General features: G+C 41.5%; 2 protein-coding genes across 13 annotated transcripts in view; one reads left to right on the plus strand and one right to left on the minus strand.

Annotated features, from left to right (window-relative positions):
- Positions 1-25,908, plus strand: part of AGPAT4 (1-acylglycerol-3-phosphate O-acyltransferase 4) — a 133,819-nt gene extending 107,911 nt beyond the window's left edge. Inside the window, exons 6-12 of one of the 5 annotated variants that reach the window (XR_004645075.1) lie at positions 2,917-3,019; positions 6,026-6,101; positions 11,942-12,140; positions 15,728-21,493; positions 21,767-21,954; positions 22,614-22,693; positions 24,582-24,662. Coding sequence is in view for 1 of the 5 variants with exons in the window: in XM_034765271.1 (XP_034621162.1) it covers positions 2,917-3,019; positions 6,026-6,101; positions 11,942-12,140; positions 24,582-24,673 (470 nt within the window). In the remaining 4 variants the exon portion in view is untranslated. Of the gene's footprint in view, positions 1-2,916; positions 3,020-6,025; positions 6,102-11,941; positions 12,141-15,727; positions 21,494-21,766; positions 21,955-22,613; positions 22,694-24,581 lie in introns of all 5 variants that reach the window. The other 4 variants (XR_004645078.1, XR_004645077.1, XR_004645076.1 and 1 more) reach the window with 4 other exon arrangements.
- A 3,089-nt stretch (positions 25,909-28,997) lies between these two features.
- MAP3K4 (mitogen-activated protein kinase kinase kinase 4) lies at positions 28,998-174,437 on the minus strand. 8 transcript variants are annotated; one of them, XM_034765276.1, is made up of 27 exons: positions 174,048-174,437; positions 126,231-126,421; positions 114,649-116,039; positions 104,919-105,161; positions 97,827-97,973; positions 92,939-93,096; positions 89,888-90,004; positions 89,411-89,510; positions 89,225-89,308; positions 86,401-86,667; positions 77,825-77,974; positions 76,494-76,655; positions 75,195-75,328; positions 68,227-68,305; positions 64,811-64,889; positions 60,431-60,527; positions 59,348-59,464; positions 53,934-54,034; positions 51,940-52,020; positions 50,973-51,164; positions 50,029-50,099; positions 46,751-46,867; positions 42,281-42,440; positions 32,524-32,646; positions 31,497-31,603; positions 30,716-30,895; positions 28,998-29,544 (listed from the first exon to the last, which is right to left on the minus strand). In XM_034765276.1, exons 2-27 carry the CDS (start codon positions 126,298-126,300, stop codon positions 29,524-29,526), a joined length of 4,548 nt encoding a protein of 1,515 aa, XP_034621167.1. In that variant the 5' UTR covers positions 126,301-126,421; positions 174,048-174,437; the 3' UTR covers positions 28,998-29,523. The 8 variants fall into 8 exon arrangements, 6 of the variants coding, with proteins under 6 accessions (XP_034621167.1, XP_034621164.1, XP_034621163.1 ...); XM_034765273.1 differs by lacking the exon at positions 174,048-174,437 and adding an exon at positions 169,165-169,409 and having other exon boundaries at positions 64,823-64,889; XM_034765272.1 differs by lacking the exon at positions 174,048-174,437 and adding an exon at positions 169,165-169,409.
- Positions 174,438-208,307: the final 33,870 nt, after the last annotated feature.

Below are 208,307 nucleotides of genomic sequence, written 5' to 3' on the forward strand. Positions count from 1 at the left end.
AAAAAAAAATAGTCCAAAGAAAAAACAAACCTTAAACAGGTCATCTGTTTGTATTTTCTACAAATAGAAAATAAATCTGCCCACAGAGATTCTTCATCTCTCCATGCCATTTTTGGGTTGTAAAGTTTTTTTTTTTTTTTTTTTTTTTTTTTTTTCTTAAAGTAAAACCTGTTTCCCAGATCCCATTTTATTTATAGAAACTTTCTGGCAACTTCTGGTCTTGTTCAATCTTTCTCTTTGACACCTCCATTGTTGTGTTTTATAAATTTATAGTTGTGCCTTGTCTATGCTTACAAAATGGAAAAGCTTTGAACAGCGTTAATTTGAACAATTATTTCACTTCCCGCTAACAGTGTTAATCCTGTGTACAGTATTAATTATTTCTTTTATTTAGCAGTGTCTTGCAAACAACAAATGAGCTTATATTCTTAAAGTATTCCCCTCATGACTGATTATCATACTCTAGGTTAGTCAGACTGAAAAGGAATCTATTTTCTTTCCTCTGAAGACAAGCTCTAACTGTTATGTATATAGGGTAAGACAACAGAATGAATGCTGGGTGAATCCTGTTTTTATGGTTTCTGTGCTGCTAAGTAATGATTAACCTAACAAACTCCTTATTGCACAAGTAGCTTTAAACTGTCTCATTACCGCTATTTTTATCCTTAAAGATGTAATACAGGGATTAATAAGCACTCTTTACCCTAAGAGGCTTTTAAAATATGAAACCTTGAAAAGGTGGATCCTTCCTATCTTTAGTGTGCAAACATGCAGCTAGGAATGTGCTTCTGTGCGGGTTTCATGTTTTTGTTTGCTTTTTATTTCCAATAATAAGAATCCGCCGAAAACACCTTGTTAACGTGGACATTTAAAACCAGGGCGGGGTTGGATTTTAGAGTGGGATCTGCGAAGTCTGCATATGGTGGCTGGTTATTGCAGAACTGCCCTGCAGTTCTATGCTAAATTCTAAAAGATCAAACCAAACTTCCTACACACTATGAACCCAGTTCTCTTCTCTCAACTGATTTTACACCTATTGACTTAAGTGGAATTACTCTGGATGTATCCAAGGACAGGAATAAGTGGGAGGAGAATTGGGCCATGTTGTTTGGGCTTGCTGGGCAGAATTAGGCTTTCCAGCTCAATACCTCTTCATACAGGATGTCTGATCCCACAATTCCAGGAAAAATTCTATGCAGTGCAAAGTCAAAATTCTTAGCATGTTTCCAGGAGAGAGAATTAACAGATTTAGGGCTTGTCCACACAGACAATTAATTTGTGGCAAATGGGGGTGCAAATCTACCCCACGCTAGCCTGCTACATATTGTGTCCCTGTGAACCCTGTTGATGTACACTAACCGTTCCCTCGTGCTTTTTGACCTTGCCCCTCCCCTTTCAAATGGGAGTAGATCAGGTCAGAAGAACCAACTGCTGTTTGCCAATTCTGTGACCCAGCAGAGAAATAAAGTGTCTCAAAGGCTAACTCCTGTATCAATCTACAGTAGAACCTCAGAGTTAAACACCTCGGGAATGGAGGTTGTTCGTAACTCTGAAACGTTTGTAACTCTAAATGAAACATTATGGTGGTTCTTTCAAAAGTTTACAGCTGAACAGTGATTTAATTCAGCTTTGAAACTTCACTTTGCAGAAGAAAAATGCTGCTTTTTAACTATCTTAATTTAAATGAAACAAGCACAAACAGTTTCCTTATCTTTTGTAATCTTTTTTTTTTAACTTTCCAATTTTTTTAGTGGTATAACACCATACTGTACTTTTATTTGCTTTGGTCTCTGCTGTTGCTTTGTTGTGTACTTCCAGTTCCAAATGAGGTGTGTGGTTGACCGGTCTGTTTGTAACTCTGAGGTTCTACTGTATTTAGCTTCTAAAGTCTATTACTCTTCAAAACAAAATAAAAACCCTCCATGTCTGTAAACTATTCCTGTGCCCTTTCTCTCCCTGTCTCTAAACTGTACCATGACATTTCATTTTAATGAACTAAGAATATACTTTGCCTTTTTTTTATTGTTGCTGGGGAATATTCAGGCCATCTCATGAATTAAAGAAAGTTTTATTCCCTAGTTGTTGAGAGTTTGGCTGTAGTTTTAGTTCTGTGATATGCATATCCCAATGATTCTCATCTTAGTCATGTGCCTATGTAGGAATTGCCAGATTAGATCAGCCTGTAGTGAGTTTAAATTGGTATCCTGTCTCTGACAGTGGCTTGTATCTAATGCTTCAGAAGAGGATGCAAGACCCCCATAATGGATGCAAAAACTGTGGGGAAAGTTTGTTCCTAACCTTTTATATTGTCAAGCAAGAGGGTTTATATCCCAGATAAACCTTTATGCTTTCTAGATCAGCTGTGGATGTTAGTCACTTAAATGACTAATTTATTTTTTAAACCCTGTTATGCTTTTGACCTCACTATCTTGTAGCAGTGACTTCAACTATTTACTTTATGCAAAAATATATTTTCTTTTATCAGTTTTAAATTTACCATTCAATTTCCTTGGGTGTCCTCTCATTCTTGTATTAATCACTTCTAGTTTCGTTTTTTTTTTCCCCCTCCCTCACCCATCCACCTGTTCATCATAGGAAAAAAAGATAACCCTTTTAAAAGTAAATTGTGTTGATATTGGTCTTGAAAAACATGCTTAGATGCCCTGCTTGTACTAATGTGTATTTGAATTGTCCATGTCATCTTGACATTGCTTACAACTTTAACTATTGTCAGCTGCTGCTGGAGGCTATATGTTTAAATTTCCCCACTGCCTGAGAGAGAATGAATATGGAAAATTGAAATTGCTCATGAAATGTCATTTCAAATGCACCTTAATTATAACCTAGACCACCCTATTAACTTTGAAATTTGATTTTACAAACAGTAAAACAGCTTCTTTTTTTTTTCCCTTGTAGTTTCAGCTGTGTATGATTCTACGCTCAATTTTAGAAATAATGAGAATCCAACTTTGCTGGGAGTTTTAAATGGGAAGAAATATCATGCAGATTTATATGTAAGGCAAGTTATCTGTACTCATGGTTTTTCCATATATAGTGGTGTGCACTTTACTAACAAGCAGGGGAATGGTTTTTCTTGCAGGTAATTGATAACAAATCGGTGTAAAACTTTCTTCAAAGGAGCTCAGGTGAACATCTATAACTGTATTTTTTTCAAATTATGTCACTATATGGTAGGAGTCTCCAGAGTTCACTGTTACACATAGTTTTACAAGTTTTTTTTTTTTCCCTTAGCATTAGAGCATTGTTTAGTCTTTGATGAAATCCTGGATTGTTTATCTTGTGATGCACTTTCATTTTGGGGGAGCTTTTGTAAGCCATGGAAGAGTTTGCCCATTGCCTTAGTCTGTCTGCCCCAAGAATTGTGTCTAGTTAGTTGCTTAGGGTTACCATACGTCCGGTTTTTCCCAGACATGTCCGGCTTTTCGGCAATCAAACCCCCATCCGGAGGGAATTGCCTAAAAGCCGAACTTGTCCGGGAAAATGCTGGCCGAGCACTTCCCCTCCCGCGGCTGCTCTGTTCCTCCCCTGACTCTTTGGCTCTGTTTAAGAGCCGAGCGCTACGGGCTTTGGGCAGCCCCCATGCCTCCGGACCCTGCGCTGCCGGAGCCTGGGAGGGGAAGTGCCCGGCCGAGGGCGCAGGGTCCGGAGGCATAGGGGCTGCCCGAAGCCCAAGCGCTACCGGCTTCACGGTTTGCCGGGCAGCCTCCAGACCCTGCGCCCCCGGCTGGGTGCTTCCCCTCCCGGGCTCCAGCTGCGCTGGGGAAGCGCCGGCCAGCGGCGCAGGGTCTGGGGGCTGCCCGTGAAGCCGCTAGCGCTCGGGCAGCCCTTTTCGTGTGGCTGGGAGTGGGAGGGAGCGGAGTTAGGGTGGGGTTGGGGTGGGGAAGGGGCGGAGTTGGGGCGGGGGTGGGGGTTGCTACCAGTGGACATGTCATTGTTGTTTTGGGTGAGATCCTGAAAGAGGGGTCGGCCTGTGTTTTGTGTGACCACTTCTGTGTAGGTACTAGTACAGATAATGTAAATAAAACAAGTTACACTAAGAAATACCTGGACTCCATGTCCTGGATTTCTCTACCAACCAGCAAGGTCCCATAATCTGCTATCACTCTGCAGAGGTGTGATAATATATAGGGCCTTATTCACAGTCTAGGTTCCACCAGCAGAATCTAGGTGGCAGGCCACTGAAGCTAGAAAGTCCACCAGAAGTGGAAGTATAATGTTGTAATCCCTGCTGTACTGGGAAACCTACAGCACTGCCCACAAAAGGAAGGAGATGTGCTGATTCAGATGCAGCTTCCAAGCAGCAGAATCTGAGTTCCTGGCTGCAATCTGAAGCTTCCATCTGTAGCTGGAATCCCTGTGAATGTAAATGTTGTGTTAATTCAATTGACTAATGCTCCTTTGTTTGTATTTTGGGGTTTACTTTCATGAGCATAGAACATCAGGTGATAGGTACCCTGCTATGCATTTCATGTTTTTAATGGCACTTGTAGCACAATTTTTTCCTTCAAAATTTTTCAACTAGATCTAATAGGAAGCCACTGTATATACACACCCCTGAGTATCTACACACTGCCAGTGGAAAATTAGCAACAAACTCTCGAGAGAACTGGAGGGGAGAGGTTGCTACCAACCCATTAGCACACCTTAGGATCCCTGTGTGCTGCCTGAAGAATGTGGTCAGGTGGCCGGCTCATATACTGCTCACAAATGAGCAGCTTGTTCTAACCATAGGTGTTCAACAATCCTTCTAAAGTAGGACATGTACCTCCCTGCATACCTCCCTTCTCCTTTTTCTCCATTCTGCGAGCCCTGAATCATCCTGCTCGGTGGCTCTGGGAACATAGATTTGCTGTACATGGCCCTCACCAGTCCACTGTTCCTCCACCCTGTTGAACTTCCTGTGTAGATCCTGAAGTAAGCGCAGGATTGGACACTAAACTTTTCCTTTCTGGTCACTGCTTCAGGACCAACACTGATAAGTTTGATCCTGGAAGCATCATATTTGCCCAGCAAAGTGTTTCAAGGTCTTGCTGATCATGAAACAATTTGCATTTTTAAGATTCTGATGACCTCTGTTTGTTTCTATTTAAATTATCATATCACTCTAACAGCTGCTGTCTCATGGATTTCTAGAGGAAAAAGAATGTTTTCCACTGAGAACCTGCACTCCAGCTTGCCAATAGTGAAAAAAGTATTAGTTTCTATTTGTAGCAGTTCTCAAGATGGGAGAATTGGAGTTTTGGGGGGACAGGAATTATGTTAATCAGGATGTTTTTTCTAATATCTGGTATCTTGTGAATTGCTGGGACTTGTAATGGTATGAAGCAGCCATTCAAAAGCCCAAAAAACTGCAGCTTTCCAAACACACAGGACATGCATTTCTGGTGGTGGTGATTTATGAGAGATACGATTTTAAAATTTTCACTAGTGCTTTAGGTTAGCAGGTGCTCTGGGTACTGTTCTAGAAGTGAACATTGTCAAGTCCTTGTGGTATCTCCTTTTCTTACTGGTAAATTACAATTGTAATAAAGCAAATCTTTTATAAAGACATTTTAAGCATTGGGAATAACTGTTCCAAAAGCACTAAATGTGATTGACCCTAATTGCAAAGTGAAACAAATTTTACCTCTGAGTGCTCAGCTGTTAAACAAAATTTTGGGATGACTTAATCTGTGAGGTGTAGGAAGTTAACCTATTTGAAACTTTTATTTAGAAATACAAAAATGCAAACCATCATATTACCTGGAAGAGGTCTTCATTGAGCTGCAATTTTTACAGTGTATCTCTAGCTCCAGATATTGCTAAAGACTATATATGGCTCTTACACTTGAAACTACACATCACTATGTCCAGGATTTGTATCTCAAAAGGCAGAACTAAAAGAAAAAAATAATTAGTAAAGTAAATGAGTAGTATTTTAATTAGATTGCAGTTTTAAGCACCACATTAAACAATGTGAATGTGATGTACTTTTTCTTTGCTATCTCTTCTTTACTGTTTGCAGACGGATTCCATTAGAGGAAGTCCCAGAAGACGAACAGGAATGTTCTGAGTGGCTTCACAAACTCTATCAAGAAAAGGTTGGTTTATTGTTTGGAACCACTAGATGGTGATAAATTTACATTAATATTATCCTGTATACTGCAGCAGGGCTTTTTAGTAGGGCAGGGTTTGGTTTTTCCATACACAAAAAGCAGCCTTATACTGTCAATCAATCAGAATCACCTTTATTTTATATTAAAAGAACATAAGTAAAGTTTCAATGAGAGAACAGAGGAATACAAAATGGTAGCTGCCTCTGAATCATGGAGAAGGCATTTAAAAGTGCTGTATGCAAGAAACCCAGAGAGAATCAATTATGAGGTTACACTGCAGATGGAAGATTCAATATTCCCACTCCTTGTGAATTTAGGAATTTTTTTTTTTTTTTTTAACAGAGTCATAAAAGTAATTTTAGCAGAATGGGCTGAGCACCTCTCTCTGCTACAGGCTGTGTAGGAGATGCATACATTTTAAAAAAACACATTTTAACTTCGGACATTTTAATGATTTTAAAAAATAGGTATGTCGGTGTCTTTCTGCTACTTGAGTGTGGCATCTTTAGAGTGACAGAACTGCTCAGCTTCTGGGTTTTCCTAGTCTAGAAACATAGAAGGCAATGTTTTTCAGGGCTATTAGTTACACACCCAAAACTCCCATTTCAGTCAATGGGAGTTGGTATGTGCAAGGAATGTGGGTCTAGCCTGATTAGCCAGGAAATGTATGAGTGACATCTTTAGATTGTATAATAATATAGGACTTTTTAGACCCAGAGATGGCTGTGGGGCCTGCCAAGACCTGTTCTATGTTCAACATATCCATGGAATACTAAGCCACCTGCTATACCACTTACTGTGTTTCTGTATTCAAACTGTTTGTGTAAGAACATTTTTCCTGAACTGGTTAAGTTCTAGCCCCGTTCTTGGCTTTATCCATAACCCCTTTAAGCAGCTTATTAATATGGACATACAGTATAGATTTTACTTTCAAGATCTTGTAGAGACAGTTCTGTCAGCTTTGTCTTTGGGCTCCCTCCCGCTCCCATCCCCGGTTCCCAAGTCATGGTACTGAGGCATGGTTTGGGGGGACATAAATGGTATATTTCTACAATAAGGATATGAAGTCACCTTCTGCATTATGACCTTGTGGAAGGTATAATGTGAATACACATGGTCCTTTCACAGGTAACTAACATACCACTTGTTACTACTCTCTACCAATGTGGCTTCTTCCCTAGAATTTCTGTCCCCAAGACAATATCTAGTCAATTAACAGTAGAACGCTTGAATTGAACCAGATGGTGATTATTGCTTTCCAGTTTCTCTCCTACTTCTGTCTCCCCGTCACAGCCTTTGTATTACTTATCAAATACCTTATTGATCTCTTTCTTACAGGCTAATGTTCAGGCAATGCCAGTAAACAGTCTAAAAATATCCTGTACTAGGTTCACGAATAGGCTGGGTATACGGTATAATTTTTTCTCCCTAATATACACTGGGCTACACTCAGTTAGTTAGTTATAAATCCTAATATTCTATTAAGTATAGGAAGGAAGAATATGCAGCTCTGTGCAGCCAATTCTTCCTCGGTCTGAGGGGAATCCTTCCCTGAGTGCAGGGGACTGGACTAGATGACCTCTCAAGGACCCTTCCAGTCCTACACTTCTATGATTCTGTGGAGAGATGCCTTGGGGTGGTTTTCCCTCTGAAGTAGAATTTTCTGGGACTTGCCCCTCTAAACAAAATTTATTCAAACTGTGGAGTTTGGTGGTGAAGGTGGCTCCAGGCTCTTTCTGCTCCCCTGTGTATGCTGAAATGCAGATTTGCCTTGTGTCTTGTCATTTCCGCCCTTTCTGACTCAAGGACCCTGTTGACTACTTGTATGTAAATTGAGGTAAACACACACTCCTTTGTTTAGGATAGATCTGTTTAACAACTTTTGCCTACTCAGGGCAATGTGAGTTTGAACATGTGCTAACTATATCATATAGGGGGAATTCATAATTTTATGTATAATGTTGCTTCATACATTTCTCCCTGATGATATTGATGATCAAGATATTACTTTTCAAATGATACCTCCCAAAGCATATTTTGGACAAAGATTATTACAGTAGTGTGTAGAGTGTAAATACAGGGGTGCTTTCCATTTCAGTTTGGTTAATTTCCTGTTTTAGCCATTATAGCAAACCTAACAAACACAGCCTTTGCAGATAAATGGCCCTGGTAATGGAAATAAATACCACTTATTCCTAGCAGAAACACTGATAAAATTACAAATGTCTTGGAAATTATGTTGAATTTGTCCTCCACATATACACCATGTACCAATATTAATGATCAGTGTGCTATTAGCTTTCTATTGATACTTTACACAACACCTTTTAGATACGGGTTATAACCTTAGTGAGTTTGAGTACATTCAACTGGTCAGGCCAGCTGAAAGTTACTACCCATACCAGTGAGCATTGGGATGCTGTTAGGGTCACCGCTGCAACACAGAATGCAGATCAAAGGAACTCTGACATAAACTATTTTTTTTAAAACCACAATTTTGGGTGCTGACTCTTGCTTTTTGGATGCTGTGAGTTGGCAACATGACAATCTGCATAAAGTTTCTTTTCCATAGCAAACACTCCACTTTCAGTGAGCACAAACACAATTTTAACTCTCAACAAACGCACTGAAACCGGAGAACCTTTCCTCTACCAAAACAAAGGAGTGTGCTTCAAAATGGCCTTTTATTGTTCTGACCTTCTTTTGCTCCTTCCCCTATATGCTCCTGTGGATGGCACACATTCTGTTCTACAAAAGTGATTGATTATGCTTTCCTATTTCCTGGGTAAATTAACTGAGGGGTTAAACAAATAGACGGCAGCTGTGGCAGCCCAATTATCTGAACAAATGGGGTGTTGAGTGTAGGTCAGATGAAAATATGTTCATATTATTGAGCTCTAGTAAAACATTTGATTTTTTTCCAACTTCAACTTTCATAACTAGGAGCTGGAGACAGTAATTCAGTCCATGGGACACGTTTGCATAGTGGAGCAATCTGTTAATCAAGTTTGTAGAATTGGTTCTTCTGGAGTAGAAAAATTTCATCTCTGCCATGGATATGGCATATTTTGCTAATGGACTAGGTGGCACAGAGAATTAATGCAATGGCCTTTCAGCCTCTGAACACCAGAGTGCATGTGGCATAGACACAGGTGGATGTTGAATTTATTGGTCTTACCCCAGTTCTTCGTGAACGTGCTCCCACAACACAATTTGGCAAGAAGAGCGATGGCAAATTGCCATGGAGATTAATGGTGGAGTTAGCAACGTGCATCTTTATATATTTATATATGTATAAAAAGATTCAGATATGTGGTGGTGTTTTTTTTTATTTTTTTATTTCTGACTAATCCAAAGAGGATTCAGACTTCGGAACTTGCCACCTTCAAATCCCGCCTTGGTCTGAAACAGCCCAGATTTGGTGACTCTATATATACATCTGTCCCATTCATTATTCAGGAGGCAGTGGTCATAGGCTTCAGGAGAAACATTAGCATTTCTGTTCTGATGTAAAAACAATCACCTAAAGCACTTTAGCAACTGGAAATAAAAGGAAAGCAGATAGTGCAACAAAACTCATGTAATTCAAAATTTAGCATTTGATCCTGCTGAGTGTCTCCTGGGAAGTACTGAACACCCTGGAGTCATTGATTTCAGTTGAAATTGAGGGTATTCAGCTCTTTCAAGGGGGTTGGGTTCATAATTTCATTGTACACAAAATTGTGATTATTTAAATAAATTTCAGTTCATTCAGATTGACTTTTCATGGGGTAAAGTTACTTGTGTTAAATATACTATATTGTATTAATGACACCAGCATCTGAAGGTCATAGTGGAAAATACATTTTGGGATAATAAAAGGAGCAAGATAAATATTTTTGATATTTTAGATGCCCGGAGCCCATTCCTTATCTTTCTCACTGGTATAAATCAGGAGTGACTCTCTTGAAATCAATTGTGTCCATCCATGTAGAATTAAATCTACACAATTTAAAAGAACATAAGTACGCATGTGGATTTTGCTGGTAGCTGACAGAAAGAGACCAGTAAGGGATGCCAGAATGGGACACAGTATTTCAGTAAAAAGCAACAGAGGGTCCTGTGGCACCTTTAAGACTAACAGAAGTATAGGGAGCATAAGCTTTCGTGGGTAAGAACCTCACTTCTTCATATGCAAGTAAAATATTTCAGTAGTGGTTGTACCAGTGCCAAACAGGTAATACAACTTCCCTACTTCTACTAGATATTCCCCTATTCAGGCATCAAAGGATCACATTAGCCCTTTTGGCCATAGTGTTGCATTGAAAGCTCATGTTTAGCTGATTATCCACCCTAACCCCCAAGTTCTTTTCAGAGCCATTGCTTCTCAAAGTACAATCCCCCCAGCCTACATTAGTTGTTCCTAGATGTATGACTTTACTTTTAGCCATATTAAAACACATTGTTTGCTTGAACCCAGTTAAGCAAACCAGATCACTCTGTACCAGTGACTTGTCCTGTTCATTAATTATCCCTTCACCAATATTTGTCACCTCAAACTTTATCAGAAATGATTTTATGTTGTCTTCCAGTTCATTGACAAAACTTTTAAATAGCATAGGGCCAAGAACCAATCTCTGTGGGACGCCACTAGAAACACACCCACTTGCTAATTCCCCATGTACAATTATATTTTGAGACCGATCAGTTAAGCAGTTTTTAATGTTAATGTTTGTTTTTAATTCATTGAAGAGGGCTCAGAGAAGAGTCACAAGAATGATTAAAAGATTGGAAAACATGCTTTAGAGTGATGGACTCCAGGAGTTTAGTTTGTTAAACTAAAAAAAAAAAAAAAAAAAAAGATAATCTTAAGGAATCAGTTGATCTGTGTGTGTGTGTGTGTGTGTGTGTGTGTGTGTGTGTGTGTGTGTGTGTAAAATCAGTCTAGAAATAAGATGCACATTTTTAACAGTGAGGGTAATTAACCATTGGAACAATTTACCAAGGTTTGTGGTAGATTCTCTGTCACTGGAAATCTTTACATTCAGATTGGATGTTTTTTCTAAACTATATGCTCTAGTTCAGTGGTTCTCAAACTTTAGAAACCCAAGAACCCCCATTCTGGTTTAAAATTTTTCACGGACCCCCAAGTTCCCTGCTCAGCCCCAGGCCCCACTCGCACCCCCCCTTTTCCACGCCTTGATCCTCTCCCTCCCAGCGCCTCCTGTATGCTGCTGAACAGCTGTTCCCAGTGTACAGGAGGTGCTGGGAGGGAGGCAGAGGAGTTGATCAGTGGGGCCCACGGGCTCCCTGGAGTACCCTTGTGGATCCCATTTTGAGAAACGCTGCTCCGGTTCCCACAGGAATCAGCTCAGGTGAGTCCTATGGCCTGTGATATGTAGGAGGTCAGTCTAGGAGATTATGATGGTCCCTTCTGCCCTTACATCTATGAAGAGTCCTATCCAGCACTCCGGACACAGGTAAAACTAGATTTCAGTGGGAGTTTTGACTGAGTGAAGAGTGCTGAACTGGGCCCTTCAATTAATGAAATGGAAAGAGATGCACAAATGTGACAGTGTTGAATGATTGCTAATCAACATGCTTTAATGAGAACCACTGACAGGAATCATCCTGAAATGTGGAAACACAAATTACCAAAACAAATTTCAGTAAATGTTTGCTATGTTAATAGATTTTTTTTTAATATTCTCAATAGAGTTTTTTGCTGAATCCCTTCACTTGCATCAGGCTGCCTTAATGCTTCAGGACTTGATGTAATATTTTTAACAAACTTAAGCTACTCATGGATGCCATGGTTAAAGAGTGACGTTTCTTTGTTCTAATAGGATGCCTTTCAAGAAGAATACTACAGAACAGGAACCTATCCAGCTACTCCCATAGTGCCACCTCGGCGGCCATGGACTCTTTTGAACTGGCTTTTCTGGGCCTTCTTGCTGCTATATCCTTTATTCCAGCTGCTTATCAACATGGTCAGCAGTGGATCATCACTGACGCTGGCTAGTTTTGCTTTTGTCATCATTGTGGGTAAGTTGTTTGAAGATCACTTCTAGGAATAGCTCTTTAAAAGGGCAAAGGCTCATCTTTCATTTTTTTGGTAGGTACTATTTGCACTTGCCTAATGAATTTCCAGATGCAAAGCAGATGTAATTTCCTGGTGTATATTTGCACTTACAATCAGGTAATTAGGGTGCAGGTCTCCAGACTTACACCCACAATTCAGTTGCTAGTGTAAAAATGTGGGTGTAGATTTAAAATTTGTGCTGTAGCCAGACCAGTCCAGAAGCAATGCTGTTCCAGTGCATGTGAGAGAACTGGGGGTTTGGGTTAGTGGATGTGGACACAGCTGCACTGTACCTTAAAATAATGAGTGAATCCCCCCATGTTGCTTCTCTGAACTGTCTGGCCTTCTGGAGTCTGCAAAATTGAGCTGGAAATTTCTCAGCAAAATCAAGTTTCTGAACTTCCAGTCCTGAACTGGGTAAGGAAGTGGAGAGGAGGGGAACTAAAGTGAAATCTTTTGTTCATACTTACACAAAACTCCAGAGTTTGGGAAAATGATTGAATTGCTTTTTCATTTAAACCAGTTTGATTGGCCCTACCGGCACTGAACAATCAATGGAATAGATTGATAATCAGCACTCCGAGCGTGTTCCTTCCTGCCCCACCCCATTCTTGTGGCTGAAGTTTATTTGTTGGTGGCTGTGAGGTTGTAACACACCATGTGAAAATGTCATTGTTTAGTCTTGCTTGATGTCTATGCTACAGAGCCCTGTCATACACAAATGAGTATTCCTGTAGAGTGTGGGCTTGGGGACATCATGAAAGCCCAGGAGAGGAATTTAATGTTCATTCATTCTGTTGTTATGACACTAACTATTGCAAATACCTTCTCCTGGTCTTGGAGTTTTACATCAGGTCCAAAGAAATGCAAATGTTTATAGATTCATGGACTTTTAAGGCCAGAACGGCCCACTGTGGCCATCCAGTCTGCCTTTTGTATGACACACCGTGGTTCCTGCATTAATCCAATAACTTGTGGTTGGAACTAGGGCTTCTCTTGTAGAAAGACATCCATGTTCAGTCAACTGCTCAAAGGGAGGAGGGAGGTGAAGAGGGAGGGATGAGTCTAAGAAAAGAGAGGCAGAGCCACATTAAGCATTCCTTCATCCTGGAGGGGACTTGACACTCCAATCAAGAGGGGTTATTGTCTAGGTGGATGGTGTTGTGTAGTCCTTTGCAGTAGGTTATAGCCTAAGGCATTTGACACCATTCTACTATCTATATGAGGTACTTATATTACCCCCATTACATTGTATTTGAGCTCCTCACAATCATTAATACATTTACCCTTGCAATGCCCCGGTGAGGTAGGAAAGTGCTACTAGCTCCATTTTACAGATGGGGAACTGAGGCACAGAAAGATTAAAACAGGGTTTTAAAGGTATTTAAGCACCTAATTGCTACTGAAATCAATGGGAGTTAAGCACCTATATACCTTTAAAAATCTGGGTCTAAGTCGAGTGACCAAGGTGAAGCCTATGCCTTAACTACTACATCAACTTTTCTCCCTGAACAATAAGGGAGGAAGGGACCAAAGAAAGCCAGCAGATCGAGGGATGTGATCATTCCCCTCTATTTGACTGACTTATGAGGAGAGGCTGAGGGAACTGGGATTGTTTTGTCTGCAGCAGAGAAGAATGAGGGGGGATTTGATAGCTGCTTTCAACTACCTGAAAGGGGGTTCCAAAGAGGATGGATCTAGACTGTTCTCAGTGGTGCCAGATGACAGAACAAGGAGTAATGGTCTCAAGTTGCAGTGTGGGAGGTCTAGGCTGGATATTAGGAAAAACTTTTTCACTAGGAGGGTGGTGAAGCACTGGAATGGGTTACCTAGGGTGGTGGTGGAATCTCCTTCCTTATAGGTTTTTAAGGTCAGGCTTGACAAAGCCCTGACTGGGATGATTTAGTTGGGGATTGGGCCTGCTTTGAGCAGGGGGTTGGATGACCTCCTGAGATCCCTTCCAACCCTGATATTCTATGAAAGCTGATTATGGTACTGCAAATACAAAAGAAGCCCTTTGGTTTTTCTTTCCTGCCTCATCCTCACTAGAGCACTTTGCTGGTTCCAACAGTTTAATAGGCTAGTTTAATAAGCAGGCTACTGAGACGTCTCTGTTTAAATGTGATGCTCATCCACAGGACTGGTTCTTAGGTCTCTACTTTGGCTGCTTGAAAAAGTAATCTATAACCGTTTGCTGCAGCCAAAGCAAGTGAGCAGGCTCGCAGGACACTGAGATGTGGTTGAGGGATGTAGTGACTCTATCAAGATTAATGAATTGTTGCATACCGTACTCCTTGCTAGTAAGTGTCTGTCAGTCACTTTTTGTGTGGTGCTGCAGGGTTTAACCTTCAACAGGGATGAATTATTATGCTTCACAGCAACTTTGCACTCCTCTGTGTTTTAATGTTAAAAGAAACCTGAAAGTCAGAGGAGTTAGGAACCCAGTGTTATTGAATTTCAGTGAGAGCTGAGTGACTAATTCCCTTAGGTTCCTTTGAATATCCCAGACTTGGAGTTTAACAGATAATTAATGACAGCTTGTAACCACTGTGTTTATTGTGAGGAGGGAAAAATCCCATAGCATGTTGAAACATAGTATCAATTGGTTTGGGGTGGGATGGGTTCATCATGCTGTTGAGATGCCCAAAAGATCCTGGGCCACATCTGAGCCCCAAAAGGTGCAGGCTTCATGGCTCATTAGGAAACAGCAAGCTCATTTAAATTGAAGGGTTCAGAAAGGGACAGGAGTAAAAATACTGAGCCTTTAAAAATAAAATTGGAGGCGTTGTAACCTATAGTCAGTTACTTTTGTTTAATTTACAGGGCTACGCATTTCCCTACAAATTCTAACGTATGTGTTTTATCTTTAATTGGCAACATCTTCAGTCACATTCTTCTGGGACCCCTCAATTTTAGCTCATCTGGTCACACAAACTGTTGTAGCCAATAGCAGAACTCCAGTAACAGTCTGGGGAAAACTGTCCTGTCCTGTTTTCTGTGTATTGAGGATCTCTGCTATGAACTTGCTACAGTTGCTTCTATGGAGAGGTTCCCTAACATCACATGGCTGTGGGCCCCTATCTTTTACAATAGCTAAATAGTAGGGGTTGTTTTTGTTGTTTTTTGCCAAAATTTGATGATGGTAGAACAATACAAAACTACATTAAATCTCATGACTCTCTGCACCAAGTAGAGCTGTTTATTTGGCAGATCCAGCATGTAATACATCCATACTACTTTTGCACAGCCTTAGCCTCTCTGCCTTCATTAGCAATGTGAGTCAGATCTAGTGCCCAGCTGAATTAACATATCTCAGCCAAAGGAAGCTTATATTATTGTAAACGGGGGTTAGCGGAATGTACTGAAGGCAATTTACCATTGTTCATAGCCTAATGCTATAATAGACTTTTAAAATTGCTAGGTATATTTCATCCTAGGATGCAGTTTGTTCTTCCATTCTACTAATGAAAATACTTTAGATCAAAAGGTGGCATCCAGTATACACAGGTGTATTTTTGTTTATGATTGTTCTGTGTCCCATATTTCACAGATAAGCTTCCTGATTCTGGACCACCCGAGTCCATAATATGATCATAGATTTACTGCACTCTGTCAAAGCAGAAATTTCAGAGCCAGGTTTGTCATGTCTTTCTGTTATAACGGGCTCAAGGTAAGAGAGCTGATATGAGCAAGCATCCGGCGAGGGGAAAGAGATGAGGTATTTGAGTGCTTCTCTTGCCTGTAATCCTGAATTCTGTTTCAGACCTTCCCTCTTTCTCTTCCAGACACTCTGACCAATCATATCATAGAGTAATAAAAATATTTGCTTGCAATCTCAGCACTTGGTGTTTTGAAGAAAAGAATCGTATAAGAGAAATGGCTGACTTTATGGTTAAATCGGAGCAATAATATTATAGTAGACTAGAATACTATAATTATCTTGGTTAGATGGGAGCAATAGAGAACTGGACTATATTTAACTACATCAGTTCAGCTTGAACTCTTCAAGCCCCAAGTGTGATTTTATAATTCCATACTGTGAATGCTGAGCCATCCCCTCTCACTGTGTTACACAAAAATAATAATGAAATAAATGATCTTGGTATTCTTTTTATGGGAGTCCCCGTCCCAAAGAGCAAGCATCTAAGTGACTTAGAATCCCAAAATACCTACATTGTATTTTCAAAGGTGACTAGGAGCCTAAGTCCCATTGACTTTTGGTGAGACTTAAGCTCCTAAATTACTAAGGCACTATTGAAAATTTTATACTTAATTCCTATGGTACTTCTACTTAGTGGAGTTAGAACAAGAAACGAGGGCTGATTAAACCAAATTCTGGTAGCTCTATTGGAAGAACTCCCATTGAAGAAGTTCATGTGGTTATTGACCCCAGACAGAACACAGGACTGGGTCATGTTCTGGATTTCTACACTTGGTATGGAAGAGAACAGTTCTTGTTATACCCAAAGTATACTCTTTTTGTTAGTAAAGAAGCTGTCAACTGTTTTTCAAAGGGGAATGTTGATTTCATATGCAGGAAAATAAAGGATTGGTCTTGGGTTTTAAGGGGGAAATAGCTCTTAAATGTCTAATGCTAAAAACATAACATTTGGGCTTTCTGACATGGCTCCAGACCATAGAGTATCTTTTACAGGCAAGAGAATTATACAATTCAAAACGAGCATGAGTAATAATGAGATCTCTTTAAAATCTGCATGAGCTTGTGTATGTTTCTATTATACGTGTGCGAGTGTTGTCACGGGACCCGCTACCATTGGCTGCAGTGGAAACAGGAGTGGATCCCTACTGACATAACTCCTAACAGCTCCCATTATGGACTGTAACAGGGTTTAAAAGGTTAAAATAAACTGTTCTATGTGGCAAAACTGGTGTTGTCCCGAGTATAACTGAGGGCAGAATGGGCCCCTAGTATTGTCAGTAAATTTAAAAACCTTCTAGAGTCTGCAGAAGCAATTAATTTGTGACCGAATGAAATCTGTGTGTGTAGTTTCACTTTCCGCATGTGTAGCTGCATGTTTTGCGCATGCAACTTAGCCACACAGCTTTGAAGAAGTTGCCCTTCTTCAACTCCCTGATTTCTGTATGTGTTCATCTTTTTTTATACTATTCAGGACTAGACCAAGTGGAAATCTTGATGAAGCACCTTTGGTTGTTCAAATGCTGTTGCATATATGTCAGTTATGTTAGCTATATGCCTTACAGATGTATTGTAAAATAAATATGGAACTTCCCTATACCTACAGAGAATGTACTGACATGTTGCTTACAGCAACAGTTATGCTGAGGCAACTCCAGGAATTAACTCATATGGGAGGAAATTAACATATTTTTAAATCCTGTATATTACTAAATAGGATCTGTACTGAGACTCTTCTTAGGACTAAAACCAATTGCATAGAGCAAAGCTCACAGAATTGGCTCAGACTGACAAGCTTTTCAGTCCCTGTGAATAGTTTCACTGGCCAGCACCCTGCCAATCAGAGAGCAAGTCCCTAATAGTCCTATAAATTGCTCAACTGGTTTGGGGCCAGAGCCAACCAGTCGGAGCCCAGCTCCTTCCTTAACACTGCTCTGGGGCAATCTTGTCCTGGTTTTCATCGTATTTGTGTGTAATTGGTTTCCTGGGGACCAACCAGCCATAGGCTTCCCCTCTGTCATCTTCTGAGATAACTGAAACTTTCATGGCAAATTAGAAAGGCTGGAATGACACCATAGCAGTCACAGCCTGGTTACTCCTTCCCCTTCTTTAACGATCGCATGTGTTCCTATCATTGCAGCTGTTGTTGGTTTTTATTATTATTATAACCTTAAACCTGGCTGAGTCACAGCAAGGTTGGAAATACCCAAGTTAGCAATTTTCTTTTTCACAGGAGCGTAGTAAGTCAATAAAAATGTTCTGCAGGAGAACAATAAAAACACCATATCCCACCTCTCCTTGAAACATAAGGTATAAGAGAGAGAAAGAAAAGTTGATTTCAAGTGTTACCTTTGAATAGTATTGCAAATATTTGAGTCGAAGGCCATGCCTTTTAATTTTATTGTAACTCATGCTTGTAGTTTTGAATTGACTCAAAAACCAGTGTGCTATTATAAGCTACAACAGAGTTCAGAGAATGCCAGAGAGTTTGTACTTGTGGTTGAGAGCTCTGTTAGAGAATCCTTTTCTGAGAGTGCAGCACATTGAACTGTGGGCTCTGTTTAAATTCTGGTTGCTGTGGTTCACAAAAGCATATCTTAGAACATCAGAATTGCATCTTTTTTTCCCCTGGTTGTCTAGAGCACTCCCACTGTAAGTGGAAATTTAAGAGAAATGTGAAGAATAATCTTACAATGTGTGAATGGTATTAAAAAAAAAAAAAAAGGGGCACAAATGTAATTCTCCCCTCCACCCCACCCCCCCCTCAATGAATGCACATCATGACAAATGGATAGGAGTTTGGAATGTCAAGGTTCTTTTTTGTAGAATTATTTTTAAGTGTCTCTCAAAGTTGGGCGGGGGGGGGGGCGGAGGGACTACAGAATATAGTATAGAGGGGAAAAGTCCAAATCTTAGATAAAATATTTGTAAAATCAAACTTAAGAACAGAGAAATCTCCTTATTGAATCAGACCAGGAGTCCATCTAGTCCCATGTCCTGTCTGTCTCGGAAAATGGCAAGTTTGAGGTGCTTCAGAGGAGGGGAGGAGAGATGTTCCATAGGGGAAGTTTCTACCTAATCCCATTCTAGCCATGAAATTTCAAGTCCCCCTTGGGGAGGAGAATGGGGACGGGGGCTAACTGTGAAGCTGTAGGTTACCATGGATTTGTTATAATACCACGGTGGTTGTACCACGTATTGCTGCCTTTGTCAGGTTCTCATCGCATTGATGAACTCTTTGAGCCCAGGCTTCCATTCCTTATTCCGTCAAAAGTCCTTCCGAGTTTTGCCTGAGGTGAGAACTCAGGCTCAAATCCTGTACCTGCTTAAATGGACATTTTAGATCTCAAAGCAACTCGTTCCTTGCATGAAGAGGGTAAAGTGTAAGTGACTGCGCTCCCTTCGCACCATATCCATAGTTTATAGTGGGTGGAGGAACTGGGAGCAAAGCTGTGTGTGTGTGTCAGGAACGGGGATTCTCTAACCCCAGTCCATAGGCAGTGCTGCAGTAGCAGCTGCAGCCTGTCTCTGCATGATCCTGGTGCTGGATCTTCCATGCCCCAAACTTGAATAGAGTTTTTGGACAAAACCCTTTTACTCCATTTGCTACTGGGCTCAGGTTGAGAACTTCAGTAAAGAGAATCTGGCCTTTGGGGATTAAATACAAGCCTCTGTCCATGTGGCGTTGCCTTCAAAGGTTCAAGTGCTGGGCTATTATTTCTTTTCCTTTCTGTCCCCTCCACTCTCCCTAGGCAGCTTTTGGGATCCATCTCCTCCACATAAACCTGAGAACTGAGCAATTCTTAATACTCTTAAGCATGACAACCTCACCCCTGTCCAGCCCTGTCATCCTTCTAACTCCCCTCTACTGTACCTTCTTCAATTCTGCAGTAGCCTTCCTGTAGCAGGTACAGCACTGCGCCCACAACCCTGTAAAAGCCCCAGGAAGTAGTTTGCTTGGTTGCTATAACAATGGCCCTGATTTATGTTCTGTTTATACAGCTCCACATGCTGATTTCCTCTTTTTTTGTTGCCGGACACCACGGTGATGATTTGAGTTTCTGTCGGTCATTATCCCAGCTCACGTGTCCTACTCTGTTTCCCAGCTCTTGACCATTTGAAGCCAAAATCATTGTTGCCATTTTGTGTTTGGTTGAACCGAGTCCTCATTGTGTTACCTGCTTTTTCCAGTCAGAGTGAGAGTGCGGCCTGTCTCTGCACAAGTGAGGCCACCTCGAGGCAGCTTCTCCCTTCCCTGCCATGTGCTGCTGTGCAGAAATATACAACAGCATCACTGAGGACCACAGATCTCACTGTGGGCAATAGCTGTCTGAAAGGGAGCAGGAGGAGGTGGGACTGAAGGTTTCATTCCACCAGCCCTTCTCTTGTGATTTTTGCTCCTGTAACGTTTTACCCTTAGCACACTCTGTATACAACATTTTAGAAGGAAATACTTTGGCCTAACGTAGCCTTTCATCCAAGCAGCTCAAAGCGTATCCCATATAATCAGTGAATCTCACTACACCCCAGCCAGGTATATTATTATTTATTGTTGGTCTTTTTTACAGATTGGTAAGGTGAAGTGCAATGGGCCAAATTATCCATGACTTACTCTCCATTATGTCAGTGGAGGTGTAAATCAATATAGAATACGGTTACATGGTGAGTTGGGGGGAAGCTGGGAAAAAGCAGTCTTACATGTCATTCACCTGATCCAACTACTACAACATCCTTCCACAGATGAAACCTGTTTTGAAGGTTCAGGTAGATCATCTGTGGCTTCATCCTTGGAAATTCAAACTGTGATTGAAAGGAATTAGTTAATTCTGACCTTCCCTTTGAATCCATAGTCACTATCATTGTGGTGCTTGTACATGTCCAGGTATTTTCCTATTTTTGTCTGTAATCAATGACTTTACAGTCTTTCCAACTACTGAGCTTAGCTGGAAAGGTCTGCACTTTCTAATCTCGTCTTTTAATGCTTTCCTACATGAAGGTGTCTTGCAAGCTTATTTCCAGCCTATAGATTCCTCTCTTGAAGAGATTTGGAAAAATCTCTGTTGTACCTTATTTTTTTCTTCTGTCTCAATTTAGAAATCGACCCTGTAGGCAAAATGCTCCCTTCTGACTTTCCCATGTGTCTTTTTCAACAAAAGGATTTTACTTTACTCAGCTATGTTTCAAATGCGCAACTCTTGTGAACCATTGTTGGCCCTGTCTTGCCTACTTGGGCAAACCAGTCAGGGAATACTTCCAGCAAAGAAGAGACTGGTTATTTTTAATTACTCCCCATCAGTACAGTTAGTTGAGTGACCTTGACTGTAATATGGACAAGAGGTAGCCACTGGTTTTGGTCGTGCTGGCTGTATTTTCTCAGGTTGGTGAGGGATGTGCTGATGCTTTAGTAAAGAATGCTGAGCTATTTCTTTCTTCAGATTGGTACAAAAATCATTAATTCGTAAGCAACTTGATCAGTATTTATGGAGCCTTCCACGGACTTCAGTGGGTGTTGGATTGGGCCCTAACCGAGCATGAGAGCATGTATTGCTAATAAATTGTGCATGAGTCTGTCTCTCTCTCTTTCTCTGTTCCTCTGTCTCTCCTTCTCTCCTAGACTCTGCTTGGTGGCTAAAAGACCTTGATGAAGGCTTGACTATAGTAAGTGAAATTGTTTGAGCTCCCTAGGGTTGCCCATAAGACTTCAGGAAATTATTCATGCTTGGGCTGGTTGGTTCGGGATAGGTTGGCAGTGCTGAGCTTTTCGTCAGAGAAGCCTTTTCCTCCTTGTGATGCTTCTCATAGGCTTAGTGCTATAAGTTTGCTACCAACTGTGCTTTTCAGTAAAAACAAAACAAACCTTGCTCTGAGGTTCATTTCTGGTATGAGAGGAACTAATTAAATGTACAGACACCTGCTAATGATTTATCTTAGAATGATCTTAATGAGGGGAGGTGGCCAGAGAAGATTCCAGATGAGTAACAGTACAAATCCCTTTTTCTTGGGATTTATGCAAACAACTGCCTGGATGCTGGAGAGTGGAAATGGAATCATATCCGTCATTCTGGAATCAAGAGTTTGAGCATTTCCTCCTGCAAAATAGCTGCAGGAGCAGGCCAAGGGTGAGGACTCCCCTGTTGTACCTTGTCCCTAGTCTTTTGAATGGGAACATAAGAATGGCCATACTGGGTCAGCCCAATATCCGGTCTACTGACCGTGACCAATGCCAGGTGCTCCAGAGGGAGTGAACCTAACAACTAATGATCAAGTGATCTCTCCCCTGCCATCCATCTCCACCCTTTGACAAACAGAGGCTAGAGACCTCATTCCTTACCCAACCTGGCTAATAGCCATTAATGGACTTGACTTAACCTCCATGAATTTATCTAGTTCTCTTTTAAACCCTGTTATAGTCCTAGCCTCCACAACCTCCTCAGGCAAGGAATTCCACAGGTTGACTGTGCACTGTGTGAAGAACTTCCTTTTATTTGTTTTAAACCTGCTGCCTATTAATTTCATTTGGTGGCCCCTAGTTCTTATATTATGGGAACAAGTAAATAACTTTTCCTTATTCACTTTCTCCACACCACTCATGATTTTCTATACCTCTATCATATCCCCTCTTAGTATCCTAAGGAGGAGGGACTTGTGTGACCATGTAAAGGCTGGGCTGAATTGCCATCCCTATGCTTGGGGAGTGGGAATAAGGTTATTAATTAGTTGACTATTTTTGACCTACTGTCAAATCAACTTGTGCTTCTTCCTGTTATAAACCATCTAGGGGATTTCTGACCAATATGTCCCATTTTCGAAGACCCTGATCTTATTCCCACGGAGGCAAATAGCAAAACTCTCCTCTAGGTCAGTGATCCAGGAGCTGGAGCAAGTGCACACTCCTTTCCAAGAGACAAAGTGAAGTGTATATGTTTGTATTCAATACCTCCCTAATAATGCATATCCCATCATCTTTTCAGATGGGCCATTTTCAGGGCCCTGGATCAAGAACCCTTAACCTGTTCTGCAAATGCTTTCCCTTTACTGCACTGTGTTGGAAGTTGGGGGGGTTTTCTTTACACCTGGCTGGCATGTTGTGGCAGTGGGGAAGATGTGATACCTGTATCAAATGGCTCATTCATCATCCCAGTAAAGGGAAATGTGCAGTAATGATCCCCCATGAGATAAGTCCATTATGTTGTAAGAGGAGAAATCACTGTTTAAAGCAACACAGGAAAGTTTCCTCAGCTTCCATTTTTCTTGCTACTGCAGCATCTGATGGGACCAACCCCGAGAAGGTCTCCCATTGACTTAGGGCCCTTTAAACACAGCTGTTTGGTTAAGTATGACTGTTTTCTTTTACATTCTGAGATAATGGGCCAGTTGCTCTGCTATGGCCAAGGAGTGCACCGCAAGGGTGCAAACATGGCCTTGTAAAGTTCACCTTTATGCTCCCCGTATCCTGGGGCTACTGTGTGCAAGCATAAGCCAGAGCAACTTAAAGGCTGCTGCAAGTTATGTTGCTTGCCAATGGCCCCAATGAGCTGAAACAGCTGGAGAATGATAGGGGTGCAGGGAAGCTCTGGTTACTACTACATGCCAGTAGGTGCTGCCATCCCACCTCTCCCCTCACCGAAGGGTGCCACAGTACTGGCCAGGGTCTGATACAAAGCACTTGAGAGTCTGGCCTCTGCTACCATGTGCAGGATGTTTGGACTTAGGGAATTTGTTCTGGGTTAATTCTTGTGGTGATAAACGTGAATTTAGTGATGCTATTGCAAATTATGATGATAGAAAAATAATGGATATGAAGAACGTGTAGGGTCTTCCCCCTTCACTCTCAGCCAAAACCACACCAGGGGCTGGGCTTTTCAAAAGATCAGTAGGAATTGTTCCATGATTGCAGTAGGCTTTGGATCAGGCTCTAAGTGCCATGGCCGTGCACTGAGGCTTGTGCTCCTTTGTCACTTGAGCATTAGACACTTAAATACCTTTTTTAAGCTTGTCCTTTCAGAGACCGATTTCCCCTTTCTACAATGAGCTATCGGATGCAGTGATCACATCTGAAAGGTTATCAAAGGCTGCATTGAAAAGATTATCAGTCTACAAGGGATACCCAGCCTACACCACACATTCTGGAGCAATGTTAGCTGAAAAATATAGCAAAGTTACCCCAGTGTGCTTATTTATTAGTGAGTGTGAGGGAATGAGGGTTTCCAATGCACTTTAAATAAGTCTGTTCACTCTGTTTTTGTGAAACAAAATTCCTTTCTAGTCCAAATATTGCAAATGGATCATATTAATACACTCACTCCTTCAAATGGAGAACACTGAAGCGGACATTGGACTTTAACTATTGAAATGTGGTTGGTTCTTAGTACATTTGTAACTGTGGCGCTCATTAGTGCAGGAACAGCAGTAGTGTTCTGATATGCAAAAGTGTCGTATGGACTGAAGCACGGCCAGTGGTTGCAAGGGCTGGGTTCTGTTTTCACAGCTCCCGCTGAACTGGGGCAAGGCACTGCATGGCTCTGATTTCCAGTCAGTGAAATCGGGTTAATAGTTGTAACTTACCTTCCTTTGTAAAGCACAGAGGTCTATGGATTAAAAAGTGCTTTATAATTACTATTGTCAACAAGGTAATACATGAGGCCTGCTGTAAGCCTTTTAAAACCTTTTCCGTGTGGCTTACATGATGATCGCTCCCTGGTGGCAGTCAAGTTTTATGTAATTTTTTTTTCTTTTCTCTCTCCAGCTTCTGTTGGTGTTCGATGGATGATAGGGGTGACTGAAATTAATAAGGGTTCTACCTACGGCAACAATGACAACAAGCAGAAACAAATGTAATATCTCCAGAGACTGCTTCAATACAGAGGGAACAAATGCAACTTCTGAAAACTCTTTACTTGCACATCATGTTCTTTCAAGTGATGGGGTGTGGGGGGGCGCGTATCTGAATTTGTGCTCCCATTTTGTTTCCTTGGGGCTGGGGCTATATTTCAGACTTGCTGAAGGGTGTTCTGCATCTCACCTCTTCAAAACAGGTTGGCCTTTTGTTTGTTGGTTTTTTCTTCCAAATGTAAGACACTTCATATGAAAACCTCTAGTGATATATTATAGGTCCACATGGGAATTAACAGTTGGCTGGGGGGGATACAAGTTTTTCTCAACATGCTCTAAGAAATGGATCGTAAATGGTTGTATGAGAAAATTAAAATGGAAATTTTGTATGTCTAGATCATGTTATCAGTTTCATGACCATAATCTATTGTTTCAATATACTTTGCTCAATTAGAGAAATGTCAAATTGAACCAGGCCCCCTGCAGAAAATAGGTTTCAGTAGAGCTATTCCACTTGAGGTCCTAATTGTACAATGAGATTCACTCAGTCCCTGCACCCATTAACTTGAATGGGACTGAGTATGAGGGTCTGTCCCTCCAGCACACCCTGCAAGATTGGGGTCTTTGTGATGGAACTGGTGGTAGAATTTGGCCCAGTGAATTTTGAACACGGGTGTGGTGTTTAGACATGACAGATGTACCTAGCACATCACCATTCCTTAAAATTGCTAAGCAGTTTTGGATTCGCTTCAGAGCACTGATGTATGCAATGATTAGACTGAATACTGTTTACAGTTTGGGAGAGGTAAATTTATTTTTAGCTTATAAAATACTTATACATATAGGCCTTCATGCAGTGGTAGGAAAGAAAGACATCTGTATGTCCTTCAACAAAACAAGGTTAGGGAATCATTTGCTTTTGTCTCTTCAGAGAAATAACTACACTTAGCCTCAGAGGGTGCAGCTTAAGATAACCTTGAAGCTAGATGATTTCCTTAGGTTTTATTTTTTTTCTAGGCATGCCTTGCATTTCAGAGCCCGATGGAGTTGATCTAGTTTCCACTGAGACAACCTTACTGACTGTAGTGATTCCAGGCCCTTGCCCTTTGGAAAGAATTCTGTCCTTCATTAAGCTAGGCTTGCTTTTATATCCTAGCTCTGCTGCCTTTGTGCCATCTTGGTTTTTAAACATCATAACCTGTGGAAATTTCCTGATTAAAAAGTTTTTTGCAACCACTGAATACCTGAAGGTCACTATTCTCTTTTTTTCTCCTAGATTTGGGCATAGTGCATTTCACCAAGCCACAGCTCCTATCTGTATTAGACAGTGACATTAGACACACACTTTCTAAAGGGAATCTGGTGAAAGCCTCTCAAGCAGTTTTATTTGTACCAGATGGTAAAAGAGTGCAGTGGAATACTCAAAGAAACAGGGCTAACAATGCAAAGAACTCTATGCATGAGGTATTTGCTGTTCAGTAGTTCAAATGTTACTTTTAAGAGAGCAGAGATGAATATTTCTATCGTAATATGAGTGGGGGTAGTGCTACTTTCTTAGTGGAGGGGCAGTTGCAGGGAATGGGTTTGAAACTCATGGCTGTTAGAAAAATGTGCAGTCTGAAGCAGGAATCTGAATGTCTGAGGCAGATTGATTTTGCTCACTTTACTGGTCTATATAATGGGTAAGACTTCAGGGTTTCATGCCCCCACAGCCTTGAATAGCTCTGAGTAGTATAGGGACAGGGTCTTTTAAACTCACTGCTAAGGATAGGGTCTATGCTTGCATTCTTTCCAGGCTCACAATATTCAGTGAAGTGAAGGTGAATTTTGGGTGTACAAAGATCACATGACTGCAGGCTTCCTTAGGCCTTTTCTACATATAAAATGGAGTAACTGCTGTGGAGATACTGAGAATAGAGGCTGCTGGCATGCTTTTGCCCCAGTACCAACTGGAACACTCCACCAAGGGAGAAGCATAGCCCAATACAGTCCTGTACAGAAACCCCCTATGGCATGGCTTGACATTAAGGAGACTCACAAGCACCACCCATAATGCTGCACAGCCTGTCCCTGTCATTTTGAAAGTGAGGGCAGCAAGGGAAAACTCTGTTCAAGCCATCTTACTGGAGCACAAAGTGTATGGTTTGGTTAAGTAGTGGGAGTGTCTTTTTCAACTGGGGCTCGCTGCTGAACAGCAAATGTGTATTAGGTCAGAGGCACACAGCCCTTGTATTTATTTTAATGTTAATATGAAAAAATGTTTAATTGTGGAATGTTTTAGTACATACCAATTATTCTGAAAAAGAATTTAGATTAGGCTAAAGCACTTAAATCCTGTCTTTCATTCCATGCACTCCCAGGAGTCTCACTGATTTAACTGGGAATTTTGGATGTACAAGGAATGTAGGATTGGACCTTCCAAAGCTCTACATAAATTTAAGTGATTATCCTGCCCTTGTTTCTGCTTGTGGCTTTGTTGGAATGCCTGTAAAAGGTACTTGCCAAAAGTAGAGACTGGTTTATTGTATTAAAAGAATGACCTATTGTCTTGTTAGACACCAGTGTTTACTTCCCCTCCCTTGAGCAACTGTATGTTTTACAATGGCCTTAACAAAAGTAGTCTGAAGTTTGTTTATACAAAAAATAAAGAGTTAAGTGCAAAACTTGTCTTTTGAAATGTAGGGAATTTTTAATGCAACTGATACCAAACCCACACAATCTGAGGGTTGCTTCATATTTTCCTTCATTCCATATCTGCAACAGATTGGGAAGGAAAATAAAATGTTTTTGTTGTGTTTCTCAAAACACCTATATGAGCTTCAGGTGGATACTGTGCCTTTATAGGCTATCCCATTGCTTGTAAGAAGTATCCATTTCTATGGTGAAGTCTGGTGCTCTTAACCAGTCATAATGAAAACACCCCCAAACTCTGATATACCTTTTAAAACAGGCCAGTGGTGCTGGATTGAAATGTTTATATTTGATTGGCAAATGTGGAGGGTTTTTTTAAATTAGGTTACATAACTGGCTTTTTTGGTCTAAAGAGCAGATTAAAGAATGTAAAACTCTACCTCCTGTATCACACTCAAGGAAGAAGAGCAGCCACACTGAACTTTCCATAGCCCTAGTTGGTTTGTTGTGGAGAAATGTTTCAGAATTGTTAGGAAAACCTTTGAGGTGGTCTTTTTCAGGTGACATCTCCACTCTAGCTGTTGACTACCCTCAGAACTTCCATATTCCACAGATGCAACAGCCTTGTAAAACATCCACTCCATCTTGGATGCTAGTGCCTCTGGACATGTTTCTAACAAAGTTGGATCTTTCTTTCCTTGTGTTGTTTATATGCAATCTTGCCTGATTAATGCCCTGGGTCTGCAGAAAGATATTCTCTTAGGTGGGGTCATTGTGCTCGCCTCATCACCTCATTGTTCACACTTCTAATTATGCAGTACCACCAAAGCTCAAACCCTCTGTATCTAGTGGAAGTATTCAGCCCCACAGGAGCGTTGATATGAACACAGATGTGTAGTCTAATTTGACAACATTGCAAGGTCTATCCAGCTCTTGATTTTTCATCTCCCTAAATAGGGAAAACTATTCACTTGTTTCACCACTTGATGACTGAGATCTAGCTGTGTACCCATCTTGCTTTGTTTTCCTAACATTGATCAGCATTCTATATTTCTTGCTGGCCATCATAAGTATGTTCTGAAGTTCAATGCAAACTAGGAGTTGGTGGCTGTTACAGCTGTAGGCCCTGCTTGGTGTCATCTAAATTTCCATTCTACATAGCTAGGGAGTAAGCCTACATATGTGATGAAGGCTGTTCCACTATCCTGATCTGCAGACACGTTCAAGGGGAGCTGTTGCTGCCTCTGGGAAGATTAGCCAGAGAGGGTACAAGTAGTCAGTGCCATTTCAGGTTCAGATTAGACTTTACATGCACCACAATGTAGGATCAACACCTGTGTGATTTGTGCCAAAAGCTCTAGTATTTTTTCCTCACTGCAGATGCTGTGTATTTGCAAAAATGCACTGGCCATATTAAATAAAGCTGTAACCATTGAACAGGTCATACTACTTTGACAAGCCGCATGAGTGGTAAAAATCTTCAATACTCTTACCATTGCTTGCATAGTGATGAACTCAACAGGCATTTGTAACTTATCCAGAAGACCTCACTGGCACAGAAGGCTGATTTCAGAATAACTTCAGTCCAAGCTTTGTTGCCTTTCAAATGCTTCAGAGTGGCTGTTTTTATCCCAAAATGTCTTGGGTTTGTGATACATATTTGTATCTTCAACAACGAAGAGAGAACCGCCCAAAAAACTTCCTAAAATAAACCATTTATTGAGAAACTTTTTTTGTAATTTCATTAATCAGCCTTTTGCATAACAAATCTGAAGCTGGGCAAAAAAACAGAGTAAAAGTTCACAGTCAGTGCACTCAAATAGGAGATTTAAAAAACAAGGTCCAGAACGCCTGATAACACTACAACTTTTTTCGAACCTAGAAAGTCCAAAAATACTACATATTAACATTACAGTTCTCACTTAAATGAGAAACATTTAAAGAAAGAAGAACAAAAAAGGTAATGGTCCATATACAGTAGTAATGGCACTTTCACTGAAACATGCAGCTTCTTTAAACTTGCAGACACTGTCACATGAGCAACATGTGTCAAGTAAAACATACAGGAGCAGCAGTAAAAGTGACGCTTGTCACTTGTGCAGTCTTCAGTCATGGTAAGTTAAAATTTTATACTGTTTCTTAGTACAGTCTTTATGTAAATATTACATACAGTAGTGATTAGCAGATACTTCGCCAGAGTACAAGAGGCCACATATTGAGTAACTTCATTCTTCATCTGTGCAAACCTGTGAAAGGAGGACACAAGACACTAAGTCAGCAATTAAAAGGAGTCTAATTTGTACAGACTGCAGTAAAGAAATCAGTAGGTCACCTCTTCTTCCCACACACTGTGGATAGTGTTTTTACAGTTTAACGCCCTCTTTTTTTCTCATTGATAATATGATACAAGTTAATGCCTCTGTATGCTATCCCCACCCATCAAAAAACTTTCCCATGAATACAAGTGCTTTCTGCTGACATGACTGATCCAATTGCATTACTCTAATTTGGTAAGACAAACAGTGTTCCTCCATAGAGCCAGGCAGCCTACAAGACGACCAAGGGAAAGCAGCCAGAATGTGTGGATTATACATGTTGACTTTGCAAGCTTTTTAAGCTAATTCGAACAGTGGCTGAGGAGGACAGATGGCCTGTTTTGTCTTTTTTCTGATTTTATGAATACATTTTAAATTGAATAATAACTTTTTTCATTATTTAAAGATCTTTTAAAACATTTATATAAGCTGTTCCAATCTTTTATGAACCAAACAAAATCTACATCCCACTGAACACCACAGTCTTTGAAATGGACAGGGCACTTCCATTTCAGGTGCTTGAAAACTAATCCCAACCACTAGAAAAAAAAAAAAACTAGAAAGTAGTCATTAAATAAAACTTAAACCCTGTCATATATAGTTCTCTGGCATAAAAAATTTAAATTGCTAGGGAATGGACTGTCATTGTAAATGTACTCTCTAAAGTTTTAGGTATGACTTCCATTAACAGCACAGCTGGTACTACCACTAAATTCTCATAAGGTGTTTTTAAAATTTAAAGATAGACACAGAATAAAGCAACCTTGACACCTAAGTTAGTAACAGCCCTTCAAACTCAATGATGAAAGTGTACTATAAGATGTAGAGACTCCAGTGTAAGTTTGCTGCAGCCACACTCCTTTAAGAAAGTATGTACCAACCTAAATTATTAGCTATGAAAATAACTGAAGAGCTTTTCATTCAGATATTGGATAGTGCCTGTAAACCACGTGTGTTTTAAAATTCTTGTGTTCTGTCTAGTATTGACTTAACATTTTCACTATCAGGAGGCAATGCCCTACAGTTGTACATGCATTCAAATAATTTACATCTCTCTCATTCCTATCTACTACGATCCTGGCACTAAATCAATTTGACAAACCTTGACAAATGGATGATCAAGGAGCTGGCTAGCTGTCCATCTCATCTTTGGATCACTTTCCAGGCAGTGAGAAAGGAAGTCTTTTCCTTCTGGGCTTACCCTTTCAGGTATAGGAGGCTTATGACCCATCCCCACTTTATACATGATCTGAAAGTTGTGCTCGTATTCATGCCAGGGTCTCTGCAACAAATAATAAAATTGCTGAATGCAAGGTTTGGTAAATGGGTCTGTTAGCCAATAGTGAAAGTCTTGAAATGATTGCAGGACATAGCTTAATGATGACACATACCCCAAAAATTACGCAAGGGGAGGAGAAAATGCTATGGTCAAGAAGTTATTAAACATTTAGACCCAAGGAACACAAATCTCCCTTGCTCTAGGTCCACAAACAAACGACTCTTCCATCCCAAAATGTTAATGTATCATAGAATCACTGGACTGGAAGAGACCTCGAGAGATTATCTAGTCCAGTCCCCTGCACTCATGGCAGAACTAAGTATTATCTAGACCATCCCTGACAGGTGTTTGTCTAACCTGGTCTTAAAAATCTCCAATGATGGAGATTCGACAACCTCCCTGCCACACCAAGTCAGTCTTAGTCATTGGAAATAAAAATGTATACAAGTCTGCAAACTTGATTTTTCTTTGGGGGATGCCAACTAGTAAATGAATATCCATTTTACACTGTTCAATGAGGAGGATTGCACCAGCCTCTTTTACAAATAGCTGAGCCTGTATTATAGAGCATTCTGAACCAGTCTGGTATGTGAAATGTTCTTACCTTGCCAGTAACCATCTCTATTACAACACAACCCAGACTCCAGATGTCTGCTGCACGGCCATGCCCTTCTCCTTTAGCTCTAGTAATTACCTCAGGTGCCATGTATGCTTTGAAACAACACATATGGTGGCGTCAATTTATACAACAGAAGGAACAGAATGTACCTAAATAAAGTGATTAAACTGAGCAATCAAATGCTTTTCAATACATCTGCAGTCAATTACCACGGGTTATTCCTTTCTGTTCTAGGATGTCATTTACTGGCTTCTTGAGTTCTCTGAAATAGTCCCAGCATAAATGTTTTTAAGTATAATAGTTAACAGGACTGAAATGGTACATATTTTTTCAGTTATTTTCCTTTGCTTAAAAAAAAAATTCAACACCAGTGCAAAAGAACCCTATGCCATTTCCATAAGGGGGCAGAGGAAGGTATCTTCTTCAATAGAAAAAAAGGGGACACTCCTATGAAATGTAGTTACACACTCTTCCTGTGCAGATGCAGTCTTACCTCTCTAGAATTCAGTAACCCAATTAAATCCAAGTCCTCCAAATGTACTCAGTGGGAGTTCACACAAAGGATTGAGCCCATATTCAATACACTGAACCAAATTCAGTGCTGATGTAATTGTGACTTCCACAGAGTTGCAGCTACTTACCCCTGGTCTTAATTTAGGCTATCGTGTTTAGTGATGCAAAAAATCAATGTCAAGAATAGAAAGTATGACAACGATGATTTGATGTTTATCGAGTCAAAGAGAACAGTACAGCTCTGTCCACTTTCCTCTGAATAGGAGTGAGTTTTCAGAAGCTATATACATCTTTTGTTCCGTTTAAACTTTTGTTTGTTGTGCTATACTTGGGGCCTTCCTCTCTATGTACACTATCAGTTAAAGTTGCCCCAGGCACCCCTCCCCGATAAGGTCACACCAAGCTCCACTCAAATTTGTCACCAGCATTGTCTTTCGACAGAAGGTTTCACTAGTCAGAGCTAAACGTGTTCATAACATTTCAGCACGTTCTTCCTCACCTGCAGTCCCCAGAGTACTGTTCACTTCTCCAGGCATTGTCTGTGTGTTGTTCTTTAATTTTACTGAGCAACCAAAGTCTCCCAGCTTAATCAGTCCTGATGAGGTAAGGAAGATATTGGCTCCTGGGAAGTGCAAACAAAACAAAACAAATTAAACAACTTGTTAAATTTCTGCTTACTTGAGAGGTCGGGACATTTCAGCATAGTGTGCTAAGACAAATGGCATAAAGTAAGTGACAAATGTGTTATTTGGCAGTACTCCAGAGATGATGCATTCTTAGCACAAACTGGCCTTTTGCTCGGCATCTTCTGTAAACACTAAGGCTAGGCAGACCGATGAAGTCCACCGATCAAGTCAGTATGATCCAAGAATTAAATTTCATGACAAAGCAAAACAAAGTGTCCAGGACGCTAGGTGGCCCAGTGGGTTAATTCATCAGCCTTACAAATGTTGGAGGCCTGTGTTCTTGTGCCATTTTTGGGCACAAGGAATCTGGGGCCTTTCATTCTAATCTCATCACAAAATCTGCCTCTATTGGCAGGCCCAAGACTATCAGTCAGGAATGAGATGTAGTGGCACAGCTGTGTAAGGAAACCCAGATGGTCATTTCTACTCAACTTTTTATAAAAAATTTTTATAATGGTTATAAAAAAGTTTGAATTTTTCAAAGTGTTCATTCTCTTCTGAACAAAATATTGGTGTTGACAAGAATGAAACCACCCTCCTAGGAATTCAGGAGTCCTGGTCGATTACATTCAACATAAGTGCAGAATTCCTTTTGACAAAGGAATGAATGCTCTGCTCCTTGCACATTTCACAAAATCACATTCACACTCCATCCTTAGGAGTGAATTATTTTTGGTGGGATTTTTAACCGATCTAACACTACTTTTAAGAAGCCTCTGTGATGGTTAACAGATTCAAAATTGGCCTCCATTAAGAATGTGAAGGAAGTTAACGCTGTAATCCTACGTCTGAAATAGTTATTAGATTGCCAAAATGACAGCTGCATAACTGGACAGCTGCCAGGTGCTCTGTTAAGTGATTGCTCAAACGCTGGTATTATGGGTTTCCTTGCAAGCAAGGGCTCATACATGCTCATCATGGCATCCCTCACTGTAACAATCTGCTCAGTACAAGTGAGCTAGATAGTAGGATTCCATTATACTGCAGTGTCCTATCTAAAGCACTTGGGTCCCAATTCACCACTATGGCCAGCCTGGCTAATGGAGCTTACACCACTGCGTTATCAGTAGAGCCTTACCAAATTCACAGCCATGAAAAATGTGCCACGGACCATGATATCAGATCTTCCCCATGAAATCTAGCTCCTACCATGCACCAGGCTCCAGCTGCTAGTCCCAGCAGGGCTGGTGAAGGATGGGACTTCCTCTTCCCCTCCACGACCACTCTCTGGGGGAGATCTGACCCACCTCCCCCGCCCCCCTCAGCTGCAGGAAGCTCCGCCATTGCACTGCCTTCAGAGCTGGGTTCTGAAGGCAGCAGCCGTGGAGCTTCCTGCAGCTGGGAGAGGCTCCCAGAAATGGGTCTGATCTTCCCCCAGCCGGGCCCGGGCTCCTAGCTGCTAGTCCCAGCCAGGCTGGGGAGGGACAGGACTTCCTCTTCCCCTGCACAGCCACCCCAGGAGGGGAGGTGGAAATCAGACCCACCTCTGGGTACTTCCCCCGGCTGCCGGAAGCTCGGCAGCACAGAAGTGAAGGTGGCAATCCCTCGACACCCCCCCCCCCGGCCCCACAAGTGCTTTGTGTCCTCCCCCTCCCCTCCAGGATTACAACACCATGAAATTTCAGATGTAAACATCTGAAACCATGAAATTGACTATTTTAAAAATCCCATGACTATGAAATTGACTGAAGTAGACTATGAAGTTGGTAGGGCCCTAGTTATCGGGGATAGTGGAGTTTTGTACCACTATCCCCTATCCCACTCCTGATACAGTCCCTTTTCCATAGCCAGAGACGTTGCTTATTTGTAGGAGGTGACTACTGTGCCTCTGCCACTTTACATGAGTAGAGAGTTCCCCTATGTGGAGTGGAAGAGTTCTCCAGAAGGAATCACTGGTCATCTTAAATTCAGTTTGCTTCATATAGGAGCTGGAAGGTGAACTTAGTGGAGAACCTGGCCCTTGGTGACCAGCATTCATCTTCATTTCAATATCGTGCCAATCCACATGCTTAGAGCAAACACGTTTAGAAGCAGCAGGACACTATGCAAATCATGCAAAATCTTGAGTAATAATGAGTGATCACAATGAAGCTCTCAGTTGGTTGGTGGTGGGTCTCTCAGCAGAGATGCTGAAACCTTAATGCTGTAACTTTAGTGGTGACTTTTCTTGATGGAAAATGAGTGGCACACATGGATCAACAAAATGGCTCCCTGCAAATGTTATATCCCGGCATTGTCTCAGGTTTATCCATGCTTACTAGCCTTCTATCCATATCACACACACAGGTATTTTTGTGCTCATCTGTGCACTATGTCCTCCCACCAGTTCCCCACTTTTGCTTTGCGTTGCACAGAGGGCAGTGCAGGACCCTTTGTCTCCTGTACCTATCTAAAATATTCTCCAACCTCCAGTTAGTGCATTTTTAGCTCTTCCATGAAGAAACCCAAGAAACCAGAAAGGAAATGTAAATAGTCCTGAAAATGCTCAGTTTATGGAAAGGCAGTGCAGTCCCATGACGTTGGGACTCTTCTTCTCACTCAGCGGGTTCCTTGACAGCTATCAAAGCATTTAGAAACAAAAGTTTAGATATTATTTAAAATAAGGGAGGCAGAAACATTATATGCTTCATAACACTAAAAGGAAAAAATGAGTAGCATGAATAAATTCCATTTACAGGCTTCTTTTGATTGTCAACAGAATCTGTACCTGTTGGGAAAGAATGGTAATTTACCTTACAGTAACTGTGGTTTTTAGTGATGTGTCATCTACATATATTGTCCTCTGTATGCACGTGCCCCTCACGCTTGAGATTGCAGTTTTCTGGCCAGCTGTATCCATTGGGGCCATGTCTGTGCTCTGAATGTCCTTGCACCCTCCCCCCACCGGAGGACATTAAGGGCAGGACAGGGCCAACCATCCCTCAGTTCCTTTGCCAATACATAATTCAGGTGTTACCATTTCCATAGCAGGGAAGGAGCATAGGTCATGAAAGATGTGGACAACACATCTCAAAGAACCACAGTTACTGTAAGTTACCCGTTTTTTTTGTGTTTTGGTTTGGTTTTTTTGAGGGACTCGCCCATATGTATTCCACTTCTGATGACTCTCAGCAGTGACCTGATGTGTAGGAGGTGGGTGCTTGGAGTCTACCCAAACAGTGACTGTAAGACAGCTCTGCCAAAACAAGCACGATGCCCCTACAAGGGAACAGTATTCTATCAATGTATGTTATTGATGCCAAGGTAGCTGTCCTTCAAATTTCAGAGATGGCTACACTTCTCAAAGAAGCCACAGATGCTGCCTGTTGTAGTAGAAAGAGAGCCTGAGATATAAGGCCTTGTATCAGAGGCTTGAGGCCTGAACTAGTGGTTAAAACTTTGCTGATATAAAGTAAAGTCAGGTTGTGAGCAAGAGGCAAGCCCTGCTCACAGAATCTAGCAAGAACAGGGCTGACGGTGCAGAAACATACATTCCTAAGAAGTGCTAGACACACCACTCAGGCAAACACGTTCCAGAAAGGTAGTACCAGAAAACCCCAATATCAGATTGATACAAACACATTCCCCATAGAGAAGAGGAACACATTGACCTCTCTGAAAGATAAGCTCAGGATGATGGATAGAGATGTTGTGATCTAACCAACATGTACACGGTAATGGGTGGTAACAACCCATGTCAGAAGGGCAATACATAACTTGTTTGTATTGCTGTATAAAATGAAGCATCAAAGGAAGCGTCTCTGTCTGCCCAAGGGGATAGTGGACAGTCCCGCCACTAACTGAGCCAATCCATTGGCACAAGCATACATGTGTTAGTATTCCTGTAACCACTGAGCCGGGGCATTAGCACCGTGCTTCGTCAGCAACAAACCTGAGCAAGTTCCTTCTCTGAAAACTGAGTCTGTGGATTGATTGGGCAGTTCAATAAAGTCTGCTATCTCCGCTATCTACACAAAGCTGGGGCAGCTTACAGAGTGAACACACACACACGCAACCAAACATCTATCAGCACCTGTGTTCTAGTCAAATGAGCTCTGACCTGACTAGGCTGCCAACTTTATACTCTCACAAAACCGAACACCCTTGCTCCGCCCCCTGCCCCACCCTTCCTCCGAGGTCCCACCCCCCCGCTCACTCCATCCCCCCCTCCCTCTGTCGCTTGTTCTCCCCACCCTCACTCACTCACTCATTTTCACTGGGCTGGTTGAGGGGGCTGGGGTGCAGGAAGGGGTGCGAGCTCCAGGGTGGGGCCAGAGATAAAGGATTTGGAGTGCAGGAGGGGGCTTCGGGCTGGGACGGGGGTTGGAGTGCGGGGGGTGTGAGGGTCTGGCTGGGGGTGCAGGCTCTGGGGATGAGGGGCTTGCGGTGTAGGAGGATGCTTCGGGCTGGGTATGAGGGGTTCGGAGTGCGGATGGGGGATCAGGGCTGGGGCAGGGTGTTGGGGTGTGGGGGCTCCGGCTGGGGTGCAGGCTCTGGGGTGGGGCTAGAGGTGCAGGAGGGTGCTCCGGGCTGGGACCAAGGGGTTCAGAGGGAGATCAGGACTGGGGCAGGGGGTTGGCGCACGGGTGTTGGGGGGAAGAGAGCTCCGGCTGGGGGTGCAGGCTCTGGGGTGGTGCTGGGGATGAGGGGTTTGGGGTGAAGGAGGCTGCTCCAGGCTGGGATCGAGGGGCTCAGAGGAAGGGAGGGGGATCAGGAGGTTGGGGCACAGGCTCCGGATGGCGCTTACCTCAAACAGGTCCCAGAAGCAGTGGGATGTCCCCCCTTCGGCTCCTATGCAGAGGCGTGGCCAGGCGGCTCTGTGTGCTGCCCTGTCCGCAGGCACTGCCCCCGCAGCTCCCATTGGCTGTGGTTCCCAGCCAATGGGAGCTACGGAACTGGCACTTGGGGCGGGGACAGCATGTGGAGTCCCCTGGCTGCCCCTATGCCTAAGAGCTGGAGTGGGGACATGCCGCTGCGTCTGGAAGTCACGTAGAGCCAAGGCAGGCAGGGAGCCTGTTTTTACTCAAAGTCTGAGATCACTTTAGGTAAAAAAAAAATTTGGATGGGGTCTTTGTCCTTGTTGAAGACAGTGTCTGTCATGACTGCCTGCTTCTCCTCTACCCTTTGAGCTGATGTGATCACTAGTAAAAAGGCGGTTTTTACTCAAAGATGGTATCGATAGCATGATGCTAAGGTGGACATATCAATACCTAGCTAAAACTACATTGAGATCTGAGGGAGGAGGGAGCTCCTGTACTGGAAGAAAAGCATGAATTAGGCCCTTGAGGAACTTAGCTACTGTTGAGTGTGAGAATCTTATGTCACTCGGGACTGGAATATGATGGGCTGAAACTGCTGCGAGGTGCACTCTGATATAAACAACAGATAATCCAGAGTTCTTGAAAAATAACAAATAGTCCAGAACACAGAGGATCAGATTCTCCGAAGGGGAGAGGTGCTGTAGCATTGCCTAAATACAAATCTTTTGCACTCAGCTGCATACATCAGTCTTGGGCAGACTTTTCTGCTTTGTGTTACAGACAGGGCCCTGATACTATTTGTCAGCTCTCTTGGATGTAAGTGGAATTGATTATGGTATCTGCCACAGACATTGTGCTGGCTCCAGCAGGATCTCTCTGATTGCCTTAGCCAACCTCTCCAGCACGAAGGAGCAAAGAATTCACAAAAGCTTATATGACTTCACCTGTACAATCTCCACAGGGATTTCCAGAGCATCTGCCATCCTATGCAGAAAGTCCTCAAAAAGCTTTATAATTGTCAGGATAGGAGGAAGTACAGGAGCCAAAGCTTCATCAGGCAATGAAGAAGAGACAGCAGCTGGGATGAGTTCTGCTATCTGTTGATGTTCATCAGATGGCGGTGGTTGTTGCTGAGGCTCAATGTGAGGCCCTGGGGGCTGATGATGATGTTGCACACTAAGGGATTTTACTGGAGACTAGGCCCTGCCCTGAGAAAAAGCTTTTGAGGAGAGTCTCCTTGTTGGGTGTAACCCCCATGGGGTCCAATATGGCCAGGGTTGGGAGCCACGGGAGGAAGGAGAGAAGGGCAAAGGGGGGGAAAGCGGGGAAATACCAAGAGGACTGTCTTTCTATAGATCCCCTTTGCCTGTGATAGTTAATGGGACCTAGAATCTCTATCAGATGTGTATGGGTTTTAAGCAGACCAAGATCTTCAGGAGTATCCAGGACAGGCTCCTCTACCCTTCTTGTCAGCTTCAGAGGAGTGCGCCTGAGGGCTAGTGAAGTTTTTCTAGGTGTCCCTTGGTGTGCTATAAGGAGTTCCCTCATCTGTGCCCCGGAAACACTCAGTATCAATATCAATCCAGCAATCAGTTCAGAGGGGTACCCTCACTCCAGATGTTAACAGTGGTGACTCAGGAAACACCGATACCATGAGGTCACTTGGTATCGTGAATCTCTGTGCCAAGAAAATCAGTACCATGACATTATGGAACTGGGGTAAAAATCTGTCTGGGGATTGGTCCTGCTTTGAGCAGGGGGTTGGACTAGATGACCTCCTGAGGTCCCTTTCAACCCTGATATTCTATGATTCTATGAGCACCACGTTGGAAACAGACAGCACTAGAGTGGGAGGTGCCAAAGACGTTGGTAGCGAAAATGTTGGTGCCAGCACCAAAAGTCCCAGCATCAGTACTAAGAGCCCCGTTGATGCTACTGCAATTCCAGAAATGGATGCAGCTTGAAACTGTTCCATGGTGACCAGAGTCCTTTATGCTGCCACAGGCCATATGCTATGCTTTGATAAGAATAAGTGAGGCAACTTTAGGTGCCTCTTGTTACTTAGACCCTTGGAAGCTGACCTATGCCTGCACTCTTTTGTAGAGTGGTGCTCTCTCTCACACCTCTCAGTAGCTGATGACAAGGACCTGAGAGGAGAAACAACAGAACAGGTCTCTTTAGAAGGAGATACATGGGAGCTAACAACGGAGCCACAGCTCACTGGAGCACTCTTAGATGAAGAATGCTCTGTTCCTGGAGGGGCCTGTTTACCAGGATCAGAAGCAGGTCTCATTGACTTGTCAAATAAGAAAAGTTTCAGAGGAGCTACCCCTCAACCGTCTGTGTTTGTTTTGAAAATCATCTGCAGACTGAACACTTGTCAGGAATATGCCTTTTTCCCCAGACAGAAGAGGCATCTTGTATTCCCATCACTGAAGCGGATAGCTCTCTCCCAAGAGGGACAATATTTTAGACGGGGAGATTTGGTTTCAGCCATAAGGGCTGAAGTCTAGTACCAGATATAAACATTAAAAAAAACAAACAAACAACAAAAACAACAACCAAAAAAAAAACCCCTCAAAAAACATACCTACTAATACTAATTAACTGCTGTGTATGCCAAGATATGTAGCTGTATACAAATAACGCTAGCCAAGTGCAAGAGATAGAGGCATTGCTTGCAGTTCCGCCCGGCAGCCATGTGCAGAAAGACAGAACTGAGAGACTGTCGGCCCCAGTCGGCCCTTTATGTCTTCAAGTGGTAGGGAAGGGCAGGGGGGCACAAGCATTGCTCCAAAGGACACTAGTGGCCAAAAGATTCCAATCCAACACCAAGAGTGGAATAGATATGGACAATCACTCAAAGACGAACTGGGTATTTATTGCTAACAGAAAGATTCACCAAAAGATGATGCCGGCTGGGCACTAGGGATCTAATGCTATGGGAATGGGCTGTATCTCCGCCTCTCTGTTATAGGATTCCCCTCCCCCCATAAAAATAGAAGCATTTGACCACTTGATTTGTTTTATGGGGACCCTAGTAGGACAACAGAATAGAGCCTGCTTCACTGCCCTGAGTTTGAGAACGTGTATATAACATGAGTTCGGGGAGATGATTTACAATGTGCCATCTGGCAACCTACATAAATCCCTAATCTGATTTATCCAAGGAAATTACGGAGTAGGAGTGGTGCAAAGATGCCCTCTTTGTATACCTGACCTTCCTGCTGTCACCATGTGAGCACTACCTTAACATTAAGGATTAGGGAAGTCCAAGCACTGACCGTTATCAGATATAGCTTCAACATTTGAAGCTGGAATGTTCCCAAGGAACACTCCTGTAATACTGGACATTAGGAAGCTCTGTCAGTGGAGATCCTGTTAGATGATGCAGTGATACAGCTCCCTGAACTGCTGGATAAAAGTTCTCACTTCAGTGTTTCTCTTGGACAAGAGGAAGACACTCTCCTTGTCAGTCTAGAAGTGCGTCCCAAGGTTAACGAAACACTGCACTGGTGCAAAAGGAATCCTGACTCTGTTCATGAGACCCAGTTTCTGTAATAGGCCCTGGGTTTTATCACAGCTAACCTGGTCTTCCAGGAGGGAGGAACCGTCTACTAAATACTTATCTAAACAAGGAATGATCACCATAGATATGAGGTTATGGGGAATACAGAGCTGAGTTCACACCTGGACAAAATGCCTTGACCAGCAGGGAGAACAGGAAAGGAAAGAATGCTAGGGGAGGGCAGTGGAGGAGAAGAGAGAGCAATTATCTCCTAAAAAAGCCAAAGCTGACTCAAGAGTGGCCTACCTGGGTGGGAGGCCTCTGGGTCATGGACAGTTCTTTCCCAACTGAGGAACACGAGGCCAAAGGAACAAGAGCAACTGGGAATCTCCTAGACTGCTGCGATGATTCAGAACCCTGTGAGCAAGAGGGACATAGAAACCCAGCATGGTTGGGTTGTATTGCCTTGTAAACTGAGCATTTAACGGGAATAATTTGTGTGAAGTTTTTTCCTTTCCTTCTCTGGTTTCTCTACCATTGCTGAGGAAAACAAGTCACACTAAACAAAAATAGACCAGCTAGACTAGGAGAATGTTTTGAAAGGAGCAGGAGACAAGAAGCCGTGCTATTGATCATGTGGGATCATGAGGGGGTTTCTATGAGCACGCCAAAAATTCTGCAGTTTTTGTAGCTCCAGCCTGTTCACTGGAAGAGATGGCTGAGAGCAAAACGTGTGTAGACTAACATGCATCAGAGAATCATTGGATAGGTCTAATTTTAAACTTATTTCTTTTCATAATCTCTCTAACGTAAAACAGCAGCCTTTCACCACTATGACGACTCTACCATCCCTTTGAAATCCTAAACTTGAGAACCACAGAGAAAATATTACGATCAAATTATCTTTTTGATACTCTTCAGCTCCCAGAGAATTCCATCATTTCTCGAAAAGCCCAGAATAAAAATATACCAGATAAGTTACACTTCTAACACTAGTATTACTGTAAGGACCAAATTCTGTCCCTGGATGGAGCCACAGGGCTCCAGTGAACTCAAAGAAAGTTACATAAGTGCACCCAGGGGCAGAATTTGTCCCTAATTTTGCAACCCGGTGTGCCAACATTTCAAGCTCAATGCGTTAAATAAAAGTGAATAGCCACTAATGCAAGCTTATCAACTGTCCAGTGCCTGGGCAGGGCACGTTAACATAATTACTGCTCTAGAGCAGAGAACTTGCCTTAAATCCCCACAGATGCTTTAGGCAATACTTACTTACAACACTGTAAAGCAACATTACCTTAACTTTTTTAAAAAACAATTTACCTTTAATGTCCCGATGAACTATACCATGTTCATGTAGCACATTGATAGCAATCGTGATTTGCTTCGTGTAGAGCCTAATGACATGTTCCTGAAGGCCCAGCCTTGACACCTCTTCCAGAGTGCCCTCATCACAGTACTCCATGAAGATATACATTTCTTCCTGTTGTGGGAACCAAATTAGATTCCTTTGGTGCTTGTGCTGGTATTATTTCTAATCTTAATTTCTATTCAAATTTTAATGTTTACCCATAGCCTCCTCCTACCTCCTTGCTATTTGTGAAACAGGGTCACAAGAACTGCCATGCTGGGTCAGACGAATGGTCCACCTAGCCCAGTGGCCAATGCAAGATGCTTTAGAGGTAGTGAACAGAACAGGGCAGTTTATCGAGTGATCTATCTCCATTGTCCAGACCCAGCTTCTAGCAGTCACAGGGTTAGTGACACCCAGAGCACAGGGCTGCAACCCTGACCACTGTGGATCTATCCTCCATGAACCTAATTATTTTTTTAACCCTGTCATACTTTCAGCTTCACAACATCCCCTAGCAAGGAGTTCCACAGGTTGACTGCACATTGTGTGATGAAGTACTTCCTTTTGTTTGTTTTAAACCTGCTACCTATTAATTTCATTGAGTAATCACTGGTTCTTGTGTCATGTGAAGGGGTAAATACTTCCCTGTTCAGTTTCTCCAAACAAATCAAGATTTTATAGACCTCTGTTACATCTTCCCTCTATTCTAAGCTGAACGGTGCCAGTCTTTTTTCTCTCTCCTCATATGGAAGCTGCTCCATGCCCCTAATCATTTTTGTTGTTTTTTCCAATTCTAATATATCTTTTTTGAGATGGGATGACCAGAACTCCTCTCAGTAGTCAAGATGTGGACATACCATGGATTAATACCGTGGTTTTATATTTTCTGTCTTATTATCTATCCATTTCCTAATGGTTCCTAACATTGTTAGCTTTTTTGACTGCTGCTGCACATTTAGTGGATGTTTTCAGAGAACCGTCCACAATGACTCCAAGGTCTCTTTCTTGAGTGGTAACAGCTACTTTAGACCTCATAATTTTGTATGTATAGTTGGGATTATGTTTTCCAATGTGCATTACTTTGCATTTATCAACACTGAATTTCATCTGCCATTTTGTTGCCCAGTCACACAGTTTTGTGAGATCCCTTTGCAGCCTGCAAAGTAATTTTGTATTATCTGCAAACTTTGCCAACTCATTGTTTTCTCCTTTTCCAGATCATTTATGAATATGCTGAATGTCCTGTCCCAAGATAGATCCTTCGGGGACCCCATTACTTACCTCTCTCCACTATGAAAACTGACCATTTATTCCTACCTTTTGTTTCCTATCTTTTAACCAGTTACCGATCCATGAAAGGACCTTCCCTCTTTTCCCATGACAGCTTACTTTGCTTAAGAGCCTTTGGTGAGGGACCTTGTCAAAGGTTTTCTGAAAATCTAAGTACATTATATGCACTGGATCCCCCTGGTACACATGCTTGTTGACCCCCTCAAAGAATTCTAGTAGATTGGTGAGGCATGATTTCCCTTTACAAAAGCTCTGTTGACTCTTTCCCAACATATTGTGTTCATTTATGTGTCTGATAATTCTGTTCTATAGTTTGTCTGGTACTGAAAGTGGGTTTACCAGCCTGTAATTGCCAGGATCGCCTCTGAAGACCTTTTCAAAATTCTGTGTCCCATTAGCTATCCGCTAGTCACCTGGTACAGAGGCTGACTTAAGCAAGAGTTTACATACCACAGTTAGTAGTTCTGCCATTTCATATTTGAGTTCCTTCAAAATTCTTGGATACCATATGGCCCTGGTAATTTATTACTGTTTAATTTATTCCAAACCCTCCTCTATTAACATCTGAATCTGAGACAGTTCCTCAAAATTGTCACATAAAAAGAATGGCTCAGATGTGGGCATCTGCCTCACATCCTCTGCAGTGAAGACTGATGCAAAGAATTTATTTAGCTTCTCTGCAATGGCCATGTCTTCCTTGGATATGTCTACAATGAAATTAGACTCGGGCTTGTGGGGCTTGGGCAATTGTTTAATTGCGTGTAGACTTCTGGGGCTCTGGCTGTAGCCACGGCTCTAGAATCCTGCGAGGTGGGAGTATCTTAGTATTTACACTTCTTGTATTTGTATACAAGCACTTTTAAAATTTGTCAATATTGTCTGCCTTCATGAGATGTAACTGAATGGGATTCTCTCATTTCACTGTTTCTCTTCAGTTCCTACCTGTACTTTTTCAGCTTCTAGTCACTCCTCTTCAGAGCAGAGGAGTATCCCCTTTAATAACTCCTCCCCTAAGGGATAGGTCTGTCTGAATCATGTGCCCCTCCGCATCTGTCAGCTTTCCCCAGCCCTTAGTTTAAAAACTCCTCTTCAACCTTTTTAATTTTCCATGCCAGCAATCTGATTCTGTTTTGATTTAGGTGGAACCCATCCTTGCTGTATAGGCTCCTCCTTTCCCAAAAGGTTTCCCAGTTGCTAATAAACCTAAATTGCTCCTCCAAACACCATTGTCTCACCCAGGCATTGAGACCCTGCAGTTTGCTTGTCTAACTGGCCCTGCGCATGGAACTGGAAGCATTTCAGAGAATGTTACCATGGAGGTCCTGGACTTTAATCGCTTACGGAGCATCTTAAATTTGGCCTCCAGGATCTCTCTCTTACCTTTCCCTATGTCAATGGTACCTTCATGTACGGTGACCACCAGCTCCTCTCCAGCTCTGCACATAGGTCTATCTAGATTTCTTTAGAGGTCCACAGGCTTCGCACCTGGCAGGCAATTTGCCATGCAGTCTCCCGGTCATCACAAACCCAGCTATCTTCATTTCTAAAAATCAAACTTCCCATTGCTATTACCTGTTTCTTCCTAATAACTGAGGTTCCCTCTCCCAGACAGGTATCCTCAGTGTAAGAGGATACCCTGACATCATCTGGAAGGATGATCCCAACTATGGGATCATTTCCCTGCTTGAGGTTCTCCTTCCACGAGACTTTCATCCTCCTCAACAGCACAGAGGCTGTCAGACTGGGGATGGGACTTCACTACTGTGTTCTGGAAAGTCTCATTTCTGTACCTCTGTCTCCTTTAGCTCCTCCAGTTCCACCACTCTCTCAAGAGCCCATACTCAGTCTCTGAGGGCCATGAGTTGCTTGCCATCTGCCCACAAGGCAGGTAATCATACATGCTGCATTCTGTGCAATAAACCAGATAGCCCCCAGCTGCAGGACTTCTGCCTGCATTATTTTTACACTTGCAGGGTTTTTGATTTTGTTTCTTTGTTCATTTTTTGAGAGGGGTCAGTTTCAATTGGGATAACCTGGACTAATAAACCAGGCCTTCATGCAAATTTCATTGTGCTTTTCTAAGATTACAGACTGAACATCTGTATCATAGAATCATAAAAATGAAGGGCTGGAAGGGACCTCAAGAATTCATCCCCTCGCATTGAAGCAGGGCCATGTATACCTAGACCATCCTTGACACATGTTTGTCTAACCAGTTCTTAAATACCTCCAATGATGGGGATTCCACAATTCCACTCAGTAACCTATTCCAGTACTTAACTAGCCTTATAGTCAGAAAGTTTCCCCTAATTTCTAACCTCAATCTCCCTTGCTGCAAATGAATTTACATTCTCTTTCACATATGCATAAGATCTCCCATGCATGTAATTCTGTAACTATAAAGTTAGTTGTGACACCAAGTACTACAAGTTATAGATGAGGGGTTCTTGCCATCACCCAAACAACAAGTAGAGCACTTCATCATACTAGAATAAGATAATATACCTACATTTCCATAGCTTAAGAACTATAGTCATATTTTAAAAAGAAAATTTTGTAAACTAGCAAGTAGTAAACAAGATTAGTAATTTTACCCCCTCTTTTGCAGGTTCTGATATGATGGAATGTTTCAATTGCTCTGTGGGCCAGCTTTCAGTTTCTGTGCCTCTACTGAGGAGGTCTCATTTCTCTAACTCCTCACTATTTTCCAGTTTTAGTTTCTCATGAAAAGATGCTGAAAATGTCTGTGGTACGGTCACTATCGGTAACAAATATTAGCGGTTTGAAAATGTTGGCTTTTTGGAAGTGTTTACATAGCTAATTTGCACAGGAAGATTTCATACAAGCTAACATGCTTTTGGGGGGTGGGGAGGAGTGTTAAGACACTGGTGTGTCCTTTGCTATTACTAGTAGGGTGAGTTTTAGTGCTTTGATGTCTAACAGCTTTCTACAACTTACGTTTCAGGAAGAATTCTAGATTCAGGGAAGACAGAAATGATGCAGTTCACGGAGATTTCCTGGATAATTGGGCAAAATTACAGTTCTCAGAAGTGGGATAACTTGTGGTGTAGAACACACGACTCCATTTCTGAACTCCTAAAGGTTCTCTCCTAACTTTTATGAAAATCCAGTGATGAATGTTTGCTTACCCTGTGGAGCTCCACACCAAAGTAACGAACCAGATTAGGGTGCTTGATGCCTTCAAAAATTTTCAGTTCATCTGCAGTTTCTTTGATGGTTTTGTGATCGTTCGGTTGAAATCTTATCTGCAAAAGTGATTATTTTTCATTACTGCTGCTATTAACGTAACTGTGAAATAGAAAAACCACCAAGAGAGGAATAACAGCTAAGAAGCCATCTATAGACTTCTTTTGATATTTCTAGGAACAGATTTGGGGATATGATTTATAGACATCTACAAGGATAGGGTGTTGTCACTTAAACAAAAAACAAAAAACCGAAACAAGGCCCTTGTTTTAAGGAGCTTGCAATCTAACTCAGACAGAAACACCGGTGAGATCAGTGTAGAAAGGATTCACGAAGAAGCAGGCCACCAAGAGGGATTTGGAAGAGGTGTTTCCTTCATGCGCACAGTTTAGCTGAGGCTTTTCCAAGAGTAAGGTGTGGAATGGAAGGAGGCACAGAGTCAGGAGGCGTTGACTAAAAGAGCAGTTTTCATTAATATCCCAATGATGCCTTGTGATGGATTTGGAAAGGGGGGGGGGGCAAATACAAATTAGCAAAACAAAAAAAAATTCTTCTGAAAAAGTGACAACCCTAAGACAAAGTAAAGGTACATAGTGTTGCAATGGCCTGTTTTGGGACCAGCTCTGTTCAATATCTTCATTAACGTCTTAGATATTGGCATAGAAAGTACGCTTATTAAGTTTGCGGATGATACCAAACTGGGAGGGATTGCAACTGCTTTGGAGGACAGGGTCATAATTCAAAATGATCTGGACAAATTGGAGAAACGATCTGAGTTAAACAGGATGAAGTTTAACAAAGACAAATGCAAAGTGCTCCACTTAGGAAGAAAAAATCAGTTTCACACATACAGAATGGGAAGAGACTGTCTTTGAAGGAGTATGGTAGAAAGGGATCTAGGGTTATAGTGGACCACCAAATATGAGTCAACAGTGTGATGCGGTTGCAAAAAAAGCAAACATGATTCTGGGATGTATTAACAGGTGTGTTGTGAGCAAGACACGAGAAGTCATTCTTCCGCTCTACTCTGCTCTGGTTAGGCCTCAGCTGGAGTATTGTGTCCAGTTCTGGGCACCGCATTTCAAGAAAGATGTGGAGAAATTGGAGAGGGTCCAGAGAAGAGCAACAAGAATGATTGAAGCAAACCAAGCAATGGTACATGAATAGCATAATGGCCAACAAGGGTCAGGCTAGAGACTCTTGCCTATATGCTCGGGGTATTACTGATCGCCATATTTGGGGTCGGGAAGGAATTTTCCTCCAGGGTAGACTGGCTGAGCCTCTGGAGGTTTTTCACCTTCCTCCGCAGCATGGGGCAGGGATCGCTAGCAGGAGGGTCTCAGCCGATTGAAGTCACTAAAACACAGGATTGGGGACTTCAACGGCAGAGTCCAGGGAAGAGTCTTGCGGCCTGCAGCATGCAGGGGGTCAGACCAGATGATCATAATGGTCCCTTCTGACCTTAAAGTCTATGAGTCTATGAAGGTCTTGAGAACATGACCTATAAAGGAAGGCTGAAAGAACTGGGTTTGTTTAGTTTGAAAAAGAGAAGACTGAGAGGGGACATGATAGCAGTTTTCAGGTATCTAAAAGGGTGTCATAAGAGTAGGGAGAAAACTTGTTCACCTTAGTCTCTAAGGATAGAACAAGAAGCAATGGGCTTAAACTGCAGCAAGGGAGGTTTAGGTTGGACATCAGGAAAAAGTTCCTAACTGTCAGGGTGGTTAAACACTGGAATAAATTGCCTAGGGAGGTTGTGGAATCTCCATCTCTGGAGATATTTAAGAGTAGGTTAGATAAAGGTCTATCAGGGATGGTCTAGACAGTATTTGGTCCTGCCATGAGGGCAGGGGGCTGGACTCGATGACCTCTCGAGGTCCCTTCCAGTCCTAGAATCTATGAATCTATGACATTATGACTGGTTGTTTCCATATAACAATTTCAGAACATGAGGTTTCATACTTTGGTGAACAGTGATAAACAAATATAAAACGGTAACAAAAGTGACCAAGAAAGTTCAAATTCTTTTCTTTGCCAAATACTTTTCTAAAGTTTCAAAATTGTGAAGCTATGTGTGTTTGTAAACAAGCTCTCCCCATCATTTTTATTAATGTTCGTGATATTTGAGATATCTATTTTAACCCTTATTTCAGTGGTTTATGAAGCTTTGCTAAAAATATATTTTGGACTGAAGTTTTAAAAGTTTCTCCTTGACTCAGAAAGGCTTTCTTTCTTTCTTAAAGTCTGAAGAAACACCTAGAGGGAAAAAAGTTTGCTTTTCAATCAGTATATATATAAAAAAAAAAAAAACACATCACACACAAAAACTCTGAATTTTTTTTATACTCAAGGAGACTTGGTACTGAAAACTTCAAACATAGCTTGTATATAATCCTCAATGAGGAATGAATATTTTGAAAACAATTGGTGAGGAATAAGATTCTAAGTGCTAGAAAACAGCATAAGGAAAATAATATATTGGTACTAACTATTTAACCTATCAATATGAGGTCCATCCACAAGTGTGGGTCTCTCTTGCACTACCCTTAGTCTTTGCTCAAGGCACGCTCTTGAATGAATATATATGTTGATAATTTCGCCTAGGAAGGCTAAGAGGGACAGGGAGGGCTCCGAATGGGAAAAAGATAACCTTCTCTTAAACAACACCAGGGTGAACTTCTGGGAGTCAATGTTACAAGCTCAGTGGATGAATACTGGGACAGGAACAATACAAACGGGGCCTAATTCCGCCTTTTTATACAAATGTTAGACAACAGCGTTGTACATGCAAATCTGGGAACAGAATTGGGCCCAAAACCTGTATTACATTAGTGTCAAGTTGCTGTCAGAGGAATTGCTGGGAGCTATTCATACCAAGGCAACCTTCCAAATGTAAGTATAAGGATGAATGCAAAAAAAAAAAAAAAACCTGGCAAATATCTTATCAAGCGGAATGTAATACAAAACAGACAGAAGGTCTCAATTCAGTATATACATAAGTAAATCTATATATGAACATTCAGGACTAACCTGGACTTTCAGAAAAGTTATATGACTCAGCCTATATGAAGCAGGAACTCCCATTTCCCTGCTCTAATCATCTGACAACAATGTTCTGACAAGGAGACCTGTCAACTAAACTCATGCACATGTGGTTATGGAAACAGCATATGCATCATCAAAATTAAATAGCAGTGGCATGTGTAGGTAATGTACTCACTTCTTTCATTGCCATCAGTTCACCAGTGTCAACACTGATACATGTATAGACTTTCCCATACTGGCCTTCACCTATAGAATTACAATAAAAACAATGAACACCTCAAACACACTTCTCAGCCTAGCAGATTTTCTTCCTTGATTTCCTTTTTTATTTCAAAAGGATTTAAACTTGTAATGTTTGTTCAACATAATAAAGCAATTATAATCCTATGTTTAAATTGATTAAAAGTTAAGCACATTAACTCTAAGTTTTATCAGGAGTAGAACCTTCTCATGATTATGCAGTAATAGTCTGAGACATATACAGTCAGAATCAGTGGGGAAATAATCCTCTCTCTTGAGTGTGGCCAATAGTGACATCAGTAAGTGAAACTAGTCTACTGAAGTTAGTGCCAACATGTGTTGCATTTAACCTTGCGATATTTCCATGTGCAGAATACCCTACAACAGTGGCTCTCAACCCATTTTATCATTGTGGACCACATATGTAGCTCTTTATGAGTTATGTGGGCCGCATCCACACAATATATATACTACCTGTATGGCCCTGAGGATGTCACATGGGCTGCAGCTGTGTGCTGATTGGGCTGCAAGCGGCCCACAGGTTTAGAACCACTGCCCTAAAACATTAATGGGAGTTAAATATGTTCAGAGATTGCAGGATCAAGCACAAAATGAAGCTGTTCAGCACATGCTACTGAATTAATTCAGGTCATATATCAATTTTTGTTTCTAACTACTTGACCAGTGAAGATTTCACAGTAAATGCTATATAGGAAATGCAGTAATAGTCTGTGTTTAATATTCTGTATATCTTCCTTGTGTAGTAAAAGAAACCTTAATATCTACACCAAGATGTAAGATTTCAAATGCAAATCTTAAGGTGAAACAAGGTCTGAATACAGTAGTTTAAGCTACATGACAAGTCCATTACAGACTTACCAATTTTGTTTCCTCTCTGCCACTTGAAGGTCACCTTCCTTAGACCCACATGCATGATATTATCATAAGATTTGGGGGTATCACAGACTTGGCCAATGATGTTCTTCCTCCTCATTTCTCTGTATCTCTTTTCTTCAAACAACTGGACAGACTTCTGAACAGCATCAATAGGTCCTTGCTTGGAAGCAGTATCTAAAAAAAGCAGGGCACAAATTCATTGATTCAGAAACCTACACCCCTACATTTGAATTCAATGTATACTCCTTTGCCACTACTGTATTATTATGAGACCATGTTGAACAAGTGTTATGATGTACAATGCAACTGTTTTCTTAACAGAAGTTCAAACAATAAGCAAGCTGGAACTAAGGAAAGCAGAAAATACATGTTCTGGTTTCATATGAAACTTCTTACTTTGCAACTTAGATGAAAATATTAAACTATTTTTAATTCCCACTAACATAATTCAAAGAAGTTCGCTGCACTGAAGTAATAAACTTACAATATGATTTATCTTCATTTAGCCTTTAATTAAAGCACTGATTGTTAGTTTGGATATTAATAAAGTTGAGTTCATTACCATATTGAAACAGGGGAAGGAAGAATTTTAAGGTTTTACTTCATGTAGATTTGAAAACTTCTCTCAAATTTAAATAATTCTGAAGTATTGTGTGAACCTCTAAGTTCTTTATGAGCCTCTAGATCTAGAAATGTCATGTAACCCCAACTTCTCAAAAATGTCTTCTATCAACTGATGATAATAAGCATGCTGGCAACTATTAATACTAATTTTGTATATCAAGAACAATAGATAATGCATCAAAGAATACATACTGTTCTTTTGTTAGACTCCTCTGATATCAGAAATCAGTATTTTTCTGAAGTACAACATTAAGGATTTTTTTTTTTTTTAAATATACAGACTTAGCTAAGCTTGAAATATATTGCATTAAGTTGTGTCTCTTACCTTTGGTCTGATTGATGAGAGTTCGAAGCTCCCAACTCCTTCGGACTGATCCACTCAAGTCTCCTTTGGGATACAATGGTTCTGTAAAAACAGTAATGAGAGAAATTATGTGCCTAAAAATTGTTTGTTTTCATACTACTTTTAAGGTATGAACAGTGTTGCCATATTCAACAACAAAATCTTACATTTTACATTTCAGGATTAAAACACCTGATAATTTAACAACTCACACTGATCTTCGCTATGGTATTTGAGGCAACACCACAGCTAGTTACATTCTTTGAACTTTAAGACAATTTGGTATCTTTAGAAATAGTTATATAGAACACACGGCAGAAATTCAGCATCTGTATACATAAAAAATTACTGCATCGCAAAATCGTTTCACTATAAATAGTCAATCCAACCTAGTCAGTCTCCCCTTCAATATCAGGGACAGGTAAAAGGCAAACCAAGCAAATCAAAAATATACTTTAAAAGTTCAATTGTTTGTTAAACGTTTCTTCCAATTTGGAAAAAGACAACACAATCTACTATATTCAAACTCCAGTCATAAGTGATGGCTGAAACACTGAGAAGTTCATTGTCTGTCATACAAAATACAAAATGAAACTTCTTAATGATCAAGTTTATTTTCCAAGGAAGTTGTTTAAATATATTTCACTTATATGCTTAAGCAAATAAGGGGTCAGAGAAACCTGAGGAGGAGGAGAGGCCCAGACCAATCGATCTATCAACATGTGGATCCAGCCATTTCTCCCCACTAGTGATGGGTGCAAGTACTGGCTCTGGGGACTTCTGTAACACTGATGCTACAATAGCAACTACAGTCTTTGCTTCTGATCCACAGCCTGAGAAATCCTCACCTCACAGCCAGGTTACTGTGCTGAGAAGGTGTGCAAGAACAGGAGATCCAGTCACTGATACAGGGGATATGCCAACAAAATGTCACTACGGTATCAATCTCATTTTGAACGCTGTAGTGCAGGGTGGTCAAACTATGGCCCATGAGCCGCACCACAAGGCTTGGCGCTGCTCCGGTCGGGGCGCTGGGTCGGAGGCCACACCACGTGGCTGTGCCCCACTCCAGCTGGGGCACAGGGTCAGGGGCCGCACCAGGCAGCTCCCGGAAGCCACAGCATGGCCCCGCTCCGGCTCCTACGTGCTCCAATGGGAGCTGCAGGGGTGGTGCCTGCGGATGGGGCAGCATGTAGAGCTGCCTGGCTGCACCTCGGCGTAGGAGCCAGAGAAGGGACATGCCACTGCTTCTGGGAACCGCTTGAGGTAAATACTGCTCGGAGCCTGCAGCCCTGAGCCTCTCCCCACGCCCCAACCACCTGCCCCAGCCCTGATCCCCCTCCCACTCTCCAAAATCCTCGATCCCATCCCTGAGCACCCTCCTGCACCCCAAACCTCTCATCCCCAGCCCCATTACCGGGCCCGCACCCCCAGCCGGAACCTGCACCGCGTTCTGCACCCCTGCCCCAGCCCTGATCCCCCTTCTGCCCTCCGAACCCTTCGGTCCCAGCCCAGAGCACCCTCCTACACCCCAAACTCCTCATGCCCAGCCCCATCCCAGAGCCCGCACCCCCTCCGGCACCTCAACACCAATTTTGTGAGCATTCATGGCCCGCCATACAATTTCTATTCCCCATGTGGCCCTCGGGCCAAAAAGATTGCCCACCTCTGCTGTAATGGAACACCCCACGGGTCTATTAAAAAAGCTAATCAAGCAACTATCTTAAACACAGGTGCCCAAGCTGCACCTGAAAAAAATAAATAAATAAATAAATACCCCACACAGACATATTTGGGAAAACATAGGCAATTTGGTCCTTAATTTAAAGTTAACACAATAAAGACCTGTTTAGAAATAAAGAGTTGATAAAGGAATTTTTAAAAGGGGAGATGGATCTGGGTCAGGAGAGAGACAATACATTAATCACATGAATCATTTGTGGATCTAGATCACAATCTGGTATCGAAATAATCACCTTCTCGATCCTCAGTGGGACTTGAGTGACGGCTCAGGGACCTAAACTGCAACTCAGCTGCTATTGAAGCCAGTCGATCATTTTCAGGGACACTGGAACCCCTGTTTAAAAAAAAAAAAAAAAAGCCACTGTACGGATTAGCAATTTAAATTGCACTTCTGAAGTGACAGAACCTCTAAAGCTTAGGGGGCGAGTGTATCCACCCTGGTCCCATTAATGAAAACCACACAAAGGCAAAACGAGTTCTTGGGAAGTAAACTGAAGTATTGTAAATCTTCAGCATTTTCTTTCCTGCTCTCTGTGTGACATTATTTAAATCCTGGATGGAGAAGCTGTCCCACTCCACCAACCTAAAGGTTGGATCTTATGTAGTGTTAAGCACCTGAAACTCATGTTGATTAAAATGGGATCTACAGGGGTTCAACACCTTACCAGATCTAGCTCCAAGCACGTCAGAGCTATATTCCGCTCAGAGTTTTATTTAAAAAATAAATACTACCAGAAGACAAAACAGGAATGCTGTCTTGCACATATTAATTATGAGCCTGTGTATATGCAAATTATTAAACAGGTAAAGAAACAGTGAGAAAGACAGAAGGAAATCTGCTCAAATACTAGGTCTGGGTAAATACAAAATGATCAACCACAGCCGTCTCCGACCTTGGACATTCAACAATTAAATTGGAAAAATTAGTATAGAAATAGCACAGACTCAAACTGTCAAAAAGCTCAATATAAACTAATAGATTAAAATTGCTTTGCATTTAAATGTTCAAATTACATAAAAAAAGAATATTTTAAGAACAGCCTTGAATGAACTATGGTAGCATTTGTGCACCACACATTGCTTAGTGCAACTAGTTTAGAAAGTTCTCATATTCTATAAATTGTATGCACCTAATGCAAATGTTTAGAACAGATTAAAGCTTTGTTTCTATGCTATTCCAGTGGCTGGGCATCCACCCTCTTAAATACAATAGAACCGTCCTTAGTGAAGAGATGTTTTTTTCTTTCACAGAATAACTTCACTATAAGTGAGGATAACTACAATTAAGACAGCAATCTGCAGATTGAGTTGGAAAAGTTTGGGACGCTCATTCTACTTCATTACAAACTGAAGTTCACTTTAAGTGGATTATACTGTACACAGTATATTATAGTCATTCTTTAATGACAATTCTCTTCAATGCTACTACAATACTACAAATTTCCGGTTTCCGTAGTTAGTTTTTAACTACTATTTATTTAGTTCATGGGTGATCAGAGTTCAACTAAAAAATACACATTGTGCACGTAAGAATTCACAGCCTCTGTTGTAGAAAAAAACACTGCAGTTTGTTATTCCCAACTCCCAAAAGAGTTGTAAGGTAGATGGCTCCAAGAACAGCATGCAAACTTCTAGGGAATTATTTCTTTAATGAACAGAATACATAGATTTCTGTACAACACTGCAACCATTCCAATGTTCTAATATTATTGGCCAAAATATATATGTGGATGCTTTTAAGAAGTGAAGTCCCAGTTCTTTGAAATGTATATTTCTTATTTCTTTTTCCTTCCATCAATTATTGTTGATCATTCGATTCTTTTGTAGGTTGACAAACATTTTGTTGTGTAATTCTTTTGTTTTCAATCAGTTTTTTTCAAAAATGAAAATAAGAAACACACACGGTAACTGTTACAGATACCACAGTACATGGGTGCACCATCACACATGAATTACAAGTCTGTCCCAGTTACATTCAATAATATAACATCACACCAAAGCATAAGATAGTCAAAAATTATAATCGTATCCCTCAGTTGCTCCTGTTCAAAAGGCAGCTGCTCAGGCAACACTTCAAGTAACCCACATGCTCCAGGGGAAATTTGAAGGGGGCAGGACAGAAGGAGATGGGGGCAGAGTAGAGGGAATCTGTTTTATGTGGTCTGTAACACAAGAGGAATATTTAAATAATGGACCGATTCTATATGTGTGTTTTTTAGAAACCACAAATACTACTCAACCACAGCTCTCTTGATTTCTGAAACTGCTAGAGCTTCTATGTGTTATTTATCTATCTGTAAACCATGAAAAGGATCTGTAAAGTGCTTGGCACTGCTGATCACTACTACTGGGTCTTCTGTAATGACTGTCTTAAAATGGAAGTACAGAGAATGTTTGATAAACACACAAATAGCATCCAGAAGTATTCTTCCAAAGACCAGGACTGTTCTTTTAGTGAACAGACAGTGTACTGTACAGCCAGCTTCTATATGCAGAGACCATTTTGGGATGCAAATCAAAACTTTTAGCATAAAAATCACAGAATGTGAAGTGACAAGACACTTTCGAGATATGCTAGTTAGAGCTTTATGTCAAAAGAACTGCCACCCAATGCCTGAAACACTCCCCCTGAAATTATCTGTAAGGCCACAATCCATTCCGCTTCAAATATCTCTAAACCTGCTTCTTCTGTGCCATCTACAACAAATGAGCTAACCAGGATGGTTGGTTGAGTAGCAGTTGAAGATAGCAGATATTATTTATTAAAAATAAAAAACTTTAAAATAGTTCAGACTAATTAAGTTGCGTGCATAGTTCACCTAAGTAACCATGCAATCTTATTACTGTTGTCCTGTTCTTTCTCCCTCCCCTTCGCTTCTTAATATTTGCTACATTTGCTTGTTGCATTTTATTTCAAATGAGTTTGTAACCTCTTCAGAGCATGACCCAGGTGTGTGACGACTAGCACAACAGAGCTCTTGGCACTATGACCATACAAATAAAAGAAGTAAGACCCATGAGGTATTTAGAAATCTTGAGACTCCAGATACAGTCACTGTTAGAATATTGTTAATTATACTACTCAAACTGCATAAATCCTCTTAATGTCAAAATACTAAGAGGTCTTAAACAATAACTGCTATTCACTTATGAACTCAATCATAACTCTGCACCATTACTAGCTACTGTAATTAAAAGTGTGGCTCATGTTTTTAACAGATGTTATTTCAAAGGATGGCCGTGATGAACATTTTAGTACCACAAAAATGTAAGTTAACAAAATTGCTGAACAATTAAAATTGGAGTTCATTTCTTTCCCACTCAACTCACACAGGAAGTTAGTTACAGCCCTTATATGAAAGTTCCACTGACAGACTGTTCCCTTTCCTAATTTTTTTTTTGTCTGAACTATAAGGAAGGTGGCAACAGTAGAACACTAATGATATTGGTACTCCCAAGATTATTTGCTGAGTATTGTCAGTGCTCAGAGCTGTGGAGGAAGATGTAGTCTCAGCCAAAAGGGGCCTGCAACCCGAATTAGATAACACTGTCACAGTTCCGGGGTACCAGGCTTGTATTCCCCTTTTGTAATTCAGCAAGGGAACCACTTTCAGGCATCTAGCTCCCCAGCTGTTACATTTCTTGGGTGGAGACCGTCTCTCTCCCCCTCCTGACTGGAGTGTTTTCCAGGCCACATAGTTCCCTGCCTTCACTGTGAATTCCCCATCAAGTCAGACTGCCTAAGCAAGCTCATTTGCTTTCTCTTCAGAGGCTATCAATAGCATAATTACCCACAGTTACAAACTACCACACAGCTTTTTCTAAGCAATAACATTTATTCTTAAAGTGAAAGCATTACAGAGAAAACAGAACAATAAAAACCTACACGCATTCTAATAAATTTACCAGAGATCACCCCCAACTCCAACAAGGGCTCTGGCAGGTGAACAAGCCTTCACCTGCCAGGGGTTTTTCTGCGATGTTCATAACCACCTTAGCTCAGAATAAGAACACCCATGAATCTGTAAGTCACTCCTTTGGGCCTCTGATCTTATCCTCATGTAACAGGTTATCAGCAGATAAAGGTCCCTTCCCACTGGGTGAAGCTTCAAAAGGTTAAGTTCTTGCAAAACTGGAAGAGTTATATTCGCATTCACCTCCCACTAGAGATTTCCTGGGAAACCTGCTTAACTTTAGAAGCTCATTCTTGTCTGGCACATGTTTCAAACAGTCCTGTGAAGCTCATGACACTTCTCAGGGTTTATATTAGTCATGTCTCCTCCCTAGGGACGTTACATACAATCCCACAGTAACACAAACATTTGCATTTTTAATAAAATTGACTTCTAAGTTACTTAACCTTAATTCAACAAGGTTTGTTCAGGATATTGCAGGAAATTGCTATATCTGTCACAAACACAACTATGATGTAATACAGCTGGTCTAAACTCAAAGCAGTGCAGGTTTTTTGTGGGGATAAGGTGTGGTCAGTTAGCACAAAGTAAGTATGTGATTACACCAGGCACAGGAAGCAAGGAGAAAGAAGCTTGAACATGGACACGGGAGAAATATACGAGGGAAAGAGTGGAGGAGAGAGGGGTGGAAAGGATATAAGGAAGGCTTGAATGGAAGGTATGGAGAGGGGGAGTAGGATGACACTTGAACATGAGAACAAGGAGTTTGAACTTGATGCAGAAGGCAAGGAGAAGCAAGTGACAGCAATCATAGGAGAGGAGGATGACTTTAGCAACTATTTGGATGGACTGCAGGGAGTAAGGAGAGGCCAGAAAAGACAAGATTGCAGTAGATGAGGCAAGAGATTACCAAGACATCAACAAGGATTTTTGTGGTCAGGATGCAGAGGAAAAAGCAGACTTAGAAACTGTGGAGGAACCAACAGCATTTGGCAGTGGCCAGATGTGAGGGGACAAAGAAAAATGTGACACCCCATTATCAGGCTTGCAACATTGAAGATACTGGAATAGATTTGTGCAGCAATTTACTGATGTTCTTTGAAAATGGTACTGCTCTGAAACATGGAAGTCATCTTTGGTCATGTTCTTATTCTGCATGGGTATAAGAAACCACAGGTAGAAATCCACCCACAAAACTTATTTGTAGTACTCTATATTTGCCACCAGGAAATTTTCACAAGTATTTTTCATCACTAAAAATCATTTCCCCCCAATTCTGTATTATATTAAAAATTCTTACAATTTAATTGTAAACAAGAAACTGATTAATTTGCATATTAAAACCTCCTTGAGAAATACATGTGCAGGGAACATTTACCAATTACTAATAAACCTATCAAAGCTAATCTACTGAGGAACTGAATGGTATATGTTAACTGCATGCGTATTTTTACTGCATGAATTAATGTATAGTCTTTTGACCAATATGTAAGGTCAAAACTGTATGTTCAAATTATCATCTTGTTTTAGCTCAGTGCAGACTTATAAACATGCACTTGTATAGTATAATAATTTCACCGAAGTCGAACACAGATGAAGAAGCCACTGGAACAGAGCACATGACGGGATGGAATTTCACTGTTTAAATTATCTAATGGAATGTATTTAATGGGAGCAATTTGCATGGGTGATGTAAACAGAAATGAGACTTCTGCATTGCGGAGTGGAACTACCTGGTATCATTTGCACTGCTGACAGGTTTTGGTTGAGCTGAGTCGCTACTGATGGGAGCGGGGCGACTGACAGCAGCGCTGCAATGGTTCCGTACATCACAAGGGACACTCCGCGTGCTGCGATGAGAAGAAAGACTTCAGGAAACAGTTGAAAAAGTGGATGGAGTTGAAAATTTAATTTAAAAATAAGATAGCGAAACAATCAAAAACAGTGTCAATTTTTAAAGTTTATTCATGTGGGGAAAAAGTTAATTTATTTTACCAAAAAAAAAAAAAAGTCCCAAAAGTTTTAGAAGCAGAGTAGTCAATGGGCAATCACCTAACATGTTAAGAGTGTTAAGAGACCAACACTTCAACAGTTACCTCTAGAATAGCTCCCAATTTGTGTGTGTGAATACCTGGTTTTGAAACATTTTGAATCCATATTCTGAGGCTGAGCTACAGCCCCTTTGAAAATATAGCCCTTTATTTTGTTTATGTGGAAGGTTGTATGGCAAAATTAGTTTGGAAGCTTTCAGATTTTAGTCCTATTTCTAGACCAAAACTTTTAATGGAAAACAATTATGTGAATATAGTTTGAAAATTATTTAACACTAAGATACAGAAATGCCACCATATTCAAGGATGTTATCTTTGAAAATCTCATGTAAACTAAACTACAGAAGCAAAGTCTGAGGCATTACATGCTCACTCAGTCAGGGGAAGGGAAAAAGCTAGTTAACTACCAGTATTTAAAATACTGAATCTCATTATAAAATATTCTTTTCCCAAAGCAATTTTGTAAAGAAGAAAACAAAGAATGACTTTAAAGTTGGAAAGCATGCAGCAATCGAAGCATTAAACAAATAAGAAAATGCACCATCTCCAAAAGCATGCCTTTAAAATACAGATTTCTTTAACTCTTTTTTTAAGAATCTCCTTGATTTTCCTCTTGCAAAAACAGAAGTATTGGCTTTATCAGAACAAATATTTTAGAGAAACAATATTCAGTTCACTGAGTTAAACGAACAGCTTCAGTAACATCAAACTTTCAGTGAAAGAGAAGAAAGCTGATGTTTAAGAATCTGGACAAGTGCTGAATACCTGAACCCTTCAGGAGTTGGGATGATAAGGTGAGGATTTGGTGGATCACTGTGGCATCGAGGTACCTTCACAGGACGAGGACTGTTTCGATGAATAGCTGCAAATGGTAAAAGTCAACACATAAATATTATTATAATGTCAGGAAAAACACCTGTTATGAAAAATTTTAAAAATAATGATGTTATGTGATTTTGTTAAAGATTCCCCCCACAAATTAAGCAATTATATAATATAAATTCAGCTTCTATTTACCTCAAAATATTTTATTCATTTTGTATACACAAACCCCAAAAAACTCATTTAAAATAAATCACTTATAAAGATAATACTAATCATACTAGTAACTTTCAGCATCAGGTTTCTATAAAATATAAACAGCCATTAAAAACAATCAGAGGAATGAAAAAATAGCTGTAACAGGATGCGCATCTAATGAAAATACAGTAACTGTATTTTCATTTTTTCAACTTCACAAGGGTTAATTTATTACTTTTTTTATGCAGTAAATAAACAAAATGTTAAAAACTGAATAATGCCAACACTATTGCTTTATAGATGCTCTTGGTATCAGATATATTAATTTTCTAGACAACTATAAAAAGCAAAGCATGCTGGTCAAATGCCATGCATATATGCAGTAAGCTAAATAAAATAGTATTATCAGTACTAAAAGTTGTCAGCCAAGTCATGGCTGAAGCAGCATTTGCAAGTGTTTCAGTATTTGGACTCATATGCATGGTAAAACCATTGTTTTAACCAAAATGAACATTAGTCTCATCTCTGAACTAGTTTCACTGTGAATCTAAGGGCTTATACGAAGAGCACAGAACACTTCATTGAGTTATTCTAAATAGTATTTATTGTACATTAACAACTCCATTCTAAAGGAAAGCATAGAGTGGGATAAGGGTTATGTGGACAGAAAAGTAGCTTGTAAATTTACAACCCAAATTGTTGGTGTGATATATAATAAAATGAACCCTAGCTCTAGACTCAAGAAGGACACTGCTCATTACTCTTTCAAACTACGCATTTGATATGTGATCTGCAGACAGGGGGATCACAACAGGAGTCAGCTACCCTGCCATAATAATAAACATACCTCCCAGCAACCAAAATGAATAATTAATGCTGTGCAACTGACCAGAAAGTTGGACACTTCCTTTTTAAAGAAGTTAGATATCGGTATATCACTATGTACCTTTCTGTACATTAAACACAGTGTTTTATCCCAATACTGCAAAGACTTACACACACACACTGAACCTTGTACCCAGTTTACAGCCACAGTCAGTTGAACATAGATACTTGTAATAAAGTTTTTAAATCTTTTTTTGTTACTTGCAGATAAGTGTTCTATTTTGATATTAAATTCACGGAACTTAAAACAACTCAAAGGGATAATGCTTTTTCCTCCTGTTGTACTTATATATGGAGATATACTTATCTCATAGAACTGGAAGGGACCTTGAAAGGTCATCAAGTCCCGTCCCCTGCCTTCACTAGCAGGACCAATTTTTTTGCCCCAGATCCCTAAATGGCCCCCTCAGGGATTGAACTCACAACCCTGGGTTTAGCAGGCCAATGCTCAAACCACTGAGCTCTCTCTCTTGCTTCCCTCCCTCCCTGTGTGATATCTTCAGCTTAACCCTGTTACTTTCTCTCTTTCCAATGCCACTTCTTTGTACTTTTCATAATACCCACGCTTCTTCCTTCTCCTGTTTTCCTCTGAACCTTTAATTCCCCCTGCCATCTAAACCCATTTGCCCTCATTCATCATGGTGTGGAAGAGCTGCTTATGCTTTCGAAACCAGCAGGTGCCCCCCATTCCATGTTGTGCCTTAACACATGTGAAGTGTGTCAAGACTATGTGAAAACATGAGGAACCAGTATGCAACTTCAGGAAAAATGAGAGTTATGAATGTCTAGCAATGACTAATTGCACTGGCAAGGAGGCGGGAAATGAGAGAAATTACTAGATAGCATTCTTAACCGCAACAATGGTGCTAAAATGAAACAATAATTGCAGTGTGGGCAGTAAGCAGCCAAAATGATTTTGGAAGTTATATCTTCCCGAATCTAACAAAGATACTGGAAGTACTGCACCAGACATCAGCACAGAAGTCTCCTACAAGGACATAAGATAGAAACATATGTGTGAAAAAAAAGTTAATATTCCTCATGCATGAAATACCACAACACAGAGGTTTACCTTTTTAACAAAGGCTATTTTTAACCTTGACAAATCACAAGAAGATTTACAAGAGTTCCAGGTACAAGCAGAAATACTCTGTTGGCAAGGCAGTTTGGTTGCATTTAAAGCCTAACAGAATGTCACATCTCTATTGTTGTAGCAATACTACTGAATAGCAACATCAAAGAAAAACTCTGCAATTAACATTTGCTTAATTCAATTTAAAGTTCTGAGTCAATAATATAGCTGATAATAATTTTAGATGCACTGAATTACGAATTTGGCAATTCTTCTTCTAATCTATATTTTACAAAGAATCACACTGCATTTTCTTAGGCCATACAATTAATAAAGATATTCACAATAGCCTGCAGCTACAGTATCAACATTTTACACAGATTAACATTTAACTTTGGCTCTTTCAAATGGTTTCCAACCTATTTCCCCTTGTAGATAGTAATTACAAAAGTATTGCAGTATACTCTTTATCCAGAATCACGTTTGAATACAATTATTTTAACAAATAAATAGAAATCATTTTTAATACTAAACCAAAATAAATGTAGTAAGACTTATTCATTAGTCATTAGATAATCTTATTTATGAAAATATTTACAACCAATAGACGTTCAATGCAAACTAATGTAATATTAAAATTTGTCTTTTAAAAAATAAATTGGCATAATTTTATGACACTCACTACATGGAAATATATATCTAGTTGGGAATGAAAATAGTAACTTTAAGTAACAAGAAGTAAATTTGTAAACAAGGATACAATGCCATATTTAATACTTCAATGGAGGTTATGAGCCCACATGAGAAGTAGCTCATTTTAGATCTAGTAAAATTTTTGTTTTGTGTTAACTGGATCAAACAACAAGGAACATTTTAAAGCTTCTTTTCAAAGAATTTTAATATCTGCATTACCACTTGTGTTTACAAAGCTTCAGTGAAATATAAAAATAAACAAGTCAAAAATGCATTGCAAAGAAACTGCTCCACAGAACACACCAAATCACTCGAGCTTGTCTACATGGCAAGTTACTGTGTGGCAATCCAGGATATGAATCTGCAGTGTACCAGCTTGCCACACGGTAACGTCACTTGTGGACACTGCTACAGTGCACTAAAAGTCCTGGAATATGGCTTGGCTTTTAGTGCATATTAGCAGTATCCACACAAGACATTACTGCATGGCAAACAGCTGCTCTGTAGATTCAGACCCTGACTTTCCATGCAGTGACTTGCCATTGCAGACTAGCCTCCAACTGGATAATATACTATATTAGAATAACTAGCTTGCTCTTACGAACATTTGCCTGTGACTTGAATCTGAAATTCTGCTGTAGCCACCCTTTCACTCTTCTATTCTTACCTGCAATGGGATCAACTACGGTAGAGGCCTTTATAGAGCCCTGATTTTCCCCAAAGCTATAACTCCTCACAGCCATAATATTTTCTTCTGAAGAGTTGACGGGACTCTATTGGGAGCCATTTAAGGACATTAATTAGCCTTGGTCTACACTACAGACAGCTTACATCGACCTAACTCTGTAAGTGTCTTCACTAAAATGTAGTTCCCGCCAATGTAACTCCCCCACTACACCGACTTAAGAACTCTACTTCCATGAGAGGCGTAGCACTTCGGTTGACGCAGTGTCAGAGTAGACACTGCACTGCTTACATCGACTGTTGCTGCCTTTCAGAAGCCGTCCCACAATGCCCCACACTGACAGTTAAATCGGTGCACCGCTCCTGGCGAGGACGCACACTGCCAACACAAGGAGTGTAGCATGGACATGCAAAAGCGATTTAATTACTGCAGTGGCTGTACATCAACATAACTTAGGTCAACTTAATTTTGTAGTGTAAACCTGCCCTTAGTCAGAGCAATCACCTGAGTGATTTACTTAAAAAAAAAACAAAAAACAAAAAACCCACTACCTGAAAATATGGACTGTTGTCATTTTACACATTACTTGTGTTAACTCTTCCACAGTTTAATGATGACTCAGGCAGTAATGTTCATATGAGAACAACCAGGAAAAGCTTTAAAAGTACCTTTTTATGATTAAATTTAATGTTTTAAAATGAACTGGCAATCAAATTGTTATTTTTCAAATTTATTTATACAAACTACAGTAGCTAGGTTCCAGAAGTAATGCCAGGAACTGCTGTCTTACCAATGTACAAACCTGTAACAGGACTGTGAGGTTTTCCAATTACATGGCCGATGCATTCATTCATCAGAGCTTGTAAACTCTAGGAGAGGGAAACAAAAAAACAAGTTTTGATATTGTACACTACACAAGATAATTGCCAAAAAAAATCATTTATCTAGATTTGGAGAAAATTTGGCTTACTAGTTTTTCCAATTTTGATCAAGCCTTTAAATTTGTCTTCAGACATAAAAATCCCAAATCCCCAAAATACATTTCTTCACAACAGCTATGACCTATATAGTTATGTATGCTAACTGAAATATATTTGTAAATGTATGAGGTAGCTTAGACAGTGACTGCAACATGATTTCTCTAACAGTCAATTATCCTGGCGTGAAGTCCACAAAGGCAGGGTGTTATTGCTTAAAATGTACTAATACGTGTATAATCTGTCACGTGCGATACTACTGCTTCTATCTATTCCATTAAAATAAATCTCTGGAGCCAAAAGTTAGGATTTCATTGCTAGACACTCCTATCCAGCAATGGACTTGCCAGAATTAAGTAGTTAAAGAGACTGAACAGTGATAAAAAGAAGCTGGGTGAGGTAATATCTTTTATAGTACCAACTTCTATTGGTGAGAGAGACAAGCTTGCCAACTTATACAGTGCTCTTCTTCAGATCTGGGAAACCTGACCAGACCTGAAGAAGAGCTCTATGTAAGTTCAAAAGCTTGTCTCTCTCAACTACAAACGTTGGTTCAATAAAGGATATTACCTCACCCACCGTCTCTCTTCTAATATCTTGGGACTCACATGGCTGTTACAATAAAAAAGCCCCTCTATATTATAATGCTAGTAGGAGTAATATGCAAGCATTGACAAAGACCATAAAACTAAGTATCATGTTTACTGAATAAACTGCCTTATTTTCGTTATCTTAAAAAAAGAAAAAAAAAAAGAAGTGTTCTATGTCTCAAAGTTAAGTATTAGACCTGGCTGACAACATTCAAAGATACTGTTCACTCTGAGATGTAGTGCTCAACACTGACCCAGAAAAATTGCTTTTGTTAGGGTAAGAGGAGACCCCTCTTCTGTCCACCCACAACATCAGCAATTCTCTCAAGAAAGGGTGGTCTTGTGGGGTTAAGGCACTGAACTGGGGTGCTACACAGTGTGAGAGACAACTTGGACAAGTTACTTAATCTTTCTATATTTCAGTTTCCTCATCTGTAAAACAGGTGTACTAATGCTTCCCTATCTTACAGGTATTTTCTGGGGATAAATTTATTAATGTTTTTAATGCGCTCAGTTACAACTGATGTGAGGATCATAAGTATAGACAAACATTATTCCACCTTGTTAAAATTCCTCCAGCAATTCAAAGGCATAATAATGGAAACTGAAACTAGACAAATTGAGACCCCAATAAAGTGATGTATTTTAACAGTGAGGGTAATTAACCATTGGAAGAAAATATCAAGGAATGTGATAGATTCTCCATCACTTGAAGACTTTAAATCTTTAAATCAAGATAACTGTATTTCTTATATATATAGCTCAAAACAGAGTTTGGGGTTGCCACAGGGATTTCTCTGTGAAGTTCTATGGCCTGTGTTATACAGGAGATAAGTCTTGAGCATAATGATCTCATCTGACTGTAAAAATCTATTAAATTGAAACCAGGTGTAAGATGGCACAACTTCCACTGACTTCAACTCAGTCTTTTTCTATTTACACCAGGTCTGAATTTAGCTCAGCTATCCTGAATATTACTAGGTATTCTCTTGATGTTTGTGTGCAGTTGCCATTGCAAATCCCACTTTTTGCAAAAGTGCCAAATTATCTTTCAACAACCACAAGTGGTCAGAACCTCGAGTTTAGGTTTTATCATATAAATAGCTCCCCACACTATACAATGCTCCTCTTAAGACTAGCTGAGGTGTTGGTTCCATACACATTCACAGGAAAGAATACTATGATTGTAAAGCACCAAAACCACTTTATATTTGTTTTCTCAAAGTCTCTGATCCAAATACAGACACAGCAAGATTCTCCTGAGCTTGAGAACTGAAGAGATCACATCAGAAGGTGCCAGTACAACTAGATTATTTAAAAAAAAACAAAAAAAAAAACCACTTGTACTATCCATCAAACTGTTATAGATACTTTAGAAACTGCAACAAAGTTGGCGAAAAAATAACAGGCTGGGGCTAGTTTTTAAAGCTAGAACTTTACATTTTGTGTGACATATCAGGCACAATGCTCAAGCTTATCAAGATTATATTTAAAGAGAACTGGAATTTTTTAAAAGCACTATGTTTCCCAGCAATACAAACATTGGAAAATAGTCCACTTCAAGATTTTTGTGCTAAAAGCCAGTTTAGTTTTAAAGATAATGTTAAGGGAAAGGATGAATGCTATAGTTTCAGTATTTATTTAATAAGGTTACTGTACCCTAGTATTTCATAACATATCTTTAATTTGTTCATAATGATCTGCTTCCTAATTAACAGTGGCTCAGCTACAGTGTGTTACCACTGGGGATCAATGCTCTTTTGCCTCCTGAAACAGTAGAACTGAAAAATGCTGCAGAGATAATGATGTAGTGACTGTGGGACAGGCTTCTGGTCACATTACTTTTAGTAACCTGTCCTTTTCTTTAAATAAATGCAGACACACTACTTGAGAGACAAAAAATTAACTGGGGGAAATATCTGTCAAAATTCCAAAGGAAAGCTGATTCTAAATAAAAGTGAACACAATCAATCGCCATCAATATTATTCTCTGTGTTCTGTTACTTTTGTGGGGGCTGTACTTTCACTTCCACTGCAGAGCTATAACATACCACATTACAGAACTAAAGCTTCCAGGATTGTTTCATAGAAACAAAACAACCCCTGCCCCCCACAACCAAACACAAACTATGCTCTACCATATAATTTAACAGTAACAAGGCAAGATTCAAATTTTAAATCTTGTATGTTAGTATGATTTAGCTCTAAAGAAATACAGTTAGACTGCAATGTTTTGTGTTTGCTCCATATATGAACTAGGGTTAAGGATACATTTCAGAGCATCCAATAGAAAGCAATATTAGGTTGAGTGTAAATTAATAGCTCATCAGCAAACTGCTGCCAAGTATCCCAGGTTGTGAATGTAGTTACTATACAAAGGCTTCAGTACTGCAGAAACCTGACATGACAATTTCATTTTTTTTGGTATATTGATGTCATTAGCATGCACTATTCAGAATTTTGCAAGCTAAATCAGAGTAACCAGCATTTAGATTTATATAGAACAGTCTCAGAACAATAATTAATCAGATTTAAGAGCACAGAAAACATCCCTGATAACAGACAGATAATAGATTTTATTGACTGAAAATGAACTGAAAGTAGGTTGGGCTGCAATGTGAGAACAATTAATTCCATACCAAGAAATCCTCTTCAGGCAGAGCTGAAATAAAGGCTGGCTCAATGGCTTGAAGAAAATCAAAACCTTGTGTTGCCCACCTGTCAAGCAGAAGAGAATTGTTCATTAGCCAAAAACAATTACATAACTGTCACATGAGTTCTAGTGACTTATCTTAATATACATGGTTATGGGTATGTCTACACTGCAAAAAAAGACCGTTGGCAGCAAGTCTCAGAACCCAGATCAACTGATGTGGCCTTGCAGGACTCTCACTACAGGACAGCAGCACAGATGTTCGGATTCGGGCTGGAGCCCAGGATCTCAAACCCTGCAGGGCAGGGGTGTATCTCAGATCACAGGCTCTTGCCCAAGCACAAATGTCTACGCTGCTATTTTGATCCCAGAGCGCAAGTCAAAGTCAACAGACCCAGGCTCTGTGGCTCACTGTTGCGGGATTGTCTGTTTATTTTTGCAGTGCAGACATACCCAATGACTGCTGTTTACTTGCATATATTAACAAGAGTTCTGTATAACAGTTCGGATTTATGTACAGAGTGAAGTATCTGGCTTTTGCAAGGGGTTAATCTTTAGCCAGGTGATAAATGGACATGAAATTCTGAGTTCTAGACTTTTAATATGGATGTCACCAAATAAAGATAGTAGGCTACCTTCTTCAGGCCTGGTTATACACCTCAGCCCACTAATGTTTTAGGAAATACATATAAATTCCCCAAAATATGTTTTAAAGTGTCCAGCCCACAACATAAGATCTTGGCAACTACTTTAATAAGGAGTCACTAACAACAACTTTCTGGGCAAAATCAAAGACATGGTACTAGCACGTAGAGTTAAGCAGAATCTGACCAGTATTAATATTATATACCTATTCCGATTGGGTTTCAGCTCAGATTGAAGCACTAAGGAGTGCAGTTGTCACTTGTGGATGATCTCTTTCTAGCCGTAAACTGCATGAGACATTCATTCTGAAGTGACTGAATCCTATAGAGGTTTTTGACATCAACCATCACAAAATACTGCTGTACCATCTATGGAAGCCAAGTGAGGGTGCAGAGTTATGCTAGGTCGGCTTTGCCAATTCACCTGATCAATCTGGGAGTGGGGTGATGGGTAGCTTGTCTTCCTCCTCAAGAGCTTTGAGGTGTGGTGTTCTACATGGTTCAATCTCGTCACCCCTCTTACTGAACATTTTGTAAGAGCATATGGGGAGATTGAGACACATCATGGGCAATGCTGCCAACAATATGCTGAAAACACCCAACCCTAAATCTTTCACACTCAGAGCAGACAAACCTGCTGCTTAACAATCCAAATATCTGCATAAAACTGGAATATGGATGAAAGAAAGCTGGCTTAAGCTAAATCTGGGAAGGAGGTGAAGTTGGCAGGAAGAAAAGAGCACTTTGAGTAGCTACAGGAAAAAATGGTTACTTGTTCTGTAACGGTTATTCTTTGAGATGTGTTGCACACATACATTTTACTTCAGAGGTGTGCGTGTCCAGTGCACCAGTCAGATTCTTCCCTTGGCGGTATCTGTCAGGGCAGCACATGCAAACTCTTCTGCCTCATATTGCTGCCCAGTGGTATAAAGGGCAGGGCTGGACAGATGTGTGTAACACATCTCAAAGAACAACAATTACAGAACAGGTAAGTAACCATTTTTTTCCTTCTTCGAGTCATTGCACATGTCCATGCCACTTCAGATAACTCACAAGAAGTTCAATCTGGAGGTGGGTTTCAGAGTTTACCTGAACAGTGACTGACAGACTACTCAAGAAATCCAGGATGAGATTTTCTGGAGCAAGACTGGAAGGCCTTTCATCCTCTCTGCAACCGTCACAAACATCTGGGAGGAAGACCTAAATGACCTAATTCTGTCCAAGTAAAACACTAACACCCTTCTAACTTCCAGGTACGGAGTCTTTTTTCATCCTTAGGAGAATGGGGCTTAGGAAAGTTGGTAAGGATACTGCTTGATTGAGGTGGAATTCTGATACTACTTAAGTCAAAATTTTTGGATGCAGACATAAGTTTGCTTTGTTCTTATAGAAGATTGTGTAGGGAGGGTCAGCTACCAATGTTCATAATTCTGCCACTCTTCGTGTCAAAAATGCAAATTTCATATATAGCCAGAGTAACGAGCAGGTAAAACATCGGTTAAAAGGGCGGACCCATCAACCTTCTTAGCATGAGATTCAAGTCCCAGGGAGAGACAGGAACTGCAATCTGGGCATAAAACTTGTCCAGACCTGGCCTGAGAGACCATTTGTGATCTTTGCTGAAAGATCTGCTCAGGCAATCTGCCAAACTGTTGTGAACCCTAAGAAGATGGGGTGCTTTGAGGTGAATTACATTGATGATACAAAACTCCCAAACCTGTAATGCTTCATGACAGAGACTGTCTGACCTGGCCCCTTCCTGTCTGTTCACTGAACACTGTTGCAGTGTTGTTCCTTTGATGTTAAGGAGAAAAGTCCAAAAAGCCAGATGATTAGCCCTCAACTCTTGCATGTTTGTGAAAAGCTAAATGCTGTTGTGACCACAGATGCTGAGTGCCTAGGTGTGCTCCCCACCCTAAAAAAGAAGCATTTGTAACCAGAATCAGTGTGGGTACAAGAGGGGCAAAGAAAATTCCCATACACACATTGGGTTGCATCCATTCATCAGTCCAAGAATACTAGCACATCTGCAGGCACACAAATCAACACATCCAATGGATTATGAGGCAGGTAGTACACTGACTTTAACCAGGCTTGCAACCTTCTGAGACAAAGTTTGGCATGAGAGAGCATGTATATGCATCAGGCGACATTTCCAGAAGTCTGAGGCAGCTCCTTTCAGCTGTGGCTGGATGGATTTTCAGATCTGTGGAAATCGTTAACATTGCCTGGAATCTGGCTTGAGCTGGAAAGCCCTGACTACTGTAGAAACCAAGAGTGCCCCTATAAACACTGTCCTCTGAATTGAAGACTGACTAGCCCTTGTTGATCAACAGACCTCAAAACGCTGAGTTCTGCATACTGAATTCCACCTGGTTCTTGGACTGAAACTGTACCAGCCAATCATCAAGGTAGGAAAATACTTGCACTTCTGCTTTTCTTAGGAATGCAGCCACCACTACCATGCATTTTGTAAATATTCACAGGACCACAGAGAGGCTGAAGTGCAGGACTGTAAACTGACAATGGGTATTGTTGACCAGAAATCTTAGGAATAGTCTGTGGCTTTGATCAATAGCCGCATGGAAATGTGTGTCCAAGTCCATGGCAGTGTACCAGTTGCCAGGATCAAGGGAGGGGATAATGGAAGCTGGGGTGGCAATGTGAAGCCTTATTTTTCTTAGGTATTTGTTCAGATTTCACAAGTCTTAGATAGGTCTGTGATCTCCTTTTGCTTTGAGATCAGGAAGTAAATTGAATAAAACCCTTTTCCTCCATGGCTCCCAAATGGAGGAGAGACTGGACCTCTCAGAGGAGGTCTCTGAAGAGGGACAGGGAAGGACTGAAAATCTGAAGGGTGTATCCCTGTTCCACTGTGCTTAGAACCCACTGGTCTGTGGTAATATAGACCCAAAGCACACTGATAAGCTGTTGGATAAGCTGTTGGAAAAAGCAGGGGTAGGAGAAAGTAGCCCAAGACACACTGATATTTTGCCCTCAACAAGGTAGTCAAACACATTGTTTGGTCTTTCTGGGTTCTCTAGAAGGACGGGACGAAGACAAAGTGAGGAAGTGGAGGTCTCATCCTGTAGCTTTTCCCCTTTGTTCCTGGAGTGGTCAAGCTTGTGTAGGCAGGAAAGGTGGGTATTGCTGGTTCGACTGAGAGAGAAATTGGTTCTTTATAGGGAATAGAGTGTAAATCCCCAATGATTTCAATGTAGTCCTGGAGTCTTTGAGACTGTGAAGCTTCTCCTCAGTCTGCTGCGAGAATATGGTGGGACCCTCACAAAGAAGATCCTGTATAGTCTGTTGGACCTCCTGTGGAAGACCAGAGGATTGATGCCATGAACACCTGAGCATCATTATTGCAGATGCAATAGTTCTGGTTGCCAAATCTGCCCCATCTTACGTGGTTTGGCGAGAAGTCCTAGCTAGGAGTTTACACTCATCCAAGACAGCCAGGAAATCTTATCTAGCATCCTCGGTTTACTTGTCCATGAGAACATTATCCCAGAAATAGTAATCATAACTTGCCAGCAAGACTTGCTCTTTAGAGATACGAAACTGCAGGCCAACAAAGAAATAAATCTTTCTACTGAAAAAGTTGAGCCTTTTTGCTTCTTTATCCTTTGGGGTAGAAGATGGCCATCCCTGACACACTCTTTCATTTACTTACAAGACAACCAAAGAACCTGGTGAGAGATGAGTGTAGAAATGTTCAGAGCCGTGAGAAGGGACATAATACCATCATTCAGTTCTCTTGACTGTCAGTGACAGAGAGAGGGTGTTTGCCATAGCAATCTTGTAGATTCTAGTATGGCTTCATTTATAGGTAGAGGAAGACAGGAAGGCTCTGCTGACCCCAGTACGTCCACCAGTCTATTGGAACTCTGTTGCACTACCTCAGCCCAGCTATCTAGAGAGGAAGCAACTCTCTTTAGGAGCTCTTAGTAGGCCCTGCAGTCATCCTGAAGAATGGAGGACAATCCAGACAACACCACCTCATCAGATGAAGAAGAGGACAAGTGTAAAGAAGGTTCAGCTGTTCTCCTGTACCTCCCCAGGTGTAAGTTGTGGCATGGAAGGTTGTTCCTCAGTACTGGCGTGGATACCAGGGTAACTTCCTGAGACGCCTCATGTGAGCCATCCCATCATTTGCTCAGAGATCTGGAGAGCAGAGGAACTGCGGATGATCTTTTGGTGGTGGAGAAATCCCATGGGTTCCAATACAGCCATGGTAGGGTATTGGAGCCTAACCTCTATCAGCTAAAGGATCCATGTCCCTGGACCACTGCGGCACCTGTCAGATACCAGGGGCACAATCCTCTCGATGAAGGTGAATGACACCTTCTATTCCAAGAGTGAGGGGCACAGGAGCCGACAGCAGACTCTGAAGAAGAACCCGAGTCACCCGACTAGGGAGACGTGGTATTAGGCAGTGCTGAAGACTGGTGTGTATCCAAAGATGTTGGTACCAGGGACAGCATACTTGGCTTGCCTCTAGATGGCACCAGGCAAGGCGGCACTGGACTGTCTAAAGTCAGCTACGCCGGTACCGAGGGTTGGACCTTACTAGCAGGTAACTCCAACAAAGACTGAAGATATATCAGTACTGGATGACTTGTCTCCTGTACTGCTGGAGCACCCAGTACCAAGAGGCATAGCAGATCTCATGCCACAGCATAAGCCTTCAGTGTTGTCATTACCACGAGGTTCCCACCGAGGCTGTTGCGTTGAAGGGGTGATACCACTGTAGGAGTCAGTCTCAACAGCACTGGTGATGGAGTCAACAACCCTGGACAAGACGAAGTCGGTAGTGGGACCTGTCAATCATGGGAGGACTCTCTACCTTACTGTCCAGCTTGCTTGCTGGCAGACGGTACCAAAGACCTCGATTTTGTGGAGGAACCGGGCATACTTTTGAGGCATGTTTTTTATGCTCCTTCCTGGGCATCGGGGAAGGGGAACAGTCCCAAGATTATGCTATGTCTGGAGGAGCACTTCCAATGGAAGAAGTGCACCTATCCTAAGGGGGAAGGTTCAGATGATGGATGCAAGGTAGACTCCATGAAAAGGTTACACAGTCTCACCTCCCTATCCTTTCTAGTCCAGGATTTGAAGTCCCTGAAGATCTGACAACGGTCCCTGATGTGATCATCCCTGAGGCACTTTAGACTCCTGGAATGAGGGTCACTCACCAGCATAAATTTATTGCAGCTGGTGTAAGACTTAAAGTCGAGAGTCTGAGGTATGCCCTTGTACTGGGAGTTAGTGTGTTGATTCCCAAATGTTCTATTCAAATTAAGTAAAATAACAAATAAAATTTACTTTAAATATTTAGCTAACTATAGATGAGTACACTAATTATATACAAAAGAACAAATTCCCTGATGGGGAAAACACTTGCAAAACAAGTCAACACACTCAGACTACCAACATGGGCAGTAAGAAGGAACTGAGAGGGCGCAAGGGTGGTACAAATGGCAGAGGGGTGGCATAAAGGGAAATACATCACACAGCAGTACAAAGCCACAAAGGGCGCACGCATGCGTGTGCCGCCCTGACAGGTGCCATTAAGGGAAAAATCTCCAACTTTGGTACACTGGGCATGCACACACCTGAAGTGGAATGGACATGTGAAATCGCTCGAAGAACTATGACCACACCCTCATTCAAAGACACCTGTCATCCAATGCTCAAAATAGCATGTAGTCCCAAGGTCTTGGTAGATTTCTTGTTGTTCCTGAATATCAAACAATGGCAAAATGCTTTCTATCATTTTAATCTAGTTAGAAGACTGCCCAACCTTTCCTGTTAGAAGAAGACCTAGTCACTTGTGAGCCACACTTTTGTCACTTTCAGGTGGATTAATACAAAGAACTCTTACTGGAGGAAAAAGTAATCCGATGCTGCACACACAGTAATTCACCACGCAACACCACCACTTTTCTAAACAGGACACCCCGAAGAATGCATGTTGCACTAATGCTCTGCCATCTTTACTGATTCCGGACCAAACAGTAATTTTTCATCAAGGTGTCGGCCCTTAATTTGAAAGCTTTGAATGGTTTGGGCCCTAGTTATCTCAGGTATCTCTTCTCTCCCTCTTCTGTGACAGCTAACACTCAGGGGAAGGAGTCTGGAAAGAAAAACTCATTAAGCAGTTTGGGTAGTGCTTTGTACTTTTACTATGGAAAATTTCACGATGGGACGTAGCCATTATTCATTGATCAATGCAGAAATATCCCGCATAATATTTAAGAAAAGAGCAACACATCATATTGTGATACGGTGCCCAGTTAGCCATTACCTGGGTCTAGTGCCTCGACCACTCTCGCATTTTGTTAGTACATAATTCATCCATTTTCTGGCAAAGTTGATATACTTATCTCCAATTTTCTGCCTGAATTCTCCAGACATCAGGCGAACAACTTCTTTATGGTACTATAATATATTAAAAATTATCCTTCAAGTATTAAAATTAAAATAAAACCATTATATATAATATCTACTGAAATATCTGCTCACTAATAAAACATTACAAGAAAGCACGATCACATCTCACACTCATATAATTAATTCTATCCATACAATTTGCATGATTATTTATTTAACAATGTCTTTGAGGGAAAGCCCCAAATACAACACATTTAGTGCAAAAGTACCAAGACAAAATGGTAGCATTTCAGCCATATGGCATACTATGTGTGTGCATGCACTACTTTTAAACAATATGCATACCTAGTAAGAATTATATTGTCTAGACAGGAACAATACGCAGCTCTGCTATCATACAGATCAAGTCTCAAACTAGCATTGAGTAATACTCATACCTTACAGGCAAATTTAATTTAAGTAGTACATGGAAAGAATAAAGTATTTGGATATGTAGTAGATATGTGCACTAAAAGATTCAATAGAAACAGTCTGTTTTAGAAGACCATTCTTACAAGGACTGTGTACATAGTGAAGTGTGTACTGTCTCAAAGGTGTATCTATAAAGGGTTCAAAGGAATCAAACAAGTGAAGATGTATCAGAAGTGGCCTGAAGCTGACATTTCCTGGTTGGCACACTAAGGCAGGCATTGATGAGCTGCATCCACTGACAAAGGGCTTAAAGAGAACCTTAGAATAAGGGCTCAACATTTAAAAATTAAAATATTTTGCATTTACATAGTAGCTTGTATGGGCCTAGAAAGAAAAAATGAGGCAGAGAAAGATCAAGTGACACAGCTCACATCAGAATATTTCTAACCTCCTGTAAAAATCTGTCAACAGACAAAGCCTGAAAAGACTAAACTTTAAATTCAGACTGCCAACTAGGAATGCCTTGCCAAAATAAGAGTTTTAATGAGTTTGAGAGTTTGGCAGATTCAACAGATCTGCTCTCTCTCTTATGTAGTCTAAAGTTTTAATTTTCACACCATGAAAAGATTTGCACAGCACCACAATATACTCTTATAAGAATTAACAGAATTCACTCAAAAGCATAATTCACTAATTTTTGTAAGTGAAAGAGTTGAATTTTATCAGTCCCCCCCCCCCCCAAAAAAAATATGCTAAAAACATTATTTTACCACAAAAAATGCATTCCCTTTTGCTCACTTACCTCAAACCCAAAATTGTAACTCTGAATCATGGCTTCTCGGTAGTATTGCTGCAAAGTGGCGGATTCAGACTCATCAACCTCAGCATCAAATTCAGAAGTGAACATGCGATCAACTCTATCAATGGCACAGCTTATCTTATTGCATAGCTGTAATGCATCGCTCTAAAGAACAAAAAAAAGTCAGCTTCAGTTGAAGAGACACGCTGAATTAATATTATTTGTAGAACAGTAGTGCCAAAATCCCAAAGCAGTTGGGGTCCCGTTATGCTAAGCATTGTAAGGAGACACAGTCAAAGAGTGGATAAAACAAATGCCTGGGTGAAGATGAAGGCACAGTAATAAGAGGATGATTTTATAAGAGAGTACACCCATAGATGTTTTAAGACAACCATGAATTACAATTATGTGACTTAGCAGGTGATGCACTTTATTCATATAGTCAATAATTCCAAAAAACTCATGCAGATTTATACAAACCAAACCAGTTGCTTAAAATACTGTTTCTTGGCTACAGTGCTATTTTATCAAATTCTGACCAAAATCTATAGTTTTCTGGGAAATAAATAAATAAGTGGCTAATTAATAAATGCCACATTCTCAGAAACTACATTTCACAGTAAGAGCTGGCTGAGTTAGAAAAAACACTACTGTTACTATCTATATAAAACATAACACAGAGTCAAATTCTATCTGTGGGTGTGTGGGCACGGGTGCCACTGACTTCAGTGGGAAATCTGGGGATAGCCATGACACCTTCAATTAGTAAATCCTAGTTTCTGGTGGTTCTGTGGTTTTGTAGGCCTACCCACTTTCATGTCACATAAAAACATTTTAATGTTTGCTGTTCACAGTTTTGAAAATTCTCCTTATTTTTCATCATCTATAAAGTTATATTATATATAATAAATGAAGTTTGGTTTTTCTGACATTTTGAACACAGGAAGTTTGCAAGAACTAGAGAATCTACTTCATTTCAACTCTGTGACCCCTTTATATGAAACTTTTTGTTTTGCCTTGGTTCATGTGTCTATTGTAGTACAGACTGGCTTCCTATTTTTTGTGTGTAGATTCCATGACTTGTACATGCACACAATATTGCTCAAAAGTTGCATTCACAAGTGATTTGTGTGAGTGCAATGGAGACTGGACAGAAAACATGACCTACAACAACTTGTACAAAGTACAAATCCAGAGTACTGGTTTATCATCACTGGAGTCAAATCACGTCAACAGCTTTTGAGCCATTTGTGTTTTAATTTATACCAGTGAATGAGATTCAAATGATAAAACAATAAACGACCCTCCTAGAAATAAATTAGAAGGCTGCTTACCTTTAGCTGCTGCAATGCTTTGGCAATGAGTGGCTGGCTGGATGTCTGTTCATAATGTAAAGATACGAGCCCTTCAATAGACTGTTGGAAAGCTTTTCTCTGACTCACAAGATGGGCAGAGTGCATGACTACAAAGAGGAGGTTGTCAACCTAGGAATACAAGATTAAACATACTGCCAAAGATGATACTGTCAAGTTCTTACAGCTGCAATAGGCTCTGGTAGCCATTTTTATGAAAAGGCTGTCTCATAATGGCAATTTTACTATTCCCAAATGTTTTCTGGAACCCAAATTATTATAAATCTTATTCTTTGATACTATAAGGATACAACATTTACACAAGGAGTTCTTCCTTGGCAATTCTGCTTTGACTAGTAGTATGTTTCCTGAATCATTTTTATAAGCATAAAATACATAAATTAAGATGGGTAGGGTTTTAACACCACATCACTGGGTTGTAAGGGAGACATAAAAGGTTTCATTTCCTGAAGGGGAGCTCAGATTTCAGAAGTTTGGGGAAAACTATGCCAAGGAATTCTCAAACCAACCAGTTACACTTGGAAAGTTAGCCTGTTAGCAAAATAACTACACTTTCACCCAAAATAGGTGATAAATGCCGGGAATAAGCACGCTTCATCCATGCTACAGTAGAGGCTTTAGCAACATGAACAAACATTTTCTAAGCAGGAAAAAAGACAGTTACCTTTTTGTAACTGTTGTTCATGTCCATTCCATTGTAGGTGTGTGCTCACCACATGCACCAGTGCCGGAAGTTTTTCCCTCAGTGGTATCAGTAGGTGACTGGCTCTGGCGCCCTCTTGAGCGGCGCATGTATGCACGGATATATGGGGCGCCGCCGGTTCCCCCCGCTCTCAGCTCCTTCTTGCTGGAAACTCCGACAGTGGGGAAGGAAGGCAGGTCATGGAATGGACATGAGCATTACATCTCGAAGAACAACAGTTAAAAAAAAAAAAAAAAAAAAAGGTAATTGTCTTTTCTTCTTCTTCAAGTGCTTGCTCATTTCCATTCCATTGTAGGCGACTCCCAAGCAGTACCACCGGAGGTGGGTAGGAGTTCATGGATGTGTCGATTGCAACATAGCTCTGCCGAAGCCATCGTCATCTCTGGCCTGCTGAGTGGTGGCATAATGTGTCGTGAACGTGTGTACTGAAGACCACGTTGCGGCTCTGCAGATGTCCTGGATAGGGTCACACGCCAGGAAGGCAGACGAAGACACCTGAGCCCTAGTTGAGAGAGCCTTCACTATCGGTGGAGGCACAGCCTGCACCAAGTCACAACAAGTACGGATGCAGGCAGTGATCCAATTTGAAATCGTCTGAGAGGACACCGGAAGGCCCTTCATCCTGTCAGCTGCCGAGATAAAGAGCTGGGCCAATACGCAGAAGGGATTGGTGCATTCCAGATAGGACAGCCAGAGTGTGCAGCCACCTCTCCCCATTGGTCGAGTGAGGCTTTGGACAGAACACCGGGGAGGAAGAGATCCTGGTCGATGTAGAAATGAGACACCACTAAGGCAGGAAAGCCAGATGGGGCTGCAGCTGGACCCTGTCTTTGTAGAATACCGTGTACAGTGGCTCCAAAGTAAGGGCTTTGATCTCAGATACACGCCTCGCTGAGGTAATCGCTACAAGGAATGCAACCTTCCACAACAGATGGGAAAGGGAACAAGATGCCATGGGCTCAAAGAGGGAACCTCTGAGCCTGGAAAGGAATAGGTTGAGGTCCCATTCGGAAACCGGGTTCTGGATCGGCGGAAAGAGCCATTCAAGGCCCTTCAGGAACCTGATCGACATCTCATGCGAGAATACCGATTTACCCTGGATGCAAGGATGGAAGGCTGATATGGCTGCTAGGTGCACTTTGATCGACAAGAAGGCAAGGCCCTGGTGCTTTAAGTGAAGCAGGTAACCCAGGATTGATTGCAAAGACAACTGGGTTGGGGAGATGATGTGCTCCGACGCCCAGCAGGAGAAACGCTTCCACTTTGCCAGGTAGGTCACTCTGGTGGAAGGCTTTCTGCTTTCCAGGAGAATCTGCTATACCTGACTAGAGCAGGCCTGTTCCTCCGGACTCAGCATCCAAGCTGTGAGGTGGAGAGAGGTAAGATTAGGGTGCAGGAGCCGACCATGATCCTGCAAGAGTAGGTCATGGCGGCTGAGCAGTAGCCATGGAGCTACCCCAGCCAGTTCCATGAGCGTTCAGAACCAATGCTGGCAAGGCCACACTGGGGTGATCATAATGACTCGCGCCTTGTCACTCTTGATTTTTGAGAGGACTTTGCTGATAAGCGGAATTGGCAGGAAGACATACATCAGGTCTCCCGACCATGACAGGAGAAAAGCATTGGAAAGGGAGCTTCTTCCGAGGTCTTGGAAAGAGCAGAACTGATGACACTTTCTGTTCTGTCTAGTGGCGAACAGGTCAACTCCGGACAGCTGTGGAAGGAAGACATCACAAGCTAGTCGGATGGCCATAAGCTTCCTGATATTTATATGTAATGTGAGCTCCGCTCAAGACCATGTCCCTTGAGTCCGCAGCATACTGAGATGCGCTCCCCAACCAAGGTCAGATGCATCCGATAACAGGGAGACCGTGGGTCATGGACTCTCGAACAGCACTCCTTCTAACACCAACTTCGGGTTGGTCCACCACTGCAGAGAGGTAATTACCCTCGGAGGCTCCATGATGACCTTGTCCAGGTGATGCCTGGCTGGGGAGCAGACTGCTGCTAGACACATTCAAAGGGGGTGCAGCCTGAGTCTCGAATGGCAGACAACATACGTGCATGCTGCCACGTGACCCAATAGTCTGAGAAAGACCTGGACTGTGGTGAGCGGATGTGTGCGGACGCTGGCAATTAGATGTGATGTTGCCCTGAACGTGGCCTCTGGTAGAAATGCTCTGGCTCAGGTAGAGTCAAGTACCGCCCCAATAAACTCTATCTGTTGGACTGGGATTAATGTTGATTTTTGTTCGTTTATCAGCAGGCCCAGAGTTCAACAAGTGGCTTGCAGCATATTGACGCTGTGCTGGACCTGGACTGGTCCTTGATGAGCCAGTCATCAAGGCACAGGTAAATCTGGATACCCTGATGCCTGAGGTAGGCCACAACCAGCGACATGTATTTCGTAAACACTCTTGGTGCTGTTGCTAGGCCAAAAGGGAGCACTGCATATTGGCAGTGGACAGTCCCAACTATGAAGCATAGGAACGGTCTGTGACTATGGAATATTGATATGTAAAAGTAAGTGGCTTTCAAATCGAGGGCAGAGTACCAGTCTCCCAGATCCAGGGAAGGAATGATGGAGGCCAGGGAGACCATGCAAAACTTCAACTTCTTGAAATACTTGTTGAGATTCCACAGGTCGAGGATGGGTTGTAGACCCCCTTTGGCCTTTGGGATTAAAAAACAGAGAAAGTAAAACCCTTTGCCCCTTAAATGCAATGGGACTTCCTCCACAGCTCTCACCTGCAGAAAGCCTTGCACCTCCTGAGCGAGCAGATGCCTCTGAAAAGAGTCCCTGAAGAGGGACCGGGAGAGGAGAGAGGGGGCTTGAGGAGGGGATAGAAATAAACTGGAGGGTATATCCCCCGCTACTGTGCTGAGGACCCACTGGTCTGATGTTATAGAGGCCCAGGCAGGGAGGAAGGGGGACAGGTAGTTGGAAAACAACAAGGGAGCAGGATCCAGGACACAGGCTGGAAGGTCATACTTGAGCGCACCCTCAAAATGCCTGCTTACCACCCAGCTGGTTACAGGTAGAGCTCTAGTGAGCAGAGGATGCTGGCTGGTGGCCTTGCTGGCACTTATAGCCCTTTCCCTTCTTACAGAAGGGTTCTGACCAAGACTGGCTCCCAAACCTATGGGTTTGTTGCAGCTTAAACTACTTCCTTGCCGGCCCCAGTGTGTACAGGCTCAGGGTTTGCAAGGTAGCCCTCGAGTCTTATAGGCCGTGCAATTTATTGTCTGTTTGCTTGGAGAACAGTGCCAGGCCATCGAATGGGAGGTCCTGGAGGGACTGTTGAACCTCCATTGAAAGGCCCAACGACTGCAACCAGGACGCCTGCCTCCTCGAAATGGCCGAGGCCATAGTTTGGGCCACAGAGTCTGCCACATCTGAGGCCACTTGGAGGGCTGCCCTGGCCACCACCCTGCCCTTATTGAGGATAGCCAGGAATTCCTTCCTAGGTTCCTCTGGCAGCTAATCAGAATTTGGCCATGGACTGCCAGATGTTAAAATCATAGTGGCCAAGCAAGGCCTGATGGTTAGCCACTCTCAGCTGGAGGCTGGATGTAGAATAAATTTTGCCTCCTGGTTCTTAGGCATCGATCCCGGTTTGCCCTGTCTGTTGTGCTCATTGGCTGCCAACACAACCAGTGAGCTTGGGGCAGGGGTGGTATAAAGATACTCATACCCCTTAGCGGGGACGTAGGATTTTCGCTCTGCCTGCTTGGAGATGTGGGGCAGTGGGGAAGGTGTCTGCCACAGGTCCTTAGTGATTTTCACCACTCCCTCGTGCACTGGCAATGCCACCCTGGCAGGGGCTGCCACTCTCAGTACATCAAACAGGAAGTCCGAGGGGTCTGCCAGCTCCTTGGCTTCCAGCCCCAGGTTTGAGGCGACCCTCTTCAGGAGCTCCTGGTGAGCCTTGGCATCATCCTGGGGAACCGGGTGAGAGGGCCCCACTATCCCTCATCAGGCGAAGACGACGAGGAGGCAGATACAGGTGGGCCTGCCAACTGCACCATTTCTGCCATGGGAGCCTCAGTGGAGGCTGGCTGAAGCTATGGCGCCTGCTCTGACTCCGCATCCAAATCAGGGGGTGTGCAGGAGACGGTTGCCGACCATTTGTTGGATGCCCCCAAGGCTGACCTATGCCCCCGCTATTGTTGGGGAAATTTCCAGGGGTTCCAAAATTGCCAGGGGGCAGGCCACTGGCCCTGAGGCCATGTTGCCACTGGTGGCCCAGCGGGGAATGCTAGTGCCCCCGATGGGTGGCCCTGGCCCGTGGGCAGGATTTCCTCCTTGCTGTCAGAGCACAAGGAGGGGGATACATGCCTGAGGGACCAGGATGGTGCTGAGGCTGCCTGTCTACCCTGATCCCCTCAGCTCTGGCCCCAGACCTCCGCTGAGGTTCTGTATGAGGGCGATGGCTCTGGGTGCCGCAATCCCGGTGACCAGCAGTGGCGTTTGGCGACGGTACCATGGTTATTGATGCCTTACGCTTAGCGAGCGGTGCTGCTCCATAGATTGGGAATGTGAGCGAGTAAACTCATGTGTTGGAGACCATCAACGTGCTCACTGTGAACCATACCGGTGGTACAGTGATCGGGCTCTGGTGTCTTGACCCTCCACAGCGGTGCAGTGAGCTGGGAGAGTGGCTTGGTTGCTCCCAGCACTGGGGTTCTGGAGACTGGTGCCACACCTCTGCGCCAGCCCCCTCACGATTGCTGCCTCGAGCCCGGGGACCGACGCCGGGAACTGGCAGGCAAACCGACCAATGTCTGTGGGCTGATGGCTCTGCTCAGGCAAGTGCTGGCGGGGCACCCCCAGCGGCAAGGATCAGTGCTGCACTGATCAGGACCATTGGAAGGGTCCCAAGGCAGGTTTACCACTAGAGCGGGGCACCTCCATGACCGGCATGGGCTGCCCTAGCAGGGACAGAATGTCCTTCGCAGCCTGAAAGGCCTCTGGTGTGGACGGCACCGCCAGGTGCCAAGTGCCACTGCTGCTCCCTGGGGTAGTGGGAGGGTCTTGGAGTGGGCTCAACCGCTCAGCAGGAGTCGGAGCTCAACCTCCATCTGGAGGGGAAGAGCAGCCCCTCACAGGTCTTTGCTCTCTTCTGGCCTTCTCCTTCCCTTTACGGGATACAAGAGAATGTCCCCTCCTGACCTTTCTTTGCTTTTTAGCCGGTACTGGGGATGGGGATCGGCGCTGGTCTGAGGCCGGTGCCAGCAGCGCACTCCGCCCTGAGGTTGCAGTGCTAGGAGCAAAGTCTGATTTGGTTGGCTCTGAGGCAGGTGTAAGGGCCAACTCCACAAAAAGCGCTTAGAGACTAATGTCCCACTGCTTTTTGGTCCGCACTCTGAAGCTCTTGTCACTAATGTGGGTTTCCCCTAAGCACTTCAAACAGCTTCGATGAGGATCACTGACTGCCATGGGTTTCTTGCAATAGTCACAAGATTTGAAGCCCGGGGACCGGGGCATGCCCCGTCCCTAGGCTAAGTCCTATTCGGGACTAACAACCTAATACTAAGTGTATGCTAAGGGAACTATAAAACTAATAAATTTCTAACAACTATATACAGAAACTTCACAACTAGGCACAGCTGAGAGGAATAAGCTTGCCGAGGCAAGAAGACATTCCAGCACCGTCACTGGCGGGCAGAAGGAACTGAGGTTGGGGGGAGTCAGTGGCGCCCCTTATACCAGTGCATACGCCCGTCGCTCCAGAGCCGGTCCCCTACGGATACCACTGAGGGAAAAACTTCCAGCACCGGTGCATGTGGTGAGCCCACACACCTACAACGGAATGGACATGAGCAAGCACTCAAGGAAGAACTATGTTATACTTGTGAATTCCTAAAATATGCATATATCTTTTAGGAACTAAAATTCAGTGTTTCAGCAAAACCTGCAAAGATATATAAGATAACAGATGATCCCAGAGCAAAGACAAGGTCACAATTCACACTCTGAACCGTTAATGACAAACTTCAAGAACCCAGTTGTAATAATGTATTAATTACAGCAGACAAAGTCCAAATTCATCTACATAGTTACTACTCCAGAATGAGGACTCTCATTCATAATGTATTTCAGTATAAAACAAAAACAATGTTAGATTCTAATTGAAGGGACATTGTCAATTATTTTTAGGATTAAACTTTTTATATTAAAAAGAATTTTTACAAAGCTTAAGATTGAAACAGAAATGTTTTCAGAAATATTGCTTTTAATTTTCAATGAAAATATATAATTTTTAAACATTTCCCTGCAGTTTAGAATATAGAAAGTGTGGAAGATTTAGTAGGTCTTCATATATTACTTTAAATTTTTTTACTTCCTTACTTTTTAAACATAGCCTTTCAAAAAAAAAAAAAATCAATGCTTTTTACATATATATTAGATGGTGGATATAATTTCCAAACCAAATTCTGTATCTTGCGATTTTCTTGAAGAAATAAATAATAACTTTAAAAAAGCCTGATGTTTTAGAATATCTGTCAAAAAAATATTAACAAGGACGTTATCGGAGACTAGATTAGCTATCATAGTGTATACTTATCACTGAGCAGTCTGTAGTACTGACAAACAAGAAGCAATGTCTGTACATTACAAACAGCCGTATACATGGAAGAGGAATTCTAACACTTAACCAGTGCCTCAGCCCAGGAAGTCTGAAGGCAAGCCAAAACTGGTTTAGGAGGTAAAAGAGCCAGGGCATAAGGGAGCTCAATCAGGGTAGGGATGTGAGGAAGTGTAGAGAACACCGGGAGGAAAAAATCTTATTTGGCTCTGGTGATAGGGGTTGTGGGCAGCAGGGGAGGCGAGTCCTGGCTGCATATAGTGGAGCAGAGGGAACGGTGGAAGGGACCCCCGGCTGGCTCAGAGAACGAATGGGAAGATTTCTTCCCGCAGAGCTTAGGAATTCCTATATTTAGCTACTCACAAGTTTCCTATCACTTTAGTATCTGTGCACCTCACAAACATGAATGAATTCCATTTCACATCAACCCAGTGAGATAGTGAACTATTCGTTCAATTTCTACACATGGGGAACTGAGACACTGAGATTAAAGTCAAGACTTTCAAAAATGGTGCCTAAATAAGTGGCCTGAATTTCAAAAATGCTGAGCATCCAATAGCACCAACTGAAGTCTAATTTGAGGCACCCATTTTTTTATTAATATTTTGGAATAAGTGATTTGCCCAGCAGCCGAAGCAATTGGCCTCATGACTTAATGCACCCAAAGCCAACAGCAATGGCCTATCAGTTCATAAGATATGATGGCTTTTTGCTAAAACAAAACACTATCACTCTAACTATACATCTGATACTGAGCAGCTCTATTGTGAATAATTTATTAATTCTTTTGATTTAATAGGGAAGGAATTTTTTTTGGAAATAAAAATGTTGCTTTCAAAAATAGTCTCATGTTCAATTCCTGCAACAACATATATTTAGAGATAAAATCTCAAAGCAAGAACATTTTTAATGTATTGTCCTTGGTTATTATTATACACCTCTACCCCGATATAATGCGACCCGATATAACACGAATTCGGATATAATGCGGTAAAGTAGCGCTCGGGGGGTGGGGGCAGGGCTGTGCACTCCAGTGGATCAAAGCAAGTTCGATATAACACAGTTTCACCCATAACGCGGTAAGATTTTTTTGGCTCCCGAGGACAGCGTTATATTGGGGTAGAGGTGTATTTCCAATACATCTTAGTCACAGAAGGCAGAATGTCTCATATAACATCTATGGTTATTATTCTGGAAGCACTTCACCTCCAAGTAAAAGTAGACATAAAATGGAAAACACGTACCTGCATGCTACTTAAGGTATCAACAGTTTCCACCTGAGGCACTATTTTGACTGGCTGTCCTTCCCATGTGCTCCAGCTGTCATCTAATTCATGGTCTTTATCACTGTGCTTGGTCATCAGTAAGTAGGCCTCATATGCAACCTCCTCTGAATCTTTAGAACAATCCTTTCCTGCAGCTGCATTTAGCAGCTGTAAAATCACAGATTTCTCCCCTGCAAGATTATCTGGGACAAACACATGCAAGTTTTCAAGTCCAGGGATTTGCACCTGCAGAAAGAATAAAATGGCATTCAGTGAGCAAAACTGCACACCACCACTCAGCTTCTCAGTATGTTGCACACACAGCAGAGTCCGCTTAAAATGGTCATTTCAGCTCTAGACATATTTCCCATTTTAAGTATAGAAAATATCGCTAAACTGGTAATATCTCTAGGCATGCAGCCACTCTAGCAATATACCCACTTTTAATCACATCACACCACCTGTGCTGATGACTTGTATGCTAAAAATCAAAGTAACACACTGTAAGTATGGTGATGCCATAGCAACTTAGAATACAGAGCTGCTCCCACACACATCTTCAAATGATTATTTTAGATGTATCGTTTAAAAAGATGTCCCTTCCCAATGTTAAAATCATTATAAGGAACAAAGAAACAAGTCATGGCTGGCATGACATTAAAAATTAATTCCCTTCTGCTTAAACAATGGAACATTTACAAAAAAAAATCAGGGGAGAAGTTCACTCAAATTCTGGAACTATTCATATAACTGTACTTGACAACCCATGACAGAAACACATACTGTCTCAGCATAAAAGGACTGATCAAAACAATGGCTTGTCTTTTTAGTTATTGCTGACACTCAAATTTACAGAGGTTAATTTGTTTTGTATTATTGTGATAGAGTCCCAGGACAGATTTCCATTTCAAGTAAAGTATTATTTAAGGAATATTACATATGGTAAGTAAATTTCTTATTCAAAAAAACAGTGCCACATCTCTTTTTACTAAGTTAGGAATTAGCATGGTCAGAAGTTATGTATAATGGATCTCACATATTAAGGCAATTTGTAGAGAGGAAAGAGCAAAATCTCCAAGGATGATGCTATTCAAGTGCCCAATGAAACTGAATTCTCTCTCCTCTTGTTCATTATAAAACAGATCTTCACAGATAACTACATTTCTGACTACACTATTCAAAAAATAAGACTGCTGCCTCCCTTCCTGGGTACATCTTAATAACTGCTTAATGGCAGAAACAATAAAAACTAGCTATCGTGCATAACCCATTTTTAAAATTACATCACTCAGCCATTTACACATTTTTTTCTTCACAAACACCAGAATTTGTCCGTTTTCTTTTCCCTCTCTTTATCATGATCCCTTCAGTAGTTTTGGGACCTCATAAATGAGGTCTGAAAATCCTTCCTTTAATTTTGCCTGTTTAATGTCTTCTCCTACCCCGTAGGCCTAACATGTCAGTCAGCATTTTTCTAGCTGCAGAAAAGACAAAACTATTCAGAGTCTGTCAGGACCCATCTACACTAGTTTCCTTGTGCAAGGAAACAGTTTCTATAAACAGCTTTTACAAACACAGCTGCACTGGCTGGAATGTAACAAAACATTTAACAAAATTCAAGATGACTACGGTTAGATAACTACTAGTTTTTCAGTTTTCAAAGCTAAGCCCACACTCTTCACCACATCTGCATTCACACAAATCATTTTAAACAACTATGTTTATACCAGTTTCCTGGCACAGAGGAAAACAGTGCAGTAGGGACCCTCAGTATGTTAATGCCTCTCCGTTGGGAGGAGGGGACACTGCAAAGGTGATTTAAGGAACTTTTAATCCCCTAAACCCAACTCCTTAGGCTAAATGTGACCTAGGCTAAACTCAAATACTGCACTCAACGTTTTTAAAATTACGTTTTTTAATTTTACAATTTAAACCAGTTTGATCAGAGGCTGGAAAAAAACTTTAAACTACAAGGTTGTTATTGATACTTTAGAAATAAAAAAGAAACATTTTGTGAAACTAATTAGCATCTGATCTGACTAGACTGCCAACATTAAAAGTCAAATGCATTTTTAGAAAGCCAAGATGATAAATCCTAAAATTCATTTTGGAAAAAAGGTTAAAAGATCTCATTACAGAATAGATGCAATAAAAAACATTTCAAACTAACGACTTTATTCTCCCATCAAAATGTATGTACAACTCTGATAACTAGACTTATGTTCACACATAGGTTAACAGACTACTGTCAAGGAAGAAATTTTATATTATAAGTTTTACACACCAAAGACAAAAGGACACAGTAGGAAACCATATTACCATAGTATCCGAGTACCTCACATGCTTTAGCATATTTATCCTCGCAACCTTTGTGAGGTAGGGAAGTGCTATTAATCACATTTTACAGGTGGGAAACCGAGACACAGAGAGACTACGTAATTTGCCCAATGTCACACAGGAAATCTATGTCGGAGCAGCCAAGTGAACCCAGGTCTCCCGAGACCTAGGCTAGCACCCTTGCCACTGTAGGCAAGTACAAGATATACCAGGAATACAGACTGGAGATTTGGCCCCATCTTGTAGATTATTTGAAAGTTGTTGCAGCTAACACAAATGCTGGTGGTTTTAGAAAAGCTGCACTTTCAAAATAGAAAAAATTAACTCGATTGCCACAGCTCAATTCTAAAAAGTTGATACTACAAATTCAGCAAGAAATAGATGCACTTAAGTCACATACTGCTTTGTTTTGGATACCTTGTTTAGCATTAACCATATAAGTGCCACGTCTTTAAATGGATTTTACCTTCACATACTGTTTTGTTTTCAGGACATTCAGGAACTCTCGCACGGGGGCCGACAATGTGAATTCTGCTGCTATTTCAAGGTCCTAATGACAGTTATAAAAAGAAACTCTTTACTGAATTGAAGTTTTTTAAGTAGAGAAATAAAAAGGAGCATTAGTAAGTTAGATCAAACACCGTTACTTTACCTTCCTCAGCATCTTAGCAAAGCCAAGAGCTTTGGAGGCCCTCTCTCTAGCTTCATGAAAGAGCTCTTTCAGTGCCCGACTGGTCTCTATAACAGACCTCCTGTAATGTTGATTAGAATGAAGTTACTACATTTTAAATACACAATAGTAAGAAGAGACTGAAAAAAATACAAAATAAATGTGCACAAGCAGCAAACTGAAATGAACTTACATCGCTCAGACACATACGACACAGGAATATAAAAATAACAGAGAACATTATATAAAATGCTTCTCATGCCCTTAGCTATAACCAAAGTTATTAGCTTTCACATACACAAAACAAAGATGAATGACTAACTACAGACTGAAAATCCCTGAGATGATTTGGGCAGGTTTTTTTCACGTGCTTCAAAAAGTTTAAATACTGCAGCTTGTCCTTGACAGGACTAAAGGAGCATCAGAATAAGAGAGACCAGATATTGAAGGCTGGAATACCTGATTTCATCTGATGCAGTACTGTCATCAGCACTGGCCCAAAATTCATCACAGCTGTTTTGCAGACCAGAGTCTAGAAATTTTCCTGTAGATTTCAGCAGCATTCCCGCAATATCACTGAAACAAAAAGAAAATGGGGAGAAACGTCACTTTCATTCATGTACTAACACTCCTTTTATTTCCTCTGTATTACATTCCACATAAGAGCGTCATGCTGCCCCGTCTCAGCAACTTGTGGGGTCTCCCCTTCCTCTCAAGGAAGGGTGAAATCCCGGTAAGACAAGCAAGGTCAAATAGGCTTGCCACAAAAGGGGCCACCCCTGGTTCAGTTATTGCAGCAGCATGCGTACTGTTGTGTCCTGCCACCAGAACCACTACAAAGTTTTCAGCATGAGTTTCTGTCTCTCTTTGACATAGCAGAAGACTAGAGCTGAACAATGATTGCTTGAAGGAGAGGTTATACTAGGCATCAAAAGCCTAGCAATCATTTATGGAGCAGTGACCCACAACAATGTGGCAAGTAGAAGCAGGAGTCCAGATTCAAGACTGAGGGGCTCCTCACAGCACTGATGCCTCTGGGCTTTGTGATGTTATAGTAGTAACAAGAGAACTGGAAATTTTTAAATATGGCAATAGTCAAAGCCTGAAAGGATTAGACACCAAGAGTTTGCTCTGACTCATTCACTGAAGTTGAATGGAAGCTACATAACGGTGGTACTTTTCTGGAATTTTAGCAGGTCTGAAACCTTCCCCAGTAACCGCTTACATGGGATGTGGACAATCAGAACAGCTACTTTAATTGGAGAAAACTTAGGAAACAGATATTTTCTATTAAACTGAGCAAATATTCTGCAGTTTTAATTGTAGCTGCTGAAATCTGTTGTTTGTTGAGATGGAGGGAGAGCTAGCTCAGTGGTTTGAGCATTGGCCTGCTAAACCCAGGGTTGTGAGTTCAATCCTTGAGGGGGCCATTTAGGGATCTGGGGCAAAAATCTGTCTGGGGATTAGTCCTGCTTTGAGCAGGGGGGGTTGGACTAGATGACATCCTGAGGTCTCTTACAACCATGATATTCTAGGATTTCTGCCCTACTTGTCCTGTATCCTTAGAGGTGTTAACATGTCCACTGAACGTCATATAGGTTATTAGCATTTGCTCTCTGTGAAGGGTGCACATCATTTAAAACTATTGTAAAGGATGGTTAAGGAGCCACATCTAAAAGAAGGCATAATGGACTCTACCCAGAAACTAGCATCTTGTGTACAGATGTTGTGTACAGTTCTACTGGGTAATGTTCTGACCACATGGGTGGGTGTCTTTAGGTTGGAAAAAAGTCTACCGGAGGGGGGAGAGAGGCAGACAAGAAACAGAGACTCAGGATACGTCTACAAGTGCTACAGTGTAGACACTTACTACAGCAATGGAGGGTTTTTTCTGTCAATGCAGTAAATCCACTCTCTTGAGAGGCAGAAGCTAGATAGATGGAAGAATTCTTCTCTCAACCTAGTTGGGTCTACGCCTAACTATATCGCCCAGGATCAGAGGGGTAGCCGTGTTAGTCTGAATCTGTAAAAAGCAACAGAGGGTTCTGTGGCACCTTTGAGACTAACAGAAGTACTGGGAGCATAAGCTTTCGTGGGTAAGAACCTCACTTCTTCAGATGCAAGTAATGGAAATCTCCATAGGCAAGTATATATCAGTGTGGAGATAACTAGGTTAGTTCAATCAGGGAGGGTGAGGTGCTCTGCTAGCAGTTGAGGTGTGAACACCAAGGGAGGAGAAACTGTTTCTGTAGTTGGATAGCCATTCACAGTCTTTGTTTAATCCTGATCTGATGGTGTCAAATTTGCAAATGAACAGGAGCTCAGCAGTTTCTCTTTGGAGTCTGGTCCTGAAGTTTTTTTGCTGTAAGATGGCTACCTTTACATCTGCTATTGTGTGGCCAGGGAGGTTGAAGTGTTCTCCTACAGGTTTTTGTATATTGCCATTCCTGATATCTGACTTGTGTCCATTTATCCTCTTGCGTAGTGACTGTCCAGTTTGGCCAATGTACATAGCAGAGGGGCATTGCTGGCATATGATGGCATACATAACATTGGTGGACGTGCAGGTGAATGAGCCGGTGATGTTGTAGCTGATCTGGTTAGGTCCAGTGATGGTGTTGCTGGTGTATATCGCCCAGGGTGTCACATTTTTCACAGCCTGGACAATATAGCTAAGTTTTAGATGTAGACGAGATCTCAGAGGCAGCAAAAAAGCCAAGCAACTGTCTGTAAGCACAGTGTAACCCTGGGAGAAGCCTAAAGGAAGATTCAGGATCAGGGGTACGAGTTGAAAGATGCTACAGCTGTAAGCAAAGCAGCTGTCCCCTGGTTTTCATTCCTTCTGCCTCCAGAAAAACAGGTCTTTGTACATTCCTTGTACATAAACAAGACTGAATAAAAAATACCCAACTACATCATAAATTTTTGCTCCTAACGGGAATATCCCACGGGCACTGACCTTTGACTGCCCACTCTGGTCAAAAAAGGGCAGCAGTACTGCTTGGCATTTTGATATTTTAAAAATAGTCAGAAATTGAAACTTAATTTTGTATAATAATAAAAAGGTATATAAAATGTAACCATGTTTCTTTTATAGTGAGTTCAACTGACGCAAGTTTGAAATTTGAAAGTCCTCTATAGGAGGTCAATTTCAAGGGTCATATAAGTTCCATGTCTTATCTATCTAACTTCCAGTATCCTAGAATATATTAGCCGATGCTAACACTACCTGGACAAATTTAGTTAAAAATAAGATGAGACATTTAATTAAGTAGCTTCTAAAGTCCTATTTATAGAATTTATGTATTCTTTTATATTTAGATCCTGATTCTGCAATTAAAATAAATCTTGGAACGGATACAGAGAAAATTGTGTGAGAGACATTATTCTGGAGCATAACAGAAATTACTTTGAGAGATCAGGACATTAGAATTATACAGTGTGACTCTAACTGGTCTAAATGTCTGGAATAAATTGACAGGACATGAAGAGTGATTTAAGAAGTCCTACCAGAACAGTTTTCCAGATTGAGCTTCACCTCCTCGTATATAAGGAGTTATTTCTTTGGTGAAATTCCATTCTTCCTCTAACAGATTTTTTAAACTATGAGATGCTTGAGGTAACTGCTGTAGCATTTGGATCCAGCTTCGCATATAATCAAAATAAACCTGCAAATGGAAAAAAAAGTCATTTAGATTGTACTTGTTATGAAACCGGTAATTAAGGGGCCTAATTTTCACACCCACAAAAGATTCCACATAATACCACACAGATGGAGGGAACTATCCATAATATTCTGTTTGCTGCAGCAGAAAATATGCTGCAAGCTTCTCTGCAATTTTTGGCACTGGAAGATGAACGAGACACCAAATTATTATTCTGAGAAACATGCAAAGACAATGAAGACTTCAGATATTTGCACAAACATGAGGAACTCCACTATATATGCACTCCTTCCCAATCCCTCTCCCATATGCGAACAAGTACAGTCAGCTCTGCTGTCATTCACTACTGACAACAGTGTCATTTTCACTACAAGTTGTCATCCACTACTGACAACAGTGAATTCCATGGCATGTCAATGTTGGGCTTACTGAGTGGAGGGAAGAATTAGTGCCAATTTAAAGGTATCTTAATAATAGTGGTGTTCTCAGAGATTCTTTCTTCTACATGCATCCCACTATCGGTATAAACAGCCTACCCACATAAGTCAAGAATCTTTTAGCAAGGAATATCCACTCAGATTGCGCATGCATTGTTCATATTCTCATGCTCCCTCCAGTGAGGGTATAAAGGGCAGAACAGCCACAACCACTACTCAGTTCCTTTACTAATACAGAAATCCAGAAACTCCTTAACAGTGGGGAAGGAACGTGGGTTTTGGGATCTATGTGGACAAAAGCATCTTGAAGAATTTCAGTTACTTAAGGTAAGTGTCTGCACTTTGTTCACAAATCCCTTTGCAGGTGAGTGACTAGAAGTCCTTTCCTAGGAGATAGATGATAGGATTCCCACCTAAATTATGGCTAAGGAAATCTTAACGCAGTCTGTAACCCATTTAGAGAGTCTCTGAAAGGAAACAGCTTGTCCTTTGATTTATTAGCAAAAGCCAAAGAGTCTGGATGATCTTTGAAAGGATACAGCCCTAAGAAGATCTAGTGTGTGGAGTTCAGAGTCTGAAGGCGAGCCATGAGATTTAGAAAAAAATACCACTTAGTGTGTACTTTGATTCATATGAACATCTGAAACCACATCTGGTTAAAAAATAAAATAAAATTATGCAGCCTGAGAGTAAACATGTCTTTCTGAAAAATTGTGTATGGAAGGCTTATTATCAAAGCTTGAATTTTATTCACCCAGCAAGCCAAGGTGATAACTACCAAAAAAGTGAACATAATGACAGATTCATAGGGACAATCCATTAGAAACAGGAGCACAACATTCAAATCTCAAGTAGGCAATGTAATGGCTCTTTAATCAGTGGAAATACATGACTCGGGCTTTTTAAAAATGCAAAAGGACTATAGCTAATACATCTAGAAATTGGATGAAGTCAGAGAGAAACAACTGATATGTTGGAACACTAATGTGACAAGCTTGGGCAACAAAATGGAGGAACTAGAGCTACCGGTTCAGTATAGGAAACCGGATATTATAGAAGTTACAGAAATAGGGTCGAACAATTAGCAGGACTAGAACCAACAAGAGGTGATATTTTACATTGGTTTTGGTAAGCAGCGAGGACATTACAGACAAGCTAGTCATAGAAAATAACACTGGATAGAGCAATCAAAAGTTGACTTAGTTAAAATTACAAATGGAAGCAGAATCAAAAACATTTTCAATTTCAAAAAGGCAAACTTTTGGAAATTAAGAGAACTAGTAAGTGAACCCTCAGGATAATTTATTAGCTAGTAATCGTTCTAGATAATTTCTTAGCCCTCTGATCAGCAGTAATTACAGCCTATGCATCCACAAAAGAGAAAGGTGATTGCCAACGGGAGAAAAAATAAAGATCCTCTACACCTGGTCCAGGAATCTTGACTGCAGCCTCAAATCTGAAACCGCTAGCCAGATGAATAGTGCAGTGTCACAAAAGTTGAAAAGAGAGGCCTTTTTCTAGAAGAGTCAGGAACCTTTTGGAGTACAGATATGAAGAAGATGGAGAAGGAGAAGGATTAGGATCTAATTTACTACTACTTCTGCAATGGAGCATGAACACCTACAGAAGTCCTGGGGGTCCTTCAGAGAGTGAAGTGCTTTGTCAGTTTCCCCAATTAAAGGGGCGAGGACCCTTCAAAAGGAAGGTCTGGATTGTGGCCTGAACCTCTTTTGGAATGGCTGACAGATGGAACCATAATGTTCTTTGTATGATGACCTTGCCACAGTGTCAGAGACATCTAATGAAGTCTGCAAAGCTGTCTTCATCACCAACTAGCCTTCGGTAGCTATCACCTTTAATTAGTCTCTGGTCTCCTGAGAAAGTTTTTCAGTTACCTCTAAAACCTTGTCCCATTGCAGAAAAAACATACTGAACTAACATGGCTAGATAGTTGGTTATATAAATCTGCAAGCTAGCAGAGAAGTCAGCGTTTCTCCCTAGAAGATTCATTTTCTTGGGCTTAGCCTTGTTGTCAAAACCAAATACTCAGGGACCAGGTGGGTAAAAAAAATACTTAAACTCCTTCAGGGGAACTGGATACCTGTAATCTGCCTTTTTTGGCATGGCTGAGATAGATACTGTTATTTGCCACTGGTCTTTAGCAGGCTCAAGAATGCCCTCATTTATAGGCTAGACTAAATGACCTTGGGATAAGGGGTGCAACATGTCAAATAATTTATGAGATCCCTTCTAGATGACTACTAGAGTAATTTCTAAGTTGTCCACCATTCTTTTAAGAAAATCCTGAAATTCTCTATTGTGGATGTAGTAGATGGAGTCACAACTTCACCAAGTGATAAAGATGATATAGCCAGTGGAATAAGCTGGTCCTCATATTCCTCCACAAGATCTTCCTCCTCACTATGAGCGTCTTACTAATCACTCTGAAGGCACTCCTGAGGAGATGAGCAAGCATTCCTAGAAAATTCTTTAAGAGGAGATGACCACACTTACTGTATATACTCGATCATAAGCCGGTTCGTTTATAAGCCAACACCCATTCATAAGCAGACCCTATAATTCAGGGGTCAGCAAACTTTGGCTCCCAGGCCATCAGGATAAGCTGCTGGTGGGCCGAGATGGTTTGTTTACCTCGCGTCCGCAAATCGCAGGTGAATACAGATCCAAATTTTATATCTAGAGTCCTGTAAATCAGCAGATATCCATCTTATATCCACAGATCTCCGCATCCTACACCCTGGCTCCTTGCCCAATCTCAGTCTCCCCACTTCCCTGCCACTGGCTCCCAGTTCCAGTCTCCTTGATTAGCCAGTCTCAATCTCCCTTTCTGCTCCCCCCAAATTCATCTAATCTCTGTCTACCTCCTCCTGATTTTCTCATCTTCCCTACCCCCATTTCTCTCCACCAGCTCCCAATCCCAACCACCTTGCCCAGATGCTCCCAACTCCAAATCCCAACCTAATCCCTTCACTGCCCTTCACCAGGTCTGACTCTCATCCTCTCTCCTCCACTCTGCCCAAGAACCAGTAAGGGGAGCACTGAGAACATATGTGAGAGTCCCTGCTCTCAGCTCTATTGCCCAGCACCTCAGCAGCCAGGAGCAGCATATTCAACAAAACCCCTGCTCATGTCCTGTGGAGCCTGGGGCATGTCCAGTACACACAGAATTTTTGAAGAATTTAGCTGCCAGACTAACAATTCTCTGGTGAACTGTGATTTTTTTCAAAGGCTTATTAGTTGGCCCAACTGGGGAGGTTTTTCACAAGAACAGCAGAAGACCCATTCCTGACACAAAGGCAAGCCTGGTGCTAAATTTCAAGCCCTTGCTTCAAAGAACTTCTAAATGAAATGGTTAAAAGCTGCTGCTCTCTTTTTTTAAAAAAAAAAAACATGGGCAAAAAAATTTCTCTCTCTAATTTAGTTCTCAGAAACGGCTGAACCACTTTTACTGAAAGTTTCCAAAAAATTCTGCCTAAGGCAGATGGGAAATTTCAGCTTCATTGGCTGAAGTTTGGCAAAGTTATAAGACTGAAAACAGAGTCTAATAATGGGAAGTGTCAGCTAACCTTAACTATATGCAGTGCTGTCAGCTCTCCCTATAATGAGACACCAAAATCAGAGTCTTCCTGAACCTCCCTTATTCTTTAAGCTACTTTAAAAAAAAAAAAAAAGCCACACACAATGAAAAGATATCAAGCCGCATTAAAGAAATGAGGTTTTAATTTAAACCCACAAAAACAAAGCAACTTCAGTTACACTCACTGGAGACCAGCAGCATATCCTTAAATCAGCCTTCTGTGTTTAATTATTGCAGTAATAAATATACTAAAAATAAGACATGCTTTTAGGCTGGCTAGAATATCAAGGTGAAAATTAAAGCAAAAAGATGTTAGCCAGACAACTGTTTTCCTTGGTTTAATTTAAATCTTCATATTACTTACATTTAATTTCTGATTCTATGATGAGCTATTTTATAAACAGAGGCAATCTGCCAAAAAAGTATATTATTGACTCTCTTAGCACCTAAGATAATAGCAATTCTCACAGTCCAGTCAACAAAAATATCAACATTATCTCTAACATACTTTATTTACATCCTTTGAGAACATTTATTAGAACAATGACCATTATTGCCATTTTTAAAAAAAGGTAATATAAGCAGGCTAGACAGTTACTAGCCAAGGAAGGACAATCAGAAATGATCCCAAGACTTAGAATCAGGCAAATGTATAACAGATTTATATAACCAAAAATATTCCCTCTTTTGCTACTCACCATTAACATTTTATGTAAGTCCTCTTCAAAAGAATCTATGTTGTAGTCAATCTTCTGTAAGTCATCTAACACCTCACGTAACATAAACTGATAATATTGCTTCATTAGCAGGCCACCCTTCAGGACCTCTTTACACTCTCTTGCTAGCTGCAATAGAAGAGACCACAAACTGCAATCAATCAATCTACATTCTCAAATTTCCTCTGAGATTTGAGAATTAAAGTTTAGCTTGTTTAAATAATACATTTGTGTCACTATTGTCTGTGAAAGCCAGAGAAACACTAGTTGGATTGTTCCTATATCTCCTGGGAAGTTTTGCATAAGTTCTCCTGAGACTGTAATGCCACTCAGCAAGTTACTGCAAGTAGGGATGGCAGCAAATGCTTCAGATTTTATTTTTGCTATTTGGAAAACCATTGTATGCAACTGACTGGATAATTTAAAATTTTATAATTGGACAAGGAGCTTCACACCTTTAGAGCAATGGTTTAAATCCATAGGAAGTCAGTAATAATAGGTCATTTGACAGTTGTCAACTGTTTGGAAGCCTATGTGAAATAATTTACTATACTGGTCTTGATCCTGTTCCTACTGGGCAGATATCCACAACGTGAAACACATCACTACAACTGACAATGACCGGCACCCTCCCTTGTTGACAATTTGGCCAAAAGAAGCCAAGGACTGAATGAATAATCTACTTATTCACAGAAGTGATCACTTCAGGTCGAGACATGGGCACATCAATGAGACTGGCCATTCCATACCTGCTCTAGGAAGCATAGGTTTTTAAACAACAAGACACTAGAAGCACACTGTAGGAATAAACCATGCACTGGCAACGAGACAGTCTGGATGAAATAAAAGGAATTTTCCATTCCCAAATCTGTATTATTCCAAACCTAACTTCCATCCATAGGCCTGACTATGCATCACTTTCCTTGAGCACCAATTTCATTAGATTTAGGTATGGGAGTGGGATTTTTTTCTTTTTTAAACTCTATGGAAAATGTTACGACTAATTTTCTTTCTGGGGAAAAAAAAATCACTACATTGAACCAAGTGTATGAGAAGGCTTAACAGAAAGAGGTCAAGAAATACAAAAAGTAGCACCCTGTATTATTATTATTAAGGTGCAGTGGCTATGCAGTCCAGCCATGGACCACAACCCCATTCTGCTAGGTGCTGAACAAACAGAACAAAAAGACAGTCACTGTCTTAAAGAACTGAAACAAATAATCACTTATTCTTAGGCCTTATCTACACCTTTAAAAATTAGATCAACCTAACTACATCACTCAGGACTCTGAAAAATGTTGTGCCCTGAATGCCATGTACTGCCTACCTCGAGAGTAGATGCAGCTAGGTCAAAGGAAGAATTCTTCCATCAACCTAGCAACTGCCTCTTGAAGAGATGGATTAACTCCATTGATGGAAAAACTCCTTCCATAGACATAAGAAGTGTTTACACTATAGTGCTACAGCGTCGTAGCTGTGCCGCTGTAGCTTAGACATGTCCCTGGGTGAACTACAACAGTCATGTATTACAGACCTGGTATATTAAAAATACACACACACACACACTTGTGGATAAAGGAAGAAAGACTGCTCTGATTCTACATGTGCACCAAATGCAGCTCATTTTATTTTGCACAACTAAGATTATTGAAGCAGATTTGGAAATCAGGCAAAAAGAATAGCTAAACCCCTAGCATGTCACATATTTTAAAGAACAAGCCCATTTTCTTTACTCTCCGTTCACTCATACAATATGCACCCTGCCAATCTATTGACTTGTTATGTCCAAGGAGAAGTAGATCAGCCCTCTCTTACAAGACATATAACACATTATTCAGCTCTTAAATGTAGTGGTGGCAGTGGATGCTCAGTGACCAGCTGAAAGCCTTTTATTTGCAAATTGGTTAACATTCACCATTGCTGCTGACCCATTTACATAGATTTAAGGGGTTATTACAGAAGTTCTCAGCTGATTTATGCTCCTGAAGAAAACTAAGGACTGCCTTAAAATTGCTAATACTAGTGCAAAATTTGTGACTGTACCTAAATAATTGAGGTAAAAGAAAACTAACTGTATAGTTTACTACAGGGCCTATGGGTCATTTGTTAAAATTACGACCCTAACAGTAGGGTTCACAATTAGAAATATCTCAGTTACCAAAGTTACCACTTTATAATGGCCTTTCTAAAAATTGTTAATAGCTGTTCCCATAGTGGCATATACAATATTTTGTGTGTTTAACATTTAATTCCTTTTTAAAAAATAGATTTTTAAAGAATTAAATCAAAAATAAGTAGTGAATTGAAATGTTTATAAACTTTATCCAAGATTTTTGTGTGACAGTCCTAGAACAAACTAATACTTCCATTTGGTGGAGTTTTGCAATAATGCAGCTTTTATACATAAATCCAATGAAGTATCCATATTATACCTGCCTCAAAGAAGTTAACTACATAGCAACTGTATGCATTGTTCACTGAAACACTGTACCTATTCCATAATGTGTATCAAATAGTTAGGAAGAGAGAGATTGCTCATATATGCAAGAGTCACTTTTTGAAAACAGGTAAACTAAAAATCAAAATTCCTATTCTGTATTACAGACCAATATGCCAACAACATTTCATTAAAAAAATAAAGCAGATTATTAATTCCAAAACCTTAATCAGGCATCTAATATTACCCTATGCAAAAATAACTATTTGTACTCCATAACAGAACAATGAAATACATGTCTAAGTTTTATAGAAAAAACTGTAACTGGGCTAAAAAAAGTTGTAAGTGGCAGTTTTATAGGAATTTAAAACAAGCAATGAGCACCTCCAAAAACATGGTCTAAACTGTACATACTAAGGGGTATCTACTATGGTCCAATCTACACTGACCAAAAGTGCAGCTGCCAATGCTGTTTCTCTGAGGAATAAGTACAGCAATTCAAGGATTCTTTTCTGAAAACCATGCTGGACATATAACAATCTCCAAATTACTATAGTCTATAGCAGTTTTATAATATGGTTATTTGTCAGAGATTTTTCTTCACCTGTAAATTAGGCTTCTGCAACCAAGCTTTTGACAAACTGGACCAACCAATTTCCTTATGCTGTTCAGACTCGCTAGGCAAAGTGACTAATCAACAGCTTCCAAGGTTAATCTCACCACCCAGCTAGACTTTCTTTAATTAGATTTTTTCTTAGTCTTTAAACACACTTGTGAAAAATACTAACTGGAGAATAGACAATTTTTTTAATTGTCTAACTACTAGTTAATCATAAGGATCAATTTAAAACAGCCTGGGATGGCTCCAGATTGTAAAATGTTTCATCCTAGAAACCCAGTTTACAGGTTTACCCTCTCTCTGCTCCTAATCAGTCTATAATCTGAAACAAAAAACTATAAATTGCAGTGTCTCCTGGCTCCCCAGTGAAGGAGGGGAAAAGCTCTTACAAAATGACAGAACTCAGCACTCAACTAATAAGGGTGCAGAGTTTGATTGTCCAACCTGTAGTGGCTGAAAAGGTATGTAGGACCAACAAGTGGCAACCTTACACAAATCTTCCTTTGAAGACCTTTCCTTCTCCAGAGAAGTAAACATTAGAGTTGTGCAAATAGCTGATTTTCTGGTTCAGTGGCCAACCCCTCCTCCCAAAAAAAGAAAAGAAAAACTTGAACTTGGAATAAATCCAAAAAAGACTGTTCGAAGAACTGCCTTATACTTAAGGAATATTAATTTGCTCTTAACTGCAGCTCTCTCCAACTTGCATGGCCAAAGTAGTCATGACAAGAAAAGTCATTTATATGATGAAAGTGTAGGGGAAAGGCTCAAAATCCAACCCATCTTGGAGGAAATTAAACATCAATGTGATCAAGGCATCTTGCATAAGCTGGTTTTGTCTGAACGCTTTGGAGAGGGGAAAAAGTTGCCTATATCCTTGGTACGGAATTTGGAAGGAAATTATGGGTATTATGGTTCTAATGACTCAACTGATAACCAGGGCTGCTGGGGGTGTGGCAGGAGTGTCATAAGTAAGACAAGAATTAATTATTCCACTCTACCTGGCACTGGTGAGGTCTCAGTTGGAGTACTGTCTCCGTTTTGGGGTAGCACATTTTGAGAAAGATGTGGACAAACTGGAGAGTCCAGGAGACCAAAAAAATTAAAAAAGGTTTAGAAAACATAACCTAGGAAGAAAGATTAAATAAACTGCTCATGTTCAGTCTTGAGACAAGCAGACCAAGAGGGGAAGAGGATAACCAGCTTGAAATATGTTTAAGGATTGTTATAAGAAGGACGGTGATCAATTGTTCTTCATCTCCACTAAAAGTAGGACAAGAAATAATGGGTTTTATCTGCAGCAAGGGAGATTTAAGCTACACATTTGGAACAAATTTCTAACTATAAGGATAGTGAAATATTAGAAGCATTACCAAGGGAGGTTGTGGAATCCCCAGCATTGGAGGTTTTTAAGTACAGACTGGGCAAATACCAGTCAGGGATGGCCTAGTTATACTTGGTGTTGCTTCAGTGCAAGGGGAATGGACTAGATGACTTCTTGAGGTCACTTCCAGCCCTGAATTTCTATGATTCTATCCACTAGGATCTGCTTTTCAGTCTCCAGCCTGCTAAGGAAAAGTATTTTTTTCTGAATTGAAATACAAGCCTGGCCTCAAAGAAGGGGGCAATCAAACGGAAAACTTGAGATTATGCAGGTAGGAGTAAGGAGGCTGGAGGGCCAAGATCTCAAAACTATGCTGTGGTGATGAGTATGCCAAATACTGCCCACTTTAAAATAAACAAAACAAAAAAAAAAAAACAAGCACTTTTGAAAGACTCTTGGGATGATGCATATTTCAAGCTCCCTGCCCATCTGATGAAGAAAAAAAAAAAGTAAGATGAAAGTCCCTGGCTTGAACCTACATAGTTCATTCACTTAGCAGAGAGATCTATTTAAGGAGTACCCCTGAACTGTAGGTTCTGAAAAATACTGATTGGGACAAATCCGCATTTGTTGGGGGTGAATCCATTCTCTCCGATGAGCCAATTAGCAAGAATATTCACTGTTGATCTTGTCTCTGCCAGATGTACAACTTCGACAGCAAGAAGTAGTCACCTCTACCCAACAGTGAAGAATGCTGACTTACAGACTAAAGTGAAGGAAAGCGAAGAGAAAGCTCCTCCTCCAAGGAGTTTGAAAAAGAGAAACTAATGTGCAACCATCTTTTTAAAATTATGGAGAGGACCTATCTGACTGAAGTGATTTTCTCCTATGCCCTCCAACACCAGGACATCCAGATCCAAGAAAGGTGAGAGGAACGGGCTCAGAAGTGGTCTTAAGAGACCTGTGTCAGTCAGTTAAGAGGTCTGGAGCTCGATTACAGCTTGGAAATTACTCTTGGGTATCTAGAACCAGGATCTAAATCTACCTGAGAACTTATGAAATGGTGGTACCTAAAAGGACTTAGATGAGGAGGCCAAGAGTTTTGACGTTTGTCTGAAGGAAGCAATGTCTTAGGATCAGCAGTGTCTTTCAAAAGTCTAGTGCAGGCTATCCCAAAAAAGGCTATCTCCCTGAAAGGAGTGGGCCATAAAAGAGGGTTTAGATAGGCAGTCACCTATGAGTAGGCCAAAGAATTAGATTTTTACTGGTAAATGTCAGTAAACATCAATTTCACCAAACACACACAAATCATTTAAAAAAAAAAAATATTTCCATCAAAAATCAAAACTTACAGATCACCAAAGAAAGTATAGCTCAGTGGTTTGAGCATTAGCCTGCTAAACCCAGGGTTGTGAGTTCAATCATTGAGAGGGCCACTTAGGGATCTAGGGCAAAAATCAGTATTTGGTCCTGCTAGTGAAGGCAGTGGGGTGTACTCAATGACCTTTCAAGGTCCCTTCCAGTTCTAGGAGATAGGATATATTTATTGGGGAGGAAGGATAGCTCAGTGGTTTGAGCATTGGCTCCCTAAACCTAGTGTTGTAAGTTCAATCCTTGAGGGGGCCATTTAGGGGTCTGGGGATTGGTCCTGCTTTGAGCAGGGAGTTGGACTAGATGACCTCCTGAGGTCCCTTCCAACCCTGACATTCTGTAATTAGTAAAATGCTGCTTGAGAACTTAGTTTGATTTAAGGATATTTACTTTGTATATTTTGACATGTGATGTTGACAATTTGTGTTTTGATGGTTATAAAGCTTTAACTTTTTGAATCTCAACATCTACGGTCATTAAATAATTGTCTGACCACACCCACATAATTTCCTGCAACAGAGAAGATTTAAATCGATAAAAATCACAAGATTCTTAAAAAATAAATATCAATATTATCCGTCGAAATGATAAAAAATAAAAATAGAGTTCAGCCAAGCCTACCTATCAGCCAGAATGACAACACTGCCTGCCATCTCCCAGGCTAGTACCTGAAGCAAGTCTCTGGCATCACATATAAGTTTGGTTAATTTTTCTAGTCATGCTGCACTGAACGTCCAGGTTTTGCACAGGTCTTGAATTCATAAGAAAGACCAAAAGGAAAGTGAGGAAGCCAGCAAGTAGAGGGAATATTTTTGGATGGGGAGAAAAAAAAAAAAAAAAAAAAAAAAAAACTTGGAAATAAGCGACTGGTCACTGCCTACCAAGTGTAAGTAGTAGAGAGGAATTCATTGGTTCAGATTGTGGAATGAGGAGCAGACAAAAAAATCCTAGTCTACACTGGTGAAGGAAACCATACTACACTCACATTAGCTATGCCCACATTCAACACAATTGCTGCTAGACATATTTCCACCTTACTGCAGATGACGTCTATAGCCTATAACAGAAGTGGAATGCTATTTATTTATCCTTAGTGGCCGATAATCCTTTAATCAGACATTTTGATTCCTGGCCGCATAAATCAAAGAGGTATATGTGACCAGTTGTTTATTACTTAAACTTAATTTCCATATGTAATTGAAGGCAATTTAAGGGATGCATAATGTACTATCATTTCTGTAACAAATTCTCTTTAAAACAATTAAAAGGACAACATTATAATTAAAGAACAGAAAGCAGTTTTTAATAAAAACTCTTGAAGCAAACCTGCTTAATACTCAAGAGAGATGGTTCCCCAGCAGGCCTTTGTTCCAACCTTAACTTGAGACATTCATGGATAACATTGAGAAGTACTCGGCAAAGGACCAAGAATGCAGGTTCAAAAGATGGTAAATCCATAGATTTCAGCTCTTCCATTGATACAGTGCTGCATTTTTGCTCTGAGGAAAGTGAGGAATTTGACAACTGCACATAATCTGAACACAACATGGGATCTGGGAATTCTGAAAACTGTAACAAAAAATAAATAAAATAAGTATTGTAACAAGGATTTTAAATAATCTAAGTTAAAGGATCAATTTTTAAAAATTGCATGCATGAAAAAAGAAATTGCTTTTAAGAGCCAGGCTATTAATCTACTGTGATCTAATATACTGGAAAGTGTGCAATGCTATGATTTCAAATTAAGTCTTTTTTTTTTAAAAGCTAAAATCCCATTTCCTCATAAAGCTGCCAGACTGAGGACAAATAATTTAACAACAGGCATGGACACTTGAGAATGAACAATCCAATCTTAATGTATTTCTAAGATTAGAAAATGATTAAACTATTCAATGAAGCAGAAGATTCTCTGTACAGAAAGAAAACTGGATTGCACGTGAGAGCCTGGAATAGTGTTAAACCTAACACGACACTGGAACAGCTATTCAGATCATCCTAGGATACTTAAAGGTAATTTCAAGATTTAAGCTTTTTCAAAAAATGTTCAAGTGTCTTATACTAATGGAGTAATTCTGGAAAAGCAAGGTGATTCTGGGCTATGTCAAGCTGTGTGTTATATGTGTATGGTAGCATTACCATATTTCCTCCAACTGTTCAATTAGAAATAGTACAGTGGGGAAAGTGCACAAAGCAACAAATAGGAGTCATCACACAGCTAACCTCTCTCCCCCCCCCCCCCCCAAAAAAAAACAAACCATAAAACCCCACCAACTCTTGAAAATGTACTCCTGCAAGGGTTTAATCAAACTTTGTTATGTTTCTTAAAGCTGCGTTGCGGTTAAAACAAGTAATGCAAAATGCTAAGTATAGCTAGTATGTTTTTAAATTAAGGAAGTTAAACTTATATTTAACATTTAAAGCTGATTGCATTCAGAGATATTCTCAATGATTTTATCTAAGCTATAACTGTACCCAAATGTAATATGCGTTTCAGGACAGTTGCACATGCAAACTCAGTGGGTGATAGCAATTTAGAAACTTGTCCTTTAATATGCGTGCAGTGCTCACTAATGTTCATGGGAGTTGTGCATTATCCAAGGACAAAATTTGTCCCTAAGCTCTTTAAGGTTTATTATGGTCTAATCCAGTTCTTATATTGCACCCATTACTGTGCTATTTGAACACCGTCCATTGATGCATTAAGAGATGTGACTAGCATCTATCACATGTGGTTCTCTCCTTTTTCTTCAGGGCCAGATGCACATAACATTGGATTAAAGTGAAAGGTAAATAGATTAAGAATAGAAAGTAGAAAATGATCAAGTACAGTCATGAAAATTAAAAACTTTAAATATGCTAACTATTTTTAGGCTCACCAGCTAATAGAAAACTTGTTTATTCCTTTACACCCACATTCACATTTTTGACATTTTGTTCCTACTGCATCAGGCAAGCTCTGCTTTCCCAGAACAGTCACACAGAATTATTTTGCCTGACTAAGTTAGGCAATGTACTTTTCCAGCAACGTACTGTGTTCATTGCTTTTTAGCAATGGCACAAAACTAGTTGGCAGGTGTAGATTCTAAAGGGACTTTAAAAAGCACTAGCCTACTATTTGATAGAAAGTTCTTTGAATTTGACCAGACTAGTCACCTTAAAGACAAAAAGGGGCTGATATGGGCTTCTTTGCATTATACACATTTTATAATTAGTAAAACTAATTCCTGTGCATATAATAGGGTAGTATGGCGATTCCTTACATGGAGTTTCCACCAACCCATGAAAAACAATATGAATAGAGAGGGATTTCTGTGTTCCAACAATCTATCCATTCCAAATTGAAACTTCAATTCCTGCCCTCTCCCTACCTCCCCCCCCCCCCTTCAAGTTTATGTCCCAGTCATCACCCTCATTTCCTCTCTAGGATGACCAGATGAAATCACCTTTACAGCTAATCAACTGTTTCTCAAGTGAACCAGCAGCTTTAAAAAGCATGAACCTCTTCTCCTCGGCCCAAAAGGTGGAATACAGTGGATAAAATCCTGGCCCCACTGAAGTTAGGGAGTTTTGCCATTGACTTCAATGAGATAAGGATTTCACCCACTGTCTCCACAGAACCCTCAGAATCTGCTGGGACAAAAATCAAGAGACCAAGATGAATTAATCAGCATGTACCTGTGATACAAAGCATGTAACATTTCTGCTTATATATGTATAAAATTTCATGTAAAAAAAAAAAAAAAATCAATGATTTATTTCAACACTACTCCTGTGCAACCCTGCAACTTGTTGGTCTGCTACTGCAGTAATTAATCTTTTCAAAAGAAATCTCACTACACCTTCCTTTCATCTAATTCAATTTTTTTTTAATTAATCTATTTTCTGGGGCTTTAATGGAACCATAACAATAGCAGTCAAGGCTTTTTAAAAGGGACTTTTTCATTAGCAATAAGCCATATGAAAATTAGTAAGGATGAATTTTACTGCTAATGTGCAAACATTTGAAGGTTCATGTCTTCGTTTTAATATAAATACAGTTTTTTCAAAAATACTTTTGCCAACAATGTGTTTTAAGAGGTGTACTAGGAACAAAAATAACCTAATGAAATTTAAATTCTCAACTTGGAATATAGCTAATAAGAATATAGATTTTAGTATTTGTTCAGTAAATTTTTAAAAGAATCTTTCAAACAACATAAGACTTCCCATAATACTGGGGAATTATTTCTAGGAATACAGGATTAAAATACAAAATAACTAAAAATGGTATTTCATTTTCTAACACTGAAAATAATACAGCAAGACTTTCAAATACAGGGCATTATTATTAGACACCTAAATTCCTATTAAACTACTTAATAAGATGCCTGATTTTCAGAAGTTCGGAGTAGTCACAAATCATTCTCTGTACACATTTTTCCAGCACCTCTGAAATATTACACCATTTGTTTAGGTGCCTAAATATGGCTCTCTTAGTAAAATTTACAAAAGTGCCTAAACCCTCACAAGCCTTAGTTCCATATCCAGTACAAGTTAGGCAACTAAATACACCCAGATTTTAAAAAGTAAGGCACCTAACTCTTATTGAAAGTGGGACTTAAGTCACTAGGGGTAGGACTACACTGCAATTAAAGCCTGGCATCTGGCCTGGGTCAGCTGACTCGAGCTCACAGAACTCGGGCTGCGGAGCTCTAAAAACAGCAGTGTAGAGGTCTAGGCTCAGGCTGGAGCCCGTGCTCTGGGACCTCACAATGGAAGAGGGTCCCAGGGCCCAAGTTCCCCCAAGCCCAGATGTCAACCCTGACGATTTTAGAGCCTGCAGCCTGAGCCCCTCAAGCCTCAGTCAGCTAACACAGGCCAGATACCAGTGTTTAATTGCCATGTAGGCATACCCCAAAGCACTTTTGAAAATTTTACTCCAGGTCTCTAATTTTGAAATAGACATTTGAAAATGTTGGCCCTGGTCCTACATGACTTTAATACAGATGAAGCCTTTCATCTGCATAGATCTCATTGTAGTGCCGGGTCATAAGTGTGATGAATATCTAATCTCAGTTTCGTACTATATATAAACATTTGTATTCAAATTAATTTTTCCTGAGTTTTTAGATATTAATGTTTAAATTACATAAACAATTCATTTTCAAAATAGAGTTCAGGAACCAGATTTTTTTTTTTTTTTTTTTAAATCAAAGCTAGTTTTTAAATAGCCACTGCAGTAAAATTTTCTTCACATTTTGTAAAATGTACATGTGTATACTCAACCACACAGTCAATATATAAAAATTCTTTAACAGAAGTAACACAAAGATTTATAATGAAACACCAGTGATCTCTATTATAACAAGAATGTCATCCTGATTTACAATAAGCCTCACCAACCCACAAAAGTAAACTGTAACAGATACAACTATATAATAGGTAATATTTCCAGAAGGAAAAGAAAACAATGTAAGGACATTTGCATAATCACTGCAAGACTTTAAAGTTATACATAACATACACATATGTAATAGAACTACTTTTGCAAGCCTTATCTGAAAACAATGTACTACAAGTAGGAGAGTTTTGTTATAACAACAAGTGTTCTTGTAGATTAGCAGTGCTGTCATTGTCTCTAACAACTAGTCTACAAGGGGAAATTATTGTGGAATAAACTTGGGTGTGAATTTAAAGCACACTAGCTACTCTGCACTAACTCCCCCTGTGGACAGTTTTACAGCAGACTAGGAATGCCTTTTGTGCTCATTAGCTTAATACACATTCAAAGTGTATTAAGCTAATGTGCACAAAGGCACTTCTAGTGCACAATAAGAGTGTCCACATAGGGAGTTAATGCAGAGCAGCTTGTGTGCCCAGCTACACTATGATTTTTCCGTGGTGTGGACAAGCCCCCAGACTAAGAAGCTAATATCACAAATCTTCATCCAATATATAAAATTGTGCATTAGTATAAATTTTACTTTTGTGTTTTCAGTACAAAAAATATCAGTGAAACGTCATGATTTTAATACTTTTACAGGAAACTAATAAAACAATAAACACAAAAATGGAAGTGAAATGCACCTGCCACAATGGCAGCCCTAATCAGCATTTGAAGAAGTGTTCTTAAGATCAGGACAAACCTAGAGAAAACAAAGTCTGCTAACACTGGGTAAAATTTTCAAAAAGTGCTTAAGTTACAGTAATTTAGGAGCCTAAGTCCTATTTTCAAAAGCACTTAAGTGCCCACTGGGACTTAGGCACCTACGGCATTCACGCATTTTTAAAAATTGTACCTATTATGGTTTGATTCTCAACGCAAGTACATTTGTACACTAACATGATATATACATACAAGGATTAAATAAAGTGTAAGAAAAAAACCAAAATTAGCAATGAAATATATAATTACCTAATGTTTCCTCTATAAGTTGTTTTGGGGAAGGGAAAAGTGGAAATATTATTTAATGTATATGGTCTGCAGTAAAAAAAAAAAAAAAAAAAAAAAAAAAAGCCTGCAGAATTGATAAGCTATTTATAACAAACAGAACCTCACAGTTGCATACCTACACTTACAAAAAAGGAAATTATACCTTAATGTTAACTTGAATTTTTTTTTTTTGAAAGGGACTTTTAAAAATTGCCGTTTCTAATAGACTCTAAAAGTTAACCCTTTTAATAGCAGTCCCTGAATTTAAGTATAAAAATTATATTGTTATTCCCTTTTGAAATCTACAAGAGTTTTTTCAGCAAAGGGGAATGAGACTGACTAACAAAGGGAAACAGTGAAAATGACTATATTCAGAGTACTGGCAAATGCAAAAAGTACGCAAACAGAAAAACATATTTGCTGTATTCTTTTAGTTAGCTGTAAGCTATTACTACTGTAGGTAAAGCATTTCAGAGAAATGTGATTTCCAATTTGACACTATCCCATTATTTTTTGGGCGAGCACAGAAAGTTTACAAATGTTTCAATAGTCCAAAAATGATGGAACTGCTTAGTGAAAATGGGCCCCACTGAGTGCTCTGAGGTCATAAAGGTGCTCTCAACTATTCTACAAAAAGATTAATGATCAGTGGGTCTTAGAAATACTCCTCTGCTTGAGTCTCAGAATGTTTAATCACGGGGACCAGCAAGCGTTCTGCAAACTATTGGTGGTTCACAAGCTGTGTCTGAGAACCATTGCTCTAGAAAGGCATGCAGCTGTATTTGAACAGATAAACAGGAAAAAAAATATGAAAAGGCATTCTTTCAAACCTTGGAATTATTTTTCATTTCTATTCACTTTTAAAAGTATGCTCTACATATCGGGCCAAACTGTCATACATAGTTTCAATTTTTTTTAACCTATAAAAATGTGAATGCACATTTATTCACTAATACAGAACAGCACACACACATCAGCATGTACATGAACTAACTTTTTGCACATGTATATGCTTCAGAAATGCACAAACATTCTCATACAAAATCTTGGAAAACATAAACAGAAGCCAGTTTGAAGCTGGCTGCAACTTCAGCCAATAGTTTCAATGTATTTTCTGTAGAGAACAAAATGATCTCAAGATCAACAGTAGTAGTACTAGCATGGTTCTTCACATCATCAAGTTACTTATAAATGTGAATTTATTAATCCTCAAAAACCCCTTGTGAGGTACATAAATGTTATCCTTTTACAAATAGGAAAACAGAACCAAGAGGATCCAGCAACATGTCCAAGAACACAGAGGGAATTCATATCAGAGCTGGGATTAGAATGCAGAAGGATCCCTGGGTCCCAGAACTAGTCCTGCCACTAAAGAATGCTACCTCATGATGGAAGAAAAAACCCTGACTTACTAGTATTGCTAAATACATATTGTCTAAAACGTATGTAACACTGCTTATGTCATGATTATTGAGCTTATGGTAAGAAATGTTATTTTTGTTCCAAAATACAAAGATATAAAACAAATTCCATAAATTAACTATGCTTATTCCAGTATTAAGTGTCAGGAGAGTTAGCAATTCATGAAGCTACATAACTAGTTTACTGGAAAGAATTTCTCCATGGAAAATTGTTGTTCTAGCAAAACACTATTAAGATTATATAATCAATCACTCAACTAAGGAAATACTTTTGCCATGTTGAATAGCAACTTAATTACATGATCAGATGCCAGTTCTAATATTTAATACAATAGCCTCCTTTTTCTTCTTAAAGTTATATACAAACATAGCATCTTGCAAGATTATTTCCATTCATGTGCACTTACACTATTGTCATGGTCATAACGGTTCGCAGCATCCTTAACAAGAAAGAAAATTACATAGAACATTTTAAGTTTAGTTAGTAGCTGGTATTATGCAATTTCTTTTCAACGGCTAAAAGATTTTCTTAGGTGAAGTTCGTGGATAAAGCGGTTAACACTGAAGTGACCACGATGCCTTAAGTTTTTTTCACTATTGCTCAGTGTTATACTAAATTTGTAGTATGTTGTGTAAGAACTGTTTACTGTGTAGTTAGGATTAGATGAAGTGAAGCATTGGCATATATTGTCCTTACATGCGCAGTGTGCTGAAATCTATATTTAGAAAAATAGACAGTAAACCCTAAATGGCATTGTGACTTAATTCATCTCTGAAGACCTGAATTCAGGTCCTGTTTGGGCTACAAATTCTAGCCATAAAAACTTCAGAAGTCCATACCTAATTATCCTGGAACTTAATTACTACATGACATTTCAATCAGTATACTCAGTTTATTGTATCAGAGGGGTAGCCATGTTAGTCTGGATCTGTAAAAAGCAACAGAGTCCTGTGGCACCTTTAGACTAACAGATGTATTGGAGCATAAGCTTTCGTGGATGAATACCCACTTTGTCAGATGCATGTAATGGAAATTTCCAGAGGCAGGTATAAATATGCAGGCAAGAATCAGTCTGGAGATAACGAGGTTAGTTCAATCAGGGAGGGGGAGGTCCTCTGCTAGCAGTTGAGGTGTAAACACCAAGAGGAGAAACTGCTTTTGTAGTTGGCTAGCCATTCACAGTCTTTGTTTAATCCTGATCTGATGGTGTCAAATTTGCAAATGAACTGAAGCTCAGCAGTTTCTCTTTGGAGTCTGGTCCTTAAGTTTTTTTGCTCTAAGATGGCTACCTTTACATCTGCTATTGTGTGGCCAGGAAGGTTGAAGTGTTCTCCTACAGGTTTTTGTATATTGCCATTCCTCGACCCCAGACAACCCGCCAACCTTAAGCATATTCTCACCAGCAACCACACACCGCACCATAACAACTCTAACTCAGGAACCAATCCATGCAACAAACCTCGATGCCAACTCTGCCCACATATCTACACCAGCAACACCATCACAGGACCTAACCAGATCAGCTACAACATCACCGGTTCATTCACCTGCATGTCCACCAATGTTATATATGCCATCATGTGCCAGCAATGCCCCTCTGCTATGTACATTGGCCAAACTGGACAGTCACTACGTAAAAGGATAAATGGACACAAGTCGGATATCAGGAATGGCAATATACAAAAACCTGTAGGAGAACACTTCAACCTCCCTGGCCACACAATAGCAGATGTAAAGGTAGCCATCTTACAGCAAAAAAACTTCAGGACCAGACTCCAAAGAGAAACCGCTGAGCTTCAGTTCATTTGCAAATTTGACACCATCAGATCAGGATTAAACAAAGACTGTGAATGGCTAGCCAACTACAAAAGCAGTTACTCCTCTTGGTGTTTACACCTCAACTGCTAGCAGAGGACCTCCCCCTCCCTGATTGAACTAACCTCATTATCTCCAGACTGATTCTTGCCTGCATATTTATACCTGCCTCTGGAAATTTCCATTACGTGCATCTGACAAAGTGGGTATTCACCCACAAAAGCTTATGCTCCAATACATCTGTTAGTCTTACAGGTGCCACAGGACTCTCTGTTACTCAGTTTATTGTTTCCATCATCACTTTCCATTTAATTCACTCATAATTTTCTCTATTTAGTGTATTATAACCTGAAACAAAAAATGAAAACAAATAAGAGTCAGTGGAAAAATTGAATGGACTTAAGCCACTTTCTTTCATAGATTTTAAGGTTAGACGAGACCATTAGATCATCTACTCTGATCGCCTGTATATCAAAGGCCATAGAATTTAATCCCATATTGAGGTCTATAGCTTGTGCATGGCAAAATCACAGTTTCCAGAAAGGCATCCAGTCATGATTTAAAGACAAGAGGTAGAGAAGCCACCATTTGCCCCTTGGTCGTACGTTCAAATGTTTAATCACCCTCACTGTTCAAAATCAACAAGCAGTCCGGTGGCACCTTAAAGACTAACAGATTTATTTGGGTATAAGCTTTTGTGGGTAAAAAAACTTTTTCTTCGGTCTTTGAGGTGCCACCGGACTCCTTGTTGTTTTTGTGGATACAGACTAACACAGCTACCCCCTGATACTGTTCAAAATGTGTGCCTTTCTTTCTAATTGAACTTGTCTAGCTTTAACTTCCAACCATCAGAACTTTACCAAACAATAATGGTGCTTATAGTAAATATAGTTTATGCTACATGTAAGGTTCATTCTTACTTTTGCTGAGGTCAACAGAAACATTTCTTAATTTCATTGGTAGCTGGAATAGGCTCTTAATAGTAGTGCATCTCCTTTCTCTCATAAAATTAAAAGGATTAACTCATTAATATAAAGTTATCTCAAACAAATATGGCAATTAGAATGAGCTACTGATTCTTGGAATTTACCAATCATTACTACCACTTTACATAATAAGAGTGAGACACTTTATAAATCAAATTGCAACACCTGAGAAAACACCTGTTTCTAATTAGAAGAGATTACATACCAAAGGTAAGAAACAGGTGTGTCCAGAATGAGATTTTATTTTTATTTTTAAAAAGGAGAAAAATGTAAGTCAGAAAACTGGTTTGTTAGGGAAAAATAACTGATGCTTTCCAAGCTCTTGATTCAATTGTGGTAGGTAACATTTGAAACAATACTAAGGGGGGTGGGGAGCCGAGTGAATCTACAGTATTCCCATTTATGCCAGCAAGGAACCTACCTCCAGCTGGTGATCACCCTTTACCAATGCCATACGGGCCCTTTGCAAGGAACCATGCATTAGCTTGTGAAGTCTTAAAATTAGCTTCCTCAACCCCATTTGCTTCAGTGCTTTGTCTACAAATGGCCTGTAAATAGAGGTCAAACAGTGTCTGCTGCAGCCTGCCTCGGCACTGCACTCTGGAATAACCCAACAGGCCAAGTCATCCTCTGATTCAAGCCTGTCAAGCTTCCTTGAAAAATGGTCCTGTAGCTGAAAGTCAAAATTTGGCTTATTGGTAAAACTGTTCTTGATGGCTTGTCTGAGTTCTTCAACGTTCTCCTCAGAGATTTGTTCTTCATCTTCACTTTCCTCTATGCATGTTCCGGAGGATTCTTTTACTTCCGCTTCCCTACCATCTTCCTCATCCTCTGGATCATTGTCCTTGGACGGTTGAGGAGAAGGAATTTCAAACACTGGCCAGCCAATGTCAGACAGATTCTTGATGCCCAAAACAGTTCCCATAATCCTTAGTTTCTGGTTTAAGTCTTTTGTAATGTTTAACCACAGACAGAGTGCCTGCACCCTGTCTTGGAAGTCCTTTGCAGCATACTTTTCATAGTCCTTTTGAAGGGCCTGCAGAGATGGATAAAGTGCTTCTACATACTCTAGCAGCTCCATTATCCTCTTTACTTGCTCAAAGGAGACCCGCTGACGATGGAGGTGTTCATAGTAACTTGTGTAACCCACAGCACTAGTTCCATGGGCTGCTTTGCAATGTCCTTCTCCTGAAGTACCATTGAAACTGGCTCCATTTCTTACACAGGAGAAGCTTTCGTACTTCACTTTGAAGGTGAGGATTTCATTAATAATATCTGGGATGGCTTGACGGGCTGTATACAGATAGAAATCTTGGTCATTAATGCTCCGGCCTGCATGCCAAGCTTGCAGCTCAAGCCAGATCAGTTCATTGGATCGATTCAACCAGACAGAGGAGGTGTTTTCCTGTCCTCTTTGTTGTTCCCTGTCCTTTTTCTTTGAGACTGAGGTAAGCTTTAACAAAAGCCGCAAGGTTTCAAAAAATTTTAAGCGGTCTGCTGGGCAATCAGTCCTAGAAGTCTGGCGTGCAGTTCTGGCTATAGGCATGGGCACAGAGACTGGAAGCTTAGCATTGCTACAGCCAAGGCTGAGGTAAGGCTTATTGAGATCAACATCTGGAATTGATTTTTTTGGCAAGGACCCAGCAACTGAGTCTAACATGAATGAGCACTGCACATTTTTCTTGAGATCTCGTTCTGTTGTCCTAAGGGTGGCTCGGATCTTTTTCCCGTGCTTATAGCTGTGCTCTTCCACATTGTCAGTGGTTTTGCCATTGTCTTTTTGTGGAGGCTGATTTGGTGCACTCATCTTTTCTGTAAAAGAAATTGAAAAAGAATTTGACTACAGCAACATGAGGACCTTTTTTAAAGAATGCTGCTCCTTAACTACACTTCATGAGTCTTATTTTATTTGTACTTTCTATCCAGCCAAGCTTCCAAATCCTATTGTATTTCTATCATATGCTAAAATAGACAGATAGAAAACAGTTCCATAATTAAAAGTAATATTTGCATTTTGATTTTATAAATTTAGGTAGCATTTCCTTATTATTTACAGAATGCCATAACTTCCGCTAATATAATTTATACTGTACTGTATTTGTAATGTATACCATGTATCATCATAGTATCTAATCAACTTACTGATTTTAAAAGTTATATACATAGTCATATGTTACTCTAAATCTCCATCTGCGGGAATTTAAAAAAACTGAAGTGGGAAAAGCTAAATTTAAAAAATCTAGGTCAAATGTAAGGTATCTATAAAATGACCAAACAGGATTTTTCCACCTCTGAATATCCATCAATCTTAATCCACAAGTGACTGGCACAACACAATACAATAGCTTCAAAATTTTCTCTTTTAATTACACATTCAAATGGATGCCAACAATTCATATACACAAGTGAAAACCCTAGAACATATATACTTCCAAAATAAATAAATGCTGAATCCACTTAAAAATAAAGAGCACACCATTATATTGTGGGATTTTCTAACAATAGGTTTAACTCTGCAACCACTGGTAAGAACATTTTGCAGTACTAAATAAAATTGACTTCTAATTATAATTACCTCTTTTGCTGCACATGGCAGCTGGAGTCAGTGACTAAGCAGCAATCCAGAGGGCACAGAGGGACTAATGGCCGAGGCAGACTGACTGTAAAGGTCGGGGCCTTCTTTAGTTTCTTGCATACAGTATTTACAAAATGGGGAAATCGGCAAGTGACCAAAATGTGAAATTGTCGAAGTTATATCACTGAGCATTTTGTCTGATGCCAGTAACTTTCCTTTCTTTACACTGAATACATTAGAAGTGTAATAAAATGGTATCTGCAAGCTGTAACAGTCAGAACAGTGAACCCAATGACCTAGATTCTAACATCTCAGTAGCATCTTATTGAAAATATTTTAGTAATGATGGAATGCTAATTACAATTCAGCACTTTTTAAAATATATATCTAGTACGCTTAAGGGAGCCAACACTAGCTGTACCTCAACCAGATGGAAACGTACCACAAGCTGTTATAACAGAGAAACAATGCAAAATGCTGTAAACATCCCACGTTGCCAGTGCACGATTATTCCCTATATTGAGTACATTCCCATACCTTTCCTTACAGAAAGTATCTGCATTATAGCCCTGATAGAAATCAGGGAGGTGACCACTAATCAAGGTTCTCCTCAAACTCTGTGCATGCACAGCCTCTGCTAGCAGATACCCTTCACAGACTGATGGCCTGCTGCATAAAAGTCCAGCCACTGGTCTCCCCTTTCACAAAACAGCCAGAGGAAAACTGGTGGTACCCCTCTCCTTATTTGTTTTAGCCCAGTGGTTAGGGCACTCGCCTGGAATGTGGGAGTCCCTGGTTCAATCCCCCCTTTTACCTGACAGGGAGTAGGAATTTGAATTTGGGTCTCCCCCACTGCAGGAGAGTGCCCTAGTCATTGGGCTATGGCGATTTCTCAATCTCTCCTCTCAAAACTGTTCCACTTTTTGTAAAATAAATAGTCCTTGAAGAAGGGATTTTAAGGGCATGTCTATATAGTGATTTAGTGTACGGCAACCTAGGATGTAAATCTACAGTGCTCTAGCCTGCCACACACGAAGTGGCTATGTGGAGACTGCTGCCTTACGCAGCAGAAATATCAGCACTACCTTCTTCTCTGACTGTTCTGTGGGTCTTCTGCTTGCTTTTGTCAAAATGCCTGAAAGCCTAAATTAAATGTTTCAGAATGAAACATTCTGTTTTGACATACCAAAACATTTTGACTTTTTTAGTTTGGTTGAAACTATTTGGCAAACTCTATACAAATTTGCAAATAGTTTTGGCAAACCAAAACTGCATTTTTTGGTGCATTGTTTTAAAATTGTCAGCCAAATCTAGTGATAAGTGTGGGGAATGGAATGAATGAGGAAGAATGAGGCCTGGTCTACATATGAAAATAGCATTGTGTCAGCAACTGGTTTTGTAGAATCAGTGCTGCTCACGGATTTAAGTGCAAGTGCAGAGGACAAAAACTGTGTTTTGACTCTGTTCAGCTATACCTCTTACTAACGCTACACTATTTCCCCATGTAGACAAAGATGAATCAATAGAGAGGCAGAAGGGCGGAACAAGTGACCACCAACTCTGCTGAAATCTTCTCCATCCAAACCTGTCTCTCTTCTCATCTTCACTATTAATTGCAATCCCTGTTTTATAGGCTATCCAGGTCCCAAAGCTCTATGTTCTATCAAGTGCAGAATGCTACCACCTCCCTTCTCATGCATACAAAGAAGCATGACCTTCTTCAAAAAACTCACTCATATGAAGGATATAAATTTAAAATGTGCCCTCCACTTTATAAATCTCTCCATGGACCCACTCCAATCTACTTATCAGAACCTGCTCTGACCATTCTACCTTTTCCTTATATCACTCACCTATTCTCTGTCCCACTGCACAATCTCACACCTTCTTTACCACAGCTTCTGCCACCTGGAATAGCCTTCTTGTGTATCTCAATTTTACAGACTCTCCAGCTCATTTTAAAAGTGAGGAGAAATCTATTTTCTCTCTTTCTTGCCTCTAGCTGAATTTCTCTCTACTACTGCTATTTAATATTTAACTTGGTATTTATATGTAATGATTAAGCGGCATTTTTGGGTGCAGTTTATATGACAGATGCTGTAAAATAGCCCTTACATAGAATAAAGTTGTGTTGTCTTGGTTACCAGATATGTTATCAACAAAACTTTGGCTTTGTCTATTTCCTTCCCTGGAAAATGTTGACATCTTTGGACTGGATGTAACTGATGCTTGGTATATAAATCATTCCTTCCTCTTTTTCTGCCTCTGCTCCCACACCCTGGCATTCTCTGACCTCTACCCTTTTTGGGGGAGTGAGGAAGAGAAATAAGGAGACCCTATGCTGGAGGTCTATTCACATTCTTATATGTCCAGTATGTGGACACTGGTTTCTTAATTACAAATCATCTTTTTTACTATAGTATCACTGAATTCTACTATAGTATCACTGAATTATTTTTAGGCACCCATTATAAGGAATTCCAGCACGTGTACTTAATGATCAGATTGTTCATCAACTGATATCTTCCTTTTTCCTTGTCCAACTATGCAGAACATAATTCTGAAGTGCAACATTAAACACTTAAAGAAATCCATGAAAGATGCCTTTGGCCCCTAACCCTTAGTAAAATTTCTTTCAAGACAGGGAGCTTATTTCTTCATTGTTCAACTTGCTTTGTGCATTTGACAGCATGTGTGTGTAGCCAGTTTCAGAGATTCTTCTATATAGTCAGTCAATTGTCCCTTTTTTCTGTGCAAGACGCACAGCAGCAGGCTAGAGAAAACACATTTAAAAAACAAAAAACGCCATTGTAAAACCACAAAAGGCCAGGGGAACCTAACTGCAGATGTAGAACATGACATTACTTTTAACTTTTTTTTTTTAACTGACTAGATTTCAAGTTGATGTGTGTTTTTTATTTTAAAGGACAAGAGAAAAAGATAGCCCGGGTTTAAAAATGTTAGCATTTAAATGGCCCCTATTAGGCTTTGACATTCACATCTCATTTAGGTGAGTTTACAGTTATTACTGTTTGGTCAGAGACAGATTTTTTGCAAGGCTCAGTTTGGATAACTAGGCAGTAGAACATTAGTTTACACGGTGATAGAATTTGCAGAAAATTGTGGAATGTAGCAAAAAAAAACCTTAGGAAAGATTGAAACTGCAGGAGATACAATTTGTTTAATTTCTGTAATTTTCTCCTGTGGTCAATGTTAAAAAATGCAATTCTACCCACAAATGGGACTTCTAGGAAGAATGGCATCATGGGGTTTCAGGTTTGCTGTTGCTCCATGCATCCAATTTGCTCAGTATGCAAATGTAAACAAAGTTTTTTCGTCCTCTCTCACACACCACCATAACTTAAGGGTCTTCCAGGTCAAACTATAACCTCAGTTACACTTGTCAACTGTACAGTTTTCAGTCCAGACAGAGGGTTTCTCCATGTTACTTTCTGAACAGTCTCTGGGGATAATGCTCTGATAAGTATGTTCGTTAAGGATGGGAGGATTTATTTTTAATAATAATCTACTGTCCAAGGCTAAAAACAGAATTGGCACCTGACCACTGTGTTGGGTAACAGCAAAAGCCATGGCTGCTAAGTCCATGCACTAGTCCACCACAAACTCATTAGCTAGCGATATTATCTTTGGAAGAGACCTCAATCAGCCATGGTCCAGAAGGTCAAGAATAAGTCATCATATCAGAATACTGTGGTTCTAGTGAAGCAACTGGCAGCCAGTAAAGTCGTAAGAACCATTGATGAAACTTCCAAGTCCCTTCTAAGAGTAGCTATCTTCCTGTCCATGGCATCTTTTCAGAAAAAAGTCTCCCTCAGCAAGAATCATCATGTCTTTTGCCAGGGAAACTACTGCTCTATCAGCCTTAGGGAGGATAAAAAGAATGACAAATGTAGAGCTGGAAGGGCTCTTGGGTGGTCATAATGTCCAGCCCCTTGTGCTGAGGCAGGCAATGTATACCTTGGCCATACCTAGACTGGTGTTTGTCCAACCTGTTCTTAAAAATCTCCAATTCTGGGGATTCCACAACTTCCCTTGGAAGCCCATTCCAGAGTTTAATTACCTTTGTAATTAGAAAGATTTTCCTAATATGTAACCTAAATCTCCCTTGCTGAAGATTAAGCGCATTACATTTCTTGTCCTACCTTCAATGGATAATGGAGAACAATTAATCACCATCCTCTTCACAACAGTCCTTAATCTATTTGAAGACTGTTATCCAGTACCCTCTTGGTCTACTTTTCTCAAAAGTAAATATGACCAGATTTTTAAGCTTTCCTTATAGGTCAGGTTTTCTAAATTTTTTATCATTTTTGTTGCTTTCCTCTGGACACTCCAATTTCTCCACATCTTTCCTGAAGCATGGCTCACCAAACTGGACACAGTATTCCAGCTGAGACCTTACCAGTGTCGAGAATAGTGAGATAATTACTTCCTGTGTCTTACATACAACACTTCTGTTAATACACCCTAGAATGATATTAGCCTTTTTCACAAATGTATCACATTGTTGGCTCATGTTCATTTTGTGATCCACTATAACCCCCCAGATACCTTTCAGCAGTATTACCACCTAGCCAGTTATTCCCCATTTTGTAGTTGTGCATTTGAATTTTCCTTCCTAATTGCAGAACTTTGCACTTGTCTTTACTGAATTTCATCTTTCTGATTTCACACAAATTCTCTAATTTCTCAAGGTTGTTTTGAATTCTAATCCTGGCCTTCAAAGTGCTTGCAAGCACTCCCAGCTTGGTGTCACCTGCAAGTCTTATAAGCATACTCTCTACTCCATTATTCAAGTCATTAATGAAAATATTGACTAGTATCAGACTCCAGACCCAGGACCGACTCCTGTAGGACCCCACTAGATACTGCCTCAGAGTTTGACAGTGAACCATGGATAACTACTTCTGGAGTATGATCTTTCTACCATTTGTGCACCTAGCTTATAGTAATTTCATCTATATCACATTTCCCTGGTTTGCTTATGAGAATGTCATATAGGACTGTATCAAAGGCCATACTAAAAATCAAGAGATATCACATATACTGCTGCCCACCATCCACTAAGCCAATCACCCTCTCAAAGAGAAAATTAGGTTGGTTTAGCATGATTTGTTCTTGATAAATCCATGTTGGCTATTCCTACTTATCCTCTAGGTGCTTACAAATTAAAATTTGAAAACTTCTTCTGGTATCTTTCCAGGTATCAAAAGTTAGACTAATTGGTCTTTGCATTCCAGGACCCTGATGAGTTTCAGAGATTCTCTACAAAACCTTCTACCTTTGTTGGGTATTTTCTATTATTCTTGAATGATCCATTCAAAGGAGGAACAAATGGGTATGGTAAATTACATCTTCAGTTTTGAACGAAAGATCTCATTGGTGGCTCCCACCTCCTCTACATGGTTTCAAAAAGGTCTGGAAGCAAAATAACCTATCCTGTTTCTCTTGCTGTGAGTTATCATGGTCCAAATTTGAGAGTTCTCATTTTTGAGGGGAGAGCTAGAGCTCATGGAAGCAGATAATATTCTAAAGCACTGTGTCTTTTCTTGGGCTGTTTGTTGTTTTGGTGAGGGAGAGACAAGCATCAAAAGGTCAGTTTCTTCTCATCTTTTGAGTCACAGCTCACAAAGAAGTCATGATCCCCAGTTCTCATCATCCAATATCCCTAGGAGAGCTCAGATTTTCCTATTCAGAAGGAGAGTCCTAAAGGATGTTAGATTCTTTACGAAGTGACTCAATTATTCCTTAAAAACCTGGGCGGGGACCATGGAATTTTTTCCTTTGGAAAAGCAAGTCTGGGGCAAGGAATAAGGGGCATGTGGCTATGACCTGAAGAGTCCTTGATTACTGAAGGAGGTTCAGTCTGGCTAGTTCCAAGAGCTGAAGAAGATTAATCTGATCTTCTGGAGGTGTCTCCAGAAGAGCCCCAAGAGGTGTGAGGGAATGCATAGACTCCAACAAACTATCCAGACTCTAAACTCATTCCCCTGGCTAAGCAAAGGTTCATGCCTGGGAGCAACTGTAGCAGAGCTCCCTTTCTGTAGCTCCTGAGAGTTCTCTTGCACTTCAAGTTCCCTGCATTTGGCCTATTGCATCATGATGGAGGAGGGGAGAATAAATTGAGAGAATGAGCTCATTGGGCAGTCCCATTTGAGAAACAAAGTTCCAGAAATTTCAGACCCCTGAGGAGGAAGAGAGTGATGAGATGATTTTTTCTTGATGCAATCCCCAAATCAAGTACAAGAGATGAGGTTTCAGTGGCTAAATAAGGAGTACTGAACTGTCACTCTTTCTGCACCACCTGAGGCACAGAAACTGGCAAGGGTGTGGAAGGGGCAATTCTCAGCCGAGCCTTATGGACAAGTCTGAACTGCAGTCATTATTTGCTGGAAGAAAGGTGCATCACAGGTGAGGATCCAGAAACTAATTGAACAGGTAGAGTTTGTCATGTCATCTTTTTTGCTTCTAAATACAAGATAGTAAGAAATCCAGTGAGAGAGAGATTAAATGAACGAACACCGGTGACACCAATAACTGGCCTTATTCTCAAAGCTTTGTTAATTCTCAGTTAACTGCAGGATAGAAGTAATTTCATGTTAAAGTAAAATTTAATCAACTCAAGACAGCCAAACAAAATGCTTCATGATCTGTTTCAAAAACAGTTTGTTTGGTGCTTCATTTAAAGCAAATATTATACAAACTCAGCCTAACTAGAAAGCATTTGTTTTAGTTCAGAAATAAGGAGAGTAATTTCAGTTAGTTCTTTAGTGATAGAAGACTTTCACCCCTCCATCAACTGCCTCAGATTCCCTGCCTCAGCACATTATCTGCAAATTCTATACAAAAGGAAAAAAAGGCCTAATATTTTTTAAAATATTATGAATACAACTAAAAATGTATTATATTCCAGTGAACCAACAATGTGCCAGACATCCCCCTGCCTTCCATACACACACAACAGATCTCATCCTACACAGCTTGAAATCTATCAGCAGAACTTTATGTTGGTAAAGTTAACCAACAAAAGAAAATTAGTCTTAATTGATATAATGCTCCTCTCTCTCACAAAGATACAAACTCTTGATATATACTCTCGGTATTTCAATTCCCTTAAACATACCAAAACTGCAATGAATTACAGCTGCAGTTACTCTGATTTATATTTTCTTAGTTCAGAGACTGAAGTTATGTTACCATGGTATTAAAATCACATGAAGGCAAGAAAAGCTATTGATAAATTGTTACATGCAAAATTAGACAGGCTTTAATATTTCACAAAAAAAGTTTAAAAAGGCACAATTAAAACCCAGTAAAATGAGTTTAACAGCTCAAATGACTATGCAGCTAATAACAGGTACAGTGTGCCTTCTTTTAAGTTCTACTATAAAGAAGAGGTCTTTTGGGAATGACACTAAGGATGACCTTATACAGAAGATGCCTAAAATAGTGAGGAACCAAAACTTTTGGAATAAGTTCAGTATAAATACTCCATTATTATGAATAATTGCATTAGACAGCGCCACTCCCAGAATTTTTCAATGAACACTGTGTGTATCCTTGATTCTGCTAAAGCATTTACCTTTTTTCTACTCTATATTCTGGCAAAACAATCCTTTTAGTAAACATACATTCAACGTTAAGATTTCATGTATACACTAAAAAAACTGCCTTAAAAACAAAATTTCAGCTGGTGCAGTTGTGCCACCACTGTAACTTTATCAAACATAATTCTAAAATTATTTCTAAAAAACTGTAGGTATATCCTGTATGACGACAACAATGAACCAATCATTTTTAAAAAAATAGCTTTAACAAAGCTTTGCCACCAACATGAACAGCACTTTACTTTAAAAAAAAAATTAAGTGGCACTTTCAGTAGCGCAGATGCCACATGTGTTCTGATGAGGTTTTCTGTCAGAAGTCTGACAACTAACGATACCTAACATGAGCAAAGTTAAAGAACGCCAACTTAAAAATTCATGCTTATGGATGAAAATGTTTACCTATTGTTGTCAGATAACATTACCTATGTATCTGTTGTTACCTAATATTATAAATGATTACAGGACATTATGTTTATTTTTATCAGCTTGTTTACGTTATGTCTTTGACAGCTCTCCCTATATCGTTAAGTTCACTGTATAGCCAGTACATTTCTCCCAGTTTGTGTGGATCTTTCACACAGCAAAAAAGGGGGAACAATTAAAGAAACATGATAGTGTAATTGTAAAACCACAAAATCTTGAGAATTTGAAAATATTTTTAATTACATTTCTTAAATTGGCTAGAGTGGAGAATGTCCCTTTAATATTTTCTCACTTTAAAGATATGAGTGTTTGTAAAGCACCTTTGAGATCCTTGAATGGAAGATGCTATAGAAGTGCAAAGTATATTGAGAAAAGCATGTCTGGCTGCCTGATATTATAAAATGCTATCAATTTAATATTACAAGCAACAACTTTGAAAATTACTACTATTCTGAACCCAGGTAATAGGATTCCATTCTCTTAAAATCACTCAGTATATAGTAGTAAAAGAGACAGTAGATAAGAACAGTTTCAGGAAAGCCACTTCTGTTAGTGACACACTGGTATTCAGTGAGATCCTGCAAGCCAGTTTAAGGACCAGCAGGTCTAGAACCCAGGTCTGGAGAGCTGCCAGGCAGCAGATAGCTCTATGCACACTGGTAAGAAGAAAACAGTTAAGTTCATTGAGAAAACTTGGACAAAGTGACCAGCATTTCCTAATAATCAACAATACCATGGGAACCTCCATGATTCTGAACCCATCTTTCTCTGTGCAATCCCCTCCTGGCAAATATGTCTAAACACCAAGTCTACTTGTAAAACTGAGGTTACAGTAAAAGGGGGAACTAATAGAACACAAAAAATAGCAAAGAAACTGGTTGTTAGTCTCTGCCTGAAACTGCATTATACCATGCACAGTAAAAATGCTGTGCATCATTCACTGACACTGTATAATAAGCTGAATAATTTTGCTCAAAATGCTTGTCTGCTTCCCACTGTATTTTCCTATGTATGTACCTGTATGTACACTTACTAGTGTGGTTAGCCAGTATCTATAGTTTGTTAAAAGAATAAAAAAATTAACAAAACTAAATGGTCTGAAACAAAACTAAATGGTCTGTACAATTTTCAAAAACTGCTTTTTTGATTGCTGACTGCCAGAAGGTAAACAAGTCTGTCTGAAACGGAACAGCAATTGGGAATATACAATGGCTGCTATGATTTATTGCCCAATGTACATGCAAATCTATATATCTCTATACAAAGGACCTATAAAAGTTCATAGTAAGAAGTGACTACTGAATGGTTACAAAAAAAATATTATATACTACTACTACTTTTAAATAATTTTTTTTTTTTTTTTTTAAAGTCACACACCTTTCAAAGTGGAGCGGCTAGTAGGTTTCCCAACGTTATTTTTCTGGTGCTTTGTTGACATACGTTTCATCTGTCGGGGTGTGCTAGGAGGAGAGGTCCCATAGAAAATGTCAGCACTGGCTTCATCTGATAATTCCTCAGGTTCAGATTCAGAAATTTTGCAAGCAACATCTTCTGACTTGCACTCTGGTCTGAACAAGGGAAAAGAAAGTCAGAATATGGAGTTAAAAAAAATTAGCTAATTACTTTAGAAAGCCAACCCACTAATATGTCACCTCCCCACATCTGTACTTTCCTGCCACTCCCATGTAACAACTCTTTTTACCAGCAAGCTTGCTGATAAACACAACAAGTTTGCTTTCACCGCCCACTAATGCAGTTTTGTTTAGGGTTACCATATTTAATAAAAGAGGACCCTCCATGGGGCCCTGGCCCCACCCATTTCCCACCCCCAGCCCCGCCCCAACTCCGCCCCTTCCCCGCCCCCTCCTCCCTCTCACTCCCAGCCACGCAAAAAGGGCTGCCCGAGCGCTACTGGCTTCACAGTTTGCCGGGCAGCCCCCCAGATCCTGCACCCCCGGCCGGCGCTTCCCCAGCGCAGCTGGAGCCCGGGAGGGGAAGCGCCCAGCTGGGGGCGCAGGGTCTAGAGGCTGCCTGGCAAACCATGAAGCCGGTAGCGCTTGGGCTTCAGGCAGCCCCCTTGCCTCCGGACCCTAGCCGCCGGCCGGGCACTTCCCCACCCGGGCTCCGGCGGCGCAGAGTCCGGAGGCATGGGGGCTGCCCAAAGCCCGTAGCGCTCGGCTCTTAAACAGAGCCGAAGAGTCAGGGGAGAAGCAGAGCCGCCGCGGCCGGAGGCTCTGCTCCTCCCCTGACTCTTCGGCTCCGTTTAAGAGCCGAGCTGCCCGAGCGCTACCAGCTTNTCCGGACCCTGCGCCGCCGGAGCCCGGGTGGGGAAGTGCCCGGCCGGCGGCTAGGGTCCGGAGGCAAGGGGGCTGCCTGAAGCCCATAGCGCTCAGGCAGCTCGGCTCTTAAACAGAGCCGAAGAGTCAGGGGAGGAGCAGAGCCTCCGACCGCGGGAGGGGAAGTGCCCGGCCGGCATTTTCCCGGACATGTTCGGCTTTTTGGCAATTCCCCCTGGACGGGGGTTTGATTGCCAAAAAGCCGGACATGTCCAGGAAAAACCGGAAATATGGTAATCTTAGTTTTGTTACCATCCTGTGTGCAGTGTATATGTAGTACTTGTCATACATGTAAATAAGAAAACTTTTAATGGAAATAACAAAAGTTACCATATAGGCCTACTATACAGGTATAGGCCTACTATACAGGTAAGAGAACTAGGCATTTTAAAAAATGTGTGTGTAAGAAAAAATTGTGGGAAACCAAAAGTCAAATAAGGGATGGATGATTTTAAGCAAGGCTCAAAAAATGTACCTAACTACCGAACACTACCAGAGTTAAATTGGTCGTTGTCCAACTCCAGTCCTCCACTACATTTTGATCTCCACTCCCTCTCATAGGCATTGCCTAAATCCATCAAGGGAAGCACTCCGCTCTGTCCAGTACTCTCACATCAGGGAGGGGGAAGTTCAGTGCCTATTCCATCAATTTCAATATAAAATAAGTTTCTTCTTGGCCCAATCTCTTGTTTCCTGCTTGTAGTATGAAAATAGTAACCCCCCTCATAGGAGGTTTTATTTTGCTTGTTAACTGTTTGTTTTTTAAAGTCTACCTTGATTGTTAGGGATAGCTTTATATGTTATACAAATCTTCCCAGCTCTTTTGAAATATTACATGCATACACATACTATACACATACACACACACACAAACACATTAAAATGAATTAAGACAACAAGCACAAGCTCCTGACAGAAGGAGTTGTCTTTTCTCTAACTCCAATCCTGTAAACTCTTAGACATATGCTTAGCTTTACCTCTGTGAGCGGACCTATCAATTTCAATGGAACTACTTACGGTAGTAAATTACATACATGCATGTTTGCTGGATCATGGCCCACGTCTGTCTAGTGCACAGCACAATGGGGTCCCAATCCCAACTGGGGCCTTTGGGGGCTTCCATAATATAAATATTACAATAGGTGAAGCAAGTAACACTGCCTATAGTTAATGGTGCCTGACACTTCCGATTATAAAATACCCCATCTTCAGTTGCTTGTAATTTTGCCAAATTTCCAATCTTGATTTTAAAATGGTCAGTGATGGAGAATCCCCCACAACCCTTGGTAAACTGTTCCACTGGTTAATTTTCACCTTTAAAAATTCACACCTTATTTCCAGTCTGAATTTGCCTAGCTTCCACTTATGCCCATTGAATCACATTATGCCTTTCTCTGCTAAACTGAAGAGCCCATTATTAAATATCTGTTCCCCGCACAGGTACTTACAAACTACTCAATTCACCCCTTAAGTTTCTCACCGTTAAGCTAAATAGATTGAGCTCCTCCTTGAGTCTATCACTGTAAAGCATATTTTCTAATCCTTCTGTCATTCTCGTGACTCTTCTCTGAACCCTTTCCAATGTATCAACACACTTCTTGAATTGTGGGCATCACTACCAGACACAGTATTCCAGAAGAGGTCACACCTGTGCCAAATATAGAGGTAAAATAACCTCTCTACACTTACTCAAGATACCTGTTTATGCATCCCAAGGATTCATTAGCCCTATTGGCCCCAGTGTGACTGTTCATAAGATGTTACAATAACCAGGGAAAATAGGTCCAGTGTTTACGACACTGAATGTAATAACAAGTGCAAATGTTGGATTAGTCTAAAACAGAGGTTCTCAAACTGTGGTCCGCGGATAGTTCCCTCTAAGGTGCGTGCCTGGGCAGTCGCACATGAAAGAAAGAAGGGCCACTAATTAGGTGCCAGGACCCTGGAGAAGACGCACATGTAAGGTGAGGTGGTGGCCTCAAGGGGAATAGGTGGGAGGGGGAAGTGGGGTGAGAAGAGGCGGTGGGGGGGGGAATTTGGGACTTGCAAGGATGCAGTGGCCAGAGAAAGAGGCGACTTTCCCCAGGTCCAGGGCTGCGGCTGCTGGGGAGAGACCACCCCTCCTTCCCAGCCCCAGCTTGGGGGCCGCCCCAGTGGGGAGAGACCCCCACTTCCCAGCCCCAGCTCGGGGGCTGCCGTGGCGGGGGAGAGAAGGCACATCCATCGCATTAGAAAGGTAAGACTACGGATATTGAAATCTGAGTTGTGTGCTTTTATTTGTAGAACAAAAAAGTTTACTATTACGAAGGTTTTTTTATATAGCGCTTTTATCCAAAGCGCTTTACAATCGTTAGCTAACAGTACAAACATTTGGAAAGATCATAAAGTGGTCCACCGAGACCCTCAGCAATTTTCAAGTGGTCCATAAAAAAAAAAAAAAAAGTTTGAGAACCACTGCTCTAAACCAAAAAGGCCACATGGATATAATCTAAGGACTGTTCAAATCATGCGTGGTAAAAACAGATGTGGAACCAGAAGTTAATAGACCAAAATTGGTGTGATGGATATTACGCCTAGTTGGTGGACCAAATAATAAGGGGCTGAACTATGCTGCCCACTTTTTTCCCCTTTTGGGGTTTCTTAAAGAGAGACTTAGAAAAAAGATCCATTCAGTTCAGCTCTCCCGCTTATCTCCTGTCCCAACTTGCATCCCAGCTCACCTTGTCTCATCTCATCTTCCCCTAACTCATCCCCGTCCCTGCCAGCACTGCAACTCTTCTCGCTCATCTTGACTCATCTAAAGGACTTTCTTTCTGAGAAGGATTGTCTTGCTTCTGTTTAAGGAACTTTGTTTTCACCTGGGAGCGCTGAAAGTCATCACATCATCATGACATCCAGTCCTTAGGCCACCAATGGGGATACCTAATAAGCAGCACTGCAAAGGCACACAAGATCCTGTATTGCATTCCCCTTCCCTTGTTTTAATTTTCTGTTCCACTATTCCTTTCCCTCTAGCCTGTCTCACTCGCTTGGCTTTTCATCCAATTCTGAAGTCACCTATACTGCTATCATCCAAACCTGCCTTGTCTAAAGAGTAAGCTCCAACCAGATGACAGCCCTGACTAGATTGTAATTAACCAGGGTTCAAGCAGCTGGTGTCATGGTCGGCTTGCCTGCCAAAGCATCCACTCGTAACTACCTAGTAGTACAACGTTCCAAAAAACATCACCCAAAGCCATATTTTACCCATCTTTTCTACCCTCTCGTCCAACTTGCATCTGTTTATTAACGGGATAAGTGACTGCCCTTCACATCAGGACAGTGAGTAAAATTAACCTTTTCCTTTTCAATAAAGAAAGGTTGTTCAGAAAATAAGAGACTGGTATTTTGATTCCAAAAGGAAAGAGACTTTGATAGAGTTTGGCTGTCCATTTTGCATAATTAATCAACCACAGTTTCAATACAAATGCTTATTTTAATTTTTTGTTCTTTCTTGTGTTTAACTAATAAACTTTCAATTTGTATGAATGCTTTTAGGTGTTTGCCAAGTAACGAAGGGCTCTGTTTAAAAATAACCCCAAACCGGTCTATCACTCTTTATAAACTCTCTCACTGTCCAACACCTTTAACTCTTTGTGCCTTTGAGATCAATATCTATAGAACAGGGCTCATGTTCAGCTGATTATCCACCTCCTCCACCCCAAATCGTTTTCAGAGTCACTGCTTCCCAAGATAGAGTCCCCATTCATGTAAGTATGCTCTACAGTCTTTGTTCCTAGATGTATAAATTTAGCCACATTAAAACCCAGTTTATCAAATCATCCAGATCCCTCTGAATCAGTGACCTGCCTTCATTATTTACAACTCCCACAATGTGTGTGTCATCTGCTAACTTTATCGGTGATGATCTTATGTTTTCTTCCAGGTCATTATTTAAAATGTTAAATAGTGTAGTGCCAAGAAAGGATCCCCGCGGGACTCCACTAGAAATACTTTTAATCCAGTTAATCTGTGCCATGTTAATTTTATATCTTTCTAGTTTTGTTTTGTTTTATGATGTAGGACCAACAAAAATGCCTTACAGAAGTAGAAGTATACACATCAATACTATTATCTTAATCTACCAAATTTGTAATCTCGTCTTTAAAAAGGTATAAAAAAATATACATATTAAGTGTTCAGGTTGAAATTTCTCATGATAGGTTTCTGAAAATAAATAGAAATTGAATAACTATCTATTCATTGAATGATGCAGGGGTCCTGTAGGAAAAAAAACACTAAGTGAGCATGTAATAAGAATATCAATTTATACACACAAGGAGGCCAAATGAAGGTTGCACAGGGAACCTTAATTCTGGCATTACCTAACTTCTGAGAGCTTGACTTTACAACCTTAACTTTCTTTGAATGTATTTTAGTTGGCTGTAATTGTTGTTATATACCTACCATCCCTCTGATCACTAGGCTTCGCTGTTTTATCCATATACCCTGACTCCTCTATGTCTTGCCTTTAAAATAAGCAGTTTGAGGCAATGATTGTCTCTTATATTTGTATACAGCTAGCAGCATGCTGTCTCTCTTATAACAGACCTCCGAGTACTATCATAATGACAATATTAATATGCTTTCATGTATATGTTCTACTATAAAAACAGAAATAAGACCATTTATTTCAACATCAACATGCAAATTCTGCGGAAATAGGTTTGAAAATAAGCATGACTCCTAACACTGAATATCATGTCTAGCAAACAGACAAACATGAAATTCAACAGATCAGAACATTTTCGTATGATGATAGACGATCAATACTGCATAAATCACAAAGCAATCTAAATAGATTTTAAAAAGAGAGGAGACCCCAATCTTGTGGCAGTGTTGGAATACACCTATAACAAACAATTAAGGGCCTGATTTTCAGCTTGGCCTCAGTGCAGACTATTTTGGCACAAATAGATGTCAATGTGCCTACTCTGCACCAGCAAGTTTGACAATTACTAATACTTTAAGGGCACAACTATTGGCAGATGCAAAAAAAGAGACTGCTTTTTAAAATCAAGTCCTACACAAGGTGGACAAAAATGATAAAAAAATTAAATCATTTTTAAAATATAAATGATTTTTCTTTAAATACACTTCTACCCCGATATAACGCGACTCACATAACACAAATTCGGATATAAGCAGCAAAGCAGCGCTCCGGGAGAGAGGGGGGCGGGGCTGCGCACTCCGGTGGATCAAAGCAAGTTTGATATAATGTAGTTTCACCTATAACACGGTAAGATTTTTTGGCTCCCGAAGACAGCGTTATATCTGGGTAGAGGTGTATATATTTTAGTAACATTGCTAGTTCCCTACTTTCTTCCCATTTTATAGTCTTAAATTGCTGAAGTGGATGTTTTATACTTCTCTATTAGAATCCTAATTATTAGGAGAATTATCAAATAATTTAAGCCTCAATCTTATTTATATCAATTGTTTTTTAAAAAGTCTTTTAATCGTTATTTAAAATTTGCTCCACCATAGCTCTACATCTACAATCATTTCATCCAAATGTTTACTGCAGCAATGTCATCACTCATTATACATTTACTGTTAAATTTGGACTAGCCTAAACAATATTAGGCTAGACTTAATTATAATAACGTGATACTTGTGTGCTTCAACCAAAACACAAGTCCATAAAATATCATTTACAGTTATATATAATGTGATTACTAACTAAAGTTTCATTTTTACAATATCAATAAATTTGAAACAGCAATTTCACTGTTTGGTACACAGTCCATTTGATAAAATGTGCAAAAATTCCATGTGTCACAAGGCATTACAGTGTATTGAAGAAAGCAATATAATGAAAAAATTATAACTTATCAGCTCAATAGGACTACTCATGTGGGTAAAGTAACTCAAGTGTGTAAGTGTTTAGCGAATTGGGTGCCAAATGCCCCCTCATCTAACAAGGGAAGGGAGGCTGCGGGGGAAAAAATGCAAGTAAATTTTACTCTAGAACAGAAAAGAGTTTCACATCGTAGGACACTGATTTCCACAATCTACATTATATGTAAAGAGACTTCTATAATCACTAGGAAAATATACAGGTATTTTCCTACTTCCAAAAAGTCAACTGTTTTGAGTGACAATGTTTTTTCAAGACTGACCTATTTGCTAGAGAAGGATAAAAGCATACTATACTGCCACCAACCAGTAATATGAAATAATAATTTATAATAGACTTAGTCACACTAAAAGTGAAAAAAAAAAAAAAAAAACAATCACACAGTGTTAAGATTAATCCATTTAATATAACTATCATCTCTGGAACCCACACTATTATTTCTCTGAACCTCCTCTAACTGGGCTCTCATCAGAAAAGACAAAAGAATGATCTGAGTAACCAATGGACACTAAAACGCTATCAAAAATAAAACATGCAAAGATTAATTTTAATGTCATTTCCAGAGAGATGCATACTGAGTAGATAAATTAAAGTTAGACAACAAAATGATACAGCTTTCTCAGTTGTTTCGAGTTTTTGTTGTCCAACTTTATAAAGTATTAAAGAGTACCTCAAAATCTGACTGAGACCTAATAGAAACAGATAGGAGAGCAAGTGCTTACTTTATACACATCTGAAAGCAAAAACAACAACAAAAAATTTTTTTTTAAAGTCACCATCTGTTGGTTTAATGAGGAAGAGTGGAACAATGAGTTCTACCATGAGAGGGTCAGATATGAAGCAATTATATGGAGTGCAAAATATACTTACACTTAAATGAGGATTGCCATGAAAAAATAAAAGGTGTCTAAAGAAATGAACTAGTAATTGTTCCATGAGAGGAAAAGGCATTCAACATGTTAATTTCACTGAATTTAAAACTGTGTATGATAAAATAAGAGTCCCAGAAAAAGAAAACGTGATTATATCCTCACTCCAAGGATCTGAAGTATCCCCCTCCCCGCCCCCAATCACATTCCACTCACTCCACCGGGGTAAAATTTTAACTAAAGTTTGTGTGAACATGAACCCTATTCCTGTGCATATCTCCCCTTAACTCACTACTAGATAAATATCCTTTCTCCTTATCCTGCGCTCACATACCACAACTCTCATTTAATTGCATTATGGTTGCTTAAGGACGATAGCTATATCCTCCAGAGCATTACATCAATTGTTGCAATGTCATATCTGTTATGCCTTGCTGAATGAGACTGCCTTCCTCAGTTCTGCTATCTACTCCAATGGCAGGAGAACAATTTATCATTAAAGGCTGGATCCTCCCCTCTCCCTTCAGGCTACTCATGGCAGTGAAATCACTACCATATGGCAGCAGCATAATTTTTAAACATTCTGTGTCCCATCTCCATCCTGTTTCCTCTTGCCATCCCAGCCCAGGGGGTGAGAAAAAAGTGTTTATAACACTCTAGGCACAAAATTTGGGAGGGCGGGGGGGTTAGACAAATATGGCAATCCCACTTCCAAAGTTGGTGCTGAAAACAGATGTCCTCCTCTAGCATGCCTCAAAGATCCATAATTCCTGGAGCGCGCGTGCACACGCACACACTCCCTCTCCCCCACCCTCCTAGTTTTCCTAAGATTTGTACTACAGACCATTGTGGTTCAGTCTCCCCAACCAGTTACATAGATAATGGTATTTAGATGTGCTGTTTTCTCTCTCTTTCTTAAAATCACCAGAAGGTCAAAATCCTGCAAAGTTAAGCTCCTTTTTTATTTTAACTCTCTCTTTTCTTTTTAAAAATAGAAAAGAAATTCTTTAGAAAAATCTACTTTAAAAGAAAATTAAGGTTTCACAGTAAGGGATTCAAGTGTCAAGGAAGTTTGATAGGAAGTCTAACACAGTGATCACATACTACACAAGAACGGCCATCCTGGGTCAGATCAAAGGTCCATCAAACCCAGTATCCTGTCCTCTGACAGTGGCCAATGGCAGATGTCCCAAAGGGAATGAACAGACAGGTTATCATCAAGTGATCCATGCCCTGTCACCCAATCCCAGCTTCTGGCAAACAGAGGCTACGGACACCATTCCTGCCCATCCTGGCTAATACCCATTGATGAACCTATCTTCCATGAATCTATCTAGCTCCCTTTTGAACCTCGTTATAGTATTGGCCTTCACAACACCCTCTGGCAAGGAGTTCCAGAGGTTGACAGTGCGTTGCATGAAAAACTACTTTCTTGTGTTTGTTTTAAACTGCTACCTATTAATTTCATTTGGTGGCCCCTTGTTCTTGTATTATGAGAAGGAGTAAATAACACTTACTTATTTACTTTCTCTATACCACTTGTGATTTTATAGACCTCTATCATATCCCTGCTTAGTCACCTCTTTTCCAAGCTGAAAAGTCCCAGTCTTATTAATCTCTCCTCATACGGAAGCCATTCTATACCCCTAATAATTTTTGTTGCCCTTTTCTGAACCTTTTCCAATTCTAATATATGTTTTTTGAGATGGGGCGACCACATCTGCACACAGTATTCAAGGTGTGGGCATACCATGGATTTATAGAGAGGCAATATGATATTTTCTGTCTTCTTATATCATACTATAGAGATAAAAGTGGACAGAGTTAACGTTGTTATGCCACTCTGACTCGGGCATTTCTTGATTCTGAGTACTTAACTGTGCAACAATATTAAAAATGAATGAAGTTTTTCTATGGAGTATATTTTTGACTTCTAGCAAGACTTAAGAGTCAGGGAAACTAAGTTAGGAGCTTCCTGGAATTTCCCAGACAATTTGTGCTACAGACAAAACTCAGACCTGAATATATTCCACATTAAAGGGAGGTGATCAATTCACTTCAACCTAAAATTTTAAAACAAAGTAATTATATTCTGCACTGAAATTCACTAAGCAAATCAGTGCTTCAGCAATATGCTTTTCAAAAGATTAAGAGTTACTCCCAGTAAATATCTCTACCCTCATAAAATAAGAATAATCACACCACTAACTGAAAAGTGGTAGTGCTAGTTTTTGTTTGTTTGTTTTTTAAACCTAGATTATTCTCCATGAAAATGCCAGATGAACAAGGAGGTCATGTTTGCACCTTGTGTTATCACAGAACTGAGATAGTAGAAGGAACTCAGAAATGTGCATGGAGGAGGTATTATTCTCTGCTCCCTACCTGACAACGACTTTAATTATGGACACATGAGGCACATAATGGTGACCCCACCAGGACTATCCACAAATGCAAGAGACCTGGTCCCCCAATTTTTTGTGGTTTTTTTAAACACATTTGTATAGTACCAGATGAAATCTCTGCCACTGCCAACTCATCAAATTGATGGAGCTGACCACAATTTACTGATTAAAGTTACAAAAGAAAGTTTATAAGTATTAAATGAACAGAACAGTAACCTACTCTACAGTAACTGTGGTTCTTCGAGACGACGTAGTCAGTGCAGATACCATTGTATGTGTGCATGCACCTCCTGGGCACGAGCTTGAAGTTCTTTTGAACATCAGTGTCTGTGCCTTGTGCGTCCACATGCTCCTGTGCAAAGGGATGAAGGGTGAAGCAGTCACAACCTTCCTATCTTCCCTCATGATCTGAAGCCCACAGAGGCTGAGAATACCAAAACGTGGGGAGGGAGGTCAAGTCATGGGATCCACACTGACAACACCTTCAAGAACCACAGTGTGCATCCCATGACCCACTCTCCATCCCTACTTTTCAGAGTCCTCAGCTACCATGGACTTTGAATTGTGAGGTGTACCTTAACAGAACTGAATGAAAGGCCAGTCTGCTTTGAATGCAATAAGTAGTTGAAGATCTTCATTGTCAAGGCCTGCCAGGTCCAGACCATGTTGGGCTACTCATATTGAAAACTTCTTCATTTAGAGGAATGCATTTTCCTGGTTGATGTTTTCCTGCTCTATAATCAATATTTCTTAGACCAGCAGACAGAAGTCCCTGTCTGTGGCACTCACCCAGCCAATAGCCACAAAATGCAGCGCAGTGCCTTTGGATTAGTATCTGGATTAGTATCTAACTGTGGGATCACATCTGGGTGGTCTGGGAACTGAACAGATATATGTAGTAGGTCTGTCAGCTCCATGCCAGTCAAGTTAGTTTTGGCTACAAGAACGATCCTGCCTTTGTCTCTCCCAAACTTGGAAATCAGCGTATGAATAAGGGGAATCAATGGAAAAGGCATACAGAAGTTCTTGAGACCACTGCAAATGGAAGAAATCCAATAACTCTTATTTGCTAAAATTTTCAAAGTTTTTCAAAGGGGTCCTCCCCAATTTAGGAATATCAGTGCTATGACAGACCACCAAGGTGACCACTCTTCAGTGGTAACTGACTGTCTGCACAGGAAGTCCACCAGGTTCTTACTGATTCCTGAGGAGGTAAAGAACCATCAGAGTTATCCCATGTGGATGGCATCACTTCCAAAACTTGGCAGCTTCCAGATAGGGGAAGACAAGTGAGATACATGAAGGGAGGGTGGGGGGTGAGTAGCTCCCTTTGATAAACACCCAGCCTCCAGTTAGCTGTAAAATTCCTCGTGGTCTGTTCTCTGCTTGCTTTACTTGTAAAGGATTAAAAAGTCCCCAGGTAAAGAAAAGGGAGTGGGCACCTGACTTCATGGCACAACTGGAGTTGCAGCTAACAAGATAGGTTTCTACAGGAATGTTAGCAACAAGAAGGTGGCCAGGGACATTGTGGGACCCTTACTGAATGAAGGGGGAAAAAAAAAAAAAAAAAAAAAAAAGCTGAAGTACTCAATGCTTTTTTTGTCTTGGTCTTCACAGACAAGGTCAGCTCCCAGACTACTGCACTGGACAATGCAGTATGGGGAGGAGGTGAGCAGCCCTCAGTGGTAAAAGAACAGGTTAAGGACTATTTAGAAAAGCTTGACATGCACAAGTCCATGGTTCCAGATCTAATTCATCCAACGGTGCTGAGGGAGTTGGCTGATATGATTGCAGAGCCATTGGCCATTATCTTTGAAAATTCGTGGCGATTGGGGGAGGTCCCAGACAACTGGAAAAAGGCAAATATAGTGCCCATATTTTAAAAAGGGAAGACAGAACCTGGGGAACTACAGCCTCACTTCAATGCCCAGCAAAATCATGGATCAGGTCCTCAAGGAATCCATTTTGAAGCACTTGGAGGAGAGGAAAGTGATCAGGAACAGTCAGCATGGATTCACCAAGGGCAAGTCATGCCTGAACAACCTGATTGCCTTCTATGATGAGATAACTGGCTCTGTGGATATGGAGAAAGCGGTGGATGTGATATATCTTGACTTTAGCAAAGCTTTTGATACGGTCTCCCACAGTATTCTTGCCAGCAAGTTAAAGAAGTATGGATTGGATGAATGGAATATAAGGTGGATAGAAAATTGGCTAGATTGTTGGGCTAAACGGGTAGTGATCAACGGCTCGATGTCTAGTTGGCAGCCGGTATCAAGCGGAGTGCCCCAGGGGTCGGTCCTGGGCCAGTTTTGTTCAACATCTTTATCAATGATCTGGATGATGGGATGGATTGCACCCTCAGCAAGTTTGCAGATGACACTAAGCTGGGGGGAGAGGTAGATAAGCTGAAGGGTAGGGATACGGTCCCGAGTGACCTAGACAAATTGGAGAATTGGGCCAAAAGAAATCTGATGAGGTTCAACAAGGACAAGTGCAGAGTCCTGCATTTAGGAAGGAAGAATCCCATGCACTGCCACAGGCTGGGGACCAACTGGCTAAGCAGCAATTCTGCAGAAAAGGACTTGGGGATTACAAAGTGGACAAGAAGCTGGATGAGAGTGAGCAGTGTGCCCTCGTTGCCAAGAAGGCATATTGGGCAGTATTAGTAGGAGCATTGCCAGCAGATCAAGGGAAGTGATCATTCCCCTCTATTCAGCACTGGTGAGGTTACATCTGGGAGTATTACATCCAGTTTTGGACCCCCCACTACAGAAGGGATGTGGACAAACTGGAGAGAGTCCAGCGGAGGGCAACGAAAATGATTAGGGGGCTGGGGCACATGACTTAAGAGGAGAGGCTGAGGGAACTGGGGTTATTTAGTCTGCAGAAGAGTGAGGGGGGATTTGATAGCAGCCTTCAACTACCTGGCTAGCTAGGTTGTTCTCAGTGGTGCCAGAAAACAGAACAAGACACAATGGTCTCAAGTTGCAGTGGGGGAGGTCTAGGTTGGATATTAGGAAACACTATTTCACCAGGAGAGTGATGAAGCACTGGACTGGGTTACCTAGGGAGGTGGTGGAATCTTCATTCTTAGAGGTTTTTAAGGCCCAGCTTGACTGGGATGATTTAGTTGGTGTTGGTCCTGCTTTGAGCAGGGGATTGGACTAGATGACCTCCTGAGGACTTTTCCTACCCTGATATTCTATGATTCTATAAAAAGAGCCAATGAGAAGGCTAGAACTTTTTAAAATGGGAAAAAAAGCTCTCTTTGTCTCTCCGTTTTTCTCAGGGCTGCAGGAACAGAGCAGCACTGCTTTGTAAGACTTGAACCAGGTATGAAAATTCATCTTCCATACCTAGAAGAAATTATTTGGATAGGGAATGTTTAGACAGACACAATCAGGTTTATTTTTTATTTTGGCTTCTGGATCTCCTCTTTGCTAACCCCAGATGCTTTTGTTTGCTTGTAAACTTTAAGCTGAACCCCCAAGAAAGCTATTTTGGGTGCTTAATTTTTGTAATTGTTTCTTTTAAGATCTAGCAAAAAGCCTAAAGTTCCAGATGTATTTTATCCTTTTTTGTTTTTAATAAAATTTACCTTTTTTAAGAACAGCATTGGATTTTTGGTGTCCTAAGAGGTTTGTGCATGTTGTTTGATTAGCTGATAGCCACAGCTGAGCTCCAAGAGCCTCATGTTTTCTGGGAACCTGATCCAGATGGGATCCCCAACGTGTGCCTGATGTGTCCATAATGAATTCATTGTCAGGTAGGGAACAGAGAATAGTACCTCTTCCATGCACGTTTCTGAGTTACATTTACCATCTCAGTTCTGTAATAATGCAAGGTGCAACCACAACTCCTTGTTCATTTGGTGTTTTGGTGGGGAACAATCTGCCCTAATCCAGAGTTGGAGCAGTCACAGGTGAAGTCTGGCAATTGGCATGACATATTTGCATGCTTACATATGGCCTAGCAGACCCAGACACATCCATAGTGGCATAGTGAGATTTGATTCTACCCCAACACTAGCAATAGCATTGACAGGAACCTGTCTTCAGGAAGGTATGCCTTTGCTGAACTGGAGTTGATAAGGGGTCCTATGAACTCCTTCATTTGTGATCGGCTAAGAGATGACTTTTCATAGCTCACTCACAGGACTAGCTGAGAGAAGACAGAAAAGGCGCATTCTAGGCTTGTTGCAATCTCCAGGTAAGGGTAGACATGAACGACCTTTCTTCCTAGTGTGTTGCCACCATTGCTAGGCACTTTGTGAAGATTCTTCATGCCACAGAGGATCTGAATGGCAGTACTTAGCACTGTGAATCATAGGATCTTCTTGTGGGTGAGACAGATCATTACACGGAAGTACGCATCCTGTAAGACAACAACTGTGAACCAGTCTTGAGCTGGAGAAATGGAATGGAGATATGCGTTGCCATCCTGAATTTGAGGTGGTGTATATATTTCTTCAGTCTCCTCAAGTCTAGGATAAGATGAAGACCAACTTTCTTCTTTGTGATATTGGTAGTGGAAGTCTCTTGCCCTGTACTCCTAAAGCACCTCTTCTACAGCTTCTAGACAAAGCAATGAGGCCACTTTTGTTTGTAATAGGCTCTCGTGAGAAGGGTCCCCTAAGCACAGTGGGGGAAAGAGGGTAGATAGGCAGGAGGGCACAGAATGTATACAGGAGCCTTGGGCATGATATCTGATGCCCATTTTTCCACTGTGACAGTCACTCAGGCCAGATGGAAAGGGGAAAAGCAGTTCCTAAAGGGAAGGGAGCAGGCCTCAGAACAGCTCCAGCATGACTTTCTACACTCCCATCAAATCTGTTGCCTCTGGGTGGTCAGACTGGTCGTGGAGGGGGAAGATGAGCATCCCCTGGAGTACCTGGATTTGCTTCTTTATTGGCACTCCAGTTATCTGTCCCAGGAGCAGGATAGCACACTCCTACACAACAATTTTTGCACATGATTGGGGTTCAACTTTGCTGGTTGAACTGGGGCTGGTATTTGTATGGCTTTCTGTAGAACATCTAAGTCTAAATCGCCACACTTAGTCTGTCCTCAGGCTGAAGAGCTATGTTCCCTTAATAGGCAGGTCTGCTATCATGGCTTATACTTTGTGTGGTATTCCTGATTGTTTCTCTCCCCCACCACGTTTAAGAAACATCCTTAGCTGACAGTGTGAAGACAAGGCAAGGCTTCTTCACGAAGTTGATTGAAAAGAGTAACTGGTCAGACGTTGACAGAGGGTCATGGCCGTTGTGCCCTTGCACGGGAGCATGGAGTGGCAAAGAAAGCATCTGTGACCCCGACAGACACTTATTAAAAAAAAACCTTTGAAACACATGTACGCCTACTGCAGGATCCACACAGTAAAATAATGATTGACCTACTTAGAGTGGTTGTGAAAGAGTTGTGCTAACTTGAGCTGTAGTCTATATTTCCCTCAAAGGACAGCCAACTCAAATTAAAAGCAATGTAAGACGCTGTGCATGTGGATGGGACTCAAGCTAAGGGCAACACTCGAGTCATAACTCAAATTAATTCTACAGCGAAGACAAGTCCTTAGTTATGCCAGTGCAAGCCTCACTGTGCACGAGTGCATGGTGCCTACCTTAAGGGTTTGAACAGTGTAACTGCATCAATTTAGTTACACTGGTGCACATTTCTCTAACCTAGACAAGTCCCAAGAGCCTTCAGACAAACTCTCACAACAAGACTCCGGCTTAAAAGAAACAGTTACCATTATAAGAGAACACTGACATATGGTCAACGTGCTGCTTATAAAATGAATGCTGTTACATCTAACACTTAAGGCCAAGGGTGCTAACCATGAAGCTTGCAGACTCATAAAATGACCTCTGGCAAACATAAATCAAGGTGTGATCTAAACTCATCAATTGCCGATTGCTAGCAAAAACCGTAGGTTTCCACAGCTGGTGAAGACCAACAATAAACATTTTCTATAAATCATCAAGGAGTCAAGTATCCATACAAGAAAATGTTACAGTACTGTACATATATACAATTTTTCAAAATTATATAAATTATAAACTGAATGGATGTGGCCTTTGAGTTCCTTAAAGTTGCCATTTGGTGTTACTTTTTAGTGCCCTTTGATATACCTGCAGGAGTCAAATTAACCGGTGACAGCCAACTGTAGTATTCCGCAACGGGCGGTGGTGTGTGTGTGTGTGTGTGTGTCTCTCTCTCTCTCTCTCTCTATATATATATATATATACACATACATACATACACACAAACACACACACACACACACACACACACTCTTTCAAGAACCTGAGAAGTTAAGCATATAATTTCATAATTCATTATTACTGAAAAAAGTCAAATATTGTCAATGTCTTGATTTCATATATTTTTGGGGGACAAATATAGGTAGAAACACTGATGATAAAGTTAAAATCTTATTTAGATATTATGGCAAATGCAGTATGCCTCCCTTGTACTTCTCCTCTCTAATTATTTCCAGCCCATGTTTAAATGAAAATTTTAATGAAGGGATGTTCCTTTTTAAAGTTTATCTTTACAAAAGATTTTCCTTTCTTCTCATTAAAAAACAAAATACTCGCCTCATAGGGCTCCTGTTCCACCGCCCTTATGAAAACTATGGGAACTGACTCTTGAAAATTTATCAGAGAGACACGACACGCTTCTGTTACTTGCTACTAAGAAAATTCATGACTGATGAACCAAAAGTGGATCAACAATCTAATGGAGGAAGGTAAAGGTGCTTTAAAAATCATCTTTTATAAAACAGTCTGATTTTCCATTCTTAATTTTAAATGGTAATTAGATTAAAAGCACCATAGGTCCATTCAGGGCAATCCAATAGCCATTTCCATTGGAAGAAGAGTGGCAGCTGCATCGTAAAAACTTTAATATGACAAAAGCTGAGACTGGGGCATTAATGAATGCTAGTGGAAAATTCTATAACTCACCTATGATGGTATCAGGGAATTCAGGCCTTTGTGTAGACTAAAAGATGCTTTTTTGAATAGATAAAAGGCTTTGGAATCACAGAAGATCTATGTGAGTTATTTCAGAGTAGCAGCCGTGTTAGTCTGTATCCGCAAAAAGAAGAACAGGAGTACTTGTGGCACCTTAGAAGCTAACAAATTTATTTGAGCATAAGCTTTTGTGGGCTACAGCCCACTTCATCGGATGCAGTTATGTAGCTTTTGAGAAATATTGTGTTCGGCCTTGGTGGCTAGAATATACCTTGACATCATATACTATTTATTTGCTGGAAAAGTCATGGGTTATTTATTGTGACATTTAAAGAGGGGAAAAGTCTCATTTTTTTCAAACCCTCCTGAAACTTCAGCAATGCTCTTGATCTATGCATCCCAATCCCAAATCTGAACTACTCTCTAGAGTAAAATTGATAAGAAAAATTGTCCATAAAAGCTGAAGGCAGGTACTGTATAAATTGAAAGAGGTGTGAAAGCTATGTACTCCCTACTTTCCTCCTAAGTAACATTTGGCATTAATTTTTTTTCTGTAAGGCTGCCACCGGTACATTTAGCCTCTTTAGTAGCTGTCCATTTTATCACACCCTTTATCTCCTTAGTTGGCTTAATCTTTGATTTTGTTTATTTTAAAAAATTTCTAATGGATGCTGTGCAATATCTGGCCTTGCACTTATTCAACATATTCGCTTTCACACTAATTTCCCACAGTTCTCCCTCCCTTAATCACTGTATTTGTTGACTCCATCACTGTCTTCTTTTCAACATATTACTGCTCTGAAGGCACTACACAAGGGTTAAAACAGCTGTAATTTCACCTTCTGTTTTCCACTGTTCAAATGATTACCACTTCAATTTTGTAGTCTCATTAAAATGTCACTAACCCCTCCGTGCAGCTAAGCTTCCACTGAGTCTGGTTTTTTTGTTGTTGTTGTTTTGTTTTTTCCTCTCTATCCTCTCAAATTCTCAAGTCAAGTCCTTTCTATTGTTACATTTTGTGTATTCTTCGGCCAACAGATAATCGTCTTGGATTTGGGCAAAGACTAAGCTGTGGTTGCTTAGGATAGTTGAAAAGGGGTAGCATAGGTGGCCCTACAACTGGAACTAAGTAAGGATCTGCAGAGTAAGATGTTCCTGTTTTCACATACTCACTCAAACTGTAAAAGAAAATCTCTGAACAAAACATTAAGTTAACGATTTCTGTGAAAGATTTTCTTCTTGTTGGTAGGAAAAACACTACAGAAACAAGTTGCTGACAATATTTATCTTACATAAGAAATATACAATAGTATAAGCTATTTAAAAAGAAAAACTAGTATCCTACTTAAATGGTGTTTCACAAAAACAAAAATTATAACAAGATAAACATTGAGCATGTACATTAGATCAGGTTTCAGAGTAGCAGCCGTGTTAGTCTGTATCAGCAAAAAGAACAGGAATACTTGTGGCACCTTAGAGACGAACAAATTTATTTGAGCATAAGCTTTCGTGGGCTACAGCCCACTTAATCGGTTTGTCAGCCAATGCTTGCCAACCTGTAGCAATGTACATCTCCTCCTAAGTGGCACAAAAGCCTGCAAGCAATCACAGTAACAGATCAAGTGATTAAACTTTAGGTGCTGAATAATAAATTTTAATCTGGTGACTGTACTCTAGCGGACTATACTACAGTAACTAGAGTAACCATCCATTAAAACAGTCACCAAGATGTGCATTCCACAGACTGCTCTTGTAAATAACTTCTTGAAGTTTCAAAAATATTACACAAAACAGACAAATAAAGGGCTTTTTTCTGAATACATCCTAATACACTCTGCCCTTTCCATACAGAAAGCTACATGGTCCATGTCCTCCACTGATTTACCAAGTGCCCTGCCTCAAAAGTACAGACACCAGGCTTACAAATCCAATGGTCTGTAACTGTGATTTAACCCAATTGTAACGATAGGGGAAAATATGTTATTAGTTCTGCTTTAATACTTTGAGTATTCAATAAGCTAAGACATATGATCATGTGGTGTCTATAATAATAGATTTTAACTAATTATTAAAACCACTAAAAAACCCATACCAAATAAATATCCCTGCAAGATATACTATTATATTAATTACAAGAAAAGAGTTGCAGAGAAAATGAATGTCCTGCTGCTTGCTGAAGACTCCAAAGCAATGATGATTTTAAGTAATATTTATATCACTATGTAGCAGCCTTAGATTAAAATATACTAATCATCCTTTAAAAGTCCTAGATCTGAAAGAAGCTACAAATTCCATTATATAAACAATATCCTGAAAAATTCCTGAAATTAAACTAGGGTTCCCTCCTCTCCATCCCACCCCCTCAAAAGATTACATTTTTCTTCAAAACTGCCACATTCATGAGCATCAAAACTGTCTGCAGCTGCAGCACAAAAAGTGGACAATAGAGACCTCGGTATAGAAGCAGCATTGAGAGAACAATGTAAAAATATCTCAAGGAAAAAAGAACAAAACTCACTGGAGACCTTCGGTAAAAAGCAACCAACAAATCTTTAACTCATTTTTTTTAGATGCTGGAATTTTATGAAATGGCAGCAATACACTCAATATTTGGTATGAAAAAAATACTTTTGATAGATTAGATCAGGGGTCGGCAACCTTTGAGAAGTGGTGTGCCAAGTCTTCTTAAATTACAGTAAATAAATGATTTCACATGCCAGTAATACATTTTACATTTACAAGGGCCGACGGACGGAACCCCAGACCAGCAGCAGGGGCGGCAGACAGAACCCCAGACCGGCAGCGGGCTGAGCCGCTCAGCCGCTGCCAGTCTAGGGTTCCCTCCGCCGGCCCCTGCCAGGCAGGGTCCCAGCCACCGGTCCTGCTCAACCCGCTGCCGGCCCAGGCTTCCGTCCATCCAGGCCGGCATCGGGGACCCCAGCTGGCAGCAGAGTACCACTAAAAATCAGCTCGCGTGCTGCCTAATTTAAGGCGGGCGGGGAGGGACAAGGGGGATTGACAACTGAAATCTCATGTTTTGGAATAAGCGCCTGAGAGAAACGTCCCCTACTCATCTTTCCTCACAAGAGCTAGTGAGAACTGGATCACTGAGAACCATGGTATGCCCCAACTTCAGCACAGAAAGCTCGCTGTTGAGTTGAAGGGGAGAAATAGGGCTGCAGGACTGAGTGCTGTGATGCTCCAGGTTTCTAGGACTGGAAGATCTTCTAATCACTACTCTGTCCCTGTGAGAAGAGGGGTGGGAACAATGAAGCTGTAAAGCCACCTGAAGCAATGTTTGTCCTGGAGCACAGAGAAGAGGGCTGCTGAAACATGGCAGTCATTGAAGCATGGCTCAGAATATCTTGCAAGAGGTACATCCACCATCAGCACAAACAATTCTTACAGAATTACGCTAATGCAGTAAAGGAGGCAGAAAGCGTCTTCTACTCTTCTGCCATCAATGCAGCAGAATCACAGCAGACAGAGCTATTCTGCACAGTAAACCAACTAATCAGCCAAGACCTTGGACACTAACCAGACTGCATTAACCATCTCACTTCCCATGACAGAGTTCAGTCCCATAACACTTGCAGAAACTCAAGAAGCCACGAAGAATATTAGAACCTGTGAAACAGATCCATGTGCCTCCTGGGCAGTGAAAGACAGTGAAGTATTATGCCCTCTAGTAAAGAGACAATAACCTGCCCAATCCTCAGAAAGCCATCACTCAATCAAGGAGACCTCTCCAACTACCATCCTGTCTCCAGTCTCCTATTCTGGGCAAAGTAATTGAAAAAGCAGGAATCATCAACCTTCTACAACATGTGACATCAGCAAATTCCTAGATGCTTCAGAGAGCATAGCACAGAGACAGCTCTAGCAACAAGGATAACCTCCACATGGCCATGGATACAGGCAAGATCTTCATACGCGTAACAGTGGACCTCTCTACTGTATTAAAAACTGAGGATCACAAGGTACTGCTAACCCATTTACATGACAGCAGGAATAGGTGACAGAGCATTACAATGGCTCCAATCGTTCCTTTCAGCAGAACCCAGAGAGTGGTGATGGGTAACTTTTCCTTGAAGGCTCTCACCTGTAGGGTCTCTCACGGATCCCTACTATCTCTGCTTCTCTTTGATAGTTAGATGAGACTAGGAGAGCTAAAGAGACATCATGGACTTAGCTTCCAATAGAACCATATATCTAATTCTCTACTCACGCCACCACAGCCACTTTTTTCAAGAGTTCAACTCTTGGATCAACACTACCTGACTCAAATTCAACCCAGGCAAGACTGAAATGATGCTAGTTTCCAGAGGGAAATGCTTTGAAAACTAGTCAGCACATCATCTCCCTCATCCACCTTTGAAGGCATACAACCCCCATTCATCAAATTGGTGCAAAGCTTCAGGATTCTCTTTGACTCCTCATTATGCTTGGATGATCAGGTAGCATCAGTGTCTAAAAATGCCTTCTTTCATCTCCAGCTCCACCCCTTGCTCCCTCATGAGAGCCTGGCCACAATAATCCATGCACCTATTTTTAGACTGGATTAATGTAATTCACTGTATCAGAAACTGAATGTGAAAACAACAAACAGGTTCAAAATGCAGCTGCCCACTTTCCTATGTGGTTCAGGCTGCCACGAACACATCATGTCTGTGCTCCTGTCCCTCCACTTGCTCTCAGTGCAGTTCCAATGTCAGTTTAAGGCCTCAGCCCTAACCTTCAAAGCATTTAACAGACCAAGCCCCATCTACTTTAGACACCAAATTTCATAGGAACATAACATAACATAAGAATGGCCATACTGGGTCAGATTAATTGTCCATCTAGCCCAGTTTTCTGTCTTCCAACAATGACCAATGCCAGATGCTTCAGAGGGAATGAACAGAACAGGGCAATTATTGAGTGATCCATCCAGTATCGTCCACTCCCACCATCTGGCAGTCAAAGTCTTTTGGAAACCCAGAGCATGGGGTTGTATTCCTGACCATCTTGGCTAATAGCCACTGATGGACCTATCCTCCAGAAACTTATCTAATTCTTTTTCGAGCCCAGTTATACTTCTGGTCTTCATAACATCCCCAGCAATGAGTTCCATGGACTGACTGTGAATTATGTGAAGAAGTACTTTTGTTTGTTTTAAACCTATTCATTTCAGCCAGTGGACCCCTTGGTTCTTGCGTTATGTGAAGGGGTAAATAACACCTCCATATTCACTTTTTCCACACCATTCATGATTTTATAAGCCTCTATCATATCCTCCCACCCCAGTAGTCTTTTTTCTAAGCTGAAGAGACTTAGTCTTTTTAATCTCTCCTCATATGGAAGCTGTTCCATACCCCTAATCATTTTTGTTGTCCTTCTGTGTACTTTTTTCAATTCTAATATATCTTTTTTGAGATGGGGGGGGGGGACAGAACTGCACATAGTAGTAAAGGTGTGGGTATTCCAGGGATTTATATGATATTTTCTTCTTGTCGATCTTTTTCCTAATGGTTCTTAATATTCTATTAGGGAAGAAAGAAAAAAAAAAAAAAAAGCTGTCACTGCACACTGAGCAGATGTTTTCAGAGAACTATCCATGATGACTTCAAGATCTCTTTCTTGAGTGGTAAAAGCTAATTTAGACCCCATTATTTTGTACATATAGTTGGGATTATGCTTTCCAATGTGCATTACTTAGCATTTATCAACACTGAATTTCATCTGCAATTTTGTTGCTCAGTCACCCACCTTTGTAACTTTTCACAGTCTGCCTTGGACTTAATAAGTAATTTTTCATTGTCTGCAAACTGTCAGGTCATTGTTTGTCCCCTTTTACAGATCATTTATGAATATGTTGAACAGCACAGATCCCAGTACATATTCTTGGGGGACACTGCTATTCACCTTCTCCACTGGGAAAACTGACCATTTATTCCTATCCTTTGTTTCCTGTCTTTTAACCAGTTACTGATCCATGAGAGAATCTTTCCTCTTATCTCATGACTGCTTACTTTGCTTAAGAGCCTTTGATGAGGGACCTTGCCAAAGGCTTTCTGAAAGTCAAAGCACACCATGTCCATTGGATCACCCTTGTCCACATGTTTGTTGACATCCTCAAAAAAATTCTAATAGATTGGTGAGGCACGATTGCCTCTGACACAAGCCATGTTGACTCTTCCTCAACAAATTGTGTTCATTTATCTCTCTGATAATTCTGTTCTTTACTATAGTTTCAACGAATTTGCCCGGTACTGAAGTTAGGCTTAGCAGCCTGTAACTGTCAGGATCACCTCTGGATCCTTTTTAAAAACTGGCATCACATTAACTATCCTCCAGTCATCTGGTACAGAGGCTGACATAAGTAATAGGTTATATGCCAGAGTTAATAGTTCTGCACTTTCATATTGGAGTTCCTTCAGAACTCTTGGGTGAATACCATCTGGTTCTAGTGACTTATTACTGTTTAATTTATTAGTTTGTTCCAAAACCTCCTCTATTGACACCTCAATCTGGGACAGTTCCTCAGATCTGTCACCTAAAAAGAAAGGCTCAGGGAATGGCTCCTACATTCTAAAACCCCTTCTACCATCTAAAAAGAATGGCTGTGGGAATCTCCCTCACATCCTCTGCAGTGAAGATCGATGCAGAGTATTAATGTAGCTTCTCCACAATGGCTTTGTCTTCCTTGAGTGCTCCTTTAGCACCTCGAATGTCCAGTGGCCACACTGCCTATTTGGCAAGCTTCCTGCTTCTGAGGTAAAATATTTTGCTGTTAGTTTTTGAGTTTTTTGCTAGCTGTTCTTCAAATTCTTTTTTGGCCTGATACTTTTACAATTGACTTGCCAGAGTTTATACTCCTTTCCTCAATAGGATTTGAAACTTCCAAATTTTTAAGGATGCCTTTTTGTCTCCAACCACCTCTTTTACTCTATTGTTTATACATAGTGACATTTTTTTAGTCCTCTCACTATATTTTTTATTTGGGGGCATACATTTAACTTGAGCCTCTATAATGGTGTTTTTTAAGTTTCCATGCAGACTGCAGACATTTCACTCCTGTGAATGTTCCTTTTATTTTTCATTTAACTAGCTCTCTCATTTTTGTGTAGTTCCCCCTTTTGAAGTTAAAGCTACTATGGTGGGCTTCTTTGGTATTTTCTCCCCCACAAGAATGTTCTATTCAATCTGTGAATTGCCAAGGAAGATGTACTCTACTGAGACAATGTAGATCATAAAGTCCAGGACAAAGCATATGCAGCTGAGGGACAAAACCTTTTCATTTGAGAGTATCTGGCTGTAGAACAAACTTCCAGAGGGGATCAGGTGAAATTTGAGTTTTGTCCATCTTTAGAAAAGGCTGCAGAACTTTCGTTTTTAACAAACTATTTCCACACTAAATGTATGACACTAAACACCCCTTCTACTTGTCCCTTCCCCCCTCCTTAAAACAAGAAACAACCTTACAACTTTTTATATCTTAAGAGAAAATCCAGAGATTCCATGAAGTTCATTACGTACTTTGCTATGGCTAATCAATTTTACATGGAAGGTGATCATAATATTACATTGATAGTGAGCAGCATAAAACCTTCCGACAGACAGTAAAGGTGCATAACAGTGCAAACAAGTGCATAGCTAGCAAACCCTGCTCTAACTTCTCTGCTAAAATGTTTAACCTAAACCACTGAAGGATGATTTGACCTAAATAGGCAACATGGTGCCATTAGCCTGATAAATGATTCCAGTTGAACCAACAGTTATCATATAAATAAAGCCCAAAAGTCAAATAATGCTTTATACTATTTAAGTTGTGGTACATTTTGACCAACACCATTGCCAATTCTCACCTCCTACCTAGTCTTTGGGTTTCTCACCTTATCATTACACATTAAAGCTTAATGGCAATAAAATTCATTGGGAGAGGATATCTTTGTCCATCCCCCAGAATTTAAACTGGGAGAGGAGTAGATTACAGAAATGCTTTACCCTTCAGCACCTTTTCTTGGAGATTACTCATTTTTTTCTTCTGAGGACAGATGTCTGAGAGAAATGACTTATGCAACAGTAATCTTAAGGACTCTCAGCTGAGTCATGGTTAAAAACAAGAAAAGTGAACAGCACTCATCTCTTGAAAGCAGTGCCCTCCCTGACCACTCTGTCCAGACTGTCAACACTGCTTGCTGTCCAGCTACCAACTCCTCCACTCTTGCTCCCCCCCCCCTCGAAACTATTTTTCAAGCTTTGGGTCAGCTTCTGTGTCCATAGAATCTACTTTTGATCTGTAGCATTATTCTTTTCTTATCAGAGCTAGCTCACATCCACTGGTTGAATACACTCAGTCTCCATCTTGGCTGAACACAGAGATAGCTTAGATGTGGCCCTTTTTAAGCCCTTTCTTTGATTAATTTCTCTTCCCATAAAATAAATTCACAGAACTTGATATTATGTCACACGCTCCGAAAGACTTCAACTGTACTGCTGAGAAAATAGCCTTGAAATTTATCTTAAAAATGAAGTGAAAAGCCATTATGGCTGATCAGTTATTTAAAAAGCTTTATATGAGTTATCAATGGACTGTAAAAGTTACTGTTGAAATGTATCATAAGCATTGCCACCTGAATGCTTACTCCTAAATGTAATGTATTGCAACAGTGTTATCACACAATTTTTTATATTTCCCAGACAGTCCCCAACCCAAAGACATTGCAATCCAAATAATTACACTGCAGGATTAAGTAGTTACAATGTAGGGCTCTGGGTGGAACTCCAGCAGATCAGAACATTAAAAAGTTAATCAGGAGGCAACTAGAGATTTGGGGAAGAAGTTTTAAAAATATACGATGTCTGGTACTGAATACCATAGCTCCTACCACCCAATTCATCTACCCAAATATGCCCTACTAGTGGGTGTTCAATAAAAGTTAATGAGCAAGATCACTATCAAAATGCAAGCAACCAGTATAAGAAATAAAAAGCAGGGTCTGATACACCTCTACCCAGATATAATTTGATAATTCAAACCAATATAATACGAATTTGGATATAATGCGGTAAAGCAGCACTCCGGGGGGGGGGGGGAAAGGAGAGGGCGGCTGTCCTCGCCGGCGGATCAAAGCAAGTTTGATATAACTCAGTTTCACCTATAACGCGGTAAGATTTTTTGGCTCCCGAGAACAACGTTATATTGGGGTAGAGGTGTATGCAGAATGAGCTACATAAGCCACAAAACTCCTCTGTACATACCAACTTTTGCTGAAAGGAGAAAAGGAAACAAAGTTGTAAAGATAAGGCCAAGAAGTGAGTTAAGAAAAGAAATTCTCCTTCATCACATTTTCATCTTTTAAAATGTCTTATGGCAGAAATCCAAGCCATATTTACTTTTGTAATTTTGATTCCGTGAACATTTTTCCAACTCCCACTTCGAGAGAGAAATAGAAGAAATCCCACAGTTTTTGATAAATATTCTAAAGAGCACACAAAGTCGACTTCAATTCAAACTGAGGGTTTTTTAGGAAATATGCCATTATTTCTACAGTAAATGTGTGTGAATGAACTCCTAACACTCACCTGATGAAACAAATATAAAACAACTTTTACTTAAGTATTACCTCTTATAGAGATGATAGCATTTAGCCAGATGGTGATGACATGGAGGGGAAGGAATTAAAAATTTCCCCAAATAAATCATTTATATACAAGTTTTTCAGAATCTAAGCTTTCATTAAAACAAATCTTCACAGCACAAATGTTATAAAAGTATATTAAACCTAAATAAGTGCTAAGAGTATTAAAGTACCCAAAACTGATCCAAATAATCTATACTTTTTAAAAATAAAATAAAATAAAATAAAATAGGGAAACAGCAAAACTGAATATTCACACACTTAAGCCACAGGCACAAAGTAAACAATCAGAGGAAAAAAATATTTTTTTGGTTCCAATCTTAGATGTTATTTGTAAAAACAGTAGGTGAAAAAAATGTTCAGGCAGATGCAATAATTTACAAAGGAGACACCTGAAGACCATAAATGCATGATGTGAACAAAGGCTCTTCAGTAAAGAAAGTTATATAAAGACTAGAATTTTGCTTAGTAATTCGAGACAGTACTAAAATGCTAAACATCATCTTTGGGTCCTACTAATGCTTCGCCGACACTAGGCATTTGTCCTGGTTACAGCCCTTGAAGATCAACCCCCAATGTGGTTGCACTAGTGCAAATAGGCACAGGTGCTATAAGCCATGATTTGCACCAATACAGCTAATCCCTGCTTGATATCAAAGTAAAGTGCACTAGTGCAAGTCGTGATTTACAGTGGCTTTCCTAGTCTGCACTAGGGGCTTGTGGTAGTGCAGCTAGGCTAGGAGCCTGCCATCAAGGACTGTAAATCCCCAGCAGAGGTAAAGACCTTAAGAGACAGATGTGCCAAATAAGCACTTCTGCTGCATAATCCGGATAAAATTTTTGAGCGTCTAACATTTTCCTCAGAAACATAAAATACTTTTCTGTAAAAAACTGCAGGGGAAAATAGCTATTTTCACTTCTAAATGGGGGCTTAAAGCCAAATATTTTTCTCTTTAATGGAACTCCCTAGATACCGTACCTAGAAAGAGGGAAGATGTCTCTCACCCACTAAAGCCCTTTAACAAAAATAAAAAGCCTTCCCAAACAGAGAAATGCTGAGGCTATAGTATAGCTTCTTTCTCCAGGATATCTCAGAGTTCTCTAATTGTAGTCAGATCCTTTCCAGTTAAACTCTTCAAAGTCCTACTAATTAATCAAAAACATCTTGGGAAACTGGGGAAGGACTACATTTAACTAAAAAATCATCCATGATCTGGCTAGCTATATCATTGCACTATTGATATTCCGACACTTTATCCCAACTTTTCATAACATCCTTGGAAGAAAACCCCAAGCACACTATTATAACTATTTATAATGGAAAAATGTATGGCCAGATTGTGATGAGGCAAAAATGATAAGTCTAAGTGAACTGTGTTCAAGTACATTCTGTCGGAAAGTAAAATCTGATCAATATCAAGAAAACAGAGGGACAAAAATAGAGAATGAATTAAGGAAAATGCAAATAAATTTTCAATAGAACATGCCTGTTTTTTGTGTCAAGCAGAATTCAGAACAGTTGCAGACTATTTAAATGATCTACAGAAAAGGACTTTTATTCTGGAAGTTGTACCAGTTAGAAATAAGTACAAATAAATACAATAAATAGAGCCCTTTAACATTTTTGGCAGCCCTTAATGTTCTCATCTCAGAAAAAATAATAATCAGAACTCCCGGTTCTTTGTAACTCGTAAAACAGGAAATAGAAAAATATTAACAAATTTTTTCACCTTAGGCCCCATCTACACTGGCAAGTTTGTGTGCAGTAAAGCAGCTTTGAGCGCTGTAACTCCCGAGGTGTCCACACCGCCAAGCCACTTAGTGCACAGAAATTGCGCAGATGCAGCACTCTAAAAAAAACCACCTGGACGAGAGTTGTAGAGCTTTCTGCACCAGGGATACAGCACTGCGGTGCCAATGTAGATACTGTGGTGATCAGAGCACTGCGATTGGCCTCCGGGAGGTGTCCCACAATGCCTGTTCTCACCTCTCTGGCCATTGGTTTGAACGCTACTGCCCTGCCCTCGGGTGACCAACCATTAGCCCCAACCCACACATTCCTTTGCAAATTTGAAAGTCCCTTTCCTGTTAGTTTGGTGATGTGTGTAGCGGTCTCAGCGTATCTTTCCAGGTGGCCACGCCTGCTCCACGCACCACGCAATCCCCGCTTGGAGCAATGCTGAGCTGCTGGACCTCATCAACATTTGGGGAGAGGAGGCAGTGCAGTCACAGCTGCACTCCAGTCGTTGGAATTATGATACCTACGGACAGATTTCTAGATGCATGATAGAAAAGGGCCATAACCAGGACACATTGCAATGCAGGGTCAAAGTGAAGGAGCTGTGGAACCACAAGGCTCGGGAGGCAAACCGCCGTTCCAGTGCTGTGCCCACGAGCTGCTGTTTCTACAAAGAACTGGACGCAATACTCGGTGGTGACCCCACCTCCACTGCGAAGTCCCCTGTGGACACTTTGTTGGCTTCATTGCCAATCAAGAGTGGACTGATCCAGGAGGAGGAATCTTGGATGAAGAGAGGGTGGGGGAACCAGAGGCAGATGACGACTCGGAGGCCAGAGATGCATGCAGTCAGGAGCTCTTTTCTACCCCAGAGCAGCCTAGCCAGTCACAGCAGTCAGATATTGGCAAAGCACAAACAGAAGAGGAGGCACCTTGTAAGTGGATCTGATTTTGGGAATTGCTGAAGCGAGTTGTTGAGGGCAGGAGGGTTGCAGAAGGCAGGCTTGACTCCCACCTCATGCCTAGTTTGAGCGGCAGAACAGGCTGTTGATTGACTCCCTCACTTCACGTGAATCTCCCCCAGAGAACTCCAGGAAACTCTCGAGAAGATAAAGACAATCCGCACACGCATGTTCCTCAGCAGAGCTGCTTTGTTTCTTGCCCCATTAACGGTAACTTTCCCACTCCATTGTGCCATCACGGTGGGGGGGGGGGGGAGAGAGACCATAGCGGCACACAGACGAGCCGCATAGGGGCCAGGGTGGAAGCCGCAGGCTTGGAGAAGACCCTCCCTTGATTCCCTGCTCACCCTCAGCAGGGAGATATCTTCCATAATGATCACCTCCTGTGGAAAGTGTGGGGACAGGAATGATTATCAGCCCCCCCTACAGTGCTGGCTCTCCCTAAGTGCCCAAGAGCCATGTGCCCAGGGTACAGCAGGGTCCGGGAACAGTGATTTACCCGGCCCCTGCGGCTACTCCCATTTTGGGGGTCTTGTGGCTTATGTGTACTTGTCTGGGGTCAGCCAGTTAGTGTCAGGTGTGAGAGTACTGGCTGTGTTTTAAAGCACTGAAACAGTGATGTCTGTGTTGCAAACAATACTGCTTCTGTAAAACATTGTATTTAAATTTCACAGAGATGACCTTGGGAGGCCAGCCTCCCTTATCGGCAGCAGGATGGTTGCAAAGAATTAGAAAGCGTCCAAGAAGAACTAAGGAGGACTTTATGCGTGAGGATATGATGCACTCTGCTATCGAGAAAAAGGAATTGAAGGACAGCTAGGAAAGGAAACGAAAGGAGAATGTGGTACACCAGAAAGAAGCCACAGAGTGACTCTTAACAGTTATGGAGCACCAAGCGGACATGCTCTAGGCGATACTAGTTCTTCAAACTGAGCAGCTCCGCACCTGCCCTCCCCTGCAGCCGCTGTCGCAAAACTCTTTCCCATGCGACCCCCTCCCCACACCACCAACACACTCTTATCAACCTCCGGGCTCCACTCTCTACCCGCAGCATTCCACTCCTCCCTCCTCACAGTCCAGCAGTGTGGACTCCCAATACGCACTGCACTCAACACCCATCCATCTGCAATTTGGCCCTGCTGAAGTATAGCACCCGCTGCATCGTACTCCAAAAGGAGAAGGTTGGGTATGATCCCTGGACATACACAAATCTGTAGCTGTCCCGGGACCCCTCCTCCTCGAGACCTTCCATTCCCCCATCCCCCTCCCTGCTGATGAATTTTTTCGTTTCACTCTCTCCTTTGGTTGTCGTCTTTCAATAAAAGAATTGTGTTTGTTTGAAAGCAATCTTTATTCTATTAAGTGAAAGCAAAAAGAACTCTGCAAAGCAACATACAATTATGTTAAGGCCCCTTCTTGCATCATGTGCACCAATCACCTCCTAGCATTACAAGCACTGCAATCCCAAGCATAGCAACAAATATTACTGGCTTTCAGCTTCAAACTGCTGCCTCAAAGCATCCCTGATCCTTATGGCCCCGCGCTGTGCCCCTCTAATAGCCCTGGTCTCCGGCTGTTCAAACTCAGCCTCAAGGCACTAAGCCTCTGCGGTCCAGCCCTGAGTGAAGCCTTCACCATTCCCTTCACAAATATTATGGAGCGTACAGCACGCAACTATAAGCATAGGAATATTGTCATCGGCCATGTCCAGCTTCCCACACAGGCATTACCAGCAGGCTTTTAAACAGTCGAATGCACACTCCATAATCATTCTGCACTTGCTCAGCCTGTTGTTGAACCACTCCTTGCTGCTGTCAAGTTACCCCATGTACAGCTTCATGAGCCACGGCATTAAGGGGTAGGCGGGGTCTCCCAGGATCACAATGGGCATTTTGACTTCCCCTACGGTGATCTTCTGGTCCGGGAATAAAGTCCCTGCTTGCAGCTTCTTGAACAGGCCAGTGTTCTGAAAGATGCGTGTCATGCACCTTTCCAGACCAGTCTGCATTAATGTCTGTGAAACGCCCACAGTGATCCACAAGCGCCTGGAGAACCATTGAGAAATATTCCTTGCAATTAATGTACTCGGTGGCTAGGTGGTCTGGTGCCAGAATTGGAATGTGCGTGCCATCTATCGCCTCTCTGCAGTTAGGGAAGCCCATTTGTGCAAAGCCATCCACAATATCATGCACGTTGCCCAGAGTCATGGTCTTTCGGAGAAGGATGCAATTAATGGCCCTGTACACTTCCATCAACACAGTCCAATGGTCGACTTTCCCACTCCAAACTGGTTAGCGACTGATCGGTAGCAGTCTGGAGTAACCAGCATCCACAGTGCAATCGCCACGCACTTCTCCAATGGCAGGGCAGCTCTCATTCTCATGTCCCTGTGCTGCAGGGCTGATGCGAGCTCATCACGCAGTCCCATGAATGTGGCTTTCCTCATGCAAAAGTTCTGCAGCCACTGTTCGTCTTCCCAGATGTGCATCTCAATATGATCCCACCACTCAGTGCTTGTTTCCCGAGCCCAAAAGCAGCGTTCCAGTGTGGTCAGCACCTCCGTGAATGCCACAAGCATTCTCGTGTCATAGCTACTATGTGTGGCAAGATCAATGTTGCATTCCTCTTGCCTTTATAGTTTAAGGACTAACTCCACTGCCACTCGTGACGTGTTAGTCAGTGCGAACAGCATTCTTGTCAACAGCTTGGGATTCATTCCTGCAGCCAGAAAGAGGCAGGGCAGGGCGCGGCGCACAGTACACAAACCTTTGAAAGATGGCGCCAAATGCGGACGGAAGCACAGGGATTGCTGGGATGCACAGCAATGCATCATGGGGCATTGGGACAGGACCCAGGATGCCCTGCGACCCCTTCCACCTTCCCACAAGTCTTAGCGGAAAAAGAGAAAGAGGTGCTCTGTGCCAAGAGTGCACTGCTCCGAATAGCGCCGCAAGCGTGAACACTATTGTGCAGGCAGGCGTCAGTGTGAACACACAACAACAGTTTCCCTTTGGCACACTCTGAGCAGCACTGTAACTTTGCCAGTGTAAACGTGCCCTTAGATTACATTTTTTTCAATTCCAGCTTGAGCTTTGCCACATTTGTAGCATAATATGCATATAAAGGTGAGTACATTTAGAACTATGAGTTTTATTCCTTCACAAAAAGTCCATTTGAATAAAACTGTTACTGTTCAAAGGTAACCTGAAAAAGGAAAAAGAAACGGAGCTGTACCTTTTTTGAGGAGTGGGGGGCATTTCTTTTTGACGTATAAAGAAGGCCTGAAATTTTTGATAGATTTCGGCTGGTTGGTTTGTAAGCTGCAAATCCTCCTCCAACAAACTATGAGCGTATCAGCTGGTGAAACACCAATGGATCACCAGCTGGGACTGCAGCAGAAGGAGCAGAGCTGGTAGCTGTGCTCCACTCAGTCCTTCAACTACCACCTCTCCTGCTCCCCTCCATGCCCAGGATGACAGTTATTGAAGTTGACAGTGCATCAATTGTGCCATTGTGTTGCATTCTTTGGCTAGTAAATATGGTGAATTTTTCAAGCCCTGCTATATTCTAGCCCAAACTTACAAAATTCTACTTGCTCTTTCACATGAGCCCACTACTTTTTCTTTTTTGTTAAATGACATGCAGCCAAGATATTAGCTTTTTCATCATGACAGCAAGAGTGGCCAAGCAATTTTCATGTCTAGATTTGCAAACTGTTATGATGATTTTACAATGCCGCACTAATGTATTCTTGTGCAGAATCAGAAAGCATCCTATAACCAAACAAAAACTTGCAAAGGATCCACATCTCTCTTTAATTGATGTCCCCCCCAAAAGACAACTCTGCCTATATAATTCTATTCTATACACTATGGGTTTTTATACCACTGTAATCACCATATCTAAGCACCTTCCAGTAGTGCATTAAGCAACATGACTAACATCTGTCATGTGTCTGTTCTCATCTCTCGGGGGGTGGGGGGGGGAAGAAGTGCATGCAGTAGTGTGTTTCATTCTGAATTAAAAAAAAAAAAAAAAAAAAACTCTAAACACATATGTTGCTATGTTTACGTTACAGAAAGCAAGGTCAAAGAATTCTGTCTTGCTCTTTGAGTGGAAGGTGGTGAGGTTTATGATCGTCTTTGGTTCCTGAGAGTTCATTCCACAGTTTTAGGCTAGGCCCTGAGAAAGCTCTATCTCCTGCACAGGCAAGCTTATAGTAGAAAGTTCCATTGTGCCAGAGGAATGACTTTGCTGATCACAGTCTTCACCCAGAGTTTTAGTCTATCTTTTAGATACCCTAGGCCCAGGCCATTAAGTACAGTACCTTAGAGGGGAAATAAAGGACTGGCACCTTGAACATGATTAAATATTCTATAGAAAGCCAGTGTAGGGAGCGGAAGATGTGTTCACAGCAGCCAGCATTACTGAGGAGATATCCTGCAGCAGTCTGTATTATTTGGCGTTTCCTTAGCACTGAGAGCTTCATGCCTAGGTATACTGCATTGCTGTAGTCCAGTAGAGAGGTGGTGAAGGCATGAATAACTGAGGTGAGGTCACCGTTCACTAGGATAGGATGAGTCTCCTAGGTAATGAGAGATGGCAGAAGACATTTCTCATGGATAACGGTAAGGGAGAGCTTAGCATCAGAGAGGAACTCAAGAGCACTCCTACACTACAGAAAGAATTGACCAATTGCGGGTGTGCACTTTTAACCGAAGGAGGCTGCTCCAGGGCTGTAAACTCCTCAAAATGCTATCTTCTGCCCACCTGTCTTGGTCAGTTTCAACCAGCTGTCCATCAATGAGCTGATTTCATCAAAGCACTAGGCCATCTTGGTAATAGTGCTGTGGCCATATGCAGTAGAAATGCATTTCACCTGCATATTTCTAGCACTGGAATCCACATCTAATGACCAGTTCACCGAGTGGCTGCATGTAAACGTTGAATAGAACTGGAGACAGAATTGATCCTTGTGAGACTCCACAAGTGAGGGCTCTAGTAGCGAAGGTGTGGTTTTCCATCACTATTTGTTGGGTTCAGAAGTATGAGAATGGATGTCTGTCCCTTACCCCTTGACAGTAGGAGATCATCCATCAGTGCCACTAAAGCGGTTTCAGTTCCATGTTGGCCTGAATCCAGATTGATGCTTATAACCTAGACTCAGCACAATTAGATGAGCTTGAAGTTGGCCTTTGGCTAATGGGAACGGGAAGTTTGATACTGGGCAGTAGTTGGCTAGTCTAGATGTGTCCAGGGCACATTTCTTAATGTGTGGCACCTGTTGTTCATGTCTCTCTTTCAAAAGCCAGGAAAGGCCTGGGTCAGATTCACAGGTCATGAGTCGAAGCTCCTTTACTGTATCCAGAATTTCTGGCTAAATGAATGTACTGGACTCTGGGAAAGCAGACAGGCTACTGGTTGGTGGGAGCAGACAGGGCGGATCAAGGTAGTTTGGGAAGCACTCTCAAATGTGTATGATCTCTTCAGCTAAGTACAATGACCATTCCTATTCTGTACTCTGTGCAAGCTGTGGACATTCAGAAGCAATAATGCAGTTTACTACCCTGGACAGCTCTTGGGGCAGGATTTGACAGATTCAATGGAAACTGAAAGGAAGGTTCTATTGGCCTGTAATACAGCCGCAGCACTGACTTAGAAGAATTCATTTGGTTTCATCCTGTCTGTATTAATCTTCATTTTCCACCACTAATGTTTGAGGTTCCACCTCCTTCCCTTCATCTAGCGCAGGGTGTGAGAAAACCAAGGAGATCTGTGTTGATGGTTAAGAAGGGGCCATCTGGGGGCCAACTTGTCAACGGTTGAAATTAGTATACAATGATAATGATTCACCAGTTCCTTAATTCATCTTGTGGGTGGGGTGCTGCTGTCCTTTAGGAGGCTTTGAAATTTGGTGTAGGGAATAAGGGGGTTAGCAGAGGACTCGCATCATCATCTAGCCAGGTCTCTGTGATGCAGGCTATATTGGATGCATTGTTGCTAATGAAATTGTTTGTTGTTGGTTCGCAGCAAATCTTGCATTGCTCAGAAGAAATCAACAGAAATAAAAATGGATGCTATCTGCTTCTTGTCCATGCATAGGTAGTTGTCCCATGCAGTGTACAGATCAGGGGTCGGCAACTTTTTAGAAGTGGTATGCCGAGTTTTCATTTATTCACTCTAATTTAAAGTTTCGTGTGCCGGTAATACATTTTAACGTTTTTAGAAGGTCTCGTTCTATAAATCTATATTATATAACTAAACTATTGTATGTAAAGTAAACAAGGTTTTCAAAATGTTTAAGAAGCGTCATTTAAAAATAAATTAAAATGCTGATCTTACGCCACTAGCCTGCTCAGCTCGCTGCCAGCCTGGGGTTCTGTTCACCTAGGCCTGCAGCAGGCTGATCAGGGCTGCGGCCAGGACCCCAGACCTCGAGGGGGAGTGCTTCAGGGGTCAGGGCAGAGAGCTGGGGGAAGAGGGTTCAGGGCAGAAGGCTGGGGTGTGTGTGGGGGTGGGGTTGAGAGATCAGGGCAGAGAGCAGAGGGGGTGCAGAGCAGAAGGCTGGGTGTGTGTTGGGGTGGGGGGGTGCAGGGCAGAGGGGGGGGGGGGTGCAGGGCAGAAGGCTGGGGTGCTCGGCTCGTGGGGGTGCTCCCAGCCCCCTGCCCTGAGCGGCTCATGGCAAGGGTCTGGAAGGGATATGCCCTGTTCCACCCCCTTCCCCCAGGCTCCATCCCTACCTCTCTCTGCGTCCTCTACGGAGCTGTGTGCATGCTGCCGCTCCTCCTCCTCCCCCTCGCTAGGGCCATCAGCTGATTGGCCAGGGACAGAGAGGAGGAGGGGCCGGAAAGCACCACACTGGGGGAAGAAGCGGGGGGGGGGGAAGCTTGGCTGCCGCAGAACCAAGCTTCTGCCTCCTGCCCCCGCAGGGGAGAGCAGTTGGGGGGGGGGCCGGGGGGGGGCTGGGGGCCAGGACTGCGGCAGGGAGCTGCGTGCCACTCAAAATCGGCTCGCACGCCATGTTTTGCACGCATGCCATTGGTTGCCGACCCCTGGTATAGATGTTAGCTGTCCAGAATCTGAATTCTTATGCCTGTTTTGTTTCCTTGGACAATTCCTCTCGATTTGGACTGTGATAGGCTAAGGAGTGGATTGTGCCAGGAGATAATTGTCATCAAATGGGTACTCATTTTAGCCAATACCTTTAAAGTAATTCTTGAAGATTTAGACCTGGTCTACTTGTACCCTACATACTGCTGCATGTAGCTACACACTGCAGTAAAAGGCAGGGGGCATCCACACTAGCCACTGTGGTGCTAAACACGACAGTGAAAGGCTCTGGCGAGAGGAGGCAGGGAGGCAACAGGGAAAGGCTCCAGCAGTGGGGAGGGAGTTGGACACTACAGTGCTGTTTTTAGCACTGTAAACGTGGGAGACCCCGCTTGAGCTTATAGAGAGCCATGTAGGCTGCATGGTCCAAGGTTCAAGCATGTAGGACGCTCTACTCGCCTGAGCAGTGCCCCACTTCTACACTGCTGTTAATACTCATGCTAGCTGGGCATGAAGTGTCTGTACACTATATAAAAAGCAACAGATGGTCCTGTGGCACCTTTGAGACTAACAGAAGTATTGGGAGCATAAGCTTTCGTGGGTAAGAACCTCACTTCTTCAGATGCAAGTAATGGAAATCTCCGGAGGCAGGTATAAATCAGTGTGGAGATAACGAGGTTAGTTCAATCAGGGAGGGTGAGGTGCTCTGCTAGCAGTTGAGGTGTGAACACCAAGGGAGGAGAAACTGTTTCTGTAGTTGGATAGCCATTCACAGTCTTTGTTTAATCCTGATCTGATGGTGTCAAATTTGCAAATGAACTGGAGCTCAGCAGTTTCTCTTTGGAGTCTGGTCCTGAAGTTTTTTTGCTGTAAGATGGCTACCTTTACATCTGCTATTGTGTGGCCAGGGAGGTTGAAGTGTTCTCCTACAGGTTAGATTCAGACTAACACGGCTACCCCTCTGATACTTGTACACTATATGCCACCATAAGTGTAAATGTACCTTTAGAGGAAGAATGTAAAAGTTCAACTCAAAGAGCAGCAAAAATGAAATTGACAAAGCACTGGTCAGTTTCACACCTGCTACTAAGATCCCAGTGGGTACAGTAAAACTGACATAGATTAGGTCACTTTCATTTTGTTGTTGCCTGGGAAAGCTATGAGAAACACAGAAATCAAGCGCTGAAATAATTCTCCAGACAAGAGTCCCCATCCCACACCCTTCAAAAAAGAAAAGGCGGCGGCAAGGAAAGGGGTAAAGTAGCAGAGACTGTGTAATTCCCCTGCAACAGTCAGAGGGCTAGGATAATGGGAGATCCACCTACTTCTGCACAAGTCAGAAGAATCTACTATCACTATTAAAAAGATACAAAGCTTCTGTCTTCCAGCAGTCAGTAAGAGTGTAGGTAGTGTAAAAGTAGATTCACATTAACCCCTACTAATAAGCTTGAAATGTCAGGCCTCAAATAGGGAGTACAGACAGCACCCTGGTAAGAATCCCAGTACTCTTGCCTTTCCCAGCAGCTGGAACTGGAGAGAGTCTGGGCTTCTCATCAGGGCATTGCCCTGGCACTTCACTGAGCCAGTCACCCATATCTTCCACATTGGCCTCTGGATAAAAGATGTCAGGTAAAGCTTTCAATCCCCACGTAGAGAATATAATACGGATGCTAGTTTTTCTTTATTCTAAACTACATGATGGGTTTCCTCAATCTTTTCCTGAAAAGTATTTTAGTTCAGAGCTTATGTATCGAGCCAGGCAAGCAACAAATAATTTTAAAGCAATTAACATGTTTTATGGACAAATGGTGAAAGCCTGTTGCTCTGCAAGTCTATGTAGCAATGTAAGTGTTTGATGTGTGTAAAACAAGTTAAGTCACAGAACTGGAGAAAGAAGCTAAGATAGTTGTATCTTCTGATATAATACTGTGTGCTGCTAGAAGCCAATATATTAAAGAGGGTTTTTAAAAATAAAAATGCATTTTTAAAAAGAAGCAAGTTATGAATATTTAAAGTTAGTATAAAAATATTTCACAGGATATGTCTGTATGGAACTTTTTAAAATTTGCAGTTTTGTGAAGACTAATTAAAGAATATTTAAAAAATAAACGATACAGAAAATTTGAGGCATCAGTTATTGGTCATTGGGGGTAACATACAGAGTATAGGGGGATGTTAGTGTTTTGGGGTTGGGCAGCACACATAGTATATACAGACTGCAATTACGAGCAAACCCCTAATCTTTTCCTTCTATAGTCAGTGGATTTGTTTTTCACAACAGCATGGTTTGCATTCCACAAGAGCCAACATCACCATCTTACATAACAATAAAACCAACCTTGACACACAAAGTACTAATTAACAACCATGAAAACAACTGAAGCAGTCATGCTCTGCAAACTAATCCTTGTTGCTATGAATGCCAAAGACATCTCACCTGGAGTGGGGGGGGAGGAGGAGCTGTGTGTGTGTCTCATTGATCCCAGTCTCTCACATGTAAACAAGAGACTATGGTATATAAAAGTGGAGTATTTTTTTCGTCTCTTTACATACATGAAAAATAAGAGGTGATGTTCTTTCAGATTAATTTTCCACTTGAAAATATAATTGGGGATAGAAAATTAGTTTATATTCTTTTCACTATTGATGTACTATCAGTCCTTCAAATGTAGTTTATCAGCATGAGAAACGTACTGAATTCAATTCATGAAACAACACTGGACTTCCCAAAACACTAGATTCCCCAATAGACTAAGAACTCAATTCATCATTGCCCTATGGCCAATAAATTTGGCAGATCAGTCACTGGGAAGTTTCCCAGTCTCCACCTGGTACACAGCTGGCCCAACAGTTCTTGGATGCCTCATTGGCTGCCCTATTCCTTGCTTCTTCCCCCCAATCCCAAGTCCTGGCACCAGGGCTGTGACAGGAGAAAAGAGGGCTACGGACAACAAAGTGCAAGTTAGGGAATCTCTAAGACTGTTCTCCCCTTTGCCAGGGACCAAACTGGCACGCAAATCAAAAAAGTATAGGTGAAGTAAGGACACCTTTTCCTCTATCCTGGATTTTGTGCCAGGCAGTTTTTGGACACACCTGGTAATTGGGGCCTAACAGTTTAACACCTGCAGCCAAAGCTTCTGAACTATCAAAAAGTGTTAAGCAATTGAACACTTTGAACAAGTATTCTCATTCATATAAGTATGCACATCTTTTACTTTTAAAACTTTAATGCAATCATATTTCATTTGTCTTTTTAAAAAAAATAAAAAAAATAAAAATCAAACAAGCCACCACATATGAACTCCTGCCCAAACCCTACTAGCAGCATGATTTCACTGGATGCTCTTAAGTGCGCCAGTCTGCCCAGCATTCAATTTTTCTCTTGCTCAAAAACTCTTTATTCTGAAGGGGAGGGGGAGAGTGGTATTTTTGAGGAATAAGGAGAAGAGTTGGGAGTAACTGTTTTTGGAAAAGGATTCTCAATCAAATATTTTGGAGTATCTTGTAGTAATAACTGATCTTACGTAATTCAAACAAAATATGACTTTGCACTGTGTGCTTATCTTAATCCAATAAATATATTGCTAAAATTATGCTCTGACGAGCTATGGAATCCTTGATTTATTTTGGTAATTTGCTAGACCAAAACAATGTTTCACAATGACAAAACGGGTCAACTTTTATTTATAAATGCAAGTGTATTGTTTATGAAAAATGCATAGAGCCTGACTTCATTATTTATTCCAAAAGAGAGTACAGTACAAGCAACAACAGTGAAATGTGCCTCAACACAAACCTGAAGAACCAGGAATAATGGTAAGAGAGCATCTTCATACTCTGAGGGTACGTCCAGATCTACCCGCCAAATTGGCGGGTAGTAATCGATCTATCGGGGATTGATATATCGCATCATCTAGACACGATATATCGATTCCCGAACGCGCTCCCGTCGACTTTGGAACTCCACCAGGGCGAACGGCGGTAGCAGAGTCGACGGGGAAGCCGCAGCCATCGATCCCGCACCGTGAGGACCCGAGGTAAGTTGAAGTAAGATACGTCGACTTCAGGTACGCTATTCCCATAGCTGAAGTTGCATATCTTACATCGACCCCTTTCCCTCCCCCCAGTGTAGACCAGCCCTTAGAACTAGACTAGAAGTTCTCAATTTGTGTCATATGTCAAGTGACCTTCAAATATTCTAGAGAAAACCCTACATTTTAAACACAAAATTTGGCAATTAAGTGAGGGGAGCACTGATTCAAAATATCTTGTTTTCAAAACCAAATGCTCCAATCAGATCCATATGGGCAGACTCTTGAGTCTGTGCAGTGTCTCACCAACTTCAACAGGGTTCTTCCACGTATATCTGACTGTGAGACTGAAGTCTAAATGTACCAGCAATGTTTAAATCCACTGTAATTCTGCTACAAAAACTTTAGCATACTCTGTTCATTTTTAAAAAATAAGCACAAAGTTCCTATAGAACCATGGAAATCATTTTACTCTAAAGGTAAGTCAGTATCTACAGTTCATATGGAGTTGAATTACAGTGGAGAACAGGCAATTGCACTATACAATCTAAGAATACCCAATTGTTTTGAGACACCTCCTACCCACTCTGAAAAAAATAATTTAAGTATTTAATTTTCATTTGTTGAAAATAGTTGCCACCATACTATCTACGCCCACATCTAACTCACAAACTGGATTTTAACAAGCAGGATCCACCAGAGGTCAGAAGTGGCCCTAAGCAGGAAATGTATGGGCATGCTCTGTTCATGTGGAAAAGTAATCTACTGTACATGAAGACACTAAATTTGACTGTGTCTTAGTTTGTGGTCTTGATAATACCGGTTTTGTTTTTAAGTCTTTTTCTGCTTAATCTAAACTGCTACTATTAAAAGACCTCTGAAAAGAAACTGGGGAACTTCTAAATTCATTTGTCCTATTTGCATTTACAGAGCATAATAGTCCTATTAACATATTAACAATAGCAGGCCTTTATGCCAACTTTTTTTTATTATTTTACTTTAAAGATATTAAAGCAAATCCAACTAGTTGCCATCCAACTTCATAGCCTTAGTCCAAAATATATATCAGGGTAAATAACCATGTCCCTCTTAACACATTACAGTAATAAAAGTGTCACTGCAACATCCAAGAAGGATCTCATGAATGTGACTGCACCTAGTTCTTCTTTACTGTGCACCTGAGATGGAGCGTGCCTGACTCTTCCCCTTATGTTACTAATTGTACACACTTGAAGTGTTTTAAAAGAACGTTTCCTGCGTGCCTCCTGGTGAGAAGTAATGTATCAACAGGATGTTATTTTAAAGAGAGAAATAATTGCTAGGGAATTAATAACTTGAAGTTATGCAACAGTTCTGCAGCCAGTTGGAATTGTTAAACCATTACGTTATTTGCATCCTCATCTCTCAGTGGGGCTGAGATGGAGACGTGCAAGAAGCCAGTTTGAGTTCAGCATGTTCAGGAAGCAGAAGTAGTAGCAAGAAGCTTGAGACTGTAGATAATGTTTCTAAATGTTTTCTATCACAGTTATCTATTACAACATTGCCAAAAGCAATAATTTAAGGAAGAGGTGCTTGCTCTGAGACACTGCTGTTTTCTCTAAGAGCAGGAGAGATCTAACTACCTATTTCTATCCAAAACTGCTACAAAACCCCCAAATCTTCTTGCATGTCTTTATTTCGGTCGGCACGGATAAGTCACCCTGTGCCTCCTTCACTGAAAAACAGAAGTGATTTGAATGGGTTTTCCTCTCCTTTCTGATCTCAGGGAATGTGCCACCTCCATGAAATATTGCCAGTTTGTAAAGCTCTTTGGGGAATATGGGAACGGGGACGCCTGTTTCTTTAGTGAATGCCTCAGAAGCATCATCCTCTCCTGCTGCTCCGGTGCGTGTTTAACGCTCACAGATCTACCCCCAAAGTGCTGCATTTCCCCACAGCCGCCGCGAGACATTTGTCGTCTAAAGAGTATCTCCTCCAGGGCCGTCTGCAGAACGGCTGAAGCAGCAGCAGCTGCGGCTTTTCCACCCAAGGGGAGACAATCCCCAGTGCAGCCGCGCGGGCTGGGTGCGTGCCGCGGGCGCTGCAGTTTGCACGTGAGGGCGCTGCGGGATGCGGGGGGCTGAGGGCGCCGCTAGCTAGGAAGCGCCCAGACGCGGGCGGAGAAGGAAGGGGGGCGAAGCCCCCAAATCCACGCCCCAGCGGTCCGCGGCAAGCGGCTCCCAGCTCCCGCAGGGGAGACGCGGCTGCCCCGCCTGTGCTGACCACGAAGCCGCCTGCAGCACGGAGCAGTGGGTCGGGGGGCAGGTGGCGCCTGAGCAGGGAGACCCGGTGCGGCCAAGAGGACCTGGCTCACTATGTGGCAGCGGGCGGGCCGGGCCCCTGTTTGTGCGCGGCTCGTTATTTGGCAGCACCGGTCACTGACCTCCCCGGGCTCAGCCCCGGCGGCGGCTCCTCCTCCATGGCGGCGGCGGCAGCAGCTGCTCAGCGACGTGTCTCATGCATGCACCGAGGTCGGCATGGCAGCAGCAGGCCCCTGTCTGCAGCCCGGCGCGGAGCAGCGTTGCGGGAGGGCTGGGAGGTGTCTCTACCCGGCTGCGGGGATCCGGCCGCGAAGAGCCGCCCGCGCGGCCGCCATCTTGCAAACAATCTCAGGGGGCAGAAGCCGGGAGCAGCGCTACGGCGCGCGGCGAGGAACAAGAGAAACCACAGGCGCTCGCGCCTCCCCTGGCGAGAGAAGCGGCCGCGGAAAGGGGCGGGGCGGCGTTGGACCGGTCACTAGCCTCTCCCGCAGGGCCTCCTGCATCCCTAGGGCTGGGGGCACCCAGCGGGGTGAATGATGATGTCATTGATAAATACGTTGTTGTTGGTTTTTACTGACCCACATTTGACTCCTAACCTCTCCCCTCGGGTCCCAGCTCTGGCAAGGGGGCGAGGCGCGCAGGCTGCAGCTCTGGGGGACACGCTCAGCTCTGCTAGTTGCAAAAAGACGTTTCTAGGTCCCCCCCTTACAGAGAAAAGCCCGAAACCTGAGATTGAAAAGCTAGAAATCAAATAAAACGAACCCGGCCTTTGTTACTTTGGCTGAAAAAATTATGAGATTTTACAGTTTTAAGATTTTTGGGGGGGGAAGGGTCTGACTTATTTTTAACACCAGTAGGGATGGGGATACTGAATTAATACCAAGGACGTAGTGCCAGCATACTTTCATCTCAGACAGACAATGGATGCTAGCAACATTAATTAAGCTCTTTCCCTATGCCTTGGGAGACAGGAATAGGAATCACTCAAGGAGTTGTCCAAGAACAAACACATGAAGTGACCCTGAAAACTGACTGTTCTAGTGGCCTTGGTGGAGACAGTGGCATTGCTTTTTTAAACAGCTTTTGGCTGTCAGAGAAATTTACAGTAGGCTGGCTAAGCACATATGCACCTCAAGGACCACCTCCCACCAGGTTTGGCAGATGTTATCAGCCCCTCCCCACTTCTGTAGAAATCCCTGGTCCGTAGAGGGTAGTCCAATGGATAGGATGGCAGAGGAGAAGAGGGAGGTGTATACTTTGACAAGTATAGAGCAAATCACCTAATTCTCTCTCCTCAGTTGAGGGATTTTCTTGTGCACCGCCCATCAACAAAACTATCCTCTGCAGGCTCAACCCCTGCAATGGCTGTTGTGGATTTTCATTTTGGAAAGCTGGTCACTTTAAAGCCCACTGGAGAATTATCCACCCCTTTTGAACAAAAACCTGAAGTAGAACATATGATCCATTTGCAGCTATAGATGGAAGGAAAAATGCAATTTCCTGAACTGAAATTTAGCTAGAATACCTAGGTTAACACCTTTCACATTTAGAAAACCATGAGATGGTTCATCACTCTGGGTGGTCAAGCCTTAATTTTTACATTTAATTATAATGAAAGTAGAGCAGCGCCCCCTAGCACTGATTTAGAAAGAGTGCTACATATTGTATCACCATCTCCACTTCCGATACCAAGGAATAATATCCGTATGGTATATGTTATATTTCTTTGTAGGATGAAATACAAAAAATAAGGGATTAGAATCAGAGCCACTGTCTGTTTTATGCCAAGATCCTCCATGAAAGTAACCGTAGACCAGATGTGTAAATCTATTTACGATCCTATGAATATTGCACCAGACTCTACAGATTCTTAAAAAGAACAGGAGTACTTGTGGCACCTTAGAGGCTAACAAATTTATTAGAGCATAAGCTTTTGTGGGCTACAGCCCACTTGTTCAGATGCATATAGAATGGAACATATTGAGGACACACACACCATGAACAGGTGGGAGTTGTCTTACCAACTCTGAGAGGCCAATTAAATAAGAGGAAAAAAAACTTTTGGAGTGATAATCAAGATAGCCCAGTACAGACAGTTTGATAAGAAGTGAGAATACTTACAGAGGAGATAGATTCAATGTTTGTAATGGCTCAGCCATTCCCAGTCCTTATTCAATCCTAAATTGATTGTATCTAGTTTGCATATCAATTCCAGCTCAGCAGTCTCTCGATGGAGTCTGTTTTTGAACTTTTTCTGTTGTAAAATAGCCACCCACAGGTCTGTCATTGAATGACCAGACAGTTTAAAGTGTTCTCCCACTGGTTTTTGAGTATTATGATTCCTGATGTCAGATTTGTGTCCATTAATTCTTTTGCATAGAGACTGTCCAGTTTGTAAAATTATGACATGTTCCTGTGAGTCAGAGAAATATCTCAGCACATTTAAAATACTTGACCTGTTAAATCACAATTAAACATTATACTGTTTAACTAAGAATTTTTCTGTTGTATTAAAATTGATTTGGAACATTAATAATCCAGAAGATATTGTTAATATAAATGTATCAGCTTTGTTAAATAGCCAATGCCAAATGTCTGGAGGCAGATCAATGGATTTATGCAGACTGGCATTTATCATTATGATAGTTCACCATCAAGAGAGAATATTTCTGTGCACATTGTATCATTTTACTTCAGAAAGTACAGTTAACAAAAGCAGTACTGAAGTGAATGAGTGAAAGATTCTCTGGCTCAAATATGTAAATCTGGAAACAAAACAGTTTCAAAAGCCAGGTGTCTGTCATGTAACAACTCAAATTTATGTCATTAACAAAACCCAAAGCACTGAAAAGCAAAGAAATTGACATAAATCTGACCCTCTTTACTCAGTAAATGAGTACCTTATTTTTTTCCCAGTATCTAGAAATGCATATACTCCAAATGGAAGTATGGGTCTCTCCCACATTACAGCTTGTGAAGCAAGCACTATTTTTTTCAAAATGTACATTTGATTGCTGCAGATAGCAAGGACTAGATGTGACAAAAATTGTAGCTATATATAAACTGTTGGAATTTTTGTGAAGTGTATTGTGGTATCATTGTCTGATACCATCTCCTTGGGTATTTTTCGGTCAGGCAAAGATGTGGTTATGCTTAGCAGTCACTGTGGAAGTTTGAGTTTCTCAGCAAGCACCATAATAGCCTACTAGAATCATGCTGATTTTATTATCTAGTGTAAAAATTTCTGATGCCTTTTGCCATGGAGATGATATCATGTTGTGATTATCCTCTGCAGGCCTCCCACAAGCATATACTACTGCATCAGCTAAGTGGTCAAGCAAAGTGGGATCTCACACTCAACTTGAGTGATTATATTTCTCTGTTTGTCTGAGAGGGACATAGGGGACAGACAAAGCCCCTGGCACAGAGGAGAAGGGAGAAATGGGGATGCACACAGAGTCCCTTACATGAGGAAGGAGGTGGGGGTTCCAGAGAGTTGCTTAAATACAGGGGGATGGGAGGGTGGCCTAAAGGGAACTTAGTGTGTGTGTGTGTGGGGGAGAAATGCAGGGAGCCCCTGGTGTGTGCAGTATTCTTGGTGGCCTCCACACGAAACAAGGTGTGACACCTTGTATTGGATATTCTCTTTTAGCTCAAATGGCAAGGGCATGGAGTTCCTTGAATTTTTTTCCCACATACAGGTGGCCATCAAGTATATCTACACTCTGCCAGGATATGTGGCATAGTTGGTGACCTAAAGATCAATGTAGCAATGAAATCTATACATAGGTTAGGCTTCACGTTTGATTTTTGTTTGCTTGCTTTTAAAAAACCAAGGGTTTACAGACCTGATAAGGAATAAGATTATATTAATGACTTTTTTCAATACAAATATTCTCTCCTTTTAATTCAAAATGTGCCCCCTGCTAGTTTGTGATTCCAGACACAACATTGTACTAATGTATGGAGGTCCTACAGGTAAAACTGACCAGTCTGGTTTCACTGTTGGTGCAGAAGGAAGTGCAAGAAGGAAACACAGCATAGAGAACAGTAAATGAGATTTTTAATCTCTCAATTTACTCAGTTAAGGTATTCTTTGCAGTATTGCCAACCTCAAGCATTCAAAAATCATGAGTTAGACCCCCCCCAAAATCATGATGGGCTTAAAAATCAGGATTTAAAAAAAAAAAAAAAACCACACACACTAAATTTAAGGTTTATTTACCTTCTTGTTTGAGCTTTTAGAGTGCACTTACTTCATGTTTTCAACTTCTCTGCAACCATGAGGGATAGAAGCTTATCTTAACAAATCTCTTCATTCCAGGAATTGGGGCTTTAAGAAATACACCAAAATTGTTTGAATTTGAGATGAAATTGCAAGAGTTGGCAACACTGTCTTAGTAACAAAAGTAAGGACATAAGGTAGAAATTCAAATAGCTATTCTACAATTGAGTGCTCTTTTAAATCCTTTGTATTAAGGGCATATAGGGTCAGTTCTCCCCATTCTATCACAAACAGATGTAGGCCTACATGTCTATGGTTTTCTAATATCTAATAAAATACTATGTTATCCAGAAGTGTTTGCTTTATCTACAAATACTAATAAAGAAACAGTTATTTTATTTATATATACACACACACATATATATATACACACATATATATATATATATATAAAATGTCCAGCAACTAGATGGCTACAAGTAATGTCAAAGAATACCTTTATTAGACTTCTTCGGTTGAACATGGTCATAGGTTCAAACATTTATTTCATTTTCTGTGTCAGTTATTCATAGGAAGGTAAGACTTATACCTCAACCAAATACACTTACCACAGACTAACGTCAGGCTTTATCTCATGAACATTTCATGTATGCATTGAAAAACATTTTTTTCAGGAAAATAAGAGTGACCATGGGTTTAGTTATCTTTGTCTCAATTATTAGAGTCACAATAAATAAGTTTTTAAAAACTGGAAACAAAGTAAATTAAACAAAATCCTACCTTCATTAGGCACTAGAAAGCACTGAAGTGCAAAATCTAGTTAAGAATGCTGAAGAATGGATTTGCATTCTGTGATCCAGTGGAGTAGGACAGGATATATGATACCTGTGTCTGAGAACTAGCAAGCCTCATCTGACAGTATTGATCTGTTATACAGATCTTTGTCTTGTCCCAGAGTCCAAACAGGGAACCAAGACAAATTTCCATGTGAAAACTTGTGAATTTTCCCATCTATGGAGATTTTTTCATAGTAGTTATAGTTCAATAATAGCATGACAGAGGATCTCTTTTTAAGAAATTAACCTTGATCCACAGCCTAGAATAATTATAATTTAATGTGTGAATCTCTGTGGGAAATTAAGGCATCATCTTGTATACACGTCTGCTCAATCAGCTGTTAGCCCTGTGATTCATTCACTGCAGCAGCCTGTCTAATAGCTGCTAGACCTTGCTCAGCTGCAGCATTCAACAGCTGTGCTATAATAGGAGCCAGTCAACTTGACATTTCTGTCTAAACACTGGCAGCTCACATTCTGCATGTCAGATCATGCTGGTCTTTGGTGCCATTAAGTCATCTCTATTATAGGAGCATTTGTTAGTAATAGTAACATGAGGTCAGAAACATTCTTAGGATGATTGCCCTGCCACTTCAACTGGATAAGGTATTCTTCTCTACTTCCTGTACTAAATAGTGATTGTACAGGGTTGCTGATGCCATTAACATGCTTGCATGACCCACGTAGGAGGCGCATGAATTTTGGTGGTGGGTGAAGTGACGTGATCTTAATGGGCAAAACCCTGGCCCTGGGCCTGTTGCCTGTACAGTAAAACATTGCTAGCTATTCTGCTCTGGGTATCATCCTGCCATGGCAGGATAGGATTCCACACATAGGACCAAGTTCATTGCACTGTTTTTTTGCTCCATTTTGCAGCTGCAGTGATTGCCTGTTTACACATCCTCTGGATCTCAGCATTAGAGCTTATTGAATTTTGGCCTACCCTGCCCCTTTATCTACTGAAAACACATCTTTTGTAGGCATGGCCTATATCTAGTCGTGTTGAATGTGTACCTGATTACACAGTTCTGTGAACACAAATGCAGGATTCTCTCTGACATCCTACATGGTCTCCTGCAGTCTAAACACCTGGGATTATCTGAACCCTCCCTTTTTCCAGGTCTCCAGATGGTTACAAAGAACCTTCAGAATGCGAACCATGTGTAACCAGTGCAGTGCTATCTATTTGAGCAGGCTCCGAAAGAGTTGTGAACAGTCCCTATTCATCTCAATGGAGTGTTGATTATGAAGCATAACAGCTGTGATTTAGATACAGCCTTGTTAACTGTTTCACAGATGATCAGAGCAAGCCAGAAAGGAGAGAGAGGGTCATACTGTGAAGATCAGAATCTGTTGTGTGACATCTCCATTTTTACATCTCATGTGATTAGAGAGTGGACCTTGGTTTGAATGTGCAACTTTATTTTTTTGCACAAAGCTTGTGAAAGTACCACTATTTTCCCTCCATCAACCCATTTGACCTGCACCTATTTAAGAAATGGAACCTAAATCAGAGAGTGCATCCAGGGATGACAAACAAAAAGTGGGCAGGTGTGAGAAGTATGAGGATGCAACACTGAATACCATATATGGTTTGTATTCAGCCATAAATCATTTTTAAAAAGGGAAAATTTGTTCAAGTTTTGCTAACCAAGATACCTCCACTATAGTTGTTCATTGTTGTAGAATGAGTGTTGGAATTTGGAAATGAAATTTAGTTTTTGGATTATCTCATTGAAATTATCTTATAAATAAAAAGAACAGCTTTAAATAGCTATTAATCTCCAAACAAATAAAAAACAGACATGGAAATAGTTCTAGCTGAGGGGTAAATCTGATCATTTGAAAAGAATTGGGTGAATAAGCTATAAGTGGCTGAAAAATCTCACATTGGAACATGCTCAGTAGACCTCTGCTATCATGTCCATGTATATGAAATCCATATGAAAGTTCATCTCACTCCAAGGTTGTTTTATTTGGTGTTCTGTAGTCACTCTTAGAGATGGAAAGAGAAGAATAGCAGGCCAAGGATGAACTTCACTCCTCCAGGTGTGTAAGATACTCAGCATAATTTGGGACACAGCACTGCCAGCTAAAGGGTGTTGAATCCTTATGCTGAGGTTTGCAGGAGAAAGTTACAGAGGTGCTTTGAAAGTATTTGGCAGACATCACAATGCAGACTCCTAAAAGTCTGTCACACTTATGAGCTAATTGTACATTATGTAGAAGCGAGTGGAAAATAATCCGAATAAGGTCCCCAACGTTATTGTTCATCTTATGGTTCTACAATTAAGATGGTCTACTGTAGCTCTGCTATATGTAATGTTTGTGTTCCTGTCTGACAAGGTTTTCTTTGACACAAAAACCAAAGGTTTTTTAAGCTGATATTAATGAGCATTGTTAAATTTTGATATTAAAATACTATATAGCCTGAGCCTAGCTTTCAAAGCTATATTCTACAGTTATTGCTAGAAAGTGAAATACTTTTGATGTTCAGTCCCTTAAATGGTGGATAGCACAAACATGTTTGGGAGGATTTTACTAAATTATGTCTGATGCTAAACAGTTTTTTTTTTTTTTAATTAAAAAGCAAGTGGCTACTTTTAACTTTGTTACTCTATGAATGTGTGTCAATGCTACACTGATATGATTGGTAATCACAGATCCAAATATACGGGCTACAGATGGAAGTTTTGAAAGTTAATTTGGTACGTGTGAAAGGTACTGGTTTGCCAATCAACCTATGGCATCATGTAGGGGAGTTAGTGATGAGGCTTGAGGAGCTGCCACAATGCAGATCCTTCTTTCATTCCTGGTAGATGCAGTGGGGTCTTTGAATAGCATCTCTACAATTAGGATTGCCAACATTGTATATCAAAAACAAGGGACTGGTTTTGTAGCACCTTGCCCCACCCCTCTTCCTGAGGATTATTAATAATTAACTATTAGTACTCACCTACATTCGCCAGGGGTATTTCTTGCTGCTTTTTGCAGCGCTCAGCAACTCCTGATCTTGTTGTACAGCAGGGGTCAGCAACGTTTGGCATGCGGCTCACCAGGGTAAGCACCCTGGCGGGCCGGGCCAGTTTATTTACCTTATTTCAAAAGTAATACTTAATGTCAGTTTTTGCATTAAAATATAGTGGTAGACTTGTACAAATTTATAGAGTACCTTGCATACTGAGATATTTCATAGCACTTTCAAGTTATATACTAACTACATTATAGAAGGATCTTCTAATTGATCAGTGAAATGCAGCTACTGTGGGAATGAACCACAGCAGCTGTTTAAAAGCACACAGCCCCATACAGATATAAATATGATAAATGCATAGTGTAAAATAATAGTAGTGTAATAACTAATGTAAGATTCTGCTCTTGGTTACCATGGTCTAAATCTGGAGTAACTCCAGCTAAAGACACTGTTAGGGTTATTCCAGATTAACAGCATTGTAACAGAACAGGGGTTCTCAAACTGGGGGTCAGGACCCCTCAGGGGGTTGTGAGGTTATTACATGGGAGGTTACAAGCTGTCAGCCTCCACCCCAAACCCTACTTTGCCTCCAGCATTTATAATGGTGTTAAATTAAAAAACACTGTGTAGTATAAGGGAGAGGTCACACTCAGGCTTGCTACGTGAAGGGGTCACCAGTACAAGGGTTTGAGAACCACTGCAGTAGAATTTGCCATTTCTTTCACATTAGGATTTACTTCAGAATTGACCACATGCAGAGGTTGCATGAAAAACTGTTTACAAAGGTATTAGAATAACTTTATGGGAGAATCTATTTCCCTTACTTTCAATAATCAATTATTCTATACCATCTTACATTATACCAACTCAAGCATGTTTTACAGCTGACCTGTACTATACTGATTTATTTTTTGGAAAACTTATACTATATTGTTAATTCTGGATGTAGTCCACAGTATTTTGAGAAGTTCATTCAGGCAAATGGTAATTATATTGTGTTTTGTTTGGGGTTTTCTTTACTTATTGTAGTAACTATTTTTCTTAATGTTTGGACTTTAAATATCAGGGACTTAATGAAAGTGAAGACATTGTTTGTATTTGGTCTGTTGTAGATCATGGAAATAAATAGTGATTACACTGCCCCCTGCTTACTTGTACAGGATCAAGTACTGGAATTCGTACTCAGTCCTTACTCAGGCAAAACACTTGTAAAACCAGTGTGAGTTTCACCTGAATCATCGACATGACATCCCCTACTCAGCACATTGAGCAAAGGTTCAATCAAGCTTTAAGTGATTTATCTGATATGTTGTAACCAAGCTACCAGCTGCATTTTAGAGGAAATAATAAGTGTGTGTGGTGGGAGTATTCGGGAAGTGGTTTTAATCTATTTAATCTACATATGTTTGCAAAGTAACATTTAGTGCCACATTTACTACAGTCATTCTAAATACACTGTTCAGATATGACAGTCTGCCCACCAGGGTGGCCCAAGTAAGAAGATTCTACTGTATATGGATTTACTTGGGGTAGCTGTGTCACATGGTCTGTTGAAAGGGAAGTTTTGCCTTCCTCATCACTTGTCTATAGTGGGTAAGGGCAGAGCAATCAGATTATCCTCTGATGCAATCCTACAAGCATGAGTCTCCTAGAAAGCTTAAACTGGAGGTGTCACAATTATAGCTTGCTAAACTATCTTAACAGAGTCAGATTTTCCTATGGTCAATAAGGTTAGATAAGTCATTATTTGTTTTAAAGTTTTCCACTTTGGAAGCAACAACTAAAAACAAAAAACATTAGGGTGTTGTGTCTATGTCCTACTTGATCAGAGACGTTTTATTCCTCAGCTCAGCAACTAAAATTACACTCAAGTTGTCTGCCTGCAGTTTTTTGGAGCTGAAAAAGACATATTTGCATTTACAAGTGTATATTTGCACATGCAAATCAGCAGTTAGACATGTAATGACCTGACTAATATGTGCAAATACACATTTATATGCAAATCTGAGGATTCAGTGTGCAAACAGTTGTTTACACATTTGTGGGCACAATGTTAGAGGCTGCTTTTGAAAATGTGCCCCTTTGCATGTATAAATAGTCAGAAAATAAACTATTTAAATACGTGAGGTCTATGATAACCATCTTAAAGAATCAGTGTGGTAAGCTGTTTAAAAAAAATAATTTGGCTGTTCTGTTTTCTGACTTGTCTCTTTTTAGCAAGGTTTTTTTAATATGAAATATTTTGGTTCACATCTGTTTGCATGCATGCGTGTGTGTGTATGTATCTGAGAAGGATTGATGTAGAATAAAATACAGGGAGGAAGTCAATAAATGTTTAAATAGAAATAAACACAGCAGGGCTTTAACCCAACAGGACAAAGTCAGATGTAACTTTGGTAAACTGAGTGAAAGCAAACAATATGCGTTTTAATATAGCTAAATATAAACAGGCATCTAGGAACGAAGATCATAGGCCATACTTACATGATGGGGGACTCTATCCTGCGAAGCAGTAACTGAAAAAGATTGGGGGGGGTTCAGTGGATAAACAACTGAACATGAGCTCCCAGTGTGATGCTGTGGCCAAAAGAGTAAATGCAATCCTGGGATGCATAAACAGGTGAATCTCAAGTAGGACTAGAGAGGTTATTTGACCTCTATATTTGGCACTGGCATGACCTTTGCTGGAATACTGTGTCCAGTTCTGATGCTCACAATTCAAGAAGGTTGTTGATAAATTGGAGAGTTCAGAGAAGAGCCATGAGAACGATAAGAAGATTAGAAAACATGGCTTATAGTGATAAGCTAAATAGATGGAGCTCCTTAATTCTAACCAAGAGAAAGTTAAGTGGTGACTTGATAAGTCTATACAGGGAACAACTATTTAATAATGGATTCCTCAATCTAGCATAGATAGATAACAATCCAAAAGCTGGAAGTGGAAGCTAGACAAATTCAGACTGGAAATGTATATTTTTACCAGTGGGAATAATTTAATTAGAACAATTTATCAAAGTTCATGGTGAATTCTCCATCACTGACAATTTTTAAATCAAGGTTGGGTGTTTTTTCTAAGATCTGCTCTAGGAATTATTTTGGGGAAGTCTCTGACCTGTGTTTCCAGCAGGTCAGACCAGATTTTGATGGTGTCTACTCCACAGAGGTGTAAAAGGGGTTAATCCTGCGTGTGAGCAGTGGAGGTGAGTCCTTAAGCAGTTTACAGAGGCTGCATTGGATGCAGCCAATCAGGGAAGAGCTGCTGGAAACAACCAATATCAGGGCCCAGCAGCTAAGAAGTTGCTGGGGCAGAGGCACAAGGATTCAGGACTGTGTCTCTTGCAAGCGGAGAGTCCTGTGGCACTGTGGACAGAACAGTTGCTGGCAGGGACTAGAGGAGTGAGAGGGAGTTCCTGGCTGGCTGCTAGGACAGACATGCTGAGGCCCTGAGCCAATAGTGAAGAAGCTGCTGGGGCCAGAGGGAAGTGGCCAGGGAAACATACTGAGAAGTTGGAGGGAATGCAGCACATGGCTGCCATCCACAGGGTCCCTGGCCTGGGACCTGGAGAAGTGGGTGGGACTGGGTCCCCCCAAATTGCCACTGGGGAAGCAATACTAAACCCCTGAAGGGGGGAGGGACACAGATGGTGACACAGCCAGAGGGCTGAGTTGTGAAGTGGGTGCTACTGTTCCTGAGGCAGTGAGAGGGGTTTCAGGCAGATGCAGTGATGGTGTATAAACCAGAAGGAGGGGGTGGCCTTGAGCTAATCCCCAGAGTGACCAGGAGGAGGTGCCAGTCTGGCAGTGAGTGATGCGCCCTGTGACACACATGATCACAATGGTCCCTCCTGGCCTTGGAATCTATTAATCTGAGCATAAATGGTGGTGTGTCACATTGGTGAGCTGCAAACGAGGGGATATATCACATACACAGGAAAAAAGACTGAAGTTTAGTTAAAAAACAAGCCAAGGAACAGGAGGGTACAACTAAGGTTAAGATAAAACAGAACCTGCCTTGAGTCATGTTTTAGGCTGGTCTACATAGAAACTTGCACTGATTTAATGGCCTGGGTTTGCTAACATCAATTTAGTTATTTTGGTGCCATTCTGTGTGGGTACTTATTGTGGAATAAAAGTGGTCAGCTAAATCAACTTTAGCTGCTTTTCTTCTACTCAGTTCCAGTCCCTACTCCAATTTAAGTATTATACAAAGTGGAGCAGCTTCAACAAGTGAGACTCAGAGACCTACTCCTAATATGTTATAGCTAGTAGATCTGGATTCAAGTCCTTGCTGCATGTCAGGCAGAGTGGGGATTTTTACCTTGTTTCCCACATTCTGGGTGAATGCTCTAACTATTCGGCTATAGCACATCAGGGGAGCAGCACCACCACCCCCTCCTCAGCTTTTCTTGACAGAGGGCTGACCTGGCTTAGACATCTAACTCCAGGAGAGGATTCATGCTGTGAATCCTGAGTGGAGACAGGTGACTAACTCCCTTTGAGGGACAGGGTTTAGGCCACACCCCTCTCATTGACATTTCCTACTGGCTAGCTTATGCAGTTTACCACTCAGCTTGCTGGCTTCTGCGAATTTTTTTTTTTTTTTTTTTTTTTTTTTTAGTATCTAACTTTCTGCATGCATTGTATAGGAAGACTGGGGGCTATGAATTCCACTAGGTGGCAGGGCACCTAAAAGTTAAGTGCTGCAATGCTGAGCATTGTAATGCCTAAGTTTCCCCTTGTAATCTAGCCCTAGAGCTTTTACCTGCATAGCTGTATTGGCATGGGTGGCAGGTACCAGAGGCTGGGGGAGGCTGTGCCTCCACAAAACAGCCAGGCATGGCCCTACCCATGCTCTGCCCCCAGACCCTCTGCTTCCATTCTACAGCCTGGCTCCAGGGGCTGCGCCACCCACCCTCCCAGTGTTCTGGGGCTGGGTGGGCTATGGCTGTCTTATTGGAAAACCCAGGCGGTGCAAGCCCACCCACATCTAAAGGCCCCTCCCCCAGCCTAGTAGGAGGGACCACTGGACCAAGGGACCAAATGAGTATGGGGGACAACAAATGGGGAAAAAGGGGGGGACTGAGGCGAAGGTCATAGGTTCAGAACAAGGGTACCTGATGGTGACACCGAGCAGAGAACCCTGGACAGCGCCCACTGCTCCTCAAAGGTGTTGAGGCAGCCAGTGGATGCTGCCTAGTGGAACTCTGCCTGGAGGCGTGAAACTAGGTAGGAACAGAAATAGGCCCCACAGTCGCAGAGCACCCTCTCGTCCAGCATCCTCCTCCTGGTAGTGTAGATGGAGAGAGTTTGGCCAAGGCCAGGAGGAGGAGGTTGACGAGGAGGTCTCGCTACTTCGTGGGGCCATGGATGGGGTGTGCAAAATGGAACAGGTGCGGGAAAGAGTGCAGCCAGAACCTGAGGTTATGGAGGAGCTGGAATAGGGGCTGCTACCTGGCACATTCAAAGTAGGCATGCACCAGGTTCTCCCTCATGCCGCAAAGAGGGGCAGGCCTCAGGTGTAGGTGTGAACCGCGCCAGGTACATGCCTGTGCTCACAGCTCCATGAAGGAGGCACCAACCAATGTCCCCGGTGGGCCGTGGGACCAAGCTGGAATAAAGGCTGGCCCCCTGGGGCTCCTCACCTTCTTTAGGTGGAAGATAGTCCCGTCATTTGGGGTCGGGGCGGGATGCAAGGGTGAGGAAATGCTGTGTGTGGAGCACGAGCATGTACAGTTGGTCTCTAGGTGTGGTTTGGAACCGGACCAGCTGCAGGCTGTGCTGCCGGCTTGGGATGTGGGAACAGGAAGGCTGGGGGGGCGCTCACAGAACAGGGGCTGAATAAAAATGTCCAGAGGGCCCAGGGTAAGGGGTGGGCAGGGAGCACCCTCTCACGGGGCTTGCTGCAGGAAGACAAGAGAAATGGGTAACAAGGCAGCCTCAACCTCCTGGAGTATACACAGGGGGGTTGGAAGGGTGGAGAGCCCCATGTGCCACCCTCCCTCCTGGGGCTAGCCTGGAGTGGGGGCTGGTGGCTGCAGTGGGGCCTCAGACAGAAGTGGCGGGGCTGGGGGCTAGCCTCCCCCAGCCAGCGGTTCAAGTGCCACCCATGTGTATTGGCAAAAAGATCACACCTCTAAGTGAGATAGCTATGCCAGCAACACTTTCTAGTGTAGCTCTGCCCTTAGTTAACCTGTCAATTTTTTCCCCCACTTACCTGAGGTGCAAGTTGACAAATGTATTCTAACCAGTAAAATAGGACCCACGGCCTCAGCGCTGTAAGTTTCAATAGCTGAAAACTTACATGTTTACTAAGTATAATGGATTCTTTGCTGAATGGGCTGCATATTTTTGTAGAATTTTTGCATACTTTGCTGATCCAGCTGCATATTCTATTTGCCAAAAAGATCATCAACAGTAATCAAATTCCACTGCTATAAACAAAAGGCTGTCCACTTTTTCACTAGTGACCCTGTTTTCTTAAGGTTCATATTGGTTGATTTTTAAAAAAGGTGCTAAATATGGTTGTTGAAAGCAAAGAAGTTTTTGAAAACTTATATAGTGGGCTCTCTGTGTGGGCAAAAGGCAGCAACATTTTTCAGAGCTGGGTATCTGAAGGAAGGCAAGAGGTCTGTTTTTCAAAGATTCGGAGCATACAGCTCCCCCATGGATTTCAATGGGAATTACAGGTGCTCAACATCTGAATGTCATGGCACTTAAGGTATCTAAATACGTATTTATTCTGAAAATTTAGAGCCAAGCCTTTAAACAAGTTTGCAGAACTGAACAGCTGTAGGCTCAGCAAGGTCTTGTGTGGAAATCTCTGCAAGTTTACAGAGGGTGATATCACAGCATATAGTGATGTTCTGGACCAACACATTTCTGATGCAGGCCACTTAGCTCCTGAGCTGCAGAGCTCTGCCCCCAGTGTACTTGCAGAGGAGCTTTTGAAGGATCACGCTGCAGAGCTTTTCTGCATCAGCCCTTTGTCCCAGTGGGGTTGCACCTTCCCCAAAAAGTAACAAATGGAAGAAAGGGGACATTCAGTGTAATGAATATAAATCAGAAGTTAGGAATTGTAGAAAATTCATAAGGGAAGCAATAGGATGTCTGTGGCCAGCAGACTTAAGAATCCCGATGATGGTATGGTCCATCTAGTAATGGAATTGGTAAAATTATCAATCATAATGCAGAAAAGGCAGAAGTATTAAACGTATTTGTTTTGTATTTGGGGAAGTTATATAGCCTCCTCATTTGGTGATAACACTCTTTCCATTCTCCTAGTGTCCCTGGAGAATGTTGAACAGAAGCTAATAATGATAGACCTTTTTAAATCAGCAGGTTGAGATAAAACTCTTGGATACAAGTTAAGAGCTGGTTGAGGCACTTGCTGGATAGCTAATATTGATTTTTCAATAAGTCTTGGAGCACTGGAGAAGACTGGAGGAAAGCTAATGTTGTGCCAATTTTTAAAGAGGGTAAACAGGATGACCCTGGTAATTATAGTCCTATCAGCCTGACCAGATAATGGAGAGGCTGATGCAGGACTTGATTCATAAAGAATTAAAGGGGGGGGGGGTAACAGAATTAATACAAATCACCATGGGTTTATAGAAAATAGCTCCTCAAATTTGAGATCTTTTTTCAATGAGGTTATAAATTTGGTTGATAAAGGTAATTGAAATTGACATAATATACTTGGACTTCTGTAAGGCATTTGACTTGGTACCACACAACATTGATTAAAAAACTAGAATATAAAATGAAAATGTGTGCCATGAAGTGGGTTAAAAACCTAGCTTAAGAGAGGTCTCAAAATGTAATTGTAAATGGAAATTGTCACTGAGCAGTTATGCTTCCAGTGGGGTCCTGCAGGGATCAGTCCTTAGCCCTATGCTATGTAACATTGTTAATTATTTCAAAGAATACAAAAATTACTGACAAAGTTTGCATATGAGTGATAGGTGGTGATCACGGTCGCCTAGTGCTTAGGACACTAGATCTCTACTCACCTCACCTACAATGTCTGGCCACTGTCATCACACATGGTGGTTTGCCTTTTGGCAAGTGTTGACTTGATGCTCCAGTCAGGTCACCAATTAGCCTTATCCCTCTCCAGGATAATATAGGCCCAAGGAAGATATTCTGCTGTACTATTGTGTCCAGTTCTGGAGCTCACAATTCAAAAAAGGATGTTGATAAATTGAAGAGGGTTCAGAAAAGCACCACAAAAATTAAAGGATTGGAAAACCATGCCGTAGTGATAGATTGAGCTCTTTGAATCTATTGCTTAACAAAGAGTTAAGGGGTGACTTGATTACAGACTATAAGTATGTACATGGGAAACAAATATTTGATAATGGGGCTCTTCAGTCTAATGGATAAAGGTATAACATGATTCAATGGCTGGAAGTGGAAACTAGACAAATTCAGACTAGATAGAAGGCATAGAATAGGGTTGGAAGAGACCTCAGGAGGTCATCTAGTCCAACCCCCTGCTCAAAGCAGAACCAACCCCAACTAAATCATCCCAACCAGGGCTTTGTCAAGCTGGGCCTTAAAAACCTCTAAGGATGAAGATTCCACCACCTCCCTAGGTAATCCATCCCAGTGCTTCACCACTCTCCTAGTGAAATAGAATTTCCTGATATCCAACCTAGATCTCCCGCACTGCAACTTGAGACCATTGCTCCTTGTTCTGTCATCTGCCACCACCGAGAACAGCCTAGCTCCATCCTCTTTGGAACCCCCACCCCCTTTCAGGGTAGTTGAAGGCTGCTATCAAATCCCCCCCCACCCACTCTTCTCCAGATTAAATAACCCCAGTTCCCTCACCCTCTCCTCTTAAATCATGTGCTCCAGCCCCCTAATTGTTTTCATTGCCCTCTGCTGGACTCTCTCCAATTTGTCCACATGCTTTCTGTAGCGGAGGGGCCCAAAACTGGATGCAATACTCCATATGTAGCCTCACCAGTACCGAATAGAGGGGAATAATCACTTCACTTGATCTGCTGGCAATGCTCCTACTAATGCAGCCCAATATGCCTTTAGCCTTCTTGGTAAGAAGAGCACACTGTTGACTCATATCCAGCTTCTTGTCCACTGTAATCCCCAAGTCCTTTTCTGCAGAACTGCCTTTAGCCAGTCGGTCCCAAGCCTGTAGCGGTGCATTGGATTCTTCCATCTTAAGTGCAGGACTCTGCACTTGTCCTTGTTGAACCTCATCTGATTTCATTTGGCCCAATCCTCCAAGTTGTCTAGGTCACTCTGGACCCTATCCCTACCCTCCAGTGTATCTACCTCTCCCCCCAGCTTAGTGTCATCTGCAAACTTGCTGAGGGTGCAATCCATCTCATCATCCAGATCATTAAAGATGTTGAACAAAACCAGCCCCAGGACAGACTGCTGGGGCACTCTGATACTGGATGCCAACTAGACACTGAGCTGTTGATCATTACCCGTTGAGCCTGACGATCTAGCCAGCTTTCTATCTACCTTATAGTCCATTCATCCAGCCCATACTATAACTTGCTGGCAAGAATACTGTGGGAGACTAGCAAAGCTTTTGATACAAAGTCAAGATATATCACATTCACTGCTTTCCCCATATCCACAGAGCCAGTTATATCATCATCGAAGGCAATTGGGTTGGTCAGGCATGACTTGCCCTTGGTGAATCCATGTTAACTGTTTCTGATCATCTTCCTCTCCTCCAAATGCTTCAAAATGGATTTCTTGAGGACCTGCTCCATAATTTTTCCGGGGACTGAGATGAGGCTGACTAGTCTATAGTTTTCTGGATTCTCCTCTTTTTTTTTTTTTTTTTTATTAAAGGATGGGCACTAGATTTGCCTTTTTCCAATCATCCAGGACCTCCCCTGATCACCATGAGTTTTCAAAGATAATGGCCAATAGTTCTGCAATCACATCAGCCAACTCCCTCAGCACCCTCGAATGCATTAGATCCGGACCCATGGACTGGTGCATGTTCAGTTTTTCTAAATAGACCTTAACCTGTTCTTTCACTACTGACGGTGGCTCACCTCCTCCCCATATTCTGCTGCCCAGTGCAGCAGTCTGGGAATCAGACCTTGTCTGTGAAGATCCAGGCAAAAAAAGCAATGGAAAAAAGCACACTTTAACAGTGAGTGTAATTAACCATTAGAATATTTACCAAGAGTTGTGGTGGAATCTCCATCACTGACTTTTTAAAATCAAAATTGGATATTTTTCTAAAAATTCTCCAGCCTGTGTTCTCTAGGAGGCCAGACAGGATGAATATTATGGTCCCTTCTGGCACTGGAATCTATGAATACTAGAAGAGGAGAGTGCACAGTCTATAGTTACTTTAGACTGTATCATTACTGATGATGGGCTAGACTTTGCCATAGGATGGTGTGGAGTAACCTTCTACCCCTCCACGAGAGGCTGGGAGCGATGATGTCTCAAGGAAGCCCATACCTTCCCTCAGCTGTCTGGTATCTATGGGGGAAGTGTACAAGCTACACCATCCTTTGGTAAGATGTAACATGCTCCCCTGGGCTTGCCTGGCTGGCTCAATAGGCTGGAGCAGGTGGATATGATGTCAAGGCCCTACTCCTGCCCTATCTTATTTGGGGCAATTTGTGCCCCAAGGGGCACCAGGAGAAATCAGTCTCTGCAAAGGTCTCTAGCATTTGTAAGGGGTGTGCAGGGAGGGAAAAACTCCTCATGCTTTCCCCCTACCTTCCTGTGCAGCCAAGCTAGAGCCAAGGACAGTTTTTACAATATTTTAGCAGAAATAACTTTAGCAGATGTGCTTATGTGAAAATAGAGTCCAACCAGAGTTCATTACTTCAAACAATTTTAGTGAGAACCCAAGAAAGACACCATTGTAACCTCATCTACTGAAATTCAAGATAGCAAGAAGCTGGCAAGATGGGACATTTACTGAATCAATGATAAACAGATAATGAAAGATTATGGCTCTAGAAATCAGTTGGCCAATTTAAAAGAATTCAGAATAGTGCAGTAGAAAAGGGAAAGTGAGTCTAAAAGTAGGTTTCAGAGTAGCAGCCGTGTTAGTCTGTATCCGCAAAAAGAACCGGAGTACTTGTGGCACCTTAGAGACTAACAAATAAATTTGTTAGTCTCTAAGGTGCCACAAGTACTCCTGTTCTTTTAGTCTAAAAGTAGTTTATAGAACAGGGGATTACCAATGTGCACTGTTGAAAACAACATCAGCCTTTGTACAAAGTCATTGTCAGGCTGTTTCCAGGAAAACTATAATAATGAAGTAAACACTTTACTCACAAAACAGAGTTTTAAGTGCTTTTATAAACAGAACAATTACAGGCTCTTGTGACACTCATTTTCTGAAAATGGACCCTTAAAAAGGAAAGAAGGGTAACCGTCACATAAGCACCACTGTATTCACATCCTACACATTCAGTATTGCCAACTTCAGGAGATCTAAAAAATACAATCTTTTTTTAAAAATCTCATGATTTTTGGTCAGTCTCTTGATTTCTGAATTCCCCCTGCCCATCCCCCAGGTATGCACATGTGACAATTAGTGTTGCCCACTCTGCCATATGTACTGGATAAGGTGACTTTAGCCCTTGATGCAAAAGCTCACCCCCACATTCACCCCTCTCCTGTCCAGCAATTAATCCTGTCCTCCAGTCTCCCACCCCCCATCAGTACTGTCCCCACCCAATCCCCTCTCAATTCAGATCCCCCTCAGTTCAGTCCCCCAGCCTCCACCACCCCATCAGCTCAGCCCCCTTACCCTATTGACCCCACTGCCCTCAGTTCACCCTCCCAGCACTCACCCCATCTGCTCAGAATCCACCATCAATACAGCCCTCCCACCCCATCAGCCCCCACTTCTGCTCCTTTTAGGATTCTTCACCCTCCCAAGGCTTGAGGGGTCTGTAGTGGGGTCCTTCTCCCACTTCCAGGCTGAGAATGGGAGCCCTGGCTGTCCAGAGCTGACCATAGAAGCCTCTCCTTAAGGGGTCCCATGAGCAGGGGCTCTTGCTATCAGTCAGCCCTGGATGGCTGGGGCTGTCGGTGGGAGCCGGGGCTGTCCGCAATTTCTAAAAAAAAATAATTCTGACATTTGAGAGTTCTATCATGATAGAGGCTTAATTTTACTTCAAAGTCAAATCTCTCATGATTAATTTGCAAGAGTTGGCATGTCTGCATGCTACTGTAATAATCTTGTAAAAAGATGCCTTAAAAACTAATAACTCACTGATTAATATACTTCTGTAATACATGTATTAAGTATTATGCATATATGCTGGAATTATGACTAAGTACAGTATAAGTAAACCAGGTATGTCAGTGGGAGTTGGTAAACAGGTCTGCACTAGACAAGAATGCATTCTCCCCTCCTGGAAGTTACATCCAAGGAAGTACTGTACTTTGAAAGACAATGAGAGCATATTTACATATCAGGTAAACAGAAGCTAACAAAAGGTGGAGACAAACCTTAAACTAGTGGGGGAGGAGACAGCATGGCATCTACACCCATTAATATCACTGTTAAACATGGATACTTAATGATATTATGTTTTAAGTCTGTGGCGAAACAGGAAAAAACAGGTTCTCTACTAGACAGGAGAGAAGGCAGCTGTTTTGAAAGTAAATTAAGCATGGTGGAATCAAAACAATGGAAGCTCCATTTTCATACAGGGCGATGGGAAGCCCACAGGGAGGAAAGAACAGCAACAGGTCATTCTACCTCTTGAAACAAAGTCATTGAAAGATACAAGCAAAGACAGAAGCCATCTTTGGCATCCATCACTAGACAGACAAGGGAACAGAGCTCTTGCAAGCTGAGAAAGGTGGGTTCTTCAACCTACGGGGGTTGAAGTTTCTGGAAACAGAATATAGGTGAAAAACAATCTTGAACCATGCCTGTATCTTGCTAGACTAAGGCCTGGTCTACACAAGGAAATTAAGTTGGTATATCTACATTGCTCAGGGATGTGCAAAATCCATAACTCTGAACAATGCAGGTAAACCAACCTAACCCCCAGTGGAAACAATGCTAGGTTGACAGGAGAATTCTCCCATTGACCTAGCTACCACCTCTCAGGGAGATGGAGTACCCATTCCAATGGGAAAACCCCTCCTGTTGGCTTAGGAAGCATCTTCACTGAAATACTACAGTTGCGCTGCTGCAGCATTTTAAGTGTGGAAAAACCCTAAGTTTTAGGCTTTTAGACGTGTTTTCACATTTATTTACGTGTAACTCTTTGTAACTTTATTCCTTTTACTTGGCATCACTTAACCTGTGTCCTATTAATATATTTGTTTTACTTTTACTACACACCAACTCAGTGCTGAATTTAAATGAAAGGGTGCATTTACCTGAGTTAAGTTAATAAGCTGTGATGTGCTTTTGTGTTCTTTGAGGAACAAACAAAACTTACTATTTCTCTGAACTGTCCAGGAGAGGGCTGGACATTATAAATTGTTATACCAATAGAATAAAAACCAGCAGGATCTTATTAAGAGGGATAAGGCAAAGATGCTGGTAAAGCAAAAGATAAAAGTAAACAATGTTATTTGACTACTTATTCCTATCACTACTTATTCCTCACACACACACACACACACACACACACACACACACACACACACACACACACACACACATATATATAGATTCATTCACACAATCATTCATTCAAGTTCTGTATAAGTGTTATAGTTACCAGCCTAGAAGTTGCTCATGCCAAGTTACTGGCCAGGTATCTTGGTCATGAGGATGGAGCCGAGTCTGTGTCAGGTGCACCTGATGCTCCTGGAGGTTGGTAGTAGAACCAGAGACTCAAAGTCATCAGTCTTGAGAGTCCATTCTTATAGGATTTAATTCCTATGTTAGTCTATGGGAGCTGTTTCATCCTGCTGTTGCTGACTCAATCAGCAGATGGCACATTCCTGGTGGCTCCAAACTGTCCAAAGTTTGTTTCTCATCCTTCCAGGTGATGGGGTGGATCCCAGTTTACCCTCCGGGGGTTGTCTGGTCATCCACTTGACACATTCTTTGGCCGATGGATACTCCCTTTCTAGGCTGGCACCTTCCTAACCATTCATGTACATCAAGCATTCATTAGCATATATTTAATATTTTAACCATATTTTAATTTACTGTCTCCACCACTTTCGGGGTGTGTGCTAATTAATTTGAGACTCCCGGCCCTTTAATCACAGAGGGTGGGCGTCTGTCCTAGGAGCCGTTGAATGAAGTGAAAGTCACTTAACGGCTTATAGTGTTTGTTTACATTGTATCAATTACTTCAAGAACAAAGTCAATTAAGTTGTTTGTAAGTTTTACATAGTAATAAAGTATCTTTCACAGGATAGATATAATCAATGGTTTCTACAGACAGTAGCTTACAAGTTTGAACAGAAGACCCAAGAGATTTTTGTTCTTGGTGAAACTGTTGGATTTATGGACAAATTATGAGGGGGTCACTGTCATTTGGGGGAATCACTGTTAGTACCTTCTTTAATATCCCTACAAAATTACATGGTTTGGGGAAAATTCAGGACTGGAAGAGTGTGGGGGTCATCTTGGTAGTTGTAACCTAGGCTGGAGGAAACCAGAGTGGGGCCTTAGACAGGCTGCTGTGGTCTGAGCTGCTGAACCAGGGCTGTCTCTCTAGCACACAGACTCTTCAGAGTGTGACCTGTGTGATTGTCTCAGGCTGGAAGCCACAGCAATAAAGCAGTGTCAGGCACCTAGGGTTACAGGGCAAGTGGGGAGGGATAGCTCAGTGGTTTGAGCCAGGGCTGGCTTTAGGCCGATTCAGCTGATTCGGCTGAATTGGGCCCCGCGCCAAGAGGGCCCCGCGCTGCAGCTATCAACCCCGCCCCCAGCTCACTTCCCCGGCCCCTCCTCCCCTCCCCTGAACGCCCTGCCCCCTCCCCTGCTTCCCGCGAATCAGAGATTCGCGGGAAGTCTGAGACAAAGCAGGGGCGGGCCGGCAGCACAAGGTAAGCGGGGTGGGGGCGGGAGAAGGGCTCGGGGAGGCGCGGCCCGTTCCCGTAGGCCCCAGCGGCTCTGGCCTGGCTTGGCTCCAGCCCGGCCCCCGCGGCCCGGCTCCGGCCCGGCACGGTCCCCGCGCCTCGAGTCCCCCCCCCGCGCCCCTTCCCCGCCCCCCCGGGGCCCCCCCCCCCCCGGCGCAGCTTGCTCGGCTCGGGGGGGCCCCCGCGGCGCGGCTCGGGTCCTGGGGGCGGGGCTTGCAGCAAGCCCCGCCCCCAGGAATCGGGCCCCACTCTTGCTAAAGCCGGCCCTGGTTGGAGCATTGGCCTACCTAAACCCAGGGTTGTGAGTTCAAGTCTTGAGGGGGCCATTTAGGGAACTAGGGTAAAAATCTGTCTGGGGATTGGCCCTGCTTTGAGCAGGGGGGTTGGACTAGATGACCTCCTGAGGTCCTTTCCAACCCTGAGATTCTATGGTTCTAAGTAATGACACAACCCCTTACTGGTCTGGATTGTACCACAATCCAGTAATAATTAAAGCATTTTTGCTAGAAAGCTCTGTTTTCAACAGCAACACTGATTAAGCTTAAAACTTGCTGTAAAGCAGTGCAGAGGATGTGCAAGATCATGTAAGGTTTAAGGCTTCTGGTTAAAACTGGGTATACAATTTGCTATTTACAATTTATTGGGCAAATGTAGCCCTTTTCATGTTCATTAATTGTCCATGAGCAGACTGGGGTTGTGATTAGTTGGTTCATTAATCAAAATTGTTTGATGAATGCTTTGCCCAAATAAATTTCAGCCTATGTGCTCACAAGTTGTTTTTTGCAAGTACTCCCTAGAGCAGAGGTGGGCAAACTTTTTGGCCCGAGGGCCACATCTGGGTATGGAAATTGTATGCCTGGCCATGAACGCTCACAATATTGGGGTTAGGGTGCAGGAGGGGGTTAGGGCTCCAGCTGGGGGTGCAGGCTAAGGAGTGGGACCAGAAATGAGGAGTTCAAGGTGCAGGAGAGGGCTCATGGCAGGGGGTTGAGGTGGGGGGGGTGAGGGCTCTGGCTGGGGGTGCAGGCTCTGGGGTGAGGCTGGGGATGAGGGGTTTGGGGTGCAGGAGGGTGCTCCAGGCTGGGACTGAGAGGGTTGGAGGATGGGAGGGGGATTAGGGCTTGGGCGGGAGGTCAGGGTGCAGGTTCCGGGTAGTGCTCACCTCAAGCAGTTCCCAGAAGCAGCAGCATGTCCTCCCTCTGGCTCCTATGTGGAGGCACAGCTGCGTGGCTCTGCGTGCTGCCCCATCTGCAGGCACCACCCCTGCTGCTCCCAATGGCTGGGAACCAGACGGCAAATTAAAAAAATCCAAAATTCGCTATATATTTTAAAACATTTCTCAATTTTAAGCCAATCTTATGATTTTTTGAGGTTTGACTCATGATTTTTGAATGCTTAGATCAGCAATACTGTACATAGGGATAGCTGAAATGTTCAGAAATAACTTCTCACTATTTATGCAGCTATATTTATGCCTGGTTAAAGCCATCCTAAGCCATTAAAAAAAGAAACCCAAAACTTGGCAGTCAGAAAAGTATGGTTACAAGGACCAAGAAGAAACATTGCTTCCAGAATTTGTAATTCTCAGCTGCTACATCTCCATAGTGATAAACCCTGGCAGAGGCTGCATGAAAAAACTTTGTTAGCTTAAGTTTGGCTAATCCTTTTCTGTGTCTTGTGCATAAACATGATATTAATGTTTTATTTTGTGTAGTATTGTTGTGACTTCCAAGGAGCCAGGTACCTGTCAGCAGGGCTGGCTTTAGCAAGTGCCGGACCCGATTCCTGGGGTGGCACTTCGGATTGCTGGCCGGGTCACGGGGTGCCGTGCTCTAGCCGGCAGTCCGTCTGGGAGAGCGGGGCTACGGGGCTGGCCGCACTCTGCCAGAGCTCCAGCCATGGTCACGGGGCCGCAGGGCTGGCCGCACTCTGGCCGGCGCCCTGGCCAGGGGAGTGGGGCCCCCAAAGATGACCACCGCCAGGGTGAGTGTGCGGGGCCCGATTCCAGGGAATCGGGTGAATCGGCCTAAAGCTGGCCCTGCCTGTCAGCTCAAAAATGTAGTTATTTATTTCCAGTTAAAGGGATGTGTGGATGCAAAAACTGTTAACGGTTAGATGGGGGTTGAGTTTTTATTAATTGCCTAAGAATTGTCCATATCTAATTACTGTTGTTCTCCTGTCTTACTCTTCCCCCACCCTGACTTGCTTATCATTATCATTTCTATATATTTGTACAGCATCTGTCACAATGGGGCACAACCTGTCCTGCCTCTATGGGTTACACAATATATATGTTAATATAAAAATAATGCAGATCAACTTTTCTTTACCATTTTACAGTTCCTATGATAGCTTTGGAACAGGAACGGGCATTATATAGTTTAAAACAACCAGTCCAGACCTATTTACATGAGATGTCCTTATCCTAGAACATACCTATGTTTTAGGATGTTTGTAAATGACATCTAGAATGACACTGTAGATGGGTTTTTCTTTTCTATTACCTTTGCCTTCCTCCATTTAGACTTCGATGTTGATGCAAAGTTAAGATGCTTCTCTAAAGTGAATTAAAACTATTATAAAAGAAAATTGGATCCTTCTTGCCATGTAGAAGCTCCTAAAATAGTCTGTTCAATCCAAAGCCCATATATGGTTACTTTAATTATAGGGCGAGGACCAGACAGTAGCTGGCCCTTACACAACAGAGCAAGAGGAGAGAGCACAGACTTTTCCCACCGTTCGGAAGCTTGCACAAAAGCCAGTCACAACTACTCCTTCTGAGTGCAGGGACTGCTCCCTGCTAGGCCCTGCTGAGTTCTCACCATCCCAAAAGGATCAAGCTATACCCCTACTCCTCTTCTGTACTGGCCAATGGAGCTGGTTGGCCAGGGAGTGGGAGTATGTGCTATACTGTCCAAAGGATGTGGTATCCTGAAGGTTAATGTTTCCCTGAGCAGGGCCGGCTCCAGGCACCAGCGGAGGAAGCACGTGCCTGGGGAAGCACATGCTAAGGGACGGCATTCTGTCCATTCTTGGGGCAGCACAGTTCGGGAGTTTTTTTTGTTTGTTTGTTTTTTGCTTCAGCAGTTCAGGCGGCAGTCCAAGCGCCTTTTTTTTTTGTTTGGGGTGGCAAAAATGGTAGAGCCGGCCCTGTCCCTGAGGCACAATATCTCCCAGAGCTCTCCTGGAAGCAATGCTGCATTTAACTTTCCCTTATGAAGGCCTTTATGGCTAGGGCTCTAACAAATTCATGGTCCATTTTGGTCAATTTCAGGGTCATAGGATTTTAAAAATAATAAATGTCATGATTTTAGATATTTACATCTGAAATGACATGGTGTTGTAAGTGTAGTGGTCCTGACCCAAAAGCAGGTTGGGGAGGAGGGGTCTGCAAGGTTATTGCCTCCCTTACTTCTGCACTGCTGCCTTCAGCGCTGGGTGGCCGGAGAACGGTGGCTGCTGGCCGGGAGCCCAGCTCTGAAGGCAGAGCCATTGCCAGCAGCACCTTCACTTAAAAATTGTGAAGGAGTTTGGCATTTCTGAAAGGTGCCAGATTGACAGCCTTGAAGATGGAAGTCCTCTTTTTAGCCACAGAAGAGGTACAAGGAGAGCAGTGGCAATGCAAGCTTCCACAAACTGCTCTGCCAATGTCTCAGCTCAGATCTAGAGAGTCCTATCTTTAGCAGTAATAGGATAGTTCAGTCTTCATGCCAGTTCTTTGCTGATACTACCTTGAGCTGCAGGTTTTTGTGAATTGGAGATTTTTCTACTAGAAATTGGAGAATTGTTTCACATAGATGACTACGTAACCTTCATATGGTAATGATTTTGGCCCACATTCTATGGTTCTTACTGAACTGAAACGCCCAGTTACTTCAATGGGACTTTTGCTCCAATCAGGAGCTTAAAATTTGTCTCTTAAATCACTAGTGTTGTGAGTCAGTCTTGAACCACTGAAAGTGTAAAGCAATCCATCCACTGAATCATCCAAATCCCCCCTAATATAAATGCTACATTAAAAGTCAGAGATTTTCTTGGCGATTTTACCAGCTGTCTTTGCATCCTTGCAAAATGGTTTTACCTTGGGAAGCAATCAACAATCAAGATTTCAAGTTATTTGCAATTTTGCTTTGCTCAGACCACCTAAACCATCTTCTGTAAATCCTTCAATATTAAATATTGTCTTTGATAATATTGTATCATCTTGTTTCAAAATTGCATGTGATGTTACTTGGACTATCTAATCATACTTGTTCATTTTAAGTTTCTGCACAAGAGATGAGAATGCAGATTACATGTATGATCTGATGGGAGACAGTGGTCAAATATACTGGACTATACTAAATGATCTGCTAGAGAGTGTAAAATAAAATGTAGAACTTTAAATAAAAACCATACGAAAAAAAGGACTTCTGATTACTAGATCAATTGTAGTCTACACACACAGTGATGTCTGGTGGTGGTATTGGTATCGTCAGGGTAATTTCCCACACATTATTGGGCAATGTGCTAGTAATAGAAACTGTTCAGATGTTAAAGAAATGGTATGGAATCATACCTGATTTTCATCAATATGTAGGAGTACAAAGTCTTTTAAAATGAACTGAAGTTACCCTGGGTTGTGCAAGGAGATTTGAACTTTAGAAGGTGTCTCCACTTTAAAAGATTTGTATGTGGATATGAGAAAAGCTGGTTCAGATGAGCATCTATTTTGTAAGATTACTGTCAAAACTGAAGAACTCCACATGATCCTGGAAGAAAATAACTCTTATCTAAAGGAAAGCATGACATGCAAGTGAAATGTTTAAGTGACAGGTAAAAGACATTGGGCAAGCAAGAGATATGAGATCCCTTGGGAAGTGCTGTGGCAGTGAAGTAGATACAGCAGTCCACATCGTACATTTTTTTATGTAAAATATTTGCTTGTATTTTGCTTCTTCATAGCTTTTGATATTTTTATGGACAGTTTTGTGACATTACTTTAAAAATCAATGAAGACTAATAGTAATAGTACTATTCACTTGCCTTGTGAAATGCTTCGAGTCAAAACCAGTCAGCTCTTCCAAAGGATTTTAAAATGTGGTGATAGTAATACGCACTTCCTTTGCCAGTCGAACTTTCAACACTGCACTGTCTAGTAAAAGTCACAATGAACGTAAGCATGGAAAAAACTATGTAAAAGGTCCTCACTAGCATTACATTCGTGCGTCTGCAAGGAGAAGCTTGGCACTCAGTCAAGTGCTATGAATGTTCAGTTTCTCCATTAAAAGAACTTGCCTTTGCAGTTTTCCCTCTACAAAGACGCCTCTTAGCTTGGATTCTTTCCTATGTTACAGAATGCCTGCTAGTTCTGGAAAGAACAGGACATAATTTAAAAGCACAGGGAGTGAAGGACATCTTATAAACAGATGGGCATTTATAACAAAAGACAGTTTGCCTTATGTATTGAAGCAAGATTTCTTATTTAGTTACAATGTGCATGACACATAGTGAATTTTGTTTCTATTAATTAATTTCTCTGGCTTGTAACCTCCTTCATCTCTCATTCAAATGATCACTCTAATTGTGAAATCAGGTAACTACTGCAATGATATAAAGAGGCTCTGATATTAGTGATATGCTGTAACTGAATTTCCCTGCTGCACCAAGACCATATTAGTTGGAAGGGCTAGATAAAAGTGCAAGAACATCCTCCTCTGCAGCTCTCACCATCTGAAAAGCTTTGTAGTGTCTGTCTTACTGAGTTTCTATGCCTCCTTAATTTCTCTGCTCCTGTGATGTTTATTGTTTAACTCTATGAAGGAAAGATTTGGGTAGAGTCAGCATAAGAGACACTGTACAAACCAAAATGTTATTGTGTAAGTGGAACAGCAAGGCTCATCTGCCCAGTTATTCCACTGAACTTTCTCTGGGGCAAGTCATCACAGCTGTCTAGCAGTTCCCATTTCACTCCATAGTCAGAATGATGGCCATTTTTTTCCAGTCTCATTTTCCCCTTCTTTCTTTTAGAATTAAGTTTTTAATTTTATGCATTTAAAATGATACAAAGTTACATTAATCAGTGATAGATTAAAAAAACATAAGGGTACTTCACAGCTGGGCAGAATGCTCCCTTCCAGTTTTGACAGCAGGATCTGTAGTGAGGTAGAGAAGAAATATCCAGTCTAATGAGGTAGCTGCAGATCAGGACTATGGGCTTGACCTTGCTTTCATTGAAGTCAATGGTGTTGCCTTGAATGATGCAAGTTCAACCACTTCACTTCCTCTTGCCCAGTCCCACGGAATTTACTCTTCAGATAGCTGCTCTTTGGTTTGGGGGGGGGCCTCTCTCAGTCAGACAGGAGTACTGCAGTAAATGTCTTCCGTTGATTGATTCTCCCTCCTCACACTGAAACTCCCCCACCGAGGGGGGCTTGGGGAAACTAGTGAGAGAAGACCCATGGGAGCATAGCTCCTTAAAGATCTGAGCTTCCTGAGTGGAATGGGGGAGAAGTGGGCGGAGTCCTGGGCAGTAGTGTAGAGGAATAGAACCACCGCCCAAATGCCCCAGACTTCTTGCGGGGTCTTGAGACCTGAGAGATTAATAGATTCCAAGGCCAGAAGGGACCACTGTGGTCATCTGGCCTGATCTCCTGTATAACACAGGCCATAGAACTTCCCCTGAATAATTCCTAGAACAGATCTTTTAGAAAAACATCCAACCTTGCTACCCTTCCCCCCAGTCTCCATGTGTTTGGAAGGCCAAGCCTTCAGTGAGAGTGTCCTGGGCTGGATTAAGGCAATCAGGGCCTTCTGTGGCTCCACCCCCAGGGTGCTGAGTGGGGCCTTCCTCTCTTCCAAAGGGGCAAGGTCAACAAGATGGGGTTCTCGGTCACCCCCTCAAGGGCAGCAGCAGGGATATCTTCTTCCTCTCAGAACGGCTGCAGTAACAGTAGGGAGTGCTCCTAGTGGGGTGTACTTGTGTGGGAAGTTGCACTGGGCCTACCACATTTCTCTCCTGCCACATGCAGAGCCCTGTCCTGGAGTGGCATTGGCAGGGCCCCCCAGAGCAGTGGGTCTTGGAGTTATCAACCCACTGGCTAGTGCAGTTTACTCCCAGAACTATAGCTTCAGGCTCTCTGCTGACTCAGGCACCAACTATGCTCAGTTCACTTTTTCAATTTTTCTTTGCAACCATGATAGCTAGAAATTAAGGTTTAAAAAAAAAAGAAAGTTGAGATTTTTCTATAATTACCTGACTCCAAGAGCTGAGGCCCTAGGCAGAGGTCCACAGTCCCTGTACTTTAATCCAGCCCTGTCTGAACCTGTTCCATAGTAGCTGCAAGACTTGCCTTCCAGTAGACTGATCTAAAGGAAACTGTGCAAGATAAAACTCAGAGTTTTCTGGCCCTTACATGGCCTTTTCCTGCATAGAAGATTATATGAGTCAAAGGTAGGAAAAAGGAATATATACACATGAAAATATTTTAGTTAACTACTTTTAAAAATTAATTTATAAATTTATTTTTCAAACCCTACTGATTATATCTTCAAAAACCAGAATTATGTGGTTAAATTAAATATCTAATACAATATATATACTGGACATAAGTACTAGAAGAAATTAATACTCAGGTTGTATGTCAGACTTATTTATTGTACATGTTTAGTTTATATATGTCAAATATATTTACTGAATGCTCAGACACCAGAGTGATTTGAGTAAATCCAGACTGTCAAGAAAATATGTTCAAACTTGGGCCCCAATTCTGCAAGCATTGATATCAATGGGGTTACCCACAGTAGTAAAATTAAATACATGCATAAGTATTGGCAGGATCAGGGGCATTAGGTCTGAAGTTAGGCTCTAATATCCACACAAAGGTGTCCGAAATTGGGCCTCCAAAAATTGAGGTGCCCCCATATAAGTGGATACCTTTGAAAATGTGAGCATATGTACTTAAATTTAACTTCTTTCCTCTTCCCATCTCATTGCCTTCCCTGAAAACAATAAATAGATAAGGAAACAGTTGCTGTTTCTGAAGCAGAAACGTAGTCAGCTGCCATAATAATCCTGCAGATCATTCTATAACCCAGCTCAGTCAACAGAAAGGGTGTTGTATAACTTTTCCTAGAGATGTCCTTGAGATATTTCAAACCTGCATGCATTAGTCTGCCTGCAATTCCAAAAGGCTGCCATAGGGAATCATATCAGTATGGCTTAGCTGTCTTTGCAAGCACAATTCTCTCATGCTGTGTAGATTCTGTTAGGCTCTTGCTGCATTGTATTGTATTAGGTGTTTCGTTAACTGTTTTTTTCCATAGCTGTATAAACAAAAAGTGCCTATCCAGATTCTAGGCTCTGTAAACAATTGTTTTAGAACACAAACCATACAATAGAATTTAAAATCGACAAATTCAACTGCTTTTCCTCACCGACAGGAGAAAACCGAGAGAGCCAAACAATTAAACTGAAAGACTGGGGGGGAAAAAAAAACCCACCTCATCCTCCACAAAGAAATGAAGCCTCATATCACTCTTCCCCAAAAGTCCCTCCTCAGGTACACTGCAGAGTTGGCGCTCCACGGTTTAGGAGGAGTTGGGCCTTGATAATCAACAAATTAAAGCTGTTTCAGACTGTGAGTGGGAAGTTCGTTCTCCACTGAGAATACTCTGTCAGCAACTCTCTCCCTTTTAAATTAGTCTTAATCATGCACCTCCCTGAACAAGACCATATAAGCAATATATTTTTCAAAGCTATCAGTTCTCTAAGGCACAGCTTTCTCCAAATTGGCAAGGTCACTTAGCCCATGTACCACTCTGCTGAAATTAGCTTTTTTTTTTCCAGGGGAGGGTGGGCAGCTTTCCACTATCTGACAATTTACCTTTCTGAACTAACAGTAGCTTTCAAAGGGAACATGTCTTTTTGCTTGCTAATACCGCCTGGGATGATGACGCTTAACATAACATTGTCATAAACATACAGCTAAGGGTAGCATAAAATCCCTCCTTTACCTGTAAAGGGTTAAGAAGCTCGGATAACCTGATTGGCACCTGACCTAAAGGACCAATAAGGGGAGAAGATACTTTCAAATCTGTGGAGGAAGGTTTTTGTTTTGGTGCTTCTTTGTTCTCTCTCCAGGACAGCGAGGAACCAGGGCAGGGAAAATACATCTCCTAAAGCCATACCTGAAGTAAGCATCTAAGATTACAAATTGTAAGTAATAGGAAGGAAATGTGTTAGATTATCTGTTGTTTTATCTTGTGAATTTTCCCTATGCTAAGAGGGAGGTTTATTCCTAGTTTTTTGTAACTTTAAAGTTTTGCCTAGAGGGGAATCCTCTGTGTTTGAATCTGATTACCCTGTACAATTATCTTCCATCCTGATTTTACAGAGGTGCTTCTTTTACTTTTTCTTTATAATAAAGTTCTGCTTTTAAGAACCTGATTGGTTTTTAGTGTCCTAAAAACCCAAGGGCTGGTCTGTGCCCACTTTGTTAACCTATTTGGTTGGTATATTATTCTCAAGTCTTCCCAGGAAAAGGGGTGAAGGGGCTTGGAGGGATTTGGGGGGAACAGGAACTCCAAGTGGTTCTTTTCCTTCAATCTTTGCCTAACTCACTTGGTGGTGGCAGCGATACCCTTCCAAGGACAAGGAAGAATTTGTGCCTTGGGAGTTTTTAACCTAAGCTGGTAGAGATAAGCTTAGGAGGTCTTTCATGTGGGTCCCCACATCTGTACACTAGAGTTCAGAATGGGGAGGAAACCCTGACACACGTATTTAGCATTTTTCATTTCCAAAGCCGTTAACAAGCATGAACTTACCTCACAACTGGGAGGAAGGTAATTATATATTAACCCTATTGACAACTGTACAGATAGTGAGAGTTGAGGCAGAGATATAAAGTGGTTTACTCAAAACCCCAGAGAGAATCCGTGTCTGAGCTGGAGTTAGAGCTCAGGAGATCCCAGCTCCCAGTCCTGAGCTCACGACACACCACCTTCTCTCTCATGGATATTACTTAGGCAAGCTTACTATTATGCGGAGTCAGGAGGGAGCACCAACTCCCCTCTCCCTTTGGATCACCTTCTCTGCAGCTCCCCACTCACTGTGCAGCAGTGGACTTCATAAGCGAGATTAGCACTCCAAGCAGTTGCTCTTTTCCCCCTGCTGCAGCTGTTCAGCAGCGTCTCCACTGGCAGCCTACCACATCACAGCAAGAGAGAGGAGCTCTGGCAGCAGGAGCCTCCATGCCCTTTTACCGTGTTTTGGTAGAACTGGGGAAGGAGGTGCGATGGATACCTCATATCATTGCACCCGTCTCTTACGCAGTTCAGAAAAAGTACACGCTCCCACGTGTCCCACATGAAAATGTGGTGATTGAGGCAAATGGGTGACCAGTTGAACCTAAAGCACTAAGCCCCAGTACCCTGCACTGATATTCATACACTCAAAGGTTTTATTAAGCCATAGCAGCAATCCTTCATGTTATGGATGACCAAGCCTGTATGGCCAGAGGGTGGGTCAAGCTCTGGCATAAAGCCTCTGCCTTGCTTGAGTCACTTCCTCGGGATAAGCTGTGGGAGCTCAATAGGATTGTGAACATCCAAGTTAACCTGGCCCTTTATAGTTGATCCAGTAGCAAGAGCTGTCTGAAAGGACACTAGCCACACCAACCTCTGCCACTTTTCACCATGCATGGCTCATAGATTCCCAGGGCAGAAGGGACCATTGTGATCATCTAGACTGACCTCCTATACAGCACCCCCCACAGAACTTTCCCAAAATAATTCCTCAAGCAGATATTTTAGAAAAACTTCAAAGCTTGATTTAAAAATGGTCAAGTGCTGGTTATGGGGGTGGCAGCATGTTGCTATATTTCTTCAGGGCTGGGGAAATGTAGCTAATATATTTATGAATATAAGGTATATACATTATATTGCATAGTCATATATTTATAAGATGATTTATTTCTTGATGTTTTTAACTGTATTAGATTTTAATTGCTCATGCACAATATTGAATTGGATACAAAACTGGTGGTATAGTCCCTTTTTTGCTCTCCAGCTCCTGTAGATTTCCTCTCATGTTCTGCTCAGGATAAGATTGGTCAGTCAAGCTTCCTTTTACTTTTTTCCTCAGTGTTTTTTGCTTTAAGTTTTTATTCCCTCCAACTTTTTCTCAACTTTTAAAACTATTTTATTCCAGACTTTACTGAAAGCTGCACAAATGATTTCAGCTTGCTGGATACAGTGGGATACATGATTTTGGCTCCAGTTAGCTAAGTGTAGTGGTTCAGAGCAAGTTATATTGCCTTTCTGGAAATTTCAGGACATTGATCTAAAACAAGAACAGAGTCTGATAACTGTTGTCCTTCTGCTCTACTGTTGTCTCTCTGCTGAGCAGTGTCAGATGTCAGGGCTTTGCAGGTCAGTTCCCCAGTGGAGGAGAAATCAGTGACATGATGTTAGGGTATCTTCTTAGTGTAACTTGTTTTATTTACACAATACATCAGTCCTTGAACAGAGGTGGTCACAGATAGCCCACAGGCAATCTCTTTTTTTCAAGAATCTCATCCAAAACACCAATGTCCAGTTCCCACGGAGCAAGTCTCCCCAGAAATGGCGCTAATTAGAGAGATTAAGGCAGAGAACAAACTCCATTGCTGCTTGCCACAGTTCCCCTCAATAAAAAATACATCACAAAGCTAATGACAATGCAGCACTTCTTTGAAGACTGAACAGTGCTCACCTACTAAGAAAAACAACTTGTAAGACTGTGTAACAGCTCCCTCTGGCAACTCCCACCATAACAATATGTAGAAAGGCATCCAGGCAACCAGTATGTAGCAGCTGTGGTGCTACAGGAGCCATCAATGACATTTGTCTCTCACTGCTCCTTCCCCATTAGCAGTAAAACAATGGCCACAACGGGAGGCCCTATGAAAGTGCTTCTATGGCTTGACGTAGGACAGAGGTGAAAAGCATGGTTATGGCTAGTCTGCCCAGTCTGAGCACAGCTTATGCCAGCACCCTGAGCCACTTCATAAGGTTAATTAATTATTAATTATTATTATCAACTGATTTAGGAGCATAGTATCATATTGGGCTTGATTCTCCTCTCACCTGTATTGGTGTAAATCAGGAATAACTATCTGCACAAAGGAGTTACGCTGGTGTAAAATTAATGTACATGAGAGCAGAATCAGGCCCATGGTCAAAGTTGCTCCTCTGCTTTTTCACCGTGACAATGCAACATTACATCACAAGCAGCATGCTGACAGCACATCAGATTATGCAGGAAGCAGTATGATCTAGTGGCTAGGCCTTGGTGAGACTCAGGAGACCTGGGTTCTATCTCCGGCTGTACCACTGCCCTGCTGTGTAGCAATGGACAAGTCACTTTACTTTACTGTACTTCATTTTCTCCGCCCACCCTTTGCCTGCCTTGCCTATTTGGACTGTAAGCTCTTCAGGGCAGGGGCTGTCTCTCATTATATGGATGTACGGTGCCTAGCACAATGAGGCTCTGATCACAACTGGGAACTCTAATAAAATTAATAATAATCGTGTTGTGTGTATTTGTCCTCCTGGACAAACTGTTAAAATGTGGCATCCCTTTACCTGGTATCAAACATATAAATAACTTCCAAAGCATAGGCAGTGCATAATGGAAGCATGGGGAGGCTAAGCCTCCCCAAACCTTGTGTCACTGGAGGGGGTGGGGAGGGGAGTGATGGATTTGGGGCCCCCTGAAAAAATCTCCCCCAGCCAAGGCCCCATGGCTGGAGGAGCTTGCAGTGGCACCGAGCTTTTTTGGTCTTGGGTTTGCAGCGGGTGAGGGCGGGGAGGAAGAGTGAGTGGGGGGTGGAGCCTTGGGGGGGAAGAGGGCTGGGGCTGTGGGTGGAATGGGGGTGGCGGTGCCATGGGGAAAGGGGCAGAATGGGGGTGAAATGGGGCAGGGCCATGGGCGGAATGGGGGTGGGGCCACAGGGGGAAGAGGCAGAATAGGGTGGGACCATGGGCAAGGCCACTGGTGGAAGGGGCGGAACGTGGGAGGTGCTCCAGGCTCAGAGCTCCAGCCAGGGCAGAGAGCTCTGCCATGGTCCCAGCTGAGGCTGAGAGCTCGACCCCGTCCAGGGCCGAGCTCTCAGTCCCCTCCCTGTAGCCCCAACTGAGCTCTAAGGCCCACCCCAGCTGGGGCCATGGGGGGGAGGGGCCAAGCTCTCAGCCTTGCCCTGGCCAGGGCCATGGGGGGGGGGAGCTGAGAGCAGTTAGCGGGGACGTGGCCTCAGCCAGAAGAGGTGGGGCAGGGGGCGAGCCTCCCCATGGGGAACCTTCATCCGCTGCCCATATTCCAAAGTAAAAAACAAACTAGCAGAACCAAAATCTACCAAAGAACAATGAAACAATGAAAGTTAGGGACAAGGCTTCACTACTTTGCTCCAGAATGTACTTGATATTTCTATGTACCGTGCTGTGCCGAATGTATCGACTGGATCCTAATATTCCATTGGTTTCAGTGGAATGGCACTGGATGGCACCTGCAGTCTTGCAGAGGACCAGCAGTGAAAGAGTTAAAGGACACCCAGAGTGTTCATTCTGGAAGCTAGCTAAAGGTTGAAAATTCTGTGAACAAACACTGAAAATGCTAACTGTGAAATTAGAAAATAGTAAGGATGTCTAAAACCATCATAAATGATATGTCACCGCCCACCACATTATTCCCTTAAATTGCTCCCCTGCCCTTTTCCACGTCAGTGATATGCTTCTACCAATAGTGAATAGTGAAAGATCAGGTGGTGGTGGTGAGGGGAACACGGAGTATTATATGGAATAGTTTACCTCAGAACTTATAGATATCTGAGACAAGCATGATGGCAAATTATTTCTATACCATGGGTAATGTGACTCACTGCTGATTACATACAAAGAGTCAATGCAAGAATGTATGACGTGTAAAATGTTCAGTATCAGAATGAATTTTACTATTATTCCCCCTCACCTCCTGCCCCCAAAGAACCATTCTTGATAATGGAAACTACACACCTGATCTTCCATTCACCTGCCTGAAAATGGTCCCTTTCCTTTCCTATTCCCTGCACTCTTTTTCCTTCAAGATGCCATAACTTGATTCTAAGATATACACACCAAATAATATAGGGCCTGATCCAAAGATCACTGAAGTCTATGGAAGTCTTTCCATTGATTTCAACGGGCTTTGGATCAGGCCTATAAAGTCAGTGGCAGAACTAGTCTAAGTTCCAGCTTCCTTGACTAAATTTCTACTTTTCTGAGCATCACTTAAAAGCACACGTGTTCCAAACCGATGCACCAAAGCTGTATGATGTTTCCTGGTGAAGCTCTGAGAACAAACAAGCATCTCTCTCTCCCACTCATGTGCCTGATCCAAAACATTTTCTAATCTGGCCTTCAGCATTCCATTTTTTTTAAATATTTCATATAGTTAAGTCTGTAAGGAAATTGTGGGCTGCGATTTTGTTCCTGAAAAGTCAACTTTCAGCACTCACCACAACTTTCAGCACACACTGCAATATTGCTGCAAATTTTAGTGGTGCTGTGACTTGCCCACCAAGTTGCAATGCTGCTCACTCAAATTAGGCCTGGCTACCCCGGTGTCATTACGGGGTCTGGCTGGTGGCAGAGGGGGACTAGGAAAAGGATGGGGACCTATGTGGGCTTGGTCCAGGCTCTTCAACGGGCTTGCCCTGTTTGCTGCCCTGGCTCTACACTGAGTGCTGCTGCCTGCACTGAGTTCTGAGGGCACTGGCCTTGTACTTTGCCCATGTGGAGTTCTGCCTCTGCTAGGTGGTGCAGGCTGGGCCTGCCGAGCAGCAGTGGTTCCTGCATGACCTCGAGGACTTCACCTTCCACAGCTGCCTGGTCACACTGGAGGTCAGGCTCAGGAACAGCCCTGTGAATGGGACTCGGGGAGGCAGGAGCTTGTGCCTCCAGCAGGACACAGTGACAAGACACAGGACCCCCGGTGGTGTCAGATCCAACCGGGCCTCTAGGGGGTCGCTGAGCTGCAGCCAGCTCCAGTGCACAAGGGCTCAGGACCCTGCATCCTTCCCTGGGGATTGGAGGAATCGAAGGGAGGTTTCCAGCCCCCATTGGAGGGTAAAGGACCCTGCTGCTAACTCAACATCTAGAAAGTTACAAAACAAGAGCACCCATGTACACCTGCACCTCCCACACCTCTGGCCCCCTACCCTGCAACCCTACCACACCTCTGCCTTGGGGGCACTTCTACACACATCTGCACGTGACCCATATGACACAGGGACAGTTGGGATAAATCTGAGTGGCTTTTCAACCTTGTGAGCCAGGTCGCAGTGCCACTCACTCAAATTTGGCCCCACACCAAAACTACAACAAACTATGGCCACAACTTTTGAATTTAAAAAAATCACAACTTTCTTACAGCTTTAATTATGAGAGCGTTATAGAGGTCAGGATTTTCCAAGCTAGTTTATAGATTCACAAAATCAGTTTGAATTCACAAATCATTTGCTCCTTAATTTTTTCCTCTAAAGTAGTTTAAACATTTAAAACTGCCATGTTTTTAATTATAGGGAAACTTGTGTTATGTACATAGGTGGTGGAAGTAGTGGTGTAGAGGGTGCCGCAGCACCCCCTGGCTTGAAGTGGTTTCCATTATGTACAGGGTTTACAATTTGGTTCAATGGCTCTCAGCACCCCCACTATAAAAATTGTTCCAGCATCCCTGGTTATGTATGGAGGAGAGATGAACCTCCCCAAAAGCTGGATTGACCATGTGTATACTGTTATCTTTCCATTAGAGGCGCTCTCTCTCCTCCTCTGCTTCTTTCTTCCGTTTTCTGCATCTATGCTGTACTAAACTTGTTTCTGCTGTATTTTCACCCTATTTATTTACGACATTTCCCTCTTTACTTCATCTCTGCTCCTTTTTTCAGTGTCTCCCCTAAGCAGAACATTAACCCAACAATTAAGCTCTAGTCAAACTTTTGAACCCATTAGATTCAAGTTGGTTAAGGACAAAACAGCTTTGAGCATCTTTAATTTCAATAATCAATACCTATTCTAGAAAGTGGGTGGAGTTAATGAATTGGTTACAGCAACTCCTAGACGGCAAGATAAAACAAATCGACTGATTTTCTTACCACTGATCTATACCTTTCTTGTCCTCATCATCCAGTCACACTCACACGGAAGGTTGGTTGA

The sequence above is a fragment of the Trachemys scripta genome, chromosome 3, assembly GCF_013100865.1.
Source record: "Trachemys scripta elegans isolate TJP31775 chromosome 3, CAS_Tse_1.0, whole genome shotgun sequence".
In the NCBI taxonomy this organism is placed as follows: domain Eukaryota; kingdom Metazoa; phylum Chordata; order Testudines; family Emydidae; genus Trachemys; species Trachemys scripta.

What these genes read in the sequence shown, in the direction of transcription:
- MAP3K4 (XM_034765272.1), bottom strand. Translation starts at nt 169,202, where the DNA reads ATGGAGGAGGAGCCGCCGCCGGGGCTGAGCCCGGGGAG. An exon ending in ATACCTTAAGTAGCATGCAG is followed by an intron (nt 77,975 to 86,400) that starts GTACGTGTTTTC and finishes TTGTATTCCTAG; the next exon opens with GTTGACAACCTCCTCTTTGT. An exon ending in TAGAGATGGTTACTGGCAAG is followed by an intron (nt 30,896 to 31,496) that starts GTAAGAACATTT and finishes TATTTGTTGCAG; the next exon opens with AGACCCTGGCATGAATACGA.